The 250,688-nt window shown below is 41.8% G+C and overlaps 2 protein-coding genes across 5 annotated transcripts; one reads left to right on the top strand and one right to left on the bottom strand.

Annotated features, from left to right (window-relative positions):
- Positions 1-15,498: 15,498 nt before the first annotated feature.
- LOC125458427 (cationic amino acid transporter 2-like) lies at positions 15,499-162,574 on the bottom strand. The gene is given in 11 exon segments (XM_059650506.1): positions 15,499-15,631; positions 18,375-18,483; positions 24,970-25,139; positions 25,241-25,343; positions 27,142-27,278; positions 38,158-38,380; positions 50,079-50,215; positions 51,569-51,734; positions 53,641-53,796; positions 55,635-56,010; positions 162,527-162,574. Coding segments are annotated over 11 exon segments (1,725 nt in total). The 5' UTR covers positions 162,542-162,574.
- On the top strand, positions 76,305-124,168 carry LOC125458341 (fibroblast growth factor 1-like). 4 transcript variants are annotated; one of them, XM_048543548.2, is made up of 6 exons: positions 76,305-76,414; positions 78,547-78,837; positions 108,298-108,503; positions 110,446-110,549; positions 122,274-122,365; positions 123,795-124,168. In XM_048543548.2, exons 3-6 carry the CDS (start codon positions 108,335-108,337, stop codon positions 123,802-123,804), a joined length of 375 nt encoding a protein of 124 aa, XP_048399505.1. In that variant the 5' UTR covers positions 76,305-76,414; positions 78,547-78,837; positions 108,298-108,334; the 3' UTR covers positions 123,805-124,168. The 4 variants fall into 4 exon arrangements, with proteins under 4 accessions (XP_048399505.1, XP_048399503.1, XP_048399502.1 ...); XM_048543546.2 differs by having other exon boundaries at positions 76,307-76,414; positions 78,625-78,837; positions 122,274-124,168; XM_048543545.2 differs by having other exon boundaries at positions 76,307-76,414; positions 122,274-124,168.
- Positions 162,575-250,688: the final 88,114 nt, after the last annotated feature.

Below are 250,688 nucleotides of genomic sequence, written 5' to 3'. Positions count from 1 at the left end.
CTGACCAAATATCCTAAATTAATCTAGTTCCATGCTCCAGCATTTGGCCCATTATCCCTCTCAGCCCTTCTTATTCCTCTACCCATCCAGTTGCCTTTTTAATGTTGCAATTGTACCAGCCTCCACCAGTTCCTCTGGCAGTTCATTCGGAAACACACCAGCCTTTGCGTGAAAAATTGTCACCGTAGGTCCTTTTTAAATCTTTGTCCTCACATCTTACGCCCCAAGGTAGCCATCCAATGGAGACATTTGCTCTGATTGCCATGACATCATCTGTACCCTGGAGAAGAAAAATGGTATTCACATGTGCACTTGAGGTCTTCTATGACTTCGTAGTTGCCCAAATGCCAGGTCAGAGTTGTTGCTGAAAGGTGAATCAAACTCTTGGCAGTGAGCAACTACCTTTATTAAGTGGCAACTAATACAGGAGATTATGAGAGAGGAGAACTCTGGAAACTTACGCACTCGGTCTCAGCTCCAAATGATCTGACAACATGTTAACACAGTTCATTATTCACAATGTCAGCAGCATTTTTTAGAGTAAAGGTATAGTTAAGATTTTACTTTACAGCAGCAACTGGAGTACGTTGGCGGTAGAGTAAATAACATTATCGTTTAATTGATTAAATTTCAATTTTGTAAGATTTGGTGTTTGAGTATTGCTGAAAAAAGATACATGTTGTCAAAAGATAGCAAGAACTGCTGATGCTGGAGTCAGAGATAACACAGTGTGGAGCTGGAGGAACACAGCAGGCCAGGCAGCATCAGAAGAGCAGGAAAGTTGGCATTTCTTGTCGGGATCCTTCTTCTGAAGTTCTAGCAACATTTTACTCCCTAACAATTAAAATCTTATCAGTAGGACCAAACACAAGTTGGAAAGACCTATTGTGTAGAATAACAGCTGCGAAAAATCAAGTCTCATGTCCCAGATGAGTTGAGCCTTCCATGCAGGACCTTGCCAAAGGCCTTACTGTAGTCCATGTAAACCACATCAACTTCATTACCTTCATCAATATATTTAGTCACTTCTTCAAAAAAACTCAATCAAATTAGTCAGACAGGATTCCTCTCCAATAAATCTGCTGATTATCCTTGATCAATTCCCACCTTTCCATGTGTTGATTAATCCTATCCTTCAGAATTTTTCCCGACAATTTCCCTACCATTGATGTCAGACTAACTGGTCTGTAACTACTTGGCCTATCCCTGCTGCCCTTTTTGAACAGAAGAACTGCATGCGCTATCTTCCAATCATCTGGCGCTTCACGTGTGACCAGGGAAGTATTAAATATCTTCTCCAAGGTGCCATCACTCTCGTCCTTTGACTCCCATAGCAGCATGGGGTGTACCTCATCAGGTGCTAGGGATTTATGCACCTTTCCGCCCGCTAAAATATTAATACCTTCTCCTTATTAACCTGAACATGCTGTGTAGAACCTCACCATTCCAACCAAAATCTCCATCTGTAAATTCTTTCTTCATTAAGAAAACAGATGAGGAATATTCATTTAAGACCTCACCCACATCTTCTGGTCCCACACTCAAGTTGTCCCCTTGCTCTCTAACAGGCTCCTTTCTCTGGCAATCCTCTTGCTGTTAATATTCTTTATTAAATTCCTTTCGATTTCCTTAATCCTAAACGCTGAAGATAATCTGTGGCCCGTCTTTGCCCTCCTCATTTCTTTTTCAAGCAATTCACACACACACGCACACACACACACGCACACACACACAATATCCCTGAAGCATGTCTCCCGACTTTAATAGCTGTATCTGACATAGGTTTCCTTTTTCTTTTATCAGACTCTTAATATCCCTTGTCTAGGGTTACCTGGACTTGCCACCCTTGCCCTTCACTCTTAGACAAATGAGCCGGCCCTGAACTCTCGACGTTTAAAGGACTCCCACTTTCCAAATGTAGACTAACCTGCAAGTAGCTGCTCCCAAGTATGTCTGCCAGGTCCTGTTTAATGATAATGAAATTGGCATCCCTTAGTTTCAAGACTGAACTTATGCACAATTCTAATCCTTTTTAATAATGACTTTGAAACATAAAGAGTTATGGTCACTTACCCCAAAATGTTCACCCACTAATACCTCAACCACTTAACCACCCTCATTCCCGAGGCTTTGGACTAGACTGCTATTTTGTACGGCTATCTACCTAATGGCACACAAAGCTATTCTGTGTGCACTTTAAAAGTCCACCCTGTCCAATCCTTTCACACTAAGACAATCCCAGTTAATTTTAACAAATTTGAAATATTTGTTCCACACCCATCTGTGAGTTGTCTACATAATCTGCTCTCATGTGTCCCTCTGACGTTTGGGAGGCTGTAATATAATCCCAACAATGTTATCGCCTCATCTTTGTTTCTAAGCTGTAGCCAGAGTGCCTCATTTGAGGAGCTTTCTAAGACATTCTCCCCCTCATTACTGCAATGATGGTCTCCTTGATCAATAATGCAAGGTCAACACCTCCAATATATCGCCTGCTATCATACCTGAAACGTACAAACTCTGAAAAATTGAGCTATCTGTCGTGCTGTTCCTTCAACCATGTCTCAGTGATTGCATCCATATACTGATCAATGCTGTAAGTTCAACTGCTTTACCAGTCAGGGTCCTTGCATTGAAAAAAATACAATTTAGTTTACCAGTCCTCCCATGTGCCTTATCATGCCCATGTCTTCTCTGTCTGCTGGACTGTCCTAATATTCCATCTACATCTGACTGTATCTTGCTCCTGACTTTACGTCTACTCTTTGGCCATCCCCCTGTCAAATTAGTTTAAAGTGTCCCCAAAAGCAAGAGCAGTGATATGGCATTGAGTTTCTTCAGTATTTTTGCAGCTGTCTTCATCCAGGCAGGTGGGGAGGTATTACATTATATTCCTGACTGATGCCTTGTATGTAGTATACAAGGGACAGGAAGTAAGTAATTCAGTATAGAATTTCCAGTGTCTGACCTCCTGTTGTATTCATAGCATTTATTTGGTTAGTTCACTTAAGTTTCTGGTCAATGGTAGCTCTCAGGAGATTGGTGAGAGCTTCAGTGACATAAAATCACTCAATTTCTAGAGGAGGTGGGTAGATTCCCTCTTGTTAAGGAAAGATTAAGGAAAGATTGGTGAGAGCTTTAGTGACATAAAATCACTGAATTTCTAGAGGAGGTGGGTAGATTCCCTCTTGTTAAGGGAAGATATTGCCTGGTATTTATGTGGTGTGAATGTGACTTGTAACTTAGCAGCCTAAGCCTGAACGTTGTCCAGATCTTATTGAATATTGACATAAATTGATTCAGTCTTAGAACTTGTGAATAGTGCTGAATATTGTGCAATTATCAGCAGTTCCTGCTTTTCACCTTATGATTAAAGGGAAGTCATTGGACCTAGCCGCCAAAAGAAGGACTCAGGCAGAGATGTTCTGGAGCTGAGTTGAATGATTTCCAACAACCACAGCATTCTGCCTTTGTGCTAGGTATGGCTGCAATCAGCGAAGAGCTTTCCATCTGATTCCCATAGACTCTAATTTTGCTTGGGGTTCTTGATGCCACACTCAGGCAAATGCTGCAGTGATGTCAAGGACACTCACTCTCAACTCACCTCTGGAATTCATCTTTTTTGTCCATGGTTGGATGAATCTGTAAAGAAGCCTGGTGGAAACCAAACAGGGTATCAGGGAGCAAGTTATTTCTCAGCAAGTACCACTGGATAGTACCATTACTTTGCTGATAAGGATGTTAATGGCTGGGTTAGATCTGCTTTGCTTTTTGCAGACGGGTCACAACTGGGCAGTTTATCAGATTTTCAGGCTGATACCAGTGTTGTCGCTGCAATGAAGCAGCTTAGCTGGGGGTGCAGCTATTACTGCAAAACAAATCTTCACAGCTGAAATGTTTCAGGGCCTGTATCTGTTGCAGTATCTAATCTTCTTGCTGTTGCATGGATTGAATTGATTATCTTCATGCATTAACTTTATGCACAATTTATATAAATAAATTTTATATTTTACTGACTTCACTGTTTCTGTTTTAGTTTTAAGGTTGTATACAACATGGTTACTCTTTTTAATTTTAAGTTTTTAATTAACTCTATTTAATGTACCAACAGTCACAATGAAAACACACACATTAGAACATAGAACATAGAACAAAGAACAGTACAGCACAGAACAGGCCCTTCAGCCCACAATGTTGTGCCGACCATTGATCCTCATGTATGCACCCTCAAATTTCTGTGACCATATACATGTCCAGCAGTCTCTTAAATGACCCCAATGACCTTGCTTCCACAACTGCTGCTGGCAACGCATTCCATGCTCTCACAACTCTCTGCGTAAAGAACCTGCCTCTGACATCCCCTCTATACTTTCCACCAACCAGCTTAAAACTATGACCCCTCGTGCTAGCCATTTCTGCCCTGGGAAATAGTCTCTGGCTATCAACTCTATCTATGCCTCTCATTATCTTGTATACCTCAATTAGGTCCCCTCTCCTCCTCCTTTTCTCCAATGAAAAGAGACCGAGTTCAGTCAACCTCTCTTCATAAGATAAGCCCTCCAGTCCAGGCAGCATCCTGGTAAACCTCCTCTGAACCCTCTCCAAAGCATCCACATCTTTCCTATAATAGGGCGCCCAGAACTGGACGCAGTATTCCAAGTGCGGTCTAACCAAAGTTTTATAGAGCTGCAACAAGATCTCACGACTCTTAAACTCAATCCCCCTGTTAATGAAAGCCAAAACACCATATGCTTTCTTTACAACCCTGTCCACTTGGGTGGCCATTTTAAGGGATCTATGTATCTGCACACCAAGATCCCTCTGTTGCTCCACGCTGCCAAGAATCCTATCCTTAATCCTGTACTCAGCTTTCAAATTCGACCTTCCAAAATGCATCACCTCGCATTTATCCAGGTTGAACTCCATCTGCCACCTCTCAGCCCATCTCTGCATCCTGTCAATGTCCCGCTGCAGCCTACAACAGCCCTCTACACTGTCAACGACACCTCCGACCTTTGTGTCGTCTGCAAACTTGCTGACCCATCCTTCAATCCCCTCGTCCAAGTCATTAATAAAAATTACAAACAGTAGAGGCCCAAGGACAGAGCCCTGTGGAACTCCACTCACCACTGACTTCCAGGCAGAATATTTTCCTTCTACAACCACTCGCTGTCTTCTGTTGGCCAGCCAATTCTGTATCCAAGCAGCTAAGTTCCCCTGTATCCCATTCCTCCTGACCTTCTGAATGAGCCTACCATGGGGAACCTTATCAAATGCCTTACTGAAGTCCATATACACCACATCCACAGCTCGACCCTCATCAACTTTTCTAGTCACATCCTCAAAAAACTCGATAAGGTTTGTAAGGCATGACCTACCCCTCACAAAGCCATGTTGACTGTATTTGATCAAGCCATGCTCTTCCAGATGGTCATAAATCTTATCCCTCAGAATCCTTTCTAACACCTTGCAGACGACAGACATGAGACTTACCGGTCTATAATTGCCGGGGGTTTCCCTATTTCCTTTCTTGAAGAGAGGAATTACATTTGCCTCTCTCCAGTCCTCAGGTACGACTCCAGTGGAGAGCGAGGATGCAAAGATCTTCGCAAGTGGCGAAGCAATTGCATTTCTCACTTCCCAAAGCAGCCGAGGACAAATCTGATCCGGGCCTGGCGACTTGTCAATCTTAATGTTTGACAAAATTTTCAGCACATCAGCTTCGTCTATCTCTATCCATTCCAGCATGCACACCTGCTCTTCAAAGGTTTCATTCACTACCCATTAGCAGATGGTTACTTCAACCAGAAACTCTAATAAGCACTTGCATTAATGAGAGTTCTGGAAGTCACACAATATTGAGACCTCATTAGGGATATTATTACTGATATCATTCCCTCTCTTCGCTCAAACAAGTTCAAGTGACATTAAACCCTGTCATATTTCAGTAGGTCATAAAAGCTGTACTCTTACTCCCCATGATCTGCAGATTCAGTACCCATGGACCGCATTCTTGTGAGGTTGGCCTCACACCCATCTTTTTTGTAACTCATACACCCATCAGTTTGATTGCTCAGCCGTTCATCAGAGATAGGTGAGCTAAATAGGTGTGGTATCCAAATTTATTGTTTTCTTCAGGAAGTCCATGCTCCTGTTCCCAGGATGAATGAAGATTTAGTATAATGACGTTTTGATCCCATGAGTAGCTGATATCTTGGCAAACCAGCTGGGCAGTAATAGGAAATGACATCAGTAAATAACTGACCCCTTTAAGAAACCAATCAAAATCATTCAAATGCTGCCCAGCCAATCAGAGATCGGGAACATCACTGATCATGTGGAGATAGTAGGAACTCCTGATGATGGAGTCTGAGATAATAAGACCATGAGACCATAAGACATAGGAGTGAAAATAATGCCATTCAGCCCATCGAGTCCACTCCACCATTTAAATCATGGCTGATGGACATTTCAACTCCACTTCCCTGCCCTCTCCCCATAGCCCTTGATTCCTTGGTCAAGAATTTGTCGATCTCTGCCTTGAAGGCATCCAACTTCCTGGCCTCCACTGCACTCCATGGCAATGAATTTCACAGGCCCACCACTCTCTGGCTGAAGAAATGTCTCCTCATTTCCGTTTTAAATTTACCCCCTCTAATTCTAAGGCTGTGCCCACGGTCCTAGTCTCCCCACCTAACAGAAACAACTTCCCAGTGTCCACTCTTTCTAAGCCATACATTATCTTGTAAGTTTCTATTAGATCTCCCCTCAACCTTCTAAACTCTAATGAATACATTCCCAGGATTCTTAGCCGTTCATCATACATTAAACCTATAATTCCAGGGATCATCCGTGTGAATCTCCGCTGAACTCGCTCCAGGGCCAGTATGTCCTTCCTGAGGTGTGGGGCCCAAAATTGGACACAGTATTCTAAATGGGGCCTAACTAGAGCCAGCTCCACACCTTGTTATCACTGACCATGTAGTTGGGTTTTGGCTTGGAAAATGAGCAAATTAATATTCCACTTTTTCTGACTCAAAGAATTCACATTTAAATTGTACCGATGCACAAAAGGATGCCAACAACATTTCTAATTGAATGGTCCATGCCCATGTCAATGGTGAGAAGTCCATCGTTGAAAGGTTATCAAAGGTAGGCAGCTGTGTAGTTTTGAGATTGCAATCAGATCACCCATCATTTTGGTAAGTAGTAGGGTAGGCTCAATAGACTGAATGGCCTCTATATGTTAGATAATGATTCAACAGTAATGAAAGAACAGGAATATATGATCACAAATGGTGCAGAGCTTGAGTTTTCTTTTTCTCTGTGATGGGTGAGTTACAAAGCTGGTAGCTGTCCTCCGTAAAATAAGTTATCAAATATATCAACAGTGATTGGTACTTGAAAATCAATCCATTGGTTGCAAAAGGCTTTGAGATCTCCTGAAGACATGGGAAGACACTAGTTGAATGCCCATGAATGCTTACATGCACAAACACATAAAACAATGAACCATTGAATGACTAGGAAAAGGTTTTCAAAGTGCTCAGAATTTTAAAAATCTCCATTCGGGAAGTATAAAGTTGGTTGGGACATAGAATATTCCCTGGAGCGCGGTCTAGATTGGAAGAAGGTGAAAAACCAAGTTGTTATATTGCAAGCATTGGTGAGAAAATGTTATTACAGTATGTCATTTACATAGCTTCTATCATAAAGGGAAAATGGGCACAAAAATAAGCCAAGAAAATGACAACATGAAATAAATAACAATATAGGAGGTTCATACTGATGTAAGAATTTTTATAAAACATGTAAATATAATTGAAACAGAATAGCACCATAGCCCTTTTGGCTGTGCTAGTTAATGCCCTGTGAAATTCACTCATAAAAATCAGAATGGTCCCTAGTTCATGAGAGCAGGATTTGCTATCAGGATGCCCTTGCTCACCTCAGTTATCATGGGAGAAAAACAGGAGCAGTCAACCATAGTTCCCATTAATCATTATGAATCTATGACTGTACATATTTAAGTGTAAGTGTGCAGATGTTAATTCTCATCATCAGGTAAGGCCAGATGTGGCATCTCCTTTCACCATGAGCAAAAGTCTTGAGGAAATTCACCAACGTAAGAAGTACCATCAGTTCAACAAAGAGCCTGAAGGGTACTAGTAGCAATTTGATTCTCTTTTATTTATGAATTCAGTTTTGATCAGCACTGCAAAGTAAAGCCCAAATTATCTTTTGGTCTCTTTTACTGCAGCACAAATCACAGGTTTGCATTTATGCATATTTTGCATGTACAGTATACATATATAGCAATGGCTCAAAGTGTGGGGTGGGGGCTGCGAGTTAATTCAGTTGGTAGAACGTCTGCCTTGAAATGCAAAGTAACACCAACAGTATGTTCAACTCCTGGACCAATAAAGGTCCCACCTTCTCAACCTTGCCCCAAGCCTGAGGAGTGGTGACACTCAGGTTAAATTCACCACCAGTTATCCGTTTGACATAAGAAAGCAGCACTATGGCCCTCCGGCACTGTGGCAACTCCACCTTATAGCTAAAACACATAGCTTCTATTTTAGCAAGGTGACCCTTTGGGTCCAAAAAATCTTTGACCATTCTTCCAAACATGCTGAAATAAAAACAGGACACTTTGTCTCAGAGATAAAAGGTCACCAGCCAGGAATATAAGCTTTTTCTCTCTTTGCAGATGCTACCTCACTCCCTGAATATTTCCAGAATTGACTGTGCTTATCTGAATGGAAAGGCTTTTTTTGTGTCGGCGTGAATCATTTTCCTTAGAATACCCAGCATCTGGCCTGATCTAGTAACCACAGTATTATTGCAATTGGAGCAGTTAATTTCTTAGTCATTGGTGACCTCCAGGATGTTGTCAGTGGAGGGTTTGATAATCATAATATAATTGAGTGTCAAGGTGAAAAAAATAACAGGAATCCTGCGCTTTATATTAATAAGAAACATCAAATTAAAAGTTAAAAAGTTTAATTCAAAGATTACAATTTAACTTTAGAAACTCCAGAAAATCATATTTGTCCCAATTGTTGGTAAATAACATGTTGTCCACAGTATAAATTTATAGAAAACACCATTCAGTATTAAAGTAGATTTGGTAATACATCTTTGTCAGTTCTGCATTGAATTTTGCTTGCGAACCTGGCTTAGTTTCAATGTTCACTTTACTGATAAGCAAATATAAACCGATTTAATATAAGAATTGAAATTAACCATTTTGTTTGTGAAATGCTCCATCACAGTGCAATAATATGAGAGATAAAAAAAAGTTAATGTATGTGATTAAAGATCTTTGCAACAGTTAAATACCTCAAGCCCATTGAGTTGCCAATGTCTGCTCTCATTTGGTTTCTGGTGAGGAGGCTGCCTAACTCATCCTCTTAAGGAACAAGATTGTGGGCATGTTTTTATTTATGTTTGCTTTCAAATAATTTTAATGGTAGTAACTTTGGACAGATTATTCTTTCTTTGCAGTTGCCTGTCTCATTGTTGCCGGCATATTTATCTCTTTGTTTGCACATCAATATGATTGCCAACTCACTTTTTTGAATATTTTCAATGTATGCTTCTCTTTAAAGAACTTAAGCAATTCTATTGCACATCTTTCATGGGGTGCAAAACACAGAGTTTATGATTCAGATCTTTGACAATCTTTGTATGCTTGGTTAGATTCCCTTTTCCACTGCACTGCCTTGGGCTGATCTCGTTCTTGGCATAAGGTGACCTTTACGCAGGACGGCCCCCATGGAATGTCTGATATTTTAAAAAATGTATTCATGGGATCTGAGTGTCAATGGCTAGGCCAGCATTTATTACACAGACGGCAATTAAAAGTCAACCACATTGCTGTGGGTCTGGAGTCACGTGCATTTAAGGATGGCAGTTTCCTTCGCTAAACTGAATTGACAATGGATTCAAGGTCACAATTAGACGCTTTATTCCAGATGTTTACTGAATTCAAATTCCACCATCTGCCACCATGAGTTTGAATCCATGTCCCCAGAACATTACCTGGGCCTCTGGACTAACTTTCCGATGTTAATATTACTGGTCTGTTGCCACCCCATTTGCCATTTTACTTCTTTGTTATGGTATTGGGACTGGAAACAACATTTCATTAAAAATGCCAAGAATGATCTTTCTCCAAGTAAGATAATTTGCCCTCAACAAATTGAGGATTGCCCCGGAAATTGAACCCAATGCTGTTGTTGATATTCTGAGCCATACACTACTAGCACACTTTAGGGGAGGCAATGGCCTTTGTGGTATTATTGCTGGACTCTCAATCCAGAGACCTGGATACTGTTCTGGGGAACCGGGTTCGAATCCCACCGTGGCAGAGGGTGGAATTTGAATTCAATTAAAAATCTGACAATGACCATGAATCCATTGCTAGTTGTTGGGAAGAACTTACCTGCTTCACTAATATCCTTCGGGGAAGGAAACTACCATGCTTACCTACATGTGACTCCAGACCCACAGGTATGTGGTTGACTCTGAACTGCCCTCTGGGCAATTAGGGATGGACCATAAATGTTGCCTAGCTAGCAACGTCCTAACCCCGTTAATGAAGAAAGGGAAAAAAAATCTGGCAAACTAGGGAAACTAGTTTCAGAGTATACCAAATTCATCTTTGTGATAATCCATGAAGGTTTCATGGTCACTGTTACTGAGACTAGCTTATTTTTATTCACTCAACAATAAATAACAAAAAAAAAATCAGACGCTAAATATGTCAACTCACACAGAAGACTGTGTTTTAATGCCATGCACCTGTAAGGAAGAAGTATTCTTAAGCAAATTAACATTACATTTGTAATTGCCCAAATTCATTTAATAGAGATCTTAGAAACAAAGCTAGCTGTTTATGCTGGCATCAAATACTGATCTGGATTTAAAGACAAAACCCAAAGTTGAAAGGACAGTTTTCTATCGGAGCTCAGCACCCAATCTCATATAAGTGTGATATTTCAGATATGTCACCAATGACAGAAACAAAATACAATTCCATTTTGTACTTATTTCTGCCTTCTATAAATGTGTACATTTTTCTTACAATCGTCTCAGCATCTTCAGTAAGCTATCAAATATGTATTATAATTATTTTTTGTACAGGATAAAATATTAAAACTTAAGGGATATAATCTATTGTGTTGGGTATTATTACCAAAATCTATTCATTATTATGATTTTAAAACTCCAAAGAACTGCAGATGCTGGAAATTAGAAACCAAAATAAAAATTTCTGAAATAAATCAGCCGACCTGTTAGTGTCTGTGGAGAGAAAGCACAGTTAACATTTTGGGTCCGTTAATACAGTTCTGTCCACAGATGCTACCAGATTATAATGATATCTGATAAATAAATATAAGAACAATTACTCACGTTCATTTTAATTATTGTATTTTGTAAACTAATGTTGCAATTTTTATTGTGTTTTTTTTGCCATATTGTAATATCTGGAACTTAACAGTTCAAACGATCTGTGTCATCACCAAGTACCAGAAGCTCTTGAAATATAAGTTTTGCTTACTTCCCTATGTGGATCTATTAAGGCTTTGAGCAAACCATTTGAAAAATTGTTAGAAGGAATATGAATCCACCTTTTGTAATGCCATTCAAATCTGTAGAAACTAGCTTTGAGTAAATACCCAACATAATTATGTTAAAATACAGCAGGGTGCAAGTTAAAGCTTGGGACGTTAGATGCCTTCAAGGCAGAGATCGATAAATTCTTGATCTCACAAGAAATCAAGGGCTACAGGGCGAGTGCAGGGAAGTGGAGTTGAAATGCCCATCAGCCATGATTTGAATGGCGGAGTGGACGCGATGTGCTGAATGGCCTTACTTCCACTCCTATGTCTTATGGTCTTATGGTCTAAAGCCATGCCAGCTTTGGTTCAATGGTTAATGCTCTCACTATTGAGTCAGTACGTTGGAGCTTTCAATGCCATCCTGAGGATTAAATCTCGGATGAATGTCAGTACAACTGCACCTCCCAGTCGCGAACCATTTCAACTCCCCCTCCCATTCCTCAGCCGACATGTCTATCATGGGCCTCCTGCACTGCCACAATGATGCCACCCGAAGGTTGCAGGAACAGCAACTCATATTCTGCTTGGGAACCCTGCAGCCCAATGGTATCAATGTGGACTTCACAAGCTTCAAAATCTCCCCTTCCCCCACTGCATCCCAAAACCAGCCCAGCTCATCCCCTCCCCCCACTGCATCCCAAAACCAGCCCAGCCTGTCTCCGCTTCCCTAACCTGTTCTTCCTCTCACCCATCCCTTCCTCCCACCTCAAGCCGCACCTCCATTTCCTACCTACCACCTCATCCCGCCTCCTTGACCTGTTCATCTTCCCTGGACTGACCTATCCCCTCCCTACCTCCTCACCTATACTCTCCTCTCTACCTATCTTGTTTTCTCTTCATCTTCGGTCCGCCTCCCCCTCTCTCCCTATTTATTCCAGAACCCTCACCCCATCTCCCTCTCTGACGAAGGGTCTAGGCCCGAAACGTCAGCTTTTGTGCTCCTGAGATGCTGCTGGGCCTGCTGTGTTCATCCAGCTCCACACTTTATTATCTTGGATTCTCCAGCATCTGCAGTTCCTATTATCACTGAACGTCAGTACAGCTCAGTTGACCTGCTATCTTTTAGATGACACCTTTAAAGATGACTAGAAGGGATCCCAATACATTATATCAAAGAAGAGCCAGGGTGTACTGACCAACATTTACGCCTCAACTAACATCATCACAATAAATCAATTGCTCATTGTCTCATGTTACTGTGCACTAGCTAGTTGTTACAATTCCTACACTTGAAGAGCGACCAGTCCCAGGAATGTGATAAGTGGCTACATTGTCTGTAAGTCTTTCCATTTTCAAGGGATAACTGATTGGGTCACAGCTCTTTCAGAATCTACTTTGCATACAAAATTTCAAACAAGTATTTGTTCACAGAATGACTTTTTGATTCACAAAAATCAGAACTTAGTGATTAAACAGAATAAATCTAAAAAGGAACCCTTACACAAAGATCGTCTTTTATATCTCAGGAGTTCTTTGTGTGGTGATTGAGCAGAACTGTTATAGCAAAGCACATTCATATTGACCATTCTGCCTTCGGGTTTGTGTAATGCTTTTCTGAAGGTGGCATTTAATAATTAATAATCAAATTTTGTTTGATGGCACTCCCACAAAGATTCTTGGGGTGTGGGACTGTGTTAAAGATCAGACTACACGACACCAGGCTATAGTCCCGACAGATTTATTTGAAGTCACAAGCTTTCGGAGTACTGTGCCTTTGTCAGGTGAATGCACTTGTTGTCTCATATGAATGTGAAAAAAATGTGCAGAGCTCCCCATAGCTAGCCCAGTAAATATTTATCCCTCAACCAATGTCACTAAACATACATTAGTTACTAGTGTTTGCATTGTTTTTGTATGAACTAGTCGTTTGTCATCTAGATGCTGTATTCTCTATATGTGTGGGCAACTACAATTCAAAAACATGTCATTGATCATAAAGTGTTTTGGGATGGTCTGGGATTCTGTACATGCAACATGTGTTATTTATTAATAATCTGGCAGTGGCTAAAAAGAGTACCAAAAATGGGTAAAATCAACAAAGATTCAATTTTCTAGGAAGGAAAAATTAAATTGTGCCCAGTCAACAAACAGCCCTGCCAGCATGATGTTTCATTGAGGTTCCCCTCTGCCAATCAAAGTATGAGATGCTAATCCTCAAAGTTCATAGAATTCCAACTGTGTAGAAGCAGGCCAACTGCCCATCAAGACCACACCTACCCTCCAAAGAGCATCTTACTCTTTCCCTGTATTTCCCATTGGCTAACTCACCCAGTCTGGACACAATGGGCAATTTAGCATGGTCAATCCACCTAACCTGTGCATCTTTGGACTGTGGGAGGAAACCAGAGCACCCAAAGGAAACCCACGCAGACATGGGGAGAACATGCAAATTCCACGTAGACAGTTGCCTGAAGCTGGAATTGAAGCTGGATCCCGAGCACCATGAGGCAGTAGTGCTAACCACTGAGCTAATATGCCACCCAAGTTGTGAGCAACTCCTTTAGGATAGTGTAGAAAGTGAAAGAGAAAGTTTAGAGTGTGATATCAGGTAAAGTAATTAGAAGGCTAATAACCCTGAGCTGCTTTCAATCATCTTCTCACTATCAATGACAATTTATGTTATGATCTGGCTAGGGAATAGTGTCCTTTCCTTTTTAAGTAGATCAAGTGAGAGATCTCTTATAAGGCTCAAGACGCTACATTTTTGGAATGAACAGTAATAACTTTTACAATACAACATTAAAACAATATTAAAATGTATAATCCATATGCAACTTACTTCTAACACAGAATTAACTTGTGGTAAATAGGCTATTAGACTATGATCAAATACCCAGATTTCTCATCAAACAGTAAACAAAATCAAGATGAATCCCATAAATTTCTCAGCTGTGACCCAAACATTTTGATGCTGCATTGGTTACTAAAACTCATTAATCCACAAGTGGTTACAGTTCTTAATTTCTGATTATCTGGACTCCAAACACCTTCCAAAGAGCCACTCCATTATGGACTGTCTCAGTGATAGTGCCTGTTACGGCTGATCATCTTCCATCACCACCACTACTGCTCCTGAATGTTTCTGACCTCCAATTTTGCTCAGTTGCATTCAACTAACACTAGTTGTGTAATTTCACCCACTGTCTTCTCCACCATCACATTTTCTCAGCTGCACTGAAGTTTGCTTACAGGCTTCTTCCATCCCCTCATGCCCTCGCACACCACAAACCTAGTGATCAGAGTGGAATGGGGGACAGCAGCTGAGGGCTGCTGCAAAGTGGGCTGGAGGCATGGAGTGGAGCGGGGACGGTTGTTAGACTGAGGTCTGGAGTGGGCAGCCAATGGATTGTGAATCCAGTCAGACCATATGTGGAAGCCCCCTGCACTGATCTACTGCACTGTATTGTTTATCTCTAATCAGTTTATCCTACTGTAATGTTTACCCTTTTAAATTTATTTCTTATTTCCTAACTTATACTATGAATTGCTGTAATGCAATGTAACTTTTCTGTACTTTTCCACTTTGGATCTAAAATTTGAACTTAGGTACTTTGTACCGAAGATGGCACCGTGAGGGTCAAATATTGTGATCTCTTTGCTGCACACCTGTACTTCTGGACTTGAGTACACATGAACAACAAACCTAATTTTAATTCTAATTCCCACTTTCTGAGCTCTCTGGGAGACTATTTCTAAGAACTGCGCAAACCTTTAGCTTGCTACCACTTAGGAATCTCCTATCAAGTTCTAACAGCATAGAGCCATGCACATGATCTTGATCCACATGATCTTGACTCCTCACTGACTCTCTGCTCAGTTCAGTTGCCTTCGCAGCAGTGTAATTAAAAAAAAGGCAGTCCTGTCATGGAGTCTACTCTTTGTCTCCTTCTCCAATACTCTGTCCTTCAAGCTCCATTTCAGTGACCCATGAACGAACTAAATAAACCTGGTAGCATGCTGGTTTGTCGTGCCAGAGATCTGGGCTCAATTCCATTCTTAGATGACTGTTGAAATAATAAGAATCTCTGCAGTGTGGAAACAGGCTCCTCAGCCCAACAAGTCCACACTGACCCTCAGAGCATCCCACCCAGACCCGTTTACTATAGCCCACCTAATCTACACATCCCTGAACTCTATGGACAATTTTCCATGGCCAAACCACCTAGCCTGCACATTATTGTGGGAGGAAACTGGAGCAAACCCACACAGACACGGGGAGAATGTGCAACCTCCACACAGTCAGTGACCCAAGGTCGAAATTGAACCCGGGTCTGTGGTGCTATGAGGCAGCAGTGCTAACCACCGAGCCACAGTGCTGCCCCTAAGTTTGCACATTCTCCCTGTATCTGCATGGTTTTACCTAGGTCCCCCCATAGTCCAAAGATGTGCAGGTTAGGTGGATTGGCCATGCTAAATTGCCCAAAGTATCCAGTGATGTGCAGGCTGGGAGGATTAGCCATTGGTAATGCAGGGATGGTGTGGGTCTGGGTAGAATGCCCTTCAGAGAGTTGGTGTGGGCTCGTTAGGCCAAGGGGCCTGTTTCCATGCTGCAGGGATTCTATGAAACCCCTCTCCTTTTGCTAACCATAATTGAATATTGTCACCTAACATCTCTTGGAACTGAGTTTGCTCGGAAAGTTACAATTCAGAAATAGGCTCCTGAGCTTACAAACTAGAGAATTTTATCACAGAATATAATGGGGGATATCAAGAGTTAGACAATCATAGCACATTCAAGTACCAGAATTAGGTGAACAGCTTTGCACAATCTGCACTGAATCAAGATAATAAATTACTGAAGAAAATGTCACTCAATTTAGCCTTTAACAGTCTAGTGTTTTCTACAGAGATAGTAGGAACTGCCAATGCTGGAAAATCTGAGGTAAAATGGAGTGAAGCTGGATGAACACAGCAGGCCAGGCAGCATCAGAGGAGCAGGAAAACTGATGTTTCAGGTCAAAACCCTTCTTCAGAAATGGGGGACGAGAAGGATAATCTGAAATAAACAGGGAGAGAGGGGGAGGCGGATAGAAGATGGATAAAGGAGAAGATAGGGTGAGAGGAGACAGAGAGGTCAAAGAGGCAGGGTTAGAGCCAGTGAAGGTGAATGTAGGTGGGAAATTAGGTCAGTCTGGGGAGGATGGACAAGTGAACGACGCCGGATGAGGTTAGTGGTTAGGAGATGGGGTGGGGCTTGAGGTGGGAGGATTGGTTAGGGAGGCGGGGACGAGCTGGGCTGGTTTTGGGATGCAGTCAGGGGAGGGGAGATTTTGAAGCTTGTGAAGTCCACATTGATACCCTTGGGCTGCAGGGTTCCCAAGTAAAATGTGAGATGTTGTTCCTGCATCTTTTGGGTGGCGTCATTGTGGCAATGCAGGAGGCCCAGGATGGACATGTCGTCCAAGGATTGGTGGCGGCGGGTACTTGAAAAGGTTTGTGACTGTGAGACGTAGTTGTTTGTTGCGAACTGAGCGTAGGTGTTCAGCAAAGCCGTCCCCAAGCTGCTGCTTGGTTTCCACAATGTAGAGGAGGCCACAACGGGAGCAGCGGATACAGTATATCACATTAGCAGATGTGCAGGTGAACATCTGTTTGATGTGGAAGGTCTACTTAGGGCCTGGGATGGGGATAAGGAGGGAGGTGTAGCACTTCCTGCAGTTGCAGGGAAAAGTGCCGGGTGTGGTGGGGCTGGAGGGGAGTGCGGAGCGGACAAGGGAGTCACGGAGAGAGTGGTTCCTCTGGAAAGCAGATAAGGGTGGGGAGGGAAAAATGTCTTTGGTAGTGGGGTTGGATTGCAGATGGCGGAAATTTCAGAGGGTGATGCTTTGGATTTGGAGGTTGGTGGGGTGGTACGTGAGGACGAGGGGGATTCTGTTTTGGTTATTTTTGCAGGTAGGGGGTGTGAGGGATGAGTTGAGGGAAATGTAGGAGACATGGTCAAGGGCATTTTCGATCACTGTAGAAGGGGAAGTTGCGGTCCTTGAAAAAAGAGGACATCTGGGCTGTTTGGGAGTGGAATGCCTCATCTCGGGAGCAGATACGGTGGAGGCAAGGGAATTGGGAATAGGGGATGGCCTTTTTGCAGGAAGGTGGGTGAGAGGAGGTGTATTCTAGGTAGTTGTGGGAATCAGTAGGCTTAAAATGGATATCGGTTTCCAGTTGGATGCCAGAGATGGAGACAGAGAGGTCCAGGAAGGAAAGACGGGTATCAGAAATGTTCCAGGTGTTTTCTACACTTGTTTTCTCCATTTGTTTGGGGAAATTATCATTGATTGAGCAAATTAATTCAAAATCATTCAAATTTCTTTCATCATTCTTCACAAGGTGAGAGTGTCATTGGCTCGGCCATCATTATTGCCTATTTCTAATTGTCCATAAGTTAGTTAAGAATCAATCACATTTCTGTGTTTCTGGAGTCACAGATCAGGTGAGGATTGCAATTTCCTTCCCTAAAAGACATTAGTGAACCAAATGAGTTTTTTTTTCTAACAATTGATTCATGGTCACCATTAGACTCTTATTTCCAAATTCTTTATTGAGTTCAGATTCCGCCAACTGCTATGGCATGGTTCAAACCCAGGTCCCCCGAACATGAACTGAACGTCTGAATTAGCAGTCCAGGGATAATACCACTAGGCCATTGCCTCCTCCATGAAATAACTTGCTGCTCCCTAGAATAAAATCAAATATTTTCAGTATTGACTGAGTTGCAATATTAACCACGCAAACTGCCGTGAAGATTCTTACCAATTGCTGTCCAAACAGAGAGGCGAATCCAGGTGTCTACATTCAACTGTACCATCAAGTAAATGTTTATCAAAATACTGAATATCGGCAGGAATGGTAGACAGGGCACCTTTAAAATACAGTAAAGCATACAAATGGGGATACATGAATGAGACTGGAGAGTGGTGAAGTATAGAGCATTTAACAGTACTGCAGCCCCTTGTTATAATTCAGATCATGATCAAACCATCAAAGCATTCTACTGAGGGTCAATAATGAAGATAAATTTGTATACGCAGTTATGCCACAAACAGTGAAATAACAGTTTGTATACCTGTCTGAAGTTTATGGCATTCTTCAATTACCCAGTTAATGTCTAAATAAGTATAATCTTTCCAGGGTCTCTGTAGACAGCATCATCTCAAATAATAGGAAATAGTAGCAACAAGGATCACCATAAATCAGTGCAACCTGTCATAATTGAAAAGTATCACTTTCTTTCTGTCATCGCTTCTTACCATGATACCCGATTGAATACAATCGTAGCGCTATACAATCGATTAAGTTGCATTTACATAATGTCCTTAATGTAGTACAACATTCCTTGGTACATCAGAAAAGCGTAAGCCACCAAACTTGATGCCAAGCCACAAAGAATATATTAGCAGTGGTGACCAAAAGCTTGCACAAAGAGATAGATCTTAAATAATATCTTAAAGGAGTAGAGAACAAGAGGGGTAACGAGATTTAGAAAAGCCATTTCAGTCTTAGAGACTAAGATTTGGCCACCAATAGTAGTGTAGAGAAAGGGAAGGTTGAAGCTACAGAGGTCTAACAAGAGAACATGAGAAATAGGAAAAAGAGTAGGTAATTGCTCTCTTCAAATGACTCTACCATTCAATGCGATTACAGCTGATCATCTACTTAAGCAATACTTTCCTGCACTATATCCATATCCCTTGATACCTTCAGTATCCAAAAATCTTATTGATCTGTGACTTAAGTATACTCAGTGTCTGAGCTCTCCATGACTGTCTCTAAGTAGAAAATTCCAAAGGTGCTCAATGCTTTTAGTGAAGAAAATCCAGCTCAGTTGTGATGAAAGTTCACAATATGTTATTATTGTTTGAGAACAAGGTTTCTAAAGTGGAAGAACCATGTAAAACTTTAAATTCAAGTTATATGTTGTGTGTTAAGTAAGAGAAGACATAGTTTTTGTTATTAATTTTAGATATGTTCTGTGAGTAGAACCAGGGTGTTTGGAGATTTGTTTTGATTCCGTGCATCTAAATGAGGTCTTTAAAACCTTGAAGAGAATTATTCAATGCACTAGAGAAAAATATAGAGAGAAAAGGAATTGCTGTCTAGCAATAGGAGTCACACAGAAAATCAGAACAATCTGGGAAAATGTCAAGCGGCATACAGATTAAGTCAGAGAGGAGACATCTTTAACAACAGAGATGCTGTTAGTTTAGCAGTTTCAAAAATGTTCAAGGCAGAAGGAGACAAATCCTGAGTTGCTTATGAGAAACTTCCAGAAGCTAAAGGCTGTGGAGGAATAAGAGAGGAAAGATATCCTACAGAGCTTTTGAAGAGAGATAACGGGAACTGCAGATGCCGGAGAATCCGAGATAACAAAGTGTGAAGCTGGATGAACACAGCAGGCCAAGCAGCATCTTAGGAGCACAAAAGCTAGAGATGTGTGTTTTAGGAACCATGTCTGATCATAAATGAGCTGAGTTGACAGCTTGCATAAGAGTCTCATAAAGAGATATTAATCAAACAAAATGGCATTCAGTGAATACAAGAATTTGCTGAAAAGGGGAGGAACACAACTGATCAAGGAGCTTTAGCATGGAGAAAGGTGTGACTTTACTGAAGTTTGAATGTTCATAAGGTCATTAAGCAAGGTATAAACCATTAAATCTCTCTCTCTCTGATATTTATAATAAGATCTTTGTAATACTCCTTGGATAGTGTTTCATATTTCATATTTTCCATTTGTACACAATAAACTTCTTTGTTATTTTGTTGAAAGTATATTGGCAATCTCTCGTGAATATGTTCAGTGACCGAGGACCATAGTAAATGCCAAAGCAAAAGAAAATGAAAACTTATGGTCTATCAAGCCTGATACCTGAGTTCTCCAGTATTCCATTAGCTGGGATCATAACACAGTTCTAAATTGTCAATCTCTGAGACTATCATCCTTCATTCTAAACTCCCTGGCCAGGGAAATCATACAGTATCTGCCGTGTCAAATTCCTTGATTATTTGTGAGTCAGTATGATTATTTTTTAGTCTTTTAAATTCTAGTGATTGTAAGCCTCTGCTCAAAATGTCCTCTGAAAACAATCCCCTCAACCATGAGTCAATCTAACAAGCCTTTGTACTCTCTGACCCAGGCCAGAACATCATCTTCAGTATGCTTTATCAAAACTGTACCCACTAACTCATGCGTATAATTCCTACAAGACCCTATAAAATTGCAGCAAGGGTTCTTATTTGCATTATCTTGGAATATACATCATTTAATTCTGCAGTTGTGTACTGAACTTGCATGTTAATTTTGTGATTTGTGCTCAACATTTCTCAACCTCTCACCATTTTTCAAATGTTTTTTTTCCTGACTGGAAAACTTCACATTTCTCCACATTATATTCCACTAAAAATGTACTTTCCTACTGAATTAACCTGAATAAACCACAGGTTCATAGAACCTCTACAATGTGGGACAGGCCATTCAGACCATCAAGCTCAAGCTGACCCTCCAAAGAGCATCCCATCCTCCGTCCTATCCCTGTAATCCTGCATTAACCATAGCTAATCCATCAATTTGCAGATCCCTGGACAATAGGGTACAATTAGCAAAGCCAATCTACCTAACCTCTCTCTGGATGTGTTTCAGTCTCTGAATATCTTGATTACTTTCCAGATTAACTTTGGGTTATCAGCAAACCAGGACAAACCTGTTCCCCTCACGTCTGTTGTAACGAAATTGCTCATTGTGTGGAGTGTCAAAGCTCCAGAAAGGTAACTCTTTACTTAACCTTAAATTTGCTAATTATGAATGGGGGAAAGAAATGAGTTTCTTATTAATGTGATTCAGTATGACACTTTTTGGACCCTCACATCAACATTATGAATAGATTCCTACTGTAAATTCTTTGTAGATTATAAATAACTGATTTTAAGCATCCTTACTTACTGTACTATATTTGGTACAGCCTGCTGACCCAAAATTTAAATATTTGCTCCTTCTTCATTTCTGCCCTTTAATCGATCCTGAATACATTAATACGTTACTCCCAAGCTCGTGAGACTTAATTTTGTGCAACAGATTCTTGCATGACACCCTATCAAAAACTTTTCAGAAAATCCAAAAACGCTACCCTCGCTGGTTCCCCATACTTAGCCTAATTGTTACATTCTCAAAAAAAGTCTCCGTGTATTTTATCAACAATTACTTCTCTTTCATAAATCTGTATTCATTCTGCCAAGCCATATTATTATATTCTCTGTAATTGTGTTATCATGTCAGATGCTAGCACTCTTCCTTTTACTGTGTCAGGCTAATTGGCCTGACATTCCCTATTTACTCTTTTTGTACTTTCTTGAACAATAGGGTTTTATTCAATACTTTCCAATCCACAGGTGCCATGCTAGTTTCCAGGGAATTCTAGAAGATCAAAACTAAGACATCTAATGCAGTGATCTCTTTTCAAATCCTCAGACAGAGGCTGTTAGGGGATTTTAGACCCCTTAATTTCTTCAAGACTACTTCTTTCCACATCATAATTTGCTAACATTCCCCATTTTCACTGGACCCTTCTGTTCCCTGGGATTTTTCTGTCTTCTATTTTGAAAACACTGACAAAGCATTCATTTAATGTCTCCCATTGCCTTACCTCCTGTTTCTGCCTCTAAGGGACTTACGTTTACTTGAGATAGTGTCCTAGTTTCCCCAAAGCTATTGAATCTTTTACAATGTTTTTGTGTCTCTAGTCAGCTTCTATCTTATTTTCATTTTCTCTAAGTTTCTTCTTCATCGTTTGCTAATTTTTTTACATCCTCCTAAACCTCTGGCTTACTATTCTCTTGGGCAACATGAGGAATTTCTGTTATTAATCTAATACTACCCTAAATTTCTCTTGTTAGCTACTATTGAACCAACTTTCAAAGGATAGTTTACTGCTTAGAGGAATATACAACCATTGTAAATTATGAATGCATGTTTAAAATGTTTTGAAATTGATCCATTATAAGAGTGGGATTCAGAGTAGGCCAACAAGCACAGCGGCAATGGGTGAACAGGATTTCGTTTGAATTAGGGTATAGACAGTAGAGGCTTTGATGAGCTCAAGTTAACTGATGATGCAAATGGAAGGTTGATCAAGCACACTAGATGGTAGTGCAGTAATGGTGCCATTAGATGAGGCATCTAGAGGCCCAAACTAATGGCCTAGGGATCATGGACTCAAACCCCACCTGTTAGAATTTAAATGTAATTAATTCATAAAAACTCAATTCATTAACACAAATCAGAAATTGAAAGGTAGTTTCAGTTTCATTTTTGGAGAAGGTTCACTGTAATATCATCAGGGAAGGAAATCTGTTGTCCTTCACATTTTTCACCCGGTCTGACCTCTGTGTGACTTCACGTCCATAACAGAATGGTTGACTCATTAGGCCATAAGGCTGTATGTTAACCATATGACTGTACATCAATTGGTCATAAGAGCAATTAGTGATGGAAAACATATATCGTCCTTGTCAGTGGTGCCCACATCCCATCAAAGGAATTTTCAAAAAGTAGAAATTTCTACTCAACCAATGTTGAACCAGCAGTATGGTAAATCAGCAGCAGTGGTATTGTGAGAGGTGGTTGTAAGGTAGACCTAGTGTCTGCAGTGCTATTGTGGAACTCAATGTTGTGTTTGTGAATGATACTGTGGAAGGGCAGCACTGAAATGCAAAATAGCAGGAAGCCAAAGATAGATAGATTAAATGTATTCAGATGTACTGATGTTGTAATGGAAAGACACTATGCAAATACAAATATGGCCACAGTCATAGTGACCTATAGCATGGGTCCTTCAACCCACTTGCCCATGACACCAAGTTTCACAATGCAATGGTAGTGTCCATACTTCTGGGCTACATGGTCTGTATGTACATCCAACCGGCTTGTGACAGCCATGAAGGTGTCTTGTCACACCTTAAAACAGGTTCCATAAACTTTAATTTTTGATTGCTTTACCCTAAAGCTTTATCTGCCTGAAATGCTGTCACTTTTTTCCAAAGGTACTTTTTCTAATATGGCAACTAAAAACAAAACTGGTGAGAGTCCAAACACAAATAACAATGCAATTGAAATATTTAATCAAGAAGCTTATCCACCTGAACTACATTTTCACTTTTATTTTTCCAACCATCAACATACCATAAATGAAGCTTTCTTCTGGTTTTGAGGTTGCCTCCAGATAATAAATACTGTGACTGCTAATATCAACAGGACTGGCACCAAGCAACCGAGACTCCAGCTCTCTGCCACTCTGATCGAATCCAGCCTAAGAATGGTCATTGCACTTAGAATGCAAATTAAAATGACTGATATGAGAGAAGTTAGAAGACAAAGTTCTAACCTCTTCACGATGTACAATGATTTAGAAACAGCATTCTAATGTCTGATTTCCCCAGAGTGTTTTATTGCATTAATAATAGCACCAGCACGGATTTTATGTGAGCACATTAACTGTATTCTAAAAAACATTGCGCAGTGGAAGTTAATCACTTCATCAAACACTGTTTAAAATAGACAACATTCTATTTAAAAATCCAAGCTTCAAAAGAAACAGAGAGTCTAACATCCTCAGTTACTCTACAGAGGGGAATGGGCACTGTAGGGGATGGAGTGCCTTAATTCCTATTTTGACTGCATTTTGATTTAGTCCTCTCCCTCTCTCTCTATATTTCCCTCACCCTTTGATTCCCCTCCCTCTCTCTCTGCATTTCCCTCACACTTCAACAGGTTTTGCTTGTCAATTGTTAATTTAATTGGAAACACGGGTGATTTCATGGTGAAGGACAATGCAGAAACAAAAACACGAGTGACTCGGTAATGGAAAAGAAAAACGTTCAGCTGTGTATTAGAACACTTCTGAATATAAATGAAAAGGAGAAACAGAGTGGGTGGGAACTAAGATGGCTCTGTTTCCTGTTCGATTCACATCGAGGTCCAATGTTAATGGTGTTGGTGGATGAAGCATCTGTATAAAAGCTAATCAGGATCTTAAGGTGTTGAAAGGTCCTCCCTGGCAATGTAACTGATGTGGAAGTAGGAGGAACTCAGGTTGGAGTCTCCCCAGATGCAAATCATGGTCCCTGCGAAGTGAGTGAGATGCAGCAACACCTGCTCTGGAGGTAACAAATAGGCCTGAACACCAAAGGGGTCTATCCATATTTGTTTGAAATACCCCTGTATGGTGCCTGGATGACCATCTATGATATGTTAGCGCTGAAGTTGTGCCATGCTACAAACCATGTATTGCATTGCTAACCATACCTTTGGCTCTTCAGTGACTCTTATACTTTCAAATTCCTTTTGAGTACTCACCTGTTAGTCCCACGCAATGTGTAACAATACTTGACGATTTCTGTGATGAGAACTGAAGAGGAATTACCAATGAGCTAATGTTGAAAGATTCCTCTGGGGAAGTAGTGTGTTGACATTGTTTCTCTTCATTCATTTCAAAGTCAACATTATTACTAAAATCTGGTTGGTGCCTATTGCAAAAAAAAATTTTTTCTTGCTATGTGGGAGCTCTGCTCACACAAGGGTAGAACATACAGATTGAACTCCCAGAAACTAGAAACATTATGTTTACCTCAAAATAATGATACATATTGCCACCAATGTGTAGGCCAGAAGCATTCCTATGGACATCATGTCAACTAGTGTCTTCAGATCAAATAGGCATGCCATTACAGCTAAGAAAAGCAGACAATAATTGTAAAATAATTTGTTTAGCATTTGGGTTAAATAACATAGTATTGTGCTCAACTTTTTCTTTCTTTCTAAAGTCTTAAGCCTCTTTAATATTTAAGAACACAGCATATTTTGGAAAAAGCTGAGCTTTCAGCCCACTGAGTCTATTCCAATCGAAGTTCTTTTGGAACTATTTCATAATCTCATACTTTCTCACAGAAGCTATCAATCTTATAATTTACAGAACTTTGAGGTTGCTTGCCATCTCCACTGAGAAAAGTTCAAGCAACATTAAACCGATAAGGCTCCTAGCCAATGACCACATCTTTTGAGCAATATTTTGTGTTTCTATATGGGGGAAGATAACCCAGCAAAAGTTCAATAAATAGATGATGGCAGCAGTCAAGATCTATAATTGTCAAGTAAAAGTTGGCAAGTTGTTAATAGATCCTAAATGTGATCCCAGGTGAAAAACAGACTTTCATCAAGACTTTAATGGTGATTATTTTGGATGGTTAAGAAGACAGATTCCCTGTTTGATTACACACAGCAGGCAGCTCCTTGTAAATAGAAGCTCATTCAGAGAGCTCCCAGCTTCAGAGAAGAAGGTGGCTTCAGTAAAGAGTAAATTAATGAGAGTTAATTTCAACATCAAGTTGCTGTCTGAGGAAGGAAGGAAGGAAGGGAGGGAGGGAGGAAGGAAGGTTGAAGGGACGAAGGAAGGAAGGGAGGAAGGAAGGAAGGGAGGGAGGATGGAAGGAAGGAAAGAAGGGAGGGAGGAAGGAAGGAAGGAAGGAAGAGGGAGGAAGGAAGGAAGGAAGGAAGGAAGGGAGGGAGGAAGGAAGGAAGGAAGGAACGAACAAAGGAAGGAAGGAACCCTGACCCACGCACTGCATGGCTGCCCCCAAGCAATATATGTTCCGCTATCCACACCCACTGCATCAGGAACTGAAGGTATATTAGAAGATTTTACTCAGCCTTCTAAAATTGCCTTTAACAAGGTTCTTAATGAGCCCCATGGCCAAAGTAGTGCTGGGAACACAGCTCCTAGTGCTAGGAGCTTTGGCCTGCTGTGTTCATCCAGCTCTACACATTGTTATCTCAGATTCTCCAGCATCTGCAGTTCCTACTATCTCTGAAACTAGTTCTTATATTTCTATTGCCCATCTCTGGATGACCTTGAGAAGTTTGCAGTGACCAGTTTTCTTTAATCACCAGGGTCTATCTGGTACAGATACATCCACAGTGCCTTTGGGGAGGGTTCCAGTGGTGGTGGGAGTGGGTGGAGCTGTGGTAGGTTGAGGTGGGGTGTTGAGCCCACCTACAAGATGGCAGGGGGCTGTACCTGCACCCAAGCAGGCAGGGAAAGCATCTAGGCCTCAACACGCTCCACCCTGGCCTGGTGTTAGGCCTACCTCCACCCACCTCCAGAAACCTTTAATGTCCCTCATCCCACGTGGAGAACTTCAGGCAACTGAAAATCCCGGTCTGTTTCCGTTCATTTTGTTTAATATGTCTAATCTCCACATCCTCGAGACAGGCATGTCACTGTATTTTCAGGTCCCATCCACTTCCGTTCCCAGCCCAGTTGGCCCAAAGATTTTACTGGAAGTACAGCAGTGAAAATATTCTTCTGCTAATGCATTATTGATCAATTTGAAAAAGTAACAAATACTGAGAGAGAGAGAGAGAGAGAGAGAGAGGGAGCAGAGTGTGTTTCCATCATTTGAAAATCTGCTGATCCATAATACATGGAGATTTTCAGCTCCAGTTGTAAGGTTAACAAATAATGCCTCTTACCGGAAATGCTCACTGAAATTGTTGTGGCAATAACTGGAGTCTGGTGCTTACTCAATTTTGCTAGAAACTCAAACAGTAAACCATCCCTTGCCATAGCAAACAGGATGCGGGGTAAAGGGAACATCAGGCCCAGCAGGCTGTGGAGGAATAAATCACAATTAAAACCCAAAAGAAGTGAGAGATGTGTAGTGCTCACCAAGCATCTTGCCTGTCAAATGTTTAAAAACAAAGCAATAATATATGGTGGCACTGATGGATGAGCTGTAAATACAGGAGCAGGAGTGTGCACCTGCTCCACCATTCAATACAGTCGTGACTAATTTTCTATCTCAAATGTACATCTGTATAGTCCCGCTTTCTGCCCATATCCCTTGATGCTAAAAGATTGAGTCACTTTCTTAAATACGCTCAGTGGCCCAGCCTCCACAGCCTTCCGTTGTCACAAATTCTACAGTAAAGAAGTGTTTCCTAATCTCTGTCCTAAACGGGCTAGCCTGCAACTGAGACTGTGGGACAAAAGTAGTAATTGCTGGAAAAGCTCAGCAGGTCTGGCAGCATCCGAGGGGAGAAATCAGAGTCAGTGTTTTGGTCCAGAGACCCTCCTTCAGAACTGATGGAAGGTAGGAAAAACGTTGATTTGGAGCAGAAGATAGGACGGGGGGTTAAGCAGGTAAGGAGTAAATGATAGGTAGTGATAGAGCCCATTGAGAGCAAAGAACAGTTAGACAGGCAAGGGATTGCATTATGGTCAGGTTTGCAGAATGAATGCATACTGATAGGGATTATTAGTGGCTAATAATGGTAGTGTGTAACAGCAGGCCATGTGGTAGCAGACCATGTGATCTGGTCATATGGTCACATGGTCTGCTATCACATGGCCAGCTATTACACACTACCATTGTTAACCACTGATAGTCCCCATTAGCAGCCATTCGTTCTCCTAGGTTGACCATTATTAGCCTAGGATAATAGGACAGCCATTAGAGAGGGAGTTCCAGGATTTTGATCCTTGAGGGGAACTTGCGGGTGGTGCAAGCAGCTGCTGCCCTTGACCTTCTAAGTGGTCAAGATTGCCATCATGGCAAGTGGACCCCAAACTCTCAAGGTACACTCACAGGCAGTGAATATCCACATAGCACATCCATGGAGGTTTGACAGAGGCTGAAGGATGACCTGATAGAGGTCTACAAAATTATGACAGGCATAGATAGGGTGGATAGAGTTTTTTTCCCCCAGGGTGGAATGGTCAACCACAAGAGGGCAAAAGTTCAAGGTGAGAGGGGGAAAGTTTAGGGGGAGAAGTGCAGGGAGAATTTTTCACACTGAGGGTGGTGGAAGCCTGTAACGCACTGCCAGTGCAGATGGTGGAAGCAGCCACAATAGGAACATTTAAGGTGTATCTTGATCGATGCATGAATACGAGGCAAGCAGAGGAGTAGACAATGTGTATGGGCAATAAGTAATGGATCTAAGTGAGGACTAGGAATCGGCACAGATTTGGTGGTCGAAAGGGCCTGTTCCTGTGCTGGGTTGCATATTTAGCAGACTCAGAGCATGTACAGGTCTAGTGTAAGAGATCAGCCTTTACAATGCAGGACAGAGCCCAGACTGCATAGTAAATAAAATCTATGAGGAATTAGCAATACAAGGGTGTATCCACATTGTCAATTAAATTCATGAGGCAGTGAGGGAGAATTCAATATTTCTATGAATTTAACTTGTAAACCAAATTTCATGCAGCGATGCAAAAGGGAAAGAATCTGGAGCTGTCAGCACAGAGAGAAAGGCAGTAAGCTTCGAAAGAGCAAAGAGAAACAGTTGGAAGATTCTTGCGTACAAGGGGAAAAAAAACCAAAAGACTGACCTAGCTCATTGGTCTATTGGAACCCTGAAGGATTGGCATCACCAGCTGAGGCACTGCATTTGCCGCAGCAGTTTGAGAATGCAGATTGTATATAGAGAGATCAATGAAGGAAATTGTGGAAGAAGCAGTTCAAACAAGAATGGATGGCACTGAAAACAAAATAATGCTGGAGATCATAGCGGGTCAGGCAGCATCCACATGGAGAGAAAGCAAGCTAATGTTTTGAGTCTGGATGACTCATCATCAGAGAAGCCATGTGTGCAAAAATGTAGCGGGTCTAAATAAGAACTAGAAATCAGTGCAGGCTCGGTGGATGGAAGGGTCTATTTCTGTGCTGTATTGCATTGTGTCGTATATTTAGCAGACTCAGAATAGGTACTGATCTACTCTAAAACAGCAACTTCTACAATGGTCTGATGAAGAGTCATCTAGACTTGAAACATTGGCTTGCTTTCTCTCCATGTGGATGCTGCCTAACCCACTGTGATCTCCAGCATTTTGTTTTTGTTTTCAGTTCAGATTCCAGCATTTGCAGTAATGTACACCTAAAGAAAGGACAGCATGTGCTTCGCATGCCAAAGTGCAGCAGCACTAGCTTAGTATGTCCCTGTGTACAGTCAGGCCCATTACCAGTAACCTCCTTGTGAGACTGGAGGGCAGAAGAAGCTACTATAAACTTCGAGTCCATCCTTAAGGCATTTGTTGCATATTTTAACCCAAATGAAAATTTGTAATTGAGCAACCAAGATTTAATCAAAGGTCTCAGAGTTAAAGGGGCTTCATGGAATCTTTTCTCGCTGATCTTTACCACTTATGAGTTGCTGAAGATATGGAGCGCTAAAAGCTGACCACATTAGGGATCAGGTCATCATAGGCATCTGCAATGAAACATTTTCATACATTTTACAGTCAAAAGAGACTTTGATTTCAGAGCAAGTATTTAAGTACTCAGTATGGGCTGAGATCAGGGCTCAGAATCAGGCCATCATTGAAGGAAATACCTTGGCATCAAATAAATTGGTCAGTTGAGTAGGTCCCAAGATGCCATTGACACCCTCACAAAAGCCAGTGAAAATGGTAAAGCAGTAAGAAGAACAGATACAATAAACCTAAGAAAATGGGAACTGCAGATGCTGGAGAATCCGAGATAAATAAATGTGGAGCTGGATCACCTATCTTCTCCTCTATCCATCCTCAGTCTGCCTCCCTCTCTCTCCCTATTTATTTCAGAATCCTCTCCCCATCCCCCTCTCTGATGAAGGGTCTAGGCCTGAAACGTCAGCTTTTGTGCTCCTAAGATGCTGCTTGGCCTGCTGTGTTCATCCAGCTTCGCACTTTGTTATCTCTTGTTATACTCCATAGGCCTATTGAGTCGTTCACATTGTGAAACATGGTGGTATTATGAATGCAAGGAATGATCAGCAGAGGGAGTTCGGTGCATTCAATGTATCAAACTCAAGCAGTTTCAGCACATTTTCAGGTTCAAATGTATATCATCATTCCAGAGGCAGTATCAGCATTCTAATTATTTGAAAAGGCTCTGGCGAAAGAAAGAATCCAGGAAATGGAGAAGGAAAAAAACTATACATCTAACCAGAGATAATGGGAACTGCAGATGCTGGAGAATTCCAAGATAATAAAATGTGAGGCTGGATGAACACAGCAGGCCAAGCAGCATCTCAGGAGCACAAAAGCTGACGTTTCGGGCCGAGACCCTTCATCAGAGAGGGGGATGGGGTGAGGGTTCTGGAATAAATAGGGAGAGAGGGGGAGGCGGACCGAAGATGGAGAGTAAAGAAGATAGGTGGAGAGAGTATAGGTGGGGAGGTAGGGAGGGGATAGGTCAGTCCAGAGAAGACGGACATGTCAAGGAGGTGGGATGAGGTTAGTAGGTAGATGGGGGTGCGGCTTCGGGTGGGAGGAAGGGATGGGTGAGAGGAAGAACCGGTTAGGGAGGCAGAGACAGGTTGGACTGGTTTTGGGATGCAGTGGGTGGGGGGGAAGAGCTGGGCTGGTTGTGTGGTGCAGTGGGGGGAGGGGACGAACTGGGCTGGTTTAGGGATGCAGTAGGGGAAGGGGAGATTTTGAAACTGGTGAAGTCCACATTGATACCATATGGCTGCAGGGTTCCCAGGCGGAATATGAGTTGCTGTTCCTGCAACCTTCGGGTGGCATCATTGTGGCAGAGCAGGAGGCCCATGATGGACATGTCATCTAGAGAATGGGAGGGGGAGTGGAAATGGTTTGCGACTGGGAGGTGCAGTTGTTTGTTGCGAACCGAGCGGAGGTGTTCTGCAAAGCAGTCCCCAAGCCTCCGCTTGGTTTCCCCAATGTAGAGGAAGCCGCACCGGGTACAGTGGATGCAGTATACCACATTGGCAGATGTGCAGGTGTACCTCTGCTTAATGTGGAATGTCATCTTGGGGCCTGGGATAGGGGTGAGGGAGGAGGTGTGGGGGCAAGTGTAGCATTTCCTGCGGTTGCAGGGGAAGGTGCTGGGTGTGGTGGGGTTGGAGGGCAGTGTGGAGCGAACAAGGGAATCACGGAGAGAGTGGTCTCTCCGGAAAGCAGACAGGGGTGGGGATGGAAAAATGTCTTGGGTGGTGGGGTCGGATTGTAAATGGCGGAAGTGTCGGAGGATGATGCGTTGTATCCGGAGGTTGGTAGGGTGGTGTGTGAGAACGAGGGGGATCCTCTTAGGGCGGTTGTGGCGGGGGCGAGGTGTGAGGGATGTGTTGCGGGAAATACGGGAGACGCGGTCAAGGGCGTTCTCGATGACTGTCGGGGGAAAGTTGCGGTCCTTAAAGAACTTGGACATCTGGGATGTGCGGGAGTGGAATGTCTTATCGTGGGAGCAGATGCGGCGGTGGCGGAGGAATTGGGAATAGGGGATGGAATTTTTGCAGGAGGGTGGGTGGGAGGAGGTGTATTCTAGGTAGCTGTGGGAGTCGGTGGGCTTGAAATGGACATCAGTTACAAGCTGGTTGCCTGAGATGGAGACTGAGAGGTCCAGGAAGGTGAGGGATGTGCTGGAGATGGCCCAGGTGAACTGAAGGTTGGGGTGGAAGGTGTTGGTGAAGTGGATGAACTGTTCGAGCTCCTCTGGGGAGCAAGAGGCGGCGCCGATACAGTCATCAATGCACCGGAGGAAGAGGTGGGATTTGGGGCCTGTGTAGGTGTGGAAGAGGGACTGTTCCACGTAACCTACAAAGAGGCAGGCATAGCTGGGGTCCATGCGGGTGCCCATGGCCACCCCCTTAGTCTGTAGGAAGTGGGAGGAGTCAAAAGAGAAGTTGTTGAGTGTGAGGACGAGTTCAGCTAGGCGGATGAGAGTGTCGGTGGAGGGGGACTGGTCGGGCCTGCGGGACAGGAAGAAGCGGAGGGCCTTGAGGCCATCTGCATGCGGAATGCAGGTGTATAGGGACTGGACGTCCATGGTGAATATGAGGTGTTGGGGGCCAGGGAATTGGAAGTCCTGGAGGAGGTGGAGGGCGTGGGTGGTGTCACGGACGTAGGTGGGGAGTTCCTGGACCAAAGGGGAGAAAATGGAGTCCAGATAGGTGGAGATGAGTTCGGTGGGGCAGGAGCAGGCTGAGACGATGGGTCGACCAGGGCAGGCAGGTTTGTGGATTTTGGGAAGGAGATAGAAACGGGCCGTGCGGGGTTGGGGAACAATGAGGTTGGAGGCTGTGGGTGGGAGGTCCCCTGAGGTGATGAGGTCGTGAATGGTGTTGGAGATGATGGTTTGGTGCTCGGGTGTGGGGTCATGATCGAGGGGGCGGTAGGAGGAGGTGTCGGAGAGTTGGCGTCTGGCCTCGGCGATGTAGAGGTCAGTGCGCCATACTACCACTGCGCCACCCTTGTCTGCGGGTTTGATGGTGAGGTTGGGGTTGGAGCGGAGGGAGCAGAGGGCTGCCCGTTCTGCGGGGGAGAGGTTGGAGTGGGTGAGAGGGGTGGAGAGGTTGAGGCGGTTAATGTCTCGACGGCAGTTGGAGATGAAGAGGTCGAGGGAGGGTAGGAGGCCTGGGGGTGGTGTCCAGGAGGAGGACTTGTGTTGGAATTGTCTCGGGTGTGGGGTCATGATCGAAGGGGCGGTAGGAGGTGGTGTCGGAGAGTTGGCGTCTGGCCTCGGCGATGTAGAGGTCAGTGCGCCATACTACCACTGCGCCACCCTTGTCTGCGGGTTGTCTCCTTCCCAAAATCCACAAACCTGCCTGCTCTGGTCGACCCATCGTCTCAGCCTGCTCCTGCCCCACCGAACTCATCTCCACCTATCTGGACTCCATTTTCTCCCCTTTGGTCCAGGAACTCCCCACCTACGTCCGTGACACCACCCACGCCCTCCACCTCCTCCAGGACTTCCAATTCCCTGGCCCCCAACACCTCATATTCACCATGGACGTCCAGTCCCTGTACACCTGCATTCCCCCAAGGGAGCACAGATCTTCAGGTACAAGGTTAGTTCTCTACCACACTTAACAATAAGCATAAAGAAAGCAACAATACTTCCTCCCTACTAACATCATCCCCGCCTCCTTGACCTGTCCGTCTTCCCTCCCACCTACCCGCCCCTCCCTCCTCACTGACCGCCCTCCCATTCTCTAGATGACATGTCCATCATGGGCCTCCTGCACTGCCACAATGATGCCACCCGAAGGTTGCAGGAACAGCAACTCATATTCCGCCTGGGAACCCTGCAGCCATATGGTATCAATGTGGACTTCACCAGTTTCAAAATCTCCCCTTCCCCTACTGCATCCCTAAACCAGCCCAGTTCGTCCCCTCCCCCCACTGCACCACACAACCAGCCCAGCTCTTCCCCCCCACCCACTGCATCCCAAAACCAGTCCAACCTGTCTCTGCTTCCCTAACCGGTTCTTCCTCTCACCCATCCCTTCCTCCCACCCGAAGCCGCACCCCCATCTACCTACTAACCTCATCCCACCTCCTTGACATGTCCGTCTTCCCTGGACTGACCTATCCCCTCCCTACCTCCCCACCTATACTCTCTCCACCTATCTTCTTTACTCTCCATCTTCGGTCCGCCTCCCCCTCTCTCCCTATTTATTCCAGTTCCCTCTCCCCATCCCCCTCTCTGATGAAGGGTCTAGGCCCGAAACGTCAGCTTTTGTGCTCCTGAGATGCTGCTTGGCCTGCTGTGTTCATCCAGCCTCACATTTTATTATCTATACATCTAACCATATATTTTTAGATGTGGCTAAAAGAAAGTAAGCAGAGTTAGCTCAGTTGGCTGGGAGGTTTGCTTGTGATACAGTGATGTGAAGAGTACAGGTTCAATTCCTGTGACTGGCTGCAGTTGTCATGAATGATTTTCCTTTTCAACCCCTTGGCTGAGATGTTAACCTCAATTTAACCCATTGCCAACTGTCTCTCTCTTGTAAGGGAGCAGCCACATCACCTGATGCCTGATTTTATCTTTTTACAACAACTCAGCTGTTTCAATTTTAGCCAACAGGTTGCATAGTTAAATCAAGAGATGTCCAGCCCATGTGCATCAAATTGAAAGCTCCAAGGGAGCACAGATCTTCAGGTACAAGGTTAGTTCTCTACCACACTTAACAATAAGCATAAAGAAAGCAACAATACTTCCTCCCTACTAACATCATCCCCGCCTCCTTGACCTGTCCGTCTTCCCTCCCACCTACCCGCCCCTCCCTCCTCACTGACCGACCCCCATCCCAACTCCCCACCTGCACTCACTTTTACAGGCTTCACCCCCGCCTCCTTGACTTGTCTGTCTTCACTCCAACTAAATGCTCCTCGATCGGCCTTCTGTCATCACCTCCCCCTCTCTCTATTTATTTCAGAACCCCCTTCCCCTCCCCCATTTCTGAAGAACAGTCCAGACCCAAAACATCAGCTTTCCTGCTGCCTGGCACACTGTGCTCATCCAGTTCTCCAGCGAACTTGAAAGGGTTCAGAAAAGATTTACAGGTGTTGCCAGGTTTAAATGGTTTGAGTTATCAGAAGAAGCTGAACAGGCTGAGGCTATTTTCCCTGGACTGTTGGAGGCTGAGGGGTGACTGTATACAGGTTTATAAAGTCATGAGGGGAATGGATGCTGCCTGGCCCACTGTGTTCATCCAGTTCTACATCTTTTAGAGCAACAATACTCTTGATGTTTCAAAGACTGAAGCCACAGCTATTTTTAGTAGAAATGCATACATACAACTAGCGGTGCAATATTACGACATGCAAACAGGACAGAATTTCAGAAGGAATTCCCGTAAACTTTGTAAAGGTCTGGAAAAGTTCAATAAAGGACAACACATCAAGATGCCAGGATAACATTGTTATCTACTTCCAGGTATGTATCACACCCCTCAAGTCATAGAGATGAAACAGACCCTTCTGTCTAACTTGTTCATGGTGACCAGATATCCTAAATAAATCTAGTCCCATTTTCAAGCATTTGGCCCATATCCCTCTAAACCCTTTATTCATATACTCATCCAAACCCCTTTTCAATGTTGTAATTGTACCAGCCTCCACCACTTCCTCTGGCAGCTCATTCCATACATGCACCATCCTCTGTGTGAAAAAAGTTACCCCTCGGGTCCCTTTTATATCTTTCTCCTCTCACCTTAAACTTATGCTCTTTAGTTTTGGACTCTCCTATCCTGAAGACCTTGGTTATTCAGTCTATCCACTCCCCTCATGATTTTATAAACCTGTATACAGTCACCCCTCAGCCTCCGACAGTCCAGGGAAAATAACCTCAGCCTATTCAGCGTCTTCTGATAGTTCAACCCATTTAACCCTGGCAACATCTGTAAATCTTTTCTGAACCCTTTCAAGTTCGCTGGAGAAAATGAATGTCCTACTTGGCAGTGAATAACAAAGTCACCTGCTACAGAGCCAACAATCTGATGTCCGGACTATTGACAGTTCCTAAGCCTAATGGAGAGTTCAGTTCATGTAGAGACCTCACACAATTGAACAAAGCTGACAAGAGAGAAGCCCAACCAATTTCAACAATGGGTGACTATGGAGTTAACCAACCAACAATATGGTCTTCATAAAATTAATTGGAAATACCAGCTCTTGTAAAGTACCTTTAGACTACAAGTCAATGTTGTCAATCTATTTTATCATGCTGTCTGATGATTTTACATTAATCACTGACCTTTTAGAATTTCATCTATACCAGAAATATTTCCACAAGCAATGTCTCAAAAGATCGAAGGGAACATGAGTAATCTTTCATCATGGAGAATGTACCTTTGTGTGCTGAAAAGGAGCACGAGCAGTGTTTATGAATTTCTGAAAGCACTGCAGAACACAGCTCTTATGCTCAATAGGAATTGTCAATTCTCAAAGATAAAAATTAAATTATTCACTCATATCATTGCAAGCAAAAGGGATCATGGTAAATTCCAGGAAAATGAAGGCAATGAATGAGTTTTCACAACCAGAGTGTCAGTGAGGTTCAACTCTTTGTGGAATGGTCAACCAAATGGGGAAATTTATTCTAATTCTGACTATAATCATACAACTTTTGAGAGCTTTTGAGAAAATTCAACAGTGGAGGCTTTGGAGAAGATAAAAGAGAAACAACTTTGCTTTGATTTCTGTAATCCCAGATTTCCCACAATAGTGGTTACAGATTTATCCTGCACAGATTAGGCACAGTACTCATTCTGGTTCAGGATGACGTGTTGGAAGTCAATCTATTTGCTTCTAAGGCACACGTAGAAAAAAAAATAATTTAAATGTGGAGTAAGAGCAGTTATTTAAGTCTGCAAATGTTTCTCATTTTTAGAGATTGTCTGAGACAATGTTCTGCAATTCATGAATGATCAGCCTAACAGAATCAGGAATCAATCATGTTACATGTTCTCCCCTTCTTCTATAGACTATTGAGTCATGGATGTTCACCATCTGAGTCACTTATGAGTAAAAGACTGAGTGGAAATTCTATTACTATAGCAAAAACCTTGGACTACGTCTAACATCACAAGACCGTGACAGAATGAGAGCAATTCAGAATGACCACGAAAGGAAACAGCAGAATTGGTACAATTCCAGGCACAGAGTGAAGATTTTGTCAGGTTTGGAACCAGGCAGATGGTTTGGAACCAGGCAGATGGTTTGGATCTGAGATAGTAAATCAGAAGATACAGTCCTCATGAAAGCATTATAGACAGGTCTTACACTGTTTGAATATCAATATGAACATCAGAATGAATAGAAAGCATTGATTTTTGTCAAAGCATTGGGAACAAATGATTTCGAATATATGGAAAATGGATAATGAGAACAGGACCACATTACCCTGCAATATGGTACACCGATTACAGAAATGGTGGCAGATCCTTACGTCATGAAACAATTGTGTGAACCTCAGTAAAACAAACAGCAAACATTCCACAAAGATTTTTGGATATGAGGGCCGGGGATGGGGGTGGGGGGTGTGTGGGGGGGATGGTGGTGTTTAGTGCATGTTGAAGATGGTGAGAGTGCAAATAGTTTAAATAAATTATTGAAGTCATGTTCGCATAAAAGTTGAGAGAAACCGGGGTGGGGGGATGGTGCCAGTGAGCATGGGTAGATGTAGTACAAGAAGAACACATATATTAATTACATGATGCCCAGTTAAAGTAACCATAGTCCCAAAGGACTACAGGGCTGCTCGCCAGTTGGAGAGTAGGTGAGACAACTATTTTGCTGGTTTAACCTGAGGGCCACTACACACCTCCAGTGAAGAGAGAGGTTGTAAAGGAGAAGCCTTCATGGTAACCTCAGCTGGTGGCATTATAAAGCAGCGGTCCAACCAACTGAGCTAACTGACCACACTGAGAGGAATAGAATAACTGTACTCAAGCGCTATAATACAAAGTTCAGCAATCTGTACATTAGACCGCAAAAAATAGAGTTTGTGGGGCCTCCTGAGGTCAGACAATTGTCACTCCTAGATACGGCAGACTCCATGGGCACTTAATAGGGTTGCATCAATGTTATTGTTGCACTATAATCATTAAATACAGTAATAAATGAATTTCTTGGAAATGTTATGCAAGAAGCAACATGCAAGGTCAATGCATTTGAAGGACAGGAGTCTTGCTGTGCTAAAACTGTTCATTTGTTACTAACTTCATTAGATTGAGGAACGAATTAGATTATTGTCATACCTTATTGAAAGTGCACACAGAGAGCCCACAGCCACTTAGTATTTCGCAGCACTCCATTGCACATACTCAAAGGCCCCAGGGATTGGGTTTTTCATATCAAGCAGATAGTAAGGCATCATAAGTGTAAGAGCAGCAGAAACCCCAAAGTAGGCTAAGAAGCAAATGAGAAGAGATGCTATAATCCCAAGTGGGATGGACTTCTGAGGATTGTTCACCTCTTCACCTGGAGAAATAGTAAAATAAAAGGAATCAGTGTGAGATACAATGAAGAAAGTAATATGAGATTCCTTCCATATCTTTAAAACATTATCACGAGTCACAGCTACAATAATTACTTACTCGTGTAATTGCATTAGAAAAATAATAACCTTGAAATTGATGTGACACTGATAGTGAAAGAATCTGAAATAATAAATTACGAGGTTAAAGAATTATTTTAAACAGTGTGATCGATGCATTTCCCTTAGGGTTGTTTAAGTGAATATGAAATTAAAATAAATAAAACCTAAACCCTCTAGCACCACTTCATTTGAATCCCCAGTCACAAATCATGGGAGGAACTGAGTGATTTAAATATTTTCAAATCAACTTATTTAGAGGTGTCATGATACACCTTCGGTAAGTCTTAAACACAGGACTCCTGGCTTAGGGATACAAACACTAACGTTGCACCAGAGAGCCCATGAATTGCGTATAATTAAAGAATAAACATTGACTCGCAGAGAAATGATTAAAATCTGCTGGTGGGTATTTGTCGGGTTTATCTAAGAGCATAATATATGCAACAAGTGCAAGAATATAACATGCAGAGATAATGGGAACTGCAGATGCTGGAGATTCCAAGATAATAAAATGTGAGGCTGGATGAACACAGCAGGCCAAGCAGCATCTCAGGAGCACAAAAGCTGACGTTTCGGGCCTAGACCCTTCATCAGAGAGGGGGATGGGGGGAGGGAACTGGAATAAATAGGGAGAGAGGGGGAGGCGGACCGAAGATGGAGAGTAAAGAAGATAGGTGGAGAGGGTGTAGGTGGGGAGGTAGGGAGGGGATAGGTCAGTCCAGGGAAGACGGACAGGTCAAGGAGGTGGGATGAGGTTAGTAGGTAGCTGGGGGTGCGGCTTGGGGTGGGAGGAAGGGATGGGTGAGAGGAAGAACCGGTTAGGGAGGCAGAGACAGGTTGGACTGGTTTTGGGATGCAGTGGGTGGGGGGGAAGAGCTGGGCTGGTTGTGTGGTGCAGTGGGGGGAGGGGATGAACTGGGCTGGTTGAGGGATGCAGTGGGGGAAGGGGAGATTTTGAAACTGGTGAAGTCCACATTGATACCATATGGCTGCAGGGTTCCCAGGCGGAATATGAGTTGCTGTTCCTGCAACCTTCGGGTGGCATCATGGTGGCAGTGCAGGAGGCCCATGATGGACATGTCATCAAGAGAATGGGAGGGGGAGTGGAAATGGTTTGCGACTGGGAGGTGCAGTTGTTTGTTGCGAACTGAGCGGAGGTGTTCTGCAAAGCGGTCCCCAAGCCTCCATATATGCAGTTGCTCAAGCCTGCTCCACCAGTCAATACAATCACAGATGATCCTCACCCTAAATCTTTGAAAGACCAAGAATCTATATCCGTCCCCTATAAATACAATTTAGCAGTAGAGTATCCACAATCCTCTGGGGTAAAAATTTCTAAAGATTCACAGTCCTTTAGAAATTTCTTTTCCTCTCAATCTAAGTGACTGTTCCCTTATCTTGAGACTGTGCTCCTCATGTTCTAGACTATCTAGCAATGTCCTAGGACTGGGATGAAATCCGAAGACCTTTTAAGATTCTAGTCCCATATGTTTCTCCGATACTCTTTCTCTACTGATATTATTGATGCATCACTGTCTACCCTACGAATACTGTACAATATCTCCTTTCAATCATGTATGTTTCAATGAGATTGCCTCTCAAAATTCCAAACTCCATAAAATTAAATCGCTCAGCCTGACATATAGGATACATTTTCGTGCCAGGGACCAATCTAAAACATCTTCAATGCTTGCAGTAAATGTTTGTCCATGCTAAAACATGAAAACCAAAACTGTCACAGGCCTCCAGGTGTGGCCTCATTGAGGCCCTACATAATTATAGCAGGACTTCTTCATTGAAGTAGTCCAGCTTTCTTACAGAAAATGTCAACATGCCAATTGCCTCCTTAACTGATTGCTGTATCATGTCTGAGTACAATTAAGTTCCTCTGAATATCAGCAATTATATATTTAATGCCTTTTAAGATATATTCTGTTTTTCAGTTGTTACTCCACCTTGACCTAACCTGTCATACGTACATCATGGTGAAGATTTTTGGGAAGCCAAAGCATTGTGAAGCCTTCAAAACCCAGCAGAGGATAACTAAAAAAAATAAGTGGGGAAAAGGTGAAATATGAGGGTATGCTAACTAGTAATATTAAAGAAGATTGCAAGAGATTTTAGATATATAAAAGGTAAGAGAGAGTTAAGAGTGGGTGTTGGACTGCTGAAAAGTGACAGAGGAGAAGTAGTTATGGAGAAAGAAATAGCAAATGAGCTGAGTACGCAATTTGCATCAGCCTTCAAGGTGGAAATTACTATAGAATGTAGAACTATACAACACAATACAGGCCCTTCGGCCCACGATGTTGTGCCAAACTTTTACCCTCAACTTAAAGTCTATCTAACCTCCACCCCTGCCTTATACTATCATCCATATGCCTATCTAATAGCCACTTAAATACCCCTAATGAGGCCAACTCCATTACTCTCTCCAGCAATGCACTCCACGCCCCTACCACTCTCTGAGTAAAGAACCTACCTCTGACATCTCCCCTATATCTACCTCAATTCATTTTAAAACTATGCCCCCTAGTAATAGCTACCTTCACCCTAGGAGAGACTGGAACCCAAAGGCACACTCTCAGAATAAAGGGATGAACCTTTAGAACTGAGATGAGGAGGATTTTTTCAGCCAGAATGTGGTGAACCTGTGGAACTCACTGCCATAAAAGGTTGTAGAGGCCAAGTCATTGAGTGTATTTAAGACAGAAATAGATAAGTTCTTCTGTCCTTGGGCCTCTACTGTTTGTAATTTTTATTAATGACTTGGGTGAGGGGATTGAATGATGGGTCAGCAAGTTTGCAGACGACACGAAGGTTGGAGGTGTCGTTGACAGTATAGAGGGCTGTTGTAGGCTGCAGCAGGACATTGACAGGATGCAGAGATGGGCTGAGAGGTGGCAGATGGAGTTCAACCTGGATAAATGCGAGGTGATGCATTTTGGAAGGTCGAATTTGAAAGCTGAGTACAGGATTAAGGATAGGATTCTTGGCAGTGTGGAGGAACAGAGGAGTCTTGGTGTTCAGATACATAGATCCCTTAAAATGGCCACCCAAGTGGACAGGGTTGTTAAGAAAGCATGTGGTGTTTTGGCTTTCATTAGCAGGGGGATTGAGTTTAAGAGTCGTGAGATCTTGTTGCAGCTCTATAAAACTTTGGTTAGACCGCACTTGGAATACTGCTTCCAGTTCTGGTCGCCCTATTATAGGAAAGATGTGGATGCTTTGGAGAGGGTTCAGAGGAGGTTTACCAGGATGCTGCCTGGACTGGAGGGCTTATCTTATGAAGAGAGTTTGACTGAGCTTGGACTTTTTTTATTGGAGAAAAGGAGGAGGAGAGGGTACCTAATTGAGGTATACAAGATAATGAGAGGCATAGATAGAGTTGATAGCCAGAGACTATTTCCCAGGGCAGAAAAGGCTGACATGAGGGGTCATAGTTTTAAGCTGGTTGGAGGAAAGTATAGAGGGGATGTCAGAGGCGGGTTCTTTACACAGAGAGTTGTGAGAGCATGAAATGCGTTGCCAGCAGCAGTTGTGGAAGCAAGGTCATTGGGGACATTTAAGAGACTGCTGGACATGCATATGGTCACAGAAATTTGAGGGTGCATACATGAGGATCAATGGTCGGCACAACATCTTGGGCTGAAGGGCCTGTTCTGTGCTGTACTGTTCTATGTTCTTTATTAGTAAGGAAATCAAGAGTTATAGGGAATGGGCAGGGAAATGAGTTTGAGAAACATAGCAGTTATGATCAAATGGCAGAGCAGACTCAATGGGCCAAATGATCTAATTCTGCTCCTACATCTTATGGCTTTTCTATATTTTAGTACAATATCTTTGTTCTGCTCAAAGCTGCTATTCCCACTTAACGTAGTATCATCGGCAAGTTTAAATGAATTACTTTCTGAAACTTTATCTATGTCAGGAATGTTATTAATGTACGCTGATGGGAGGTGTGCACCGATAATCAACCTTCATTACTTCATAAACTATACCAATATTGTAATTATTTTGTTTTAATCATGAAAATAATGAATTTTACTGCTGTTATCTCAAAGAAAAGAAACTATCACCAGGCTTCCTTTTAAAAAATTAAAAGTGACTTTCTTATTATAAACAAACTTATGCCTTAAACAAGTAACAAAGGTGGTTATCAATGAACCTACAATGCAGAATTGAAATATCTTCCCCCTAATTCCAAACACACATTAAAAAACAACAAGATAAGATAGTACAGCTCTGCAGTGAAAACATGGATTTGGAAAAGAGAGACAAAAAAATTAAGCTCACCCCTGTTAACCAAGTTTACAAACTCAGAAGACAGAATGCATTGACTTCTCAAGTTGCTTTGACTTTGTGTTGACAAGGTACAGTTCCTGATAGTCACAGAGCGATGGAAGATATTTAGACCCATATTTTAGATTCAGATAAGAAACTGTTAGGAGAGCTAATATTTGAAAAATTATCAAGTGTTGAAACTACTTCACTGACTCATTTTTTTCGATTTTGCTTTAAGGTTTAACACTCATTGACTGAGTGAGAGCGGATTTCCGCTGCTGCTTCTTTAACAATTCTCATCCCACATCTCTGAAAACACACCTGACACCAAAGGCTGTTGCTAGGTAATGAATATCACAATTCCTGTGGCTTCTACATGTCTGCTTATCTAACAGTTAACGGTCATAAAATCCACATTTTCTCTCTTTCTAAAAGTCTTTTCTAGAATATTTTTGCAAAAATAACTCGCTTCTTAAGTAAATAGCAGATAACCTGTAGTGCTGTTTGACCTTTTGACTTTGTTTCCGCTAAATCACGTGTTATTTTACGATGCACAAAGACACATGTATAATAAAAGCAGAAACATTACATTCATTCATCATCATTCTGTCTGTGTATGTATAATTTCTTGTTATCTTTTTAATCTCCAAACTGTCCCAACATTTTGATTTTTGATCATGTGTCAGCACTTATGTTTTCCAGTGATACAAACCAGTCAAATCGCATTAACAAACTCTATTGAAACAGTCCAGAATTTGTATTTTAAACTTCTCTACAAAGGCCAAGGGATTATAATCAGTGTAAATTAGCAGTTGCAACAGACGTAAATTTTTAAATATCTAATGGGATAATAATAACCCAACAATTTCTTTTTGTCACTTTGGAAAGGACTCTACGCAACAGGAACACCACTGCTCACCCCCCCACCCCACCCCACCCATCCATCCCTCAAGTCTCTAGCATCAATTGCCATTAAAATGTTCAGTGAAGTCAGGGACAGCCAATGTGGTTCATTCATTAGGATTGCCTTCAGCTTCATATAAAGCTATTTGGGACTCTGGCTATTTCACATTTGCCTGTTTTCGTAATAAATCCGTCAAAAATGCAGCTATTGTACTAAATATTGATGAAAAACTTCAATTAAAACCATGCTTCTGCAAAAAAGCTCATGTTTTTCCATGTTTATAATTAGGAATGAAGAAATTTATCGAAGACTTTAATTTTGCTGTCCTTGGCTAGACAGGAATTTTCCCTGTAATGTGTCCTACATAAGTGATTTTTGCTGTGGCAAACAACACTCGGCAAAAAAAATACTCAAGCAATTATGAACGTTTAAATAAAACTTCCTGCTATTTAACATGTCCTTCCCAAGTGTTCGTTGAACAATGATTTGACATCTAAGTAAACAACACATATAGGTACGTCAATTTCAACATGGCTAATAGATCTTTGGAATGTATCTGGAATGTCTTTAAATGTGAATGGCATGACTTTGAATCGATACATGACACATAGTGTAACAAAAGCTGATTCCTCTTCAGGTGTTGATATCATTTGTACTTGCCAGTTCTTCTTCATTATAATCAATCTTGGTTATCAATGAGGCTCTGCCAACCCTATAGTATAATTTTCTAACCAAGAAATCAGATTTTGTTACTGCAACTACTTTTCTGTAGTAATTAAGGAACTAACCAAATTAAGGAACTAATAGCTCTGGGGAACTCTGTCTTCTTTAACTAGGTGCATTCAAGTGATTTTTGAACATGTTTTCAGTCACTGTTTTTACCAGAACTTGCTTTCCTAGGTTTAATTATAAGGATATTGTTTTATTAATACTGATTCCCCTACGCCCTTACCATGTCTGGCTAAAGATGTACAACCCAACGTATTTCCTTTAATTCCTTTAGCAACCTAATTAGATTCTCTCATTATTTTTCCGGTAAATTTGAGAAAACAGTATAAAACTGTCCCAATGTTTCAGTATTTTCTAATTGGAAATTCACTTCGTGAATTGTCTACATCTCCTCTGCTTCACTATCATTTTCCACCTGCTCCACTATTTTTACTACTTGCTCCTGTCCAAATTCCTCTCTACAATTATGTCATTCTAATATGTTATAGTAACACAATCAGTTCTTCTTCCCGTTATCTAGCGAGTCCATCAGACGACATAGTTTACGAATCCTATTAATTATCTTGTATGGATCACTGAATGTTGCTTTCAGAGGTTTGTCTTTTAAAGGAAAAAACATTAAAATTTCATTGCCTGTTTGAAATGTTCTGGTTTCAGCATATTTATATGCCCATTCTTTCATCTTTGCATATAATACCTTTATGTGTTACCTTGCATGCTCCTGTGAGTTTCTCAATAAACAGAAACATAATTCCAACATTGCAGATTTGTCTCTCTGTCTTGAAGCATTTTCCTTGATCGATTTTCATGGACCTCCTATCTCATGACAAATAGATTAATTCAAATTAACTAAGCCCCGTGGATTCATTTGGACAACCTCTGGTAATAAATAACAGAGAATCCAAACCTTTGTCCTAATCCTGAAAATGTTCATGACAATCTGCTTTAAACATTGTCTTGAAAGTCTAATGGCAAATTAATTATTATATCTTGGAAAAAAAACAGACATTAATTTGGAGAGAGCCCGAAACGTCAGCTTTTGTGCTCCTGAGATGCTGCTTGGCCTGCTGTGTTCATCCAGCTTCACACTTTATTATCTCCGACATTAATTTGGAGTTTGCTACAACTCTAAAGTTGGAACCCTGGAGCAACTGTATTTCTATTCATAGCACGACTTGTCAAAAATTGTGCTCATTTTCCCACGAGAAGGAATTGCTTCTGGAAATTGAGTTGTTATATGCATAATTCTAATAATATACTGGTGTCCCATTTTTGTTTTAGGCAACAGTTTTACACAGTCTTACAACATTTTACCAGTGCTCAAAACTGGTGTGGATATTAAGGATGCATGTTTGATTATAAATTGAGGCTTTCTCATTACCTAACATGTATGGCATGTTTGACATAACTGGGTTAGAACTTTATAAGACCTGGCCAGTAAAAAAAAATCAGTTCCTCAATGCTCGATTTTGTTCATATTTCTACATGTCCTGCCATACAAATTTCATATGCTACCCACAATATTTTATTCGGATATCTGGGCAGTGACACTGTCTAATGAATAAGTGTCCACTGGTCACCACACCTCATCAGAATTATATTTTTAACAAAATAACACTTTGTAACTCCTTCAGCCTCAACCTCTGTGTGGGCTAATTGTATTAACCTGCTTAACTCCAGATTTGCTTGATGAACCTCAATAAAAGAAACACTTCTTCTGAGTTGTCTCCACTTATCTACTCTAATGTGTGTGATATCACTTTCATCTCTGGTGGTGGTCTTTGTTTAGCCATTGTTTTGTCATCTGTAAGGGCTACACACTATTTTAATTGAAATAGAAAATGGAAAAATTGAATTTTGGTTTGAAAAGAAATGACTAGCTTTTATACAACTCAAAGGGAAAGTGAAACTGTGTGGGGTTCATTTATTGGTCACAAAAGGTCACGTAATTTTTGGAGAAATTGGATTAGACACTATTGTGAGACACCCTGGCATCAGGTTCATTTGAGTTGAAAAGAAATCCGCCCAGCAACAGTTTTTGGAATTCATTTGTAGATTGTCACAGAACTGAGAGAGGGGCAGTTGTACTTACGCCTCCTGTACATGTAAGTCTCCCTCTTTCTCTCCCTGTCACTTAGTGAATTGTTGAAAAACAATAGTCAAATGCTTTGAAAAGGTGAACTTCTAACCCGCGTAAAGAACTAGGTCCAACTGACTGGCGACCAAATTGGGGATCATTTGTGACCAGCATATGTGTGATATCGTCACCAAAGTCCAAAAGAACTGTACAATGTCACATCATTACACTCTTGTAATTGTGATTGTTCAACTGCAGAACTGTTCCCTTTTTGCTAATGTTTTCCACCCATCATTTTTCTGTAGAAGTATTTGTTTTATCTGTCCAATTTGTGAACAGCGTGTGCATGCTTGAATTTAAAAGAGGCAATATTTAAGTTTGCATATTAGTAATTAATATCCATTTTACCACTGATTAAAGAATATGTTTGGTTCTAAGAAATAAATTTTGTTTTCTGGATTATGGAGGAAACATGATGTAAGTTTTATTTTAACTGCATTTAGATTCTTTACAATTATGTTTGAAACTACAAATTTTACTTTTGTCAAATCATTATCTAGGAGTAAGTCAAATCTATCTGTTCATAATGCCTGAAAAATTCCTTTCCACTGTTCCAGATATTAAGTCATACTCTAAATGCACTATATACAAAGGAATGTGCATATATTCTCCACTAATTCTATTTATTAAAACTTTGATTTTCAATGTGTTGTCTTAATTTTTAAAAAAGTCCTTCTCCAGCAAAGGGGTAGCTCCTGCATCCCTTAATATAATTCAGGGTTTAACCATAAATAAAAGGTTACTTTTCCTTGGAACAAAAACCTTTAATAACTCTCAACTTTCTCATGCACTCACAGCAATGTTTACCTTTAGCCTTACAATAGAAACAGGGTATATGCTCCACTTACATGCTCAAACCTTGGCTTTATTTGCACTCTCTGGAGGAAGGATTATATTTTTCTCCAGGAGAGGAGATGGAGTAGCTCCTATGTCCCTTAATATAACTCTGGGCTTGGTGACATCATTTTAAGACGAAGGAACAATCCTTCCTTCTGATTAAAAAAAATCTCTTTATACCTCCCATCCAAATTACTCACATCTGCACTCCCAGCGGTATTTACTTTCATACATAAGGTTGTAGGAAAAGCTATACTTTGATCTATGGTGTCATAATTTGAGTTCCTTTTCCAGCCTCACAAACCACAATAAGTCCCATTGCCTTCCTAAACACTCCAAGTGTTCTGAATGAAGGTGGCCTGCATCATTACAATGGAAATCTTTATGCCTTTGATTCCCACTTGTGCGGTCAGCACTTTCCTGTTTTGTCTGGATGCAAATGCTTGGCTTCCTTTCTTTATTGTGGCTACTGGCTTCCTTTCACTCTCCCACCTTTTCTATCCTTGCATTTACGAGGGTGACAAGAAAATGGTTGAATTTTATGCATCAGCTCATAATGATCAGCCATCTCTACTGGCTATCCAGCAGTCAAAACCCTTAGGCCTTCAACATGAGTTTCAATTACTGGAGGTAACAAACTTGTAAATTTTTTAATGAGAATAATCTCTCTGAGAGCTCCATACATGCTATTTACTCCTAATACCTATAACCAACAGTCATAGGTATTTTGTTTTAACATTTCAAATGCAATGTCAGTTTGCCCATGTTGTTTCCTTACATTTCAAAACTATTGCACAATTCATAAACTAACTCATATGTACGAAAAATGCATATTTTTCGGTTGGTTACGATGTTTATAAATACTGTGGTTGTCAACACATGGTTCATGTTTCCAAAAAATTGACACTCTTGCTTCCATTCAAATTTTCTGCCTTTCTTCAACAATTTTTTAAAATAGTGCAACAAAAGTGGTTAAGTTCAGGACAAACTTGCAATGAAATCCATTCATGTAAACATGACACAAAATTTAACCTTTCATCCCCAGGCATGGGAAAATCCAAAACAGCCCTTATGTTCATTTCTATAGGTGACACTTGACCTTGTCCCAGTGTATGCCCCATGTAAGTTACTTCTGTGTTGGCAAATTCACCCGAAACTGGATTAATAGCCAAATTGTCATTTTGCAGCCGAACAAGCAGTTTAGTCAGGTGGTGTAAATGTTCTTCTCAGCTTTAGCTAAGTGCTCCCAAATGATTGATATAAACACAATGATGCTCAATACGTTTATTGGTTATAGATAACACGGTGTGGAGCTGGAGGAACACAGCAGACCAACCAGCATCAGAGGAGTAGGAAAGTTGACGTTTCAGGTTGGGACCATTCTTCAGAAATCAAAGAAGGGTCCCAACCCGAAACATCAACTTTCCTGTTCGTCTGATGCTGCCTGGTCTGCTGTGTTCCTCCAGCTCCACACTGTGTTAAGTCTGACTCCAGCATCGGCAGTTCTTACAATCTCTGACTGCAATGCAAAGGAAATTGGGGATACTTGTGTCTGAAACACAGAAAGCTAGCACACAGGTGCAGCAGGGAATCAGGAAGGCTAATGGAATGTTAGCCCTTATTTCAAGGAGGTTGGAGTATAAGAGTAGGAAATGCAACAAATGGACAAGGTACTGGTGAGGCCACAGCTGGAGTACTGTGTGCAGTTTTAGTCCCTTTCTTTTAGAAAAGGTATTATTTCATTTGAAGCAGTTCAAAGAAGGTTTCATAGAATGATTCCCTGATATGGAGGAATTGTCTTATCAGCAAAAGTTAAACAAGTTGGGACTCTGTTGATTGGAATTTAGCAGTATGAGATGTGATCTTATTGAATTATATGGGATTCTAAGGGGGTTTGATTGGCTAAATGCTGAAAGGATATTTCCCCACATGGCAGAGTCTTATGAACTGGGTGCATGTCCCTGAGCTCACAGAGTCCTTGCTGCAGCATTCAAATGATACTTGCAGGAGCAGCTGAAGGTGCAGCACTGAAATGCGGAAACATCCTGTAAGTGAATTGGAGATGCACCATGAGGGTGTCCACTGGCTGTCAAATATCAGATGGCAATGTCCATGGTGGGCTATATGTTGTCATTGCCCATGTAACATGCCCTGAGATGTTGAAGGTCCTTCAGAGCAAGTGGCGAGCTGAGGTTGCCAGGTACCCACTCTGATTTCCATGCTAAGATTCCTCGACATCTAGCTTGTCAGGTGCATTTGTTAAGATAAGTAACTATTAAACTGATGTTTCAGCTTGGAAAGAAGGCATTTAGCAAGCAATAATTTCCCTTAATTTTCAATGTTCCCAATTTTGGGATAGACCTCTCAGGACTTCTCATCCAATTCTGCCACAAATCTCTCAATAGCCAGCGTTACTCAGACCCTTAGAAGATTCTGCCTGTTATCTGATACATTAATGGGTTTTGATAACAATCGTACTTACGGTCAGTATTAGTGGGAATAGCTATTTAACGCAGATTTTGACTCATATTTAAATTCTCCATCTACCATGGTGTGACTTTAACTCATGTCCTTGCATTATTATTAGTCCAGCAACGTAATCACAATGCTACCATAATTGATGGTCAACAACTTTTACATTGGTTATCTAGCATTTGTAGTCTTATTGTTTAGCTACAAAAGACCATACCTGTATTTGCTATGCAGCCAAACCCTACAAATGCATAGAAACAAGTGGCAGCGCCAGTCAAAGTGCCACTCAATCCATAAGGCATAAATCCTCCTACTCCATAATCGTTGGTTATGTTTACAATGGAGGTCAGATTCCTAAAGAATATAAGAAAATGACAAGTACACATTGATTTTAGCAGCCCACCTGACTATACATCAGCAGCATGGCTATTATTTGAGCGTAAATTTAAAAAGTGTGCAAGCTATTCAACGGGAGGAATGATGATGATTCTCCTTCGTGGCTTAGCCTCAAACTAACGGAGAGGAGATTTTGGACTTTGGTGTGGAGGAACCTCTTCACTTAAAGGGCTGCGGATCTGTGGAATTCCCTGCCCAGTGAAGCAGGTGAGGCAATGTCATTGAATGTTTTTAAGATAGACAGATAGATTTTTGAACAGTAAAGGAATTAAGGGTTATGGTGAGTGGGCAGATAGGTGGAGCTGGGTCATGAGAAGATCAGCCAGGATCTTATAAAATGGCACAGTAGGCTCGATGGCCAGATGGCCTACTCTACTCCTATTTCTTGTGTTCTTGTGTTCTTATGATTGAGCCTGATCCTGTCTTCAGCTAAACTCTGCAAGTTGTATTTGCACTGCAGAGCAATCTGAGTTATGAACATATGAATGTGGATCAAGAATAGGTCATTCGGCCCTTTTGAGGCTGCTCCTTTATTTAATAATATCATGCCTGATCTGATTTTAACGTCAACTCTACAATCTTGCATATTCCTGATAATTTTTCATTGCCTTGGTAATCAAGAATCCACCTACCTCTGCCTAAAAAATGTTAAATTAGAATCATAACTATTTCACCATTTCCCTCCCATGTTGTCACCAGGAAATGGGAATCAGGTGTGAATCACCAGCTAGCAGCCAAGCTCTGACCAGTGAGAATGGTGTCTAGGGGACCTAGGGCTTGGGGTCTGGAACCTACACTGCTCGATTGCATTCAAAGCATACAGGTAAGGTGGTGATACTTGCCTAAGCCAGTGGAAGGCTGCTGGAATCTCTGAATTTAAAACAACAAAAGTTAGCTTATTCAGAGTGAACGGAATTGAATTAGCCAAGAAAAGCTGTATCGATTGTGAGCAGAGAATCATGGACTAAGAACAGCACTGTCTGCACCAGCTCCTTCAAAGAGCAATCCAGTGGGCCCATTGCTCTGCTTAATTTGTACATACTGGCCAATTGTTACCCTTTTAACTATTGATCTTAAGTTAATTTTTGCTTATATATGTAGATGTTTGACTGTTTATCATGTATTTTTCAAATAATAGGCAAATCTTCATTCAAAGGTGGCAATAGTAAACTGTTAAGTGCTATAATAGTAAAACACTACACACTGAGATTGTACAGCTTTCACAGGCTGAGAAAATGATCCTTTGTTTGACACACATTCACTCCACACCACCGATGTGCAATGATAAGTAGGGGGAATGCTGGGACATACCGTGCTTCTGCGGTGATGTTCAACAGCACCTCAGTAGTAATGCTCCAGTTATAAATGTTTCCTTTAATGCAACCTCCTATAATAACAAACATGAGCATGAGCCCATAAATCATTGTAAAAATTTTATTTGCAGTTGTTGATTCTTTTGCACCACATAAGAGGAGTCCTAAAAAGGGGAGGATGAGGAAATATTTTAGTCATATCTTGTCAAGGACACTTCTATGCATTACCATCTCCCACCTTACCCCATTTAATCCTATCAACATATGCTTATCATCCATTCTCCTTCATGTTTTTAATCTAACTCTTCCTTAAATTCATCCACGCTACTTGTTTTAACCACTTCACGCGAACTCCAACATTTCACCGCTTCTGTTCTTTGTGAATCTATCATTACCATTCTTAATGAGGGAGAGGGGACTTGCATTATTAGATTGCCTTTAGGATTTCCCAAAAAAACTCTCAGAATTTAACCAGTGATTATCCAACTAAGCACATAAGCCAGTCAGCCAAAGATCTTGCTAAGGGAAATGCTACACTTTAATTAATAACCAAATTACAATGCATGTAGATAAAGAAAAAATAATTATAAATAGCCAGCATGGCAAAATTCACAGAATTCTTTGGGTAGATAATGCAAATGTGTACTGAGAAATTGTAGTGCACACAGACTTCAAAAAGAGAAACAAAAAACAACATTAAAAGGTTGAAGCAGATTGTTTGCAGCAACCGAGTGGTCGAGAATGAGGGGCCGTATATACCAGGAAGCCTGTGTATGAGAGATTTAAAACACAGAGCAGGAGAAACTTCTTTGCATGATGAATTGTTTCATTTACTTCTGAAGTTAGTGCTCGACTTGGAAACAAAATTGACTTTGAAGATGAAAATGGATAGATGTGTGGGAAAAAACGATTGAAAGGACATGAAAACTATTAAGTAAATACGATTAGAATCAATGGCTTTCATAAAGGGTAAATTTTGACACCAAGTGGTTATGTCAAGATGGTCTGTATGAAGCATTGAGACCTCAAAAGGGTAAACTGACTTCAAAGGATAAGATAAGCTTTGTCCATCAGGATGTGAATGACTGTTCATGGATGGAGCCAATCATGTTGTGTGTGTGTCTTAATTAATTCTGGTTCTGTGTTTGTTCTTCTACTGTGTGAGAATGTTTCATTAGTTGTAATTTGAACTTATCCTCTTATTCGTCAGCTTTTGTGCTCCTGAGATGCAGCTTGGCCTGCTGTGTTCATTCAGCTCCACACTTTCTTATCTTGGATTCTCCAGCATCTGCAGTTCCCATTATTTCTGATCACAATTTTAACCTCACTGCGAAGCATCTTCCAGGATGCCTAACCTGAAGAAATTGCCCTCCTCCCTCCGGATCAAATTCAGGGGACTTCTTCTCCTCTATCCATCTTCAGTCCGCCTCCCCCTCTCTCCCGATTAACTTCTGAACCCTCGCCCCATCCCCCTTTTCTGATGAAGAGTCTAGGCCCGAAATGTCAGCTTTTGTGCTCCTAAGATGCTGCTTGGCCTGCTGTGTTCATCCAGCCCCTCACTTTGTTATCTTTTGTTACGCCTGATGTCTTAGAATCAAATGATATTGCAAGCTATTAAGTAATATCTAAGAAACTTGTTTATTATTCATCAATATCGAGCCTAACATCTGCCTAAGATGTTATGGGGGCAGCCTTCCACATACACAGCCTAGACTAACAATAGCAAGAAGGATTGGGCGGGGTGACCAAACTACCCGCAGGTAACCAGGTTATATTTAACACTGGTTGAAAATCACACAACACCAGGTTATAGTCAAACAGGTTTATTTGAATACATCAGCTTTCAGAGCTCAGCTCCATCCTCCTGAGGAATGCGCTGAGTTCCAAAAACTTACATTTTCAAAGAAACCTGTTGAACTATAACGTGGTGTCCACTCCAGTCCAACACTGGCATCTCTACAGCACATCTAACACTATAAGAGCCTATTGCCATGTTGGAACTTCAATGTTTTTTTTTGAAAACGATCGCAGAATTTCTAATATATTAATGATATTATAAATTAATGTTACCTGCCAATAAAATTATCAAACACACTGCAAAGAAATCTGGATATTTTGCCAATCCTGGCACATCCATTTTCACGTAGCTGCTGAGAAAGTTTTCCATGTATTTGCCTAACAGTTCATCAAAAGTACCACTCCACGCTCTCGCCACACTAGATGTGCCTGAAGTAGAAAAAAAATTGTAACATAAGACTGGGTAAAAGCACTTTTATCTTCAGGAAACTAACTGGTGATAATTTTGCTTTTTGCCAATAGAGTAAACCAGATATTGTCAGATTGGTTATCTACGATACATCCGGTGTGGTCTTCATACCATTAAAATCAATTGGAATAAATATCAAAGAAAATCCAAAAAAGGCAGTTCAATGATGTATGATGTTCATCATTGGGAAAATATTGGCTTTCAGTCTTAAGGAAGAAGTGGCAGGACATTTCGAAAATCATAACACAATTAAACAGAGTAAAACAACACACAAGTCATTGCAGAAACTCAGCAGGTCTGGCAAAATCTGTGGCGAGAAAACAAAATTCACATTTTGACTTTACTATGACTCTTCCTCAGGAGGCAGAGACTCTTCTTCTGAAAAAGAGTCATACTCGGCTTGAAATATCTATTCTGTTTCTCTCTTTACAGATGATGCCAGACATACAGAATTTCTTCAGCAATCATATTTTATAAATATTAAATTTCTTTAGGAATGTTATAAGCAGGATAGGTAAAGGGGAACCAGTGGATATAGAATATTTGGATCTCCAAAAGACAATAATGTTTCAATAAACAAAAGTTACTACACGAGATAAGAGCATTGCTGGAGGCATTGACATTAGCTTGGATAGAGGATTGGCTAACCGGAAACAAAGAGCTAAGGGTCTGAGGAAGAGTAACTGGATCCAAAATGTTATCTCAAATCTCCCTCCACAGAGGCTGCCAGACCTGCTCAACCTTTCCAGCAATTTATGTTTTTGTTTCTAATTTATAACATCTGCAGTTCTTTCAGTTTTTTGCTAAGATACATGGGCCATTTTCAATTTTGCCACCTTGGGGAGTGCCAGAGAGATCACTGTCAGGGTAGCAAATATTTCTACTCTGTATTAATTGGATGGTGTGGTTTGGGTGCATTGAGGGCACATTTGCCTCTAATAGAAAGGTCAGTCGGAAAGCAAATTGTGAGGAGGGTTCAAAGGACAATCTTTTATAGCGGCAGAAGAATTCTTTCGTCATGGAAACTAAGAGTTGCAAAAGGGTGTTGAAGATGTGAAGAGAAAGCAACTTTACTTTTAAATGGACAGAGACCAAAGAAATTAGAGTTACATAACAATAACCAGGGCACATCATGTACTTTAAACACAAAAAATGTTAGTTTCAATGTGAAGCAATTAATTAGGGAGGCAAGTATTCATTGCAAAGAGGATAGAATATAAACAGCAGAAAATCTTGCATTGTTAACATCATACCTAAGGCACTGTGTACTGCTTTGGTCTCCTTATTTAAGGTAAGCTTTACTTGCATTGGATTAATTCAGTGAAGGTTCACTAGGTTGATTCCTGGGATGTAGTATTGTCTTCAGAAGACACACTGAGCTGATTGGGCCTATGCTCATTGCAGTTTGGAAGAATTAGTGGAGATATTATTTAAGCATAGCTTTCTAAGGAGATTTGACAGGGTATGTGCTGAGAGGATGTTTCTCTCATGGGAAGTTTAGCGGAAGTTGCAATGAGGCTGATCACCCATTTGAGAAGAAGATAAGGAGGAATATTTCCACTTGGTAATCTTTGGAATCCTCAATCCTAAAGAACTGTGGAATTAATGAATACATTCAAGACTGAGATAGACAAGTAAAATCCCAGTGGTAGCAGAAGTAGCATTAATGGGGCTGAAATTCCAACACAATAGTGATAGAACTATCAATTCAAAATTCCAATGACTTTGTTTCATTACATTATTAACTAAGGTACTATATTGCAACAATGATAACAAGAGGATAATAATAGGTACTCGCCAATGACATATGAGAGAATTAAATTCCAACCAGTAATGAAAGCCAAAAATTCTCCAATGGTAACATAGCTGTAGAGATAAGCCGATCCAGTCTTTGGTACCCTCGCACCAAACTCTGCATAACATAGCCCTGCCAACACTGATGCAAGTGCAGCAATTAGGAAAGAGATTACAATGCTGGGCCCAGATTGTCTGTTGGCAACTTCTCCAGCCAATACATATGCACCAGCACCCAGCATGCTTCCAATGCCCAGAGCAATGAGGTCAATGGTCGATAAAGAGCGACGGAGATTGGTCTCTTGAATACTATCAGCAGTCACTATTTTTCTCCGAATAAGGCACTGAGCAAACGATTGCATTGGACCACAGGAAATCATCTTGTTGAGAAAACAACAGAAAAAGGAGGAATTATGAAGCAAGCAAAATCTATCGCACAATACCCGCTTCCACTGACAAAGTCAGTTGTGTGTTACTTTCTGACAACTCAATGAGATTACAGCATATTTGGTTTAACTTTAAAGATATTTAAATATAAGAAAGCGATTTTTTTTGTTGATGAGCCATTTAGTCATAGCTGTTCCGGCCAATTACATGACATCAGAACATTTCTTTCACTGTTCCACAACATTTAATTGCTACAAAATGTTGATGTTACTCTTTGGCTTTTCAATTGTGATGTGGATTCATACAATAAATGTTTGACACATTAATCTGAAATTCCTCTTGCTACTGTTTTACCCCATTTGGTTAAGCATCTGCTAAAATAGAAAAAAAATAAGTTAAAACATGTTGAATACATCAAGTGTATTGGGTATTTTTGACGAACATAAAAGCATATATGTAGACTTTCAAAGTCTATAATGAGAAATAGGATTCAATATAAAGAAATGTACTTCAATATAAAGAAATGTACGTTTATATTTGATTTCTGAAAAACAGTGGAGAAAGCTGACATGCTGCTGGGCCTGCTGTGTTCATCCAGCCTCACATTTTATCATCTTCATTATTTACAGTTGGCTATCATTTTAGATTATCTAGTTTACAAATTTTAGTAGTTTAACATTGAAATGTGTAGGTCCATCATAAGATTCTGTGTGTTCAAATGCACAACAATGCTTTCAACACACTGTCAATAACAGTTATACGTACAATATCATTGCACCAATTTAATCACATGAGAAACACGGTTCTAAAACAAAGAGCCTGCATTGATACAATGTCTTTCACAGGCTGAGGATACCCCAAAATTTAGAGTGAATTTATTTGGTTGGAATGTCAGATAAATTGCCCACAGTAAGGTGCCATAAGCAACAATGCTGAATGACTCATAAATTTGATTTGATAATATTGGCCAGGGCACCAGGAGAACTCTTTTATTCTTATTGTCAACAGTTATTGTTGATTTACTTTCACCTGAAGATGACAGGTAAGATCTCAGTTCAGCATCTGATCCGGAGAATGGCACAGCTAAAATTCCCTTGATATTGCACTGAAACATTAACTTGATCATGTTCTCAAATATCCAAAGTCTTTTTTAAAAAAAACTTCTGATCTGGGGGCAATGATCCTATACGAGACAAGGTCAGTGTTAATTTCTCTGCAAAACTCTCCTGCAAATATACTCAATTAACCTACCAAGTCTATTTATCTTGTACACTGTGTAAACGTGATAAGCCACAACAGATAACTGTGAAAAATTGTATCAAAATTGTTAAGGTACCCAGTTCTTGGCCTATTAGTTCTTCTTCTTTTACTTTTATTTTGAAAACGGAATCTAGAATGATGCTTTTTCAGCTCCTGACCTTCAGTTTGAAGTTATATAAGGCTCATGTTCTGTCTCAGGTAGCTGGAAAGTTCTCTATTGACTGACATAAGTCAATTCTTATCAAACGTGGGCCACAAAATAAAAATAAATGGGTGATAAATCTTAGGTTAATTCAGAAAGTGACAAAAATGTGCCAATGCATTTCTCTACATTTATATAGAAAGTTCATTGTGATACTTCTTTTAAACCACAGAAAAAACTGGTGCAGGAAAGTAACACTTTTCAAAGGTGATCTCTAGCCTTTTTAAGCACAAAATCACTTTTTTGAATTTAAGTGCAACCCAGGGATCTACCTCAAAGAAAATATAGAATAGACAGTTTACTTTTTGCACCATGGCTCAGTATGTCACCTGTGGCTGCATGTTATCTGCGAGTGCCTTGAGGTCTGGAATTCATTTGAGACTGTTGGTTATATGGGCCTCTTTATACTACACTTGGTTGAATGCAGCCTTGATGCCATAGGCAGTCACTGTCACCTCGCCCCTGGATTTCAGCGCCTTTTACGTTTGAACCAAGGCTGTAATGAGGACAGGAGCTGTGTGCCCTAGCTGAACCCAAACTGAATGTCACTGGACACTCACAATCAATAGTAGACTGATGAGGCAATAATTGGTTGGGTTGTCCAACATTTTGTGAATTGGATATGTCCAGGCGATTTTCCACATTGTCGGATAGATGCCAACATTGTAGCTATATTGAAACAGCTTGGATAGGGGTTTGGCAAGTACTGGAGCACAAGACTTCAGTATCATTGCCAGAGCATCATGGCACATTGCTCCTGTAGTAAACAAAGCCTTTAGCCATTTCCTGATATCATGTGGAGTGAATCGAATTGGCTTAAGACTGGCATCTGTGATGCTGGGTATCATTGGAGGAGATGGATCATCCAATTGGCACTTCTAACCAAAGATTGTTGCAAATGTTTCAGCCTTACCTTTTTCACTGCTGAACTGGGTTCATTGACCTTTCAGAATGGGGATAATTTTAGAAGCTCCTCCTCCTCCAGAGCATTGTTTAATTGTCCATCACTATTTGTGACTAGGTGCAGCAGGACTGTTGAGCTTTAGGTCTAACCAATTCGTTGTGGAATCACTTATCTCTGTATATCAGTTGCAGCATGTACTGTTTGACATGCAGATTGTCCTGTTTTATATCTTCACCAGGTTGGCACTCCATTTTTAGAAGTGCCTCGTGCTGCTACTGGCATGTCCCCTTCAATCTTCTTGAATCAGGATTGATACCCTGGTTTGATGGTGATGGTACAGTGGGGGATATGCAGTGCCATAAGCTTTCAAATTGTATTGGAATATAATTCTACTACTGCAGCTGCTAGCCTACAGCACCTCATTAGTGCCCAATGTTGAGTTGCTAGATCTGTTCTGATGCTGCTTGGCCTGCTATGTTCATCCAGCTCTACACCGTGTTATCCACATAACATTGCCTGGGTTTCTGGATTACTATTGCATTGACGATACCATAACACCACCAGCTCCCTTTTAGAACTGAATAGATTCTTCTGATCTTCTGGGACAGGTTTGACCTTTTCCCTTCAAGGTTAGTTTGTGCTGGTTCTGAACCTCAGTTACATTCACCACTTGTATGACTTTCCCTAAATAATTTCTCTCTTCTGAATGTTACAAATCTTACATTAATGATACATTCTTCATAACAATGCCTCTAACTAATCAGAGTCCACTTTCGTCAACCAATCAGCAGTCTCCTCTCATTCAGTAAAAATGTTGGTCTTCCTTTTGAATTTGTATTCTTGCAAATTGTCAGGATGAATGCAAGATGAAAAGCTTCAACAGCAAAAGTATTTTAAAGTTCGGTGCAACCAAGCAACAAAATTATATCTTACTGTCAATGTAATTTCTAATGTAATGCCTTCCTAATGTAATCATTTTTCTTGCTTAAAATGATTTTAATTTTACTACAAGGTTTTCCCCAGCTTTGAGTGGTCAAAACGGAAGACTCCCACCTTTTGTAGCTGAAATGAAGGTTTCCAACATTTACTGTAGCCTTAATAAACCCACTTAATTTTCTCATTCCATGAATCCACACCCTTTTAGTCATCAAAACTGCCTGTTTATCAATTTAGTTCTGACTTCAGGTCTGTGTCTTCAACTTGAATTGCATCTGCGGTCCTTGATTTCTGCTATTGTAGCTCTTGTATCCATCCGGAAACTGGAGGAACAGCCAACAACACCACCCAGAAACTGGAGGACCAGCACTTCATATTCCGCCTTGGAACCCCACAAACCAATGGTCTCAATGTGGACTTTACAAGCTTCAAAATCTCCTCACCCCGACCTCTTCCCAGGACCGCCCCTCTCATCCCCACCTCCTTGACCTGTCCGTCTTCCCTCCCACCTATCATGTCCTCCCTCCTCACTGATCAACTCCGATCCCAACTTCCTGCCTACACTCACCTTTACTAGCTTCATCCCCGCCTCCCTGACCTGTCCATCTTCTCTCCCAACCATCTGCTCCACTATCCACCTTCTATCATCACACCCCCTCTCTATTTATTTCAGAGCCCCTTTCCCGAAGGGTCCAGATCTGAAATGTCAGCTTTCCTGCTCCTCTGATGCTGCCTAGCCTGCTGTATTCATCCAGCTCCTCACCTTGCTATCTCAGACTCCAGCATCAGCAGTTCCTACTATCTCCGCTGCTCACCAGGTGTTTTAACATTAATACTGGTATCTGCTTGTGTCTGTAAGCTCTCCACCTGAACTCCAACATGGGACTGCTCTTACAGCTTATTGGGACGCAATATGATCTGTAACTGCCTGGAGTGATTAATACTCCAGCTCCAAGGATTTCAATACTCTCCTGCAGTACAACGTCTTGTACTAAGTCTGGAATGTTTTTACCATTGACTGGAGATTCGGCCTTCTTCAATTTTGTCACAAAGGTTTCCTCTGTAGGGCTGTTGAAGATACAACTCTTGCTGCTGCTGACTGTCTGCATGAGCAAGGAACTTAAAGTTGTGACTGCAGAAATTTTCAGATTGCCACAACTGCTAGCGTGAGGCAGCTAAATGGAATCTGTATCACTGCTCACATGTTGTATGAACAATAATATCTCCTATATCAAATTTTATCTCACATTTTGAAAATGTCCTCAGGTGAATGTAACAGATTCCATGGCACTGTTTTACAGAACAGCTCCCCAGTCTCCTGGTCATTATTTATCCCTCAGTGTCAGCGTCACAGCAACAGATCATCTAAGAGTTAATTCATTGCTGCTTATGGGGCCTGTGCAGTAATAAGATGACTACTGCTACATCATAGGTTAAAAGTTCAATATTCTGCTTCTGGGTCACAAGCCAGAATCCATGGCTGTGAATTTACTCTTCTTTGATCAAGGATGCTTACCACTGCCCGCGGGAATTAGCAACAATGCAGCAGACACTGAATCAGGGAGCTGACTGATCTGTAAAGATAAAAGAGTTAGCAACATGAATACATCTGAATTTGTTTCTGATTCCTTGCTGGAATACATTGCGATGAATGTCAACCACCACGTGATCCTCTTCAATTGCAGGAGTTATGCCGTCGTCCCATGTCAACAAATACAGCTTTTCTGAAAGCAATCGGGGGCATGCATTTTGCTCAGTTGTCCAGCCCTACGTTAGAGGAGCTGAAGCCAATTCAAAGCCTTCATTGTTACCTTGACTGAGACGAGTTCACTCAAAAATCTAGCCTGGACTAGTTGTAACATCCTATACAGACAAGTTGCATTGGGCACTAATCCAGAATTACCCAATTCTATTTGTCTTAGTTTTGAAGGGCGATGCTGCTCCTTGCCCTTGTTTAGTTTTGGTTATAAATTTGTTCTGAAATGTTCTAAATGAACCAAACTGTTTAGTCTGTGGCTGAAATACCATTGTTTCTGCCAGATATGTAGAAATTTTCATTTCTCCATTGTTCCTTGTGCCTGCAATTAACTTTGTTATCTTGTTAACTTTTTTCCTTTGTTTTCTGTTTGTACTCTGAACGGGCACACAGATATGTATGTAACTAGCATAAAAGTGGTGAGTGCCCTTATGCCATGAGAAGGGTGCCAGACAGAGTTACAGACTGCAATGTATAGTAGGTAAGTGGCTTTAGAGTATGCGATCTCCTAGATTGTTTTCAGTTGCGTGTGGGAGGAGTTGGAAAGGGTTATTCAGGTCTATGGATTTTTCTTTGATTTTCTTGAGAACACATGAATGGGAAAGTACAGACAAAGGGACAGAGGGAATATTTATTGTGGTTCAGACACCCAAGCATGGGACAGCCTTGATGAATCAGTCAGATCTTGCCTTTCCATTAATTTCATATTGCAAATTTGACACTATTATGGAACTCTGCTTGATAGGAATGTGGAGAATTGGGTTTGGAGGCTGATGTAAATCTTCGATCATGGCTCCTAAATCTCTCCGGATTAATATTTGGAAAATTGTAGATCGAGTATATTGCAACTGATTGTCTGACTTCTGATCTCCTCAAGGAAGACTATGTGGACGGAGAGCAAAGTCTGTCCTTGTGTATGTATTTCAAGACTTTACATAAATGTGATGCTTGAAACATAAACAGCGGTTCAGGGTTTGAGTGAAGATATGTAGCCTGAGTGCTGGTTGTAGATATTTGCTAAATGCTATCAATCCTCAATGCTATCAAACCTCCCAGTTCAGCAAACACACCAACATCTATCAACAGAGATTGAAGTTAAATCCAATACAATGGCTCAGATATGCTGAGACCTGACAGTCAGAATAAGATTGCCACTCAACTCATTTATTTTTAGCTAGAAATTCTGATCCTGGCTCCTTCAGAAATACACGTGGATGCTGTGGCCAGGGTAATGTCTGGGCTAGTAGAGAGAGAATATTGTGGATGGAGAGCAAGAGGGATTTGCTGAGGTTGGTTGGTGCAAGAGTGCCTGGTGGGTTTAGGGGAATTGGTGCTGCTGGGGGTGAGGGAGGTTTGGGGTCAGCATGGTGGAGAGGGATGATATCAGTCTGCTGGGGCAGCAGAGGGGATGGTGGATGGGTATGGAGCATGTTGGTGGTGATGGGGACAGTATTGTTGAGGCTTGGGGAGGGGAGGGGGGTGTTGGGATATTGCGGCCAAAGGAGATCTGTCCAGAGGCAGGGTTGTTGGGGAGGTGCCTGGCTGGTAGACAAAGCCATGTTGGTTTGTGATGTTTTATGACAGGTTGGGGAAGTCATTGAAAAGGATCACACGAGGTGTCATTGTGGTGAGGGGGGAGTTGTTCGTTGCGTGGTCAGCTTAATAGCTACCTAGGACTTAGACTTATTTCTGAAAATGGCTAACATTTTCTGGCTAGTTTGAACTTAATGGAAGTGTAACTTTCCATATTGTCTAACATTGAGAATTTTTATTGGAGGGTATTTAAGGCAGGGGAATTTCTCATTGGAATCTTGTCTGGGATTCTGCAGGGTTCCTGACAGGCAGTTCCAGTCCATGCTGCAGAAACAACTTTACGGCTATCGGAATATCTGGGCCACTTGAGCAAAGACTATTCTAGGACCATTTTGTATGGGGCTCTTGAACAGGCATTCTGAATATCATCACTTCATCTCATGATTGGCATGATAGGAGATCTCTTAAATGGCTCTGCAAAAGTGAATCTCCATTTTACCAACAACTTTTTATTTACAGACTAATTCAACATACAGTCAGGGATATACACCTCAAATGAGATTAGATTATGCAATTTGGCTGGAAGAAGAGAAGAGCTGAATATTATTTAAATGGAGAAAGACTACAGCAAGCTGCAGCATGGAAGATTTTGGGGGTCTTTCTGTATAAACCACAAAAAAGCCAGCAACCAAATTCTGCAGGTAATAAAGAAGGCAAATGGAATGTTGGCCTTTATTTGAAAAGGAATGAAATATTAAAAATATGCTAAAATATACAAGACAGTTTAATATCGTGGACAGTTTTGGTCCCCTTATCAGAAGAAAATTACATTAGCATTAGAGGCAATTCAGAGAAAGTTCACGAGGTTGATCCTGGATGACTGTCTTATGAGTTGAGGGAGAGTGGGTTGAGTTTACGAGCATGATCCCAAGGATAAAGTGCTTGTCTTATGAAGAGCAGTTGAGAACTCTCGGTCTGTACTCAATAGCATTTAGAAAAATGAGGTGGGGGGACGGGATTTGATTGAAACTTGCAGAATACTGAGAGGGCTGTATTGAGTAGGAGTTACCAGGGCTTGAGGGCACAGCCTCAGAATACAGGGACAACCCTTTAGAACTGAGACGAGGAGGAAGTTTTTTCAGCCAGAGGGTTGTTAGTCTGTTGAACTCATTGCCACAGAAGGCTGTAGAGGCCAAGTCATTGGGTGTATTTATGACAGAAATAGATAGGCTCTTGATTCATAAGGGATCAAGTATTAGTGGGAGAAGGCAAGAGATTGGGGCAGCACTGTGGCTCAGTGGTTCAGTAGTCCTGCCTCACAGCACCAGCAACCAAAGTTCAATTTCACCCTTGGGCAACTCTCTGCGTGGAGTTTGCACATTCTCCCTCTTTCTGCATGGGTCAACTCTCACAGTCCAAAGATGTGCAGGTTAGGTGGATTGGCCATGGAAAATACAGAGGAATAGGTATGGTAGCAGAGTAGATATGGGAAGAAGGGTCTTCAGAGGGTCAGTGTGGACTTAAAGGGGCAAATGGCCTGCTTCCACACTGTAGGGATTCTAAAAAATAGGGTTGAGAAGGGTATCAGCCATGTGAAAATGGTAGAATGGATTCAAAAGATTCTAGGATCAAGTGGCATACTCTCGGAATAAGGGGTTTCCCATTTAAAACAGAGCTAAGAAGGAATTTCCTCTGAGGGGAGTCAATCTGTAGAATTTTTTACAAAAGGGTGCTAATTGTAAGTGTACTCAAGGCCAAGATGGACAGATTTTAATCAGTAAGGGATTAAGGGTTGTGGGGATAAGTCAGGAAGATAGAGCTCAGGATTCAGATCAACCATGATCCTTTGAATGATGCAGCAGAGTTGATGGGCTGAATGCCCTGCTTATGCTCCTACTTCTTATGGTCTTATCAATCTCTCTTAATCATGAAATGGTACATCCTCATAGCATCATGATTCCTGAAGGTCGTGCTGTTTAACCATTTCTTCGCATATCTCAATCTCCTAATTTCTGATCCAGCAAGCGCTAAAAGAATGTTCTCCTTCTGAATTTAGCAGCAGGACCAATATCTGCATAAATTGAATGCAGCTGACTATCACAGCTGGATTGGTGTAGTTTGATGTCTGTTTTATAACAATTTCTACTCTAGTATTTCCAGGGTGAATGTAGTAGTAGCTTTGTATCACTTAGCCAGTAAAAAGTGGTCTGGTTTGAGGAACAACACTGTCGCTAATATATAGATATTTTTCATCAACCTATTCAGATATGTTATGGCAATTCTCTGGATCAGGTTTGATTTGAACCTAAGACTTGCGGCTGAGAGGTGGGGGCACTACCACAGTGCCACATGGGCATATCGCAAAGGGAGCAGTAATTGAAATTATTGTATTCTATGAAGAAAATCTGCTGTTGGTTCTGATATTCAAGGCAATGTTATAATGAAATGAATGTGAATAATTGAAATATTCATTATACTGTTGCCTTTTCTGTGGCTTAGGAACTGTGTGTGCTTGTGTTCCAAGTGTACAACATGGCTGCATTGAGTTAAAATGTTAAAACAAACTACAGTTAAAAAAGAGAAGCGAAGGAAATGATTTAATGTGAAATAAACTGAGTAAGGATCTGAGGCATGGCTTTTAAATGCCTGGAAGGAATGATTAAGAAGAGGAAGAGGTTTCTCAGCTTCTGGGAAAAGAAATTAGAGAAGGATTCATTGAGAGAGTTATTGATTTCAATGCCATGTGGAAACTAAGACGAAAAGAATTGAAAATTGGAAAGTTCATGGCTGACTGTGTTACTAATATAGACATAAAACTTATAATAGCAAAAATTCAACACACTACAACAAACTAAAATCATGAATGGAAGTTTGCAAGATAAAATGAGCCTGGGAAATTACGAAATAACATGCATTAATTTTCTTACTGAAGAACGAGCACAAAAACTGCATCTTAACACAAAACGGACATTAATAAACACATAAACACCATTTTATTTCAAAACATCTCTTCTTTTTACCTTTCTTTGAATGGCTGCTGTGTATTTTATAAAGCTTCCTTCTTCTGAGAAAAGTTTCAATTCCCATAGGTAATCATCCAAAGTCCGTTGTCTAAAGTTGCATCGAGCAAAATCTCAAGCCATAACTAAAACTTTAGACACCCCATGGGTTACATTTGCATCTTGTTGAGAAATTTTCCAAACATTCAATTAAGATACATTTGTTAATTTGAAGAATTCTGAATGAAGAGAAACTGCCTAGTAGGCAAAAATAGAAATCCAATCTTAAAGCTACTCAAACATAATCCTTTCAGAATGCAAAGTGTTGTTTGAAATATGCAGTGGAAAGTGGTTGATTAAGATTCTATTAATCCAGTGCTAATGGCAGAATGAAGGTGAATAACAGGTTGGAGCAGCATGACTAGCCATCCACATCAACACTGTTTTGCAATAATTATATGCAGGGACATGACGTATCTGGATGTGTATCCTTTATCATTGTTTAACAGAGACGTTAACTCAAAGCAAGCTGTTTAAGTCCTGAAACAATGTGAACAGAAGCATATTAGCGAATGCCTTAAGAAGTGCACTTACAATTTTTATCTTGCTTTCACAACCTTAGGATGCTGCAGAGATAATGGGAACTGCAGATGCTGGAGATTCCAAGATAATAAAATGTGAGGCTGGATGAACACAGCAGGCCAAGCAGCATCTCAGGAGCACCAAAGCTGACGTTTCGGGCCTAGACCCTTCATCAGAGAGGGGGATGGGGGGAGGGACATTTTTCCATCCCCTCCCCTGTCTGCTTTCCGGAGAGACCACTCTCTCCGTGACTCCCTTGTTCGCTCCACACTGCCCTCCAACCCCACCACACCCGGCACCTTCCCCTGCAACCGCAGGAAATGCTACACTTGTCCCCACACCTCCTCCCTCACCCCCATCCTAGGCCCCAAGATGACATTCCACATTAAGCAGAGGTTCACCTGCACATCTGCCAATGTGGTATACTGCATCCACTGTACCCGGTGCGGCTTCCTCTACATTGGGGAAACCAAGCGGAGGCTTGGGGACCGCTTTGCAGAACACCTCCGCTCAGTTCGCAACAAACAACTGCACCTCCCAGTCGCAAACCATTTCCACTCCCCCTCCCATTCTCTTGATGACATGTCCATCATGGGCCTCCTGCACTGCCACAATGATGCCACCCGAAGGTTGCAGGAACAGCAACTCATATTCCGCCTGGGAGCCCTGCAGCCATATGGTATCAATGTGGACTTCACCAGTTTCAAAATCTCCCCTTCCCCTACTGCATCCCTAAACCAGCCCAGTTCATCCCCTCCCCCCACTGCACCACACAACCAGCCCAGCTCTTCCCCCCCACCCACTGCATCCCAAAACCAGTCCAACCTGTCTCTGCCTCCCTAACCGGTTCTTCCTCTCACCCATCCCTTCCTCCCACCCCAAGCCGCACCCCCAGCTACCTACTAACCTCATCCCACCTCCTTGACCTGTCCGTCTTCCCTGGACTGACCTATCCCCTCCCTACCTCCCCACCTACACCCTCTCCACCTATCTTCTTTACTCTCCATCTTCGGTCCGCCTCCCCCTCTCTCCCTATTTATTCCAGTTCCCTCCCCCCATCCCCCTCTCTGATGAAGGGTCTAGGCCCGAAACGTCAGCTTTGGTGCTCCTGAGATGCTGCTTGGCCTGCTGTGTTCATCCAGCCTCACATTTTATTATCTTAGGATGCTGCAAGTGCTTGACAGCCCAGTATTTCTTTTTTATTAAGTAATGAGATGTTTATTTTGGGGATGTGATTGCACAAGAGACGGTGCAGTGGAGATTTACCAGGATGTTGCCTTGACTGGACAGTTTTAGTTATCAAGAGAGACTGGACAGACTGGAGTTGTTTTCCTTGGAACAGAGGAGACTGAGGTGTAACATGATGAAATGTATAAAATAATGAGGGCATTGATAGGGTAGACAGAATGAAACTTTTGTCCTTGGCAGAGGGATCAATGACCATGAGGTATAGACTTAGGATAAGGAATAGGAGGATTAGAGATGTGAGGTAAGGTCTTTTTTCCCAGAGGGTGATGGGGATCCAGAGCTCATGGCCTTTAAGGGTGGTAGAGGCAGAAACTCTCATAACATATAAAAAGTGTTTAGATGTGCACTTGTGATGCCAAGGCATACAAGGCTATAGACCTATATCCTAGCTTGCACCCAGTCTCATTCATCCATTATACTTTTGCATTCTGACTATGTTGGCCCCAATTATATAACACTTTGCTTTCAACATTACATACCTAAATTGTCAAATCCTTTTGGAGCACATCCGCTCCTTTTCTCTGTAATTTCCTCCATACCACAACCTTCCAAGGTATCTGAACTCCTTTAATTCTGACATTTTGAAGTATTCCATGAATTTTAATTATTCCCATGTTTTCAACTGTTGAGATCCTAAGCTGTGGAACTCCTGTCTTTCTTTTTGAAAACCGATCTCTTTGCCCTGTTTCTGGTCACTTGCCCTTGTGTGGCTTTGTATCATTTCTCGTCTTTCCGCACTCTTGCTGTGGTTTGTTTATTATACCACCGACTACCAGCCTGCACATTATAAAGGTCTCAACTTGTATGCAGCAAATTAAGATTGTAATAACTAGTCATTTGTTGTAACCAAAGCTCAATTGCATTAACAGAAACATATCATGTAGAAAAATGGCCTGATAGATACTAATAGAGGATAACAGTGATAGCACCCATCCACAGATGGTGAACTGTGCTCGGATTGTAAGACACTTCTGGATTGAATACTTGTTGTTAACGCTGTAGTTTGTTTCCTGCGTGACACTCCTCTCCCTTGCTGACACCAATGTTTAGCATTGGCCCAAGGTTGGTGAACGTTTTTACTTTCCTTCTGGTGGGCATCTTTTTCTGCCCCCTGGTCATTTCTTTTGTTCCCTGTGTAATATAAAGGAGAGGTTACCCTGTTGGGAGTTTTCTATAGGCCTCCGAATAGTTCCAGAGATGTAAAGGAAAGGATAGCAAAGATGATTCTCGATAGCAGTGAGAGAGACAGGGTAGTTGTCATGGGGGGGGCTTCAACTTTCCAAATATTGACTGGGAACACTACAGTTCGAGTACTATAGATGGGTCAGTTTTTATCCAGTGTGTGCAGGAGGGCTTCCTGACACAGTATGTAGATAGGCCAACAAGGGGCCAAGCCACATTAGATTTGGTACTGGGTAATGAGCCCGGCCAGGTGTTAGATTTGGAAGTAGGTGAGCACTTTGGTGATAGCGATCACAATTCTGTTCTGTTTAACTTTAGTGATGGAAAGGGATAGGTGTATACCACTGGGCAAGAGTTATAGCTGGGGGAAAGGCAATTACGATGTGATTAGGCAAGATTTAGGGAGCATAGGATGGGGAAGGAAACTGCAGGGGATGGGCACATTAGAAATGTGGAGCTTATTCAAGGAAAAGCTCCTGTGTGTCCTAGATAAATATGTACCTGTCAGGCAGGGAGGAAGCTGTAGAGTGCGGGAGCGGTGGTTTACGAAGGAGGTGGAATCTCTGGTCAAGAGGAAGAAGAAGGTTTATGTTAGGATGAGATGTGAAGGCTCAGTTAGGACACTTGAGGGCTACGAAGTAGCCAGGAAAGACCTAAAGAGAGAGCTCAGAAGAGCCAGGAGGAGACATGAGAAGTTGTTGGCAGATAGGATCGGGGTAAACCGTAAGGCTTTCTATAGGTATTTAAGGAATAAAAGAATGACGAAAGTAAGATTAGGCCCAATCAAGGATAGTAGCGGTAAGTTGTGGTGGAGTCAGATGAGATAGGAGAAGCGCTAAATGAATATTTTTCAACAGTATTCACTCTAGAAAACGACAATGTTGTCGAGGAGAAAACCGAGATACAAGCTACTAGACTAGGTGGGATTGAGGTTCACACGGAAGAGGTATTAAAAATCCTTCAGAAGGTGCAGGTAGATAAGTCCCCTGGGCCGGATGGGATTTATCCTCGGATCCTCTGGGAAGCCAGGGAGGAGATTGCCGACCCTTTCCCATTGATCTTTAACTCGTCATTGTCTACAGGAATAGTGCCAGATGACTGGAGGATAGCAAATGTGGTCCCCCTGTTCAAGAAGGGGAGTAGAGACAACCCTGCTAATTATAGACCAGTGAGCCTTACCTCAGTTGTTGGTAAAGTGTTGGAAAAGGTTATAAGTGAAAGGATTTATAATCATCTAGAAAAGAATAAATTGATTAGGGATAGTCAGCACGGTTTTGTGAAGGGAAGATCATGCCTCACAAACCTTATTGAGTTCTTTGAGAAGGTGACCAAACAGGTAGATGAGAGTAAACAGGTTGATGTGGTGTATATGGATTTCAGCAAGGCATTTGATAAGGTTCCCCACAACAGGCTATTGTACAAAATGCGGAGGAATGGAATTGTGGGAGATATAGCAGTTTGGATCGGAAATTGGCTTGCTGAAAGAAGACAGAGGGTGGTAGTTGATGGGAAATGTTCATCCTGGAGACCAGTTACTAGTGGTGTACAGCAAGGGTCGGCGTTGGGTCCACTGCTGTTTGTCATTTTTATAAATGAACTGGATGAGGGCGTAGAAGGATGGGTTAGTAAATTTGCAGACGACACTAAGGTCGGTGGAGTTGTGGATAGTGAAGAAGGATGTTGTAGGTTGCAGAGTGACATAGATAAGCTGCAGAGCTGGGCTGAGAGGTGGCAAATGGAGTTTAATGCAGACAAGTGTGAGGTGCTGCACTTTGGTAGGAGTAACCGGAAGGCAAAGTACTGGGCTAATGGTAAGATTCTTAGTAGTGTAGATGAGCAGAGAGATCTCGGTGTCCATGTACACAGATCCTTGAAAGTTGCCACCCAGGTTGACAGGGCTGTTAAGAAGGCATACAGTGTTTCAGCTTTTATTAATAGAGGGATCGAGTTCCGGTACCAAGAGGTTATGGTGAAGCTGTACAAAACTCTGGTGCGGCCACACTTGGAGTATTGTGTGCAGTTCTGGTCACCGCATTATAAGAAGGATGTGGAAGCTTTGGAAAGGGTGCAGAGGAGATTTACTAGGATGTTGCCTGGTATGGAGGGAAGGTCCTACGAGGAAAGGTTGAGGGACTTGAGGCTGTTTTCATTAGAGAGAAGAAGGTTGAGAGGTGACTTAATTGAAACATATAAAATAATCAGAGAGTTAGATAGGGTGGATAGGGAGAGCCTTTTTCCTAGGATGGTGACGGCGAGCACGAGGGGGCATAGCTTTATATTGAGGGGTGAAAGATATAGGACAGATGTCAGAGGTAGTTTCTTTACTCAGAGTAGTAAGGGAATGGAACACTTTGCCTGCAACGGTCGTAGATTCGCCAACTTTAGGTACATTTAAGTCGTCATTGGATAAGCATATGGACGTACATGGAATAGTGTAGGTTAGATGGGCTTGAGATCGGTATGACAGTTCAGCACAACATCGAGGGCCAAAGGGCCTATACTGTGCTGTAATGTTCTATGTTCTATAATGAGAATGGAGATAATAATGTAGATTAAAATTTAAATGAGTGGTCAGCATTCATGTGCAACAGACGGTGAAGAAAGAAAGGAATAGTCTGTGCTACTGAGGGGATGTGCTGACTGAGAACAAGATTATATCCAATCCTGTAAATATGAATATCAGAATCCCAGATTTGGACAGCAGTCACTCATGGCAAAGGTGAAATGACTACAGACTTGAAATACCAGCAAAAGCAAGGATAGCCTTGTTCAGAACAGAGACCTGAACTACAAGGCTCATAGCAACACAGGCTACTTTGTTTCTACCATGCTCCTCCTGACTTCATACTTCTGGTCAGCAAGAAGAATTTCCCATGCATCAACCCCAATCCTAATCAACAGCACTCAACATATATTCTTGCAACACAAATATGGTGATCTGTTGGCCTTGTGCTGGTAGTAAGTTTACCATAGAACATCTTTAGGAATGTAGCTATCATCCATTCTGCCATACGACTTAACCAATGTTAATACACACAGAGAATTTGCTGGGATGCCTTGCATGCTGGCGTAGATCCAAACTTAGCATCCTGTCTTATCAGGAAATGTCCAATATTAGTCTGAGATATCAGAGCTGTAAACTGGGCAGAAACATTCCATGGCATGCATTAGTTTTCTTTGTATATCTTGGATAAGTTATTTGGACTGACAATACAGCAGCAAGACCAGAAAGCCAGAAGTAAGGCCCACGATGTAGAGACTCCCCCTCCATCAACACTGACAACTTCTCTCTGGAGGTCATTGGCAGATTCACATATCTCAGATAAACAATTACCAGCAACTTGCCCCTAGGTGCTGAAATCAGCACCAGGATTGCTAAAGGCACAGCTGTCATGTCAAAGTCAGGAAGTTGTGTGCAGATCAGCAGCAAATGAAAAGTAAAGACAAAGCTCCAAGTTTATATTCTCAGCATCCTTTGTTATAGAAGAGTAACTTGGCCAACTTATTCGAGTCAGGGCACTGGGGGCATACTAATGAAAGATAGTGAAAACATACAAAAACAGAGTTAGTATTTCGAGGCTGATATGTGCTTTTTTTTCAGAACTCTCATCTACAGCATATGCAGTGCTTTGGTTTTATTTTTCAGGTAATAGCAAATTGGCAGCGACTTCCAATAGACAGGAGATCAGACCACTTCCACTTCTCACTCTCCTATTCTCCCATTCTCCCACTTCCTACAGACAAAGGGGGTGGCCATGGGCCCAAGCTATGCCTGCCTCTTTGTAAGTTACATGGAACAACCCCTCTTCCGTACCTACACTGGCCCTAAAACCCATCTCTTCCTCCGTTACATCGATGACTATATCGGCACCGCCTTGTGTTCCCACGAGGAGCTCGAACATTTCATCCAATTTATCAACACCTTCCATCCCAACCTTAATTTCACCAGGACTATCTCTAACACCTCCCTCACCTTCCTGGGCCTCTCTGTCTCCATCTCCGGCAATCACCTAGAAACCGATATCCATTTCAAGCCCACCAACTCCCACAGCTACCTAGAATACACCTCCTCCCACCCACCTTCCTCCAAAAATGCCATCCCCTATTCCCAATCCCTTTGCCTCCACTGCATCTGCTCCCAGAATGAGGCATTCTACTCCCGTACATCTCAGATGTCCTTGTTTTTCAAGGACCGCAACTTCCCCCACTCAGTGGTCGAGAATGCCCTCGACCGTGTCTCCCGCATTCCCCGCAACTCATCCTTCACACCCCCGTCCCCGCAATGACAGCAAAAACAGAAACCCCTTCGTCGTCTTGTACCACCCCACCAATCTCCGGATCCAAAGCATCATCCTCTGACACTTCCACCATCTCCACTACCAAAGACATTTTCCCTCCCCATCCTTACCTGCTTTCCAGAGGGACCACTCTCTCCGTGACTCACTTGTCCGCTTCACAGGCCCCTCCAGCCCCAGCACACCCAGCACTTTTCCCTGCAACTGCAGGAAGTGCTACACCTGCCCCCACATCTCCTACTCACCCCCAACCCAGGCCCCAAGAAGACTTTCCACATCAAGCATAGGTTCACCTGCACATCTGCTAATGTGGTATACTGTATCCACTGTACCCGTTGTGGCCTTCGCTACAAGAGGGAAACCAAGCAGATGCTTGGGATCCGCTTTGCGGAACACCTACGTTCGGTTCACACTAAACAACTGCACCTCCCAGTCGCGAACCATTTCAACTCCCCCTCCCATTCCTCAGACAACGTGTCCATTCTGGGCCTCCTGCAGTGCCAAAACCGATGCTACCTGAAGGTTGCAGGAGCAGCAACTCATATTCCGCTTGGGAACCCTGCAGCCCAATGGTATCAATGTGGACTTTAGAAGCTTCAAAATCTCCCCTCCCCCTACCACATCCCAAAACCAGCCCAGCTCATCCTCTAAATATTGCTATGTTTAACTATATGTGAACTATTACTCTATACTATACTGGAGTATAACCTGTCCTTCCTCCCACCTATCCCTCCTCCCACCTGAAGCCCAACCCCATTTCCAACCAACTAACCTCATCCCGCCCCCTTGACCTATCCGTCCTCCCTGGACTGACCGATCTCCTCCCTACCTCCCCACCTACACTCACCTTTACTGGCTCCATCGCCGCCTCTTTAACTTATCTGTCTCCTCTCCACCTATCTTCTCCTCTATCCATCTTCAATCCACCTCCCTCTCTCTCCCTATTTATTTCAGAACTCCCTTCCCCTCCTCCATTTCTGATGAAGTGTCTCGGCCTGAAATGTCAGCCTTCCTGCTCCTCTGATGCTGCGTGGCCTGCTGTGTTCATCCAGCTCTACACCTTGTTATCTTAGATCAGACCAGGTGTAAGGCAGGCTGTCAATTTTCCTTTCACTCATTTGCCTGATTTGATCTCCTCACTGTCGAGGCTCAGATTTCAGCATTCAACTTTCACCTGAGTTGATGGAGGGATCTTGGTACTTGCAAAACTAAAGCTGAATTTTACAGGAGTTGGTTGCTGTTTACTTCACTTACTTTCAAAAGGATATGTTTGAGATTCATGTCTCTGAGAAGCACAGTCTGAATATAATTAATAAAGGTTCAAAGGCCATTGAATGCACTTGCAAATAAACAAAATTATGCATGAATATGCACTTTAAAATTCCACCAATTGGAATAATATTGAAGGAACAAAAAGAATACAGGGCAAGTTTTTTTGTGAATGGGTATTAAGTTAGTCATAGTCAACCAGGTCAACATGGTTCCAATCACTACATAAATATTGACGAGGAATCGGGGGGGCTACGCTGTAAAAATGTCAAGGGCCATTTTACAGCTATTTGATAGGGTAGCGAGGACTTCATTTTAGTATGACATCCAAAAGATGACATTCCTGAGAGTGGAGCACTACTTCAGTGCTGCAGTGATGTACAAGTCTAGAATTTGTTCTCAGTTCCTGTTTTCACTCAAATAAGAGTGCTACCAACTGAGCAAGGGCTGACCCTAGAGATATTATCATTAAATATAAGACCTTCCTTAAAACGTCTATGAGGTTGTGGAATGCTCTGCCAAAATTATTGATTGCAGTAGAGACCATGTCTGACTGGCACATTGAGCATATTGGGAGTAAAAAATAAATAGACACAGGTTATGTGCACACGTTTAGAACAACCACTTGTGTTGAGAATAAATTCCAACATGAACTGGTTGTGCTACACAATTTCTTTCCTTGTTCTAATTTCCACGTAACCCTACTTAGTGGTTATTCAGGGTTACATAAATTGATGAACCAATTTTGATAAATTGCCCCAAGAGATGTCATGGAGATTTTGAAGGTCAGATTTAAACAAGAGGAAAGGGCATGGATTGAGTAAAGAGGAATGTGAAACATGACAGATTGGAAGCATCATAGAATCACACAATTGTCATGACACAGAAAGAGCATATTCAGTCCATGGAGCCTGTATTACTTCCATTACCTAGTGCCAATATTGTGCCTTTTCCCCGTAGCACTGTTACTAGATATTTTTAACCAGTCTGTTCAATGATGCTCTGACACAGCTCTGAAGCAGGTGGGACTTGGGACTCCTGGTTTAAAGGTAGGAACATGAGCACTACACCACGAGAGTCCTCAGTCCACACTGTTTCTATTTAAATAATCAATGCTGTCTTGAAAGACTCAAGTAAGCCTGCCTCCGACGCATTTCTCAACAATGCATTCCACACCCTCACTGTTCACTGTGTGAAAAAATCTTTTTATCTCATCTCACACTTGCTTCACTTGTACATTACTTTAATCGCGTTTTCTCTTTCTGTGAGTAGGAAGCATTTCTTGGTATCTATTCTGTTCAGCTCACTGATTATTTTGAAAACCTCTCAGTCTTCTCTTCAAGGAAAACAGACCTAACTTCCAGGTTATCTCTCCCAAGGAGAAGAAAATTTCTCTAGGAGGCTCTGATTTCTATAACTTTGGAACAAGGTCAGCGAGAATTGACGCCAACAGACAACTGGGGCACATTTGACCTGTCAATGAATTTATAAGCAGCAGGTCATAAGAACTTTAGAAATAATTTTAGCTGGAAATGAAAGCATTGAAAGAAAATAATGAAGAGAAGAAAGGTTCTGGCAAAGAAAAGTTTAGACTTAGCAAGCAAGAAAAGCAAATTGAATAGTATTATTACTTACATAAAGAATGAAAATGATATAACTTGGGGAAAATTTCAGTGATATTTGTCAGGGTTTTCCTACAGTGACTATATTTTAATGTCCTATTACTAGCTATAAAACGTCTTGAGAGAAAGAAAGGCCCAATAAAAATGCAATTTTCCTTGCTTTCTGGTTTTGTTGTAAGGATAAATAATGATAAAGTGTGAAAGCCGAGCAGGAAAGTGAAAATATTCCAAAATGTGCAAGCCTGCATTTTAAGTGTTTAAGCATATGCCTGTGGGGCCATACTGCCTGTGAGAATCCTGATGCTTTTTGCAAATGACTGAAGTGTAATGCCAGTAACAAATCGCCAGATGGCAACACTATATAATGGAAGAAATGCAATTGGTCAAATACATGAATGACGATGATGAGTGGGCTGAAAACTGATTGCATTGTGACTGTCAACATTTTGTGGCGATATTTTTCATAGACATTAGCAAATTTGTCCCCTTCCTGTTTTATCAATACTCAATATTTTATAATATAGGAAAATGTCCCAAGTCTTTAAAGGAAGAGTATTGGATTAAATTTTCCATCATTTTTAACAGATGAACAAATGTTTGGATAAAGAGGTAAGACTGCTATCTCGAAGCAACTAAAAATAAATATTGATATACAAACTCCAAATCCTTTACTCTTTTACAGTAGTTTTGAAAATTAGATGACAAGATACAGCTGCACAACAAGGTGTTAAAAATATAGCTTTATTTATTTATATATTTAAATATGTATAAACTGATCGAGAATTGATGGATCCAAGCCAGACTTTGGAACCAAAAGTGCACCCATTGTCTCAAAGATAATTTATGCTCAAATTTGATTAGAAGGCATCTAAATGTTGAATGAAAATGAATCAGAGTGAATGATCAAACCCACGCCACACATTTTTAAAAATTGAATATGGCACCATTCTTTATTCTGAGTCACAAGGTACCAGGTTTAATTCCCACTCAAGGGAGTGAGCACAAAAATCAAGATTGTACAATGCAGGGTGTACTGTTGTATTTGACATACTGTAAAAGATTCCTGCTGCCATTCCAAGAAAAACCAGGGTGGTATCCCTCAATGCATAACACAAAGGCAGATGATTTGTTCATTATCACATTGCTATTTAGATTAGATTCCCTACAATGTGGAAACAGAACCTTTGGCCCAACAAGTCCACACTGCCCCTTGGAGCATCCCACCCAGACCCATCCCCTATAACCCATGCACCCCTGAACACTACAGGCAATTTAGCATGGCCAATCCACCTAGCTGGTACATCTTTGGACTGTGGGAGGAAACTGGAGCACCTGGAGGAAACCCATGCAGACACAGGGAGAATGTGCAAACTCCACACAGGCAATTGCCCAAGGCTGGAATTGAACCTGGGTCCCTGGTGCTGTGACGCTGCAGTGCTAACCATTGAGCCACCATACGGCGCCCACCCCCCCACTTCCTGCACTACAACAGCCATTTCACTTCAGGAGTAATTCATTGCCTGTAAACTACTTTGATATATCCAGTAAATGTATAAAGCACAATATGTGAACTTTTACCTTCTTTCTTTATCCAAAAGTATTAGGTATGCATGTATTAGGATCTGTAATCAGGGAGATTTTATTGATGTAAGTTATGCTGTGTAATATGGAATATTAAATATATGTATATATACAAATATAGAATCACAGAATCCCTACAGAAACAACTTCTCCACAGCCTCACTAAGATCTACAAGACCTCATTGAATCTTATATGCCTCAATAAGGTCTCCTCCCATTTTCCTAAACTCAAACCTACTCAACCTCCCCTCATGGGAAAATCCCACCATGCACTGATCCATGCAGTGAACCTCCTGGACTGCCTCCAATGCCAATATATCTTTCTTTAGATAAAGGAGCCAAAATTTTCACCGTATTCTAGGTGTGATCTAATTTGTGCCTTATACTGTTGTAGCAAGACTTCCCTATTTTTGTACTCTATTCCCTTTGAAATAAAGGCCAACATTCCATTTGCCTTCCCTAGCACCTGCTCAACTTTTACATCGACATGTGGAAAGAAAATACTGAGTAGGTTTTGATGAGGGAACATTTTCCATCAGAAAATGTTCAAAAGAGCTTGCAATAAAGACTTGGAAAAATAATGTTTTTTTTGGCCTTGCAAGAAAATCTTTACAAATTAGAAAAGAATGGTTGAGCAAGAACTATATTTCAGAAAAGTAGATCAGACCTTAATGATGAGCCAGGTTTATGGTTGGTGATGCACCTGAGCAGAGGATAGACAACTGAAGAGTATGTGGGAGTTTTTTACTTAAAGGCACTTACACTCAAAGTTCCACAATCCTTTAAGCAGCATCATTGGCTTCTGACCCCTATTTCTCAATGCTAGAGTATTCATAGAATCCCTACAGTGTGGTAACAGGCTCTTCGGCCCAAAAGGTCCACACTGACCCTCAGAGCATCACACCCAGATCCTTCCCCCTATAACCCACCTCATCTACACATCCCTGAACACTACGGGCAATTTAGCATGGCCAAACTACATAGCCTGCACATCTTTGGACTGCCAGTAGGGAGAAATTCAAAAACTTTGACTTGACATGACATACTGGGAATAAAGGATCCAACTGGATGAGAATAATAACAAAACTCAAGCTGCCTCTGAAAGCTAGATTCTAATCATGTCACTATTTACTGATCCAATGTTTCTTTTCACGTCAAAGAAAGGAATAACCGAGAAGAAATGGGAGCAGAGAGGTTAAAAAGCATTTGCTGGTTGTTCACGTGTCTGTTGTTTGCAGCATTGTGTCGTCCAGCCCTAACCTCACAGTCTCGCAGGGACAGTCAGCTGAAGGATTAGAACTCTGACTGGGTATCAGCATTGGCAGTCGAGCTGAAGCAGTATTCACACAGACAACTTTTGTATTCAGACGTTGGTGGGGCCTCTAGTTCTGTGTGCACTCCTCCTAACTGTGCTTTCCTGCACATTCCCAATACTCCAGCCTCATAGAAAGGTAAGGTGAACAATTTTTTTGAATAAATAAGTCTTGGGGATACCAGAACCACAGGAGCCTCGGAGCTGTCAGAATGGCAATCTATTTTGTAGGCCGATGTGGGTTATATTTCAGCAATCAACAGATTAAACCTACTCTTGCATGAGTCTTTGAATGATTTATGTATGTAAGATAAAAACTACATTGAGGCAATCAATTTATTGCACGAGATGAGTTTCATGCTATTCCAATATGGATATTTGCTTTTAACAGCAATAACCTATGATTTAACTATTTGGGGTCAGTTCGAATGCAATAAAGACTTGAATTTCAAAACATTTTGTTCTTTTTTTTACTGCAGATTAAAGTACATTTTTAGACCATCTTGAAAAGGTTAATAAGATTAAAAAGATCCCTGTTAAAGCACAGTGGACAATGCTGAGCAATTATGTTCAGATACGCTACAAAGAGCTAAATTCAGATTTGAACTGAAGACATTTATAGTTAGACTAACCACAAATCACCTAAATATTTGGTCTGCATGACAAAAAATGTGCCATTTTTTGAAATGTCTACGGGGCACTGTCAAAATTCTCATTGCCATCCTACATCGAAGAGCTTTTGCTTGGCTGCAAGGGATGTGGAGGGGAGGTGCCTTTCAGTCCAGTTTACACATGAAAAGAACAGTTTCATTCTCTGTTTTAGAACTGTGTCATATTTTCCCCACCTTAATTTTCTCCCTTCTTTCTAGAATGTGGTGGAGGTAAAGTTAACCTGTTAATGATTCAACTACCTCTTGGCACATCACTCCCAAAGAATTCAATGGAATTCAATATTGCCAATACTTTCTTTCATTCATTCATGAGGTGTTGGCATTGCTGGCTGGGCCAGCATTTACCCTCCATTATAAAGGTGGTGAGCTGCCTAATTGAATTGCTGGAACCGATGTGTTGGGTATATCCACAATGCTGTTAGGAAGGGAGTTCCAGCATTTTGATCCAATGACAGTAAATGAACAGCAATGCAGTTCCAAGTCAGGATTTAGTGAGGTTTGGACAGAAGTTTGCAAGGGTGGTGTTCCCATGCCCCTTCTGTTCTTGTCCTTCCAGAAAGGTGGAAGGTGTTGTTGAAGGAGCCTTTGCAAGTTATTTCAAAAGTCACCAGTTCACATTGGTTGTGCAGGAAGTGAATAATCAAGGAGGTGAATGAGGTGCCAGTCAAGCAGGTTGTTTTGTTCTAGGATGATGTTGAGTTTCTTGTCGAACATATTTGCATCTGCACTCATCCAGGCAAATAGCGGTATACCCTCGCACCCGCAACTTGTCTTGTAGATGGTAGACAGGTTTTGTGGAATCAAAATTACTCACCTTGGAATTCCTTGCCTCTTACCTGCTCTTTTTAGACATGATATTTTTATTGCTGAACAAGTCAGTTTCTTGTTAAGAACCTGCTTTACCTAAAGGCAAAACAGTCCCAAGTGTTCATACTGGAGTGCATGCAATAATTGTCAGCTGTTTTTCTGTTCTTCACATGGGTGAGCTGACTTTTCACATGAGACTGGGCTGGAAGCATTTTAGGCTTTTTGATCATGCAGGACTCTTCACAGAAGAGTATGAAATTACCATTGCCCAATATTGTCATACTTAGCAAAGGACATTGGTTCATTTTGATACCTATTCAATGTGGTTTCTAAGTAAAATACCACTGCCTTAATGTTATGGTCTGAGTGTTGCCTATACTTTAGACCTTGTAACATTTACATGAAAATGGGGTTCACGTTGGGACAGATGTCTTGAAGGTTTTCAACAGCTTAACTATCTACACTTCTATAAGATCCCAGACTTACAGAGTCAGAATTCTGTGGTGACTGATTTCATAGAATTAAGATACAAGGACTGTAGGCAGGTTATTACTGTGATTATTTCTGCTACTGAAGGTGAGGCAGGTGCCTTTATGCTTGTGTGTCATCATGGTGATGGCACCTAATTGCCTTAAGAGTGCACTGCCTGTTTGGTCTGGGATCTATGCATTAATGCAACATAGCATTTTCCTTTAAAAAGTGGGACCCTTTTCTAGTAAATGTACAAGGATACATATAGACACATTATCTCTTTACATTAAGATCCCCCTGTGGATAAATAACATGAGCAGATACACTCCTTACAGTTATGAAGACTTGGTTACACACCTTCACTCTGTGCATTGTTTACCACCTTGGATGGATATGTGTCATTTATCATGGGTGTGTGTTTTCTGGCACTAACATGATATCAGTATCCAATTCATCATCATGTGATGGATGGTTGATTAGATGCAGTTTCGATATGTCCCCTAATTCTTCGCAAGACTTTACTGTTGCTCATGACATTACCATACGACTAAACGTGGACACAATGTCATAGTGTCTTGGCACAAACCCATTTAAACATATGCTATTCTTAAACTCTAACATTATGACTAGGTTCAAGTTGGAATAACTGCCTGAGCATGCATTGATTTTGCTCTTGTGCAATTTTCTTTCTTCATCACGATGCATCGTGCACATGTGTTCAGATGATGGAGTGTGGGAGAGATGAACTGCTGGATCAGTCTTCTTGAGAGCTGCCAGGGAAGGCTAACCCTTGCCAGGAGGAGTAGCACATGAACTTAACAGCTATCTAGAAATCTTGGCAAGTCCCTTTGCGTTTCACTATCCTCGATTTTATATTGCAGACAGTGCATTCTTCCAGACCGTTAGATTGAGGACAATAGGAATAAGTATTACATTGAAACCTCAATTTCTACCTGTTCTGCATTAGTGTTCTACAGGCCATTGTCAGACCCATTTTGGTGAAGCACACTGATGTACTGAATATGGAGGTTAATGTTTCAATAGCTTTTGGACAAGTCTTATCTTTGACTTGTTGCACAAAATGACATTTAATGAAGTAGCCACTGACCGGAATGTAATTTTATCTTTGTGCATGGAAAAGATCTGTCACAATCTTGCACAATGCCTCTGAAAGAATTCAATATAGAATAAGATGCTCTTTCAATATCTTGACAAATGCTAGGACAATATATGGACTTATATGCCAATAGAAACATAGAAATAATACAGCCCAGAATCATGTTAATCAAGCCAATCTCATAGACATTTTTCTGCATCCCTGTAGACTAGATGCATTCAATCCAGCATGACCTTATGTAGAGCTTGGTGAATTATGGCTTGTTTGCCTTTAAAAATTACATTTGTGGAGAGTCCAAGTTCATCATCTCTGAATGGCGGAGAAGCATGCCTGCTCATGGATCTGTTGAATGTGTTCAGGCCACCCACTGATGATCTCATTGAGTTGTTGCAGCTGGTTACCATCTGATATGGTTTATTGAATCTGTTTTGCTCAGCTGTGAACAAAACATGCAATTTGATGTTAAGTCTATCTTCCAATGCAGATTCAACAACTCGTTTGTAGGTCTAAAGTAATTTCATGCTCTTAGCAGGATTTAGATGTTGTCTAAGAGCTTTGTAAGTTATGATTTTAGAACCGGGTTTATGTTGTACATCTTAATCTTATAGCGGGCTCTTCATAAGTAATGATTTGTGTCATCGAGGTACTCAAGTGACTTTTGAAAGATCATTTTTAATGGCTTATAGCTGGTGTGGACAATTAAATGTTTGGCCAATAGCGATGTGTGAAGCCATTGTGTTCCAAAGTCAGAGCAAGAGTTTCTCTTTCACTGTTGGAGTACTGAACTGTTGTAATGACCTTTGAACCAAACACAATAGTCTTGTCATCTGTAATAGACATGCTCCAAGACCTTCCTGGGCTCATTTCTTACTACTGCCAAGTATGGAGGGATCATTACATTGAATTACACATTTACTGAATGATAAAGCACTTTTGTGAGATTGAAAAATATGTTGGCGATCTTCCTATTGTATCTATGGATTGTCCTTGCGGAGAAGTTCTTGAACAGGACAGACTTAGTCAGAAATGGATAAAAAATTGAAGAAACTGAGACATCTTTTGTAAGCCATCTTTATCTTGCATTGTAGGTATCTTCTGCATATCTTCTATTTTGGCAGGATCAGATCCATACTGTTTGATGAGTCTGTCGAATGGCAGAAATTGATCGGTTCATGTTGACTCGACAACTTTTTTCGATTTGAAAATAAGACCATGTTTTCTTGCTACCATCATGGTCTGATAAAGGTTTGAGTTATGCTCATGTTTAGATCCTCTAAGGACCACAATGTCATCTGTGATACAGAGACAACCCAGAACATTCTTGATGATGCAATCCATATGTGGTTGGAATGTGTCCTGGTTGGAGGACAATCTAAACAGTAATCTGTGGAAATAGTGTCTTCTGTGCTCTAAAAGTGATCAGCTCCTGCAATAATGGGGAAAGAGATATTGACTAATACTCATTCTTAACATCAAGCTCATAAAATGGCTCGGCATATGTGTATTTGGGATTAAGTACTTCCAAAGTAGGAATATTGTGTGGACATCTCTTTACTGCATTGTTTTGCCATCTTGGGTCCAAGCATACATGTATTTTCAAGAAAAATGGCGCTATACAAGTACTGGAATTACAGCAGTCAGCATGGTGCTTGACTTTGAAGATTATATTTGTACCATTGAGCTAATCTATATGCATGTTGTCCATACCAGCAGGGCGATGCTGAGTTGGGAATGCCCTTTCATATGTTCTACTGCATTGCCTTTAAAATTACCAAAAGAATTAACTTTGTCTTGGCCAACGCTATGTCATGTTATATTCGATGTAACAGCGTGAAATTTCTGGAATTGCAACAGAGGCTTTTTACCTTGTAGGCTGTGATAAAATGTACATTCCTGCATGCTGACTGATCCTAAATACTGGCCCAGCTGTTTCAATAATGTAAAAGCATTCAGGTATCTGTCTTGGGCAGCCATATTGACATGATAACATGGATAATGCCAATGCATGGGCTGCCAGATTGGGTATAATATTTAGCTTATCACGTATGGCCTGCACCATACTGTGGTAGTTTCATGAGTAAGATGTGAAAAGGGATGATCTTCACACCAGCACCAATTGTGGTACATAATGCATGCTGCCCATTCTTTTTGGGGTATATCATTTCGAGGGTGGTAAAGGTTCAACTTTTCTGACAGCATCATGTCATGTGTTAAACTAACCACATCTACGGCCTTACTGGGATCTGTAATTTGTGGGGGCAGATAGTCCTTCGATTTCATTGGCCATCGACGGAATTTTGAAAATATCCTTAACATTTTTCCTTTAGTTGACTTTTGATCAAACACTGTTGTGGATCATTGCACTTTGGGTTTATCTGAATAATTGGAATTCTTGCACATGTTAACATAAATGTCCTTCTGAAAAACATAGTTTGCACTTTAAATAATTCATTCATTGGATGTAGGCATTGCCGGCAAAGCCAGCATTTATTATCCATCCTTTAAGAGTCAAACACATTGCTCTGTGTCTGGAGCCCAGACCAGAGACGGGCATTAGTGAACCAGATGTAGTTTTACAACAATCATCGTGATCACCATTGGGCAAGCTTTTCATTCCAGGTTTTCATCTGTGTTAAATTCCACCTTGTGCCCTGCTGGGCTTTGAAATCATGTCCTCAGAAAAATGCCAAGGGTTGTAGAGTACTAGCCCAAGACAATTTACACAATTCCACCACCTCCCCTAAATACATTTCAAATAATGCACACCGTTTCAAGTTAAAGGTCTGTATATTTTACTGACCCTGCTGCTGGCTGCAGAAGTTGTTGCACAGTGACCTGTTGTTTATCCACTACAACTTGCATCTTTCATCTAACACAGCATGAATGACATATCCTTTGGATATTTCATCTTTTGTTTGCTGTTGTGAAGGATGTAATGAGTGTGGAGACAGTGACCAATTCCATGAGCCTTTCAGCTAAGTCCGCTTTAGTGAAATCATGTTCTGTATTTTTGTGTCAACTCCTGTCTTTTTTTTAAGCTGACTGCTGCTGATACAGCATGAACTAAAAGCCAAGTTGATGCAAATCCTAAGCCAATTTTCTAAAAAAAAGTTGGGAAAAATTGTCAGAAATTTTGCATTAATCATTGGACATAGCTGAGGAATTGACATTTCTTAATCTTTCTTTCCTGAAAACAACAAGGTGTTTGACAAAAACAAAACCAGAAATTGCTGCTAAAGCTCAGCAGAGAAATCGGGGTAAATATTTTGGGTCAAGTGACCTGCTGAGCTTTTCCAGCAATTTCTGTTTTTGTTTCTGACTTGCAGCATCCACAGTTCTTTCAGTTTTTTTCTTAATTAAGGTGTTTGCCTGCTTTTCCATGTTAACTAGTTGTTGATTCAAGAAGCATGGATTGACTGAAAATCAGAAATTGCTGGGAAAATTCAGTGGGTCTGGCAGCATCTGTGGAGAGAAATCAGGGTTCATTTTTTTGGGTCCAGTGTGAACCTTCTTCAGAACTGATTGTATCTTGGAAAAGATTGGTATATATGCTGGAGGATTGGTGGGGGAAGGGGAAGGAGTAAGCGATCAGCAGAGATGAAACCCAGAGAAATGGAAAGAAATAGTTGAGCAGACAAAGGAGCGATAAAGGTCAGCCTGGGAGAATGAATATGGGTTGTGTACTGTAGCAGCACATGCGATGACAGTGGTCACCCAGTCTGCACTTTGTCTCTCCAACATAGAGGAGGCTGGATTGTGAGAAGCGAATACAATACGAGACTAAATTGCATTAAGTGCATGGAAATGACTGCTTCAACTAGAAGGTGTGCCCTGGGCCTTGGATAGTGAAGAGGGAAGAAGTAAACAGGCAGGTGCTACACTTTTCATGATTACATGAGAATGTGCTGTGGGGATGTGGGGAGATGGTGGGAGTGGAGAAGGTGGGACTAAGGTGTTCTGGAAGGATTTTTGAGTTTTTTATTCTTTGTTCAATATGACAGGAGTGTAGATTGTCAATCCTTGCTTTCTGTATGTTCCATTTTGTTTTGTCGTTCTATGCTCTTTAGAATGGTCTGGACTCCATGAGGTCCCATAGCATGAAGGCAAACATAAGCAAGGAAACCTCCTGTTGGCTGCAGCCTATCCAGAAAGCCACCCCCATCTACACTCTCTCAGCTAAAATATCAGTCCTTCATGAAGTATCCACTACTTATTTAAATAGGCACAATAGAAAGTGAAGACAATGTGTATTGGTGGAAGCAAATTTTCGCAAACTAATCTTAGCCAATACCACTTAATGATAGAGGTGGAAAATACTATGAAATACCAGGAGCAACAAAATACCAAGAGAAAAAAAAGTATCATATAATTGCAGTAGTATAGATCTGATTATAACAATGAGGGGAAGATTCCAGAAGACACTGAAGAAAAAGAAAGACTTCAAGCTTTTAGTTGTTTTAAGAGCATTTCCTCTTTCAGAAGTTGCAACCAGTCAGTCAGCAGCTGAAACATGATTAAAGGCAAAGGAGGATGGCAATATCCATGGAAGCAATGATTAGGAAAGATCAGTAATCCAAAAGATAAACTTAACTTAGAAGCTGGTAAGAAGTGCCGGGGCAAGTGTGTGGACTATGAGAAGAGAAGAAACAGCTACATTTAGATAGTATGGAGGCCTTCGTGAAGGAGACTCTTTAAAAAGCAATTAAAGGCTCTGAAAGGTAAAAGCTGGAAATCACTAATGAAAAAACAAAATCACTTATGTAAAATGGGACAAAGACAAAGGAATTGTAAAGCAGAGAGCTCTCATATCTCTCAGCAAGCACCAACAACATTGACATTAGACTCCTAGAGGCTACAAGGAACTGTAAAGGAAATAGATTAGACTGAGGCTACAGAGTCAGAAAGCTCTCGGAATTTATTATCTCGGAACTCTCTGCCACAGAACAGTTGAGGCCAAAACATTCAATGTTTTTAAGAAGAAGATAGATATAATTCTTAGGGCCAAAGGGATCAAAGATTATCGGTTAAAATCCTGAAATTCCTTCCCTAATGTCATTATGGGTCTACCTCCAGCACATGGACTGCATCACCTCAAGAAGGCAGCATACCACAAACACCTCAAAGGAAATTAGGAATGAGCAATAAATGCTGACCAAGCCAGCAATACAACCCACATCCCACAAGTGAGTTTAAATAAAAGAGCAGTAACGTGGTACAGAGTTGGAGGATCAGGCGTGGTCACATTGAATGGCACAGCAAGCTCAAAGGGCCCAACAGTCTAGTCCTGATTTTACGATAAAGTAATCATGCAAAATGTTGAAGTCAAAGACTTGGAGAAAAGTAGGGTAGGGATAAATACAATACTGTCATCCATATGACTGAATAACGACTTAACAATGGGGGTAAAAGCTTGGAGGAAAATGGTGCATAAGATAATGGTCCTTGTATTCTTCACATTATATTGACTGTATTGACTGTATGCACTCTACTGATGTTATACGTAGTCTGTGGGTGGAGATAAGGACTGTAGCTGTTGGGGGCTATACATGTATTTTTACCATTCCACTAAGGTCCTATTAATTATGCTGACTGAATGTAGTTGTACTTACTGCTTTCATGTGATAAACCTACCTGTTATCCAAGAACAGTCTGTTCTGGAGATATTCCATTGTGGTCTCCCTCTACCAATAATCACTAAATTGCTTTTGTTCAGGCCCAAAACAAAGGAAGATTGGTGGTAGAGAACAACCTAAATCAACCCTTACCCAGTACCACATGCTGCTAAATTTGGCATATACCAAGAGTTTCAAGCATGGTCATCTGGGAAAGTACCACATGATAAGCAGGCACTTGCATCCTACACAGCCTCCAAGGGAACCAAGAATATGACTGGAGATTAATGCAATGCGTGTTAAGAGAGTTGGTGGTCCGGGGGAGGTGGGGAGAAGTAGGAGTTGAAAGAAAACTGTAAATAGCTCATGAGACTAATAGTTTATGGGAAAAAGCAAACTTGGAAAGCCCGTGGAGTAACGTGTTAGCTATATTATTTCACTAACAAAAGCTACCAGGCATTTGTGGAATTAGCTAGGTCAAAATAACATCAGGTTACTTTGGATTGAATCAAGGAAACACTAGTGACACCCTGTTTATAGAGATGTTGTGATACATCTCTGCAGCAAGTGGGACTTGAACCCAGGCCTTCTTGCCCAGAGGTAAGGACACCATTGCTATGCCACTAGAGACCTGAAGCCTGACTGTACTATGCTTCTACTTAATGTCTACAGGCAATGAATGGTAACAGTTTCCATTTGTCTTGTCTTGATCCCTGTGATCCTCTTAGAAGCTCTTATCAATATTTCTGCATGCACTTCCTACAAAAAGCACGGCATCAACTTGCCCAAGCGCTTTCAATAGAACCCTCCAACCCCACAACCCTGACCACTTAAAGGACAAGAACAGCAAATGCATGGAAACGTTACCTTAAGTAGATTACCCCTTCAATATATATTATTACCTCTTCAAGATATATGATCCATCCATCCATATCATCATTCCTTCGCTGATCAACAGATTAAAATGTTGGAACTTCCCACTCCAACCTCACATGCAAGATCACTGTGGCTGTATATATACTACAAAGATTACAATGGATCAAAAGGTGGATTGCCGCCACCACCTCATCAATATTTAGATATTGGCAATCAATGCTGGCCCGTCCAATAATGCTCCCACCCTAATTTTTTTTTTAAACCTTGTAGACACAAGCGAAAACATTCCTCAATAACAGAAGGATGTGAATGGGAGGAGATCGCTGTGAAACACATAAGACTTTGCAGCAGCTTTTTATAGGAAAAGCACTATTGGCTTGCTTCCCTTGCCTGGGGAATGTAAAATAACTAAGTCCCAATAAGGTTGGGTGGTGATGGTCAAACATTACCACTGAAATCAAAAGAACTTTCTTCACTTGGAAATTGTGAATATTGGGATTCTGCATCAGAGAGGTTTGTGAATAAACACATCACAAAGAGAAATTATTTTCAGGAATTGCCACAAAGCCCTATTTGTATCAGTGACAATGTAACCAGTCACCTCAGAGCTCCAGCAAATCACAAATCAGTGGTTTGAAGATAGCCATTACCATATCATGCAGTATGAATACTGAATACAACAAGGGTATTGCAACTGATCTCATCACCCTGGGAATACCTTTCTCCCCTCACCTGGATAGTCACAAAGTACATACTGATAAGAAATTGAGAGTTAAGGGTTATAATGAGAGGGTGGGTAAGTGGAGCTGAGGCCATGTAAAGATCAGCCATGATCTTACTGAATGGCAGAGTGGGCTCAAAGAGCCAGATGGCCTACTCCTGCTCTTTTGCAAAAACACAGTACTGAGTCAGAGATAACAAGGTGTAGAGCTGGATGGATACAGCAGGCCAAGCAGCATCAGGGAGCAGGAAAGCTGATGTTTCGGGCTTAGACCCTTCTTCGAAAAAATGGTAGAGCTACACAGTACAGAGTCATGTTGCAATAATCATTTCTGATCCCACCTGCTGTCCGAGTACATTATTGATGAAGAATAAACAATAGGTCACAAAACTGGAAGGGAAATCAGTGCCCTTGAGATTACAGCCTGAGAAGAACAGAAGGAAATCGAGCAAGGGGAATAACGTTATACAAAGTAGCTGGTTACCAATCCAACAAAAATGGATTTTGGAGTTTTAGTGAGGAACACTGGCATCTAGTGGTTTAAGTTAAATAGAAAACACTGCATGCTTTGAGCTTGAAGCAAAAAGAATACTTATGGGATGACGTATCAGATATGGAGATGATGGAATGAAACAAATAGACAGCATGGAATTCTGGTGCACAATCCTGCAAGGTAATGTGATGCACCCAAGTTATATTCTTAAAAGGTATTTTGAAGTACACAATGTACATTAGTTGATTCAGTATCCTCCTCTTTGAAACTGAATGATGTTACATGCTGAATGTTCAATGGCTTGTAATTCTAACCCACATATTGGCTAAAAACATAAGTGAATCTTGAATTCAGTTCATAGCAAGATATCATATTATTGTGATTTAGAATAACACCAATCTGGAAGCAAAAACTTGCATTTATATAGTAGCTTTGCCATTGAAAAGCATCATAAGATAGTTCACAATGGTACTTTTTAAAAATTTAACACAGGAATAAAAATTGATATATCAGGAAGAACACTTGGTTAATGAGCTGAAATTTAAGCAAGGTCTTACAGGATTGTATGGCATAGAAATACAAATGAGGACGATAAGTTGTAATAATTGAAACCCAGCAATGGATATCAATTGTAATTTCCTAAGGACCAGTGTCAATGGAATTGAGAAATTTAGTGCAGAAAAAAGAGATAAAGATTGGAAGAGGTAAAAATTTGAGGTGCAGAAGGGATCATGACTTAAAGTATATCAGAACACAATCATTCCATAGAATCGCTACAGTGTGGAAGCAGGCCATTCAGTCCATGCCAACCTGCCAAAGAGCATCCCACCCCGACTCAACCCCTATCCTATCCTGCAATTCCCAACCCCGACACTATTGGCAATTTAACATGGCCAATCCACCTAACCTGCAAATCTGTGGACTGTAAGAGGAAACCCACACAGCCACAGAAAATGTGCAAATTCCACACAGAGAGTCACCCAAGGTTAGAATTGAAACAGGGTCCCTAGTGCAGTGAGGCAACAGTGCTAGTCATTGAGCCACCATGCTACCCCAAATTATTAGACAATGGTCAAGCTGGACCTGACATGGAGTGGGATGTGGGCGGAAGAGATCTGAATGAGCCCAAATTAATAGAGGATGGAGTTTGGGAAATTTGCAGAATGATAATTGGATCAATAGAATCTGGAGGCAGCAAAGAGTTGCATGAAAGTTTCAGTAGAAGACGGTGATGAATGTTGGTTAGTGAGGGCAAAGGAGTTGAGGGAAAATCTTTAAAGTTTTTGAGAAGATTTGTAGCTCAGGATGTGGATGAGGTTGTAGATTTTCTCACTGAGCCAGTGTGTTGGATTGCTGACATTTCATCACCCTGCTCAGTGACATCATGATTGCGCCTCCAGTGAAGTGTCAGTGTTCTGTCCCACTTGTTATTCATATGCCTTAGTTTGCTGGGGTGATTGACATCACTTCTGGTTCTGCTTTTCAGTGGTTTGTCTATTGGGTCCAGTTCAATGAGTTTGTTGATGGAAATTCTTTTGGGAAGGGTTTAATGATAACAGTTTGGAAAGAGTGGAGGAATGTACAATAGTAGCTAGGATAGAATTCATAACAAGAGGTTAGATAAGGGTTTCAAGCAAACAGTCTCAAAAGGGCAGGAGTCAGTTTGGAAGGAAATGAAGAAGATGCCAGAGAGAGGGAGAAAGACAGAATAAAGAACTGAACTATTTAACCTTTTAAAGAAAGAGCTAATCCGATCAGTTTTACTTGTGTGTTTAGGACAAATCAGTAACTGCAAGGGGAGACCTTGGGCCTCTGTGACCAACTAAAGGAAAAATTATGTACAACTGAAATTGCTTTTTAACTAGTCAATGGAAAATATTGTATATGCGCACAACACAGACAAAATGCAAAATTTCAGTAAAATCTTTTTAATCAGTTTAAGAAAGGAGGATAGGACTCTGAGCATTAGTGTATAGAGAAATATGTTTCCAGCATCAAAGATAATGGGAACTGCAGATGCTAGAGAATCCATGATAACAAAGTGTGGGGCTGGATGAACACAGCAGGCCAAGCAGCATCTTAGGAGCACAAAAGCTGACGTTTCGGAAGGGTCTAGGCCCGAAACATCAGCTTTTGTGCTCCTAAGATGCTGCTTGGCCTGCTGTGTTCATCCAGTCCCACACTTTGTTATCTATGTTTCCAGCATATTCACTTTTCTCTCAAAGGACCAACAACGTGTGGCCCTTAATAAGATGCACCTCACCAGTGCCCATATTGGACGCCAGTCAGTTTCCTGGCATACACTGTGCCTGTTAAGGCTATAATTTGTCTGAGTTTGTCTCACTGGTCCACCAAAATGGCACGTGTTCCAGCATTGGTTTTGTTGCTGGCAGGCTCCATGGTATTGAATCAGAGACAGAAACTCCAATAGGCTGAATGACGGCCTTCTCTGCTGTCAAATTCAATAACTTTACAAATAAAACGTTAACATGGAAATGGTTATTTTAACAACGGGTGGCTTCAAGCTAAATTTACTCACAATGCGCTTGATTCTTTTGTCCCTCCCTTATAATCATTTTTGATTACTTCCTGTTTTTGGCTGTTTCCAGGCCACTGGCAACAAGGCAAGTACAGAGTTCAAAGTTGTTCTATTATTGTCATGTACTTAAGAAGAAACTGTGTCTGATACAGAAAACAAAACTGATCGTGCCTATTAGATATTTGAAACACATGAATAAAAAGTAGTTCTCCAGTCCCTTTGATGATATAAATCAAACCATAGTAAGCAGTCTGCGGAACAGGTGTGAAAGTATTCTTCCTTTCGGCATTAGGATGAAAGCACATGGTAAAACTCGATCCAGAATGTCTCAATTCATTGCTGCCCTATGTGAGCTGTTGAACTAAATTAATAATGGCCGCAGATTAAAGGATGGATCTGATAGCCTTGCTGGGACCACAGAGGGAGAAGGACAGAGATCAGGATGTTTTCGGCAAAGTCAATTTGAATTATTTTGACTTGAAGAGGGTAATTGTCTTTCATTTAAAGAGTCATTCCAGCTTTGTACATGAGAATAAGATGCAGAAATGTAATTACAGCAGTCCTGTTATTAAACCACTAATCTTAATTCCTCCGAATGTTTTTTAAATTTGGCTTGTGCAAAAACAGATAAATTGCAGAAACGTGTTTTTGACACTGCGAACCATTTCAGTTTAATTGTTACCATGTATGTTAGCATCTCTGAATTGAAACTGCTTAATATAGCGACAACACCCTTTTTAATTAACTTGGTCAGGAATCTTTCTTTCATTGTTCATTACAGACAGAGTACAGAATGTACTCAACCAGCCTAGGCTTGCAAAACATGGAACAAAACATCTACTGCTAAGTGTGATACCGTAATTGGACAGCATTCGCAAAACAATCGTGGATTTCATTAATCACTGAACACAATTTAAGATAAGCAGTCGAGATCAAAACGTTTCAGTGACAGTCGGAACTGCAGATGCTGGAGAATCTGAGATACCAAGGTGTAGAGCTGGATGAACACAGCAGGCCAAGCAGCATCAGAGGAGCAGGAAAGCTGACGTTTCAGGCTTAGACACTTCTTCAGGAAATTTCTGAAGAAGGATCTAGACCTGAAACGTCAGGCTTCCTGCTCCTCTGATGCTGCTTGGCCTGCTGTGTTCATCCAGCTCTACACCTTGTTATCTGAGATCAAAATATTACTTATTTACACTTGCTAGAATGATATACGTTCATATTCAGGAACACACTTTTTGGAAACTATTCAAGTCTTGTACCTTTTTCTGAGTCACTCAGGAGTTTAGGAAGCCTGTAGCTCACCATTGCTTTCTCCATTATAATACCTTGGCCAATCAGCACCCTTTTGCCTGGTGTATGAAGTGTTATGATTGTCTGAAATTTGGCATTCTTGTGTTTGTCCTGATAAGTTCAAAATGAAAAGCTTTCATCTCTTTCATTGAGGGGTGGAATTGGTATAGTGGTATAGTGTTATGTCACTGAAATGGTAAGTTAGAGTCTGAGACTAATTCTCAAGAGAGATTTTCAAATCCCACCATGCTAAATCATAAAAACTTAGTTCAATGAAAATCTGGAATTAAAAGGAATTAAAATGGCAACCATTGTTGATTATCACAAAACCCCATCCGATTTACTTATGTGCTTTAGAGAAGGAAATCTGTACTCCTTACCCTGCTGCACCTACCTGCGAACCCAGACCCACAGAAATGTAGTAAACTTTAACTGCTCTGAAACAGCCTAGGGATCTACTCAGTTCTAAGGCCATTAAGGATGGGCAACAAATGCCCATCTGGGCCAGCAAAGGCTACGTTGAAAAAGGATTAAAAATCATTCAAATTTTGTACTCTCATGTGGTTGCTTGCTTAGGAATTTTGGGATACAAGTTGACGGCATTGGTTCAAATTATTAAGAGCAACGTATAAAACCTTTTCTTGGCGAAGTACTATCAGTTATTTGAAGTTTCAGGATAACAAGAGACCTTCCAGTAGATGTAAAACAGGAAATATTTAGTTGTTTTTATGCGAACGCTGTCCCCCACTACCACGCATGTTTAGTTGTTGTTTATTTTGAAGTTGTCTCCTTAGCATCATCTGTGCTCTAACAAGTTGCATCCAATCGGCTATTATGCCATATTGTCCTCATCTACAAGCTGAGATGTTTGGCCATTTTCACCCAAGGGTCAAACTGGGGGAAAAGGCCATAAGATTTTTCCATCCTGTTTACGAAATATTGTGTCTTTTTAAAAGTTCTCTTGCGGAACATGGATGTGCCCAGCAAGGCCAGCATTTGTCACCCATCCCTAGCCACCCATGTAGATGTTTGAGCGTGTCTACAGGGCTGATCAATTAGTCCCACACTCCAACTCTTTCCCTGTAGCTCTGTAATTTTTTTACTCAGTTTGAGAGCCTCACTGCAGTCCATAAAGATGCATAGATTATCACATCTCTCAGCTATGTCTCAATGGCTTCACAATAATATTATGAAACCTACAATGCACTATTTTGTAAACAACTCAACAACTATTATCCACACAGAAATACCCCAAATATAAAAACAAGATAAATTGTTACTTTTCCTGGAACATTAGTTGAAAGAGTACTGCTGGCAAGAACAGTAAGGAAACCACTCTCCAGATCACAGTGTTTAGATCTACCCTAACAGGCCCCATTTGGAAATCTCAGCTGAAGTCAACCACCTCCAACAATAGAGCATTTGCTCAATGCTGCACCTCAGTGCCAGTTTAAGATTACATACTCCCAGGTCTATTCAATAGAACTTGACCCTGCTATTTTCTGTCTCAGAGGTCATTGTTACAGGAAGTGAACCATCCTAACAATTTCAAAACATGTCCTTTTCTTTAAACTGTGTTTTTGTTCTGCCATCTGATATCTAAACTTTTGTTGGCCAGAGCAGAATCAGATACCAGCAATAATTTTCTCTCTTCTCTGAGCATCTGCTTGTGAATGATAAAGAATGTTCATGTTTCTGAGCTTTCAGATTGGTCTCCTTATCGCTGGACAAGCGGATATAACTTCCATGTCATTTAAGTTGTTTATTTCTCAGAGTCTGTCATTTAACACTTTACAGGGAGATCTGTTGAAAAGGAAAGAAATATCTTTGTAAAGACATTCTCTCTCCTGCTCCATTTATTCTAGAATCCATTTGCTATTGCATCACTTCTTTCTGCTGGGAGAATATCAACATGTGTCACACTAGACACACTACAGATTTGATTACTAGATGGGTATTTCTGATAGCTTGAGCATTGACATTGAGGAATTCAATTGCATTAAATTTTAAATGGTTTGTTATATTTTCTCGATACAGTTTTTAAACGTTTTTCTCAAGTAAAAAAGTCTGGAGGGTAATTTATCAAAACAGGATAAATATTTTCAAGCAACACTATTTAACTGGAATGAGATCCCTGTGGAAAGTTCGTATGGAGGGAGTTAATTTACAAATGACAAGGACTTCCCGGTTAAATGGGATACGGAATGCACAGAATGCTCCGGGGAAAATGAGATGGTTTATGTTTGAAAGCTCTGGTCTGTCTTTTCAAAGAGGGCCCTGTATTAATTGCGTGAATTTCAAAGTGACAAGCTGATCATTCCTAATTCTGGGGCCAAGCCAGTCGCAGAACGATTGGTAAGTCTGTAATTCTTTTAAAACCATGACCATTCACTCTATCCAACTGAGTTCCAATAGATTTGCTATAGTCCGGTTAGGAGATAGGCACACATGAAGTCTTCTTGAGAAAGATCTTTGTTTTCTGACAAATAATATTGTCTGAGCACTTTACTGTTAAACAACTTGGTGCCCCTGTAAAATATTCCAGAGCAGCTCAAACCCTGTTAAAACAGATACCAATCAGTTAAAGCATATTCATCAAGCTTGAATCAATGCATGCTAACTTTGAAGTTTCCAATCATATGAAGCAATCTAACTCAAACACTATTTTCTTGCTGATTTTATGTTTATATCCAGAATAGAGGAGCTGTCATATGTAAAAGAATGAACTAAAATACAAGGCCTTTACTCCCAGTGGTTAAAAGAATGAGAAGTGATCTAATTGAACCACATAAAATTATTAAGTCACTAGACAAATTAGGCACAGGTATTTTCTCCTGTCCTGGGAATCTAATACTATGGGTTACGGTCTCAGAGATGAACTGAGACAGGACTAAATTGGATGATTTCACAGAGTAAGCACAGTTAACAATGGAGAAGGTATGGGGTCAGAAATTCAAAACAGGGTTGAAGAATGCTATGTCCTATACAGGTTTGTTCAGCCAAAACATTGCAAAGACAGGATTGTGCAAAATTGTTTTATTCTAGGGACATGTCTTTAATTTAAAGTAGAGTGGAAGAGTCATGTGATCTGTTCTGAATTCTTCTATTGACAAGCCTCGTTGATTGGTTGTTAAAGATTAGAGGGGCAGGGCCCTGTTATCTTACTGGGAAGAAGGTGTAAGATATTCACATTTGTAGACAATGACCAGATCTGCTGTGCTGACAGTGTATAGGCTTAGTTTCTGAGTCCCAGGGATGTGTTAAGAATGGTTTTGTAAATGGTTATAATTTAAACTGTCTATTTATTTCTAAGATAGAATGGCATTCAGGAATCTAGAGTTAATTAGCTTTTCTGGATAAAAAGCCCACATGGTTCATCTTTGCATGGAGGTGGATACTGAAAGGGAAAGAGTCCATAGAAGTTATTCAATGCAGATATTCTGAAATATTATTGAACTTCACACAGAGTCAAAGAAAAATCTGAGGGAGAAAACAGAAAGATTAAGGCAATAATTTGTCTATAGACCATCATAGTGAAGAATGTGGTAAGAACTCACTCGAATTGAAGAGATCAATTTCATCGAGACTTTAGATTAGATTCCCTACAGTGTGGAAACAGGCCCTTTGGCCGAACAAGTTCACACTGTCCCTTGAAACATCCCACCCAGACCCATCCACCTATAACCCACAATCCCCTAAACACTATGGGCCATTTAGCATGGCTGATCCACCTAGCCTGCATATTGGTGGACTGTGGGAGGAAACCGAAGCACCTGGAAAAAACCCACACAGATACAGGGAGAATGTGCAAACTCCACACAGACAGTCACCCAAGGGTGGAATTGAACCCAGGTCCCTGGTGCTGTGAGGCTGCAGTGCTAACCACTGAGCCAGCGTATCACCCAAAATTTAAATGAGACTGACAGAGTTGCCTACAATAGGCAAGAATCTTTTATATATATCTTACTGTCAATGTCAACTCTAAGATTAAGAATGTTCTGACTTTGAAAGGAAAAGAAAGAAAACAAATCTTCTGGATGTGAAAGTACCTTAGGACTTGTTACAGGAGGGTAGTACACCAACTTAAGGGATACAGTGAAATATAACTATTTCAATCATTTTAAAACTTAAATAGAAAATATTTTTTGAAGTTTAGAGTACCAATTGTCTGTTGAAATAGAATTTAGTCAATGTTGCTTTTAATTTGATTGTTATAGTAAACATCTTAAAACTTTGGAATCTTGTATAATCCTTTCAGTCATTCATCGGTAGATCAAATTTCTTTTCAAATGTTAATGTTCTCTACAAAGATTATAACATGATGCAATAGCCAGAGAGGTGGTGGGATGAGTGTCTAGTGAACAGAATTTATGGTCTTTTAGCAGTTTAAAAAGGAAGAAAAATTGTGAAAAGAACGAAATGCTGTAGTAAAAGAGCTAATACTTGCTCAGGAAGTTCGAACGAGGCAACAAATGTATAAAGGGTGCAGTTTGATTGCCACTTTGAAGTGATTATTGGTATTAGTTCCTGACTTGTCTCTAGAGAATATCATTGTAAAACTCCCCAAAGGCAACTTCCTGCATGCACCAAATATAATTCATAGCATGAAGTGCTTTGAGGCAGTGATGGTATAAGCTGATAAGAGATGGTATAAATTCAAGTCATCTTTAGCTAGTTTACTTAGACCTAACTAATAAAGGTTTTACTACTGGCTACTGTGATCTCTGTCTCCACGTGAGCTGCAGTTAATTAGTATCCGGGACAGCTGACTCCACAAAGCTTTAACAGCATAGAGTCTGGTTTGCTACGCGCACATAACTAGACAATTGAAATCAGCATCCCTCTCTCTCTCTCCACAAACGCAAATGTACCCACACAACGAAATTCCTTTACCAGATATATTACTTTCTGGCCCAGTAGAATGGGCAATGTTGTCTGTTGGGCTCTCACCTCAGTAATCATTGGTGAAGCTGAGCATACACTGTTGTTTTTCTGATCACAAGGGATCAAAATGTAATCTATGATGTAATTACGGAAATTTAAAAAGAAGGAGTTTTGAAGCATGACTTGGTAACATTCCTGGCCCCAACGATCCACCTACATTAATACAGGACTAATCTATCCTATTTTTTCCTCTGGAGAGGCAGAAAACACCTAGAGGCAGGTTCAAGGCAGCAACTGAACTGGCAAGGCTGGTGGGCTAGACAGCCCGCCTCCATTTATTGGGCTCTTACAGGTGATTGAGATTTCAATGGGGGACCATTTTGGGAACAGTAACCATAATTCCATAAGTTTTAAGACACTTATGGATAAGAGTTGTCCTCAGGTGAATGTGCTAAACTGGGGGAAGCCTAACTCTGATAACATTAGGCAGGAGCTGGGGCATGTAGTTTGGGGTTTCAGGTACGTCCACATCTTTCAGTTGGGAATAAGTAAAAGATAAGGATGACAAGATTCAGAATTTTGGATGATATGATAAATTATGAGCCGAGTCAGAAGGAGAAAGGAAGCATATGTAAGGTTTAGGAAGCTGAAGACAGACAGAGCAATGGGGAAATATAAGGAAAACAGGAAAGAACTTAAACAAGGACTCAGGGGGGCTAAAGGGGGCCATGACATATCCTTTGTAAATAGAATTAAGGAAAATTCCAAAGCTTTTTGTGTCTATATAAGGAGCAAGCTAGGGAATGGTTAGGTCCATTCAAGGTCAAAAGGAGGAAATTTATATATGGATCCAGAGGGTGTGGGTGAGATCTTGATGAATACTTTGAATCGGTATTCACAGTGGCAAAAGAAGTAAAGGATGGCGAGTCTGGAGAGGGTTATGTTGGTATTCTAGAATATGTTGATATAAAAAAGGTGTTGCGTGTTTTGGAAAGCATTAATATAGACAAGTCCCAGAACGTGTCAGGATCTATCCTAGAATGCTGAAGGAGGCAAGGGAGGAAATTGTTGGGGCCTTGTATGAAATCTTTATGTCCACTTTAGTCACAGGCGATGTCCCAGAGGAGTGGCAATTAGTCAATGCTCCTTTGTTTAATAAGGGCAACAGGGATAATCTGAGAAATTACAGGCCGGTGAGCCCTACATCAGTGATAGGAACATTATTGGAGTACATTCTTAGGGATAGGATTTACTTGCATTTGGAGAAGAATGGACTTATTATGAATACTCAGCATCTCCTTGTGCGATGGAGGGCTTGGCTCACAAACTTGATTGAGTTTTTTGAGGAAGTGACAAAGATAATTGACAAAGGTTGGGTTGTGGATGTTGTCTACAAGGACTTTAGCAAGGCCGTTGATAAAGTCCCATGGCAGGCTGATACAGAAGGTGAAGTCACATGGGATCTGCTGTGAGCTGATAAAATGGATACAGAACTGCTTAGTCATAAAAGACGGATAGTAGTGATGGAATGGTGATCTTCTGATTGGAGATCTGTGACCAGTAGTGTTCTGTAGTGATCAGCACTCAGATCCCTGTTGTTTGTAATATCAAATGTGCATGAATGATTTGGAGGAGAATGTAGGAGGTCTGACTAGTACATTTGTGGACAACACAAAGTTTGGGGGAGCTGCAGATGGTGAGGAGGATTGCCAGAGGATACAGCAGGATACAGATAGGTGGTGAAATGGCTGATGGAATTTAATCTGAACAGTTGCAAGGTAATGCACATTGGAAGGCCTAATGCTGGAAGGAAGTAAACAGTAAATGGTAGAACCCTTAGAAGCATTAACATACAGAGGGATCTAGGCATACAGGTCCACAGTTTCCTGAAAGTGGCAGCATTAGTGAATAAGGTAGTCACGAAGTGTATGGCATGCTTGCCTTCATCGGTCGGGGTATAGATTGTAAAAATTAGCAAGTAACATTGCAAGATAATAAAATATGAGGCTGGATGAACACAGCAGGCCCAGCAGCATCTCAGGAGCACAAAAGCTGACATTTCGGGCCTAGACCCTTCATCAGAGAGGGGGATGGGGTGAGGGTTAAGTAATAAAATAGGGAGAGAGGGGGAGGCGGACCGAAGATGGAGAGAAAAGAAGATAGGTGGAGAGGAGAGTATAGGTGGGGAGGTAGGGAGGGGACAGGTCAGTCCAGGGAAGACGGACAGGTCAAGGAGGTGGGATGAGGTTAGTAGGTTGGAGATGGAGGTGCGGCTTGGGGTGGGAGGAAGGGCTGGGTGAGAGGAAGAACAGGTTAGGGAGGCAGAGACAGGTTGGACTGGTTTTGGGATGCAGTGGGTGGAGGGGAAGAGCTGGGCTGGTTGTGTGGTGCAGTGGGGGGAGGGGACGAACTGGGCTGGTTTGGGGATGCGGTGGGGGAAGGGGAGATTTTGAAGCTGGTGAAGTCCACTTTGATACCATGGGCTGCAGGGTTCCAAAGCGGAATATGAGTTGCTGTTCCTGCAACCTTCGGGTGGCACTCCCCCTCCCATTCTTTAGATGAGCCAATGTGGTATACTGCATCCACTGTACCCGGTGTGGCTTCCTCTACAGTGGGGAAACCAAGCGGAGGCTTGGGGACCACTTTGCAGAACACCTCCACTTGGTTCGCAATAAACAACTGCACCTCCCAGCCGCAAACCATTTCCACTCCCCCTCCCATTCTTTAAATGACATGTCCATCATGGGCCTCCTGCAGTGCCACAATGATGCCACCCGAAGGTTGCAGGAACAGCAACTCATATTCCGCTTGGGAACCCTGCAGCCCAATGGTATCAATGTGGACTTCACCAGCTTCAAAATCTCTCCTTCCCCCACCGCATCCCAAAACCAGCCCAGTTCGTCCCCTCCCCCAACTGCACCACACAACCAGCCCAGCTCTTCCCCTCCACCCACTGCATCCCAAAACCAGTCCAACCTGTCTCTGCCTCCCTAACCTGTTCTTCCTCTCACCCATCCCTTCCTCCCACCCCAAGCCGCACCTCCATCTCCTACCTACTAACCTAATACCACCTCCTTGACCTGTCCATCTTCCGTGGACTGACCTATCCCCTCCCTACCTCCCCACCTATACTCTCCTCTCCACCTATCTTCTTTTCTCTCCATCTTCGGTCCGCCTCCCCCTCTCTCCCTATTTATTCCAGAACCCTCACCCCATCCCCCTGTCTGATGAAGGGTCTAGGCCCGAAACGTCAGCTTTTGTGCTTCTGAGATGCTGCTGGGCCTGCTGTGTTCATCCCGCCTCATATTTTATTATCTTGGATTCTCCAGCATTTGCAGTTCCCATTATCACTCAAGTAACATTGCAGCTGTGCAGAATTTTAGTTAGGCCACATATAGAATAAAGTTCTGCTTACCACACTACTAGAAGGATGTGAGGGCATTGGAGAAGATACAGAAAAGTTGGACCAGGCTGTTGCCTGGTTTGGAGGGTATTTGCTGTGATGAGACATTGGAAAAATTCATTTGATTTTACTTGAACATCGAAAGTTGCAGAGCAACCTGACACGGATTTACTAAATTTTGAGAGATGTGGATAGAATGGGTAGTCAGAGTCTTTCTCCAAGGGTGGAAATGTCAATTACTACGGGTCTTTGGTTTAAGGTAAAAGGGGGAAGGTTTAAAGGAGATAGCACAGGCAAGTTTTCTTACACAGAGGTTGGTAAGTGTCTGGTATGCCCTGCCAGAGGAAATGGTAGAAGCAGATGCAAAGCAACATTTCAGGGGAATCTTGACAGGTACCTGCATTGGCAAGTAATAGATGAATTTGAATAAAATAGAGGCAACAGGCTCTTACTTTAGAAAGGTGTCATGTGCCAGAGTAGGCTCAATGATCCAAAGGGCCAATTCCTGTGTTATATTGTTCTTTGCTATTTCTTCTGTTCGCTAAGTTGCATTTATGAGTATCAGGTCCTTGAACATTCATCCCTCACTCCCCAGCCACCCCCATGCTAGCAATCTTCTCCACGTGTCTTCATGTCTGCCGTGTCCCCTCCACCACCCTTCATATCCTAATGCCTTCCACATGCCCATGTATCCTCTATGCCATTCTCCTAATATTCAAGAGTCAATGAGCTTTTTTCCAAGCTGGAAGTCTATGCAAGTATAATTGAGCTGACATAATATGGAACAAAATTTTGAAAATCTGCTGTGAAAACATGCAGAACTTAAAGGCATCAATCAAGCACAGCCATGCACAATATCAATGATAAAAAGCTTTTATCCACTTCACAACTCCTAGTCATGTCTAAATAAACATGCAGGCATTAAAAAAAAGTATTCAAAGAAGAAAGTAACTATTACAAGGGAATAAAAAAATGTTAGCCAAGCAAAACTGTCACTCTTTTGCAAGCTGTGTCAACATTGGTAGCTTAGCTAAGAATATTATCCATTCTTGGAGCTTAGTCAAGCTTCATCACAGGGCCAGTTAGAAAAACAAATGTCTGGCAATCTATTATAACTTCTATAGTTGTTACATAGCTTCTTGCGAACCTCAAGTCCTGAGTATCTCACATCTTTCTCTATAACCTCCCTGTGCCTGTTAATATGTAAAAATACTTACTATCTCCTTTAAACCTTCCCCCTTTTACCTTAAACCAAAGACCCCTGGCAATTGACAATTCCACCCTGGGAGAAAGACTCTGACTACCCATTCGATCCATATCTCTCAAAATTTTATAAATCTATGTCAGGTTGCTCCACAACTTTCGATGTTCAAGTAAAATCAAACTGAATTTGTCCAATCTCTCATCACAGCTAATACCCTCCAAACCAGGCAACAGCCTGGTCCAACTTTTCTGTATCTTCTCCAATGCCCTCACACCCTTCTAGTAGTGTGGTAAACAGAACTTTATGCAATATTCTAAATGTGGCCGACCTAAAATTTATTACTCATAAATATGAGAAACTCATATTTATCTATTCTTCCCTCTGTTCATGGTTACAGCTGTAGTTCAGTTGTAGCAGATCCATCTTTAAGTCTTAGGTCATAGATCAAGATCCACTCCAGAAACCCCGAATACAAAATCGAGCCTGGCACTTTGTTACAGTACAGGGTGAGTACTGCATTGTCAAGAGGTCCAATCCTTTGGATGAAGTACCAAATCAGGGCCTTACTTTCATCTAGGCTGAATGTTAAATATTCCATGGCATTTTTTCAAAGAAGAGCAGGAGAATACCAGTAAATATTTATCTTTTAATCCACAACACCTAATAACCTGCTCTTCGGAACATAAGAAATAGGGGTAGGAGTAGGTCATTCAATTCTTTAGGCCTCCTTTGCCATTCAACCAGATCATGGATGACATCTACCTCAATGCTATTCTCCTACACTATCCCCCATATCACCTGGTGTCTTTAACGTTTAGAAATCTGTCAGTCTCTACCTTGAACATATTCAATTAACATATTTCATTGATACATAGAGTCATACAGACATACAGCACAGAAAGACACTTCAGCCCAACTCATTGATGGCCAACCAGGTTTCCTAAATTGAGCCAGTCCACATGGCTGCAATTGGCCATATCCCTCGAAAGCTTTCTTATCCATACACCTGTCCAAATGTCCTTTTAATGTTGTAATTGTACTCACCTCTACCACTTCCTCTGGCAGCTTGCTCCATATACACTAACTCTATGTGAAAAAGTTGCCCTTCAGGAACTTTTTAAATCTTTCCTCTCTCACCTTAAATCTATGCCCCTCTAGTTTTGGACTCTGCTACCCTGGGGAACAGACTTTATCTATGCCCCCATGATTTTATAAATCACTCTCAGATCAACCGTCAGCCTCCTCCACTACAGGGTAAAAGTCTCAGCCTATCCAGCCTCTCCTTGGAACTCAAACCCTCCAGCCTCAGTAACATTTTTGTAAATCTATTTTGCATGCTTTCCAGTAAACCTATACAGTTAATGAAACAACATTTGCAGCCCTCAGGGTTAGAGAATTCCAAAGAAGAAATTCCATCTCAATGAAATTCCTCCTCATCATCTCATTTCTAAGTGGGCAACCCATTTTTCTGAGATTGTGTTACCACCTGGAACTAACCCCAGCAAGGGGAACCATTCTCTGCTGCCAAAGGCACATTCAATGCTGAACAAATAGGATGTCGAGCTGGTACTTACAAAAATAGATGAGAAAATTAATCATTTCAGGCACCATCATTATTTTATTTTGGCACAGTGTTGGATGGTGGCCCAGAAAGCATTCCCAAAATTGGAATTGTTTAAACTTTTTATGGTGGTTATACAGCAGCTCCTCAAAACTCTTTTAATTAGTGGGATACCGTGCTTGTGTTATAAATCTCAAAAATACACATTCAAAAACTGTGTGGTTGTTCTGGGTCTTGCCCAGTCCAAGTACAGCTCATTGCTTACAAATTGCTTCAGACATGTCCTAATATGTGCATGGCCTTCAGACAAACGAAGGACTTTAAGGCGTTTGGAGGCTATTGTCTCAGACATTTATCATTGCGTTCTCTGCTGCTTCCCGTCACGACAGAAGAACAATGTGGTTTGTCTTCAGTTTCTGCTAAGCTTTTGTAAATTCTGCCACAAAGCAACACTAATTTAATGGTTGGGTCATGTTCCTCCAAATCCCAGTTATTGCTCTGGGCTGCTTCTGACTTGACTGTGCCAATCTCGATGAGGATCTGTAGCAAGTACTGTACAGAGAGTCCCCAGTTGCAAATGGGTTCCATTTCGGAGTCCATTTGTAAGTCAGAGCACAATGCAGGACAATATAACCCGGCTGTTCATAAGTACAAGAAATGTTCACATGTCAGGTCTTTAAAGTTGCAAATGGGTTCCATTTCAGAGTCCATTTGTAAGTCAGAGCACAATGCAGGACAATATAACCCGGCTGTTCATAAGTACAAGAAATGTTCACATGTCAGGTCTTTAAAGTTATACTCCATTAATAGGATCACATTTGTAACTGCAAAGGTTTGTAAGTCGGAAGTTCATAAATCAGAGACACACTCTGTGTTAAAATAAAAAGGGTCACCTTGTCGAGAAATGAGCCTCTCCTAGCCATGGGATTGATGAAGCAACATTTTCACTACTTTAGTGATATTGTTCGTGAACACAATAAATGAACATGTTCCCTATTTCTCTGCTGGTGAATGCACACCACAATTTGCCGGAAAAAATTATTAGATCTTTCTGCAACCTCCGTGCTGGATACAAAGCAACTCAGCCAATGGGCCACATACAAGCAGTGAAGATACTAAGCAGAAACAGGTTCCTAACTGCTGAAGACACTTTTTACTGCAAAGACTATTTGTCCTGACAACATTCTAGCAATAGTCATTAACACTGGAGCTTTAGAATGTGCCATGCCCCTAGATGAGCTGTTCCAGTTAAACTACAACACTGGCATCTACCCAACATGTGGAAAATTGCCCAGGTATGTCTTACATTCAAAATTCACAATAAATCTAGGCAAGCCACTTACTGCTGCATCAGTCCAGTCTCAATCTTCAGTAAAGTGATGGGAGCTGTCATCAACAGTGCTGTCAAACATCATTTCCTGGGCAATAACTTGCTCACTGTCATTCAGTTTGGGATCTGCAAGAGCCACTCAACTCCTGACCTCACAACAGTCCGGTTTCAAACGTGGAAAAAAGAGTTGAATTACAGCGGGTAAGTGAGAGTGTCTGAGCTGGATATCAAACCCACTTTTGAATGAGTATGGCATCAAGGAGTCCGAGCAAGGCTGGAATCAGTATCAGTCACACCAAACACAAAGGAACAGAGTTGGCGTTGAGGTCAGTTGTCTCAGCTCCGGGATATCGCTACAGAAATTCCTCAGGACCAACATTTCTTAAGCAACCTGAATAGATACACTATAACACATATCTGAAGCAGGTGGAAGTTGAGCCCCAGAATCCTGGCCCAGTGGTAGGGACATAACCGCTGCACCACAAGAGTCTCTTAGGGTAGTTTACGAGATCCCACCGTCATCAACTGCTTCAATTACCATCTCTCCATCATAAGACTTTGCCTCCTGGTCCGAGGCTCTCCCACAAGGTGAAACAACCTCTTTGCATCTACTGTGTGCATCAACAAGGTATGGGAAGAACACTAAATGACAATATACAATGGGGGTACAACTCTAAATTGAGTGCAGGAGCAGATATACCTCATTGTATATGTGCACAGATCATTGAAGGTGACAGAGCAAGTGAAGAGGGCAGTTAATAAAGCATACAGTGATTTCAGCTTTATAAACAAGGGCATAGAGTAAAAGAGCAAGGAGATGATGTTGAATTTGTACAAGACGCTTGTTAGGTCTCATCTGGAATAATGTGTATAGTAGAGAGAGATGATGGGAACTGCAGATGCTGGAGAATCCAAGATAACAAAGTGCGGAGCTGGATGAACACAGCAGGCCAAGCAGCATCCTAATTGTGGGAGCCACATAATAGGAAAGATGTGAAGGCACTGGATAGAGTGCAGAAGCGATTTAAACAATAACTCCAAGAATGAGAAACTTCAGTAATGTTGCGACATGACTCAATGATTCGATAAATGAATTGCAGCAATTCAAGAAGGCAGCTCACAACTACCTTCTCAAGGGCAACTAAGGATGAACAATTAATGCCAGCACAGTCACTTTTTTAAATGAGTCAAGTTCTTTTTTTGCAGACTTCGTATTTTAAAAAATTATATGAATGGAGTTTGATTTTTATTCAATAGAAAGAAAGATTTTGGAGTTCCACAGTTCTTTTGATGTCCTTGAATCATTTAGGTAATTGAGTCAATTGACTGTAATAGTCCTATAATGTCATAAATAAAGTAGACAATTTGTGTGCAGCAAACTCCCACAAAAAGCAATGTGATTAATGGCCAGATGATCTGTTTGAGTAATTCTGGCTAAGGGTTAAATATGGATCAGTTCAGTGGGGAGAACTCCTGTGGTCTTGAAAGAAATTAATTTTTGCCCTAAATTCTTGTTGCTTTTTACATTAAAACGAGTGCCCCTCATTGGTATAAATCTCAACATCTGGTTCAATTCACTTCTGGCTGACTGCCTGATCAGTAAGTTTTTATTTTAAACAAAATTACGACATTCATGTAGGGCTGCTTTGATAGCGAAATACACCTCCTTCCACATTGAACTCATGCCTACAAATAAAATTGATTTACCTGTCTTCCATTCAGTCTCAAATAGGTTTTTAGTCTAAACTGTATTTATTGCTGTTTGCCAGGGTTCTTTTATTCATTTGTGGAATGTGGACGTCACTGACTGGGCTAGCATTTTATTGCCTATGCTTAGTTACCCTTGAGAAGGTGGTGGTGAACTGCCTTCTTGAACTGCGGTAATGCCTCCGGCCCACTAGCACTTTGTGGCCCACCTTCACTTGCCATTGAGGAGGTGGTAGTGAACCATCTTCCTGAAATGTGGCAGTCCATGTGGTTGAAGGTGTTCCTGCAGTGCTGCTAATTTGGGGTTGACAAAGCAGGAACAGTGGCAATAAATGTTCAAGTTGGAATGAGTTGTGGTATGGAAGGAAACTGGAAATGAATGGTTTTCCTACGTACGTGTTACCTTCGCCCCTCCCAGTGCTGAAGATCATGGCTTTGGGATGCCCCTGTTGTAGATACCCTGATAAGTTGCTGCAGTCCTTTACACTACATACTGCAGCTGGACTAGAGGCTGGAATAAACTCAGGGAAAATCACCCACATTTCCTACCCAGGTTACTGGAATCTTCGAGAAAATTTGTGTGTTTGTTCGCCCATATCTAAGGTGTGTGTGTGTGTGTGTGTGTGTGTGTGTGTGTGTGTGTGTGTGTGTGTGTGTGAGTGATGACTAAAAGATCAGACATGAATGTGATGCCTTTTGCTGCTGAGCAGCTTGCCAGTACCTGTGAACTATCTGGGGAAGATACAACAGCTTGTGGAAGAGGGGCGGAATAGGTCTCGGAATGAAAAAAAACCTAGAAAATGTATAAATATAGTTGTGATGTAGACTTCAAATTCCTAGTTTTTTTTGTTTCCTAAACTGGCATTCCTTAAAGTGCACTGTTTGTTATATGCCCATTGATTTATTGCAGGGGAGAAGAGCCACATGAACACTGTGCTGGAGGCAACATGGATGCTGGAACTGTGACAAGTTTATCAGACTTGTCCAATTCCTTCAATCACTTTCTCGTGAACTACAAAGACCCAAAGCTCTTGTACTGTGCAAATGGAGGTTACTTTGTTCGAATTCTCCCTGACGGACAAGTAGAGGGGACGAGAGACCGCAGCGATGCATACAGTGAGAATTCTTTTTAGCCTTCATGTATACTGCATTGTTAAAGTGTGTTTATGTGTGTGTTTGGGCTTGTGTCGCTTGGCAACTGCTTTGAAACTTTCCAAGTTCAATTCACTAAGGACTTCTTAGCAGTCAGGAGAACAAGGTTTCCAGTGGTGTTTTAGGGGGTCAAAGAAATGAAATCGCTAATGCCTTGTTAGTTTCTCAGTACAATCATTTGAGCATTTTTTTAAAGCATTTATAATTTACAAGAGAATGATTATGCAGTTTTCACAGATGAAGCTGACTGTTATTCTCTGTAAGAGCACAAGGAACAAAGGAAATAGCAGCAGGCTTAGGCCATTCAGCCCCTCAGGCCCATGATTCAAGTTAATCATGGCTGATTTTCTCCCTCAGTCATTTTCCCACACTATCCATTTTCCCGCACTGCCTAATACCCTTGGCAGCTGTAACATCTACATATCTATCAATCTTTGTCTTAAATGCTAAACTTTAAATTCAAATCAGTTGTCTTTTTTTATCATTTTTCCTCTCCCAAGCCTACATCATCCGGGTTCTATTCCCAAGGGATAATTTTCCATTTGTGCATCCCTGGGAACAATGTCAGCTTATGCGACTATGCAGTTAATGCAATTCCTCATTTCATCTGGATCAGCTCATGCATTTCCATAGTCTGGATAACTGCTACTTATATTGGGAGTGGGGGAGAGGAGGAAGTGAAGGGAAAGGGGAGGTGAACGTGAAGCCAAAAATGGCCAAAGCCCAGGGGCAATGATGCCCCATTAATCTTACTGGCTCTGTTTTATTATTGGCTTTAGCTCTGTCTCCCACCCAGCAGTCGGCCAAATAGACCATCTGATGGGCAGGTAGGAGGCAATCCCGGCAGTTAGGATTGGGGTGAGTGCAGGACAGGCGAGGGTCTGAGTGAGTGGCAGCTGGTGATTGAGTTAGATGGGTGGGGAGACTGACAATCAAGTCTGGGGTTATGTCAGACATTTGGGACTGAGCTTGGGTGGTAGGCTTGCGAATTCAGTGAGGGGTGAATCTGAGATTGATTTGTGAGGTTGGGCTAAGCTGGGGTAGCTGGTTTGGAGATTTTACTGTTTGGTATGGGATAGGAGAGAAACTATCAATTGGGGAGAGGGTAGGGTAGGGCAGGTGGAGGGGAGGAGGGGAGTTGCGAAGGTCTGTTTGAGACCAGGAATCCCTTTCGGGTGTAGGGTCACTAATACGTTTCCAACTGGGCCACAGGAAGTGCTAAAAGGACCTTCCTCGACCTTCCTCGTGGAATCAGCAGCTCATATTAACTCCTTATTGTTGAGTACTTTTGGCCTCTGGAAACATTTGCAGCAACATTAAATCACAAGTCAAGTATCAAACTGCGAACTGCATACTGGCCCAATTGGATTTTTAGAATTGCCTCCATAACCTGATATGAATGCAACCCAGGCTGAGGGAATTCTTGCTCACTTTTACTCTCTGCTCTCTCTATCTCATTCGCATTTCTCTCTGTCTCTATCTCTCTGTCTCTCTCTCTCTCTCTCTCTCTCTGTGTCAGTATGTGAATTTGAACAGCAGTCTGCAGTAAGGAAAGAAAACAGTCAGAAACAATCAAAGCAGCTGCATCAAATGCTGTGATCTCCCAAAGCCGTAGGGACAAATCATCATTGTTTAATCTTATTAAAGTTTCCAAACAGGATGACTCTATGGCATAATTCACTCTGAGTTATGGTGAGGCTACCTCGTGGTTTAGTATTTTGTCTTTACAACATGCTTTTCATAGAGCATGCAAGATGTTGATGCAGATGAAATTTTTCCTGAATGGGATCTTCTCTCATTAGAGGGGTACGTGAACAGTGAAGGCAGTTCAGAATGCCGGAACTCTGCGTTTAGTGTATCTTTAGGTGTGATTACGTCATCCTGAATATAATTCTTCCCTCTCCAGTTCGGCTCCAGCTGCAGGCTGTAAGTAGAGGAGTGGTGTCGATTCAAGGGGTTGAATGTGGGCGCTACCTAGCAATGAGCGAAATGGGACAACTTAATTCCTCAGTAAGTCGATACCCTATTGTATTTTGCTCACTTTTCATATTTGAATGTTTATTGCATGCTGTATCTCTGTTACTCAATAAGACAGCCCTCATCAAATTCTTTAGTGATGGATTCCCAACTGGGATCTTGCTTACTCCCTTTCTATCCTGAAAGTTAATGCCTGCATGTGAATCTCTGGGTGTGAGCTGTTCATAATACGAAATAGGAATGGGAGTAGGCCATTTGACCCATCAATCCTACTCCCCTATTCAATAAGGTGATTTAATCATGATTAGCAATCGTGCCTAGGCTGTACATATCCTTTCCCTAATTTTGGGATACAGAATGCTGCCTATTGTCCCTTCACCTGTACAATATCTGAGATCACATGATACCCCTGAATTTGCAGGGTTTCTTCTGATAGCAAAAAAATTGAAGATTTTGAGATTAGGAAAAATGAAACTTGTTCACAAACATGAAACATGATCAACTCTCAGGCTGTGTGGATCAGTTAACCTGTTTGCAGCATTGAACCATTAAACTCCTGGAAGCATTGTAGGGCCCATTATTAATTTGTATTGTTCACTTTAAATCCAGGCAGTATCCCTTTTCATATTTATTCTTCCACAGGACACGGATGTCACTGACTAGACCAGCATTTGTTAATCCATCCCCCACTGCCCTGGAGATGGTGGTGGAGAGTCACCTTCCTGAACTATTGCAGTATACTCACACTGCTGTTAGCAACAGAGTTCCAGGATTTCACCTTCAGGATCTAGTCTCTGGAAAACAGCATGACAGTCATGGAACAGTTATGCATTGACATAACATGTTCAGTGTGGTTTAAAACATCACAAGGTGCTTCTTTGGTCTCTGATTCACAAAGAGGAGATATTAAAAGAGGTGACTGGAAGCATTGCCAAAGAGGCCTGTTTAAAGGAGCATTTTAAAGGAGGAGACAGACAGATGTTGAGATGGAAAAGATCAGAGAGGGAGTTCCTGAGTTTTAGGCCCTGGCAGCTAATGGTAGAACAACCAACGGCAGAGAAATGAAAATGTCAGTGTGCTACTCCCCAGCTGAGAAGGGATAGGCTATTCAGCATCTTGATCCCACTCTACCATTTAATAACATTTAATAAGATTCATTTCTAACAAAATGAAAAAGAAGACATTTGGACAGGGACATGAACAGGAGAGGTTTAGAGGGATATGGGGCAAACACAGACAAATGGGACTAATTCAGTTTAGGACACCTGGTCGTCATGGACATTTCGGGCCGGCAAGCCTGTTTCTGTGCTTTACGACTCTATGATTTTAAGATTGCAGCTGATCTGATTGTAACCTCAATTCCATGACCTCCCCCCACCCAGATAACCTTTTACTTCCTTGCATATCAAAAATGTATCGCATCTGCATTTAATAGATTTAAAGAGTTTGCCTTCTCACCTTTTCAGGAAAAGAGTTCCCATGACCCCCAGACCACTGTGAGGAAAAAAAGCTTCACCTCTGTTTAAATGGACAAATCTTTATTTTTAAACAATGATCCCTACAACAGGATTCTCCCATGAGAGGAACCATCTTCCTCACATCTGGCCTGACAAGATCCCGAAGAATCTATGTTGCAATTAAGTGGGAAGTAGCTCTCTACATTAACCATTTGCCACAAGGTGCAATTAATCTATAGGCAGAGACCCAAACAAATCGGAAACATTTATGTTTCGTACTTGCCAATGCTCATTCTCAACCATCATTGTTCCGACAATGGCGCAGGTACTTCAGTTTTATAAACCCAAACTGAAGAAGTTCCTCTCCACATCTCCTCTTCTCTCCTTCTTACCTCATTTTCCTCCTTTAAAGCATTTGTTAAAATCTGCCAATTTGACATGGTTTTGATCACCTGACTTAACATCTCCTGATGTGGTTCAGTGCACACTCTGTTGTATAATGTTCCTGTGAAGCGCCTTGAGATGTTTGATTAAACTAAAGCCACGACACATGAATATGTCATTCAGAGATAATAAGAACTGCCAATGCTGGCATCAGGGATAATACAGAGTGGAGCTAGAGGAACACAGCAGGCCAGGCAGCATCAGAGGAGCAGGAAAGTTGACGTTTTGGGTCAGATCCTCTCTTCAGGAATTTCCCCATTTCTGTTCCTCTGATGCTGCCTGGCTTGCTGTGTTCCTCCAGCACCACATGCTGTTAACTATTATATGAATACGTGGCCTGTTGTTGTTGCAAGGCATTGACTCATCAGGTTTAGATCATCCTTCAGTATTTCAACCAAATGACAACTCTATCTTCATTCACGATTCTTGACACTGAATGCCAGCAACCTTACTGATTGTCCTAGCAAATGTTTCATCCACTGCTTTACATTTATTAGCCTGTTTAAATGAATTCAACTAAAACACCAACTCAATTAAACCTGGCGCTATCATCATGAAAAACAAATTTCCAATAAGGTTTGCTGAGGAAGGACATCCTGCTATAAAGGAAGTGCAGCGAAGATTTACCTGGGGTGGTAGAACTGATATATGAGGATTACACTTTTTGCAGTTCAGAAGAATAAGGGAGGGGGTGTAGGAATCTCATAGAATCCTGTAACATACTAACAGGACTAAACAGGACAAATGCAGGAAGGTTGTTCCCAATGGCAGGGGTCATAGTTTGAGGCTACACAGTGTAGGTCATTCAGGACTGAGATGAGGAGAGAGGACTGAGATGAGGAGACAGCTCTTCACCTAGATACTGATGAGTCTTTGGCTACAACACATAGCATTCAAGGCCAAAGCATTGCATGATTTAAAAAAGATGGATGTAGTATTTTGGGCGAAAGGGATCAAAGCTATGGGGGGAAGGCAGGAACAGGCTATTGAGTTGAATGACCAGCCATGATCATAATTAACTGGTGGACAGTCTCGAAGAGCTGAAAGTCCTACTGCTGCCCATGTTTTCTACATTTCAATGACAGCAACTCAGAGCAGTAACCTCTATTGATCTCCCCCACTTTCTCACTCGAACCTGAGCTGTTAAGAGAACTCTAATGCTTTAATATAAAACAAAGAACTGCTGGAGATCTGGAACTAAAACAACAATTGCTGCAGAAACTCAGCAGTCCTGGCAGCAGCTGTGGAGAGAAAGCAGAGTTTTTGAGTTCAGTGACTCTTCTGTTTCAGAAAACAACTTCTGTTTTTATTTCTAATGCCTTTATCCCTGCCCTTCAGATATGCAAGGGGAGAGGGAGACAAAGCATTAAATGTGTGAAGTCCAACATCTCTCCAGCTCGACTCTTAATTCAATAAACTTGCTGGTGAATGGCAACTAATAGGCAAGATTTTAGAATATGTCTAGCAGTGTGGATCAACAATGGATAGGTGAGGGGATGGAACAAAATTCCCACCTCAGACTAGTCTGGCTGGGTTATCCAATCCAGATGGACAGTGCTGATGCAATACTGACAGAGTGCCACGTGGAGGCGCTGTCTTTCAGCTGAGACACAAATTGGGGCTTGGTGCAAAGTCGCTGTGGCACTGTCTCAAAGAAGAGTAGAGACGTTCTTCTAATTCTTCTGCCAAAATTTAGTATCTGACAAAGATCACTAAAACAGGTGTTCTCTTAACTTCTCCTTTACCACAGTTGAAACAGATGTATGTGCTGTCTGATACATTGATCACAAAGGGCCCTTTACAATGACACACTTGTCCATTACAGCTTCCTTCTCTCAACCCGCCCTCTCTTTGCTTTCCTTCCTTGCAATTCTATTCTCTTGTTCCTTCCTGTCATGCCATTAATCACATCCCACAGCTTGACTCCACTCTAAGAGATAAATATAGGGGAGGCAACGTCTTTGTAAATTACTGTAATGAGACAAAGGAAACAGGACTCACCTGTCCTCTTTGAGCTCAGGAAAGCTACAGCCCCTTCCCCCAGCACCCCACCTCACAACAAAAAGCAAAACAAACTGGACAGACCCTCTGGGAAAAAGCAACTATCAAAGCCACAATTGCTAGAATGAATATATCTATTCACGTCGCAACCTTTTAACCAGGAAACATGCTCCAACTCCCAGTAATGGTGGGGTTTTGCCTTGTTTCTGCTCAAAAATAGTTTATTATCACGGTGTGCAGTGCAGACAGGGTTGAGGAAAAAGCTTCCTTGTCAATTTGCTCACCGTCCTCCTTTCACAAAAACTGATCCTTCACCAGTTTGGATGCTCACAAATCTCCACTATTTCACTAAAAATGCATAGGCTCTTACAGGCTCTGCCAACTCCCTGACGAATGGTTGGGGTACCAGAAGAATCTAAGGACATTGGGGCCTAGCTGATGACTGAACTGAACTTACACAGATTTTCCCTGTGACCTGTAACTGGGCAATTTGCCATATGATTAGTAATTCAGGAAGATGCAGTCCCCGATAATCCTTTGGGAAGTCACAGTTAAAGGAAGAGGATTCCTAACTGATGTGTAGGAGCGGGGGAAGTGGGAAGAGGGAGAGGATCAATACTAGAGGTAGTGGAAGCCATTGTCAGAGTAGGAAACGACATGATGCACTTTGAAGATCTTCCTCCTTGCCCCATAAAGAACCTGAAAATCAAATTTTAAAATGTACATTGATGGGCCTGTTCCAGACCATGAATTCACTCTTACGGATCCGGCCTGACAAAAACATCATCACATTTTCCCAGTCCTGGCTAAATTTGTGGATTGGCTATTGATGACATCCTCTGAATAGGCCACTTATTTCAAATAAAAACAGGTTAGACTTGGAAGACCAGGTGAGAAAGCATTGACATTGGAGGGGTGTATGGCTGCTTTAACTGTGCCTCCAACCCTATGACCACAACCATTTCTGCCAAGCAGGGGTGGGTTAAAATTAGGGCTTATGAGGCTTCATGAGGAACTCCAGAAAAGACATCACTGTCAAGCACAATATGAATTTTATAGAGGCTGTTTGATTGCTTGCAAGAACTGAAACTCCCAGGTAATATTAACATCATCCAGGCACAAACTGTTTGTCCCACCTTGCTTAACTTAGCTTCCTGATCTGTACAACTTTATGACTGATATCAATTGTATTTTGTTAGGCAAATGTATTGAGAAATAATCTAAATGAAGTTCAGATACAAATCAGACTAAGCCAACTGAATACTGTCTCTGTCCTTGTATTTATCTCCCAGCTTTTTAATAAGCTTGCTGAGCTAAGAGCAGCAAGCCATAAAGTCAAGGTTCACAGAGGAATCATGTCCACTTGGATAAGGAAACAGAGGCAATGATGAAGTTCATTATGACAGCAATTTGAATTTATATAGAGTATTTAGCTCGTGAAATGTTATTGAACTGAATTGACACTGAAGGAAATATTCAGATAGATGACTAAAGATTTGTTCAAACAGTAAGTTTTGAAGCAGCATCTTTAAGGAGAATTAGATGGAGAGAATTAAGAGGGAGATTCCAAAGATTTGCACTTATTCATCTGGAGGTACGGTCATCATGATGTAGTGATTAAAATCGGAGGTTTGTAAGGACGGATGATCAAGAAGCAAGAGAAGATCTTTCAGCCCTTTGAGCCCACTCTGCTATTTAATAAGATCATGGACGATATGTTTGGAATTTCTATCTAAATTTCCCTCGATCTTTCACTCCCTTGCATACCTAAAAGGCCAGAGTTAGATGAGCTCAGGATCCTAGAGGGCGTATGCATGGCTTAAGTTACAATGCTAGGAAGATTGAGAGCATGGAAGGGTTTGAAACAGAGAATTAGATTTTGAAGGTGTGTTTCCAAGTCAGGAATGACAGTAGGCAGTGAGGTCAGGAGGATGGCAAACATGACAAGTAGTTATGAATACGCTGGAGCATTTTGAATGACCTCAAGGTGAAGGACTGTAGAAGATGGGAAGTCACCAGGAAGTGCATTATAATAACCTGGTATAGATATAAAGAAAGACATAGGTAAGGATTTCAGTTGAGGCACAGACGGAGTCAAACAATGTTACAGCAGTGCAAGTCAGTAAATCATCAGTTTCTGAAGAGAAATGAACCTGTGTTTGACAGAAATGTAATGCCTCTACATTAAATCTAGCTTTAATCAACACTTATTACTCCATACTAGGGATTAGCCTCTATCAGCGTACCTGATACAGGAAGTTTATGTTATCTCTCACAACATAAGAAATTAAGTATAAACAATACGGTACTAAAAAATCCAACAGATGTTTATTACAGCTAAATAACATATGTAAACATTATATTTACAGGCACATCAGGGGGTGGCACAGTGCTAGGGACTCAGGTTCGATTCCAGCCTGTGTGAAGTTTGCACATTCTCCCCGTGTCTGCATGAGTTTCCGCCTACAGTCCAAAGGTGTGCAGGTTAGATGGACTGGCCATGCTAAATTGCCCATACTGTCTTGGGACATACAGGTTAGGTGGAATAGCCAAGGGAAATGGATTCTGGATTTGATGGTCTTCAGCGGGTCAGTGTGGTCTCAGAGGGGTGAACGGTCTGCTTCTACAATGTAGGGATACTGTGATGATATCCTTCTATGATATCACTGCCTGGGCTAAATAAGATTACAACTGAGCAGCATGCTTCCAATAGCAACTCACGCTTCAAGTGATCCCAAGATAAGATGAAGTATGAAGCCATTACACTCTCAAGCCACATGTAACGATACGGTGATGGTATGAGCATATTAACACCACAAAGTAACATCATAAATAGCTGCCTCAGGGACTGGGAGCAGGAAAGAGATACAGATTAAATTGAGTGAACAACCAGGTGGCAAATGGAATATAATGAGGTTATTCACTTTTGTCACAAGAATAGAAACCAGACAATTCTTAAACGTGTGAAACTTTCTCTGTGAAACTGGTTTCATGAAATTGTTATGTGACAAGGCTGGTAAAGCTTAATGTTTTTGATACCTGAGCACTAAATATTACCAATGTATCTTTGTTATTTATGGTAGATATTTTTGTCAGGCAAGAAATTAGGGTTCATGAGACCAAGGCAGATTAGTAAAGTTAAATCTTAAGTTAAGTGATCAAATTGAATAGTGGGACAGATTGAAGGGACTAATGGCCCACTCCTTCCATTTACCTAAAAGGAGTGCATTGTAATTTTAAGAAAGATCATGTGCATGTTGCCCCAACAATGCAACTGAAATTGCTATCGTTAATAACTGCATTCATCGATTCATATAAAAGGTCCTCCACTATTTTAACAAGGGTTAAAGTTAAGTATCTGTCATTTTGCATGAATATAACAAATAGGAAAATATGCTTCTTACTAATATCACAGAATGAAATGTACATGTTCTAACAGCCAGCTTGATTCTGTTCCTAATATTCTGTTCCTAAGTCATAATTCCAGACAAAGAATTTGGGCAGTGCTCCCAAATTTTGGGATAAGTATTAAGCTGTTTGCCTATACACATGTATGTAAACAATTTCTTAGAAACAATCAAAGGGTGGTATCTTAAGTCCAATCTCCCAAGGTTGTTCTCTTCTGCACTTCCACTTACCACACTAAGGCCTGTGTTTATTTCAGAATAAAATCAATTTGTTACTTGTTGAGATTGCATTTTCCTCAAACTGTTCTTTGCCCTCTCTAAAAGCACTGACGCATGCTGTATTATCATTCTATAGTTGACAGCAATTGCTTCATTACCACTTTGAAGGAATTTGTATATAAGTCCTGTTAGCGATCTCTGGCAGGTCATTTAACAGTGAGTGGGAGCATCACATTTAAGTTCATCCTGCCCTCATCTTCCATGCCAGCCCGATTACAAATAGGCTCACTGTGACATTCATTGACAAGAACCCAGACGGCCTTTCCCTTCTCTCCCTTGCCCAAGCAGATTGAAGGCGATTGGAAACCAACTGTAGCTCTGTAGCAATCAGAATGACACTGGCATTAAATTGCTAGGGCAGGCTTATACAGCAGGTACTGTGCTCACTTAAATATACAAGAATAAGGCGCGAGCTAATGAGTTGTTGAGAATTTGAGAGAGTTAGAGTTTGGCAGGCTAGATAGAGAGGAACAATTGGTGGGAGAGTCCAGAACATGGGAGCATAAACCTTAATATTTGAATGATATACTTCCAGGTCGATACCAAGAAGGAATTCCTTGCACAACAGGTTGTGAAAATTTGGAAATGCTCAGCCTCAAAACATTCCCCTCGAAACTTCACACCATCCTGACTTGAAACTAAATCTTCATTCCTTTGCTGTCACTGAGTCAAATTCCTGGAACTCGCTTCCTCACAACATTATGGGTGTACCCTATCTTGGATTGCAGTGGCTCAAGGAAGCAGCTCACCACTACTATCTTCCCCAGAGAAAACTGGAATGAGCAAGAAGTGCTAGCCTAACCTGTAGCCTGTAAACAAATGAAAACAAAAATCTAGGTCAATGGAAAATTTCAAAACGTTGTTAAAGTTTTATTACCATAGGGTGTAAAAGGAAATGGAAGCAAGTTGGGCAGGTTGTATTGAGATACAAATCAGTTACAGCCTGATAGTATAGGAAAGAGGATCAATGGTGTCTGCTGTCCAATTCAAGTTCCTGCTGTCTTTTTGTCCTGCAACAGTGGCTACACTTAAATCACATTGCACTGGCAGTGGGTCAACGCTAGAATCATAGATAACTAACTACTTCCATCAGCCTGTTCAGACATATCCTGTCACACCTCTGGGCCAGGTGGGTCTTGAACCTGGATCATTCTGGCCAGAGGTAGGGACATTATCTCTGTCCCAAGGCCCTCATCATAACATAATACAACAGGGAAGGAAGTTGTTTGCAGCTGATCATTGCAGAACAATGCAGTTAGTTTCTTCTGACTTGTTTTAGTTCTCCCCATGTCCAGTCCCTCCCCACTTACATCCACATTTCTTCTGATGCTTTAAGTCAGTTTCATAATTTCCAGTTCGCAGGTTCCAGCCATCTCCTCTTCACCTAGGATGTGCAATCCCTTTACAAATCCATCTTCCATCAGGATAGACTCAGGGCCCTCAATTTCTTGCTGGAAAGAAGGCCTGAACCATCCCCATCCACCCTCCTCCGCCCGACCGAGTTCACCCTCACTTTGAATAACTACTATTTTAACTCAAGAACAAAAATAATGTTGCTAGAAAAGCTCAGCAGGTCTGGCAGTTTCTGTGAAGGAAAAAACAGAGTTAACATTTCGGGTCCCGTGACCCTTCCTCAGAACTGGTTTTAGAACCAGTTTAACCTGGTTTTAGAGCTTCCTCAGAATTATTTTAACTCCTTTCACTTTCATCATGTCAAAGGTGGAAGGCCATGAGTACCACATCTAGGCCTATCTTTTTGTCGAGTACATGGAAACTTCCCTATTCCAATCGTAATCGGATCCCTACCCATAACTGTTTCTCCAGGACATAAGTGCTGGCAAAATTTATCAATTTGGGTGCCAATTTGCACCCTGTCCTCAACTTCACCTGTTCCATCTCCAACTCCTCCCCTCTTTTTCTTGACATCTTTGTTTCCATTTCTGGGGATAGGCTGGCCGTTAGTATCCACTACAAACTCACTGACTCCCGCAGTAACCTATGCATCCTCACACCCATTCTCCCTGTTTCTTTGTCTCTATTATATCTGTTCCAACAAAGCCACTTTCTGCAGGGGGGTTTGGCATCAGAAACGTCCAGCTACTTCCTCAACCAAGGATTCCCCATTACCGCAGTCAATAGGGTCTTAGCTGCATTGGACCCATCTCCCGCACTTCTGATCTCACCCCTTCCTGTCCCTCCCACAATGACTGTTGAGTCCTTTGAGTCCCCACCACTCCATCAGCCTCCATATCCAAAGGATTGTAAGTTGCCATTTCCATCATCTCCAGTGAGGTGCCACCACCAGACGCATATTCCCCTCCCCTCCTTTGTCAGCCTTCTGGTCCATTCATCCTCCATTCCCAACACCTTCCCACACTCCCATGGCACCTTTCCGAGCAATCACAGAAGCTGTGACACCTGCCTGATTACCTCCTCCCTCCTCAGTATCAAAGGTCCCAGATATGTCTTCCAGGTGAAGCAGCGATTAACCTGCACTTTACTCAATCTCGCCTCCCATATTCGCTGTACTCCGTACGGCCTTCTCTCCACTGGTGAGACAGATTGCAGACTGGGCAACAGCATTGCAGAATATCTACTTTCTGTCTTAAAAATGACCCTGAGCTTCCCGTTGCCTGCCCCTTCAACATGCCACCGTGTTCTCATGCCAACTTTTATAAGGCAGGCCTGTTGCAGTGTTCCAATGAGCGTCAGCGCAAGCTGGAAGAACAGAATCTCATTTTTCACATGGGAGCCATGCGGCATCTGGGACTCAAAGTCTTAGAGCCTGATTTCATCCTTCTTTGCTCCCACCCCAGACCCAGTCTTTATGACAATGGGTTGCATTTAGCACACCCAACTGATTGTCACTCATTCTCAAGCCTATTATCCATTACATGGTTTGCTTTCAGCATAGACCAGCCTTTCTCTGATACTCTCAGTTCTCATTCTTATTTATTCAGCTTCTTTTCTGTCCTGGCCTGCTATCCACAATCCCCTTGTTTACCTGCCCCTTTTATCTCTCTCTCTCGCTCTCTCTTTCTCTGGACTCCATCGCCACCTATTTGCTCACCTCTGCTGCCCAACTAACACTGTCTTCAGCACAAATACCAGATTTCCTAGCTGCTATCAGCTCTGATGAAGAGTCATCAGACTCAAATGTAAAGTCTGCTTTCTTCCCACGGAGGCTTCCAGACCTGCTGAGTTTGACCAGGAATTTCTATTTTTGTTTCACTTCCTTTGCCATTCCCCTTCACTTCTTTACCCTTCAAGTATTTATCTGATAGCCTTTTGAAGGTGACCACTGAATTTGAATCTGCTGCCTAAGAGATAGTGCATTTCCAAGTCCTAAACACTACTTTCACCACTTATTCATCATCAATCACCTTAAAACTTGGTCTCTGGATACTTACCATTGGAAGGAAACAGTCTGTTTTTGGGATTAGATTTTGGATTAGGATGATTGCTGTGTTCTGCAAATGACCACCGTACTGTTCCTGTGGAGTCCTGAGTCCCATCTGCAAACTGAGGACAGCTCCTATTACATTGTGTAATAAATGGGATCAATTCAGAACAAAGAGAGCAGCACAGAATTCTGCACCCCTAAGACATTGTTGGCCATCAGCAGCTGCAGAATTGTTCTCAACTACAACCTATTGCCTTACGAGGGATGCAGAAAGTCATGCAAGGGGCATCGCAAGATGCAGTTGAAAGTGTGGTGTTAAACCGGCAAAGCCACAACATGGGAATGCGGGTGTGCCAAGCAATAGAAGCAGTATGCTAAATGAGAAATCAGAGGAAGGCTCCGCGGTGCTGCCATATCCACAGTGGTGGACCATTAAACAAACAGTGTGAAGAGCAGGCTCCACGAACATCCCTGTTCCCAACGAAAGCAGAATCCGGTGCATATGCAAAAGACAAAAATATCTGAATTGTTTGCAACCTTTCAGACGTATTGAGTGAACCATTCTTTGTGTTGGCCCCTTGAGACTTCTGACCATCTCTTTCTGTTGCCTTAAATGGTGCGAGGTTCATGCACTTTTATTTTACTTCCTGTGTTTAAATTGGGATCTTCCTGATCCATGACATACCAGTGCAGTGTTATTACCTACTACACCATTGGGGGGAGCTCTTTTCATTATTAATTGTTTCTCCTTATTTTTCCCATACAGCTGATCCTGACAGATGAATGTCTCTTCCTCGAAACATTAGAGGAGAATGGTTATAACACTTACAAGTCTAAGGAATATCTGGAAAGGAACTGGTACGTCGCTATTCGAAAGAACGGAAATGCCAAACCAGGACCAAAAACTAATGTCGGGCAGAAAGCTATCCTGTTCCTTCCCATGCCAGTTACAAGTGATTAAATGTATAACTGCAGCATTAAACAGTCTCTGAATGAATCAACCTCTGAACGTACAGAAATGCTCCACATAGGTTAAGCAGTTGCTAGACAATGTGTCACTGGGGATAATGATAGGACATGGTAGTGGGACATGTAATGTTTTTATTTCCCGTGTTTTCATTTCTATTCCAACTTTTTCTATCTTGAAAACATTGGCTTTCGCAGGGACAAGCAAGGCAATCGCACCTGGGGTACCATGTGCTTTCTGGCCTTCATGTTACCATCCATCACATCAGAGCTTAGATGATGAGACAGAGCTAAGGGCACCAGAGCCAAGCCAATCCTGGCCTCTCTGGACAATAAGCACACACACCATACACACACACACACACACACACACACACACACACATACACATCATACACACACACATACCACACACACACACACACATAACCACGCACACACACACATGCCACACACACACACCATACACACACACACATACCACACACACACACACGCACACACATACCACACACACACACGCCATACACACACACACATACCACACATACACACACACACACACACACCATACATACACATCACACACACACACACACACACAATACATACACATACACACACACCCACACACACATACATACCACACACACTCACCATACATACACATACACACACACAAACACACACCACACACACACATACACACTACACACACACGCACCATACATACACACACACACCAGACACACACCCACACACACGCACCATACATATACACACACACACATAAACACATACACAGACACACACACACAGACACACACACATGTACACACACACATGCAGAGGAAACATTTAGCAACAACAATGGCAGCATAGAGATTTTGAGGGTGGGGTTTCTGGATTGTTTTTAATACTGACTAGCCCAAGCCACGAATGGAAGACAACCGTGTCTTCCCAACTGAGCCAAGCAGACCAGAAAAGGTACAGGGAACATTCAGTTTATTATTAGCATTTATCTTATCAATAGTGGGCATATGGGTTGCATCTATGTTGAGCATCTGGTTCGGTCATTGACACTTTACAGCGAATGTGGGAGAGTAGCTTTTCCGCATCCTCATCTATACTGAGGTTCTTGATGTCCCTTAAGTTGTCAACTTTGATTTGTATATTTTTTGAGGTTTCATCACATGACCCCACTTTTCCAACTACTCCGCCCAGTCAGACAGCCATTTCTTTGTCCTTGCTCCAATGGTTTGTAACTAATAAATGAAAGAAATGGAAAAAACATGCCTTTATGATTTTATTTTTTTCCCAGGGTTACTTAAGACAACGATGAGTCTTTAATTCCTGGCATTTCTTGCACAGGCCTAGAGAGTTGTTAACTTTCGCCTCACAACAAGCTGGGATTAGAAAATGTACAGGAAGACTGCCAGTGAGCATGATAGGCCTGAGAGCATGTTTTGCGTGAGGACTTGGTGGAAAATCTATCCTCATATTAGAGTATTAAAACATTATATATCAGCAATTTGTTTCAAATGTCACCCACTTTAAACAGCCAGCCCACAGCAACATATTAACGCGTAGAATTCCGCTTACTGTGTTTTCTGTACATTGTAACTGTGAATTTGTTCCATCAGTGACAAAAATAATAACGTCTGTAGATATTGGTTTCCGCTTTATAGCCTTAATGTGTCCAAAGTTATGTAATAAAGAGACATGGTAAAAGTGATCAGAGAATGCAGAATGACTTGAGTGCTAATGCAGTGAATGGGTTCCATTACCTCCGACACTTGTCCAGCAGCTGGACCGAACTATATCCTTTTGAAGTTCTACACTACCCTCCTCCTCGGTTCACAACACTTTCAAGTTTAGAATGGTTCTGGAATTCTGAAATTGTACCTTACATGCTAGGATTCAAGTCACTAATGGGACAGAAAGAGCAGGGGTCTCATATTCAAACATGGAGAATGCTATATAAAACTTCCTTCAGTCCAAAATAACATTATTTTTTGTTCTCAGTTACCAAATTCATTCTGTACGCATATCCTCATGAACTCTCTCTATTACCTCATTAAAAACTCCAACAAGTTAGTTCACCAAAATTTGTCCTGTAAATAATCTCCATTTGTGGACTTAAGTTGGTCCTGGTTTATCATTTCTAAAAGCATGCTGATCACTGAGATTAAAATGACTGGCCTGTAGTTGCTGGACCACCTCTACACACTTTTTTAAACAGAGCCAAACATTTATCAGAACAAAGTGTGGAGCTGGATGAACACAGCAGGCCAAGCAGCATCTCAGGAGCACAAAAGCTGATGTTTCGGGCCTAGACCCTTCATCAGAGAGGGGGATGGGGAGAGGGAACTGAAATAAATAGGGAGAGAGGGGGAGGCGGACCGAAGATGGAGAGAAAAGAAGATAGGTGGAGAGGAGAGTATAGGTGGGGAGGTGGGGAGATGATCGGTCAGTCCAGGGAGGATGGACAGGTCAAGGAGGCGGGGTGAGGTTAGTAGGTGGGAAATGGAGGTGCGGCTTGAGGTGGGAGGAGGGGATAGGTGAGAGGAAGAACAGGTTAGGGAGGCGGGGACGAGCGGGGCTGGTTTTTGGATGTAGCGGGGGGAGGGGACGAGCTGGGTTGGTTTTGGGATGCAGTGGGGGAAGGGGAGATTTTGAAGCTTGTGAAGTCCACATTGATACCATTGGGCTGCAGGGTTCCCGAGCGGAATATGAGTGTTGTTCCTGCAACCTTCGGGTGGCATCATTGTGGCACTGCAGGAGGCCCATGATGGACATGTCTTCTGAGGAATGGGAGGGGGAGGAAATGGTTCGCGACTGGGAGGTGCAGTTGTTTGTTGCGAACCGAGCGGAGGTGTTCTGCAAAGCGGTCCCCAAGCCTCCGCTTGGTTTCCCCAATGTAGAGCAAGCCACACCGGGTGCAATGGATACAATATGCCACATTGGCAGATGTGCACGTGAACATCTGCTTGATATGGAAGGTCATCTTGGAGCCTGGGATAGGGGTGTGAGGGATGTGTTGCGGGAAATGCGGGAGACACATCCCTCACACCCCGCCCCCGCCACAACCGCCCCCAGAGGATCCCCCTCGTTCTCACGTACCACCCCACCAACCTCCGGATACAACGCATCATCCTCCGACACTTCTGCCATCTACAATCCGACCCCACCACCCAAGACATTTTTCCATCCCCACCCTTGTCTGCCTTCCGGAGAGACCACTCTCTCCACGACTCCCTTGTCCGCTCCACACTCCCCTCCAACCTCACCACACCCGGCACCTTCCCCTGCAACCGCAGGAAGTGCTACACTTGCCCCCACACCTCCTCCCTCACCCCTCTCCCAGGCCCCAAGATGACCTTCCATATCAAGCAGATGTTCACCTGCACATCTGCCAATGTGGTATATTGTATCCATTGCACCCGGTGTGGCTACCTCTACATTGGGGAAACCAAGCGGAGGCTTGGGGGCCGCTTTGCAGAACGTCTCTGCTCGGTTTGCAACAAACAACTGCACCTCCCAGTCGCAAGCCATTTCAACTCCCCCTCCCATTCCTCAGACGGCATGTCCGTCATGAGCCTCCTGCAGTGCCACAATGATGCCACCCGAAGGTTGCAGGAACGGCAACTCGTATTCCGTTTGGGAACCTTGCAGCCCAATGGTATCAATGTGGACTTCACAAGCTTCAAAATCTCCCCTTCTCCCACCACATCCTAAAACCAGCCCAGTTCTTCCCCTCCCCCCACTGCATCACAAAACCAGCCCAGCTCATCCCCTCCACCCACTGCATCCCAAAATCAGCCCAGCCTGCCTCTGCTTCCCTAACCTGTTCCTCCTCTCACCCAACCCTTCCTCCCACCTCAAGCCGCACCTCGATTTCCTCCCTACCACCTCATCCCACCTCCTTGACCTGTCCATCTTCCCTGGACTGACCTATCCCCTCCCTACCTCCTCACCTATACTCTCTGCTCTACCTATCTTGTTTTCTCTCCATCTTCGGTCCGCCTCTCCCTCTCTCCCTATTTATTCCAGTTCCCTCTCCCCATCCCCCTCTCTGATGAAGGGTCTGGGCCCGAAACGTCAGCTTTTGTGCTCTTGAGGTGCTGCTTGGCCTGCTGTGTTCATCCAGCTCCACACTTTGTTATCTTGGATTCCCCAGCATCTGCAGTTCCCATTGTCACTCAAACATTTATCAGTCCACAAAAACGCCTTTTAACTATAAAGTGATTTGGACTACCCTGAGACCATGAAAGGTACTTTTCTAAAATGCAAGTTCTTCCTTGTCCAGTAAGATAACGGAGAAGAATTGAGCTATTCACCCCATCGAGTATGCTCCATCATTCAATTATGGCTCATATGTTTCTCAACCCCATTCTCCTGCCTTCTACCCATAACCTTCAATCCCCTTAACTCATCAAGAATCTAACCTGTGTTGAAATACACTCAGTGACTTGACCTCCACAGCCTTCTGAGGCAATGAATTCCATAGATTCACTGTCTTCTGGCTGAAGAAATCCCTCCTGATCTCAGTTCTAAAATGTCATCCCTTCACTCTGAGATCCTTGTCAGTCCTACTAGTGTCCACTCTATCCAGAGCTCTCAGCAATCTATAAGTTTCAGTTAGATCTTTCCTCATCCTTCTAAACTCCATCAAGTATAGACCCAGAGCCCTCAACTGCTCCTCATATGACAAGCACTTCATCCTCGGGATCATCCTTGTAAATCTCCCATGGAACCCTCCAAAGCTAGCATATCCTTCCTCAGAAACGGGGCCCAAAACTGCTCACAATGGATGTGAGTTTGCTCACTGAGCTGGAAGGCTCTCTGAGAAAAAGAACAGGAAATGACATCACCAAAACAGGAAATGACATCACCAACCCAAGGAAACCTAAACAGATAAATAGAAAGCGGGACACAACACCAGCGCTTCATTGGAGGCTCACTGTTGATGTTACCTAGAATGGTGACGAAACATCTGAAAACTAACCTTCCAGCTCAGCGAGCAAACTCACATCCAGAACCTCAACCTGAGCTACAAATCTTCTTAAAACTCGCTAACTGCTCACAATGTTCCAAATCCCATCTGGCCACATCCTTATACAGCATCAGCAGTATATTCCTGCTCTAATGTTCCAGCCCTCTTGAAATGGCTACTACAATTGAATTTGCCTTTTTAACTGCCAATAGGACATCATGGTGGCTCAGTGGTTAGCACTGCCACCTCACAGTATCAGGAACTTGGGTTCGATTTCAGCCTTGGGCAACTGTGTGGACTTTGCACACTCTCCTTGTGTCTGCTGGATATCCTCCAGGCGCCCTAGTTTCCTACCTCAGACCAAAGATGTGTAGATTGGGTGTATCAGTCATGGGAAATGCAGGGTTACAGGGATAAGGTAGGAGACTGGGTTTTGGGGGAATGCTCTTCAGAGGGTCAGGTGTGGATGCCTGCTTCCACACCGTTATGATTCTATGAACTTGCATATTAACCTTGAGAGAATCCTGATGTGGGACTCCTAGGTAACTTTGTTCTTCAGATTTTCAAAGCTTCCTTATTGCTTCCTGTCCACCCACCTATCTTTGTGTCATCTGTAAATTTTTCTTCCATCTCTTTTAACTACCCAACGTACATTCTCTATCACAACACGTTTCCTTTCTACAGATCTCCACTAATGGGACCAGAGTTTAAAAACAACCAAAGACCCACTTGCCCAAGCAAGTTAAGCATCCATTAGGAAATTCATCTATTGTAGATGATCTTCCATGAGCACATTTTTGGGATATGATTCAACAAGAGCTGAATTCCTGTTTAGTGCTGCAGCCATTTCAGGGTCAGCAGGCTATTGAATAATGGGAGTCTATCACAAGCAAGCGAGCTCAATGGAAAGGTACAGCATGGAAGGGGCCCTCAAAGTCCAAAAAACATGTGCCAATTTAGTCACTCAGTGGCCTTGCCAATGAGCTGGGATGACTAAACAGCAGTACAGAATGGTGAAACAGGTATGGTGACTATCCTGAGCCTAGGTGCTAGGGACAATCATAGAATCCCAAATAGCTTTTGTCTGACATTAGTTAACTCAGTGCAACACGAACCTCAGACCTTCCTGAGTCTGCATCAGCATATTACCTTGACATCCTCTGTCCATGTTAGAAGAGAAACCAACCAAGTAATTTCATTTTCTTTTGACCAGAAACAGAAATTATCTTGAAAGTATTTTTTTTTACCAAGGCTGTTGTTGTAGGGAGAAATGGCTTTGGGACCCAGTGATTTATGTAAAATAAAGTATTCATGACTTCAACGCACTTGAGTTATGTGTCCCGTGGCATTTGATGGTTTATTTTTATAATTCACCATGCAGCCCTGTGCCCCCCTCTGTTCTTGCTTAAGGCCTTTAAAATTAATCATAAAGTCATCATTTTCTGATGAAGCATTAACAAATAAAAAGTTCAAACCCTATTCTGAGGGATCACTGGTTAATTAGGTGATTGTGAAACTCAGCCTTAAAACTTTTTAAAATACTTCTGTTGAAAATGAGACCATCCAGCTGCAGCTGGTAATCACTGGAAATTGCCAGTCATTTTGTCTTTCTCTCTTGCTACCTACAAGGCAGTTTGAGATCATTATAACTGCAGGTGTTCTTGTGTTGCTGAGCTCTGTCAGTCACACATGGGTCAATAGAACAAGTACACACACCAGACCACTAAGAAAGTCTTAATTCCAACACCACTTCACAATTTCACAGAAGCCCTTCATCTACAACTGATCATTTTTCCACGAATTAAAAATAGCTAAAATGGATTGCTTGGCAATGCAGCTGAGAATTGTGTTGTGGCATTTTACTATGTTAAAGGCACTATTTAAATTAATTATATCAACATACACCGATATTACTGTATCAGTAATAATAAAAGAAATACCTTGAATTTTTATAGCCCCTTGCATGATCTCAGGATGTCCTAAAGCACTTTAGAGCCAATAAAGTACTTTTAAAGTACAGTTGCTACGACAATGTAAGAAATTTGCAAGCCAGTTTTGACATTGCAAGTTCTTGTAAATAACAATGTGATAATGATCAGATTAGTTATTTTAAAGATGTTGACCATAAGAAACTATTGAAAGTTGTGAACACAGCCCAAACTGATACAGAAGCCAACCTTCCACCTATTGATTCCATCTACGCTTCTCGTTGCCGTGGAAAGACAGCCAACATCACCAAAGGTCCATCCAATCCCAGTTATAAACACTTCCAATCTCTTCCGTCAGGCAGAAGATACAAAAGCCCAAACACACGTACTATCAACAGGTTTAAGAAAAGCTTCTTCCCTGCATTTATTTGAGTTCTCAATGGCCCTCTCAAATTTCAAACTTAATGATGATCTTGCTTTTTGTATGCCTTCTTTGCAGCCATAGCCTCACTGTGTTCAATCACCCAATGATCTTTATGCCTTTGTATGTTATGATCTGTCTGCACTGCATGCAAATCAAAACTTTTCACTGTACTTCGGTGCATGTGACAATTATAAATCAAATCAAATCTAGAGCGTTGCTGAACAACGAGGCCTTGGAGTGCAGGTTCATAGTTCCTTAAAAATGGAGTTGCAGGTAGGTAGGACAGTGAGGAAGACATTTGGTATGTTTGCCTTTATTAGTCAATGCATTGAGTACAGAAATTGGGAGATCATTGTGGCTGTATAGAACATTGATTAGGCCACTATTGGAATACTGCACGCAATTCTGGTCTCCCTGCTATCGAAAGCATGTTGTTAAACTCGAAAGGGCTCCAGAAAGATTTACAAGGATGTCGCTGGGCTGGAGGGTTTGAGCTAAGGGGAGAGGCTGTATAGGCTGGGGCTATTTTCCCTGGAGTGTCAGAGGCTAAGGGGTAACTTTATACAGGTTTATAAAATCATTAGGGGCCTGGATAAGGTAAATAGCCAAGGTCTTTTCCCCAAGGTGTGGAAGTCCAAAGCTAGAAGGCATAGGTTTAAGGTGAGATATAGAAAGATTTATAAAGAAACAAAGGGGCAACTTTTTCACGCAGGGGATGGTGTGGGCGTGGAATCAACTGCCAGAGGAAGTGGTGGAGGCCGGAACAATTGCAACATTTAAAAGGCATTTGGATGGGCGTATAAATAGGAAGGGTTTAGAGGGATATGGGCCACATGCTAGCGAAGGGAACTAGATTTATTTAGGTTATTAGGTCGGCATGGACGTGTTGGACCAAAAGATCTGTTTCCGAGCTGTACATATTTATGATTGTATGGGTCTAAATCAATTGAAAGATTTAGGACTTCTACATTCACCTAGAAAGGAGGTAGGATTTCCATTGATGTCTCATTCAAAAGATACCACCTCTATAGGTGTGGCAATCTCCCAAAGTGAAATGTAATCAATGACCAGATTTTGTTCTAGTGATCATAGTTAAGGAATAAATGCCGACAACAATACCAGCAATAATGCTCCTCCTCACCCTTGAAATAGGGTCATGACAGCTTTTACTTCTATGTGACAGGGCAATTAGGACCTCAATTTAAACTTTCATCTGAGAAGCTGTACCTCCAATGTTGCAGCGCTTTCTCAGTTCTGCAACAGACTGTCACCTTGAATGTTTGTGTTTAGGTTTTGAACAGGACTTGAACCCACAACATTCTGACTCAGCAGCAACTGAGCCACTGTACAGAATACCAGCAAGTATGGCAAAGTACATCACCAGTGAGCTTGATTTCGCCCACATTCCACATCAACGTTTTTGAGATAGCAATTGGAAAGTTGATGTGGAGTGAACAACAATCAAAAGGTGAGGTGGTACCCATGTGCCACTTCAGCTGAGACTGACACACAGACCAAGAACTGACTGTGCCATGTTAACTGTTGACGTATCTCACTGGTGAGGTTGTTGACTCGCTCGCCAAGCTGGCGTGTTTTCGTTTAGATGTTTCATCACCATGCTAGGTGACGTCTTCAGTGAGGCCTCCGCTGAAGCAATGTTGTTCTACTCCACTTCGAATTTATACTGTCTGGTCTGTTGTGGTGAGTAGTGTCATTTCCAGTTTTGCTCTGTATGGGCTTGTATACGTATCTATTTGTATATATCTGTATGGGTCCATTAACAAACCCATACAGATCAAAACTGGAAATGACACTATTCACCGCAACAGACCGGACAGTATAATTTCCAAGCAGAGTGGAATAACATCGCTTCATCAGAGGCTTCACTGACGATGTCACCTAGTATGGTGACGAAACGTCTGAAACGACAAAACTACAAAAACAAGCCAGCTCGACGAGCAAGTCAACGACCTCACCCACAACCCAAGTTACAAATCTTTGCTAAAACTTTAAATATCTGATTAGCACACCAATTTGTGTATCTAGTGAATCACTGAAGGAGCACATGTTTGCCTCTTTATTGCAAGTATGGTGGCAGTGAGACAGATGTGTATTATTTAAAGGGATTTGGACATCTAGCCTTGGGATCGGCACTTCCAAAATGCCTCCAAATACCTGATACTTCAAAAGTGTTCTCCTCAAGGTACCACAGGAACTTATTACCTCTGGCAGCTCACTTTGAAACAGCCCCTATCTGTAATTTTAACTGTAGCCTGAGATCTTACACCTTTCCTGAATTGGAAGTATGGGAGCAGATTCAAGAGCAGAAACGGCCTAACATGTTACAGTTTCTTCACTTTCGTTCTGGAATCAGGATAAGCAGAAATACTTCCTGGGCTCCTCACAAGGAAGGTTAGACTTCCCTATCCTAGGCTTCTCTCATGAGATTTCAAGCCTGCAGCTTACCTTGTTTTTGGTAACCATTCCTTCTCTTTTGCTAATAGAGGGGCTCTTCTGTCAGCCAAAATTCTGTACCCATCCACAGGGCAGCTATTGTTTCTCACTCCCTGTCCCCACATCTCACTATTCCTTCTCCTTCTTGCGACTGCTTGGGCTTTCTGGCTTGAGAGTCTTCTACAGCTTGATTAGAGAGCTTGCTACTTCACCAATCATCCATCCATCCCTCCCCAGTCCTGGATGCCACTGTTCTTCTCCATCGCTACCTGCTGGTGAAGGCTCAGATAACAGAACTCATTGACAACAACAGGGACGACCTCACAGAGAAACGACACATGGAATACAGGATCTGGCATCCATTATCCTCTGAAATACAGGATTGGGCGTCAGGCCCAGCACAACCTCCTCCACACATAATAACTACAAAAAAGATTATTCCTTAAATTTATGCAATTTATGTGGTTCCTGTCCATCAAGGGTAGCTACAGCTGGTTCAGGAATTAGTTTTGAGCTCACCATGGGGACTATTAGTTTTGACCCATTGCACTATTTTACATCACACATCAGCAGATCCACCCACAGTGCTTGATTATTAGAGCAACCATTCAACCACACAATCAGTTCACAGGAGTTGTAGCCATACATACAAGATAACCAGCAATAAATCTAATTGGGAGTTCAGGGGAAACTTCTTCACCCAGAAAATGATTAGAATGAAGAACTTGCCACCATATGTATTAATATCTTTGTGACAAGGAAAGTAAAGATTATTGAGGGGATTGGATGAAGTACAGTGTGATACATACTTATATAGGTGACAAACGCCAGCACAGACTCTTTGGGCAGACCAGTCTGATTCCGGGTGTCAATTCAATGTAATTAATTCACTGTGAAATTCCAGTGGATGTAGCATCACCATGCAGACTGTAATGAATCAAGGAAGCATTCGGCTATCACTTTCTTAAAGGCATTTAAGGGTGGACAATAAATATTGGCCTAGCCACTGATGCCCACACCACATAAACAAGCAAAAACAAGCAATCTTCCCTGCATTTTCCCGATGATACAGAGATTGAAGAATGGCTTTAATGACAGAAGAGCCAAATAGTAGCAGGAGACAGTGTCCCAGCAAAATAAATAGTGTAAGAAAGGCCTTCAAGCTCACTCATGCCTGTAGTTTTTGTGAAAACAATGGCATATTTTCAAAAGTACAATTTTTTTTCCATTGGCCCCTTTGACTCAGGCCGGGCTCTAAACTCCAAGCTGTGGCTAGACAAACAACGGGTCAAATCTACTCCACCGAATGGCGGGAGACAATATTTGTTTGACCTGATAATGCTGTAAGTAGTTTCAGGCTACATGATGTTCTGTGGAAATGGCTGTACACAGACTAAACTCCATGCTTTCATAGGCCCTGTGCGCAGCCTGGCCTCCTACTCCTATGCACTGTCACTACTGTGAAAGGAGACATTCTCTCTAGGCTTGGGGTAATAGAAAAGGTGAAAACTAACATGGCATTTACGTTGCAACAAGTAGTCTCAAACACAGGCAACTTTCGAGTGTTTAATGGCACAATGGCACATCACAGTATTGATCACATCCACTGCAAAAGGTTTTCCAACCACACACGGAACCCTTCTAATTATTTCACCCAGGCTGCTAAATGACTCGTGGCTACATCTTCAGTTAAAGGCCCCAATTTTTGATGAAACTATAACTGCTTAAAACCTAGGAATCACTTAACATGTTGTCAGTGCAATCATTCACAACAATTGAAGGACCCAATTTCAAATGGATTAATAACCACAAACTCCTACCTAAATTACACTCACAATTCTTTGAATAAGGAAGTGCTGTATGTAGAAGTGTTTTAATAAAACTTTCAAGCCACTTACTTTTGCACTCTTCCAACAGGTTCAATTTTAAATCTAACCTCTACTGCAGAGCCTGAAGAATTAAAATTGGCCAGATCACTTACCCATTGATCATACCGTATCTATAATTTTTACTCTAACCTGAGTTCTTGTGCTTTTGCTCCATTGGGAAGCAAGTGGGAAGCAGATTCGAGGACAGAAGTGGCTCGATTTGTTGTGGTTTATTCACAGGTTCTGAGGTCAGGATAAGAAGCAATATTCTCTGGGACCTCACAAGCAAGATAGACTTCCCTGTCCTTGGCTTCCCTGCTCCAAAGACAATAGAACAGCAATGGCAGAAGTTTCTGGGGTCAATTCAGGAAGGACAGCAGAAATTCATCCCACATTAGAAGAAACATATGAAGGGGAGGATGAGGCAACCCATGACTGACAAGGGAGGTGAAACCCAGGAGGTAAAAATTACATGGACCTCATCCTGCAAAGACCAGGTAGGGGTTGAGTTGGAGGGTCACAGTTTGTCTCTTGACTCACCTCAGCCACTCAGTTGAATACCTGTGCCCAATTAAAGTCAAACCTCTTGTGTTTAAATTTGTCCGTAGCCTCATCCCACCATCTCTCTGTAATCTTCCCCAATCCTACAGCTGTCTGACAACTCTACATTCCTGAAATTCTGGCCTATTGTCAAATCTTTATTCTCTTCAACATTCTTTCAGCCATACAGGCCCTAAGCTCTAGAATTCCCTTCCTAAATCTCATTGTCTCACCACTTTCCTGTCCTGCTTTTAAGACCTTCCATAAAACTAACATTTTGGCCATGATATTAGCCACCCCTCCCTATAGAGGTGATTGCTCTTCCTGAAATATCTCAGGATGGTTTCCTATGTTAAAACTGAGTCGAAGTTGATATTGTTGAACTCTGGGAGATGGTCCTCTACCTAAATCTGCTTTTAAAAATGTGCTAACGTATTCACTTCCCCTACGTGAGCAGACAGATTTTGCACAACTGCTAATAGCAATTTCAAGATTCATGGTAGAAAACTGAAATAAAATACAGAGAGGCCTGGAAACACCCAGGCTCAGGTGGCCCAGATGTTCATCGAACTGTGTTTTTGTAAGCTTCATTTATCTGTTCTCCCCATTGTACACTATTTCCAAAATCACTTTACAGTCAAATAAACACTTTTGAAGCGCTGTCACTGTCGTCAGATACACAGCAATTAATTTCCACACAACAAGCTCCCTCAGCCAGGAACTAGATTATGACCTGTTTCAGGCAAGGCCAAAATAGTGGAAATTCTGCAAACCTGCAATAAACACATAAAAACTGTGAATATTCAATATCAGTGGAGAGAAAAACAGTTAACTTTTTGAGTTGAATATGACTCTTCTTCAGACTGAAGGAAGGTATAAATGTGATGGATTTTATATCTTTGGAGAAGGGGGATGGACAAAAAGTATGAAGAGAAGTTGCAGAGTAATCTTGGCACTGAAAGAGTTTAAGCATTAAAGGTTTCTTTTGAGGGATGAATATTGTCTGGAAATCTTACAAAACCTTTATTGAAAATAGTGTCTTGGGATTATTTTAATAAACCATCAACAATGCAACACTCTGGAATAACAGGCCAGGTTTTGTGCTCCATTCCTAGACCAAAACTTGAGCCCACAATCTCACAACTTGGAAGCAAGACTGCTATCCACTGAGTGACAATTGGCACCATAGGTAAGATACTGGGTTGAAGAGGTGAGGCTAGCAGGCGTGTATTCAGCCCTGCTCTAGCTCCCCACTGTGTAAAGACTAAAAACAATATAACTGTTTCTGATTGCTATCCACTAGTCTCTGTTGGAAAGAATATGGATGTAGCATTCCTTGAGGATAGGACATCATGTACTTGAATGTTGTACACCCATTGTGCCAAACCCGGTAGTCTAGGTTCGCTTAAAGAGAATGGACTATTATGCAATATTCTACAATTGGAGTACTCACATCCATGGAGTTGTACCTTCCATATCATGAAAGATTGCTGTCTGAAAAAGACTATAGATTTTCTCTGAAACAGATTTCTAATATTACCAGAAGAGAAAAATCGTTCTAAAATGAACACTTGGAATCTCAGCAAAATTCAAGCTTTTTTAGCTCATCCATTTTATGCTTTTATTCTCAAAGTGTTGTCCAGGGAGTAAAGTAATGTTCCTGCTGTTCTGGAGGCCCCTTTGTTCATACCCACCTACAGGTTAATGAAAGGGTTAAGCTGTTGCAAAGTGCTTCAGGAAGCCTGAAGGCCCCAGGGTACAGTGAGAGCAGGAAGGGAGTCATTAGCTGTAAACTGACATGGTATTACTTCCTTCTGGATTACTGTTTAAGGAGGACAGGAATTTGAGCCCTGTCACTACCACAGTAAAGTAATTTGGCAAGCATGTGTCAGCACTGACAGCAAAGAAGCCTCTGTGGTTTCAGTGAGCTGCCCATACATTGACAATCATATATTTACACGTCTGGTCAAGGTCTATACATTACAATTTGGAAATTCTGGTCTTCCGCTTCTTTCAACTACTGTCATTTAGATGTCACCTAATGTAATACTAATCTATAAGCTGTGGGCCTCTGTCTTAAGGCTTGATGAGTCTGGCTTGCTTCCGGGAATAAAAAAAACATTGGAAATGTGTCATTATGAGTCTCCTTCTGGCTCAGTGAGCAAGTGGGCCAATGGACAAGTGTCAGAGAAGCATAAAAGCCAAGGTCTTTTTCACACTGAGAGGTTATCGGAATGAATACAGTGGGTAATGAAGAAATTTGCTTTGGATCAGTAAAAGTTTTGGGCTAGGTCCCAAAGTGACTCACTTTCCATATGGGGATAATTTTCTCATTGACATTGCTAATCAAAAAATACATGTTGTTAACATTTGCTCACTCAGTGATGTAACTTCAACAGAATTCCCTGATCTCTAGAACTTAAGGGCAAAAATTTCCACAACTAGACTAAACTCCCAACTGACAGCAGATTTGTTCATCCTGTGTAATGTTCAATATTCACCCTTTGTAATGTTGCATTGCCTGATGTTACTGAGCTGTTCTTTCATCATGTTCCATTAAATTTAGGGTAACTTTGACTTTGGCTGATTGTGGTAAACAGGTATAAATAGATCAGACACAAGTTGTCAATCATTTTTGAATTTCCTCTATGTTGATTTCACTGGAAATAAAATGTGAGCAAGATTTATATGGTGCACTCTATTCAATATTACCAGATATATATAATCGGTAAGGGTTAAAATCATCATTGTTAAATTCAATGGCTCTACAAACCTGGCTGAACTCAACTCAGTCTGGCAGCATCTGTGAGCTGAAGCGAGTTAATATTTCAAGTCCAGTGACTCTTCATCAAAACTGTGTCTGTAGTTTAACAATATTGCTCAATCATACCTCCTGTAACTTGCATAAAATCTGCAGTTAACAAAGTGTGGAGCTGGATGAACACAGTAGGCCAAACAGCATCTTAGGAGCACAAAAGCTGACAGTTCAGGCCTAGACCCTTCATCAGAATATCCTATTTAACTTGAGGTTGGGGTGGAAGGTGTTGGCGAAGTGGATGAACTGTTCGAACTCCCCCTTGGGAGCACGAGGCGGCGTCGATACAGTCGTCATTGTAAGGGAGGAAGAGATGGGGTTTAGGGCCGGTGTAGGTATGGAAGAGGGATTGTTCCACGCAACGTACAAAGAGGCAGGCATAGCTTGGGCCCATGCAGGTACCCATGGCCACCCCCTTTGTCTGTAGGAAGTAGGAGGAATCGAAAGAGTAGTTGTTGAGGGTGAGAATGAGTTCGGCTAAGCGGATGAGGGTGTCGGTAGAGGGGGGCTGCTCGGGAGTTCTCATAAACTTGCATGTTTACAAGGGAACAGCTTTGATTAGAATGTAATAAGTAATATAAATATTAACTAGAAGCACAGATATGTCTTGAAGCAATGCGAACAGTCTGAATCTGCTGGATAGGATTGATTATTTATTCTTTGTTGTGTACGATACCACTTCAGTTAATTACATGTTTGGACCCACATGGCCCAGAATAATGAATGTTGTTTTGCAAAGTGACCACTAGAGGGGACTTGAGAGATGTCCACTAATCAGAGTAAATGTGTCTATTAAGGGTGTTGGATTTTCAATTATCAGAGAGGATAGAAGCAGGCAAAAGTTAAAATCACATTTTCAGGCAGCATTTTTGGTTTTCATCACCTCTCAAACATGTCCCAGTTTTCAAACGATAATGGGTAAGGAAAATGAGTTCACCTTCAGTTAAGAGTCCAATAATTTCCTGGAGGACCTTGTCAATGGGCCACCAGAGGTGAAAATGCGGTTTTTCAAATGCTAACTCAGTGAACCCAAACAATGTGGTGTGCATTAGCGTACTCCAGATTTGAAGCAGGTAGAAGTGTAAATAATTTTAAATATCTTATAAAATCTCAAGCTCGTGGATGGCCTTGCACAGTTGCATTATCTCTCACTTGGCCATATGGTCAATTTCATTAATACTTCTGCTGATGGCCTTCTGCATGGCAGACCCCATCGTGGCTGCTATCTGCATTTGTCATCTGTGCATAACATGCAACTGCCGTCTCCTGGAGACACAGCACTCACAGACACTAATTGGTGCTAAGATTATCATGTGCCCAGTAAAGTGCTTTTCTGTTTCAGAATAGTAAGGGAGTGAGTGACATAGAGGAGGTGTGGAGTCAGGACCCAGGAGTTATCCAAGTGCCCACTCTGCTTTAAAAATGCCATCCAGGGTGACAGGGGCAAGCTTGCTTTGAACCCACAATCAGGCAGCTGTACTTCTCCAATAAGAACAGTTGAATTGGCCTCTGGAACAGAAACTCTGACGGGCTTATGCCCCTCCTAAGCCAGGGATGATTCATTGCTAGTGCAAATTACCGCAGATGCTGGGATCTGTACTGAAAACAACAAATGCCGGAGATCACAGCGGGTCAGGCAGCATTCATGGAGGGAAAGCAGGCTAATGTTTCAAGTCGAGATGACTCTCCATGCCCATTCTAGTATTTTACCTGAGATCAATACAAATCCATCACTCTTTGGCTCCTGCGACCTACATGACTCAGTACTGCATCAGGAAACTTTACTCACCGTATCTTCTACTGAAATGATTTGACCAACTTAGCTCAATATTTGCTGCCTTTATTTTGAGCTAACTGCTCCGAATTTCATACCGTGTTGCAACACATCAGCTCACAGCTGGGGCTACTTATTGGAGAGCAGGCTTACTTCAGACAGGACACAGCTACACCGAAATAAATTTAAAAGGGAAAAAGCATGAGAATGGGATTAAGGGGATATCTTTTAGAGAACTAGAGCAACACAAATGGGCCAAAATGTCTGAATATTGTGGGTCAACGACAACATTTAATACAGTGCATCTGGGTTCATACCAGACAGGTTTTGTACAGTGAACAGCCTATTGGTTATTTGTATACATCACCTACTTTCTATTTCCTGGTTGAAATAACAATCCTTCACTATTTACTGACCACACTGCAAAAGATTTTCATTGGCTGTGAAGCATTTTGAGACAGCCTGGCGTCTTGAAAAGTGTGATGTGAATGCAAAATCTTTTTTTTCTCGATCATCCTTGAATCATGCTTGATGTTATTGAACATTACAAAATCAAGGGTGACATTCCATGACAGGACTGGAGAGTCTTGTGCTATTGAAAGTGCCATCTTTAAAATAAAACATTAAGCCCCATGGCCTTGTATACTGTTGAGGTGGATGCAGATCCCAGAACAATATTTCAAAGAAGAGTCAGGGAATTATCCCTGGCGTACCTGGTTCACACTGGCCCACTCTGAGCCACGTAAATCCACACTCATCCATACAATCCACACTCATCCACACAAATCCACACAATCCATACTCATCCACACAAATCCACACTCATCCACACAAATCCACTCTCAGCCACACAAATCCACACGCATCCACACAAATCCACACAAATCCACACTCATCCACCCTCATCCATACAATCCACACTCATCCACACAAATCCACACTCATCCACACAAATCCACACAAACCCACACTCATACACACAGTTTCCCACAGCTTCAATGTGATCAACACTTACCAACACAGAACCACACGAAGTATCAGTGTACGAAGTACTTTCGCCTCCATGCTTACTTCTTTAACCGGGAACCTAACCCTACCTCCACTGACCCCTTCACCCGCCTCCAACACAAGTCCTCTTCCTGGACGCCACCCCCAGGCCTCCTACCCTCCCTTGACCTCTTCATCTCCAACTGCCGTCGAGACATCAACCGCCTCAACTTCTCCACCCCTCTCACCCACTCCAATCTCTCCCCTGCAGAATGGACAGCCCTCCGCTCCCTCCGCTCCAACCCCAACCTCACCATCAAACCCGCAAACAAGGGTGGCACAGTGGTAGTATGGCGCACTGACCTCAACATTGCCGAGGCCAAACGCCAACTCTCCGACACCTCCTCCTACCGCCCCCTTAATCATGACCCCACCCCTGAGCACCAAACCATCATCTCCAACACCATCCATGACCTCATCCCGTCAGGTGACCTCCCACCCACAGCCTCCAACCTCATTGTTCCCCAGCCCCGCACGGCCCGTTTCCATCTCCTTTCCAAAATCCAAAAACCTGCCTGCCCTGGTCGACCCATTGTCTCAGCCTGTTCCTGCCCCACCGAACTCATCTCCACCTATCTGGGCTCCATTTTCTCCCCTTTGGTCCAGGAACTCCCCACCTACGTCCGTGACACCACCCACACCCTTTACCTCCTCCAGGACTTCCAATTCCCTGGCCCCCAACACCTCATTTTCACCGTGGACGTCTAGTCCCTATACAACAGTATTCCTCATGCGGATGGCCTCAAGGCCCTCTGCTTCTTCCTGTCCCGCAGGCCCGACCAATCCCCCTCCACCGACACCCCCGTCTGCCTAGCCGAACTCGTCCTCACACTCAACAACATCTCTTTCGATTCCTCCCACTTCCTACAGACAAAGGGGGTGGCCATGGGTACCCGCACGGGCCCAAGCTATGCCTGCCTCTTTGTAGGTTACATGGAACAGTCCCTCTTCCGCACCTACACAGGCCCCAAACCCCACCTCTTCCTCCGTTACATTGATGACTGTATCGGCACTGCCTCTTGCTCCCCAGAGGAGCTCGAACAGTTCATCCACTTTACCAACACCTTCCACCCCAACCTCAAGTTCACCTGGGCCATCTCCAACACATCCCTCACCTTCCAGGACCTCTCAGTCTCCATCTCAGGCAACCAGCTAGAAACTGATGTCCATTTCAAGCCCACTGACGCCCACAGCTACCTAGAGTACACCTCCTCCCACCCACCCTCCTGCAAAAATTCCACCCCTATTCCCAATTCCTCCGCCTCTGCCGCATCTGCTCCCAGGATGACGCATTCCACTCCCGCACATCCCAGATGTCCACGTTCTTCAAGGACTGCAACTTTCCCCCAGCAGTGGTTGAGAATGCCCTTGACCGCGTCTCCCGCATTTCCCGCAACACATCCCTCAAACCCCACCCCCGTCACAACCATTCCCAGAGGATCCCCCTCGTTCTCACATACCACCCCACCAACCTCCGGATACAACGCATCATCCTCCGACACTTCCGCCATCTACAATCCGACCCCACCACCCAAGACATTTTTCCATCCCCACCCTTGTCTGCCTTCCAGAGAGACCACTCTCTCCCCGACTCCCTTGTCCACTCCACACTCCCCTCCAACCCCACCACACCCGGCACCCTCCCCTGCAACCGCAGGAAATGCTACACTTGCCCCCACACCTCCTCCCTCACCCCATCCCAGGCCCCAAGATGACTTTCCATATTAAGCAGATGTTCACCTGCACATCTGCCAATGTGGTATATTGTATCAAGTGCACCCAGTGTGGCTTCTTCTACACTGGGGATACCAAGCAGAGGCTTGGGGGCCGCTTTGCAGAACACCTCCGCTCGGTTCGCAACAAACAACTGCACCTCCCAACGCAAACCATTTCAACTCCCCCTTCCATTCCACAGACGACATGTCCATCATGGGCCTCCTGCAGTGCCACAATGATGCCACCCGAAGGTTGCAGGAACAGCAACTCATATTCCGCTTGGGAGCCCTGCAGCCCAATGGTATCAATGTGGACTTCACCAGCTTCAAAATCTCCCTTCCCCCACTGCACCACACAACCAGCCCAGCTCGTCCCCTCCCCCCACTGCATCACAAAACCAGTCCAGCCTGTCTCTGCTCCCCTCACCTGTTCTTCCTCTCACCCATCTCTTCCTCCCACCTCAAGCCGCACCTCCATTTCCTACCTACCACCTCATCCCGCCTCCTTGACCTGTCCACCTTCCCTGGACTGACCTATCCCCTCGCTATCTGCTCACCTATACTCTCCTCTCTACCTATCTTGTTTTCTCTCCATCTTCGGTCCGCCTCCCCCTCTCTCCTTATTTATTCCAGTTCCCTCTCCCCATCCCCCTTTCTGATGAAGAGTCTAGGCCCGAAACGTCAGCTTTTGTTCTCCTAAGATGCTGCTTGGCCTGCTGTGTTCATCCAGCTCCATACTTTGTTACCACACAAAGTATCAGTGGTCCACACTGGTCCAAACTGATCCACATTAATCCCCACTGATCCATTCTGATCAACACTAATCCACACTGATCAACATTCATCCAAATTGATCAGCACTGATCTTCAGTGATCTACTCTGCTCCGCACTGATCAAAACTGATCCACACTGACTCCCTTGTCTGCTCCACACTCCCCTCCAACCCCACCACACCCGGCACCGTCCCCTGCAACTGCAGGAAGTGCTACACTTGCCCCCACACCTCCTCCCTTACCCCCATCCTGGGCCCCAAGATGACTTTCGACATCAAGCAGATGTTCACCCGCACATCCGCCAATGTGGTATATTGCATCTGCTCTACACAGTGTGGCTTCCTCTACATTCGGGAAACCAAGCCAAGCCTTGGGGACCGCTTTGCAGAACACCTCCGCTCGGTTTGCAATAAACAACTGCACCTCCCAGTTGCAAACCATTTCAACTCCCCCTCCTATTCCTTCGACGACATGTCCATCCTGGGCCTCCTGCAGTGCCATAATGATGCCACCTGTAGGTTGCAGGAACAGCAACTCATATTCCGCTTGGGAACCCTGCAGCCCAATGGTATCAATGTAGATTTCACCAGCTTCAAAATCTCCCCTCCCCCCACTGCATCCCAAAACCAGCCCAGCTCGTCCGTGCCTCTCCTAACCTGTTCTTCCTCTCACCTATCCCCTCCTCCCACCTCAAGCCGCACCTCCATTTCCTACACACTAACTTCATCCTGCCCCCCACCTTGATCTGTCCGTCCTCCCTGGACTGACCTATCCCCTCCCTACCTCCCCACCCATACTCTCCTCTGCACCTATCTTCTCCTCTAACCATCTTCAGTACGCCTCCCCCTCTCTCCCTATTTATTCCAGATCCCTCTCCCCATCCCCCTCTCTGATGAAGGGTCTATCCCGAAACGTCAGCTTTTGTGCTCCTAAGCTGCTGCTTGGCCTGCTGTGTTCATCCAGCCCCACACTGATCCACACTGATTCACACTAATCCACTCTGATTCACACTAATCCAAACTGATCCACACCAATACACACTGTAATCCACACTGATTCATTTTGACCCACAATTTTCAAAACTGGTCCACTCTGATCCACACCAATCATCATTAATCCACTCTTATTAACACTGATCCAAACCGATCCACACTGAATAGCACAGGTCCACATGAAGCACACCAATTCATAATGATCCACAATGATCTACACAGATCTGTACTATTCAACCCAAATCTACACTGATCCACATGATCAACCCTGATCAACACAAATCCACAGTGGTGCACACTGATCTGTGCAGATTAAAACAGATCCACACTGATCCAGACTCATCCACACAGATTCACGCTGATCCACATCACCCACACTCATCCACAGTCCTCTCGCTGTGCTCTCACCTTTCTTCTCCACCAGTTTATAATTTCCTTAGTCTCACTGATGCATGCTACTTTGACTGAACTCTCTCCTCCATTATCTGTACTCTTTATAGTCCAATTGGTCTCACTAATCCCACTGAACTCTCACCTTCCTCCTCTATCTGCTGATATTCCCACTGGTCTCACTGACTCACACTATTCCAACTGACACTGCTCCTTCCTTCTCCATGTTCACAACCCCACTGCTGTGACCCACTCTGATCTGACTGAATTCTCACCTTCCCCCTCAACCTGTTTAGATTTCTGCTGGTCTCACTGATTCCCACTGTATGTCTGAACTCTCACCACCCTTCAACATCTGTTTATCATCCTCTGGTATCACAGATTAAAACTATTCCAAGTGAAGTCTCACCTTCCTCCTTCACCTGTTTAGAAACACACTGGCCTTGCTGACTTTCAACTGCTCTTACTTAATATCTACAGGAGAAAATATTTGCAGAGTTCTGGAAGATCAGTGACTCTTTGAAAGGGCTGACATAAACTAAATGGACTGAATAGCCTCTTTTGCTGCTGTATTAAGCGCTTCCATGATTCTGTCACACAGCTTTATTTAAAAATGTGGAAGCTATCATTGCCCCCAGAGATTTAAGAAGCATGAGTGACGCTATGGGAAAGAAATTTCCAACCCTTCAGAGTGGCTTGGATTTGAGCCCAGGTCCCCAAGGTGAAATGACAATATTCAAACACTTTGTACTACCCAGTCTCACATCATCCCACTTCCTACAGACAAAGAGGGTGGCCATGGGCACCCGCATGGGCCCCAGCTATGCCTGCCTCTTTGTAGGTTACGTGGAACAGTCCCTCTTCCGCACCTACACAGGCCCCAAACCCCACCTCTTCCTCCGTTACATTGATGACTGTATCGGCGCCGCCTCTTGCTCCCCAGAGGAGCTCAAACAGTTCATCCACTTCACCAACACCTTCCACCCCAACCTTCAGTTCACCTGGGCCATCTCCAGCACATCCCTCACCTTCCTGGACCTCTCAGTCTCCATCTCAGGCAACAAGCTTGTAACTGATGTCCATTTCAAGCCCACCGACACCCACCGCTACCTAGAATACACCTCCTCCCACCCACCCTCCTGCAAAAATTCCATCCCCTATTCCCAATTCCTCCACATCCGGGGCATCTGCTCCCACGATGAGGCATTCCACTCCCGCAAGTCCCAGATGTCCAAGTATTTTAAGGACCTCAACTTGCCCCCCACAGTGGTCGAGAATGCCCTTGACCGCGTCTCCCGCATTTCCCGCAACACATCCCTCACACCCCGCCACCGTCACAACCGCCCAAAGAGGATGCCCCTTGTTCTCACACACCACCCCACCAACCTCCAGATACAACGCATCATCCTCCGACACTTCCGCCATCTACAATCCGACCCCACCACCCAAGACATTTATCCATCCCAACCCTTGTCTGCTTTCTGGAGAGACCACTCTCTCTGTGACTCCCTTGTTCGCTCCACACTGGCCTCCAACCCCACCACACCCAGCACCTTCCCCTGCAACTGCAGGAACTGCTACACTTGCCCCACACCTCCTCCCTCACCCCTATCCCAGGCCCCAAGATGATTTTCCATATTAAGCAGAGGTTCACCTGCACATCTGCCAAAGTGGTATACTGCATCCATTGTACCCAGTGTGGCTTCCTCTACATTGGGGAAACCAAGCGGAGGCTTGGGGACCGCTTTGCAGAACACCTCCGCTCGGTTCACAATAAACAACTACACCTCCCAGTTGCAAACCATTTCCACTCCCCCTCCCATTCTTTAGATGACATGTCCATCATGGGCCTCCTGCAGTGCCACAATGATGCCACCCGAAGGTTGCAGGAACAGCAACTCATATTCCGCTTGGGAACCCTGCAGCCCAATGGTATCAATGTGGACTTCACCAGCTTCAAAATCTCCCCTTCCCCCACCGCATCCCTAAACCAGCCCAGTTTGTCCCCTCCCCCCACTGCACCACACAACCAGCCCAGCCCTTCCCCTCCACCCACTGCATCCCAAAACCAGACCAACCTGTCTCTGCCTCCCTAACCTGTTCTTCCTCTCACCCATCCCTTCCTCCCACCTCCAGCCGCACCTCCTTCTCCTACTTACTAACCTCATCCCACCTCCTTGACCTGTCCGTCTTCCCTGGACTGACCTATCCCCTCCCTACCTCCCCACCTATACTCTCCTCTCCACTTATCTTTTTTCTCTCCATCTTCGGTCCGCCTCCCCCTCTCTCCCTATTTATTCCAGAACCCTCACCCCATCCCCCTCTCTGATGAAGGGTCCAGGCCCGAAACGTCAGCTTTTGTGCTCCTGAGATGCTGCTGGGCCTGCTGTGTTCATCCAGCCTCACATTTTATTATCTCACATCAGAGGGTGACAGGACGGCCAATCCCCATCCAGCTGGGCTGCTTCTGACCGCATTTCCCAGATGTAGAGAGACACTGTTCCAAAACAAAAACTATCATACAGTTCTGCAGCAAACATCTGGCTGCAATCTTTGTGCAATGGGTCAGGAAAGAGATTGAGAACAACAACAGATTGCATAAAATGTTCAATGAAGTAAACTTTAAGGCAGCTACTAATCTTGCATGTGTAAAGTGAATAATAGCCAGAAAGATTTGGTCTTTTTGATGCAAAAAATCAAATCTGTCTATTCCAAACATAAAAATCTAGTGAGTTTGCAGAATGCTGTTATGGAACCATATGTTTCTCTAATTCTGCTTTAGAGCATTCAGCAACGGAATGTTCCAGAATGCCTTATTTTTGCAGATGCTCCACAAAAATTGTGAGTGTGTTGAAATCATCAAAGGACACACAGTATTTAAAGGATTAATCATTGTATCATCGTCGTTTGCCCTCCAGGCAATAATAGTGTGTTAACAGTTTGTGAAATATTTCCAAAAACACAACAGAAATTATGATTTCGGTCGTTGAGCAAATGAAACTTCAGAGACATTCCATTGTAGCAGAAGGGTACAATTATACCAGTGAATCCGGGAAACTTTTCATCATTGTGCATGTACTGAAGATATCAACAGCAAAAAAAGGAGCTGGTGCAGGGGACAAGGATTCACATTTTTGGGCACATGCGAGTAAGAGTAGGAATAGAGAATAGAGCAGATGAATGCGTGGCTGAGGTGCTCGTGCGGGGTCGGGGGCAAGCATTCACATTTTTGGATCATTGGGATCTCTTCGGGGGTAGAAATGACCTATTAAAATGGGACAGATTCCACCTGGCTTGGAAGACAAGCAATATCCTTGGGACTGGGATATCACAGCTGTTACACAAACATGGTTCGTGGATGGACAGCATTGACAACTTAATGTTCCAGGGGATAGATGCCATAGGAAAAGTAGAAAGGAGGTCAATAGAGGAGCGGAGTGGCAAATTTGGTTAGGGATAACATTACGGCTGTACCTAGGGAGGATATTCTTGGGAGATCCTCCAGTAAAGATGTCATCTGCTTTTCATCATTTGTATAAATTATTTCAATGTGAATATAGGAAGCATTGTTAGTGATTTTGCCAATGATATCAAAATAGGTGGTACAGTGGACAGTGAAGAAGATTATCTCAGCGTACAATTGGATCTTGATTAGGTGGGCCAATGGACTAAGGTGTGGTAGATGGAGTTTTATTTAGAAAATGTGAGGTGTTGCATCTTGGTAAGGCAAATCAGGGCAGGACTTAAGCAGTTAATGGTACGTTTCTGGAGAGTGTTGCTGAACAGAGACCTAGGGATGCAGGTGCATTGTTCCTTCAAAGTGGAGTTGCAGATAGAAAATGATGAAGAAGGCATTTGGTACACTTGCCTTCATTGGTCTGTGCATTGCGTATAGGAGTTAGGACGTCATGTTACAGATGTACTGGACATTGGTGAGGTCACTTTTAGAATACTGCGTACAATTCTGGTTGCCCTTCTCAAGGAAGGATGTTGTTAAACTTGGGATAGTGCAGAAAAGATTTACAAGGATGTTGCCAGGACTGGAGGACTTGAGTTATAGGAAGTCGCGGAATAGGCTGGAGATTTTTTCCGTGAAGCATCAGCAGCTGAGGGGTGGCTTTGTAGAGATTTATAAAATCATGAGGGGCATGAATAAGTTGAATAGCAAGGGTCTTTTTCCTTGAGGTGAGGGAGTCCAAAACTAGAGGGCATAGGTTTAGGGTGAGAGGGGAAAGATTTAAGAAAGACCTGATGGGTAACTTTTTCACACAGGAAGTGATGTGTGTATGGAACGAGCTGCCACAGGAAGCGGTGGAGGTGGGTACAATTACAACATGTAGTTGGATTCTGGATGGATGCATGGACAGGAGAGATTTAGAGGGATATGGATCAAATGCTGGCAAATGGGACTAGGCCTGATCAGCACAGACAAGTTGGGCCAAAGAGCCTGTTTCCGTGCTGTATGACACTATTACTCCAGACATTCCTTGTTATGAGCCAGAACTAATAAGTTGGCAATTTTGTATTTTAAATGCTGAGCCATGGAGATCTGAAAGTCCCAGATTTGAGGACTTTCCAATCCAATTGTACCCACAATATTGCTGGAAGGCATTCAAATTAGTTATTTGAATTTAAGAGTAGTAAATGCACTGTCATCTTTGTGCATGTAAAGTTTAGTAAACAGTCTGGATTTAGCAATATTATTGTGCATATTGTTCTCCTTATCTGAGGAAGGATTTTCTGGCTATAGATGGAGTGCAATAATGGTTTACCAGGCTGATTCCTGGATGGCAGGATGGATGAACGAAGAGAGATCAGATCATTTAAGATGATATTCACTGGAGTTTAGAAGAAGGGGAGGCGGGTGGCGTGCGATCTCATAGAAGTCTATGAAATTCTGACAGAACAAGGCAGGCTAAAAGCAGCACAATGTTCCCAAAAAACCAGGGAGTCCAGAATCAGGAGTCACTGTTGGCAATATGGGTCGGCCATTTAGGAACTGAGCAAAAAAAATTCTTTAGTGATGAGCCAGTAAAATTCTCTCCCCAAGAAAACAGTTAGGGCCAAAACATTGAATGTGTTCAAGAAGGAGTTAGATAGACTTCTTACGGCTAAAGGAATCGAAGGGTACAAGGGCAAACAGGAACAGGTTACAGAGTTGGATGATCAGCTATGATCTATCCTGCTTCTGTTTTCTAGTTTCTACGAACCAATGTAGGAAGGCCTAGGCTCACATACTTAAATAGTAGCTACTTCAAGGGTATTAGGGAGATCATGCAAATATAGTGCAGTATGAAGCAGCATATTCAGAGGGCTGAGTTGATAATGTTTACGTAGCCTGGCCTTATTCAGGAACGGTTGCAAAGAAAAACCTGGGAAATATATACCAGTAAGCTTAATATCTGTGGTAGGTAAGTTAATTGAGAAGATTCTAAGGAGTAAGACATGCAAGCATTTAGAAAAACATGGTTTGATTAGGACTGGTCAGCATGGCTTCATGCTTGGGAGACCACAAATTTGTTAGATTTCTTTGATGAAGTGACCAGGAAGGCAGATGAAGGCAGGCCAGTAGATGTAGTCTATATGGATTTCAGTAAGGCCTTTGATAGGGTATCACATGGTAGACTGCCCTAGAAGGTTACATCACATGGAATCCAGGATGAGTTGGCAAATTGGATACACTATTGGCTTGATGGTAGGAAGAGAGAGTAATCATGGAAAGATGCTTATCAGACTGGAGGCCTGTGACGAGTGGTGTGCCTCAGGAGTCAGTGCTGGACTCATTGCTGTTTGTTATCGATATCAATGATTTACATGAGAATGTAAAACGCCCAATTAGTGAATTTGCAGATGGCAATAAAATAGGTGATATTGTGGACAGTGAGGAAGGTTATCAGAAATTTGCAGTTGGCAATAAAATAGGTGATATTGTGGACAGTGAGGAAGGTTATCAGAAGCAGCAGGATCTCGATCAGCTTAGGAAATGGGCCGACAAATGGCAAATAGAGTTTGATATAGATAAATGTGTGGTGTTGCATTTTCGAAAGTCAAATCAAAGTAGGAGTTCCATGGTGAATGGAAGGGCCTTAAGGAGTGTAATGGAACAGAGGGACTTTGCAGATCAGGTTCATGGCTCTCTGAAAGTTGAGTCACGGGTCGACAGGGCAGTGAAGAAGTCTTTTGGCATACTGGCCTTCATTCGTCAGGGCACTACAGCGGATGCAGTATACCACATTTCATCTGCAGAATGGGAGGGAAGGACCACACTCTCCATGACTACTGTGTCCACTCCACACTCCCCTCCAACCCCACCACACTGGGCACTTTCCCCTGCAACCGAAGGCAGTGGTACAACTGCCCCCACATCTCCTCCCTCACCCCCATCCCAGGCCCCAAGAAGACATTCCACATCAAGCAGAGGTTCACCTGCACATCTGTTAATGTGGTATACTGCATCCGCTGACCCTGTTGTGGCTTCCTCTATATTGGGGAAACCAAGCAGAGGCTTGGGGACCGCTTTGCAGAACACCTATGCTCAGTTCTCACTAAACAACTGCATCTCCCAGTCGCGAACCATTTCAACTCCCCCACCCATTTCGCAGGTGACATGTCCATCCTGGGCCTCCTGCAGTGCCACACCGATGCCACCCAAAGTTTGCAGGAACAGCAACTCATATTCCCCTTGGGAACCCTGCAGCCCCATGGTATCTGTGTGGATTTCACAAGCTTCAAAATCCGCCCTCACCCCACCACATCCCAAAACCAGCCCAGCTCGTCCCCGCCTGCCTAACCTGTCCTCCCTCCCACCTATTCCCTCCTCCCACTTCAACTTCACATGCTTCAAAATCTCCCTTCCCCCACCGCATCCCAAAACCAGACCAGCTCGTCTCCGCCTCCCTAACCTGTCCTTCCTTCCACCTATCCCCTCCTCCCACCTCAAGCCCCACCCACATCTCCTACATACTAACCTTATATCGCCCCCTTGACCTGTCCGTTCTCCCTGGGCTGACTGATCTCCTCCCTACCTCGCCACCTACACTCACCTTTACTGGCTCCATTCCCACCTCTTTCACCGGTGTGTCTCCTCTCCAATTATTTTCTCCTCTATCCATCTTCTATCCACCTCCCCCTCTCTCCCTATTTATTTCAGAACCCTCTCACCCCCACCATTTCTGAAGAAGGGTCTAGGCCCGAAACGTCAGCTCTCCTGCTTGGCCTGCTGTGTTCATCCAGCTCTACACCTTGTTATCACAGAAGTTTGGAAGTTATGTTGTAGTTGTACAGGATATTGGTGAGGCCGCACTTGGAGAATCGTGTTCAGTTTTGATCACCTTGCTATAGCAAGGATGTTATTAAACTGGAAATAGTGAAGAAGAAATTTACCAGGATGTGGCCAGGACTCATGGGACTGAGTTATAGGGAATGAGATGCTAGCAGAAGTGGGTGAGGCAAGCATATTACCAACATTTAAAAGACATTTGGACAAATACATGAATAGGAAAGACTGGGAAGGAAATGGGCCAAGTGCAGAGAAATGGTGTTAGTGTGGTCAGATATTTTGTTCAGAATGGACTGGTTTGGGCCAAAGGGCTTGTCTCCATTCTGTAGGACTTTATGATTACCAACTTTGTACCAATTTTGGTCATTATTGGTTTTCGGAACCGAGGAAAGATATAAATGTAACAGATTTTAGCCAAGTGAAAGGGGAAGAGTGATGAGGAGGAATGAAAGCGAAGGTCTGTGTGAGGGCAAGAGAATTTAAATGACAAAATATTTTGTGAGAATGAAACAGCTGTCCAAATGCAAGTGAACAAATAAAGAAAGAAAGAAGACAAAATAGAGGCAGAAGTTTTGCAAACTAAGATTGCTGATTGAACTCAATATTTAGTTCAGAAGGCTGTAGAATGCAGAGTCAAAAGATGAGGTCCTTTTCTTCAAATCGCACATTGAGCTTCAATGAAACACTTTAGCAGGCCGAGAACAGGAAGGTTATACTGACAGCAAGGTGGAGATTTAAAATGAAAAGTCACACGCTGATCAGGGTCATGTTTGTGGACTGTTTGGAGATATTCTGAAAAATGATCACCAGATATGCAAGATAATAAAATGTGATGCTGGATGAACACAGCAGGCCCAGCAGCATCTCAGGAGCTCAAAAGCTGACGTTTCGGGCCTAGACCCTTCATCAGAGAAGGGGATGGGGTGAGGGTTCTGGAATAAATAGGGAGAGGGGGGAGGCGGACCGAAGATGGGTTTGCAATAAACAACTGCACCTCCCAGTCGTGAAACATTTCCACTCCCCCTCCCATTCTTTAGATGACATGTCCATCATGGGCCTCCTGCAGTGCCACAATGATGCCACCCGAAGGTTGCAGGAACAGCAACTCATATTCCGATTGGGAACCCTGCAGCCCAATGGTATCAATGTGGACTTCACCAGCTTCAAAATCTCCCCTTCCCCCACCGCATCCCTAAACCAGCCCAGTTCGTCCCCTCCCCACACTGCACCACACAACCAGCCCAGCTCTTCCCCTCCACCCACTGCATCCCAAAACCAGTCCAACCTGTCTCTGCCTCCCTAACCGGTTCTTCCTCTCACCCATCCCTTCCTCCCACCTCAAGCCGCACCTCCATGTCCTACCTACTAACCTCAGCCCAACTCCTTGACCTGTCCGTCTTCCCTGGACTGACCTATCCCCTCCCTACCTCCCCACTTATACTCTCCTCTCCACCTATCTTCTTTTCTCTCCATCTTCGGTCCGCCTCCCCCTCTCTCCCTATTTATTCCAGAACCCTCACCACATCCCCCTCTCTGATGAAGGGTTCAGGCCCGAAACGTCAGCTTTTGTGCTCCTGAGATGCTGCTGGGCCTGCTGTGTTCATCCAGCCTCACATTTTATTATCTTGGATTCTCCAGCATCTGCAGTTCCCATTATCACCAGATACGCATTTGGTTTCCTCAGTGTGGATGAGCCCACGGTATATTATATTGTAAGAAGTGCAATTAAACCCCTGCTTCACTCAGAAGGAGTGTTTGTGGCCATGGGTGATTAGAAGGGAGGAGGTAAAACTGCCAGATTTTGTAAAAGCCCAACCGGTTTATTCATGTCCTTTTGGAAAAAACATCTGCAATCTTTACCCAAACCAGCCAACAAGTATCTCCAGGTCCACAACAATGCAGTTGACTTCTAATGATCTTCTAAACCACCTTCCCAGAAAACCACTCAAATGTATTCAAGAAGCCAACTCACAATTTCTTCTCAATGGTAATCAGGGGGTGGGTACTAAATGCCAGTCATGCCAGAAATGTCAACAAGCCAAGAATGAAATTAATTAACTGAATTAAAGTATACAACTATCAGAAAGCCTACTTGCGCGAGATTTCAGAAATTATACCTCGATGTTTGGACAATCTTCAAAGTATTATACAACCATTATTGTGATTTTCACAATATTAGGACATTACCAAACAATTTACACAGTTAATTAAATGGTATGACATTGGAAACATTGGAGCAGTTAATTTATGTACAACCAGGTTGTTCAAATATCCAGGTGATACTGACCAAGGGATCTGTCTCAGTCTTGTATATCGCAGTATAAATATTCATAAATTAAAGTTCAGAAATGAGCCAAACAGATGGGAGAACTGGATATCCTAGAAAAAAACAATTCCTTAAATTCAGAATACCTACCAAATTTGGCACTAAATGAGAAGTTAAACAGGTAAATATACAATTTGAAGTACAGTTGATTAAGTTATAGCTCACCACAGAGTAAAAGAAGAAACAGATAATTTTAAAGGGATATTTAAAGCCTTTGACAATTACTTTAACATTACAACTAATAAAATTCTTGCAAAAGCAAGCTCTAATACCAGAGATCAAAATCTAGGGGGATTCACAGATGACTGAATGCAGATTAGTGGTGAAATATGATTACAATGACATAAAGTCAGAGTTCATAACAGACGGAATTGTTTCAGGAATTGCTGATGAGCATTTGCCAGATTTGTTATAGTTCAAAGAAGGTTTGACCCTACAGAAAGCCATTCAGATGGTGAGTGAAACAGAAGTCCAGAAGCAATACAGATCAACTTTAGGAGGAGAAGATAGACCTTGGCACAGGAAATCTGCAAAGTCAATTCAATTCTGAAGGCACAAAACCATCAATGACATTTGAAAAAATAGTACAGTGATTAGGACAAGCACCAAACACTAAAAGTGTTTTGTCAGCACTGTGGAACAAAGAAATCCTGCAGAGACAAACAGTGCCCCAGCTATAAAAGTAAAAGTTTTATCTGCTTTATGGTTCACTTGCATACTATGTGCAGAAATGGGACACAATTTTAGCGAAGCAAGAAATTAACTGGTTTTCTATTCAAAGAGGTGAATGAGAGAGAACAGTCTACAACAGAAGAAAAACACAAACCATTCCTCTGTGAAATACATGATCTTGCATTTTGTTAACAGGATATTTATATCAATGGTCATCTCATAAATTTCAAGTTAGAGCTTCAATAATTACCATTATTATCAGGCAGTCATGGTTAGGAAAACACTGTCAACAGCTGATGATGCTGCAACTATATTGTGCAGGAAGCATAGCACTTTCCAAATTCGAGGATGCCAAGTACTAGAAAACCGACATCACAATTCTCACTGTTCAACCAGGAAGGTATGGCTTGACATCAATCTTCTTCCATTAGCAAAAGGAATTAAACTATGTTGTTATTATTCCAGCTAACAGGAAAATTGAAAAAGTCAGAAGGGTCTAGGCCCGAAACGTCAGCTTTTGTGCTCCTGAGATGCTGCTGGGCCTGCTGTGTTCATCCAGCCTCACATTTTATTATGCCAGAATGAAACCTGGTTTGTTCAACACAAAGTGTAACTCTTTGCAGTTTGCTCCCACGTTGGTTAATCACCGCCAATGTTCTTCAATGAAATAACATAAACTTATTACAAGAAATAAAACACAAATAAAGCTATGCCTGTACCATATGTTTTAGAAAGACCTTATCGTAAATAGAAAAATTGAATTTCAACCCTTTCCCCACAATATCCCTCCCAAATTGGGGGTTATTTGGCTGGATGGCTGGTTTATAACACAGCAATACCAACAGCATGGATTCAATTGCCACAACTGGTCACGGTCACTATAAATTCTGTCCATCTCAACCCACACCCCTTGCCTGAAGCATGTTGACCCTCTGGTTAAGCCCACCACCAGGCATCTGTCTGTCACAAAATAACAGGACCAAGGTGGCTTTACTTATCTTTTCAGACATTTAATCCCAAAGAAATTTCACTCCTAATTTAACACTTTAATATCTTGATTAACTGATACTTTCCACTTTTGTGTTTGGACTGCTGAAATAGTTTGAGGACTTATGTTTAGGTCTGTTCTCAAAGCAATGTATTGTGGCCTGGAGCAATGTACCCTCATTACCAACGTAGCAAGGACATTCCAAGGAGCCATTACCTGCAGATGGTTCAGCAGCTACTTAATCCACACCTTGATCTATAGAACCTCTCGTGCCACTAAAGATTGTTGGTCTCTGAGCCTTCACTCTCATAGTTACAGATAGATGGACATTTGCTGATATAGCTGACGGTGAAAAGTGAATATATATTTACAAATGTATTTGGGAGTCCTCCTATATAAAATCACAATCTAACCATACAAATTAACTATGTTATAAAGAAGGCAAATGAAATCTTGGCCTTTGTTTCAAAGGAAACGATGTATAAAACAGGGAAGCCTTACTAAAAATGTGCAAGGCACAATTTAGATCGTAACTACGATTCGTCAACCATTTTGGTTCCTTTATCTAAAGATGGATATTCTGGCGTTGGATGCAGTCCAGAGAAGTTTCACTGAGTTAATCCTGGGTATGGAGGGCTTTTATTATGAGGAGAGGTTGAGTATGATGGGCCTGTACTCATTGGAGTTTGGAAGAATGACAGGTCACATTATTGAAATAAGATTATACAAAACGCTTTGGGGGCTGTACAGGATGGGCCAAAAGACCAGAAGTTAATGATGATATTCAACAGCTGCATGAGAAGGTGGATTGTATAGGATGGGCTGAAGGGATTTAAATTGCTGATGATACTACGAAAGCTGCATAACCTTGGATAAGTCCTGTGAACATTCCTGTATGAGTTTCCAACAGCACAATTAAAAACTAGTTTCCTGTACGAGCCAGTAGTTTTGTCTATTGTATCTGTTGTTTTCTGTACTGGTTACTTGTGTTACTGTATGACAGAGAGAGAGACAGTTTCGTTCCAAGGTTTCACCTCAGCTCAGAAACACAAACAGTGCCAGGAACGAACCTAAACCTCCAGACTAGCCACCAACTGAGGGGTCCCTGGCAGGCAGAAGAACATGAGGCTTATTGCTTTTTCTAGGAATGTGAGACTTGTTTTTTTCCCTCTTTTCAGTCCATTTATTATTACCATTATAATCATTTATTATTGCTAATATAATCATTATTCTTACTTAATAAACATTCATGTTTCAGCAAATTGCTGTGGTTGAGCCTTCACTTAATTGTATTTACCCAAATCTGAAAAGAATAGCTTGGATACACACTGTTATCCAAGACAAGGGCTCAACGGGGTAGATTGGAGAAGTTGTTTACCATTACAGGATAGTCTCAGACTAGGGTCTCATAACCTCAGAGTAAAGAATCATCCACTTAAGATGGAGATGAACGGGTTATTGCTCTGTGAATCAAATGATGTGTCAGTAGAAGGGAATGTAGAATTCAGAGCAAACAGATCAGCCATGATCTTATTGAATAGCAGATCAGAAATGAAGGGCTGAATGGCCTAATTCTACTCCTAATTTGCATGCTTTATGTTTTCTCAGATGTAGTTTATTTAAATAATTTCTCCAAATTACTTTCTGACCTCTTAAAAAACAAATTACATTTACATTCATAGAATTAAATCCAAAATGTATCTGCCTTTATTTTAAAATCCAGTTTCCCAAGTGATAATAATGAATGTCTTGTTCCTTTATGACCATAGAATGTTAAGGAACAGACAGTCCAGAAGCAGCTAGTTGAGAAACATCCAGTCAAATGGTTATTGGTAGAAGATTTCATGGGATTCTCTCGACTCACTGCTGAATCTAAACCAAAAAAGTCCTTTGTGATTAGTTGATATAAGATGTTCCTTTCATACTGTCAATGAGATGGGAGCCTATGATTATATTAGATAGAAATCAAAAGAACTGCAGATGCTGTAAATCAAGAACAAAAACAAAGTTGCTGGAAAAGCTCAGCAGGTTTGGCAGCATCTGTGGAGGAGAAAACAGAGTTAACGTTTCGGGTCCGGTGACCTTTCCTCAGAACTGAGGATGGGTCACCGGACCTGAAACGTTAACTCTGTTTTCTCCTCCACAGATGCTGCCAAACCTGCTGAGCTTTTCCAGCAACTTTGTTTTTGTTCCATTATATTAAATTGGGTGTCTTGACTGTGGATCATAATCCTGGATTGGAAAAATGCATATTAAACTTTGAATTTAATCACTTGTCTGCTATTTTTTTCAAAGAAAGAGGTCATACAGCTAAAAGGTGGCTAGAGATGTAAATTCAATGGCTATGTGGGTAGAAATTCTAGACTGTTACCATTGAAGGTGACAAGGAAGCTCCAAAGGCAAAATGCATGACAGACTTGGCTATAGTTTCCTGTGAGTAACTCCAAACATGAACATGGTGGGAAAACAGACAGCAGTCAGGGCAAAAGACTTTGAGCTTCTTCCTGATAAGAATAAACAAATACTGTGGTTAAACGACAAATCTGTTTGTTCTAATGGAAGAAGGCATGTTGAGGAGCTCATGTGTACCAGTGAGCTGAGGTGCTCATGTATGCTAGCCTGGATTCAAGCTCTAGTATGCTGTGTATATCACAGTCGAAGAACCACCCACTGTGTTGCAGGGAAAGGACTCTCACTGTGAGTGCTGGAAGCTGGCCAGCAAGACAGTTCAAAGGAAATGGGACAAAAGAAAGACCTTTTTGTTCTGAGTGCTGGAAGCCATTTAACATGCCACTTCAAAAGGAATCAGGACAAAATAATTTCAGCTAATTTCTAAGCCAAGAACCTCAAAATTAACTGCTCAACTATCAACATTCCATGATCTACTTTGCATAAATGACCCCGAGACTGATCTATTTATGTTGTTGTCTTTATCTTATTTTGCTGGTTTCATTTCCCATTCCTAAACTGTGTGAATGTGTGTTTTGTTATTATTTAAATTCATACTTATTAATTAATTAACTTACCCCTTTCATTGATGCAAGAAAGCCTGATTAAATTGGCTTATTTTAAACCATAAATAAATTTGATCTTGGAGAAAGATTTCTACAAGGAAGGAGATAATGGAAACTGCAGATGCTGGAGAATCCAAGATACCAAAGTGTGAAGTTGGATGAACACAGCAGGCCAAGCAGCATCTACGGAGCACAAAAGCTGACGTTTCGGGCCTAGACCCCTCTGATCAAGGGTCTAGGCCCGAAACATCAGCTTTCGTGCTCCTGAGATGCTGCTTGGCCTGCTGTGTTCATCCAGCTTCACACTTTGTTATCTAAAGGAAGGAAATCCTTTTTAACAAAACTTGTTGAGACCAACTCAGGAGCAGATGAATAAAGAATGGGATTCAGATAATACTGCCTCATCCAGGAGCATGGTAATTTGGAGTAACACATTTGGAACTGTAATAAATTTGGAGATTCCTCCCGAGTACTGGCCATAACAAGGCACAGATGCTTTCCATTGCTATTAGCATTGAAGAATCCTCTAGGCGTGAGAGCCAGTCAAGCTTGGGAGGAGAATTATGCAATGAGATTTCCAATGAAGAGCATACCACACTTGAGCCAATTATTGCAACTATCACTGATATAACTTGTGATGTAGCACAGCTTGGTGAACAAATAACTATGACAGATTGAAGTCTAATGTTAGATGTTGACATTACTTAGAAGAGACAAATTCAAGCAACATATTGACTTCCTTTCTTTCCCAAGTAGAATCCTCAGAAACTGGAACAGGGATCATGCCAAGCCAAAAGAAATCTTCAGATAACTAAAGAAAGTGAACATGTTGGTTTCACCAAAAAGGGTGAATGATAGAGTCCAATTCAATCAACCTCTTGATGAAAAGGCTTCCATGATTCAGCACAGATCTAAGGGTGGATTGAGGAGAGAAATCTGCTGACACAGGTGAAGATGTGGCGCATTCAACTCCAAGGAAGCCACCACTGAGAAGGGACAACTGGCATTCAATGCTTCAAGATACTTCAGGGAGGAACTGCCCGTTTCAGCATAGAAGACATCTTTTGCAACTGAAACCCAAGAGATTAAAGATCCTCAAGTTTAAAGTGATTTACAGATCTCAGACCATCAGGAAGACAAGCAAAGGCAATGGTTTCCCACTCAGCAACCACCAAACTTCTTCCATCAAAGACAGAACACAGTCTGGGAGAATAGTGAAATGTCCAGATTACTTGAACTTGTCAAGACGTGAGGTTTGTGGGGAGAAGGAAAAATGACAGATGTGTTGATAAACACAAATGTATAATATTTATAATGTGGGAAACAGCTTGGGATTTATTGTATATTGGTCTTAAACAGTCAGAATACTGGGAGTGCCAGAAGCGCCACACCATATAATGATGTCATGTCAACTTGTCGGAAGAACAGCTTCAGATCTCAGAGGAGACCTAACATCTGGTCCTCCTCAAAGTCTCTGTAACAATGTCTATCGAGTATCAGGTTACCTGTAATTAGTTGCTACCATACTATAAACTATATCTTGTTGATTATAACAAACGCTTCTAGTTTGAACAGGAAATAGTCTTCCCCTACCTGCTTGGATGAAGCAGGCCCTGTAGTTTCCAATTTCAAAGAGGATTGTGGCAGCAATGTTCATCTTGAACAGCAGCTTATACCCTCCACAGTGAGCTGGCATGCCCCTACAACAGCACGGGCTATAAATGGGCTTTGAAACCTAGGCAAGGGCACAGATAGACAATCATGATTGCCACTCTGGATTACTATACACAGTGATTGCTGCAAAGTGACCTTATATGTGGGAAGTGAGCTTAACTGTGACCTCAATAAAAACTGCAACTTAACATCGAAACTTTAAAATAGTAAAGCATCGCTGGATGCTTCACGGGAGGGTTGTCAGTTAAAATTGGGTATAGAGTCAAAGGAGGTGGTATAAGAGCATTGATCTACACTACAAGGAGTCAAAACCTACATGAGGAAAGATGAATGGAGGATACTTCAAACACTCCGCATTACAGAACACCAGGCCCAAACTTTCATGATTTTATAATATTGATAAATCCTGGAAATTTATTTGGTTTGGACTCCGAAGCGCAGCTAATAATGGAAGACTGGTAATCTGCCCTTCTCTCTTCAGAGCTTCCATGAAGAGTTAGTAAAGTATTTAAAAGGCATCAGAAAAAACAAGTAAATTTATAGAAATGTGGTAACCTAAACGTTCAAAGTATTTGAAGTGTGAATACAATTGAGCACCCAGCATTTGTTTTAGCGCTTGCCTTTATAGGGGGCAGAACTAGCACTGAGTAGTGGCTGCGTAACCAACCAACGACAGCTTCTTCACACCTTCTGAACATTAGAGTCGAGAAGAAGTAGAATGAAACTTCAAGGTGTTTTAGCACTAAATGGGTAACATATTACACATTTGTTGTGGGTTCCTATTTTAGGGCTACAGCTGAACTGATCACTACAGCTATTATGAAATGTGTTCAAAAAGAGTACAGTTATAACAGTGGTGACTTCCTTTCTTGCAGAGTCCAAAAAAGTCAAAAATGATCAGTCATCGTGATTCAGAATTTCAGAGCTACATTCATTCCATGTGAATGATGGTTTGTGATATTTCAATCCAACACCAAGGGAACAAAAGATTGGTGGCAGAAGCAGAGGTTGATGAAGAATTATTGTGGTTACCCAATTACTCACTATGTAAATTCAGCACTTTCCATGGAACTGGTAAGACAGATTAAGAAGATCAGTGGTTCATTTGTGAGTCGCTCTCAAGTGGGTTTGGCAACAAAACACTACAACTGACCTCAGTGCCCTCTATACTAAAGAGGGAAGAAAATACCATTTGTGATCTGTCTTGAATGAGCCTTGTTGGAATATGTGACAGTGGATAAAAGGCAAGGATAGGCACTGGTTTGAATGTGATATTCCCCTGTGGTTTCCAAAACAAACTAGTGTAAATTCACTCATGTACATCCATACAAATTAGAAAAGACAAGCTGGCCCATTGGTCCTGACCTCACACCCTGATGGCCAGAGCACCATGAGAAAGCATTTCCTCCCTGACCCCCCTCACCCACCAACCCATACTGTCTTGAGAGAAGCAAAAAAAAAGATGAAGTCTGTAAGGGAACATTATTCTGGAACATCCCTTTCTGAGCACATCAAGTGATCCACAACATTATATGGACCACGTAAAAACTTATAACAGCATAAGACTGTTTTCTTTTTCAGAAGAAAGGAGTAAAAATTCTTTATTTTGCTTCAATAACATTGACCCAACACAAATGGCACAATTGAGGTCACTTGCTCATATAAACACACACAGAGGCTCTAGGTGATAGATAAAAGTAAAGACATACTTTTAGTACATCTTAAGCTATTAATTCGAGTTTGGACATTCCCTATGAGCTGATGAACACCTTGAGCTTACTCAGCATCCAAGAGCGATGTCAGATACTCAGAATTGACCAGTCATCAGATCCCTTCTGTCCACTGAGGGACCCAACAGTGTACAAGTTCAACTGCATTCATATATATACGTGTCACTAGTACTGTGACACAAGAAATCTGAGGGCTGGGAGGAGTGGGTATCACATTTCAAATCAGCCCAAAAGAAGTCTGGAACTAATCTAAAGGGACAAGCATGGAAGAAGCACACGTCTGGCGCTACAATCTCCCAGACAAAAGTAAAAACTCTTTGGGTTAATCCAATTTACCCTTCACTGGAAGTGCTCAGCAGGTTATTTCAAAGTTCTGTTCACTGAATAAACAAAGGTTTTTCCCTAGGAAATGCACAAGCTGTCCCTAAGTGGTTGAAGGTAGGACACACACACACACACACACACACACACACACACACACACACACACACACACCCATGCCCTTGTGAATCCTTTTGATGGCAAAAAGCACAGGAAATGAGTATCACACCTGCTGGGAAATGATCCATTTGCAGGAGCTGTTGGCTCTTGCCGGTCGCTTCCGAGTGAAAATAATGCTACTTATAACAATAAAGAATTCATTCAGTTTGTACCTTGACAGGTCTCATCTTGTCTTAAATCTCCACATGTCTGATCCATTTTGCTCCCTGAACTTGTTAACTCCTTCAGTGCACGGCCTCCACTTTTACATTGGTGCTTATGAAATGTCAGCTGACACAGCTGCCTTTAATATTTACAAGACTGAATATGACTCCCCCATCCCAGTTCTTCACAAATCTATCATTCTGTTAGTGAAATTTATGAGCTAAATTTGGCAGTCTAAACACTCATGGACACTAATAACATGAGCAACTAATCAAGCATTGACAAGGCTATTTTAGTCTCTATATTAATCATCTCCATGACCATTCATCTTTCAGTTCTGTCATAGCCTTTTACCATCAAAGATCCACATTCTGAGCTTCTTTGACTTTCTACACTGCAATACATCTTCAAAAGTCTTCTGAAATCTGCCTGTTTGACCAGACAGTCAATCACCATCCCCACCCCTCAATGCAACTAATGTTTTCCCATTCCTGTTCAATGTCCAATCACCACAGCTTTCAGTTTCCTTTCTGCGTAACAACCTGGAGAGGTTTCACTGCAGATAAGATATTAGTTAAATGCAAGTCACTGTTATTATATATAATGCATGGTCAGCAATAAGCAATTGACCTCCAGGTTGCCCTTTACCTAAGTTAAGCTTGGTCTGGTGTTGCATTCATCATTTGGAAAAATCAACATAATATTTCATTGGAGTGCAGACAATCAAATGGTGAAGCAGCCAGAGGAACCTCAACAGCAGACATATCATTGAAATACATGGATAGTTCACATTTATACAAATGCATTTTTTCATCCTTTTGTACATTCCATTATGTATTCTGTCTCTCTCTATTTATCACTGTTTTCTCTGTTTCCCCTTATTCCAATCCCATTCCAAGTCCAGCCAACTTCTGAAATGTGAAGAGATGTCTGTAGAAGTCTGTTAAAAGTCTATAGCCAAAATATGAATCTATCTATTCTCCATTCAGAGCCTGATAGATTCTCTGAGTTTGCAGCACAGAAAGAAACCTAAGGTTTTGGAGTAGATTTGTAGCTTGGGTTGTGGGTGTTGAGGTTGGTTGGCTCGCCGAGCTGGTTTGTTGTTTCACAGACGTTTCATTACCGTACTTGGTAACATCCTCAGTGCATCCTCTAATGAAGCATCGGTGTGTTTTCCTGCCTCGTTTTTAAACTGGAATCAGTTGAGCTGGATTGCTTCACTTCTGGTTTTCCTTCGTAGTGGAGTGTATACAGGGTTGAGCTCTATGTGTTTATTAATGGCTTTCTTCGCGGAGTGCCAGGCTTCTAGGAATTCTGGTGCCTGTCTCTGCTTAGCTTATCCCAGGATTTTGGTGTTGTCCTAGTCGAATTGGTCGTTCTCCTTATCCACGTGGATTGAGATGAGTGAGTACTGGTCATGTCTTTTTGTTGATGTTGGTGTTCATGTACTCTTGACCAAGGGAGAAGCCTGGCACTCCACAAAGAAAGCCATTAATAAACACATAGAACTCGACCCTATGTACATTCAACTAAGAAGGAAAACCGGAAGTGAGGCAATCCAGCTCAACGGACACCACCGCTTAAAAACCAGGCGGGAAAGCACACTGAAGTTTCATTGGAGGCTGCACTGATGATGTTAGCCAGCACGGTAATGAAACGTCTGCAAAAGAACAAACTGCTTGGTGAGCCAACCAACCTCAACAGAAGGAAACCAATTAGTGCCGCACACCTATTACATCAATGACAGAATTCCTATTGCTTTATTCATTCCCTGTCATCTTTTCAAACATTTATCCAATTTCTTCTTCAATTGAAAGCAAGATTTGCATTTATATAGCTCCTTTCACAACCTCAGAGCATCCCAAAGCACCTTACAGCAATAATATGCCTTGCAGGTGGACTCCTTGTTCCAAAACAGATAATACAAAAACAATTGAGTGTACAGTAATTTTCCACTAACAAGAAAGAGATAATGATGGGGTAATTTGCTTTTGTGATACTCATTGAGGAAGGAATACCCAACAGGGGAATCAAGAAGAACTTCATCTGCTTTTCTTCACACTAGCGTCATGAGATTTTTCACATCATCCTGAGCAGCTAGCACAGGCTGTAACTTAAAGTCTCATCAGAAATACTGCATTGCCAACAGTGCAGCGTTCCCTGAGCCCTGAAGTGGGAACTTTGACTGATGTTACAAACACATATTTCTGCAGTTAGATTCGAACCCACAAGCTTTTATTAATAGAGGGATCGAGTTCCGGAACCAAGAGGTTATGGTGAAGCTGTACAAAACTCCGGTGCGGCCGCACTTGGAGTATTGCGTACAGTTCTGGTCACCGCATTACAAGAAGGATGTGGAAGCTTTGGAAAGGGTGCAGAGGAGATTTACTAGGATGTTGCCTGTTATGGAGGGAAGGTCTTACGAGGAAATGCTGAGGGACTTGAGGCTGTTTTCATTAGAGAGAAGAAGGTTGAGAGGTGACTTAATAGAAACAAATAAAATAATCAGAGGGCTAGATAGGGTGGATAGAGAGAGCCTTTTTCCTAGGATGGTGACGGCGAGCACGAGGGGGTATAGCTTTAAATTGAGGGGTGAAAGATATAGGACAGATGTCAGAGGTAGTTTCTTTACTCAGAGGGTAGTAAGGGAATGGAACACTTTGCCTGCAACGGTAGTAGATTCGCCATCTTTAGGTACATTTAAGTCATTATTGGACAAGCATATGGATGTACGTGGAATAGTGTAGGTTAGATGGGCTTGAGATCGGTATGACAGGTCGGCACAACATAGAGGACCGAAGGGCCTGTACTGTGCTCTAATGTACTATGTTCTCAGAAACAAGGACGCAGACTGGTTGGACCAAAGAGTCTGTTTCGATGCTTTATGACACTATGACTTTATAACTGAATATGTCATGATGCTCTGTAGGACATGAATTTTCATTACATTTACATTTACATTTTCTCCTGCTTATCGAATGGTCTGGCATTGTTAAACAGTGAAATTAATTGCAAGCATAAAGGTTAACAGACCATCAGGTCTCTGCCCAATTTAAGTCAACAGTAGCGGCAAAAAGTTTATGAAGAGCAGTAAATGGAAGTAGAACATAGAACATAGAACATAGAACAGTACAGCACAGAACAGGCCCTTCAGCCCACAATGTTGTGCCGACCATTGATCCTCATGGATGCACCCTCAAATTTCTGTGACCATATGCATGTCCAGCAGTCTCTTAAATGACCCCAATGACCTTGCTTCCACAACTGCTGCTGGCAACGCATTCCATGCTCTCACAACTCTCTGCGTAAAGAACCTGCCTCTGACATCCCCTCTATACTTTCCACCAACCAGCTTAAAACTATGACCCCTCGTGCTAGCCATTTCTGCCCTGGGAAATAGTCTCTGGCTATCGACTCTATCTATGCCTCTCATTATCTTGTATACCTCAATTAGGTCCCCTCTCCTCCTCCTTTTCTCCAATGAAAAGAGACCGAGCTCAGTCAACCTCTCTTCATAAGATAAGCCCACCAGTCCAGGCAGCATCCTGGTAAACCTCCTCTGAACCCTCTCCAAAGCATCCACATCTTTCCTATAATAGGGCGCCCAGAACTGGACTTGTCACTTGCTGATTTGTGTAACTTTATGTTTATTTCAGATTTCCAGTGACAGTCTCACATAGAGTCACACAGCATGGAAACGCACCCTTCAGTCCATGCTGATCATGATCACAAACTAAATTAGTCCCACCTGCCCTTTCCTGGCCCATATCCCTCAAAACCTTTCCTATTCATATACTTATCCAAATGTTTTTTAAACATTGTAACTGTACCCACATCCTACACTTCCTCAGGAAGCTCATTCCACCCTCAAACCACCCTCTGCATAAAATAATTGCCCCTCATGTCTTTCTTAAATCTCTCTCCTCTCACCTTACAGATGTGCTCCCTTGTCTTGAAATCCCTCATTCTAGGGAAAAGACAATTACCATTAATCCTATCTTTACCCTCATTATTTCTCCAGCGTGACACATGTTCAGATGGAATAAATTTGTCTGCTTCTGTACAGATGTGTCCCCAACAAACACATTGTTGGGCAGATGGGGCTGAGGTGGTACTTAGCTTGCACATAAGAAACGGAGGTGTCAGCACAAGCAAAAGGCATGAAATGAAGCCATCAAATTTGACAATTCAGTCAGACTTAATCTGGAATACTGCATTCAGCTCTGGGATTCAAACTTGAGGAAGGTTACACTGGCCTGGGATGCATTGGGAATTAACTTAAGAAAACTGATTGAATAAATTTAGATTGTATTCCTTTGAGTCCAGAAGATTCATGAGTGTGAAGGAATTTGTGGTATTCCCTATTTTTGTTGTTTCTTTCTTGTGAGCTGGGTACCATGCCTTTGCTGTGCATCTCTAATTGTCTATGATTGGCTCAGACATAGGAGGGGGTGGAGGCGGCATGGTTAGAGACTGTCGCATATATCCTACTGCAGAATATGCCTTTGCAAAGGAAGGCTGGAGTGAGTTAGAATGGTTTTTGTTGACCTCCAACCCGTGCTGCTCTGTAATGCAGGACTCTGTGCTATAATCTGTTCCCCGGCAAGCACACCAAGATAAACATCGACTGCATCTGGAGGACCATCAGACACTCTTTATCTGCCCAAACCTGTGACTCTTCAGGAGAAAGGAATTGACCTTGAACATATTTTGCAGACTGGCACACTCTAACATCCAGGACTACATGCTGAGGGACATTCAAAAGCTACGGGCAACTGCCACCAAGGCGCAGTGAGGAAGGACCACTAGTTAAGGTCTTTCTGCCAAAGTTAAATGGGGATCCATTCAGTTATTGGACACCCCAGAGCTTCAAATCCTTGTAAGTATCATCTTGTACAAGTTAAGAAATACTTTTGGTTCATTTGTTGGAGAGAGTCAAACTCCAGTGTTTGGTTCTAGATATGCTACTGTAAAAACCGAACTGTTTTAATGACTACGTATGTATATAAAGATATTTTTATAAATAACCTTTATTTTTGAAATTAAAAGAGTCAAGAATTCAGTGATATTAAAGGTTCTACATAAATGCAGCTCTTGTCTACATCTTTCTCATTTCTAAATTCTTACTTTAATCAATTGTTAATTTTTTTATAAGCATAGTATGTGAGTGGATAAGATGGAATAGGGATTATTTCTTCATCTGGTCATACAGTAAAGTCATCGTAGTCCTACAGGGCCATAAGGCTGCTCTCTCGTTAGAGAGAGACGGTTGGTGGTGGTTTAACCTGAGGATCACCATGGATCAGACAAGGAGCACTTTTCAGATAGGTAGATTTTCATGAAACCAGTGCAGGAATTGACACAATAATTTACCAGTAGCCATCATTTTCATTTTAGCAAAAGCTACTTATAAAGGCTAAAACAGAAATTGTTGGAGAAACTCAGCAGGTCTGACAACATCTGTGAAGAGAAAATAGAGTTGACATTTTGAGCCCCAGCATGCACAGTCCTTTGTTTTATTTACAGTCATGGAATTGTACAGCACGGAAAAAGGCCTTAATGTCCAACTTGTGCAAGCCAACCAGATCTTCTAAATTAATCTTGTCCCATTTGCCAGCATTTGGCCCATATCCCTCTGAGCCCTTCTTATTTATATACCCATCCAGATGCCTTTTCAACGTTGTAATTGTACCAGCCTCCATCACTTCCTCTGGCAGCTCGTTCCACACATGTACCACCCTCTTGCATGAAAAAGTTGCCCCTTAGATCCCTTTTAAATCTTTTTCCTCCCACATTAACACTATGCCTTCTAGTTTTGGACTCATGCCCCCAGGGAAAAGGCCTTGGCTATTCACCCTCTCCACGCCTCTCATGATTTTAGAAAGCTCTGTAGCATCACTCCTCAGCTTCTGACACTCCAGGGAAAATAGCTCAGCCTATTCAGCCTCTCCCTATAGCACAAACCCTCCAGCCCTGGCAACAGCCTTGTAAATCTTTTCTGGACCTTTTCAAGTTTCACAACATCCTTCCTATAGCAGGGAGATAAGAATTGTACGCCATATTCTAAAAGTGGTCTAACTAATGTTCTGTTCAACCACAACATGACCTCCCAACTCCTGTACTCAATGAACTGACCAATAAAAGCAAGTTTATAAAAGCTTTTTAGGTGGGAAGACCCCATTGCCATTGATCGACACTTCCCATTTATCATGTTATCACAGTTTGAGAAATGACTGACCCATTGCTGTTGCAGAAATCAGAGAATGGGAGGGTTTAAAATTATTTTTAAATAATTTTAAATAATTTAAATAATTAAATAATCTGCTGGTTCACTAACTTCTGGAAGGTGTCAAAATTGGTTTCCTTTCATTGTAATTGGTGATCCAAGCTAGTATCACATGAAAAGTACAACTTGGGCAAGTCTGTGAAAGGTCAATGAGGCTCTTAGCATGACCTCATGAGCCACTGCTAAAAAAGTACACTTGGACTGGAATAACAAAGTGTGAAGCTGGATGAACACAGCAGGCCAAGCAGCATCTCAGGAGCACAAAAGCTGACGTTTCAGGCCTAGATCCTTCTCTAGCACCTGCAGATCCCAATATCTTTGGTCTCATCTGTGCTGTCCTCAGATACAAATTACCCAGGAACCCTCACGGTCTGGGTTTTGTGCTGGGCAAAATAGCCAGTGGAGTGAATCTGCCAACGTGAAACAGTATCTCAACCAGAGAAAAGTGCGGAAAGTGTATCAAATCAAGGTCCCAGGCAGACCTTTTGAAACGTGAGATTATGCTGAAGTGATGAACGTTTCAGAGAGGAACACCTAATGTGCTCAAAGGTGACACACCACCCGATAGTGACAGCACTTACTGTAAACGATGTGCTAGAGCTGTAATAACTGAAGAAAATCAGACAGGGAGCATTAATTGGATTGGTTTTCTGAGACGATGTCCGAAGCCTAGGCACACAGCAAGCTTGATGCTAATAGGAAATGAAAAGCATGCTGTCTGTGGCTCTCGCCTTCCCCCGCCCCAGACCTTGAAATGTTGGAGGCTGGTTCAGAAAAGCCGGCGACTTTCTGGTGCCCGAGACTCACGAGCAACATGTATGCCTATGCAAAAAGCAATCAAACTCGATTTCGCTTTTCTTTGCCCTGAGCGCTGTGTAATCCGCACCCTACTGTCGGCGGCACCTACATGACACGCCGGTTTCGATCAGACAGCACAAAGCTTCCAGGGAGAGTAAGGTAAACGTAGCCAAGAGGCCCCATATGTCGGAGGAAATTAAAGCTATTTGCAGAGAATGGGAAGTGCTTTGTCATGAAACTGTGTGTGAAATGCCCTTTGTTCTTTTATTGTGGCGTTCATCGGATTCCTCATTCAAACCGCAGAGATTTGGGATCATTGCTGATGACACGTGCAGCAACTCTGTTAAATCTGGGAGATCAGGCTAACCTGATGCCTTCGGATGAAGGAGTTTGGAACTTAATCCAATTGACACATGAACTGCAAAGCTGCTGGACTCCGCTGAGGGAGACGGGCCAGTTTGTTTCCGTAGAAATAATGCTTTTTTAAATTTATTAAAGATTGCCAAGTAAACGTGAAGGAAAAGGACGCAAAAGGAATTTCCGTCCAGGGGCAGCTGACAGGCACGGCAATAAAGTGGACAAAACGAAACATCGGACAATTCTTAATTATTCTTGGCCTCATTTGCGATTGCATTCCCAAGACACGTCTAAAATGTTGTCCACTTCCAAGCTAGTAGCAGAGAGTCAACACAATCAAAATGACAACCGAAAGAACTGCGGATGCTGTAAACCAGGAAGAAAAATGCGAGTTGCTGGAAAAGCTTAGCAGGTCTGGCAGCATTTGTGAAGAAAAAAAATCAGTTAATGTTTCGGGATAACAAAGTGTGGAGCTGGACGAACACAGCAGGCCAAGCAGCATCTCAGGAGCACAAAAGCTGACGTTTGGTAGTTCAACTTGAAACTAAACGTTTAAAAAAATGCTGCAAGTGCTGGAAATCTAATGAAAACTGAAAAATACTGGAAACATTCAGCAAAACCAATCAGGACCTGCTAGCATCTGTCCCACTTATAGTTTCTTCACTGGAACAGAATTAATTTCTAAACCAAAAAAAATTGCGATTTTATGTTGCCTCTCAAGTGTTGATCATGTCTCTATTTAAAATCAATCATAGTTGTCTAAAAAAATTGCGATTTTATGTTGCCTCTCAAGTGTTGATCATGTCTCTATTTAAAATCAATCATAGTTGTCTAAAAGCAAAGCACTGCAGGTGCTGGAGATCTGAAAGGAACACAGAGAATGCTGGAGAAAATCAGCACGTCTGGCAGCAACTGCTAACAGAGAAACAGGGTTTCCAGTCCCCAAACTATCCTAGTTCAAAAAATATCAGAATTGTAGTCAATCTTATCGGAAATGCAGTGTGAAGATCAGTGTGCATCACCAGTTTCAGTAGTAACGGTTTTAGAGATAGTAGGAACTGCAGATGCTGGAGAACCTGAGATAACAAGGTGTAGAGCTGGATGAACACAGCAGGCCAAGCAGTATCAGAGGAGCAGGAAAACCGATGTTTCAGGCCTAGACCCGTCTTCAGAAAATTCAGAAAGTTTTTTGAAGAAGGGTCTAGGCCCGAAACATCAACCTTCCTGCTCCGCTGATGCTGCTTGGCCTGCTGTGCTCATACAGCTCTACACCTTGTTATCTTAGTAATAATGTCACAGGTTAACTATTCCCCAGGACCCAAGGGAGAACTGGTGTAAGCTATTCTCAAATTATGCTACAGAATCCAGTAGAGCCCCACAAGAGGGTAAATGGGAGCCCTGGTTTAATATTCCACCAGGAAACAATCTCTTAACAGGGTACAACCTCCTCAGTGCTGTATGTTAGCCTAGGCTTGGTGTTCACTGCAAGTCTCTAGACTAACAATCTTGGAACTGACATGAGAGCGCTGCCAGCCTGGTACAAAAATGTCAGCTTGCAAACAGGGGAGGGGAAATTAACATAAAAAAGAGAAGTGGAAAAATTATTTTGTGAGCAGGATCACAGTAGCTGAGTAAATTTTAAAGGAACCATAACAAATTCCTTTTCATCAGGACAGTGGGGAGAGGAGGTGGGAAGGATACAGACAGAAGCAACAACTACACCTCAAGCTCGCCTCCAGACAATGTTGGCGATGGTTAGGAACTTGCAAGTGGCTCTTCAGGTAACTTCCGTGCTCCTTCACAGGTCCACCAGGGACATAAGTCCCAATCAATTCCCCAAATGGAAACCACTACACTGGAAATCCTAGCATTTACCCTTTGTTAAACTTAACATTGCAGGTCCGAAGACAACAATAGAAATTGTTGGAAAAGCTCAGCAGGTCTGGCAGTATCTGTGGCAAGAAATCACAGTTAATATTTCAGGTCAAGTCATTCGACCTGAAACATTTACTCTGACTTCTGCTGCCAGACCTGCTGAGCTTTTTCAGCAATTTCTATTTTTGTCTCTGATTTACACCATCTGCAGTTCTTTTGGTTTTTAGCTGCAGGACCAATCTGCCTTTTGTTTTATTTAACCTATGTTTCTAATCACCCTGTTCATAGATGCCGTTAAACGCATCTGGAGCTGGTGGGACTTGAACCCAGGCCTCATGGTTCAGAGGTTAGGGTCACTACTACTGCCCCTCAAGTAGTCTTCTGCAGGACCAATATAGATTACGAGCTTTCTGCTTTTACTTGGAGCCAATTCTAAAAGCTAAGATCGGATTGGGCCTTTCTACATTGAGTGAATGGCAAATTCACAGTAAAATGATGCCCCAGTGAGAATAGTATCATTTGTGAAATGTACCTTTTTTTGTAATGAACAAAAAAAGTCATAAAAATATTCAAGTGTGTCCATTATGAATATCAAAATTCTTAGCAATAACCATTCAGCTCTCAAGGCTGTTCTGTCATTCAACTATATCATGAATAATCCACATATTAACTCAATCTATCAAACAATAGTGATGTTGATTGAGAGATAAGTGGCTTGGACGCCGGGGTGAATTCTCATGCTCTTCTTTAAAGTAATGCCAAGGAATATTCATGATCATCTGAATACACAGAATGAGTTATAGAGATGTACAGCACAGAAACAGATCCCTCTGTCCAACTCGTTCATGCTCATTTGAAAGGCACTTCTCTAGCTTCAAACAATGTTGATCTTGCTAATGTTGATCTTGCCTTGTGCACTACCTGTGCAGCCGTAACTCAGTATGCCTTGCTCTGTCTAAGTGCGCTATGATCTGTATGTCCTTGTTTGCCATGATCTGCCTGCACTGTTTGTAAAACAAAGCTTTTAACTGTACTTAGGTACATGTCACTATAATAAATCAAATTAAATCAAATCAAATCAACACCTGTATTGCGGTCAGCCTGAGTTACAAACTCACATTCCTGGAGTGTTGTTTGAATCCCAATTTCAGAACTTTGTGATTAAAATATTTCTAACTGAGCAAAGACTGAAACCTGTTTCATGTGAGCAGTCATGTGCAACGTGTTTATCATGACACAATAATTAACATTAATCACATTCCCTCAGTGCAGATTCTTGGACCTGTACTAAGTTTACAGCAGATGGTGAGTGACTTGCTGATATGTCTTATTATGGAATAAGTTGAGGGTATTTTAGGAAAGGGCAAAATGTGTAATAAACCACATTCTAAAATTATATAATGTGTCATGGGAGCCTTAAAAGGACTCAAGGAAAACAAAGAGAAACAAACAGCAATAATTTCTGCCATTTTATTTTGTATATATAATTTCCTTTGTTTGTCATAGTGAAAAAGGTCACTATTGCAAGCACTCAGGCGGTAGTGACACCCACTTAATTTTGATCATATCTTTCAATCTAAGCGGCAACATTAAAACTTCATTGGCATATCGTGTTAATAAGTTCCAGTCTAGTTCTGATTAGTAGTCATCTCCATAAGTTCCTAATTTGCGATGTTTTCCGAGTTTTGAATGAAGCATACACAAATTACCCTGGTGAGTCACTGCTGTCATATTATGGTTTAATAACATTCATCAGAGAAGTCAATGGAATACAGTGCCATGGTCAGGGCATAAAATTTTGAGGATGATTCGAGATCTGGTTAGGCCCTGATTTCAAATAAGAGTCCATTGATGGCATAGATTATAAATAATTTGCTGTAATTTGGAATTTAAATGTACAAGCAACAAATGGTGCTAGGTTCATTTCCTGGTTTATGTTGACTTCATGAAATGAAGTGTAAATATTGATCTCCAGCAAACAGGGCAAAATAGTTCACGATTCCAGGTCGTCAATGATATCTATTGACTTCCAATGGATGATGCAAACTTTCCAGGGTTACCATTGACCAGACACTGAACTGGACCAACCATAAAAATATTGTGGTTACAGTAATAAGTCAGAGACAATGGATTCTGCTGTGTGTAATTTACCTCCTATCTCCCAAATGCCTGTTTACCATCTACATGGCAGAAGGCAGGAGACTGTTGGAATACTGTCCACTTACCAGAATGGATGCAGCTGTAGTATAATCAAGAAGCTTGACACTATCCAGGATTAAGCCAAGAGCAGACACTCTCGCTTCATTTCTGGAATTCAGTTCCAGAAGTTAATTGCTATCTAGTATTTGTACTGGAATATGTGTGCATTAGACTGGGAAGCTTTTAACCTTTATAATGAGATACTGCAGCACCATATCCTGCCAAGGTTCACACACAAATAGTGATGACCTGAGTAACACAAGAGCCTCAGACATTTAAAAAAAATCAAAGGATCGAGTTAGTGCTTTTGGGACAGTGGGATGGGAAACAACAGCCCAGTGGTATTATCATTCAACTGTTACTCCAGAGACCCAGGTAATGTTCCAGGGACTAATGTTCAAATCCTGCCATGGCAGATTGTTTGAATTCAACAAGAAAAAATCTGGAATTAAGTGTCTAATGATGACCAAGAAACCATTGTCAATTGTTGAAAAAACCCATCTGGTTCACTAATGTCCTTTAGGGAAAGAAACTGCCATCCTTACCTGGTTTAGCCTACATGAGACTCCAAACCCACAGCAATATGGTTGACTCTTAACTGCCCTCTGGGCAAGTGGAGATGAGCAATAAATGCTGGTACCCCTCATTTTGTGAATGAATATAGAAAAAAAATATTGTTAGGAGAATTTTTAAAAACTTGGTTTGACCCAAATTTTAAAAAACACATTTTCTCAAAGTACCTGCACAGTCCTGTCTTTCAGAATTGTGTATAAAATCAAGGGAATCTACAATCTGACAACAATAAATCAGTGATAACTGAATCAAAAGGTTGGTGTCATAAATTCTGCGGGGAAGTTCAAGCCATTCATCATTACAACCCTTTGATTCAATTGCTCCTTTGAACCTCAGCCAGATGCTGTTGTTCTTTATGGTAATTTTAAGTAGTTTAGTATTTATTATTAAAAATAGTTGAGTCACTTGCTGGTGAAAGACTGACAGCTTTGGTATTGTACTTTAATCTTTAGGACAGTTAGTTAAATAATATTTTGGCATCTGCAACCAGGTGAAGCTCCCCAATTGGTTAAGACTGCCCCAAATTATTAAACTCCCAGACGAGGAGGGTTGAACTGGCTCCCCTTTATAATTCACCAACCCCCTTGATTCATCACAAAAGGTTAATTTACAAAGGTTCCCTTCCTGTGTGGATATCTTTCTCCCACACCTAAATGAACTTCTGCTTCAAAAGGACCCAACAGAATCAGGCCTCCTTGAATTAGCAGAGTTGTTTTATTAATTATTAAATGCGTAAAGGAATAATAACTATAGTCACAATAGAAATAAGAGGTGAATTCATAAGGATAAAAGTCAAATCAAAATTTGAAAATCAGTTTCTGAATTGTTCATGAAGAGCAAATAAGACGATGTTGCAGCTGTTATTGGATGGATCCAGTGGTGTTGGTGTGAGCAGTTGAACAGTCAGTTCTGAGATTGGTGATAGTGATAATGGGAACTACAGATGCTGGAGAATCCCAGACAACAAAGTGTGGAGCTGGAAGAACACAGCAGGCCAAGCAGCATCTCAGGAGCACAAAAGCTGACGTTTCGGGTCCAGACCCTTCATCAGAGAGTTGAGATTCAATTTTGCGAGCTCTGTTCTTCTATCAACTGTGGCAGAATTCCAGCATTCAGAGTGAGACAGAGAGAGAGATTTTCCCTTTGTTTTACCTGCCACACAAAGAAACTTAAAATGGTTGCTCACAAATCTGTAGTCCTCAAAGCAATCTAGACTAGACACTGGGATATTCAACTGTTGTATTTTGGTAAGACAAACCAGGGCAGGACTTACACAGTTAATGGTAGGTACCCTAAGGCATATTGTCAAACAGAGACACCTAGGGGTTTAGGTATATAGTTCCTTGAAAATAATGTCATAAGTAGACAGGGTGATAAAGAATGCATTTGGCATACTTGCCTTCATTGATCAGTATATTGTGGCTGTGTAGGACATTGGTGAGGCCACTTTTGGAGTACTGTGCCCAGTTCTGGTCACCCCGATATAGGAAGGATATTATTAAATTGGAATAGGTGCAGAAAAGATCTATAAAGATGTTATTGGGACTGGGGGTTTTAAGTTATAAGGAGAAGCAGGATAGGCCAAGATTTTTTCTCTGGAGCATAGGATGTTCAGAGGTGACCTTATTGACCTTTATAAAATCATAAGGGGCATCGATAAGGTCTTTTCCCTAGGGTGGGAAGTTCAAAACTGGAGGGCATAGGTTTAAGGTGAGAGGGGTAAGATTTAAAAGGGACCTGAGCGGCAATTTTTTTTACACAGAGGTTGATACATAAAATGAAATGAACTGCCTGGGGAAGTGGTAGGTACAGATACAGTTACAACATTTAAAAGACATTTGAACAGGTCCGTGGTCTAGAGTGATATGTCCAAACACAGACAAATAGGTTTAGTTTAGTTTGGAAAACCTGGTTAGCATAGACGAGTTTGGCCAAAATGCTCCTCAAAATGACTCCTTGACAGAGGTGAACCAGAATAATTTCTGGGATAGCAGAACTGCCCTATGAGACAAATTTGGAGAAACTGAACCTGTTTAGAAGAATGAAAGATAATCCTATTGAGGCAAAAGGGATGTTTCCCCTGGTTTGGGCATTCTAGAATCAGTGGACATAGTCACACAACAAGGGGCAAGTCATTTAGAACCAAAGTGAGGAGAAATTTATTGTCTTAGTGATTCTTTGGAATTTTCTACTGAGGGATTTGGAAGCTCAGTCATTAAGGATGTTCAAGCTAGAGTTTGATAGATTTCATGATACTAATTATATCATGGGATTTGGAGATAGTGAGACAGTGAGGTAGATGATCAGCAGTAATCTGGGATGACAGACCAGGCTTGAGGGGCCAAATGGCCTACTCTTCCTTCTATACTTCTATTTTAATTTAATTTAAATAACTTTAAATACATGTTAGGGAATTCACTAAAACTACTGTATAAATATTTGATAAACATTCTAGAATCTCCATAACTGATAATGCATAGGCTAAACTATTATTATCGTTTGATTCAACCACATGCATTACCCACATGCAGCTAGACCTGAACAATAAGTGGTCTTGAGCTTTTAAATGGAAAGTTTCATTCGTGGAACCCACATAAAAGGTAAGTAACCATCTCCAAAGTGAGACCTTAACATTCAATGGTAGTAGTATAGTCACAAGACACAACAACAACATTCCGGGGGGGGATTGCCACAACACTTTAGAAACATAACTAATCCAGCTGTATATACATTGTGGCTATAAGGACAGATCAGAAGCTAAGTACTTTGTAGTGAGCAACTCAACTCCTGAATCCTTCCACCTCCACCATCTTGGCATTAGTGCGTACCAGAAAGAAGATGCATTCCAGCAACTCCTCAAAAGTTTTATCAACAGAACCTATAGATGAGCAAGTGAAATAGATACATGGGAGCAACATGATCTGCAAGTTCTCCTCTGAGTCACACACCTATCCTGACCTGGAAATAATCCACCATTTCTTTAATGTTGCTGTGACAAAAATCTGGGATATTTTCGCGAAAAGCTCTATGGCTGTACATTCAACAAATAGACTGCAAACATTCTACGAGACAGCTCACCACCACCTCTCACCTTGCAAACAAGCCCACATCCTGTGAATAAATGAAAATTGTCTCGCCAAATCAGATTTAGTCAATCTAAACCCTACTTTACTGGTTTATGACATTATCCAGGCTGAGGAAATGAAGCAAAAGTAGAAAGTATTGATGCTTGACAATAGGTGAGCCAGAACCTGTAGACAGAAAAAATGTAGGATTAAATGGAATTCATGTTCAGGAGAGTTTCAAAATAATTGTCTAGGTAAAATGTGTTTGACACGTATCTGAGAGATAAGGTGCATTTAAAAAAAAAGTAATTGCTTGTGGAACATGAAAGATAGTTTTGTATCATAATATTATAAAAGAAAATTTATTTAATTTAATATATTTATGGTACTGTAGGTATAGTCGTGGTTTCATGCAGATTATTTATACGTTCACATGCCATTTTGTCAAAATAAATTTAGTAAGTCCACTTATTCAAGGTCTTTTGTCAACAATGTAATTAACTAGGTTATATTTTCCATTGTATGGCAGTTGTTAGTGAATTTATCCTGTGCTCTGATTTTAATGTCCTTTCTGAAATGGAGTACTCAAAACTATATTTAGCTTTCCCACTGCGACCTAACCAATGTTGAATTTCTTTACCTTTGTACAAAATTTCTTGACACCCTTGAACAATTCTCACAGCACACCAATGTGCTGCAGCACATCACATGAAAACCATTGCTGAGTGTTTCCTCACCTCCAAATGTCCCAAAGTGTTTACAGCCAGTGAAGTACCTTTTGAAGTGCAATAATGTCTGCCCATCTGTAAAACATTTTGCAATGTTTGAAAGACTTGATGTAAAATTTGTGCTATTGAAACAGAAAATGTTTTTCCAAATGCATTCAGGAGCTGCATCCTATGTTCTTGTCTAACAATTGTTTTAGTTTTGGGAAGCAATGCCAAATAACCAATGTGAATGTAGAACAGTTGAAAAGTGGTGACCAGAATGAAGTTACATTCTTTGTAAGAGTAGGAAGTAAGTATGAAAAGTAATGATAAGAGATGCTGGACTGGAACAAGCAAAATTTAGCAAGATGAAATTTCTCTATAATTGAATATACATAAAAGGATACTATTGCAAACACATGCTGAAAATTTGTTTTGCTGTTTGTGTTAAGAATTATAACTTAAATCTATTTAACTGTATACAGTTTTGTTTGTTCTTTCTTCTTTTGTGTAATCAACTTATTCTCTTTTATTAAAGTACAACCTGCAGCCTTGTATGAATATGTGACCAGTGACAAACAACTACAGTGACCAAGTGCAAAAGTGAAATACATGATCTATCCAGTGAGGTAGCATTCTGGGATTTGAGTCTCCAGTATGACCATCCCCAGTGATCATGATAATATGACGTGGAATTTATAACAAATAGGTGAGCCAGAAACTACAGACAGGATAATGGAGTTCTGAATCCTGATTTGTTTTCAAATGCGCTAAACCTAAGATTGATGATAGAAGCCATCTTCTAAGCCATTTTGCAAAAATGAATCCAATCATGTGTGGGTGAAGCCCCATTTGATACTACGTCCGTATCATCCACAGTAACTTGCACTTATGGTGTAACTCAGGTCTGCTAGCTGGACATTGCAATCCACAGCTATTCAACACTGCTAGAAAGCATATACCTAACAATAGTTTTAGGCACAAATTTCATTAATCAAATAAGGAGTGGTACATACTCGACAAGAATTGCAATCTATAAGAACTGGAATACTCACAGAACTATTTTGAACATCATCAGCCACAACATCTGAGAACTGAAAATGATTTGCTCACACTGATTAAATCTTCTACTGAGAATGTTTGAAATTTTTATCTTTTATGTTCCAGAAGTTCTTTCAGCATCTTTATTTCACGAAATGTGAACAAATGTGAAAGCTAAACAAACATATGGAAAAAATAACTATGTTCAGTGCATTTAAAATAGCTTTGGTACCACCAAAGATAAAGATCTCGGGTTGTGCAGTAAAACAGTCGTGAGGTTGGAAAAACTGACGCTATAGGAAATGGTAAAATGGCCACTCAAATTAACTAGTTCTCTGAAGGGACTTTTGATATAAGAGATGAGATGTGGCTTACCAATGTTCGCAGTGACTGAAATTAAGTATTAGTTTCATATTTACCACTCTTTTAGCAGATTAGGTTTAACTTTTGCTATTCTTTCTGACTGTTTAAAAATCCTGTTGTCTGTAATTCCAGGAAAATATTCACTAAGGCTACAATGTTATGGTGTATAGATTGAAGCTCTGGGACCAGGCCATAACATTCCATGCATCAAGTGGTGGGTTTACCGAGATTGGTGGCACGTGGGAGGCATCAAACACAGAAAGGAAAATATGCATTTATATAGCATCTTTCATGATTTTAGGATGCCCCTAGCACTATACCACAAAAGTACTACTTTTGAAGTGTAGAATTTCTTGCAATGTAAAACCTTGCACACAGTCAGACTCCATATACATGAATATCATTCTTTATTCAATCTCAGGATGAGAGCCTTGTTAGCTAGGCCAGCATTTGTTGCCCATCCCTCTGGGCAATTAAGAATCAACCGTACTGATGTGGATCTGGAGTCAAATGTAGGCCAGCCCAGGTGAGGATGGCAGTTTCCTTCCCTAAACGACATGAGTGAACCAGATGGGTTTTTCCCGATAACTGACAATGGATTCATTGTCATTGTTAGACTCTTAGTTCCAGATTTTTTTTCCATTGAAGTCAAATTCCACTTTCTGCCATGGTGGGATTCAAACCCCGGTCCCCAAAATATCACCTGGGTCTCTGGATTAATAGTCCTGTGATGATACCACAAGGATATTCTTCAGATAGTCCATTCTTTAGTGATAGTGAATATAAGGTAAATATTGCACTGGAGACTATGAAGACCTTTCTTTTCTTTCTTCAAAAATATGCCATAGGATCCCTGACCTTTGCCTGAGAGAGAAGGCAGAACCTCAGGGTTATTTTTAATCTGGGGATTTAGGTGTTGATGACAAAGTCAGCAATTGCTCCCTATCCAGGGTCCCGGATTCGACTCTAGACTCGGGCGACTGTCTGTGTGGAATTTGCACATTCTCCCCATGTCTGCGTAGGTTTCCTCTTTGTGCTCCAGTTTCCTCCCACAGTCCAAAGATGTGCAGGCTAGGTGGATTGGCCACGCTAAATTGCCCGTAGTGTTCAGGGGTGTGTGGGGTATAGGGGGATGGGTCTGGGTGGGATGCTTCAAGGGGCAGTGTGGACTTGTTGGGCCAAATGGCCTCTTTCCACACTATAGGGAATCTAATCTAATCTAACTGCTCTTGAACCTTGATACCTTGCTAAACCATTCCAGAGAGCAGTTAAGAGTCAACTATATTGCAGTGGATCTGGAGTCTGTGAGATAAGGCAAGGACGTGAGATTTCCTTCCCTGAAGGACTTTGTGATCAAAATGAGTTTCTGCAACATTTGACAACGGTTTTATGGTTTTCATCATTCCTGTTTTACAATCCAGATTTGTTAATTGAATTTAAATTGCTCTTATTGCCATGATTTGAATTCAAGCCTGCAAAGAACTGGCCTGGGCCTCAGGGTTATTAATCTAGGAAAATTACCACGACACCACCGCCTCCTAATTTTATAACAGGAATACAGCACTGTAACCCCTAACAGGATAACACTCCTTCAGCACTGAATGGAAGTGTTGGCCTATCTTTTGCGTTTAAGTTTATGGAGTGCAAGTTAACCCCAGCACCCTGCTTCTACCAGTTTTTTGCAAGATATCTTAAATATGTGTCCCCTGGTTACTAATTCATCCTGCAGTGGAAACATGTTTTCTTTATTTATTCTAGCAAATCAACTTGCAATAACCTTATCCATCTCCCTCTACCAGAATACAGAACTGCAGCAAACATTTGGAATTGAGCCATTCTCAGTGAACTGAGAGCAGAACAACTGGAGCTTATCAACAATTAATGGCTGTTCAAACTACAAGTATGAGGCAACAATTTTGACATTTATCGTTGGGGAACTAAATTAGGAGATGGAGTGGGAAATAGGCTAGCTGAGGTAGGGTGGGGGATAGAGGGAAGTAACAATTTGGTGCTTAAATTGCATATTGAATTCTAATGGAGGAATAAGATTAGTCCACCCTCACCAAAGTGCAACAATGCAATTAATGTATTTAGATGAGGTTGAAATTGTAACTGCTCAGTTTCAACTTTTAATCTCTGGCATCTAACCAAGAACAGGCATAACTCAGGCCGGAAATAAATGAGGATGGTGCTAAGGTCTTAAAGCAGAATTGCTGTATTTCATGATGCTGTTAATTGAAGACTCATTACTTCGCATTAGTTGTTTCTCATTAATATCTGTCCTTTGTTTTAGAAGCTTCACTCTTCTTTGGAATTTTCCCTCTTCTTTGTGCAATCCCTTAAATGAAAAGGATGTTGCAGTATATTTCTCCCCAATAGGTTTCCCCATAAATCTTATTTATTTGTTAAGAGCAGAAACAGGAAGACTAACAGCAGCATGCAGCCCAATGAGTCAGGCTTATAATGATTTACCAAATGATTCTTGCTCAGTTGCCCAGGCCGCAGACCTATTTTGTGTATTTCACTGTAATTGTGCGTAAGGCGGCTGTGCTTAGTCCCAGATGTCCTGCAAAACCTTTGCACCATCCTCCAGGGAGATTTGCAAAATTTAGCAAGGACTGATGATAAACTTACTGTAGCTCAGGAAGTTGTTATCGCACTTCATTTTAATTTTAGTTACTGGTTTAAGCAGATCAATCAGTATGCTGACCATTCATGCAGAAGGTAGGTCATTTATGCCCTGTCTGCCACAGCAGATAAATTCATTATATTTGACACAGATTGATTAAGCTTTCATTTTCATAGGATCGCTGAGCTTTCATGAATTCCTGGGGCTACAGATTGAATCAATGAAACCATATGAGTCTGTAATGTCAATGCACACTGTGATGTAAACAAAAGTAGATTTTGCTCTACTCTTGTCCAATTATTGTCTGATTATGTATAGAGATCTGGTCAATACACAATGCACATGGAGCTATCACGATTCACTTATCCTTTTCCAGTGTAATGCCATTGCAGCTGTTCAAAATTGAAAGAGAAGTTGTTGACTATCTTCTTGAAGTTAAGGGATATCTAAAATGATTGTGGTTGCTAGCTCCATTGACAACGACTGTTAATTGAGTTGAAGTTTAGAGTAATATTTGCATCCTCAATTAAACTAAAGACTCTTTAGACTGTGTGCATGCAGAAAGAAGTATTCGGGTGCTTGGACAGGCAAGAAGGCTGCTTTCACTGCAAACCACAGCATTGCCTCTTAAACTGCGCTGACCTGCTTATCCATCATAATTCTGTTTTGCCAGGAGTCACAAAAATGGAGATTTCTGAAGAGGAGGCAGACTCAAATGCTAAACCCCTTGAGATGCAGGAAGTCAGACATGAGAAGGCCACAACAGGGTCACAGACAGCTCCTGGGAGGGAGCTGCAAGACAATTTCACCAGACAAACTTGCAATAATGTCAATAACATGCGATTATATTATAGCTATACAACATCTGTAATAACTAGGAAGCTCAGTGTAATTCAACTGTACAAATGCTCAGAAAACTTTCCTGTTAGGAGTTGCTTTCGTTTCAGAAGATTAGAGAATAGAAATCAGTCTCGGGCGATGTTGCAAAACTGGAAGTATTGATATGTGTGCCTGTTATTAAATTCCAGTGATTATCTCCATGTCTTTATGTCCTGGTCCAAAGCAATGATCAGGGTGACACTTCACTGAGGTAGTGCTGCATTTCTGAAAATGAATTGAATTTTTGAATGAGACATCAAATTAAGGCAATGTCTCGATTGTAGATGTGAATCATTCCAGGATTCTGGAGAAGTCTCAATTCTGAAGAAGTAGAAGAGTTCTCCTCATTTCTCAGCCAATGTTTGTTCCTGAAACATCATTACTAAAATGTGTAAATGAACATTGTTTCATTGTTTCTCATGGGACCTTGCTGCATGCAAATTAACTGATACATTTTCCAAAGAATAACAGTAACAACTGTTGAGAAGTATTAATTGGTTGTAAAGTGCTTCAGGTCATCTCAAAGGCATGGAATTAAGCTATACAAATGCAAAAATGTTCTTTTTATTAATCATTAAAAGCAGAATTCCCAGAAGAGTCATAAATCCACAACTTATTTTACAGGCTCTATGATGCTGAGTATTTTCAATAGAAAAATGAAAGACATTATTAGCATATTTCTGACACAGCTGCAAACATTTTAAGTCAAGGATCCAAGGCATCACCTTCCAAACCCATGAATACTCTATCTAGAAGGACAAGCGCAGGAATACATGGAAATACCACCTCCTGCAATTTCCCCTCCAAAACACTCACCATCCTGCTTTGGAAATACATCGCCATACCTTCACTGACATTGGGACAATATCCTAGAAATCCCTCCCTGTCAGCGTGAACCACAGTGGCTCAAAAAGGCAGCTCACCATTACCTTATCAACTGCAGCGAGTGATGGACAATAAATGCTTGCCAGCCAGTGATGCCCACATCCCACAACTCAATACAAAAATTCTCAATATTAATAACTGAAAAGTAATCAAGAATCATCAGTGTATCCTCCCATTGTGACTTCTCACATTTTCCTCATTTCTACAATGACTCATTTCTTTTAAGTGTTTTGGAAGTTGTAGAGTCTGAGATGCAGTTGACCTCTTGTGATGAAGGTGATTTTATTCCTAACTTGTTGAATCTTGGAATGATACCGGACAGACTAATTTCCTGAGCTTAGCATCTCCAAAGCCACAGTCTGCTGTTAACTTTCACCATTACTGCTAGTTGTGTTTATGACAACAGAACTCTCACACATTGTGTTCTGAGTTAGCAATTGCTCTCAGATTCATCTCCTGCTCTCCCACTAGACATGGAATTTGGAGCAGTCCTGACGAAGGGTTTCGGCCTGAAGCATTGACTTTCCTGCTCCTCTGATGCTATCTTACCTGCTGTGTATGTCCATTTCCACGTTTATTACTCTGGGTTCCAGCATCTGCAGTCCTTACTGTCTCCTAGTCATTGCAATAGTTCTTTATGAAATTAGCAATATGTTTTAATCTCTTAGACAGTGTAATGCAAATATTAACACAGAGAATGGTTATAGAACAAGAGAAAACTGTTCAGCTTATTGTTACTCTGTCTATTCTCTATAAGAGCAATTTGTTTAGCTCCATTCTCCAGCCCTTCCCCTCTAGCCCTCATGTTTTTATTTTCTCTTCAGGTACTTCCAGTTCTTTCTTGAAAGCTAGAATTGAATCTGCCTTCACCACACTCTTAAGCAGTGTATTCCAGACTTTAGCCACTCATTTCATGAAGAGGTTGTACCTCATGTCACCTTTGCTTCATTGGTCAATTACCCTTAATAGCCTGCAACTCTACAAAATAGTAAATTTGACATCTCAGTATCCAGTAAATATGACTCCCATCATTCCACCATCAAGGCCTAAGTGTCAGGAGTTAAGGTCAATTTTGACAACAAGCCCTTTTTTATATGAAACAAAGGTAGTGGCCATTCATTCCAGACTGTTCTGCTTGATTGAAATGTTTTCTCTGATGTTGCTGTCATCTGCCGTCACCCCTCCCATCTACTGAAAAGTTTCAGATGGGCCGCACCTTCATATGAGTTTGATGCTGTCCTGAGATTTCTTCTAATGTTATTATCCAGGTTCGACTAAGGGAGTTTAAAGTTTTCATTCATCTCCATTTTGTGCATTTTTCAATCACTGGAATTATTCCTGTATAAATACAAACTCTCCTTTCTTAATTAAGCTGCAAATTCAGTTCATTACCACTACTCTTTTTGTTCTAAGTTCTGATAAAACATTCTGCGTGGGATTTGCCAGTGCTACACCATGTACTGACTTCTTTGCCATGTGTTGGACAGTCAGATGGAGCAAAGTGAAAAGTTCACTACTGCCTGACTTAAAAAGTAATGCCATCAAAATCCCACTCTACTTTTCCTCTTTCATCACGATTGGCATGTGAATTCATTTTCAGGGCATTTCAAATATGTTTGTCATCATTTTTTTCTTATGTGTGGGGTAATTTCTTCCAGTTCTAAATGTGCTCAATTGACTTGTGGGTGGAACTTGATAATCACAGTCTGAGACATGACCCCGACAACCAGTTGTGAATAAATCTATTGATGTTTACTGCTTCCTGCATGAGATTTTTTTTCTTCATTTAAACCCAAACAATTCTGAAATTGAAACCTGTCTTTTAGTTGTTCCACGGTACGTATGAATGTGCTGCTTGATCTTAGAACTATGCTTATAAAATTTACATGGTGACAAGGACTCTTAAGCTTTTGGGACTCCCCCAGTTTTTTCAGCAACATACCCCATGAGTAGTTGAAGGTATCAGGTTAACTATTGGTTAGCTCGCAGTTCTATGATCTCCACCACAGTGGCAGTTAGACCTCTACAACATCTGGGTTGAGGAAACTAAAAATATAACCCCACTTGCCATCCTCTAGCTAAAAAGAGCATGTTGGGTGGGGTGAGGCTTGGGTCAGGCTGTGATCCTATAACACCCAAAAGCACCAATAACTTGCATTTGTACAGTGCCCCCTCCACATGCAAAAATTAAAAATATCTCAGACATTTATGCAGGAGAAGAAGTCAAAGAGGAGTTGGGAAGCATGGTATAAATACATGGTTAGAGACAGGCTTTTGAAGAATGGCAAATGTGTAGTGGTTAGGAAAGGAGTCCCATTAAGCAAGAGAGAAAAAAAACAGAAAAACTCGTTCACCAAAGGGTAGATGGTGACAAGTTAACAATAATTGGATGATCAGAGAATACTGATTGGAATATGCAAGTTTACTGATGAGGCTAACAGCATGACAAAAAACATTAGAAAATGCACTCTAAAAGGTTTACTAAAGGAATGAATTTTCAGGAGCATCTTAAAGAAGGAGAGGCAGGTGAAGATACAAAGGAAGTCAAGGAGGGATGCCCCTAACATAGAGGAGACAGGAGACATAGTGGTACTGTCACAGGCCAAACCCCAGCTAACGTTTGGGTACATTGAGTTCAAATCCCACCAGGGCAGATAGTGAAATTTAAATCCAGTAAAACTCGACTGGCAACCAGTGCTGATTTTTGTTTGAAAACCCATCTGGCTCATTAATGTCTTTTCGTGAAGGAAATCTACCATCCTTACATGGTCTGGCCAACTTGTGACTCCAGATTCACAGCAATATGCTTGACTTTTACACTCTCTGGGCAATCAGCATGGGTGATAGAGGCCAATGACAACCACATTCCATGAATGAAGAAATGAAAAAAAAGTACAGCCTCCTCAACTGAAAGCTCAACAATCAATGATGGGAAAAACAGACTCAGAAGGCTCAAAAAAGGTAGAAGAGAAAGCAATTGAAGATTTGGAGCATCTCCAAAACTCTAAGCTAGTGAGGGTGAGAGAGGTGGGAAGGTCTTAGATCATTAATGGGTTTAGGCAAGGGACTGAGAATTTTAAATCTAAGGCATTGGCTCCTGGCAACCTATTTAAGGACAAGGAGTCATGGATGCATATGGTGCATGATAGGTGGAGTCTTAGAGGAGTTAAAGTTTATAGCAGGTGGTGAATGGGAACCTAAACAAGAGAAATTGTAATTGTCATGTCTGGAGGTGATAAAAGCCTAGAGGAGAGTTTCATAACAGATAGGATAACAGAAAATGATCTTCATGATGTAAAGGTTTGGAAACTTACATTGGATCAAATAAGAAACCACGTTTACAAAGCTGAGCCACGATGGGTTTTGTATTCCCATATTTAATGGAGGATATTACAACTCAGTCAGCACTAAATGTCACATAATGTAATCTTTTAAAGGATTAAGTAAGTGATGAAGGGGTAGAGCTGACGATCTGTAGAGTATGTGTAGATCTTGATCCAATGGTATTTGTTACTAGATAACAACACATATACAAGGTAGAAAGGATGATCAAGGACAGGTTATTGAAGAATACCAAAAGTAGCAGTACCGGGTCAGAAGAACAATGATTGCTGAGATGACCTAGTTACAGTTGGAGAAAGAAATAATAAAAAAGAAACAAAAAGTTAAGAGAAAACAATTAAAAGATGAAAGGGCAGCACCATTCAACTGGAAGGCAGATAGATTCAAACATACAGTTGCCAAAACATTGGCCACATATTTGGCAACAACGGTATGTTCACTGATTGAGGCGAGGAAGGTAGGCTGGAGATGTCACAATAGTTTCCAGGGACGGAAGGGTTACAGCAGGGTTTTGTGAAAAGATAATGACAGAAAAAGGATTTGACAAAGAAAGGTAACACGTCCCAAGGATTGAAAACTATTTACAATGATGGTTAGCATGGCACCAAAAAGCAATTTAGTGGGCACAATTCAATTGGAATGGAATCAGGGACCAGGATGTGAGGCTCATCAATAAAATGAATCTGGAGGGTGTAGGGAAAATCAAACAGATAATGTTGGTTCAGCACTAGGACAGAGGATAACGTTGAGGGAGATTTGGTTCAGCAGACAGGAGGAAGGAAGAAAACAACAGAGGCAACTTAATGGTTGGACTCCATCTTAGTTGTGAGAGGTTTCTTTACAATTATTGGAGATGAAAGTGAAAGGAGAGGGAAGAATGATATAAAAAATACTTTACAATGGAAAAAAGAATCATCGCACTCCAGAATAATTCTAGCAAGTTTAGCTGAAGTGGATAAGGACAATAGCACATGAAATAAGACAGTGATTAAAGCGGGGTGACACCAGGGTAAACAAACTGGTGTGGAGCACCACTGTGTAAGGGAACAAAATCAATAACACTGATTACCTATACTGAAAAACTCAGCAGAACAGCTTTTCAGCTGTGGGTGTTCATTGGACTCATTCATTGAATTAATATGCCAGTTTTCCACTTTACATTAGCAGTACTTTTGATTGAAGAGATAATGTTAATGAAAGAAAAATAGGAAAATACTTTTGATATTTAGAAGGGGAAGTAATAGTGAAACTTGTATCAAATGAAAATAGTGAATTGATTTTATATGTCACGCGTTTGTGCCAGAACCTGCATACTTTGACTTAAAATATTTTGTTTTCCATCCTTTGCACCTCTTCTAGGCATGAAATCTGTTGAAGCACCTGCAATGGACAAGAAAACAATAATTTTTAAGTGTAGAACAGAAGTTCCCTTTTGCATCCTCCCAATTGTCCACATTTATGTCTGATGGTCAGAATCAACTGCATGGGGAGGGGAACAAACTGTTGTACGCAATTCTGTCTTTGCCAATCTTCACAAATGCAAGCTTCCTTATGTCTGATGGTCAGAATCAACTGCATGGGGAGGGGAACAAACTGTTGTACGCAATTCTGTCTTTGCCAATCTTCACAAATGCAAGCTTCCAGCAAAGACCAGGAGTAGAATCCTGCTTAATTTTCTGCCCTTGGCCAGAAACGTGCTAAGTTTGGTTTTGAGAGAGCAGAATACAGGGTTAACAGAAACATTCTTGGCAGTGTGGAGGAGCAGAGAGATCTTGAGGTTCATGTTCAAAGTTCCCAGAAAGCTGCCACTCAAGTGGATAGAGTTGTTAAGAAGGCATATGGTGTGTTAGGTTTCATTAATAGAGGGATCGAGTTCAAGAGCTGTGAAGCTATGCTCCAGCTATACAAAAGCCTGGTTCGGCCACATCTGGAGTATTGTATCCAGTTCTGGTCACCTCATTACAGGAAAGATGTGGAAGAGTTGGAAAAGGTGCAGAGGAGATTTACCAGGATGTTGCATAGAATGAAGGGAAGGTCTTATGAAGAAAGGTTGAGAGAACTAGGGGTTTTCTCTGTAGAACAACTAAGGACGAGAAGTGACTCGATAGAAGTGTACAAAATGATCAGAGGTATAGATAGAGTGGACAGCCAGAGACTTTTTCCTAGGGTAGAGGTAGCTATTATGAGGGGGCATAGTTTTAAAGTGAGTGGAGGTGGATACAGGGGAGACATCAGAGGTAGGTCTTTACTCAGAGAGTGGTAGGGGCGTTGAATGCATTGCTGGAGAGAGTAATGGAGTCGGCCTCATTAGGGGCATTTAAGCTGCTATTAGATATGCATATGGATGGCAGTATAAGGTAGGGGTGGAGGTTAGATAGACTTTAGCAGTAGGGTAAAAGTTCGGCACAACATCGTGGGCCAAAGGGCCTGTACAGTGCTGTACAGTTCTATGTTCTATGTTCTAGCATATCTTCTTGAACTAAGCCACAAATGTAACTGGAGGAGCACAGCAGGCCAGGCAGCATCAGAAGAGCAGGAAAGTTCACGTTTTGGGCTGGGACCCTTCTTCAGAAGATTTATTTTCTGAAGGAAGGTCCCGACCCAAAACATCAACTTTCCTGCTGCTCTGATGCTGCCTAGCCTTCTGTGCTCCTCCAACTGCGCAATGTTATCTCTGACTCCAGCATTGGCAGTTCTTACTATCTCCACATATATAACTGTTATTACATGTATTGCATAAGTTCCCCCTCTCAAAACTGTTGTTGGAGGAAGATGAGAATATGCATTTTGTGGAAAAGTCCCCTGTCTATGCTTTGCTTTTCCTCAATCATAACAAGGCAAAAAGTGAGCATGTTTTAAAAGTAATAAACTTTTTAAAAAGATTGGTTCTGATACTTTAACCCAACCATGTCTATGCACCAATTATTTATTTTGCTCCATAACATTAAATTAAAAGTAAAAGATAGTCGGTGTATTTTCCTTCATGGTTCTCTGCGAGAATACTTCAGTGGAAGTGTGCTATTTACCCTGTCATCATTGTTGCTGGATACCTGCAAAAACTCTTGACTTACCAGCAAATTCAAGCTAATATTGTGTGAAAGAAAATTCCCACATCATTGAATCATTTTTGAAATCTTGCTTTGTGATCAGTAACCAATGCAATTCTCTTCACCCATTCTGTCATGCCAACCTCTGCCACATTTAATACAGATGAAGACAGTGGACAGATAAGGCACAGGATTCGCCGGGCCCTGGTTTTTCAGACCCTCTTCTCTCAGCTAGTTGACCCCTGTTAATGCCCCTCCAAAGCATTTAACCTCCAGAGGTCACAGCCATAGATTACTTTCTCCCAAATCCTAAAGTTTGTCCCGGGGGGATCTCAGGGACAGAGGAAAATAACAGAGACAACCGATTAAAGTTTTTGATGAAGAACTCCCATGAGCATCTTGACTTTGTTGAAGCTAATGAGGCTGCAGAGCAAAGAGGGATTTAAGGAGACAGTTTATGGTGGAGAAAAGAAACAGAATGCTCCTGGAATAGTGAACAGTTGAGGTAGATAAGTGCAGGATCTGGCAGTAAATGATGGGCAATGCTTTCCAGACCATAAGAACCTTAACCTACATTGGCTCCCATTTTCAAAATGCAAGTTCCTGTTTCATGTTTAATTTATGGGCACCTCTGGCATGATATAAGCCTGGAACTCTGGTTTTCTTGTGTAAGTCTCCGTGCCTCCTTCATCCTTACACCAACTCCTGAACTCTACTCCTTCTGTCTAAGCCCACTTGTTGGACCTTATTAATTGTGGCAATGGTGTCCTTTACATCCGCCCCCTATTTGGTAATCCAAAAACCTTTCGATCTCTCTCTTCTTATTTTGGGCTTACTGCGAAACCCATTTCTATACAAATCTCCTGGTCATCCTACATAATCCATTCCTTCTTTATTTCACATTTGTATTTCTTCTGTAAGCACCCCGGGACATCCTTATATATAATGATGCTACATGAACATGTTGCCATAGTAACATAGCTCTAATTTTCAGAACTTGAGCACTGACCCTGACCAACTGTCCTGTCTTATTTATTGGTTTGACAAAGTGGTAGCACCACTAGAGAGGGAGAAAGAGAAAATAATAGGAAAACAACTTGGCCTCCAATTGAAAAATTGAATTTTTTTTCCATTATAGTACTACACATGTAAATCACGATGAAGAAATGATCGTATGATTCAAGACTGTATCTAAAACAATAACAGGCATTTATATGTCAATCTAATCACATTTAATCCCTTGCTCTGGGACAAAGAAATGGCTGAGGAACTGAATACATACTTTGGTTCTGTCTTCAGAAAAGAGTACACAAATTAATGGGTCCTTTTCAAACTGGCAGGCATTAACTATTGGGTGCCACAGGGATCGTGCTGGGGCCCCAGCTGTTCACGTATTCATGTGCTTCAGATTGGTATGACAGGTCAGCACAACGTCAAAGGCAAAAGGGCCTGTACTGTGCTGTAATGTTCTACGTTCTATGTTCTATGTGTTCTATTTTCTATAGTTTGGATGAAGGAACAAAATGTGACATCTCCAAGTTTGCGGATGATACCAAGTTGGGTAGGAGGGTGACTGACGAGAATGCAGAGATCCTTCAGCATGATTTGGACAGGTAGGTGAGTGGGTAAATCAATGGCAGATGCAGTGTAATTTGGATAAATGTGAGATTATTCACTTCAGAAGCAAAAACAAGAAGGCAGATTACTAGCTGAATGGCTGTAAATTGGGAGAGGGGAGCGTGCAGCAGGACCTGGGCATCCTTGTGTACCAGTCACTGAAGGTAAGCATGCAGGTGCAGCAGGCAGCAAAGAAGGCAAATGATATTTTGGCCTTCATTGCAGGAAACGTTGAGTACAGGAGCAGGGAGGTGTTGTTGCAGTTGTACAGGGCCTTGATGAGACCGCACCTGGAATATTGTGTGCAGTTTTGGTCTCCTTTTCTGAGGAAGGATGCTCTTGCTCTGGAGAGAGTGCAGCGCAAGTTTACCAGGCTGATTCCAGGAATGGTAGGACTGACATTTGTGGAGAGATTGACTAGGTTGGAATTATGCTAGAGTTCAGGCAAATGAGGGGGAATCTCATAGAGACTTATAAAATTATAACAGAACTGGACAGAGTAGATGAAGACAGGATGTTACCGATGGTAGGTATGTCCAGAATGAAGGGTCACGGCATAAGGATTCAGGGCAGACAATTTGGTATGGAGATGAAGGCCTCCTCCTGCTTCTATCTTCTGTGTTTCTATATTTCTATACAAATTTTGAGTAAATGAAGGAAAAATGCCTGCCTTCTAAATACAGGTTATGATTCTCCCAAATATGCTGGCAATCTTAGAGACTGGAATTCTGACCCACAGTGTTCAGTTTGTGCTAAAATAGACACTGTCATGCAGCGTTGTATCAACTGTATACGCTCAGACGTCTGGATTAAGGTTTGAATTTCAGTCTGTGAGGAGAAAGAGGTACCACTGAGCCAAAGCTGATACTCTGTTCAATTTACTAAACTTAATGGATAAAAAAGAACAGCCAACTATACAGGGAGAAAAATTGCTTATTATATTAGAACATTGGATCTGTTCAACACAGTATGACACTAAAACACGAATGAAAATTTAATCAAATTGAAGTTGAAAAAGAAGTGGAAACTCTTCAATCTTTAAGAAGCAATTAAGTATAGAACAGTTTTTTTTCAGAATTGGTGTCTTATAATGAGCTGAATAACCTACCCTAATGGTAGTTATTTTGTGAATAGGAGAGTTCTCATTTGCAATGGCCATATGTTAGTTTTTTTTTGTCCTATTTTACATTCTCAAGAGTCCCTGTAATACAAATGCTAATCTTCCCATAAGACTATAATGGACAGAAGCAGGATCAGGCCATTCGGCTCATCTAGTCTGCTTTATCTTTTGATCATGGCTGATATGTTTCTCAATCCCATTCTCCTACCTTTTCCCCATAGCTCTTTATCCTCTTAAGAATCAAGAACCTATCAATCCCAGTCTTAAAGAAGCTCAATAACTTGCCTTCCACAGTCCTGTGCTGCAATGAGCTCCACAGATTCACTAACTCAGGCTGAGAAAATTCCTCCTCAACTCAGTTCTAAAGGGTCATCACTTCACTCTAAGGCTGTGACCTTATATTTTAGTCTCTCCTACTAGTGGAAACATCTTTTCTGTGTCCACTATATCCAGGACTCTCAGTATTCTGTAAATTTCAGTGAGATTCCACCCACCCCACTCCATCCTTTTAAACTTCATTCAGTACAGACCCAGAGTCCTCAAACCACTCCTCATACACCAAGGCTTTCATAGAACCATGGAATCCCTACAGTGCGGAAGCAGGCCCTTCGGCACATTGAGTCAGCACGGACCCTCCAAAGAGCATTCCAACAGACCCGCCCCCTACCCAATCCCTGTAACCCTGCATTTCCCATGGCTAATCCACCTAGCCTACATATTCCTGGATACCATAGGGCAATTTAGCACAGTCAATCTATCTAACCTGCACATCTTTGGACCATGGGAGGAAACCAGATCAAACAATGGAAACCCACGCAGACACAGGGAGAATGTGCAAACTCCATACAGTCACCTGAGGGTAGAATTCAACCAGGATCCCTGGCACTGTCAGGCAGCAGGGCTAAGTGCTGAGCCACAGTGTTGCTCCCTCAAACCATTCTTGTATTCTTGTAAACCTCTGTTATAAGACTGCAAAGCCAAAGCATTTCGTAGACACAGGGCCCAAAATTGCTTACAATATTCTATGATGAAGGGTCTAGGCCCGAAACGTCAGCTTTTGTGCTCCTGAGATGCTGCTTGGCCTGCTGTGTTCATCCAGCCTCACACTTTATTATCTACAATATTCTAAATGCACTCTTTGTATACAGCTCGGCAGTACATCTCAGCACTTGTATCCTAACCTTCTGGAAATGAATGCTAATGTTGCATTTGCCTTCCCAATTGCCAAGTTAACCTTAAGAGAATCCCGAATGAGGACTCCAAATCCCTTTGAGCTTCAGATTTCCAAAGCCTTACTCATGTAGAAAATAGTCTGTGCTTTTACTCTTCCTACCAATGTGCACAACTTCATACTTTCCCACCTTGTATTCCATCTGCCACTTCTTTTTTTCCTTTTTTTTCATTTTTTCCACTTTTGTTTTCCTTTATTCATTCATGGGATGAGGTCGTTGCTGGCTAGGCAGCATTTATTGCCCATCTCTAATTGCCCAGAGGGCAGCTAAGAGTCAACCACAATGCTGTGGGTCTGGAGTCACATGTAGGCCAGACCAGGTAAGGATGGCAGTATCCTTCCCTAAAGGGCATTAGTGAACCAAGATGGATTTGCCAACTATTGACAATGGATTCATAGTCATCATTAGCCTCTTAATTCCAGATGTTTATTAAATTCAAATTCCACCATCTGTCATGGCAGGATTCGAACCCAGCACCCCAGGACATTTTCTGTTTGTCTGGATTAACAGCACAGCAATAATACCACTAGACCATCACCTCCCCACGAGTCCTTCTGCAGACGTCCCGCTTCCAGAAGACTACGTGTTGCTCCATCTATGCTTAGCATATTCAGCAACCACGGCAAACATCAGCTCTCCAAATACTGTAAAGTCCTGCCATTCAGAAGGGACGCATTCCTGGAGAACATCTTAAATGGTGAAATCATGAATAGAGAATATGAGTTATAAAAGGAGTCAATTGGATATCTGGAGCACACGGGTGAGCTAAAATTCACTGAAATCACTTTTTATTAAATATAAAGATTTCCTGTGGAAAAATGGGGCCATAAGCGATGAAAAACAGAAAACGTGGGACACTGGCACTCAACATAGGATGAAGTTTGTGGATCACAAGTTGCCAGCACTGCACAAGGTTGTGGACCAACATGGAAATTAACCCACGAACAGAGTCCCATCAATCTGTCTGTTTGGAAGGACTTCAATCTCCCTTCTCCCGAAAGTTGCAGGGAAGGTAGTGGGAGGGGTAGATAACCAGACAGGTGGTGTTGGGGAAATACCACCACCACAGAAATTACATTCCAGGTGAGAAAGCCCAAGCTCGAAGTTCTTGCCTAGCCACCAACTGTGGCCTTTGAGTGGCTAGTTAACAATTACTTAAGAACCTCATTCTGCCTGGGGTTGCAACTATTTCAGCTCCAAGTGGAATAAGAGATGGCCTAGGGTCCTAAACTTCACTCTGGAGCCCATGCCCACAACCTGAGCTGCCTTTTGGGCATGTTTGGTGTGTCTTTTTGCCTTGTGAAGAGGCATTTTTTGTACAGGCTGCTGCTACACTCCACCCACTTTGACTCCTTCGTCCACTGCCCAGACACACCTTGATGTGTTTATTTACTGTTGGATGGCAGGGAACCCTAGGACTGGCTACGCAGAAGTCCACCTGTTTTCCATCAAGGACCTGGGGTGGAGGGTGTTGCATGCAGCTGTCCTGTATGATCACAGATTGTGGTGCTTCATTCACTCTAAGTCCAACTGTTTATTTTGCAATGCTTTGGAGTCAGTAGACCATGCATATATTGATCATGAGTGACTCCACCCTATTTTCAGTTATCTGGAAAATCCCTTGTTGCTCTTTATGATGAACCTCAACTACACGCACTGATCTTTGGCCACCCCGTGCGGAGAGATGCAGGCAGATTGAAGAACACCTCATGGTTCTGCTCCTGGGCCTGGCCAACTGGCTACAAACAGAACTAGACAGCGGGCTATGGTGGGGGCTCATATCTGCTGACTGTCTACCCTCTTCCATGATTATGCTCATGCCCGGGTGTCCTTACAGAGGGACAATGCAGTGTCCATCGATGGTCTCAGTGCCTTTACAGAGACTTAGGCACTGCGGGGGATACAATACTTAAATCCCCCTCAAACTACAACATGATTTAGTCCATTTCCAGTCTCCCTGCCCCACCTCCTTGCTTTTGATGGTTCACATTGCCCTTAAGGAACATTGCACATAATTGGTTGCGCTAGTGGTGGCTAACAGTTAAAAATAAAAGTCACGATGATTTGGTGATGGGAAAGTCTTTCAGTTGTGTGTTATAGCACTTCCTGATAGGCCAGGAAATAAATAAAAAGATAATTAAATAACTAAGGGGATGGGCCCCACTATCTATACTAACTTGTGCAAAACCAAGTAAATGGACCTAAGATGGGGTTAGTATCCTTGGATAGTGCCGCATCCCCCAACCTAACCTAAGCTACCCCCACCACCTCCCAACCCCTCTCTGTGTGTCATTCCACCCACCATAAAATGCTTACTTTTCTTGGCAGTGATCCTCCATTTCACAGCCCAGTGGTTGAGGTCATTGTGAGGAAAGGAAATGTTGGCATGGGACTTCTGCAGCAGTAGCCCAGGTGTCCACTGTGACACTGCCAGATTCTGATTGACTGGAACCTCTAGGCATGTGAGACTTCCTTCTTCAGGGTCATATCTTGAGCAGAAAGCTTATTAGCTTCCATTCAATCACTTGGTTGCCGCAAAGTCCAGTGGGCTTTCTGACCATGGTATATCCAAGAAACACTCTCATTTATAGACATAGTCCCAATTTAAGAAAATCCCAACCAAGGGACTTCTTCATTTTTACTTTGTTACATTATTATGGTCATTTTTCCATCAAATTCTGCCTCCAAAAAGTTCTGACAAGTCGTTCATGTCACTATGGGCACTATGGTGCACAGGATGAAAAGCACAGACAAGTAAATCTGCGAATATCCAATGCATGAGTGCCAGTACCTTGTTCTGTCCTATTTCCACAGCAGTGCCGTGCTAAACAAGAGCCACCACTGCTATCATTGGGTCAGATTTCACAGTGAGGGAACTTGGCTGCCACTTAAATAGGTCACAAACTGGGGAATGTCCACAATCACATTGTGCAAGTCACATTCATGATTCTTAATCATTTTACAAACCCCGTCTAGATGAATATTGTTTAAAAAGAAACTCAGATTTCCAATGAATGGCTGATAGGATCTCACAACAAGATTTCGAGTATTAAGACTGAAAACAAAAAATGCTGGAGACCACAGCTGGTCAGGCAGCATCCATGGAGAGAAAGCAAGTTAACAAAGAAAATTACAGCACAGGAACAGGCCCTTCGGCCCTCCAGGCCTGCGCCAATCAAGATCCTCTGTCTAACCTGTCATCTATTTTCGAACGTTCTGTGTCCATTTGCTCCCTGCCCATCCATGTACCCGTCCAAATATATCTTAAAAGACACTAACGAGTCTGCATCTACCACCTCCGCTGGGCAAAGCGTTCCAGGCACCCACCACCCTCTGTGTAAAGAACTTTTCACGCATATCTCCCTTAAACTTTCCTCCTCTCACTTTGAACTCATGACCCCTAGTAATTGAGTCCCCCACTCTGGGAAAAAGCTTTTTGCTATCTACCCTGTCTACACCCCTCATGATTTTGTAGACCTCAATCAGGTCCCCCCTCGATCTCCGTCTTTCTAATGAAAATAATCCTAATCTACTCAACCTCTCTTCATAGCTAGCACCCTCCATACCAGGCAACATCCTGGTGAACCTCCTCTGCACCCTCTCCAAAGCATCCACATCCTTTTGGTAATGTGGCGACCAGAACTGTACACAGTACTCCAAATGTGGCCAAACCAAAGTCCTATACAACTGCAACATGACCTGCCAACTCTTGTACTCAATACCCCGCCCAATGAAGGAAAGCATGCCATATGCCTTCTTGACCACCCTATTGACCTGCATTGTCACCTTCAGGGAACAATGGACCTGAACACCCAGATCTCTCAGTTCATCAATTTTCCCCAGGACTTTTCCATTTACTGTATAGTTTGCCCTTGAATTTAATCGTCCAAAATGCATCACATCGCATTTGCCCGGATTGAGTTTTGAGTATTAAGATTTTTACCGTAACAACGAAAAAGCAACCTTGACGAAACACTATTTCAGTAGACAACTTATACTCGAAAATGCAGGAAAGATCCTTAGCCTAATATTTGAAGTGAGCAAAAATCTCTTGGTACAATTACATTTTACTCTGTCCCTTAAGGAGACATTTCATTCACTGGGAAGCAACTGTGATTCTTAGATAACAAGATGTAGTGTTGGATGAACACAGCAGGCCAGGCAGCATCAAAGGAGCAGGAAAGCTGACGTTTCGGGCCTAGACCCTTCATCAGAAATGGGGGATGGGAAGGGGGTTCTGAAATAAATAGGGAGAGAGGGGGTGGCTGTTAGAAGATGGATAGAGGAGAAAATAGATGGAGAGGAGACAGACAGGTGAAAGAGGCAGGGATGGAGCCGTTAAAGGTGAGTATAGGTGGGGAGTTAGGGAGGGGATAGGTCAGCCCAAGGAGGACGGACAGGTCAAGGGGGCGGGATGAGGTCAGTAGGTAGGAGATGGGGTTGGGTCTTGAGGTGGGAGGAGGGGATAGATGGCAGGAAGGACAGGTTAGGGAGGTGGGGACAAGCTGGGCTGGTTTTGGGATGCGGTAGGGGGAGGGGAGATTTTGAAGCTTGTGAAGTCCACATTGATACCATTGGGCTGCAGGGTTCCCAAGCAGAATATGAGTTGCTGTTCCTGCAACCTTCAGGTAGCATCATTGTGGCACTGCAGGAGGCCCAGGATGGACTTGTCGTCTGTGGAATGGGAGGGGGAGTTGAAAAGGTTCGCGACCGAGAGGTGCAGTTGTTTAGTGCGAACCAAGCGTAGGTGTTCCGCAAAGTGGTTCCCAAGCCTCCGCTTGGTTTCCCCAATGTAGAGAAGGCCACAATGAGAACAGCATTCTCGAGCACTGAGTGGGGGAAGTTAACAGTCCTTGAAAAACGAGGACATCTGAGATGTTTAGGAGTGGAATTCCTCATCCTGGGAGAAGATGTGACAGAGGCAAAGGTATTGGGAGAAGGGGATGGCATTTTTGCAGGAAGGTGGGTGGGAGGAGGTGTATTCTAGGTAGCTGTGGGAGTTGGTGGGCTTGAAATGGATATCGGTTTCCAGGTAGTTGCCAGAGACGGAAACAGAGAAGTCCAGGAAGGAGAGAGAGGTATCAGAGATGGTCCAGGAGAACTTAAGGTTGGGGTGGAAGGTGTTGGTGAAGTGGCTCCTCTTTCCTTATGATTGACCACTGCTACGGCTGTTTGTGTGCACTGTTTAAACATACAAACAACCTGCCCCTGCCACCATTAACTTTTAACGAGCAAACCAGTCTTGCTGTCATCAAAATTCAGAACAGACGTTATGCCTCCTCCCTCCCTCTTTCATTTTCTATTTTTCCCCAGATTCCATCCCGAAACCTTACCTATGATTTCCTTCCACAGATGCTGCAAGGCCTGCTGAGCATTTCCAGCAATTTCTGGTTTTGCTTCTGAAGAGAAAAACTAGCATCACTTCTCCCCAGCCTCAGGGCATCTCCAAGCATTTTCGAGCTTGGGAGTGCTACCGAAGCGCTGCCACTCTACAGATGTGAATCGCAACAGTCAATCTGTATCGAGCAAGCTCTCACAGACATCAGTGAGTTAATGGCTCGATAATCTGCTTTCCTTACTGATTTTATATGAGGGACATATATTGGCCAGGTCAGTGGGAGCCATTTCTTCAAAATAGTCTGCGATGTTTTGAATCCTCGTGAAAAGTGGGTCCTCAGATTAATGCCTATTCTGAAAGACAGCCCCTCTGAAAGTGCAACATTCTCTCAGCACTGTGTCAGCCTAGATACAGGCATATTCCAAGCAATATCAAAGGGCAATTCTACCAGCTATTTCTTTTCCTTCTGGGAAACAAGATGAAAGTACCACAGCTTTATGCTATTAGGGCTAAAGGGTTAAACCAACATCCTGAGGAGGAAATGTCGTGGCCCAAATTGTTACAGGGCCGTAACTATCATGTCAGCCCTGGCCTTCACATATCATAAACTCAGCATTTCCTGTATGTGGAGAGCAGGTGTTAGGATGACAGGAACACAGGTAGGTGGTCTGGCCGCTGGCATCTCCCCACGCCTCTATTAAGGTTTGATCACAATGGCCTTTTGTCACAAAGCTTATCATCACCATCAGAAGTTGAAGAGACCGTTAGAGCGTCTCTGTGTGATTGCCTAAGGCTGGCTGGGGCCTTAACCTTTTTGCCATCCCACGCTGTTTACAGGAAAGCACTTATTAAGCTTTTTGAGCTCCAGTTGCTGTGAAATTTCAAATACACTCTTGTTTGTTGTGCGACTGAATCATTTGGGACAATTTTGTTACCCGCTTGCATTGAATTTAATTGAATTTGACATGTGCTTTATTCATCAAATGAAACATGAAACGTCATTGTAGATTCATCTCCTCTCTGGGGCTCTGTGCGGGACAAAGGGAGAGAGAGAAAGAAAAAGAAAGGAAGACAAGAAAAGGGGAAAAAATTAATGACTGAGACAAGAAGAAAACAAGAGAAAAAGAAAGGCAGCATGTGAGAGAGGGAAAAAAAGGACAGTTAGGAAAGAGGACAAAAGAGGAACAGAGAAAAATTATAACATTCAGGAGATTACAGATTCACTGTATAACATCCCACACACAAAAAAAATCAAACTTGTTCGTTTATTGGAAGAAATAAAAGCTGACAGTGCAGGCTAGCGATTCTGCGTCTGTTGGAAAGATTAACTCAGAACGGGTGAAGCTGAGATATCTGACCTTATTAAAATGGCTTTACATCACACCATCTTGGCCTCAATGACCAAAATTTCCTTTCAACGTAATTTCTGAAGGAGAAGTCACAATATTTTTAATATGATCTTGAATGAATGTTCATTTCGTGTAGGCAAAATTGTTTCTAACAGGCATGTTCTCACAGCGCCTTCAGTTATGGGCAAGATTTGCAAGCCAACTCAGCTGAAATTCCAGTATATTTTCAATACTGCACCTTCTGTCATCTTCCATTCTGCAACCAGTCACTATGTGATGGCTCAGTAGCTGAATTCAGCTCATGACACAGCACAGGTTAAGCCAGATTTGATCCTGTGTCTTGCTTGGATATCTGGACCAACCAAAGTGCTGAAAATTAAGACTAATGTTTTATACAATTCCACCATAGAATACAAAACAACAACCTAGATCACTGTTCCTTATTGGATTCATGGGTACCTATGTGGAGATGACATAAAACGGAATCTGGTTTGTTTCCTAATGCATCTAATGATGCTTAAATAAACCGTTGACTTTCACCTTTCTAAGCCCGCCTGTAAGGAATATCTTTCCAAATACCACGAGTGCAACTTTAACCTAACACCCCCTATTAGGGAGCAAATGACGTTAACATTTTTCTTTTGGTCCAGCTGGTATTATCCCCCATTGAAGATCATTTATGGTCATATTAGGCAGGGTGGAAAACCAATGTTTTCTGATCCTATTGCTTCATCCAGCAACTGTGTAAAGTTAATGTTACTTCATTCCCCCATTCCACCTTAAAGATTCTGGCATGCAAGAGTACCTCAGTGACCCCAGTTACACAGGATAGGAAAACAGTAGAAAAAAGTACGCACTAAGGCATGAAACTGAGAACTGAGTGGGGGTGTGGGAGATGGAGGTTAGGATATCACCATCAACCCATTCCTATGCTTAAAAATATACATAACATAAATATAAATAAGAAAATCCAGCAGGACTCACTGGACAATATTCAGAGGCAACTCTTTCATAGAGCACAGCGAGAGTGTTGGAGGCACTGTCTTTCAGATGCAACAATAATTCAGATGACTATAAATGGTTCCATTGGAATATTCAAAGATGATCAGGGGATTGAGTTCTAATAATGTCCTACCCAAAATTTAAGCCTCAACCAGCTAAAACAAAATTCGCTGAAATGAATTAATTGGTCAGTCAGCTCATTGATGTTTCTGGGACACCCTCAAGCAATGTGGTTCTGCAGTTCCCTGTACTTCAAGAGTAATTGGCCATAAAAGACTAAGGGATGTCTTGAGGCATGAAAGCCATGATACAAATGCACATTTGGTCATTTTTTTTTAGTTGCCACCTTTGTTTCTCTCTTCCTTTCCTCTGTTGCCTCAGAATATTGAGGCCAAAATTAGTTCCTCAGAGGTGGCAACAACACTAATTTGTCAATCGGCTTAACATCATTTTAGAAATGAGTATTTGAGAAACAGAATCTCAAAGCTTGTTTTAAGGTCATGGTTTACCAGGCAGCAGCGATCCCCATGTTCCTATACAATTTGAAAATTTAGATGATCTCCAGCAGGTATCTCAAAGCCCTGGGGAAGTACCATCAGCAATACATTTATAAAATCTTCCAAATTCGCTGGCAAGAAATGTCAACCAACAGCAGCACCCTCTCTCAAACCAACACATCCAACGTTGAGGTGCTAATCGCTCAAAATTAGTTCAACCAGGCTCAATATGTTCATAGGACAAATTCTGGAAACAGAACTCACTAATAGCAGGGGACTTCCAGCAGACCAAAAGAAACATTTGTAGTATGTCATTAAAGTAACCTTGAAGAGATTAAATATACCCCTTTACTGGGTGGCATGGTGGCTCAGTGGTTAGCATACTGCCTCACAGCACTAAGGACCTGGGTTCAATTTCAGCCCCGGCGGACATCTGTCTTGAGCTTGCACATTCTCCTCAATTTTTTGTGGGTTTTAGTCCAGGTGTTCTGGTTTCATCACACAGTCCAAAGGTTAGATGGGTTGACCATGTTAAATTGCCCAGAGAGTCCAAGGATGTGTAGGCTAGGTGGATTAGCGATGGGAAATGCAGGGTTACAGGGACATGGTAGGGGGTTTGGGTTTGGGTGGAATGCTCTTCAGAGGGTCAATGTGAATTTGACGGGCCGAATGGTCTGCTTCCATACTATAAGTTTCTGTGATTCGATGACTTATAGGGGCCCTGCCTTGCAACTGACCAAAGCAGAGAAGGCTTATTTTTGGACGACTGTGTGAGCAACCTGAGGCACTCCATCAGGAGCATACAGAGGGAAAGATGAGGCATCAAAGAGAACATACAAACCTCCAAACAGCTTATCTATGCAAACCTTCAATCACACTTGCCCCGAATGTGGCCAAGTCTGTGGATCACAGACTTCTCAGCCAGCCAGAGGAATTGTGGAGGGAGGGTAATTCATCCCTGACCCTGAAGTGCAGCCAAGGAAGAGTGAAGAACTATTTTAGAGGGATTCAGGATGACTCACACACAATGTAAGTTTCATTTTCTAAAAATTGAAATATTCAAACTGTGTTTTCTTTGGTCCTGGTACATTTATGCCAACAACCTGGAGAAAAATCATTGAGTTACGTGGGATCAGCAAAAGTTCTGTTTACATCATACACATGAGATGGAGGGAAAAAGATTTTATTCTTCACTCATTCCACTGAGTCAGTGTCCTCCTGTGGAAAATCAGCAACCAAAATATGATAGATCTGTTGATTGTGGCAATTAAATTCAAACACTGAAACATGGGTCTGTAATGAGGTGTAAACAGATCATCTAAGTTTCAATATCTATGCCTAAGCATCACTATTGACTGGTCTGGGCTGCTTAACATTTCTTACTCTGCCATTTCATCACCAGCATTAAAACTTTTATTTTAAATTCTTTCATCAGAAGACAAAGTCAGAAGTCACATGACGCCAGGACATAGTCCAACAGGTCTATTTGAAATCACAAACTTTCAGATCACAGCCCCTTCGTCAGAAAATGTTTTTTGACCAAAGAATGTCATACAAATCAACTACATTACACCTCCGGCAGTAATGTTTATGTTCTTCTTTCTGTTTAGTCTTGAAATGCGTTTCCTGAGGTTAACTGTTCTTTCAGTTTTTGAAAAAAGAATGAATTTGAGCATTTCTCTTTCCACAACTCACAGTATACATCATAACATTCAATTATTTATTTTCAGGCAATTTGTGTTCTGAAGAAGGGTAACTGGACACAAGACATTAACTCTGCCTTCTCTCCACAGATGTTGCCAGACCTGCTGAGGTATTCCAGCAGTTTCTGCTTTTGTTTCTGATTTCCAGCGCTCACAGATCTTTGATTTGTTTTGATTCTTCCCTTGTCCCCCCCTTGACTTTAAGATCTGATTCAACTCAGGCTGGCACTGGTTTGCTCAAATAAACATTGCAGCCACAGTCATTGTTCTTCTCTCAGATATTTTTACATCACATAGCCACTTTCAGAAGAACAATGCTGTTACACTTTCTCAACCACATTTCTATTTCCCTTCTCCCAAGTAAGAACACGAAGAGCAACGGTTTAGAAACTCATGGGCCAAAACCAAGTAAGAGGGACTAATTTTGTTTGAGAAGCTTGGTTAGCTAGAACTAAAAGTGCAAAAAGGGCAAATCAGTAATCTTGATGGACCATTACAAATTGCCCGTAAAAAAAGTCCCAGATTGTTCAATGTTAGTAAACTGATGAGAAAAACAGATATCCAGTATGTTTGATCCATTGTGTTCTATTCAGTGTATGAATATTGAACACAATGCACTCAGAACAATACAATCTTGCATGTGTACACATGTCGTTGCTTCAGAGATCTGGTGTCAGGCATACAAATAACATGTCCTGCCCAGAGAAATTACTTTTGAGTGATTAAATCTTTAGTAGTTTACCTTGTGAGATGTCACTGCTATTGGACTATCCTTCTTGCCACTCAAAATAGATCTCCAGTCCTCCTTCGGTGCCTGCTGTAGGTTGTCCAAGTTTTCAAAGCACATCAGAGTATGGAGATCACTCCTGCCGAGTAAGCCATGGACTCAGTAACAGGTTTGAGATCCAGTGTAAGGAAATTTGTTGAAATGAAACTGGGAGTTTCTGAAAAGAGGATTGTCAATTTTCAGATGATAATCAAAATATGTGACAGGCATTTAATGAGAAAGTTCTATTAGTCTTTATCAAAGGAAACAATATTGGTGATCAGATTAATCCTGATGTGGTTGAAAGTCGCTACCCAAAGGTTGCAGGAACAGCATCTCATATTTCGTTTGGGAACCCTGCAGCCCAAGGGTATCGATGTAGACTTCACAAACTTCAAAATTTCCCCTCTGCCAACCGCATCCCAAAACCAACCGAGCTTGTCCCAACCTCCCTAACCAGTCCTTCCTCCCACCTATTCCCTCCTCCCACCTTAAGCCCCACCCCCATCTCCTACCTACTAGCCTCGTCCCACCCCCTTGACCTCTCCATCCTCCCTGGACTGACCTATCCCCTCCCTAACTCCCCACCTACACTCACCTTTACTGGCTCCATCCCCGCCTCTTTGGCCTGTCTGTCATCTCTCCACCCATCTCCTCCTTTATCCATCTTCTATCCACCTCCCCTCTCCTCCCCCATTTCTGAAGAAGGGTCTAGGCCCAAAACGTCAGCTTTCCTGCTCCTCTGATGCTGCTTGACCTGCTGTGTTCATCCAGCTCTTGTTATTTGTGGTTGAAAGTTTGTTGAGTGATAGTAGAGTGAGAAGATTTTAGATGAAAAATTAAGCTTGATGGAAAACAAAGCTTGCCAGGAAACATCCTTGGATTCTGAGCGACATATGGGAGGAAATTGTCAATATCCTAGAAATTATTTCAAGGCCCTATTATTGACTGTGGTTGTCTGCCATGGGGTTGGAGAATAGACAATTTGGTACCCATTTTTTTAAAAAGGGAGACAGATCTAATCTGGTAATTAGAAGCCAGTTAGTTCAACATTGGTAGTAAGAGAAACATTATAATCTCTAATTAAGGATTATATTACCACATACATAGATAAAGAGAAAATAATTAGAAATACCATCACGGAAAAAGAATTGTTTTATTTGCTCATGGGAGGGGGATATTGCTGAAAAGGCCAGCATTTAATGCTTACACTAATTATCCTTTAGGAGGAAATGGTGTTTTTCCTTTTGAACCATTGTAATTCATGTGGTGAATCGCTTCCTAAAGTACTATTAAGTGGGTAGGTCCATGATTTTAATCCAGCAACAATGAAGGAACAGCGATAAATTTCCAAATCAAATGTCATGTGACTTGCAAGGAAATTTGCAAGCCTTGGTGTTTCTATTCATTCAGTATAAGTTATCATGACCATGGTTTCTAACACCGAATCAGCTGCAGACACACTGAACTTGTAATTACAATATGTGGCTTTTTAAAGACTATACAAAAAATTGATTGCAATAAGTATAGTGGCTCTCTGGAGAAAGAGACAGTGCGAGAGAAAATGACACACTTGACAAGTAATCCTCTGCGAGTGTCTCAGACTGAAAATGTAATGGTAAAAAAGGACAGTAATCTGGACATGAGATATATCTACAGTTTCCCTATTTCATGAATATACAGGGACAGAGGTTAATAGAGATCTTGGCGTTAACGGTCTAGAGTCTTAATGTGCAGAGTACACTATGAAGGTCACATCTTTGAGAATAGCCATTAAACTGCATTACAGTTAAAGAAAGAGAAAAGACTGTCTCTCACATTGGATGCTGTCAGCAAGCCACTGTCAAAAGGAAGCAGGAAGAATTCCAATCAGCCTGCCAAGTCTGAAAATCGACTGTTCAACTCCCGACATTAATACCACTTGTAACCGCCACTCTAACGGTCACAATATTCTACTATCGAATCATCACAAATGACTCATAGATTGATCCATTTCTCTTCAATCAACTTTTATCATCTTTGAACTCACTTACGACTCGTCTTCTGCATGTAAGTGTTGCAGTCTTGCTGCATGTCCATATGGACTGTTACAGCATCTGAGGAACAAATGGTACTGTGCATTGCATATTCTTTAGCAAGTGTCTTCACTTCAGATCTTGTGTTAGAGAGAAAATTACGATGAAGCAGTTGATTATGGTTGAGTCTAGGTCACTCCCCTAACAAATTGCTGCAGAGATGCCCTGGTGCTGGCACGATTGACCTCCAACATATAAAACCATCTCCCTTTCTGCTAGGAATGACACCAGCTCAAGTTTGTTTTCTGTCAATTTCCAGTTGCTTCAATTTTATGAGGGTTCCTCGATGCGATACTCCAATATTGCTTTGATTTTTCTGATGAAGGATCTAGGCCCAAAACGTCAGCCTTCCTGCTCCTAAGGTGCTGCTTGGCCTGTTGTGTTCATCCAGCTCTATATCTTGTTATCTCGGATTTTCCAGCACCTGCAGTTCCTATTATCTCTTGCTTTGATAACTGTTGTGCAGGTAATGGTTCTGAAAAAGTTAATGTTGAAACTGCATTAAGCTCCACCCAATAGGATGATGTCACGCAGTTTTTGGTTGAAGAAGAGGCTGTCTAACATGAGGTCTCGGAGGGGACAGATATATCAGTTTTAACTACTGATAATCTCTCTAATTATATCCCACTAATTAATGCAATTTTCAAATATTATTAACGTGCAAGAAACCAACATCTTGTTCGATAATGTAAGTGCCTCCTCTTGTTAAGATTCAATAGTATTATTCTGTATTACTGCTGACTAAGTATGCCTTTAAAGACACCTAATGAGGAGGCTTTATGGAGCAGCAAATGTGTCCTTACTTTTGAGGCCCAGTTCAAGTTCCAGCTGCCACAGAAGTGTGTAATCACACCTCTGAACATGTTGTTTAAAAAATACTTGCCATCCGAAACTGGTATGACCTGTATGTAACTGACTCCAGATCCACAGCAAAGTCTTAATTACTCTCTGAAATGAATGAGCAAGCCACTCAGTTCAGGGACAATTAGGAATGGGTTACAAATGCTAGTCTTCTTAGCAATGGATGCATCCCATCAACAGAAGAAGTATAGTGATTGTTGTCATATTTATGACCAAACAGAGAAGAATAGCTTTCACTGAAGAATACTTTTTTTAAAAAAGAACTATGTGGCACAGTGGTGGTGTCCCTAATTCATAGCTACATGTCATATTGTCATGGAAGTCAACAACATGAATAAGGGCCCTTCAGCCCATCATGTCTGCACTGGTCAAAAGCAAACATCTAACTTTTAAAATTTCATTTTCCATCACTTGGCTCATGATCTTGGCATCACAAGTGTACATCTAAATATTTGTTAAATGCTTTGAGGGTTTCTGTCTGTACCACCCTGACAGGCAGTGAGTCCCAGACTTCCACCATCGTCTGGGTGAAAGAAATTTTGATCCCTGTGGAATCCCACGGGGCATTAGCTTCCAGTCACTAAAATACACCCTCAATCATCACCCTCTGCTTCCTGCCACCGAGCCAGTTGTGGATTCAATGAGCCAAATTCCTTGGATTTCATCTCTTGGTTCAAGTCCCACTTGCTCCAGAAGTGTGTAACAATATTTCTGAATTAGTAAATCAGAAATATTTAGAATGGGCAATTTATTTCTGGGTATTATGGCACTGTTGCTATATCTAAGCCAGAAGATTAGGGTTTGGCTCATCTTAGGATGAGATGGCCATGCATAAGTGTAATAACTTGTTGAATTTAAAGTGTTAATCTAGGAAGAACAATTAACTCAACTGCAAGCCATCAGAGACTTGTACCATACTATATGACAAAGTCCAGGACAGTAACCCAAACCTCACAACTATTATTCAGCAATTTTTTTCTATTCTTGAACCAAAACTGTAATGAGGATCAGAGCTGAGTAGCCCTGCAGTAATCAGATTATTGGTGAGTGCCGCTGGACAACGCTGACAGTGGCACCTTGCTGATGACTGAGAATAGACTGACAGGACAACAATTAAAGCATGGAATTAGGGAAATGGAAGTGGTTTATGCATTGGTTAGAAAGGAAAAATGAGAATAGGAATTATAAGTTCAGAATGATCAAAAGTGATTAGTAATGCCCTGCAGTTCAATTCTGGGCCTTTTCTATCCACATTGCAACTTAATGATTTGCATATATGTTTAGAAGGAGATGTGTTGAAATTTTCAGATGATATCAAAATAGAACCTTTCACTAATTCTTTAGAAAATAGAGGAAGCTTCAAAGAGAAAACGATAAGATGGCGGGGTAGACTAAAAAAAAGTGGCAGAAAGAAACTTACGACAGCAAGTGTGAATTGATAAAATTTGGTTGCAAAACAATAACATCAGCAGTAAGTGTATTCAGGATGTAGGGTGGCTTATGGCTGCAGAGAGCAAAGACATTTGTTGGGCTGAAGTTTACAAGTTCTCAGTTAGGACTTCGGATTGACAAGGCAGAAACAACAAGAAAATGAAATTCTAGAATTTAGCACAACGCTTAGAATGTAAAAGCCAAGTAGTAGTTATTTTTCACACTATGTATACAACTGCTGCAATAAGTGCTGAGCTGAACAATATCTGGTATTGTGTTCTAGACTATTGGAAAGATATTGAGGCTTTAGAATTTATACAAATGCAAATTTGCTAGAATACTGCCTGGTATAAAGAATTACAAAGGTGGAAACTTTGGTAGGAAAGTTGGATCTGAAGTCAAATGTAAGCCAGACTAGTTAAAGAACTGCAGTTTCCTTCCCCAAAGATCATTAGAGATCCAGATGGGTTTTTCCTGACAATCAGCAGTGGTTTCATGGCCATTGTTAGGCTCTGAATTCCAGATGTTCATTGAATTCAAATTTCTCCATCTGCTGTGGTGGGATTTGAGCTCAGGTCCCCTAGAACATTACCTATGTTGCTAAATTAGTCATGTGGCAATAATACCACTAGGTCATCATCTCCCCAGCCTCCTGTTTTCACTGCTATTTTCCAATCATGCATTGAGCAGTGACGTGAGATTCTCACCGATGAGTGACGAGAAATCTTTTGCATTCCTTGACATAGTCATTATCATGTCACCTCACCTCAGAGGTACACAGTGTTGCATTCTCCCAACCAGACATTTCTTAAAATAAAAGTTAGAGTGAGTTAACTAGCAACTCCAACTCCACCAATACTTCAGGGCACGCTCCATCGGCAGACACCACATGTACCCTGTACTCAGTACGGCCTCCAGATCTCCATTGGCAAAGCAGAATGCCAATTGCCCTCTGCCTGACATTCCAAGGCAAATAAAACAAACAATTCAGTGCAGCTGTGGACAACCAGTGCTTGGCCAGGTACAAGGCAGAGCTTTAAAGATAGTGCTCGCACCTGGAATCCCAAAAGTCCTGGCATCTGGCAAGTTCTTCTGCCTGTGGCAGGTGGGAGGATACAATGGGTGAGGCATTGCGGGACAATGTCCATAAATAGCAAGGTGAGTTTGGGAAGGTAGTGCGGGAAGGTCTGTAAGGTTTGCAAAGAGAAACACTCCATAAAGCTTGCTAAAATTGGTACTTATCTGATTGTTGGTAAGATTCATCCCACAGAAACAATTGCAATTTGTGGTTGACAATAAAACAATTGAAATAATTGTATGATATGACAGAAATACCTAAATTATGAAACAATGCAACAGGAAAAATAGAAGCAGCTTGATTCCAGGATTTTTGAGATCTAGAATTAAGCTCATAGGCACGTAAGCAATTAAAAAGGTTTTAGAATATGTTTTAAATATTTAAATAGTTTTTAAAATGTTTCTGAGTGGTTCCTTTCTTCCAAAGTTAATTGTTCAAATAAAAATAGCATTAATATTCAGTTCACAAAGCTTTGCAAGTTAATGGTTTAGATAAAAATAATGCTAATATTTCAAACCAGATTGGATAAATGGATGAAGAAAAGGGGGACTAAAGTATTAAAATAGGATAAATGTGCTTAACCACTGTAAATTTGAAGTCATCCAAAACTCTGCTGCCAATGATTTAACTTGCACCAAATCTTATTACGTCAAAGATGCTTTATAAATACAAGCTGCTGTTGTTCAAATATTAACAAGGGATGTTGGGGCCAAATGTTTCATATAGTAATGTGTAAAGATTACCATATATTTCCTATGTACTCCTGAGTGAAGATTTTGGCAAAGCTCAGTTCAAGACTCAAATCCAGAGTCATTGTAGCCCCTGAGGATGCTACTCTAACGTACTTCCAACCTGCTTGCCTGTTTTCATAATAGAAATGTCTGCCTTTGTTTTATAGCTTGGAGGTGGGGGGAGTGGAAAGGAGAGTAAAAAGGTTTGCTCTGAAATGTGGTATTTGCTTTGCATTGTGTTTAATTTTTCTTGGCTTCTGCGCATCTCTTCTTAGAGCACTCCAAGTAATTCACAAACCTCTTTTTTTGTGCCTTTTTTTGCAACAAATTGGCACATTGATTCAACCAAAAGCTTTCGAGACCTAAAGTCAGATTGATGGATATTTTATATGCAGCCTGGTCAGAGATGTTATTATGTATGGGATTTGAACACAGGTCTCTATAGCTCTGAGGTAGGGAGACAACCACTACACCTCAAGATCTTTAGCACAGAATTATAGATTCATTTTCTAAAATCAACTGTTTAAGCATGTTCCAACACATCTTTGATGAGACCTAAACCCAGCCCTACTGGTTAATACAGATTTATAAATTATACAAAATAGCTTTTATAATGAACACTTAATCTTCATATTCTAGAGCATCACAACTTTCTATTCAATGAGCTGAGACATGTTATCATCTAATAGGGTCTAGCAAGGTTGCCTGAAACCTAATGGGACTGGGGAATATGTGATAGTTACATATTAATTTATGAATAATTGGGTGTGTAAGTATGGGAAACAAGTAATCAGTGTTGTGGGAATTTGTGGTGTGCAAGCTAGAAATAAAACTCAGTGGAGAAAAGTAAATACCGAGACTCTGTCTAGTCAGCATTTTAATCTTTGCTATTTAACAACACCCTTCCGACACTTGTTTATACAACAATAATCTATTCATGCTCCGCAGTTCCTCATATATAGCCACAAATCTTTATTGGAGGTCCTCTGTAGGTCAAAAATAACTTACCCTTCTAAGGCTTCCCTCTACATTGGGAGATGACTGAGGGAACTTCGCCAAATCCATGAAGAAAAGGACACACACAAAAACAAGAGGATAGGAGAATGTACAAGAGAGTAATAACCACACATTGGCTGCTTTCGTAAGCAGAGAGGGTGGCAAGGCAGAGATGGTGAGAGAGGGAAGTCTGAAGGGTCATTCAACATGCTCATAGCTGATCATCTACATCAAAGACATACTCCCACTCTTTCTCCATGCCTTTTGATGTCTTCAGTCTCAAGAAATTCATCTATTTCTTTCGTAAATGTGTTCAGTGATTGGGCTCCCAAAGCCTTCAATGGCAGAGAATTCCACAAGTTCACTATCCCCTAAGAGATAAATCTTTCCCCATTTCAGTCTGAAATGGTCTACTGCATATCCTGAAGTTGTGATGCCTTGTTTTGGATTTCACAGCCAGGGAAACATCATCTCTACACTCAGTCTGTCTAGCCCTGTCAACATTTTATACATTTCAATGACATTGCTCTCTCATTTTTCTACCTCTAGTCAATACAGACTTGGTTCATATGATAATTTTGCCATCCTGTGAATTGGTCTGGTGATTCTTCATTCCACTCTGTCTATGGCAAGTATACTTTTCCTAGGGAAGGAGATCAAAACTGCACATAATATGCCAAGTATGCTTCTAACCAAGCCCTGTACAACTGCAATAAGACTTCCTTTCTCCAGTAGACAAGCCTTCTTGCAATGAAGGGTAATATGCCATTTGCCTTCCTAATTGCTTGCCGCCCTTGTGTGCTTGCTTTCAGTGACTGTTGCGTAAAGACCAGGTACCCTTGGACATCAATATTTCCAAATCCATCTTTACTAAAGTAATTCACTAACCATCAGCTTTTCTGACAAAAACCACACACTTGTTCATGTTGTACTGAAACTGCCATATGTTTGCCCACTCCCTCAACTTCTTTAAATAACCTTGAAGTCTCTTCCTCCTCACCATTTACATTTACATCTAATATTAAGTCATGATCAACTCTAAAAATATCACATTTGATTCCCTCGTCAAAATTGTTGTTATGTATTATGAACAGCTGGACTGATGGCCTAGTGGACCCCACAAGTCATCACCTTCCATCCTGAAAAAAACTTACTCGCTATCTGCTGAACAACCCTCAGTTAGGCTAATCGCAAGCAAGGTTTTCCGGCATACGGACATTAGCTACTTTAGTATCTGAGGAATCGGGAATGGTGCTAAATATTGTGCAATCATCTGTCCTTATGATGAAGAGAATGTCACCATAAAGCTGCCGAACTACTCTGAGGAACTCCAGCGGCAAGGTCTTGGGACTGAGATAATTGACCTTCAACAACCACCAGTATCTTCCTTTGTGTTATATAGGACTCCAGCCAGTGAAGCATTTGCTCCCAGTTCCTATCGGCTCCATTTAGCTACAGTTTCTTCATGCCCGACTTGGGTGCAGTGCAGCCTGGATATCAAAGACTCTCAAAAAAAAACCAAATGAACTGCGGATGCTGTAAGTCAAGAACAAAAACAAAGTTGCTGGAAAAGCTCAGCAGGTCTGGCAGCATCTGTGAAGGAGAAAACAGAGGAAATGTTTCAGGTTCGATGACACTTTCTTGAAACTTCCTCAGTATGACTCTTGTCTTACCCTTAGTATTAAGCTCTTTTATCAATTTTTGAAGCAAAACTGTAATAAATCAGGAGCTGAGAGGACCTGGCTGAGCCCAAACACGGTGCCCATGCACAGATTATTGCTAAGCAAGTGCCACCTGGTAGGACAATTGATGACCCCTTCTGTCACTTTGTCAGATCAAGTGGAAATAGTTAGAACATAGAACATAGAACAATACAGTGCAGAACAGGCCCTTTGGCCCTCGATGTTGCGCCGACCAGTGAACTAATCTAAGCCCCTCCCTCTACACTATCCCATCATTATCCATATGCTTATCCAAGGACTGTTTAAATGCCCCTAATGTAGCTGAGTTAACCACATTGGCAGGCAGGGCGTTCCATGCCCTTACCACTCTCTGAGTAAAGAACCTGCCTCTGACATCTGTCTTAAATCTATCACCCCTCAATTTGTAGCTATGCCCCCTTGTACAAGCTGAAGTCATCATCCTTGGAAAAAGGCTTTCACTGTCCACCCTATCTAATCCTCTGATCATGTTGTATGTCTTTATTAAATCCCCTCTTAGCCTCCTTCTCTCCAATGAGAACAGACCCAAGTCCCTCAGCCTTTCTTCATAGGGCCTGCGCTCCAGACCAGGCAACATCCTGGTAAATCTCCTTTGCACCTTTTCCAATGCTTCCACATCCTTCCTGTAATGGGGCGACCAGAACTGCACACAATATTCGAAATGAGGCCGCACTAGCGTTTTGTACAGTTGCAGCATGACATCACGGCTCCGGAACTCAATCCCCTACCAATAAAATTTAACACACCGTAAGCCTTCTTAACAGCATTATCAACCTGGGTGGCAACTTTCAGGGATCTATGTACATGGACACCAAGATCCCTCTGCACATCCACACTGCCAAGAATCTTTCCATTGGCCCTGTATTCCGCCTTCCTATTATTCCTTCCAAAGTGAATCACCTCACATTTATCTGTATTAAACTCCATTTCCCACCTTTCAGCCCAATTCTGCAGTTTATCCAAGTCTCCCTGCAACCTGCAACATTCTTCCACACTGTCCACCATTCCACCGACTTTAGTATCATCTGCAAACTTACTAACCCATTCACCAATGCCTGCGTCCAAGTCATTTGTAAAAATGGCAAACAGCAGTGGTCCCAAAACAGATCCTTGAGGCACGCCACTAGTAACCGGACTCCAGGCTGAATATTTTCCATCAACCACCACTCATTGCCTTCTTACGGAAAGCCAGTTACTAATCCAAACTGCTAAATCTCCCTCAATCCTGTTCCTCCATATTTTCTCCAACAGCCTACCATGTGGAACATTATCAAAGGCTTTACTGAAGTCCATGTACACCACGTCAACTGGCCTTCCCTCATCCACATGCTTGATCACCTTCTCAAAAATTCAATGAGGTTTGTAAGACACGACCTGCCCTTGACGAATCCATGCTGACCATCTCCAATCAAATTGTTGCTTGCTAGATGGTTATAAATCCTATCTCTTATAATCCTTTCCAAAACTTTTCCTACAACAGACGTAAGGCTCACTGGTCTATAATTACCTGGGTCATCCCTACTGCCCTTCTTGAACAAGGGCGCAACATTTGCAATCCTCCAGTCCTCTGGTACTAAACTTGTAGAGAACGAGGACTCAAAGATCAAGGCCAAAGGCTCCGCCACCTTCTCCCTAGCTTCCCAGAGAATCCTCGGAAAAATCCCATCCGGCCCGGGGATTTATCTACCTTCACACCTTCTAGAATTGATAACACCTCCTCCTTACGAACATTAATCCTTTCAATTCTAGTAGCCCGTAACTCAGCCATCTCTTCTACAATATTCTCCTGCTCCTCAGTGAAAACAGATGAGAAATAATCATTTAGCACCTCTCCGATCTCCACAGGGTCCACACACAACTAGTCTACCCTAGTCATCCTCTTTTTCCTCACATACCTATAGAAAGCTTTAGAGTTCTCCTTTATTCTGCCTGCTAATATCTGCTCATGTCCCCTCCTTGCTCTTCTTAACTCTCTCTTTAAATCCTTCCTAGCTAATCTGTAACTCTCCATCACTTCATCTGAACCATCTCATCTCATTGTCACATAGGGCTCACTCTTCTGCTTAACAAGGGATACAATTTCTTTAGTGAACCACGGTTCCCTTACCTTATCGCTTCCTCCCTGCCTGACAGGGACATACCTATCAAGGATACGCAATATCTGTTTCTAAAACCAGCTCCACATTTCGATTGTCCCTATCCCCTGCATTTTGCTAACCCATTCTATGCCTCCTAAGACTTGCCTAATCGCACCATAATTGCCCTTCCCCCATCTATAACTCTTGCCCTGTGGCATGTTCCTATCCCTTTCCATCACTCAGGGCAATAGGGCAGTAATTGGTTGGTTTGGATTCCTGATTTTTGTGGACAGAGCATCCTGGGAGATTTTCTACATTGTTAGGTAAATGTAAGTGTGTTGGTAGCATCAAAGCATCTTGGGTAGGGGCACAGCTTGTTCTGGAGCAAATGTGCAGCATTGCAGCCAGAATACTTTCAGAGCCTTGGGAATATTCAGGCTTTAGGAATTGCTTGACATCACTTGAAGTGAATCAAACTGGAGGAAAAATAGCTCTGTAATGCTGGGCTCCATATCAAGAAGCCAAGATAGATAATCCACTTGGCACATCTGGCTGAAACTGTTTGTAGTCTTCTCTTCTGCATGAGTGTGCAGGACTCCCCAATAAATGATGAATGCAATGTTTGTGTAGACTCCTCTGTTTTGAGTTGCTGTGCTGGGTTTACTGAAGATTTCTGGGAGTGTGGCATTAAGGATGTTGGCGATGGCTTCAATAACTCTGGCCTAAGGAGGGACATATTTAGCGTGGAATTGGTTCCTCATTGTTCAAATGATGCCTTTAGTAAATTTGAAGCAATGTCAGAAAATATGCTAGGACCTGTGAAACATAACAGCACTTTACACAGAGAAAATTAGAACAAAAAGAATTTTCAATTATCTATCCTGCATCCTAGCTTGGAGCAGACACGAAGGCAAACAAGGAGGAGATTGAATGCAGAACTTGCTAACTCTGACCTCAAGGTTATTGAGTTGTAGAGTTATACAGCACGGGACCAGAACCTTTGGTCCAACTCGTCCTTGCTGACCAGATATCCTAAAATGATCGAGTGATGTTTGGCAGCATATGGCCCATATTCATCTAAGCCTTTTCTATTTACGCACTCATCCAGAAAGCTTTTAAATGATCTAATTAAATTCACCTCCACCACTTCTTCTGGCACTTTATTTCATAAACACACTGCCATCTGTGAAAAAGTTGCCCCTCACATCCCTTGTAAATCTTTCCCCTCTCATCTTTAAACCTACGGCCTCTAGTTCTGGACTCCCTTACCCTGGGAAAAAGACCTTGGTTATTCCTCCTAACTATGCCTTGCATGATTTAATAAACCTCTTCAAGGTCAACACTCAGTCTCTGACCCTCCAGGAAAAAAAGTACCAGCTATTCAGCCTTTTCATACAGCTCACACCCTCCAATCCTGGCAACATCCTTGTATATCTTATCTGAACCTTTCAAGTTTAACAACATCTTTCTTATAGCAGAGAGACCAGCATTGAACTCTAAAGGTGGCCCAACCAATGTCCTGTACAGCCACAGCACGTCATCCCAACTCCTATGCTCAATGCACTGACTGATGAAGGCAAGGGCACCAAACATCTTCTTTACCATCCTCTCTAGCTGTGACTCCACTTTCAAGGAAGTATGCACTTTCATCCCTAGGTCCCTTTGTACAGAAACACTCCGCAGGACCATACCATTAACTTGCCCTGATTTACCATACCAAAATGCAACACCCCACATTTATCTAAATTAAACACCATGTGCATCTTCTTGGCCCATCAGCCCATCTGATCAATGTCCCATTTACTCTTTGATAACCTTCTTCATTGGCCACTACACCGCCAATTTTGGTGTCATCTACAAAATTACTAACCATTCCTTCTATATTCACATCCAAATCACTTATATAAATGACAAAAAGCTGTGGACCCAGCATCAATCATTCTTCAACACGTATGTACAATGAACAGTGAAGTGATATAATTATAATTTATGAAAATCTTTAATGGATCTGCAAGATTTTTTTTAACCTGGGGTAATCAATTTACCATCGTTTGAAGATTAAATCTAGGATCTTCCTGGTCTATGTTGCTCAGTGTGACATGTTTACTTGATTAGTCATTGGAGATTCTTATTGAAACAACTTTTTAAATTTGTGCCAGGGAGGCATTATATCTGAATTCTATTACAGCATTGCTTTTGATAGTAATTAAGCTTCTCAATATGAGGAGATAGTGAATGGGGACCAGATGACTGCAGGTTATGTGCTACCTGCATTTCGTGTTTTTAGGATGACTCTATGCAATGTTAAAACTGCTAATACCCAACTCTATTATCAGGAAACCAGAAGGCTAGGGAATTCTCAGTGCCCACAAGTCACCTGCAATGTTACAGTGATGTCAGGACTATAAAAATGATAGATCCATGATTGGTGATGGGAGTTATGTTTCTTACTTAAAGCCCCTATGTTGTCCACTACTGAAAGTAAAGGAATGGTTCCTCAGGGTCCTGCTAACCTTCAGTGCCTCACAGAGCAGGGTCCTTTCTCAGTGAACTTGCAAAAAATTGACAAAGTGAATGTTAGAAACTATTCCATATGAAATCATTCACAGTGAGACTCAAACCTGCCTCATCCAACACACACACACACACACACACACACACACACACACACACAGTCACAGGTTCACCCAAATGTACATGCATTAATGCACATATTGACAAATAGAAACACAAATGCAAACACAAGAGAAGGTACCTGTATGTAGTCATATTCACACAAACACACAGATACATGTTTCATTGGACTTCACCAGGCAGCATGTGTGAGGAAGATTAAGCCCAGGCCGTATTTTAACTGCCCCTTCGTTACTATGGCCAAAAATCCAGAAATTAAATCAAAGGCTTTTTGGACTTTATAATTTATGCCTTCTGAATGTGTGGATGCATTAGCAAAGTAAAAAGTGAACAGCTAAAAGTCATGTTGAATCTGTACAATCCTCATTTTGACTAAAAGGTGTGTGGAATCAGAAAATTACAATGTCCTTTCCATCTGCAATGGGGATTTTTTTCCTGAATCATCCGATTGTCAAATTGATATCCGTTTTACAATTCCGAAATTGCTAAGCCAGTGCTCCCATTGTGGTAAGGTGGATTCAGAGTGGAAACCCATTAGTAAATAGATCAGTGTTCAGCAAGAAAATTGATAAGGGTGAAATAATTTCAGCATCTGGTACTTTGATTCTGTATGTTTGCTTTTTAAAAAGTTGTACAATTTTAATAGTCCACATCCTGTACTGGCAGTAATTTGTCTGCTTTTATATCTGAGATGTTTGGAAATGTGCAGAGTGCGGACCACATGGTACTACTATAGAATAACCCCTACACCTAATTTAAAAATGATTTAAAGGGGTGTTGTCAGAGTTGGAAATAAAAAAGTGCTTGGCAAAGACTGTAATATTTTGGACAGCTGGCCATTTTCTATACAGTTCTCAGACCCTCTGGGCGATGGTCATAGTAAGTAGGAAAACTTCATGAAATTCATATATGGAAATATAGGTAGATCAGAATTATAAAGTAGATCTGGGATTTGGGAAGAATTTTGACTTGAGATTTGCTCAGAGACAGTAAGGTGATTGCGAAAGTTGAAGAAAGATAAAGCATTCAATGTTGATATGTAAGCAAATGGGACAGCTAGTGTTTGAACAAGCTCACCCACAAGAAGAGATAAATAACCGGTACATGTGCTTTCTTGGTCATGTTGTTTGAGAAAGGAATTTGGACCAGGACTGCACCTGAACAATCTGCCCCTTTCCAGTTCTACTGAAGGAAATTTTATGTCAGAAATAAATTTGCAAACAGTGCCACTGTTTGATGTCTCATCTGAAAGATAGCATGTGCCAATGACATGGTTTTTATTCTTTCACAGAATGTGGGCATCACTAGCAGGGCTGGCATTCCTTTCTCCTCCCCACCAACAACAAAAACAGAAGTCGCTAGAAAAGCTCAGCAGGTCTGGCAGCATCCGTGAAGAGAAAATCAGAGTTAACATTTCAGGTCCGGTGACCCTCGTCCCTAGTTCCCCTTAAGAAGGTGATGGTGAGCTGCTTTCTTGAACCACTGTAATCTATGTGGTATAGGTAGACTCATAAAGCTGTTAGGAGGGGAGTTTCAAGACTTTGACCCTGTGCCATTGAAAGAATGGTGATGTAGGTCAAAGTCGAAACGTTCAGTGTCTTAGAAAGGAACATGCAGATGGTGGCATTTACATGCATCAGTTTGTCTTGTCTTCTAGATGGTATAATTTGTGATATGAAAGGTGCTGTCAAAGGAGCTTTGGTGAGTTGCTGCAATATACCTTGTTTATGGAATACTTTGTTCCCACTGTGTACAGTGGTGGAACAAGTGAATGCTGAAGGAATGGATTAGCTGCCAAACAAGTGAGTTATTTGGTGTCCAGTGTCATGAGTTTTGCTGGACGAGCACCCATTCCAACGAGTGGAGAGGACTCTTTCATGCTCCTGCCTTTTACCAGTCAGTCTTTGGAGAATTAGGAGGTGAGTTACTTGCCTCTGAATTCCCAGCATCTGGATCTCTTTGTAATCACAATTTTTAAAAAGTTGGTCCACTTCAGTTTCTGATTAATGATAGCTCCCAGTATGTTGATGGGAGAGGACATAGTGATGGTAATGCCATCAAACATCAACTGGAGTTATTGGATTTTCTCTTGCTGAAGATACTGATTGCCTGGCACTTGAGTGGCAGGAAAGCCACTGGCCATTTATGTTATCTAAGTCCTCCTGCATGTGGGGAAAGACAGATCTTAAGGAGTCACAAATGGTACTGAATATTATTCACTCTTCAACTAACATCCCCACTTCTGATGTTACGATGGATGGAAGGTCATTTTTTGAAGCAACTGATGACATAGGGCATTAATCTGAGAAACATCTGTAGTCATATGCAGAAGCTGAGCGAATTGACCTTCAACGCCCACACCACCTTCCTTTGGGCCAGATATGACTCTGACTAGTTTCCTACTGATTCCCATTAACTTCTGTTTAGTTAGGGTTCATTGATGGCATACTCAGTCTAATGCTGCCTTGATATCAAGTATGGTCCTTATCAACTTACTTTGATTTTATTTTCCAGGCTTGGTCCAAGGTTATAATGAGGCCTGGAAACAAATGATCCTGAACCCAAACTGAGCATCAGTAAGCAGGTCATTGCTGAGAAGTGCCATTGAATAGCACTGCAACTGCATTGTTCATCATTTTGCTGACAATCAAGAGTAGAATGATGGAAAGGTAATTGACTAGACTGAATTTGTTCTGCATTTTGTGGACTGGCCATAGCTGGAATACCTTTCACAGTATCAGGTACGTGCTGGCATTTTAGCTAAACCAGAACATTGCATTGCAAAACAATAGTATAGAGTTAAGAGATAATGGAAACTGCAGATGCTGAAGAATCCAAGATAACAAAGTGAATCAGAGAGGCTCTCTGATGAAGGGTCTAGGCTTTTGTGCTCCTGAGATGTTGCTTGGCCTGCTGTGTTCATCCAGCTTCACACTTTGTTATCTAGTATTGAGTTAAGAGCAAGTCTATAGGCTGCGTTCTACTAGACCTCCAGCCACAGGCTGGAAGGGGCACCCATGAACTTGGCCAGACAAGTTGGAGTGTCCGTCATTATTATTATGAGTATTACGAATTAAAAGTTTAGAATCGTGCATTCTTACCGTAAAATGGTGGCTCAATTTATCATCTCATAACTGAAACCAGAGAACTAATCTGATGGCAATCTACTTTGTTTGGGTCATGTATCAATCTATGAAGCACCATGCAGTGTTTATATCATTAAGAATGCTAAGTAAATCATGAAATCATAATGGAGCATTTATGCTTCCAAAAGCGTAAGGTTCAATTTAGAGATAAAAATACCAAAAACTAAAACAGGAACCCAACATGCCCATTTGCAGTTTAAATAGGCAGGCAACCAATTAGCTCTCAAGAGGAGAGCCATTCTTTGAAACTTCGAAAGAAGCTGCATGTTTCCATTTTAATTCTGTTCCCAGACAATTGTTTTCCCAGGTCTCATGAACCTGTTAGAAGAACTGATAAGATCTGGATCTATCATGTACAAGCCACGACATCACTGCATGTGAGACCGGAAGGACGGGGATGTTTCCTTCTCATCCCTATAAAATCCCATTTCCCAGCCCTACTCCACAACTCAACTGATGCATCTATTTTCTCCTCCAGCTCCCAACTTTACCATCCCTCCCTCCCCCCATCTCCCAATCACCAATTGCCTCTTCTCCACCTCTTTACCCAACTCCAGTTTCCGACTCACCCTCAATCCCCACCAATCCTCTACGGTCTTCTCCATCACCCTGTGATCACAAGGAAAGCCCTGAAATTGTTTCATCATGTTCAACCAACTCAAGCACAACAATGCCTGCCCCTAGAAATCATAGTACATACCTTATCTTTGGCTCTGGCCATTTCAGCACAACTTGTCCTATCGATAGGTAGCTAAGACTTATCGAAAAGTTTGCCAGGTTAGCAATCAATGAAGATTGGCACACCCTGCAATTAAAGCTCTATAGCATCAGGGAAATCCTGTGTTTCTAGGTTTCCTCACTATAGCTCCTTCCCTGCTCTGAATTCCTGCCATAGTTAATATTAGAATTTTAGAATTATACAGTAGAGGATTCAATAGATGTGAAGCTGGAAAAGCACAGCAGTCAGACAGTATCTGAGGAGCAGGGAAGTCAGTGTTTTGGGTTGAATCCCTTTATCAGGACTGGAGAGGGGGAGGGGAGCCCAGAAGTAAATAGTGGGAGGGGGTGGGGCTGGGTAGGGGCAGGAGGGATGGTGACAGGTGGATGCAGATAGAGGGTTATTGTGATTGGTCAGTGGGAAGGGTAGAATGGATAGGTGAATGGGAAGATAGACCGTCTAGGTCAGATCAGGGAGGTGAGGAGGAAGGGTAGGGCTGGGCATGGTATAAGGCAGTGGGTGGAGGGAATTGAGGCTTGTGAAGACAATATTGAGGCCATTGGGCTGTAAGATCCCAAGGCAAAATATCAGGTGTTGTTCCCCTAGTTTACATTTAGCTTCACACAGACAGTGGAGGAGGCCAAGGATGGACATGTCTCCAGGGGAGTGGGAGGGGATGTTAAAATGGATGGCTACCAGAAGGTCAGGATGATTGACGTGTGCAGATTGCAGATGCTCTGCAAACAGATCCCCAAGTGTGCATTTGGTCTCCCCAATATAGAGGAGACCACATCAGGAAGGAAGTTATTTGTGGTGACCTTAAACAAATGCCTATCCGTACCCCTGTGAATTTTTCCTTTTCAGATAAATATCTAATTCGATACTGAAATTTATAGTTTTTGTTTTGGCTTCTGTCAAGCAGTAAATTAGCCACTGACACTTACATTATTTTGTGAATGAAGTTATGCCCAAGTTACATCACAGAGCTTTGATGCCATTTATTTGATTGTATCATGTTTACAAACCAGTAAAAGGTTTCTGAGAATTTTGTATTGAAATTAGTGCCTATTTCCATGAACAACAATTGGTATCTTTAACCTGCATCTTTAACAACATAGGAAAAATATCACAAGGCATGAGTTGAAACAAAACTTGATATACCCACAAAGCAAGATTTTCATTTTGATAATCTGTGGGTTTTAAAGGAGTGCATTAAAAGAGACAACAGAGGTAAAGAGGCAGAGAGATTTAGGGTGGGGAATATAAAGCCTCACACGAATAATTCATCTGCAAATTCCAATATCTATAAGTCAGAAGTCAGGATTGTGATAAATAATATAACGAATCCAGCTCCAGCAACTCTGAAGAAGTTCAATGCTTCTCCACCTTCTCTGCCACTGGTAAAATGGCTTGGTAATGGGAATATGAGATAACAAAGTGTGGAACTGGATGAACACAGCAGGCCAAGCAGCATCTTACGATCACAAAAGGTGACGTTTTGGGCCTAGACCCTTCTGCCTTGTCTCCCTAAGTTTGTGCCTGCCCCTGCCAGCCCAAGGCTGGAGGTCTGGTAGAATGCAGCCTATCATCTTGCTATTAAATTTACACTGCTGTTTTAGCCATTGTTGCAGGCTATAGCAATCCCAGCATTTTTTTTCAATCAAACAATGCACCTTCTGCAAAGATTTGCAACTTTGTAAAGTCACCTATCTTTGCCCTAGCACATCTACTCTTACATCTCTCACCCACGCGTTTATGACCTCCAAACCAATCTGCTCCCATGCTCTTTTGTCCGGCCCCACAACGTCCAGCACATGTAAACATCAGCTCATCCAAAACTGTTCTGCCTGCATTGTATCCCAAACTGTGCTCTAATCACACATCACTCCTGACTTCTTTGACCTAAATTGAATCCACATTGCCCTGTGCCTTAATGTAAAATTCTGATCTTTGTTTTTAAGTCACTTTACTGCTTCACTTCACCACATCTTGTGCACTTCTTCAACATTACAATAACCCCCATCCCATTGCCACATTCCCTCCATACACACGCACAAATTATCTGCTCCCCTGACTCTGGTCTCTTGTATGTTCCTCCTCTCCCTTGCAGATATGGACATAACAAGTCAAACAGATTCCTTCTGCACCATAACAATTCTGTGATGGTGTGACCCTGTTTCAGTGTTGATAGTGTGACTTCATGTAGGCAATTTAGATACAAGGCTTGATCTGGAATCCCTCCTTAAAATCCAGTTGCATCATCCTTTAAGCATCTCCTTAGCAGTTCTAAGGAAGGGTCACCGGACCCGAAACGTTAACTCCGTTTTCTCCTTCACAGATGCTGCCAGACCTACTGAGCTTTTCCAGCAACTTTGTTTTTGTTCCTGATTTACAGCAGCCTCAGTTCTTTTGGTTTTTATTCAGTATTTAACTCAGTGTCACACCTCTTCCAGGCATGCCCACCTTGAAGAAGTTCTGCTCCTGTCTCTGACGGGATTTCCGTTCCAATCTCTTTTCTTGGCCGCCGACATTAATTTCACCGTCACTCCTGGTGTTTGACCAGGTATTTGCTAAAACTCGTTTCCACAGTAATATCACATTCTTCACTGACTGCCTCCGGCCCAGACATACGCCAGGTGGACTCCAACTGAAGTTTCATCCCTCAGGTTTTGAATCCTCCCAGGAACGTAGATATCTCCGTGATATTCAATGCTCCATGGACAGCGGCTCTCGCCCCATCCTGAGATTCACACTCAGTGCCATGCGGGCATCACATGCGCACACTCAACCTTTCTCTCTGACAGCATTGCAACGCACTGGCTCAGGGCTGCACCACTCCGCAGTTCCACTTCATCCTCTGAATCATTCATCATGCTAACAAGAAATGTTTTCTTTTCCTTTCAGGCATCAAGGCCCACAAGATGCACCAACACAAAAATACCCATGGCCCTCTGAAACCTACATCTCCCCCGCTTCTGTCTGACTCTATCCCCTCCCCCAATCCCCTACCTCCCGTTGTGTATTCACCATCCCTCCTAACCTTCCGCTGTCCAATTCTGAACGCTCTGTATGCAGCAAAGGCCTCAGCTTTATCCCTCTGCGTCCCCACTTTAACAAATTTCGGGCATCACATGACGCTGAACTGTTCTTCCGCTGTCTTTGCCTCGTGCTCATCCAGTTCCAAGGAAGGGTCACCGGACCCGAAACGTTAACTCTGTTTTCTCCTCCACAGATGCTGCCAGACCGGCTGAGCTTTTCCAGCAACTTTGTTTTTGTTATCCCCTTAGCAATAGCTGTTTCTCTAATTTTCCGGTAATCTCTACCAACATCTTATTCTTTATAAAAACCAAATGAACTGCGGATGCTATGAATCAGGAAGAAAAACAGAAGTTGCCTAAAAAGCTCTGCAGGTCTGGCAGCACCTGTGAAGAAAAATTAGAGTTAACATTTTGGGCCCGGTGACCCTTCCTCAGAACTGATGGTAGTGGGAAAATGTCGGTTTATATGCACAAGGTAAGGTGAGGCAACAGGGTAAGGAGAAGCACAAAGACAGAGAGGACCAGTTGGACAGGTAAAATAGTGGATAACAATCAGGCTAAGGTGGTGAATAGCTGTTGATAGAAACTGTTAGCAGCTAACAATAGATGGTGTGTGATCATAGGCTATGTGATAACAAAGCCTGGTGTATGAGATTGGAGGCTAAAACATGGGAGATTTCAGGCCCTAAAATGATTGAACTCAATATTAAGTCCAGAGGGCTGCAGCTTTGCCAAGTGAAAAATGGGGTGTTGCTCTTCCCCCAGCTGGCCTGAACTCTGCCATGTCCACTAACAGTCCTCATTAACTGCTATTCACCCTCATAGCCTGATTGTTATCCACTACTTTGTCCATCTGTTCCTGTCTCTCTTTGGGCTTTATCCCCACCTATCATTTACTCCGTATCCCCCGTCCCCCCAGCTTATCTTCTGCATGCAAACCGACATTTTCCTAGATACCATCAGTTCTGAGCAAGGTCACCAGACCCGAAACATTAATTCTGATTTTTCTTCACAGATGCTGCCAGGCCTGCTGCACTTTTCCAGCAACTTCTGTTTTTGTATCTTGTTCTTTGATTCAGCAACTGTGTTTTCTTTCGGGGAAGCAATTCGCTAGGAGTGTGTGGTAACAAAGTGTGGAGCTGGATGGACACAGCAGGCGTGTGTGCGTGTCGTTTTTAAATAAAAGCGCATAAAGTGCAGGTTTTCTACTTGTTTTCAACCACTTTTGAACAGGGATAGTGTCACATAAGGTGAAGGACGATAGGCTTTGAAATTGGGTACTAATCATGGCAAATTGTTTCTTTCAACAAACTAGCAGTATTGTTTGAAATCATCAATAACTAACTCAACATTACATCAGAATAGCATTTGAACTTTAGTGGTTGTCCAAATTTAGAAGTTTGAAGAGAAAGTGTGACCTCCAGAAATAATCAAGTAATCTCATGAGTTGACCAACGATCAATGAATCAGACTGTTTTGGAATGCCTACTGAGTATTATGTACAAATGTGGGTAAACACAGGGCAAGAAAGGACAGCCACCTTAAAGGTCATTAGTGAACCAAACGGGTGTTTCTGACAATTGACAATGATGGTTATGGTCATTACTTAATTCCAGATTTTTGTTGATTTCAAATTCCATTATCTGCCATGTTGAGAATTGCATTACCAGAACATTCCCTGCATCTCCGGATTAAGAGTTCAGCGAAAAAGAACACTACACCATTACCTCCCAGCAATTCTGGTCCTGCGCACCTCCTCTTAGCAAGAGAAAACTACACTTCTGTGGTGACTTTCATGATCACCAGATCTCCAAAAGTACTTTACAGCTATTGAAGTGCCTTTGGTGTGAGGTCATTGCAGTAATGCACAGAAAAACATGGGCGTAATCTCTCACAAACCACAATTTGATGACAAGATAATCCTTTTCTTGTTCTTAACAGAGGGATAAATATTGGGCAGGGGAGCAGGGATAATTCCTAGCTGGCATCATTCTGGTCTGTCTTCTCTGTATCCTGTGCAAGTCGTTGGCATAAGAGTTAAGGACTTTGCACTTTAGGTTTTGTGGTATAATTATGTCACTAGTTCCCAATTAGAACCTCTTGCAAGCTGCAATCCCAGAGAAAATGTATCGGATTCACTAAAGCTGGCTGTTAGGGAGATGTATTAATAAAGGGCATTCCTATCTGCTGATCTTTATGAATCTAAAAGATTTACTCCGGCAGTTACCCAAGGCCTGCCTGTGGGGAGACTGCAGTCCCAGGGTCCTCTTGGATGCATTTTGCAGAAACAAGTAAAATCTGCAAAGAAAGGGGAAAAATGTAAAAAGAATTAGCGGTGATCACAGAGATGTGACCTTGTTCTGCCATCGAGTAACTATCTTGGCCAAATACGCATAGACAATAACGAGAGTATCAACATGTTATATGTAAACACATTTACACTGGCAACTGCAACTGCAATGTGCAAACAGAATGGTGTCTGGAGTCAAGCAGGCTGCAGAATCTATCATCTATCCAGTGTGGCTCTGAAGTATTTCCCTGTAACTAACTCACCTTATTCAGCACTGACTGGAACATTTGTTTTTCTGCTGTCAAGAAACCAGTTTTAGTGGTGTAAACCTGGCAAGGAGCCTGTTAGACTCTGTTCTCTTGTGACTTGACTTATCAACCATAGTCGCTTGCATTTTTACATATCGTCATAGAATCAAACAGCACAGATGGAGGCCATTCAACCCATCAGTAGAGATGTTGCAGAGAGGAATTCGAGCCCTCTGATAATTAAAGTCAAAACGCTCAGAGAAGCTCTCCTCGCCCCGTAATCTACTAAAGCAATGGGGAAAATGGTATAACATGCCTTTCACCTCCCAATCTGTTATAAAGGAGAGGTTAATGAAATGAAATCCTTTCAGTCACTCTATTAGCAACAAGTAACAATATATTTCTCTAACTTTAAGAGTGAACAAATTAACAGAACTACTAAAAAAGCGAACTCCACCTTCTTAACTATTAACTATTCCCGAATAAAACAAAATTCTAATGGTATGTTGTTCCAATAAATGCAAAGTCCAATTTATATAAACCAAAGTAATAAGAAAAAAATAAATTAAAACTTAGATTCTTGAAACTGCAGTCAGGATGTGTCCTCTGGAATCCTCCACACCCTCTCCACTGATCCTCAGCCAGAAACACCTTTCTCCGAAGAATTCTGGTGTCCAAAATGCCTCTCTCCATCTAATTTTGATGTAGGAATATTAGCTAAGAGTGCCGTGGTACCTTTTAGATGGTTATAGTCCAACAGGCTTATTTGAAATCACAAGCTTTCAAAGCACTATTCCTTCGTCAGGGAGCTTCACTTGTGCTCCAAAATCTAGCGATTTCAAAAGAACCTGTTGAATGATAAGCTGGAGTTGTGTGACTTTTGACTGCATGCAATCTTGTGCATTGAACCAATACTGCTAACTGCACATTGAGATACAGATCTGGAGTAGTTTGGGATGTGAAGTTTGCACATGTACTGTCCCTGAGGCGGCTTGCTCGATACGTAGATAATCTCTAAGTAAGGTTTTTCTACTCCATACATAGATAACATTCTTGTATTAGTACCTGTGCATTGTAGATAATCAAAGACAGCTCCCTAGTGTAATATCTAAGACCTCTCTCCTCATATTCTTATTGAGGCTTGTGTCTTCTCTCTTATTTATTCCAGAATCTTAGGATCTATACATAGAAGCCTTACAGTGCAGATATATACCATTCAGCCCATTGAATCTGCACTGACAGACCAAAGAGCATCCCATCTAGATCTACTCCTCTACCATATCTCCCATAACCACACATTAAAAATTGCTAATCCTCCTAGCATATGCATCCCTTGATACAATGGGGCAATTTAGCATCGCCAAACCAGCAAACCTGCACATCTTGGGACTCCAGGGGGAAACCAGAGTTCCCAGCAGAAACCCATGCAGATATGAAGAGAATGTACAAACTCCACACAGAAAGTTGCCCAAAGTTGGAATCGAACCTGGATCCCTGGAGCTGTGAGGCAGTGATGCTAACTACTGTGCTATCCATTAATGAGATTTACATGAATTTCATTATACAATACCTTTAAGGGAGAGATATTTGAAATAATAGTAAAAAATAAAGTTGCCATGGTCCCACTTTCTCATTAGAGAGAGATAACTGGTGGTGAGGGTGACCACACCTCAGGCAAGGGGTGAGGCCTCCATGGAGAGCTGAACTGGTATGGGACCCAAACTAAACCCAAACGGTCGATGTCAGACTGCATTACAAACCAACCATTCAGCCAACCAAGCTAACCAATCTCACAATAAATAGCAAGGTGAAATGGCTGGAAGAGATGTTGGAAAAAAAGGCTACTTTTGAAGGTGTAGTTGAAGAACGTTTTTGAAGGTGGACCATGTAGGGAAGTGAAGGAACTGAAAATTCTTTTATGAATGATGGAGAAAAAGAATGGGATGGGGCAGCTAGTAAGTCTGAGGACTGTAAGGTATAGGAGGAAGGAATGATGCCGAGAGATTGCATAGTTGCCAAGTGAGGTAAAGTCAGTGTATTACATTGAATATGCTGGTGATAGGCAGCTAGAATCGGAAGAGGAAGACCAGGACATAGTGTAGCAATTTGGCTCTATTGATCAGGTAAACATCACAGTTTTTCCCAATTCTGTCCTCTCACATACAATACTGAACAATGTAGATCTGAAGGCTACTAATCCTGGAAGGAGAAAGGAAAGAAATTCACTCGGGTTCATGTTCCTGATCACTATGCCACAAACACTGCATGAGTGCACCTCAAATAATGGCGGAATCTGACACATTCGCACTATTGGTGCAGTTAGTTTTCTAGCACTTGTTATGTCTGATAATAAAGACTGGTTGCCTCAGTGAGTTAACAGGGAGTGGCTACAATACAAAATGATGTGGAAGTTGCTAGAGGAATTGAGACAAAGAGCAAAGATGTATCTACATGAGGGAGAAAGGACTGGAAGTGATGGAGTTAAATGAAATAAAGTGACAGTGTGCTGGTATGGAGCATTCACATCAATCTATACCACTGAAACTGAATGGTGTGGAATTTTACAATGTAAAAAAAAACCAGGAGGAAGAAAACTAAAGGGAGAAAATGCCAAATATTTACCCCTCTCTCCTCGGATTTATTGTGGAGAGAGAAATAATATCTGAAAATTTTCGTTCGAATACAACAGCTCAGGGCTGGTTACTTAAAATTTCTAGCCCTTTTACCAGAACACAACCTGAATTCTATTGTAACCATTACATATGAGACAGCAGCTCACACTGGTAAATATGTCCTTGACTGCCTGTAAAATGAAATGAAAGACAGGTTTTCTAGGAACCGCTTCCAGCACTTCCTCCTGTTAATAACCATAAATAAAGGTCAAAGTAGAGAATACTGGTTCCAACCAGTCTTCCGCTGAGGATAAAAAGGTCAGACTTGTAATACGAAATGAGAGCTGAGCCATAGACTCAGTCAAGCACGCAGGGAAAGTATTTCCCACAGTGAAAATAATTTTAAAATAATTTGGGGATGTTAATTGGAATACATATGGATTAGATAGTTAGTTATGTGCGAGTTAGCTTTTTTCTGTGAACAGCCCTCTATACTTTCTGTCTAGAGAGGAGGCCCAGAGAGGACTAATTAAGCTAATGGGGCAACATGTGACTGTGGTATCCCTTGTTAAGTGCCTCAACCATGAGCCCACCTGAATAGAGAGGCTTCCCGCCTTTTGTGACCACCTGCATACAGAGATCAGCGCATGTATTGACCACCTGCTTGGACCCAAATTCTGAACCTCGTTGAGCAGAATTAGATCTGTCTTAAAGGTACTAATCACCAGTGAGATTTACTAGAATGGCATATTCTAAATAATGTTGATCAGTAGCTTCTTATCTAAGTGAATGTCATAGGAGCAAGATGATTTTGCCAAAGTATTTTTTGTGCAGTTTTTCAATTTGTTAATGAGATTCTCCTCTTCTCAACATCTTTTTCATCTGTCAGTTCTCAGCCTCCCGCGAATCAGTGCCTCAGTTTTTGCCATAATGTTCTGCTGTATTCTCACAACTCTATGGTTTTTCTTTCCTCTCTCTATTCATACCTCTCAAATTCTCTGTCTTATATAAAATATGTAGAAATGGGTTATTCGGCCTCTTGTCCATGCCAGCGCCTATGATCTACATCTGTCTTCATCTTATGCTTTCAGCATTATCTCCTGCAACATTTTCCCCTCATGTGCTTATCTAGCTCCCACATTAAGGTAATAAGGCTATTGATCCCAACTGGTCCATTTTTGAAAGAATTTCACATTCTCACCATTCCTTGGATGAGATTATTTCTCCAGAGCATGACTCTAGGCTACACCAGGCAGCATGTTTATTCACTGAGTCCCTTTCCTTTTTAATGTTCTTCAGAAGTAAGTGGATAGAAAAGGCTGACTTACCAGGACACACAGGAGCAAGGTGGATATGTCCTCTTGAAATGAGGGGTGATTTGTAAAAGAAAAATGAGTGAACAAGTTCATATAATCATAGAATCCCCACAGTGCCGAAACAGGCCATTCGGCCCAATAAGTCCACACCTACCCAGGATACCCTCCTCTATCCATGTAACTCCACATTTCCCATGGCTAATGCACCTAACCCACACCTCCCTGAACACTATGGGTTATTTAGAATGGCCAATATACCTACCATATGCATCTTGAGACTGTGGGAGGAAGCCGGACCACCTGGCGGAAACCCATCTGACACAGGGAGAATGCGCACATAGACAGTCACCCGAGGGTGGAATCAAACCCAGATTCCTAGTGCTGTGAGGCAGCAGTGCAAAAGACTGAGCCGCTGTGCCATCCTATGAAGTAGGACCAATTCCTAGCGATTCTTACAGGTCCTGATGAAGGGTCTAGGCCAAAAACATCAACTCTCCTGCTCCTCTGATGCTGATTGACCTGCTGTGTTCCTCCAGCTCCATACTGTATCAGCTCCACTTAGGACTTGAGATAACAAGGTGTAGAGCCGGATGAACACAGCAGGCCAAGCAGCATCATAGGGGCAGGAAAGCTGATGTTTGGCCGAGAACCTTCTTCAGAAATGGGGGTGAGGGAGGAGGTTCTGAAATAATTAGGGAGAGAGAGGGAGGCAGATAGAAGATGGAACGAGGAGAGGATAGGTGGAGAGGAGACAGACCAGTCAAAGAGGGGGGGTTGGAGCCAGTACAGGTGAGTGTACGTGGGGAGTTAGGGAGGAGATAGGTCAATCCAGGGAGGATGAACAGGTCAAGGGGGCAGAATGAGGTTAGTAGGTAAACTGCATCCGCTGTTCCCGTTGTGGCCAGCTCTACACCGGGGAGACCAAGTGGAGGCTTGGGGACCGCTTTGCAGAACACCTCCACTCAGTTTGCATTAAACAACTGGACCTCCCAGTCATGAACCATTTCAACTCCCCTTCCCATTCCGCAAACGACATGTCCATCCTGGGCCTCCCGCAGTGCCACAACGATGCCACCCAAAGGTTGCAGGAAGAGCACCTCATATTCCGCTTGGGAACCCTGCAGCCTAATGGCATCAATGTGGACTTCACAAGCTTCAAAATCTCCCTTTCCCCGACCGCATTCCAAAACCAGCCCAGCTCGTCCCCGCCTCCTTAACCTGTCCTTCCTCCCACCTATCCCCTCCTCCCACCTCAAGCCCCAGCCCCATCTCCTACCTACTAACCTCATCCTGCACCCTTGAGCTGTCCGTCCTCCCTGGACTGACCTATCTCCTCTCCACCTCTCCACCTTCACTCACCTTTACTGGCTCCATCCCCACCTCTTTAACTTGTCTGTCTCCTCTCCACCTATCTTCTCCACTATCCATCTTCTATCCGCCTCCCCCTCTCCATATTTATTACAGAACCTCATCTCCCTCCCCCATTTCTGAAGAAGGGTCTAGGCCCAAAACGAAGCTTTTGTGCTCCTAAGATGCTGCTTGGCCTGCTGTGTTTATCCAGCTCCACGCTTTGTTACCTCAGGTAATTAAAAAGTCTCTTTCTAAACACCACAGGGCAACATTGCAGATTGGGGCTGATAAGTACAAATTACCATTTTCACCACACTAGTTGGAGGCAATGACCATCTCCACCAAAACAGAATCTAGCCATCTCCCTTGGCCTTATCATCCATGAAACCCTGACCATCATTACCCTGGGGTTACCATTGAACCAAAACCTGAACTGGACTAACCACAAAAATTGTGGCTACAAGAGCAAGTGAGAAACTGGATATTTTGCAGTAAGTAGTTCACCTCCTGACTCCCAAAGCTTTTCTACCATCCACAAGGTGCTGTACAGGTGTGTTATGGAGCTCTTCGCTTACAAGTTAAGCTGTGAATATTCCCTTTGGCAGCATGAACAAAAGCAACAGGAGCAGAGGGACTGCAAAGCTTCAAGAACACAGCTCACCATCAACCTCTCCATGTCAATTAGGGAAATGCAATAATCGCTAGCCTAGCCAGAATGAGAAAAATGGGATCCTGAGAAAACAGAGGAAGGGCAATTATGGAAGAAACCCCTTCCAATGTAAACAGTTAACAGAATATTGCCACAAGAGGTAATTCCTTGTGAACTCGATTGGTAAAAGTACTGAATAATTATCTGAAAGAAAGAATTTAAAGAGTCTGGGCAGAAAATAGGGAAATGGAATTCATTGAGAGAGCATGCAGAAAAATAGTGCTGTTTAAGATCAACTCCAAAGAGGGTCATAAATTTAGCTCAGTCAGGACTAAAATTCTATATTTCTGCATCACAAAGTATTATTGCAATTTTCTTTCCTTTGGTAACTGTAAAGTCTTAATTAAATGTCTAATATTCTAATTCAAAAATGTCAAAATAACGCAACGGACATTCTTGGCCTGTGTTCATCCAGCTCTACACCTCGTTATCTTGGATTCTACAGCATCTGCAATTCCTATTATCTCTGTTATAAATAGGTGCATGACTGCATTACATTTCATGATCTCAGGAGGTTTCAAGGGGCTTTTCAGCCTATGAAGTTCTTTTGAATTGCGTTATAATGTAATATTTGCTCCTAAAAAGAGCCAGAGCAAACATGATAACCCAAACGACCTCCTTCTCTGCTCACCATTCTGTGATTTTGCAATGTCAGAAACATTCACCCAATGTAAGCATGTTGTTATTTGTGCCTGATACAGCTACGTGCCAAAGTTTCCACGAATCATTGTTGTATCTGGATTGGAAATACATTACTTTACAAAGCATGTCTACTGAAATTATTGCAATTTATTGATTTTATGACTGAATCTGCACACAGTGGTTCTGTAAAACAAAGTTCCATCCTTGTTGTTTGTCAAATTTCACAAAAGAACAAAAGGAAAATATACAAGTGTAGGTGTTATAGACCAGATGAAGACCCCTCAAAATATATTAAGATAGCCTAAACCCCAACTTTTTCTTACTTTTAAAGGCAAACGTTGCTGCTGTAGTTCTGTCTTTTAAAAAAAAACCCTAAAGCCTCACAAGGAATTTACTTTATAAGTTTGGAACAGACCACTTGACATCTCTGTTTCAACCTCTCCTCATTTAAAAAAACCAAGGACAACATTTATCTGTTAAAGCCACAGTGTCATCACAAAGGCTATTAATCCCTTCAAATATGCAATAAGATCATAGTTGATCTTCAATTTCAAATGATCTTCCTGTCCGAACCCCAAATCATTTAATTTTCTCACTATCCAAAAATTCACCTATCTCCATCTAGAATATATGCAAGAACTGAATATTGGGGTGGATCAAATTCCAAAGATTCACAATCATTTAAGTGAAGAAATTTCATCTCATCTCAGTACAAAATAGCTAACCCCTTATTCTGAAACTATGGCCTGTAATCCTACACTCCCCAGCCAAAGGAAACTATCTCCCAGCATCTACTTTATCAAAGCCGCTCATAATTTAATATGTATCAATGATGTAAGGCCTTTCATTCTTTTGGATCCCTGAAAATGCATGTCTAGTCTATTCAATCTCTCCTTATTGAAGAATTTCATCATCCAAGGAATCAGTCTAATGAATTCAGATTACCCTCATTACATTTTTGGCTAGATGTTATCAGTCCACCCATAAAAAATAAACTGATGTGAATCATATCCTAAAGGTAATCACAGTATGAACTAGATGAAGCACTTTAAAGGGCAATTTTATTTGAGAAAACTATGAGCTTGTACAATTAAGCATGTGCTTGTTTGCATGCATGTTTTTGTGTGTGTATTTTTCCTAATAAACTTGAATTAAAGGCCAAGCTATGCAGGGCGAAAGGAGAAGGAAAGTGGTAAATAAAGGAACAACGAATAGGTACCACTAAGTGTCCAGTTTGCAAAGAATAGATTGCTGTACAAAAATAATGCCTGCATGTATTTACGCATTTTGTTTTGTTTGCTGTGCACACACGTGTGTTTGTGAGTGTGCAAGTGTGTGTATGTGCATGAGTGTGTGCGTGTATGTGGAAGTATGTGTGGGTATAGAGTGTGTGCGTGTGTCTGTGTCTGGTTGGTGGATGTGTGTGTGTGTGTGTGTGTGTGTGTATATCTCTGTGTGTTTCTATGTGTGTATGCATATATAGTATGTTGGTGTATGTGTGTGTTTCAATGTGTATGGATGGTGTGTTTGTAGTGTATATTTGTGTAGGTGTTTGTGCTTGTGGTACATATGCCAAACCGTGTGTGCATTGAGTGTATATATGCGTTTGCGTCTTACAGGTATACATGTGTTTCTATGTGCATGGGTGTTTGCGTTTGTGCATGTGGCTTGGGTTCCCACAACAGACTTCATTCCATAGTCACAAACCTCATCCTTCTCCTTAGTAACTGATACTGAACCAGACTGTTCACAAGTTCAATATCTTATTTGACCCTGAGGCTTCTGACTGCAGATCATTACATTTTTCAACCTCTCCAGCATCGCCCAACTTAGCCCCAACTTTCATTCACTCGTCTGGCATGGAAATCCTCATCTGTACCTTTGCTACCTCTATAGCTGTTGATTCCAATATAATCTTGGTGCACATTCTATCCTCTGTAAACTTGATACCATTCAAAATATTGCAACCTTTGTCTGCAACTGCTCCAGCCACCCCCATGCGCAGTGACCTGTGCACTGACTCCCACTTACATGAGTCTTCAATTTTACGATTCTTATCTTTGCTTTTAATTTCCTCCATGGTCTTACCTCTCCCTATCTCTCTAATCTCTATCAGACCCTCAGCGGCCACATCTGGGCTCTTAAACACCTCTTTTAACACTGTTGCCCATGTCTTCAGTTCCCTAGTCCCTAGCTCTGGAATTCCTTACCTAAATCTTTCCTGTTTCCTCCCCACTTCCTAGCTTCATTTTGTTTTTTTAAGATGTGCCTTAAAATCTTCGTCTTTGACTGAGCTTTCATTCTGCCCTAATATCTTCTTAAGTGGCTTTATGTCATATTTGGATGTATAGTTTCCTTAAGAAGTAGGTTGGGGCACGTAATTATTTTAAAGGCACTATATCAACGTAAATTCACAGTGTTACATTTGTTTGGGCGGGGTGCTGGTGTGTTGGCGTGTGGCTATGTGCATATGTTTGTGTTCGCTTTATTTTTGTGGCTGTCTTCATGATGTCTGCATTTGTCTTTGTCCCTATGAGAAAGGAAGAGAAGAAATACATTTTCCAAGAAAGTTAAGAAATGTTCAGACAAACAAGACTGCCTGGGGTGGATAGGGGAAATAAGACAATAAGAGTACAGTAAATTCCACTCTGTCAGCAGTTATCTTAATTACAAGCTACACTTTTTGGGAACAAGCCAAAAACTCCTTAGAGTAGTAAGGATGTAGGGCATAAGTAGAAAATGAACATGTAACTTAATTTTGATTCACATATAAAGCATTAATATAACCTGATTGTTAAAAAATGGTCAGTTAGAGTTATACAGTCATAGAATCATTATAACAATGAAAAAGGTCATCTGGCCCCTCAAGTCTGTGTTGGTCTCCATAGATCGATCCAGTATCTCACAGCACTGCAAGTTTATTTGCCTTAAGAGTCCTTCAATTTTCTTTTGAAGTCATGTATCCTCCCTCAGAGACAACAGGTTCCACATTATTGCCATTCTCTATGTGAAAGAATTCTCCAGCATCTTTTGCCCAAATAATACTGCAGACACTGAAAATCTGGAACAAAAGTAGGAAGTGCCAGAGAAAGTTAGCACAAAAGGCAGTTACTGTGGACAAATGACCAACACTATAACATTCTGATTTTGATATATCTCTTTTTCCAGACTTTGAAGTTAACTCTGTTTTTCTCTCTATACATCCTTTCAGGCCAACTGAATTTCTCTAGTACTTTCTGTTTTTATTTTTCTTGTTCAAAATGCGCCTTACTTTGTCCTTGGACCATCTTGTCAATTGGAACAACTACCTAACTGCTTCCCAGATGTTTTCCCATGGCAATTCCATTTTGAGAATTGAAAATTACTGTAGCTTCTAAATGATAATGGTGAGGAGGGAAGGGAGACCTATGGGATTGATTGAGGGCCTAGTGAAATGGTTATTCATATGGGCCACTTGACATAGCTCAGTCTTTAGAGCTCACAACCCCAAAACTCAGCTTGCGATGGCACTTTGGGTCCTTTGGGCCTTCACTATTGTAATCTTGTGTACTTCTATTAAATATCTCCTCAAGTTCGTTTACTGCAGGGAGAACATAGACTCTCCAAACTAACTTTGCAGCTAAAATCCATTATCTTTTGAATCATTCTGGAATAGGGTGTTTGTAAAGGTTTCCTAGATGAAATTTTTCATATGACAGCAATGAATGCAATTAGTAGATTTAAATACTTTCTTGAGCTTTTATTAAATTAAATTTCCATTTGGCCAATATAAATATGCAATAATTGCATATTTATTTTCATTATGCCTGCGACCATCTTGAAAGCAGATGAAATTCTTGGAAAGCCATGTTGATTTGCTCAATGTTCACAGTTCAGTTCCACTTGACTGTGTCAACAGTCATCAAAAGGAAAAATAAAAATTAAATAAGTAACTATCAGGTTTTGTCACTTTCAAACTGTAAGGCTGACTGCTCTGTTTATGAGCAGGTATTAAAATGACAGCTGTTGCTGTGAAAAGGTTAATTATTTCCTCAGCTAGAATTTGCAATGGACAGTGAGAAAGTAGGCCTTGGGCCTAAACTTCTAATATTTTACAGGCCACAGCCTGGCATGAATAATCACCGGGGATCGAACTGGAAGTGATGTTGTTCAATTTGTAATTAAAAACAGCCTTTGGCAGGATCCAAAACTGATGCCTCAAAAAGCATCAGATTTTGTAGCTTGTTTTATAAAATATTCCACAGGTTTGGTATAAGTGAAGGGATATTATTTTGCCTCATTGGGATGGAGATTTGTTTACTCATCCACAAACATGGTGCTTCATCAATAGAGGCCAGGAAGTTTTGATTTACGGTTTCACATTGAGTTAATTCGCAGTCATAGCAAGCTGTGGCTGTTAAGTGGGAAAGTCACCATTTAATTATTAGTCACAGCTCTTGTCGAAAATGCGTATGTGTGAACACCAGAACAGGACAGAATCTGGTAGGACGTCAAAGTCTCTATGAAGAGATTTGGACAGATTGGGCTTTCTTCATCGAGGCTAGCAGTCCAGCTGTTAACAGCAGCGCAGCCATAACCAGCAGACAAATAGTGAATTGTAGAATATTAGAATGGTTGCAGCCCATAAGAAGGCTATTTGATCCATTACATTCATGTCAGCTCTAGCGCCGCTCACCCCTTTTCACACGGGCCTGCGACATGTTTTCTGGCTGCACTTGCGACCAAAGCATGATGAGGAGTGATCAGTGTGTATCAATGATGCCATTGCACAAATACCAACGTGTGTATGCCTAGTGAAAATCTGCTGCTGTGTGTGAGCTGCGTTTGATGTTGGAACTGTGCAATGAGTTTCATCGGAATGGTGTTGCTCTCCTGAAGACATTCCTCTTTTTCAGTCGTAGTTGCTTCTGAAACTATTCATGTGCAGATGGCCCTAGTCAAGTTGGTGACTGCATTATAAACAGACACTCCATTTGTTTTGTCTCCAGATGTTAATCAAATTCTCTTTTGAAAGCCAGAATTGATTCTGCCTGCACTGCACTCCCAGGCAGTGCATTCCAGATCCTAACTACTTACGCAGAAAAATAGGAAATGGGAGCAGGAGTAGGCCTCTTAGCCCAACAAATGCTCCACCATTCAATATGATCTTGGCTGATCATCAAACTCAGTAACCTATTCTGCTTCCTCCCCATATTCTTTGATCCCTTTAGCTATAAATATTAGATCTAACTCCTTAATGTTACTTTAACTTTTTTTTATGGCAGAGAATACCACAGACTCACCGCTGACTGAATGAAGAAAGTTCTTCTTATCTCAGTCCTAAATGGCCTACCTGTATCCTTAAACTGTGACCCATGTTTCTGGATTCCTTGGTCATCAGGAACAGTCTTTCTGCATTTATCCTGTCTAGTCCTGTCAGAATTTTATGGATTTCTATAAGATTTACCACCTGTCCAACACCTATTCTTCTACACTTTTTGCAAATATAGTCATAACCGATCCATTCTCTCTTCATACATCAATTCTGCTATCCTAGGAATCAGTCTGGTAGGCCTTTAATGCATTCCTTCCATGGCCAGAACAGATAAGAACAGAAAAACTGCACACAATACTCCTAGTGTGGTGTCTCTAATTGCAGAAAGACACCTTATATAAGCTGTATAAACTATATACAATGGCATACGGTCTAAAATGTTGGTTAGGTGACAGCTCGAGTATTGTACGCATTTCAGGAATCCATATTATAGGGGGAATATGATTGCTCAGAAAAGCGTACAGAGGAGATTTACCACAGTGTTCCCTGGGCTGAAGAATATTAGTTATGAAGAGAGATTGAACAGACTTGGGTTGTTGTCCTTGAGCAGAGAAAACTGAGGGAGGCTATGATTGAGATATATAAAGCAAAGACAGTAGACAGGAAGAAGTTTTCGCCTTGGTGGAGGGATCAATGATTGAGGTGCATAAATTTAAGGCAAGGAGCAGGAGGTTTACAGGCGTTATGAGGAAAGTTTGTTTTCATTCAGAGGGTGGTTGGAGTCTGGAACTCACTGCCTGCAAGGATGGTGGATGCAGAAGAAGAATTTAGATACACACTAGTGATGCCAATGCACACATGGCTATGGACCAAGTGCTGGAAAATGGGATTAGAATTGTTAGGTGTTTTTTTTAATCAATGCAGACTAAATGAGCCAAAGGGTCTTTTTCTGCGCTGCAGACCTTTTTGACTCTATCCCTGCTCCTATCCTCAAATCTCTCACTATGAATGCAAACATACCATTTGTCTTTTTCACTGCCTGCTGCACCTGCATGCTTACTTTCAGCAACTGGTGTACGTGGACACCTAGGTTCATTGCACCTCCCCCTTTCGCAAACTATCACTGTTTAGAGAGGCAGCACGGTGGCTCAGCGGTTAGCACTGCAGCCTCACAGCACCAGGGACCCAGGTTCAATTCCAGCCTCAAGCGACTGTCTGTGTGGAGTTTGTACGCTCTCCCCGTGTCTGCGTGGGTTTCCTCTGGGTGCTCCAGTTTCCTCCCACAGTCCAAAGATGTGCAGGCTAGGTGGATTGGCCATGCTAAGTTGCCCGTAGTGTTCAGGGGTGTGCCAGTTATAGGGGGATGGGGCTGGGTGGAATTCTTCAAGGGGCAGTGTGGACTTGTTGGGCTGAAGGGCCTGTTTCCACACTGTAGGGAATCTAATCTGCCTTCCTATATTATTTCTACCTAAGTGGTTAAGCTCACATCTATCTACAATATATAACAATCGCCAAGCATTTGTCTACACACGCAACTTGTCCAAATCACAATGGAGCATCTCCGCATCTTGCTCACAGTTCGCCCTCCCTCCCAGCTTTGTGTCATGGTAACGGTGCATGCCACCTGCTACATAGAAATGCTTTTCTTCATGTTGCTGACAGCTCCTTTGCCATCCACCTTCAAGTGCTGTCTTCTGATTCTTGAACCTTCTACCAATGGGAATAATTCCATCCACTCTGTGAAGGAAGAAAGATTAGGCAGACAGAAAAACATAAATCTAGTTCAAGACTAATGTTGACTGCCTGTAGGAAAATTCATGTGAAATGATCCATAACGTATGAGGCTTACGCTTCTCCCAAAAGATATGTGGCAACATTGCAAGGAACACTCTTTGGTTGGCATCTGTCTGCACCCTCCATCCAAACAAGTGGGCATGGGTAAAGCACTGGCCTCATCACATCAACAGGGTACATTACAGACTAATTTATACTACAGTTCAGCACTTCATACTGCACTTTGGAGTTCACCAACACCTTACATTGTGTTACTGCTCCCAGGTCACTTTGTGAGCAGGAAGTGGCACTTATCTCCTCTATGGAATGGAATGCATCCCAGGGGTCTTTTTTCAGCTTCTCAGGAATCTTGGCTTGTTTCACAGCACTCAGTCATTTTGTTTCTCCACTTTCTTACATGTTTCCTGTTTCCCTTGAATCCCTGAAAGACCAAAATATCTCTCTATCCCAACCTGAAATGTGTTCAGTGATGGACACTCTACAAACCCCTGGAGCAAAGGTTTCCATGCATTCAGAACACTTCAAGGAAAGTAATTTCTTCTCATCCCAGTCCAAACCAATTGGTCCCTTATTATAAGACTTTTCCCCGACGCCACTTTCCCACACTATTTTAGATATCCTGACCTATGGAAACAATGTCACGGTGTCTACTATATCAAACCACTTTGAAATTTTGTACATCTCAGTAAGATTGACTCTCATTCTTCTAAATGCCAGCATTAGCCCGATTATTCAGCCTCTAATCATAGAGTAATGCCTTCCTCTCAGGGAGCAATTTATTGAATCTTTAACGTATCATCTCCAATGGAAAATATCCCTTCACAAATGCAGAGACCAAAACTGCAGACAATATTTCAGATGCGGTCTCACAAAACCCCTGCAAAATTTTTGTAAGGTTTCTGGATTCCTGCACTTTAATCCCCACAAATGTCAAGTGTTTGATATGGAAATCTAATACCCTTCAAGGAAGGAGTCTTCTCTCACTGTGATATTTACACCCTGTAGTTGACTGTAATATCCTGAATGGGGACAACAGATACTGACAATGTTACCCATATAAAGTCATACAGTATGGAAACAGACCCTTCGGTCCAACCTGGCCATGCCAAACATAATCCCAAACTAAACTAGTCCCACCTGTCTGCTCCTAGGCCATATCTCTCCAAACCTTCCCTATTTATATACTTATCTAAATCTCTTCTAAACCTTGTAATTGTGCCCGCATCCACCACTTCCTCAGGAAGTTCAGCCCACATGTGAGCCAACCTCTGGATAAAAAAATTACTCATGTCCTTTTTAAAATCTTCCTCCTCTCACATTAAAAATGCACCCCCTAGTCTTGAAATCCCCCATTCTAGGGAAAAGACACCAAATATTGGCCGTATCGTTGCCCCTCATGATTTTATAAACTTCTACAAAGTCATCTGACAACTCCTATGCTCCAGTTAAAAACAAGTCCCAGCCTATCCAGCCTTTCCTTCTAACTCAAACCTTCCATACCTGGCAATATCCTGGTAAATCTCTTTTCAACTCTCTGCAGCTTAATAATATCCTTCCTATAACTGGGCGAACAGAACTGGACATATGCTGACAACAAATTTAAAATAAGTACAAAAACTAGCCTAATTAGCACTCTACAATTTTGGACATATAGTTCTGTGTAATATTTGTTTTGTTCATTTTCGCTGCACATTAATCAAACATATCGAGCTTCGAATCTACGAAATCTTCACTTCTGTCCGTAGTAAATTTCATCTTCAATTGTTCTTAGCTTGTTCCTCTTCCACCTAACTCAGTCAATAATTTTTTACTGATCAAATTGACCATGTTTGTTATCACATGCAAATTTGCATTGGATTTCTGAATCCCAATCATGAATGAAAAATAAAAGCAGTGTAAACCCCAACCCAGGATAAATCCTGTGATTCTGAAATAAGCAGCACCCAAATACCCCACCAACTCCCTGCTTCACCCATCACCCTGCCCCTCGTCAGTTTGTTCTTCTGTCCGCAGGCTTAAACCTGAATCTTTATTACTTGAACTTGAAATTATAGGGTTTTTTTGTGCAGAATCTGAACAAATGCTTTCTGGATGTCAGGGAATGTTACAGTGTACAGTTTTCCACATTTAATGCATTTGTCTGGAATTCCTCTGTCTGGTATTTTAACTCAATTTAAAGACATACTACAATTGCACAGCACGATGTGACTGCCTTTACAGGGCTAGGTGATTTGTAATGCACAATTACACCTCTGTTTTTCCAATTTTCTTTTCAGCAAATGTTGACCCTTGCTGGGTATAGTTCCAGATGAACCAGCAGCCTTCCAGTATTTTAGCCTAGTGCCTATGTGTCAGCCCAGCACTGAGGGGTATCCGGTTATTAAGCCGTACATGTTGTCGCAACAAAGCCTAATTCTATTCTCAATTTATAGACATAAATAGATTCCAATAGGAGCCACAGATAATTTTTAGGTCACGGAAACCTTGTTAATTTGATACTTCCATGGCTCAGGAGTACTGAAACTAGTTGCTGCTCTCCAAACTAATGTCCTAGTTTATAACAGTTAACAGGGACTAGACTGACAAACAAACCTGGGGCTTTGCAGTCCTAATGAGGTTCATGATGAACTGGAAGTTTGGCATCATCCATTGCCACTCGCACAGTAACAAATTTCTCTGGCAAATGGAAAAGGAAGAACTTGCATCTCAGTAGCACCTCTTACGATCTCAGGACATCGCAAAACCCTTTACAGACAATTATCTTTGAAGTGCAGTCACTGTTGTAATGTAGGGAATGAAGCATCCAATTTACACACAGCAAGCTCCCATAAACTCAAATGCAATAAATAACCAAATCATTTTATATTGATTTTGGCTGATAGATTAATACCATCTAGTATAATGGAAAGAAATTTTTAATAGGGCCGTGAGATCCTTTATATGCAATTTAAAGGGCTAAAGTAGATTCTCAGTTCAATGTCTTGTCTGAAATCTGGCACCTCCGATGATGTAACACTATGGCCCAATTTTCATTGCAGGTGGATGAGAGAGGCAAGGAATACCCCGGTTCCATAAATCTTCCTTTTAGAAATGTCCGCCTGCCCTTTCCGTGTTTGGTCCGGTGCAGGGCAGGGTGGAGCGGTGGTGATAGGTTAGAAATAATAGGGAATTATGGAAGAGGCTATTGGCTCTCAAGGCAGACTGGTAGAACACCTGCTTGGTGACTCCAGCACTTTGTTCAAAGTTTAAAAATAAAGATTAAAACAAAAAACATCACTCATGGTCTCACCACCTCACTCTCCTCACTATCCATACCAACCAATGCCACTGAATGCCCTACAACCACCTCTTGGACCTCACACTATCATGCTTACCTACAACTACGTACCCACACTCATGATTCCTCATACCACCAATGTTAAATTCCTATCCATGATGGCCTTTCGCATCCCTGGGTGAACCTATGTCTATCTATTCATCTCCTATACACCCTCATCATGTCTATGTCCTCAGTCATCTCTATGGCCATTTATAGCATGCACAAACTCTTACATACCAACTTTGACTTTCCATCTACATGACAATTCACTTAGTGTCCATTACGATAATACCACAAGAGGAATACTATCAGAAAATAAAGTTATGTCCTTATTGAAAATGAGGTGGGACTCATTAGATAAGGGGGAAAGGTCTCTACTGGTTGGAGTCTTACCAAACAGAAAGGAAGATGGTTATGATTGTTGGACGTCAATCATTGAAGGCCCAGAATATCTCTGCAGGAGTATCTCAGGGTAGTGTCCTAGCTCAACTTGAGATGTTTCATCAATGACCTTCCTTCCATTGTAAGGTCAGAGGTTTATCCATTGATAATTGCAATGTTTAGCACCATTCACAATTCCTCAGATATGATGCACCCCATGTCCATGTGCAGAAAGACTAGATTAGAATCATTATCACATCTCACTTTTCATCACGTACCTTCATTTGCCACTGATAAAGTGAAAATTACAGGAAACAGCACACCAATCATTCAGTTGATAACAATGGGGTAAGAATTTCATTTCCAGTATGCAGCTAACTATATATGGAAGCCTCTTTGGTAATGGGCTTGACTGCAATGTTTTCATTGTTTTTTGACATAGCCAAGACTCAACACATGTATAATAAGCAAAAATTGACCATTTGAAAATGATGAGCCATCATAGCGAACATTCATGACACACCACCCAAACCTGCAGTCACCACCTACATCAATTCCATTTATACAGTGCCTTCCATATAGTATAATATCCCACAGTGTTTCACAGCACAGTTATCAGAAATGCAATTGTTCCTAAGTCACATAAGAAGATAATGGGACAGGGGGTATAAATTTTAAGGAATGACTTAGAAGAGGAGAAAGAGGTAGACAGGTGGAAAGTTTTATTAAGGGAACAACAGTTAGGGGTTAGGCAATTGACAGTACGGCCATCATTAATGGACCAAAAGGAAATTGCTTTGTTAAGATCTATCTTGAATGTTCATGCAGCAAAATTATGGGAACACAATCACCTGCATGTTTCTCCGCATGTCACGCATCATTCCAACATGGGTATGTATCAGCATTCCTTCATTATTGGATCGAATTCCTAATCTAACAGCATTGTCAGGGGCATCTACACAATGTGGACTTCAGCCATTCAAAAATCAGGCATACCATCACTTTCTCAAGACTCAACTGTGGATGAGAAACTGGCTTTGGCAGCCAGACCAACATTTGGAGAATGAATTATAATAGCCTTCTTACTGAGGTAACAGAGGATTGGGAGACAGAAGGTGACAGTCTGCACCTGAAAGATATACAGTGTTCCAGACAGCAAAGAGTTAAAATGTGAAATGATAGCAAAGAAGTCAATAGAACTTGAATGAGTGGGATACTTCTAACCTTTTGTGTGAAATTGGAGCTGCGAACATTACAGCTTTCCTTCTCTATGTAGATGAAAGGCAAATTCAATCAGGATTCAGCAGTGGCAGGTATAATACCTAGAATGGGACTTTGTTATGAAGTCAGAATACATGGCTGAAGAATACCGCAGTGAATAATGATTGGTTCTGAAAAGTTTTGTTTCAGCCACAAAGGCTGCAAGAGGCCTGATGTTCAAATACAGTCACTCATTGCTCAAACCCTGGTGGCTCCTTTTTACTCTTGGGTTTTTTCCACTTTTACAGGAACCACTCTGCATCTAATTTACTGCATTCTTTCTCTCCTCTTGACTGCTTTAGCAGACATTGTGGGAAACAGAATGTAACCCCTTGAGGACTGCAGCGACTGGCATTTCAGTCCCATGGCTGAAAAGAATACTTAAATAACATATTCCCGTTTTCCTTTGACTTTACCTCAACTTCAGATGGATTCAACAATAACTTCCATTTACAGTGAGGCTTGAACACATTTAAACTTCACAAAGTGCTTCAAGAAGCATTGTCATGCAAAGGTTGGCACAGAGATACCAGGATGATATCAGTGTAAGTGACCAAAATCTTGGTCAAAGATTTTGAGGATTGATTTAAACATGAGAGAGAGGTAAGTAAGCAGATAGACTAGGGGAGGTAATTCTAGAGGCTAGGGTGCAGGCAGCTGAAGGCATAGCCTTTGATGATAAAATGATTAAAATTGGAATACAAAGAACTAAGCAGAGATTTCAGGGCTGTGCTGAAGGAGGTTACAGAGATCAGGATGGGTGATAACATGGTAGAGTCAAATTTATAGCCAAAATTGAAGAGGAATTCCAGATTATCCTCCATCAACAACCATGGAGCATGGTGTTCAGCACAAGTGAAGGGTATCCAGGACAGCCAGCCCAGTCAATGAATGGATGAGAGGGCACAATAGGACACACCCGCTCCTCTTGACTCTCAAAAACACTCCTCTGAACTTGTCTTACTTTGTTCAATGTTAAATTGCCTACATCTTCTTTGATATCTGTATGTGCTGATTTTAACTACTGGAAACCAATATTTCCCCTCCAGCACAACCATCATTCTTAAGCATCAGCAAATTCAGATCAGGTCCCAGTGACATATGATCCTTTAGAATGAACTTGTGCCCATGGAACTGTATCTTATGAGGAGGTCCAAACCCTCAGTTCAGGAGAGGGCAAAATTGAACAATGAAAATAAGTCAGTGAGGGTAAATATGTTTTTGACAAAATTAAAGTTCCCAAAACTAAACTTTGGTAAACTTTGATTGTTCAGTTATTCTGCAGATGAAGTTTCTACATTCTTCTTTGATCGGTAATTTAACACCATGTATGCATCTTTGACTCATAGTTATTTGGATAGCTTAAATGAATTAATTTTCGAATTAAAACTTACAATTGATCTAGCACCAATTCCTATTTGTATAGGAGAGATCCTACATCCGGACTATCAATTATGTCACTTAAAAGCCTAATTAGTGGCCATTTTTCAATGGAAACGGGATACCCCTGCTGTCAGAGTCCTGTGCCCCACCCCCATGATGCGTGGAGATTCTCAGCAGGAATCAATGCCTTAGTTTAATCTGACAGTGTTAACAAACGACATTTTTCACAGTAATAACACACTCACGGATACTCAGTTTGTGTTCCGGCAGGGCTACTCAGCACCTCATTACTGATTTATCTTAATCATTGACAAAAGAACTGAACACCAGAGGTCAGTTGAAAGTAACTGCCTTTGACATTTGAACGAGTATGGCCTTAGCAAATCTGGATTTAATTGGATTCAGGGGAAAATCCCTCCACCAGTTGGAGCCATAACTGCAGAAAGGAAGATGGTCGTGGTTGCTGGAGATCTATCATTTCAGCCACAGGTCATCTCTGCAGGTCCTTAGAGTTGAGTCCTTTGTACAATAATCTTCAGCTGTTTCATCAAGGATCTTCCCTCCATCATAAGTCAGAAGTGGGGATATTCGCTGATGATTACACAATGTTCAGCATCATTCGTGGCTCTTCAGATACTGAAGTAGTTTATATCCATGTACAACAAGATCTGGACAACTTCCAGCCTTGGACAGACAAGTAGAAATTACATTTTTAAAACACAAATGGTAAACTTTCCAATTATTTCCATCTACAACAAATGAGAATCTAATGACTCTTTTTGATGTTTATGCCATTGCCATTGTGGATTCCCTCACCTTCAAATTCTGGGGTTAACCATTGAACAGAAGATGAACTAGCTAGCCATATAAATGCTATGGCAGCAAGAGTAGGTTAGAGGCTAAGAATAAGTAACTCACCTCCTGCATTCCCCAAATTGTGTTCACTGTCTAAAAGCCATAAGTCAAGAGTACGATGGAATGTTCCCCACTTGCCTGAATAGGTGCAGCACCAACAACAGTCAAGAAGCTTGACACAATCCACAACAAAGCAACCTGCTTGAATGGCACCACACCCACAATCTCTAACAATCACTCCCTGCACCATAAATACACAGTGGAAGCAGAGTGTACCATCTACAACATGCATGACCGGTCCTCAACAAGCAACATCTCATAAATCTACGCCTAGAAAGGATAAGGGCATCTGATGCATCGGGATGACCCCCATCATTTGCAACTTCCTCTCCAAGACACACACCATTCTGATTTGGAACTATATTGCCTTTTGTTCACTATCACTGAGTCAAAATCCCAGAACTCCCCTCTCGCTGGCACTGCACCCCAACAATTCCAGCAGTTCAAGAAGCCAGATAACCACCATCTACTCTACAGCAATTGTGGATGGAAAATAAACGCTAGCCTTGCCAGGAACGCCATGAATGAAACAAAAGGTAACTTTATGCTCTGATCACTCTTCAGCTGTAATTTTAACTTCTGCAAATTGTTTAAACGAGGCCTGTTTTACAGCTCTCCCAGCTGCTCTTTCTATCAGTGGCAGAGACCTCTAATGGATAGAGAATTTGCTTTTGCTCAATTTACACCATTGTCAAGAGATTTTACTGCACTCTTTGTGAAAGATGAAATATTGCAGTGTTCCTCTTTGTTTAAACAATGCAAAGAAAATGTGACATGAGTTTTTAAATTAAGAAATGCGTTCTGACTTTGATGCAAACAAAACATTTGATGTAACAAGTTGGCCACTTATTCTGTTTTCTAGTTTTTAATCAAAGATAGAAGAAATCAACAAATGTTTTAGACCAGTTAAAATAACGGAAATGCAGGATATATAATTCATTTGATCATTGCAAGCAAGCAGGTTTAGTTATAAGATTATGTAATGCTGGAAGACAATCTCCCAAAAGCACAGGGAAAACACAATAAACTAATAGCTAAAGCTCGGCTTGATCTATTCACAGTTATCATTGTATCTTACAAATGGGTTGAATATTTACCGAAAATATTGATAACAATTATACAGTTCCACATAACAGAAACACAATTCCATTTAATTAGTCGCTATAAAACACCCTCTTATACATTCTTTGCCACATTTTTCCACATGTAGAAAACTGGGTTAAATAGGACACTACATTAACTTGTCTCCTGTCAGCTGATAAAAGATGGGAACTACTAACTACTGACTTTCCCTGTTCAGTCAATGATGACAGCATTCTGAAGTGGTAGAAGGGGCAGGAGCTTTATGTTTGTTCACGCAATCACTCAGAAAAAGAGAAAGAAATTTACTGGCCTGAAACATTTCTCATAAATTTCTAAATATTCTCAACACAGAACAAATCTTTAATAAATAACAAACAAATATAACTACATGAAATAGTACAACGAAACAAAATTACTGAGGAATTTTTATTTTCCTG

This window comes from Stegostoma tigrinum, chromosome 13 (genome assembly GCF_030684315.1).
Source record: "Stegostoma tigrinum isolate sSteTig4 chromosome 13, sSteTig4.hap1, whole genome shotgun sequence".
Classification (NCBI taxonomy): Eukaryota; Metazoa; Chordata; class Chondrichthyes; order Orectolobiformes; family Stegostomatidae; genus Stegostoma; species Stegostoma tigrinum.
Note: the sequence above shows the minus strand (reverse complement) of the source record. Positions and strands in the feature narration are given on the sequence as shown.

Coding starts and splice junctions, on each gene's coding strand:
- LOC125458341 (XM_048543546.2), top strand. CDS start 108,335: ATGGATGCTGGAACTGTGACAAGTTTATCAGACTTGTCCAATTCCTTC. Junction 108,504..110,445: donor AGACCGCAGCGATGCATACA/GTGAGAATTCTT, acceptor TTCCCTCTCCAG/TTCGGCTCCAGCTGCAGGCT. Junction 110,550..122,273: donor TGGGACAACTTAATTCCTCA/GTAAGTCGATAC, acceptor TTTCCCATACAG/CTGATCCTGACAGATGAATG.